The sequence below is a fragment of the Dendrobates tinctorius genome, unplaced genomic scaffold, assembly GCF_039654945.1.
Source record: "Dendrobates tinctorius isolate UK_male_01 unplaced genomic scaffold, ASM3965494v1 ptg000124l, whole genome shotgun sequence".
NCBI lineage: Eukaryota > Metazoa > Chordata > Amphibia > Anura > Dendrobatidae > Dendrobates > Dendrobates tinctorius.
In genome coordinates, this window is record NW_027361792.1 from 1095737 (window position 1) to 1384094 (window position 288358).

Consider the following 288358-nt stretch of genomic DNA (forward strand, 5'->3'; position numbering starts at 1 on the left):
ATCCCCATCACTAACGGTGTTCAGCGGGTTATCTGCACCTGTAAGCGACACACGCTGGCCCTTTCAGTGTAGCGCACATGCAGCCACGGACATGTAAGGGCATGACACACCAGTTATTGGCCAATCTCATGTGCCAGAGCCTCACGTGTCCCTCTAGTAAGCCAGACTCGGACCGCGGGGCATGACGGAGTCTCGTTCGTTAACGGAATTAAGCTTGCAATGTGTGCATCTTTTCGGTTGCTGGATGGTTGAGGTTGCCCGTGTTGAGTCAAATTACGCCGTAGGCTCCACTCCTGGTGGTGCCCTTCTGGACATTCCTTTAAGGTTCAGCTTTGCAACCATACTGCCCACGTAAAACAAACACTTTGCCTTCATGGACGCTGTTTGGAGGGTCGTGACTCGTGGGAATAACGCCGCCCAATCAGTTAACCTGCTAGAGAGATCCTTCGTTGCTCCCAAGCATGACATCACACTCCCTAGGAGGAAGGTAATGCCACTGTGGCGACCGTACTCCTGGGGGCGACACAAGTGCACTGATGCCCAGCCACTGCTCGATGAATCTGCTGGTACATTGACCCAGACCACTACATTCCCCTCGCACGCTACACGGCCTGAATCTGACCCTGATGAAACTCAGATTACCCTTCCCATATACAGTTCCATCTTACACGGTGACAAAGAGGAAGCTGCAGATGAAAGTGCAGGTCGGCCCACCCGCCATCAGACACACCGCCGTACTATCCGGGGCCCTGTGCCAGTGCCGTCGCCAACGAGTGGGCCCCCCCTGCTTGCTCAGGATCACAGCACTTGCAAGGTTGAAATACTGTGCAGTGAGATGGAAGATGGGAACGACGAGGAGTCCAGACTAGTACAGGGATTCCCTAGCGAGGAGACTTATTTCATTGTTTTCAATGTTGGGACAGCAATTTCTGGGGAGCACTATACTCTGGAGAATGATAGATGGGGCCCACCATACACTGGAACATTCCAAAGGTGGACATCAGACACTGGAGCAGCATTTACAGGGCCGATTATACACTAGAGCATTAGAAATGGGGCCCATTATGTATTGAGCATTATTTGGGCCCATAAGACAGTGGAGCTTCATCCATGGGGACCAACATATACTGTAGCATTATGTGGAGCTCATCATATACTGTTTCAAACATTATATGGGACCAATGATTCTGTATGGAGAAATAGATGGGCCTCATTACTCTGTATAGCGCACTATGCGGTGGCCATAATACTGTATGGAGTAAGATACTGTCCGTTTTTGGAGCTATTGGAGAATTTAAAATGGATATCAGTCATGAGATGTAAAAAGTGAAGTATTTTTCTTTGTAGTATACCACTATTTCTCTGCCGTATCGGAGCATCATGAGTTGTGCTATGTGTTAAAGGGGCGCTCTTTGGCCCAGGGCACTTGAAAACCTGGAGCCAGCCCTACCCCCCCCCCACAACTTTAGCCAAATAACCCCCATTTTTCAGTGCGTAACTAGCATTATGAAGTAAATAAAGGGTGACAAGCTTCAGTAATAAGAATTCATGCTTTTGCCATTCAAATGGGCACTGTGTGTTTCCTGTCCTCCTCTCACTGCCGACTTTTCTTCCCCATTGACTTAGATTGGGTTTCGTGTTTCAGTCGGACCCCCGACTTTTCCCTATAGTCGGCCGATTTCGTTCGACTCGACTTTTGCGAAAGTCGGGTTTCGCGAAACCCAGCTCGACCCGAAAAAAGGTAAAGTCGCTCATCTCTACTCTGCACCCCATCTTTACTAAAAAACCAGCAATGTACAAATTTCTGCAAATTTATTAAAAAAGAAAAACTGAAATATCACATGGTCATAAGTAGAGATGAGCGAAAACAGGTCGGCCAGATTCATAAGTCGCCGACTTATGCCAAAGTCGGGTTTCGCCAACCGAAACCCGACCATAGCGTGAAGTCGGCCATGCGGTAGGCAAAACGATCGCCAAAGTTGGATTTGCCGGATGCATGCAGGTGCCTTTTTTTCAGCCAATGAGCAAGGACGTACACTGTGGGCAATGAGATGACATGTTCAGCGTCCGCCACCATCGTAGAGAAGGGCATTGCAGTGATTGGCTTGCTTTGGGGGCGTCATAGTGTCTATAAAAGCCCTGACCGCCGACCGCCATTTTACTTCTGCCGATCTTAACAGTAGGGAGAGGTTGCTGTTTATCAGTAGGGAGAGAGATAGGGCTGTAAAGATATAAGAAGTTCTTATGTGCTTGTGCTGATAGCAATTGTGCTGTACAGTTAGTGTGCAGTGACAGGGGAGGATTTTCTTGTATGCAGCAGTGCTGGTTATTAGGCTGCCTGATAGCTGTATTGCTGTGTGTACACTGCTGTGCAGACTGCTTTTTACACAGCACTAATACTTTTATTCTTTTTTTCTGCACAGTTACCGACCGTTCATTTTTCCCACACCGTATAGAGCTGTACGCTCCTCACACACTACCGTGTATCGGCTGGTATCACGGACAAATACATGTTGACTATCTGTGTGTGACTCCGGAAATAAATACGGAGATTTAAATTTTCCCCTATACCATACACAGCTGTACGCTCCTCATACAGTACCGTATATCTGCTGTTTGTATTACGGTCAAATACATACTGAGCGAGCATCTGTGTGTGACTCTGGAAATATATACGGAGATTTAAATTTTTCACTACACCGTATACAGCTGCACGCTTCTGATACAGTACCGTATATCTGCTGCTTGTGTTACGGTGAAATCCATACTGAGAAAGCGTCTGTGTGTGACTCCGGAAATAAATACGGAGATTTAAATTTTCCCCTACACCATATACAGCTGTACGCTCCTCGTACAGTACCATGTTATGATTGAGTCACCGTAGGAGGCAGACACAAAAATAGAAGCTACGTCCAGAAAACCAGAGAAGTTGGCAACTATCAGATTGCAGACCCCTGAACCTATCAACACAACTAGCAGTAGCCGTGGGGGGTTCCTACGATGCCCTAGACCTCTCGATCACAGCCGGAGCGCTAAATAGCCTAAAGACAGAAAAGGAAATCTAAACTGCCCCAGAGCAGACCCCAAAGTAAAAGGCAGCCCCCAACATATAATGACGGTGAAGCTAGATGAAAAAACACTCACACAGATAGAAAGATAGGCTGAGCAAACGATGGGGCCCAAGCTAGCTAAACAGAACAGGAAAGGAAGGTTGCTGTCTGCAATCTGCCAAAACCCTATCAAAGACATAAGCCAACAAGCTGATATGAAAAAGACCCTGAAGCTGCTAGGCTTCAAAAACTAAATCAGCACTCAGGTATTTTCAGAAGACAGAGCTAAAGGAATTCAGCACACCCCAGCAGGGAATGGCAGAAATCCAGAAAAACAAAGCAAAACAAAGTCTAAGCACAAATGCAAAAGGCCGAGCAAAAAACTTAGCTTTAGAGGAGCAGGAATTCAGACTGGTCTCCAAGGATCCCACAGAGAAATCACCCGCAGGGCAGAAGGGCGTCGGCAGCCTTATATCCAGTCAGTAACTCCACTCAGCCAGTCATCATCATCAGACTCAGGTGTTTGATAATCAGGCTCACTACCTTTCTTTACCAGAAGAGGGAGTTCCTCGGGCCTCAGTAGTGAAGGGGAAAATTAACTCACAACAGTACCGTATATCTGCTGTTTGTATAACGGTCAAATACATACTAAGTGAGCGTCTGTGTGTGACTCCGGAAATAAATACGGAGTGTGGTACAGTAAAGGGTGTTTAACTGGATGGGAGATACATTTCTCCCATCAGATTAATGTTTGGCTGGGTTTTTACCTAAAGAAAGGACCTGCGATGATGTCATGGTCACGTGATCAGCCCATGTGATGTCTACCTCACCGGTGGGAGGGATTATGGGCTGTGTAATGGAGGTTGGTATGTGGCACATGGTGAGTGTGTGTCTGGAAGTTACAGGAACTTGGCTGGACTTAGCCTGAACTTGTATACAGGATCCTCATGCTGCAGGACTATAGCAGCAAGACTCTCAACAACCCTGGGAATGGCACCTGGCAGATGCCGCAGGACCTGGAAGCCGCTTAGTTAAGCCCGTCCCATGCAAGGGGTGAGTCTGGGACCAGTGGTTCTCCAACTGGAGTATATTTATGTTTTTCCTTATTTTCTGTTATCCTGCTGTTTGCAAAGTGACATTAAACCTCTGAAATTAGACTTTAAACCTGTGTGTTGCCTCGTTACTGCAGCCCTGCCATTACCTACCAAAGCAGATTGCTACAATTGGTGGAGAACGCAGTGAGGCCAGGCTGTTTTTGCTTATTTTTGATCTGTACCCCAGCCTATGTCCTGAGTGATACAAGTGGCACAGACCCAGGCGGGGAACTTTCCAGAAATGGAAGCCACGGTCAAACCGCCCATAGAGGCCATGCGACAGCAGGCTATGCAGCAGCAGGCTATGCAGCAGCAGGAAACCAATCAGCTGTCGATACAGCATATCACAACAGCACAGACAAAAGGAACTAACCGGGGAATCCATGATGTCCGGAAAGCGGTTCATACAGCGGTTCCAAAAATGGGGGGGGAGAGGGGGGAGAGAGAGGGGGGAGAGAGAGGGGGGAGAGAGAGGGGGGAGAGAGAGGGGGGAGAGGGAGGGGGGAGAGGGAGAGGGAGGGGGGGAGAGGGAGGGAGGGAGGGGGAGAGGGAGGGAGGGAGGGGGAGAGGGAGGGAGGGAGGGGGAGAGGGAGAATTTTTTCCATCCACCAGAAAGGATTTCAGAGTTAAATTTCCGGCTGACTTCCTTCCTCCGGACATGCGCAATGTAAAATGCGGATCCTGCAGCAAAAAAAAAAACGTTGCATGGTCCGTCCAGGCATGTCGGCGGACACAAAAAATTTGGCGGATCCGCAAAAAAAAGGATCCAAAGGATGGCCATCCGTCAAGAACCGCCGGTAATGCAACTCAATGGGGAAAAAAACGGATCCGCCAAAAAAATGGCGGATTTTGACTAATGGTCAAAAACGGAAGTGTGAAACAGGCTTAACGTGCATGGCATAGCGCTGACCTCTGTGTGCACACTCTGCAATGACTCATTCACCAGACTAGACACTGGCAGTGCAAACAAGCGCTTAACCCCTTATGTGTATTTTTTACTCTATCATACGATGACACCATTATTACTCAAAAATAGTTCTGTGTATATATATGTGTATATTATATATATATATATATATATATATATATATATATATATATATATATATATATATATATATATACACAGTGGGGCAAAAAAGTATTTAGTCAGTCAGCAATAGTGCAAGTTCCACCACTTAAAAAGATGAGAGGCGTCTGTAATTTACATCATAGGTAGACCTCAACTATGGGAGACAAACTGAGAAAAAAAAATCCAGAAAATCACATTGTCTGTTTTTTTTCATTTTATTTGCATATTATGGTGGAAAATAAGTATTTGGTCAGAAACAAGCAATCAAGATTTCTGGCTCTCACAGACCTGTAACTTCTTCTTTAAGAGTCTCCTCTTTCCTCCACTCATTACCTGTAGTAATGGCACCTGTTTAAACTTTTTATCAGTATAAAAAGACACCTGTGCACACCCTCAAACAGTCTGACTCCAAACTCCACTATGGTGAAGACCAAAGAGCTGTCAAAGGACACCAGAAACAAAATTGTAGCCCTGCACCCGGCTGGGAAGACTGAATCTACAATAGCCAACCAGCTTGGAGTGAAGAAATCAACTGTGGGAGCAATAATTAGAAAATGGAAGACATACAAGACCACTGATAATCTCCCTCGATCTGGTGCTCCACGCAAAATCCCACCCCGTGGGGTCAGAATGATCACAAGAACGGTGAGCAAAAATCCCAGAACCACGCGGGGGGACCTAGTGAATGAACTGCAGAGAGCTGGGACCAATGTAACAAGGCCTACCATAAGTAACACACTACGCCACCATGGACTCAGATCCTGCAGTGCCAGACGTGTCCCACTGCTTAAGCCTGTACATGTCCGGGCCCGTCTGAAGTTTGCTAGAGAGCATTTGGATGATCCAGAGGAGTTTTGGGAGAATGTCCTATGGTCTGATGAAACCAAACTGGAACTATTTGGTAGAAACACAACTTGTCATGTTTGGAGGAAAAAGTATACTGAGTTGCATCCATCAAACACCATACCTACTGTAAAGCATGGTGGTGGAAACATCATGCTTTGGGGCTGTTTCTCTGCAAAGGGGCCAGGACGACTGATCCGGGTACATGAAAGAATGAATGGGGCCATGTATCGTGAGATTTTGAGTGCAAACCTCCTTCCATCAGCAAGGGCATTGAAGATGAAACGTGGCTGGGTCTTTCAACATGACAATGATCCAAAGCACACCGCCAGGGCAACGAAGGAGTGGCTTCGTAAGAAGCATTTCAAGGTCCTGGAGTGGCCTAGCCAGTCTCCAGAGCTCAACCCTATAGAAAACCTTTGGAGGGAGTTGAAAGTCCGTGTTGCCAAGCGAAAAGCCAAAAACATCACTGCTCTAGAGGAGATCTGCATGGAGGAATGGGCCAACATACCAACAACAGTGTGTGGCAACCTTGTGAAGACTTACAGAAAACGTTTGACCTCTGTCATTGCCAACAAAGGATATATCACAAAGTATTGAGATGAAATTTTGTTTCTGACCAAATACTTATTTTCCACCATAATATGCAAATAAAATGAAAAAAAAACAGACAATGTGATTTTCTGGATTTTTTTTTTCTCAGTTTGTCTCCCATAGTTGAGGTCTACCTATGATGTAAATTACAGACGCCTCTCATCTTTATAAGTGGTGGAACTTGCACTATTGCTGACTGACTAAATACTTTTTTGCCCCACTGTGTATATATATATATATATTTTTTTTTTTTTTTTTATATAACATTCTTACCCTTTAAAGGAACATCTTTACACTGCCATAATATGTGGCCGTTGCATATGTGAAATGACTGACCGCATATCTGATAATTCCTTTCAGCCATTTATCTTGGTCTTTCTTCTTGAGAGATTCTCCTCTCCTTCTGCACCCTATACAAACCTCCAGTATTGGAATAAGGTAATACCACTCCTTGATATCTTAGTTCTAGTTGTTGCTAGTTTACTAGGCATTTGATTGATGTATCCTTAACTATGGATTATCATACTGTATATATGTATATGTTCTTACCTTGTGTTCCACTGGGATAACCTTTATATTTTATGGATTTTTGTGATTTATCTGTTTTGGTCAATTTCTGATTTCTCTCTTTATATTTCAGCGATGATAAAGGCTCGGGCTGAGCCGAAACGTCTTTTATTTCTATCGCCTCCACTGTGTGCTATATTCCAGTTTGGCTCCCACATGTAATAAGATGAACACTTATTTGCATACAGTCTGTTTGAGTGTGCGGTGAATTAAATTAACTTGAGGTTAGGACCTACTGGTCCGCTGCACCTGCACCTCGTCTAACTCCCCAGTTTAACGTGCGAGCGAGGCCGCGGTCACAATACCGTCTGCCCAGGGACCGGGACACCACAGGACGGGGGGGCGATTCATCAGTCGGTGCCATCAAATTGTCTGAAATGATGCTAAATTTTTGCATAACTCAGTTGCACAAAAGTTTTGACTTTTGGCAGATTTAGTTCCCCGGACTGTCCAATTCACCGTCACTGAGGCTCCAAAATGGTTCATTTCTGGCACATGATTACTGGAAGAGGCGCCAAATTTACTAAGACACCGGCTCCCTGATTAATGTGTCATCTCTTACATTTAACTGGCGGAAAAAAACAGAACTGATGAATTGTCTCCACGTGGTAAATTCAGACTCTGCGCATGTATTGGGTTTATGCACCAGATTAGGGCAGGTAATAAAAGGAAACCCCTGCTCCCGTCACTACGGCCTCGTTCACACCTTCAGTATTTGTAGCCAGGATTGGAACAATCAGAGTAGAATAGAGACTCGTCACCACTTCTGTATTTATCACCCGCTCCCGATTTGGCTTCCAAATACTGATCATGGCTTTGTGTGAACGGACGAGCGCACCGCACAAGGCACACGTGCAATCTGCAAACGGAACTGCTCTGATATTGAAGGGAGATCTGTCTTTACGAAACGACTGTTCAAACCCAGCACCGGAGCTCGGTGCGCCATCGCTTGGCCAAACAGTTCAGTGAGACTTGTTTTCCATCTGTCCCTGCCCTTCTGTGGCTCCTAGAATGCCGGAGCAGTTATCCGAGGGAGAGGACCATGGAGATAGATGAAAAACAAGTCAGTGGGCAAATGCACAGACCCCTCCTCTGTCACCCCCAAGGGTGCGCCGAGTGCCTGGTGGCTTTGAACAGTCGTTCTCCGGGCTCAGTGGCTAAACATTATTGCACTCAGTCACACATTTGCACCAGGGGAAGCTCCGGCCCTTACTGTCCATAAGCCCCCGGGGACAGAGGCTGGAGGGCGCACTTTGTAGGAAGGTGCCGCCTGTACTGGACGACCAGCATCTGAGAGTTAACGTGGCAGCCCCTTATCGTCTGAGAACATGCAGTAGCAGCCTGAGAGCCCCCCAAACACAGGACGAGGGTCTTTATATCATCCCTTTGACACATTGTCATACACTTGATCCTCACAGATCCGTGGTCCTTGCTTTGGTGCTACGTGACGCTCGGTCCCCAGTGACGTGTGATTTCCTCTTTATTCCCCCAATGTGCGCGTTATAGGGGACGTCATGTCTGACCACGCTGACACGGGAAGGACGGGCAGAATCACATGTATGATTGGCCACAGAGGGGACGGAGCGTCACGCGGCAGATCACCGGGGACAGGATTAGTGACGATAAGTCCTGGACAATCCCTTTAAGAAATCGCATCTACGTCCGGTCCCGTATGTAAATTGTAGGGGTTGGGGGAATATTCTTATATTATTCAGCCGCATCGTACATTTGTTAGACCTTTTTTAATTACAGCATTTACAGGCTCAGTATAAACATTTCACTCCTATTACACAGGACGTAATGAAAGTTATAGAGGGAGTGTGTCCGCACCATGACTGTATGAGCCAAGTCCCGGGGCCTCATGGTGCGGCCCGATAACTACAACCTTCCACCTAGGCTTCGGGCCGCGCCATGATGGCCCCGAGCGCCTGGACTTGGCTTAAACATTCGTTTTAAAGCGTAACTAAGCCTTGAATGTGACTTTTCTTTTTAGGCAGGCACTTTAATTTCCTTTAGATCAGTGATGTGGGGAGCCTGAGACCCCCACAGATTGTGCATAGACCCCGCAAATCATTTAAATGTTAATTTCTTGTTAAAGGGTTTGTACCAAGATGAGTCGTCGTCCCGTATCCATGGGACCGTCCTGATCACTGGGGGTGCGACAGAGCCAGAGAAAAGGGGGCACTAGAGCCCTGTGTGCATACAGCGGAGGCGGGGAACCTCTCATTTTAGTACAAACCCTTAAATTAAAAAAAAAAAAAAAAGACTTTTTTGCAGAGGTGAACGCAGGCTATAAAAAAAGTCTTCTTTTGTGTGTGCAGCTCCTATAGACTTGTGTCTCCATGGTAACAGACCCCAACAACCCTGTGAATTCTGCTGCTGCGGGAGAAGTGAGTTCTATTTGCCCAGTACTTTACTACTAGTGATGAGTGAGCTCGGATAGGGGGTTATAAGGTGTTATCTGAGCATGCTCAGGTGCCGACACTGTGTCTTTGGTGTGCTCAAACAATACGCTCGCCCGCGGCTGTTCGACAGTCCAACACCTCCAGGGATTGCCTGTTAGGTATACATTCCTTGCGTGTGTTGCGGCTGTCGGACAGCCACGGAGACATGCAGCCGCAGGGACTCGACCGTTTTATTCGAGCACACCGAAGCCACTCGGTCAGCACCCAAGCATGCTCAGATAACGCCTTATAACAACTTATCCGAGCACGCTTGCTCATCACTGAGGCGAAATAAAATACCTCATTGCTGGACTTTGCCTTTAAGGAAGAATTGGGCAGCAGAAGTATGGAGGTTTTCGCACATATTTTTGGGAGTGTACATTGATCCTGATCCGCTCAGTTGATCCAGGCGTATTGGAACAAGTTGTTCTCCTCCCAGAGCGCGCACTGCGCCGAGCGATAATTCTTCACTGCGCACAGCGACGTGGATAAAACCGCCGTCCCGTCAGGATATTCGGGCCACTCGGGTGGCATGGACCCTGTACAGAAGAACAGAAGGTGTGAGGAGGCGTCGAGGCCCGTCCTCGCCCGGCTGCCCCCATTTCTTACCTTCTTTGGCGAAGTGTATGAAGTATTTCCGTATCAATCTCTGGAACGCGCGGTCGTCTTCAGAAATCGCTCCTAACGTTGTGGCCAGATTCCCAAAAAATCCCATTATGTCCAACATGTGGAAGGCGAACCAGCTGTCATACGAGAGGAAGCCGCCGATCCGAGCTGGACGGGAAGGAGTGTAGTCCACCTGATAGCGGTACACCGGGCTGCGCAGGGTCTCTGGAAGCACAGCACAGGTTAGTGACACAGGTGCGGCAATAGGGAGGGACCCCGTGATCGCTGACGGTCCGATCTGCAGGACCAGGCTCCTGTATGGACCTTAGGAGTAACCAGTGCTGCAGTTACCACACGGCAGGTCATTGTTGACCCCAGCTCTTCACCTGAAGACCCCCCGACTCTTCACCCAACCCTTCCATCCCAGGCGCTTCTCCTGAAGACCCCGAGCCACCCCCAGTTCTTAACCTGAAGACCCCCTGCCACCCCAGGCGCTTCACCTAAACAGCCCCTGCCACCCCAGGCACTTCACTTAAAGACCCCCTACCACCCCAGTGCTTCACCAAAAGACCCCCTGCTCCTCCTAGCGCTTCACCTAAAGACCCCCTGCCATGCCAAGCTCTTTACCTAAAGACCCCCTGCCACCCCAGGCGCTTTACCTAAAGACCCCCAGGCACTTCACCTAAAGACCCCCTGCCACCCCAGGCGCTTCACCTAAAGACCCCCTGCCACCCCAGGCGCTTCACCTAAAGACCCCCTGCCACCCCAGTGCTTCACCAAAAGACCCCCTGCTCCTCCTAGCGCTTCACCTAAAGACCCCCTGCCACGCCAAGCTCTTTACCTAAAGACCCTCTGCCACCCCAGGCGCTTTACCTAAAGACCCCCTGCCACCCCAGGCGCTTTACCTAAAGACCCCCTGCCACCCCAGGCGCTTTACCTAAAGACCCCCTGCCACCCCAGGCGCTTTACCTAAAGACCCCCAGGCACTTCACCTAAAGACCCCCTGCCACCCCAGGCGCTTTACCTAAAGACCCCCTGCCACCCCAGTGCTTCACCAAAAGACCCCCTGCTCCTCCTAGCGCTTCACCTAAAGACCCCCTGCCACGCCAAGCTCTTTACCTAAAGACCCTCTGCCACCCCAGGCGCTTTACCTAAAGACCCCCTGCCACCCCAGGCGCTTCACCTAAAGACCCCCCGCCACCCCAGGCGCTTCACCTAAAGAACCCCCGCCACCCCAGGCGCTTTACCTAAAGACCCCCTGCCACCCCAGGCGCTTCACCTAAAGACCCCCTGCCACCCCAGGCGCTTTACCTAAAGACCCCCCAGGGCACTTCACCTAAAGACCCCCTGCCACCCCAGACGCTTCACCTAAAGACCCCCAGGTGCTTCACCTAAAGACCCCCTGCCACCCCAGGCACTCCACCTAAAGACCTCCTGCCACCCCAGGCGCTTTACCTAAAGACCCCCTGCCACCCCAGGCGCTTTACCTAAAGACCCTCTGCCACCCCAGGCGCTTCACCTAAAGACCCCCTGCCACTCCAGGCGCTTTACCTAAAGACCTCCAGGCACTTCACCTAAAGACCCCCTGCCACCCCAGACGCTTCACCTAAAGACCTCCTGCCACCCCAGGCGCTTCACCTAAAAAACCCCTGCCACCCCAGGCGCTTTACCTAAAGACCCCCTGCCACCCCAGGCGCTTTACCTAAAGACCCCCAGGCACTTCACCTAAAGAACCCCTGCCACCCCAGGCACTTCACCTAAAGACATCCTGCCACCACAGGCGCTTCACCTAAAGACCCCCTGCCACCCCAGACGCTTCACCTAAAGACCTCCTGCCACCCCAGGCGCTTCACCTAAAAACCCCCTGCCACCCCAGGCGCTTTACCTAAAGACCCCCTGCCACCCCAGGCGCTTTACCTAAAGACCCCCTGCCACTCCAGGCACTTCACCTAAAGACCTCCTGCCACCCCAGGCGCTTCACCTAAAAACCCCCTGCCACCCCAGGCGCTTTACCTAAAGACTCCCTGCCACCCCAGGCGCTTTACCTAAAGACCCCCTGCCACCCCAGGCGCTTTACCTAAAGACCCCCAGGCACTTCACCTAAAGAACCCCTGCCACCCCAGGCACTTCACCTAAAGACATCCTGCCACCACAGGCACTTCACCTAAAGACCCCCTGCCACCCCAGACACTTCACCTAAAGACCCCCTGCCACCCCAGTGCTCACCAAAAGACCCCCTGCTCCTCCTAGCGCTTCACCTAAAGACCCCCTGCCACGTCTCAAGCTCTTTACCTAAAGACCCCCTGCCACCCCAGGCGCTTTACCTAAAGACCCCCTGCCACCCCAGGCGCTTTACCTAAAGACCCCCTGCCACCCCAGGCGCTTTACCTAAAGACCCCCTGCCACCCCAGGCGCTTTACCTAAAGACCCCCTGCCACCCCAGGCGCTTTACCTAAAGACCCCCTGCCACCCCAGGCGCTTTACCTAAAGACCCCCTGCCACCCCAGGCGCTTTACCTAAAGACCCCCTGCCACCCCAGGCGCTTCACCTAAAGACCCCCAGGAACTTCACCTAAAGACCCCCCTGCCACCCCAGGCACTTCACCTAAAGACCCCCCTGCCACCCCAGTGCTTCACTAAAAGACCCCCTGCTCCTCCTAGCGCTTCACCTAAAGACCCCGTGCCACGCCAAGCGTTTTACCTAAAGACCCCCTGCCACCCCAGGTGCTTTACCTAAAGACCCCCTGCCACCACAGGCGCTTCACGTAAAGACCCCCTGCCACCACAGGTGCTTTACCTAAAGACCCCCTGCCACCCCAGGCGCTTTACCTAAAGACCCCTGCCACCCCAGGCGCTTCACCTAAAGACCCCCTGCCACCCCAGGCGCTTCACCTAAAGACCCCCTGCCACCCCAGGTGCTTTACCTAAAGACCCCCTGCCACCCCAGGTGCTTCAACTAAAGACCCCCTGCCACCACAGGCGCTTTACCTAAAGACCCCCTGCCACTCCAGGCGCTTCACCTAAAGACCCCCTGCCACCACAGGCGCTTCACCTAAAGACCCCCTGCCACCCCAGGTGCTTTACCTAAAGACCCCCTGCCACCCCCAGCGATTCACCTGAAGACCCCCAGCCAGCTCCATAAGATGTGTGAACACAACATGTCTGTACATAGGAATGAAGATGGAGTCGGTCGTACGATTCACCCATGTGACCCTCACTACCCCGGCCGTGCCCGCGTCTGTAGACCAGGGAGACTGTGCTGCCTGTATCTGCACAGACCTGGGAAGAGCAGATGGGAAACAAGATGGCGGTCGTCATGTGCATTATCGGCACTACGGGGGGAAAGGAGGCAGAGTTTCCTAGCACTAAGCACATCAGTTTATGGCATTTAGTATGGCACCCGGCACAGTGAACCCCTAAAACGACTTTTTATCCACATTAGATTTATGGGGTGCCCGATTCTTGAGGGGGTTGTGGCCTCTTTGTTTACACTGCCCCCTATAGTCAGAGCAAGGTCATTGCAGGATTTTACTGTGGTCAATTGAATTGGACAACGTTCCCGCACTCCGCACCGATGCTATATGGGCACGGGACTATGGGATGGAGGATGTGTGATGGGTATATGGGCACGGGCCTATGGGATCGTGGATATGTATGATGGGTATATGGGCACGGGACTATGGGATGGAGGATGTGTGATGGGTATATGGGCACGGGACTATGAGATGGAGGATATGTATGACGGGTATATGGGCACGGGACTATGGGATGGAGGATGTGTATGATGGGTATATTGTCACGGGACTATGGGATCGTGGATATGTATGATGGGTATATGGGCTCGGGACTATGGGATGGAGGATGTGTGATGGGTATATGGGCATGGGTCTATGGGATCGTGGATATGTATGATGGGTATATGGGCACGGGACTATGGGATGGAGGATGTGTGATGGGTATATGGGCACGGGACTATGAGATGGAGGATATGTATGACGGGTATATGGGCACGGGACTATGGGATGGAGGATGTGTATGATGGGTATATTGTCACGGGACTATGGGATCGTGGATATGTATGATGGGTATATGGGCTCGGGACTATGGGATGGAGGACGTGTGATGGGTATATGGGCATGGGTCTATGGGATGGAGGATATGTATGATGGGTATATGGGCACGGGACTATGGGATGGAGGATGTGTGATGGGTATATGGGCACGGGACTATGGGATGGAGGATATGTGTGATGGGTATATGGGCATGGGACTATGGGATGGAGGATGTGTGATGGGTATATGGGCACGGGACTATGGGATGGAGGATATGTGTGATGGGTATATGGGCATGGGACTATGGGATGGAGGATGTGTGATGGGTATATGGGCACGGGACTATGGGATCGTGGATATGTATGATGGGTATATGGACACGGGACTATGGGATGGAGGATGTGTGATAGGTATATGGGCACGGGACTATGGGATCGTGGATATGTATGATGGGTATATGGGCACGGGACTATGGGATGGAGGATGTGTGATGGGTATATGGGCACGGGACTATGGGATGGAGGATAATTATAATTTGCTATAACTAACCACAGTTAGTTACTATGCCCGGGCAGCGCCGGGCTCCTCAGCTAGTGTGTGTATGTATATATATATATATATATATATATATATATATATATAGTGTATGAGTATGTGTATACAGTTTCTGTATATAGTGTGTACAATGTATAGTATGTATACAGTGTGTGCGCAGTATATATTGTGTATATATAGATGTGTATAGTGTGTATATAGGTTCTGTGTATAGTGTGTACAGTGTGCACGCAGTATATATTATGTGTGTATATAGTGTGTGTACATAGTGTGTACAGTGTATAGTATGTATACAGTGTGCACGCAGTATATATTGTGCATATATATGTGTATATAGTTTCTGTGTATAGTGTGTACAGTGAATAGTATGTATACATGCAGTATATATTACTGTATGTGTGTATATATAGAGTGTGTATATAGTTTCTGTATATAGTGTGTACAGTGTGTGCGCAGTATATATTGTGTATATATATGTGTATAGTGTGTACAGTGAATAGTATGTATACACGCAGTATATATTGTGTATATAGTTTCTGTATATAGAGTATGTGTATATAGTTTCTGTATATAGTGTGTACAGTGTATAGTATGTATACAGTGTGTGCGCAGTATATATTGTGTATATATATGTGTATAGTGTGTACAGTGAATAGTATGTATGCACGCAGTATATATTACTGTATGTGTGTATATATAGAGTGTGTATATAGTTTCTGTATATAGTGTGTACAGTGTATAGTATGTATACAGTGTGCACGCAGTATATATTATGTGTGTGTATATAGTGTGTACAGTGTATAGTATGTATACAGTGTGCACGCAGTATATATTATGTGTGTATATAGTGTGTACAGCGTATAGTATGTATACAGTGTGCACGCAGTATATATTATGTGTGTGTATATAGTGTGTACAGTGTATAGTATGTATACAGTGTGCACGCAGTATATATTATGTGTGTGTATATAGTGTGTACAGTGTATAGTATGTATACAGTGTGCACGCAGTATATATTATGTGTGTGTATATAGTGTGTACAGCGTATAGTATGTATACAGTGTGCACGCAGTATATATTATGTGTGTGTATATAGTGTGTACAGTGTATAGTATGTATACAGTGTGCACGCAGTATATATTATGTGTGTGTGTATATAGTGTGTACAGCGTATAGTATGTATACAGTGTGCACGCAGTATATATTATGTGTGTGTATATAGTGTGTACAGTGTATAGTATGTATACAGTGTGCACGCAGTATATATTATGTGTGTGTATATAGTGTGTACAGCGTATAGTATGTATACAGTGTGCACGCAGTATATATTATGTGTGTGTATATAGTGTGTACAGCGTATAGTATGTATACAGTGTGCACGCAGTATATATTATGTGTGTGTATATAGTGTGTACAGTGTATAGTATGTATACAGTGTGCACGCAGTATATATTATGTGTGTGTATATAGTGTGTACAGTGTATAGTATGTATACAGTGTGCACGCAGTATATATTGTGCATATATATGTGTATATAGTTTGTGTATAGTGTGTACAGTGTATAGTATGTATACAGTGTGCACGCAGTATATATTATGTGTGTGTATATAGTGTGTACAGTGTATAGTATGTGTACAGTGTGCACGCAGTATATATTACTGTATGTGTATATATAGTGTGTATATAGTTTCTGTATATAGTGTGTACAGTGTATAGTATGTATACATGCAGTATATATTGTGTATATAGTTTCTGTATATAGTGTGTGTATATAGTGTGTACAGTGTATAGTATGTATACAGTGTGTGCGCAGTATATATTGTGTATATATATGTGTATAGTGTGTACAGTGAATAGTATGTATACACGCAGTATATATTGTGTATATAGTTTCTGTATATAGTGTGTACAGTGTATAGTATGTATACAGTGTGTGCGCAGTATATATTGTGTATATATATGTGTATAGTGTGTACAGTGAATAGTATGTATACACGCAGTATATATTGTGTATATAGTTTCTGTATATAGAGTATGTGTATATAGTTTCTGTATATAGTGTGTACAGTGTATAGTATGTATACAGTGTGTGCGCAGTATATATTGTGTATATATATGTGTATAGTGTGTACAGTGAATAGTATGTATACACGCAGTATATATTGTGTATATAGTTTCTGTATATAGTGTGTACAGTGTATAGTATGTATACAGTGTGTGCGCAGTATATATTGTGTATATATATGTGTATAGTGTGTACAGTGAATAGTATGTATACACGCAGTATATATTGTGTATATAGTTTCTGTATATAGTGTGTACAGTGTATAGTATGTGTACAGTGTACACGCAGTATATATTATGTGGTTTTCTCCCAAGTTACTAAATCCTCGTGGGCGATGGTTATTATAATGAGGAGCGATGACCCCCCAGGCCGCTCCACGCAGGCTGGCTCCGGCAGGGGGTGGTCACTGTACCTGCAGCTCGGTGGGCCCGCACGTTGCTCGGACAGGCCGCCCTGAGGTCGGACACCATAGTCATGTACGTCTTCTCCATGCAGCGCTCCGGCTGGGAGCAGAACTCCGAGGTGGGATAGAGCGCCAGAGCATCAGAGGACAGGTTCCCTCCAAATGTCCCGAGAAGAGCTAAGGAAGGACAGACATGAAGCAGCTGCTGGGACCTCCATGAAGAAACACGGACCCCCAGAAATGTCACTTACAGGTCACAAACCAGCGGTAATCCTCCTCAGACCACTGGGAAATATTAGAATACAACGGGCTGAAAAGAAAAATCACAAATAAAAATTAAACTTGCAGAAACTGTGTGTATCCAAGAAAGCTTCCTGCCAGACGGCCCAGGACGGTTTATATTACTGCCTGTGTTGTACTCCAGAGCTGTATTCACAATTCTGCTGGCTGGATGTGGAAAGTTTTAATAACGCGTTCAGCTTTTCTTCATCAGACGACACTTCCCAGATTGTAAGTCATGTGCGAGCTCAATAGCCGTTCTGAGGGAGGTGAGAGCGGCAGCCTGCAGAATCGTGAATGCAGCTCCGGAGCACAATACAGTACAAATCGTGGAAGATTGAGCAGTAACATTGTGTTATATGTGCCGCATCTTCATCTGGAGCTTCACAGCGTTATTATAGGGAGTTTACGTAATCGGCTCCTTACCCGAATTCTGCTTCTTGCAGGGTGGTGCCAATCAGGTAGGGCACGTCGCTGTAACCCGGGAGTTTCTGTTCCCACCCTTCCAGCGGAGGAGCGAGCACCACGTGTCCGTCCACCACGGTCATCGGCCCGACGAACTTCCCTTTCTGCGGCAGGTCGCACAAGTCGTCGGCAGCCCAGTTGGGGTATTCAGACCAAGGGATGGACTAGGAGGAACAGAGCGGTTATTCTGCTGCTAAAGGGTCATCCGACCCCCCAACATTCTGAAAAAACGATAGCCCCTTCCTCACCAAGACCCTGGCGCTCAATTACCAGCACTTTCCTGGTTCTCACCAGTCTCTGTATAGCCCGCCCTCCAGTGATAGTGTGATCATGCGTGACCGCTGCAATCAATCACTGAGCTCAGCAATCATGCCAAGATAGGTGGCACAAGCCTTTGAGCCCAGTGATTGGCTGAAGCGGTCACGTGTGTTGTAGTCGTGATTTCACCACTGCAGTCTGTAAACACGGACCGTACCGTAGTGGAGGATGAGAAACTCACATTTTGTTATTTTTCCCTAGCACAAGCTGCCTGGCATAAAAAAATTATTAAAATGGAAAACCCCTTTAAGAAAGAGGGGATCTTTGCTCTGAGTTTTTAAACCTGGCATGTATAGTGGATGTAAGGAAAAAAAAAAGCCCAGTGACATCTCAGGTGGCCAGTTCTAGTTTCACTGCTCTTACTGTAAAGAACCCTTTACTATACAAATGCTGTGAAGCCATCAATACATTGTGTATGTGTGAAGGAAAGGTGCGCACGTCATCAATATTGGAAAGGGTTCTTCACAGTAAGAGTAGTGTAACTAACGAACACTGAAGCAGAATCGGAACTTTCTTCCCCACCAGATCCTGCAGGTTCAGCTTCTTTTCAGCGCAGTGGAAACCCCTTTCCTTCACACATATAGAAGCTTCTATTACATTACAAGTAAACTGTGCACGGTGGTCTCTTCCCCGATGTTGTGGATGCAGAGGAGCAGAAGGATCTTTGGTTGCTGCTTCTTGGAAGTGACTGGTGCACCAGAGGTTCATATAAGTAAACATCATTATTGGTGATTTTTGGCGCTCGGTCACCAGACGTCTCTGAAACGCGTTAAACCAATATTGAATTTTACTTTGCAGACCTCTGAGGCTCCGGTTGTCTCCTTCTGCACAATGCAGCGTCTGTACGGGATCCGAGTGCTTTTCTGCTTCCACTTTTAGTTTTTGGCTTACACATACTGATGCAAATCAAAAAGGAAAATCTGCTGCGATCAGAGCCGGACCTGAAGGACTTTACTGATACTGAGATTCCTCAAGCACCGAGCGTCCTGGCAGCCACTGCGCTTCAGGAATGGGAGGTTATCCTTCTCTGCCTCCTCCATGGTGGCTTTAAACACAGACGATCCGCTTATGTCTATGGCACGGTGAAATAGACCCTTGGCCAGAGGGGACACCATCAAGGTCCATACAGAGGTGCCGCCTGCAAAAAAAAAAAATAATGTGGAGGAATGTCACGAAAGGCAAAAGAAATAAGGGACACCGTGGGAGACAGAAAAGCAACAAGGGACACTAAAGTAGGCAAAGGAAAGAAACAAGGCGCACCTCAGGAGCCAAAGAAAAGCAACATGGGACACCATAGGAGGCAATGGAAAGCAAAAATGGGCACCATGGGAGATTACAAAAAAAAAAAACAAGCAACTCCATGAGACACAAAGTAAAGAAACAAGAGGCATTAAGGGAAGCAAAGGAAAGAAACAAGGGGCATCAAGGGATGCACAGGAGAAAACCACGGGGCACCACAGGAGAAAAAGAAACAAGGGGGGCGCCACAGGAGCCAAAGAAAAACAAGAGGCATTAAGGGAAGCAAAGGAAAGAAACAAAGGGCACCACAGGAGACAAAGAAAAAAACAAGGGGCACGGCCGGAGGCAAAGGAAAGAAACAAGGGGCGCCACAGGAGCCAAAGAAAAAGAAACAAGGGGCACTGCCGGAGGCATTAAGGGAAGAAAGGAAAGATACAAAGGGCACCACAGGAGACAAAGGAAAAAAACAAGAGGCAGCACAGGAGACAAAGAAAAAGAAACAAGAGGCATTAAGGGAAGCAAAGGAAAGAAACAAGGGACGCCACAGAAGAAAAACACAGGGCATCACAAGAGAAAAAGAAACAAAGGGCACCACGGGAAGCAAAGGAGAAAAATAAAGGGCACCATAGGAGACCAGGAAAAAGAAACTGTGGTGCCCCCAGGAGTATGGCCGCCACAGTGGCTTTGCCTTCCTCCAGGGAGGGTAATGCCAGGCTTGGAGGCAGTAAGGGGTCTCTCGCAGTTAAACTATACATGCAACACAGTTCCACTCCAGGCCAGCAGGGGGGACTCTGAACCGGACTTGAAGGGAGGAGTGCTCTCTGAGGGCCAAGAGGAAGGAGTGGTCAGTTAGTGTAAGGAGGGTGAAGTGTGCAGACGTGAGGAGAGAAGCTGGAGGTTGAGCTGAGGAAAGAGAGCTCCCTCACAGCGAGAGCGCATGAACTGGAGCCTGGTCTCCACGGCTGTACGGATACTAACGGTCCTACAACAGACACCAGAGGAGTAGGAGGCTGTAAATGGCCTACCCCCATCTAAGACTCGGAGGCACAAAAGCACGGAGTGAGCCAAGAGAGGAATAGCGGCTACAGCTGTCTGCCATACGAGGAGTGCTAGTAGAAGAGAATTAGGAGGAACTTCAGTGTAACTCAGTACTAGGAGTACTTCACTCAAATAAGCGCTAAGAAGGAGACTGCACAGCCCGTCTGCTGAGAGAGAATCCTGAGTTGCTTCTAGGCTAGCCTGCTCCAGTACCATCTGTAATCAGGACCCTGGACTGCCGTTATCAAGTAAAGGTACAGAAATTGCACCCTGCTGTGTCTTTGTCTGCTTCCTACCCTTCCGGCACCGCTACATCCCCGTGCCAATCCCATCTACACTGCCCTGGGACTGCAGCTTTATCTGTAGGGAGCTTCACCATATCATCAGTCCCAGAGGATCTGAATGCAGCGTCGACTTAACATCTCACTTGCCGAACACCACAGGTGGCGTCACGAACTATTCCATTAACTACATTCCACCATTCAATCTCCCCTAATACTTGGGCGCCCAGGACCACGGACCGGGTCACCGCTGCTGTGACACATCCCACCGACACCGGCCCGGTACCAAGTACCCCACAGCCCTGGGAGAGCGACCCAAAACAACCTGGGGTTGGTCTTTAGAAAAACTAGTCAGATGACCTTAACATGTGAGATTGTGGTGAAGTGTGGGATTACTACAAGGGCGGCATTGCCCTTAAATATCCGCCAACTAGCAAGAATTGTGTAATTAGAATACCCAGCTGTCTGCTGGGTGAGGAGATGCAGATTAGTGATCGGTCTTACCGGAGCTCTGGCCATAGATGGTCACTTTGTTTGGATCTCCACCAAATGATGCAATGTTTTTCTGCACCCACTTTAGCGCAGCAATCTGATCCATGAAACCATAGTTGCCTGTGGGGCAGTAATGTGCGGAGAGAGGTTATTACAGAGCGGTATGGGGTCACTGAAGTATCACTGGTCATGTCCCCCCCTAGCAGGATCGGCTCCTAGTAATGAGCGTCGGAAGTGTAGTTACCGGAGCTGTTGGTGGCGGATCCTTCTCTCAGCGTCTCCAAAGTCATGAATCCAAACGCGTTCAGACGGTAGTTGAAGCTGACGTGGACGATCTGACTCCATTGTGCAAGGTCCTCATTAGGACAATACCCGGGCTCAAACCCGCTACCGATGAGCAGATAACCTCCATGAATCCAGACCATAACAGGCAGGTTGGCGCCGTGATCCAGTGAGGGCGTCCATACATTGACATGCAGGCAATCTTCTGATCCCATCACTTCCCCCTTTTCGCTCAGAGGACGCACCTGGGCACACATGGATCTGAACTCGGTAGCATCCAGGGTGTCGTTCCAGCAAGTGGGCTCCTTGGGTGGTCTCCACCGTAACGATCCACTCGGAGGACTGGCGTATGGAATCCCTTTAAACATGTAAACCTTATCGCAGTGTTGACCTCGTACTCTACCACATGAGATGATCAGATCTACCAAGGTGCAGGCCGAGTTTCCAGACAGATACGCCAAACCGACCACCACTAAACCCAGTAGCAAAATGCCCCCGAACATTGCGGCCAGAGCCTTGTAGGACGGGGAGCTGCAGGAAGCATCTGATGGATCAGGGTCCTGAAAGGCTTTCACACCCTCGTCTTCTTCATCGTTGTCATCGTTGACCAGATGCTTAAATTCAGATTGGGATCCGGCCTCCCCCCGCGTGTTCACACGCCTGCCGAAAGAAGAGAGATGGATTAACGGGGGACCTCCAAGCTGCGGCACAATCAACCCTTCATCTGTGGAGCAGCCTACTGTCATGCCACCTTTTATTGTCCCAAGCACAGAGACGCCCATGGCTTATTTATCCGCACCCCATTAACCCCCCCATCTGGGAGTTCTGCCAAAACACATGAATTACCCCCACTTGAAGCATGGTGACATTGTGAGACCCCTATACGCACTCCTGTGGCTCTGCTGTCTCCCACCAATATCTCAAATTGGTGGACTGGGGCATGTTAGTGATTGCGGGGCGCTGGCATCGGTATCAGTGCCAACTCTACCGGATGCAATTTATACCAAGCAGCATTGTCAGAGGGCACCAGGGTGTGACGACAGCGGAGATGCCAGGATCCCTAGTGGATAAAATACAGGACTCCTGGACATATTAGACTGGTGTGGGCTCCAAGTGTCACTTGATGTTGAGGATGTGGGAACCATGACCGTGGTAGAAGATGACCCCTATTTCTGCAGGTACCGAGGTGCGGGACAGATAACTCTTGGTCGGCTGACCGCTATCTATCATGTATGGCCACCCAAGTCCTCCAAATAAGTTTTCCTACCTTCTGCGCCGTGCTTGGGTCCTTACAGCCATCTGCTCCCCCTTTGCGTAGAGACCCCCAGTCCCACCTTCAGGGTCAAAGGAACTTTTGATCAGTGTGGGCTCCCTTACAACATGAAAAGAAAGAACCATGATGCCTCCTGTTTACCACCCAGTTTTTGGCACTTTATGGCCTCCTCCTGACTTCGGCCCCTGCGCGCTTCCAGGCGCTACCATTGCTTTTCTAGTCGTAAAGGTGCCCTGTGGGGGTGCCACCAATCCACGGCACACGTTATCCATCATCAGGATCATGGTGCAAAAGAAATATACCGTGGCTTGTGAAAGTATTCACCCCCTTGGCTTTTTAGATATTTTGCTGCATCACTAATATTTCTATAATCCGATTTGTGTGTGATGTATCAGCAGTAAACAGTCTAAGTTAGAAAAATCTAGGCATACATTTATGGGATCAAATAACTAAAAATTGCCATGGGCATATGTATTTAACCCTTTTTCTGATGCAATCAATTCCCTACATAAGTCCCATGCTTAGTGATAGATTGCACACAGGGGGACGTCCTAAGTGTCAATATTCAAAAAGGGGTGTAAAAGGGAACCTGGAAACTATCGGCCGGTAAGCTTAACATCTGTTGTGGGTAAAATTTTTGAAGGGTTTCTAAGGGATACCATTATGGAATATCTCAATGTTAATAAATGTTTAACTCCATATCCACATGGATTTATGAAGGATCGCTCCTGTCAGACTAACCTGATCAGCTTCTATGAGGATGTAAGCTCTCAAATGGACCCAGGAGAATCTTTGGATGTCATTTATCTCGACTTCTCTAAAGTATTTGACACTGTCCCACATAAAAGATTGGTAAGTAAGATGAGAAAGCTTGGGCTAGGGGAAAATGTGTGTAGATGGGTAGGTAGCTGGCTTAGTGATAGAAAACAAAGAGTGGTTATTAATGGGGCATCCTCAGATTGGGCCAGGGTTACTAGTGGGGGACCACAGGGGTCTGTATTGGGCCCTCTACTATTTAATATATATATTAATGATCTAGTGGATGGCTTACACAGTAAAATATCAGTATTTGCAGATGATACAAAACTATGTAAGGTAGTTACCACAAAGGAGGACAGTTTGCAACTACAGACAGATTTGAGTAAATTGGAGAATTGGGCTGAAAAATGGCAAATGAGGTTTAACCCAGATAAGTGTAAGGTTATGCACATGGGAAGGAGAAACAGATGCTACAATTACTTACTAAATGGGAAACTGCTGGGAAAATCAGACATGGAAAAAGACTTAGGTATCTTAGTCAATAAGAAGTTAAATTGGAGTGCCCAGTGTCAGGCAGCTGCCACCAAAGCAAATAGGGTCATGGGATGCATTAGAAGAGGTCTGGGGACACGAGATGAAAACAGAATTCTCCCTCTGCACAAATCACTCGTCAGACCACACTTGGAGGATTGTGTGCAATTTTGGACGCCGGTGCTCAAGAAAGACATTACTGAACTTGAAAGGGTTCAAAGGCGGGCTACTAAAATGATAAATGGAGTTGGTTCACTACAATACCCAGAAAGGTTATCAAAATTAGGTCTATTTACTCTAGAAAAGAGAAGACTTAAGGGAGACTTAATATATATGTACAAGTATATCAGAGGGCAATACAGAGATCTCTCCAATGAACTGTTTGTATCAAGGACTGTGACAAGGACAAGGGGGCATTCTCTTCATTTGGAGGAATGACAATTTCTGCACCAGCATAGAAGAGGGTTCTTCACGGTAAGAGCAGTGAGGCTCTGGAATTCTCTTCCTGAGGAAGTGGTGATGGCCAACTCACTGAATGAATGTAAGAAAGGAATGGAGGCTTTTCTTGTGAGTAACAGTATAGAAAGTTACGAATAACAGAATATTATAGGTAGATGGTTGACCCAGCTTAGGGGAAGGAATTTTTTTCCCTATGGAGAAAATTGGCTTCTACTCTGTGGGTTTTTCGCCTTCCCCAGGATCAACAATGCAAAACAGCTGCACTAAAAATAGGCTGAACTAGGTCTTCAGCCTTCAAAACTATGTTACTATGTTACATGTCTGTCAGTATATACACTTTACCTTGTCTGAAAGGCCACAGAGGCTACAACACCATTAATAAGAGGCACCACTAACCAAACACCACCATGAAGATCAAGGAGATCCCCAAACACCACCATGAAGACCAAAGAGTTCTCCAAACACCACCATAAAGACAAAAAGGATCCCCAAACACCACCATGAAGACCAAGGAGATCCCCAAACACCACCATGAAGATTAGGGAGATCCCCAAACACCACCATGAAGACCAAAGAGATCTCCAAACATCACCATGAAGATCAGGGAGATCCCCAAACACCACCATGAAGACCAAAGAGATCTCCAAACACCACCATAAAGACAAAGAGGATCCACAAACACCACCATGAAGACTAAAGAGACCTCCAAACACCACCACGACGATTAAGGAGATCTCCAAACACCACCACGACGATTAAGGAGATCTCCAAACACCACCACGACGATTAAGGAGATCTCCAAACATCACCACGACGATTAAGGAGATCTCCAAACATCACCATGAAGATCAAGGAGATCTTCAAACAACACCATAACAAACCTGCCAAGAGAGGGCACCCACGAAAACTCTCCGCCCAAGAAAGGAGGGCATTAATCAGAGAGCCGTACAGAGACCAAAGGTAACTCTGAAGGAACTGCAGAGTTCACAAGCAGAGACTGGAGTATCTGTCCATACGATCAAAATAAACCGTACACTTCATATTGGTGGCCATTATGGAAGAGTGGGCAGTAAAAAGCCTTTACTTACACACAATATTTGTAAGGCTCATTTTGAGATTGCCAAAAGACATTTGGGAGACTCCCCAAATGTATGGAAGAAGGTGCTGTGGTCAGAGGAGACCAAATTTGAACTTTTTGTCCACCAAGGTAAACGCTATGTGTCTCTCCAAACCAGCACAGCTCATCACCCCAAGAACACCATCCCCATAGTGAAACATGGTGGTGTCACAGCATCATTCAGTGGGAAGGTTTTTTGGCGACAGGGAAAATGATCCAACTCGAGGGGAAGAAGGATGGAGTGAAATTCAGGGATATACAGTACTTGAGCAAAACCTGTTTCAGTCAGTCAGTGATTTGAGACTAGGACGGAGGTTCACCTTCCAACAAGACAATGACCCAAAGCGCATTCTGCTAAAGCAACACTCGAGGAGTTGAAGGGGAAACGTGTGAATGTTCTGGAGTGGCAGAGTCACAGCCCAGATCTTAATCCAGTGCCGGTTTTGATGTGGGGCTGAATACTTTCGCAAACCACTATAGGTTTCTGCCATGTAGGTAATGTATCTCTTCTGCACGTTTCCGTACAACCTCTCTCAGGTGCTGGTATATCATCTATGGTGCAAATACAGCAGATTTAGCCCCTGTAACTTGTCCAGCAGGTGCCAGGCCTCTATCCTGCCTGCGCTAATAATCAGATACAATTCAAGAAAGATCTTGTAGGATGGAAACACAATTCGTATTATTTGGAAAACCCACAGATGAAATCCAGTACATGCACGGCTGGATGAATTAATTTTATTAGCACTATGGCATATGCATACAAGCGCTACCTCCCCCTGTGCCACCATGAAACCATCACCCCCTAACTCCTGTGCCACCAGGTCACCATCCCCCCCTCACTCCTGTGCCACCAGGTCACCATCCCCCCCTCACTCCTGTGCCACCAGGACACCATCCCCCCTCACTCCTGTGCCACCAGGACACCATCACCCCCTCCTGTGCCACAAGGTCACCATCACCCCCTCACTCCTGTGCCACCAGGTCACCATCACCCCCTCACTCCTGTGCCACCAGGACACCATCACCCTCTCACTCCTGTGCCACTAGGACACCATCACCCCCTCACTCCTGTGCCACCAGGTCACCATCACCCCCTCACTCCTGTGCCACCAGGTCACCATCACCCCCTCACTCCTGTGCCACCAGGTCACCATCACCCCCTCACTCCTGTGTCACCAGTTCACCATCAACCCCTCCTGTGCCACCAGGCCACCATCATCCCCTCACTCCTGTGCCACCAGGACACCATCACCCCCTCACTCCTGTGCCACCAGGTCACCATCACCCCGTAACTCCTGTGTCACCAGGACACCATCAACCCCTCCTGTGCCACCAGGCCACCATCACCCCCTCACTCCTGTGTCACCAGGACACCATCAACCCCTCACTCCTGTGCCAACAGGTCACCATGCCCCCTCACTCCTGTGTCACCGGGACACAATCACCCCCTCACTCCTGTGCCACCAGGTCACCATCACCCCCTCACTCCTGTGCCACCAGGTCACCATCACCCCCTCACTCCTGTGCCACCAGGACACCATCCCCCCCTCACTTCTGTGCCACCAGGACACCATCACCCCCTCCTGTGCCACCAGGTCACCATCACCCCCTCACTCCTGTGCCACCAGGTCACCATCACCCCCTCACTCCTGTGCCACCAGGACACCATCATCCCGTAACTCTTGTGTCACCAGGACACCATCACCCCCTCACTCCTGTGCCACCAGGTCACCATCATCCCGTAACTCTTGTGTCACCAGGACACCATCACCCTCTCACACCTGTGCCACCAGGACACCATCACCCCCTCCTGTGCCACCAGGTCACCATCACCCCCTCACTCCTGTGCCACCAGGTCACCATCACCCCCTCACTCCTGTGCCACCAGGACACCATCATCCCGTAACTCTTGTGTCACCAGGACACCATCACCCCCTCACTCCTGTGCCACCAGGTCACCATCATCCCGTAACTCTTGTGTCACCAGGACACCATCACCCTCTCACACCTGTGCCACCAGGTCACCATCACCCCCTCACTCCTGTGCCACCAGGACACCATCACCCCCTCACTCCTGTGCCACCAGGTCACCATCACCCCCTCACTCCTGTGCCACCAGGTCACCATCACCCCTTCACTCCTGTGTCACCAGTTCACCATCAACCCCTCCTGTGCCACCAGGCCACCATCATCCCCTCACTCCTGTGCCACCAGGACACCATCACCCCCTCACTCTTGTGCCACCAGGTCACCATCACCCCGTAACTCCTGTGTCACCAGGACACCATCAACCCCTCCTGTGCCACCAGGCCACCATCATCCCCTCACTCCTGTGCCACCAGGACATCATCACCCCCTCACTCCTGTGCCACCAGGTCACCATCACCCCCTCACTCCTGTGTCACCGGGACACAATCACCCCCTCCTGTGCCACCAGGAAACCATCACCCCCTCACTCCTGTGTCACCAGTTCACCATCACCCCCTCCTGTGCCACCAGGCCACCATCACCCCCTCACTCCTGTACCACCAGGACACCATCAACCCCTCACTCCTGTGCCAACAGATCAGCATGCCCCCTCACTCCTGTGTCACCGGGACACAATCACCCCCTCACTCCTGTGCCACCAGGAAACCATCACCCCCTCACTCCTGTGCCATCCTCTTCCTTCCATGCCACCATAAATAAGTGAAATAAAACCAGCAGAAATAGTCGCCAATGAGAAGGCTCAAACTGGGAAATAAAAGGTTAAGCAAAACAGAAGACACGCAATAGCAAAAACAACCTACTTCCACATCTGCAGCACCATTATACAGTCATGTGTTAAAGTTTGGGCACCCCTATTAATGTTAACCTTTTTTCTTTATAACAATTTTGGTTTTTGCAACAGCTATTTCAGTTTCATATATCTAATAACTGATGGACTCAGTTATATTTCTGGATTCAAATGAGGTTTATTGTACTAACAGAAAATGTGCAATCTGCATTTTAACAAAATTTGACCGGTGCAAAAGTATGGGCACCTCAACATAAAAGTGACATTAATATTTCGTAGATCCTCCTTTTGCAAAAATAACAGCCTCTAGTCGCTTCCTGTATCTATTAATGAGTTCCTGGATCCTGGATGAAGGTATTTGTGACCATTCCTGTTTACAAAACAATTCCAATTCAGTTAAGTTTGATGGTCGCCGAGCATGGACAGCCCGCTTCAAATCATCCCACAGATGTTCAATGATATTCCGGTCTGGGGACTGGGATGGCCATTCCAGAACATTGTAATTGTTCCTCTGCATGAATGCCTGAGTAGATTTGGAGCGGTGTTTTGGATCATTGTCTTGCTGAAATATCCATCCCCTGCGTAACTTCAACTTCGTCACTGATTCCTGCACATTATTGTCAAGAATCTGCTGATACTGAGTTGAATCCATGCGATCCTCAACCCTAACAAGATTCCCGGTGCCGGCATTGGCCACACAGCCCCAAAGCATGATGGAACCTCCACCAAATTTTACTGTGGGTAGCAAGTGTTTTTCTTGGAATGCTGTGTTTTTTAGCCTCCATGCATAACGCCTTTTTGTATGACCAAACAACTCAATCTTTGTTTCATCAGTCCACAGGACCTTCTTCCAAAATGTAACTGGCTTGTCCACATGTGCTTTTGCAGACCTCAGGCGACTCTGTTTGTGGCGTGCTTGCAGAAACGGCTTCTTTCGCATCACTCTCCCATACAGCTTCTCCTTGTGCAAAGTGCGCTGTATTGTTGACCGATGCACAGTGACACCATCTGCAGCAAGATGATGCTGCCGGTCTTTGGAGGTGGTCTGTGGATTGTCCTTGACTGTTCTCACCATTCTTCTTCTCTGCCTTTCTGATATTTTTCTTGGCCTGCCACTTCTGGGCTTAACAAGAACTGTACCTGTGTTCTTCCATTTCCTTACTATGTTCCTCACAGTGGAAACTGACAGGTTAAATCTCTGAGACAACTTTTTGTATCCTTCCCCTGAAAAGCTATGTTGAATAATCTTTGTTTTCAGATCATTTGAGAGTTGTTTTGAGGAGCCCATGATGCCACTCTTCATAGGAGAATCAAATAGGAGAACTACTTGCAAGTGGCCACCTTAAATACCTTTTCTCATGATCTGATACACCTGGCTCTGAAGTTCAAAGCTCAATGAGGTTACAAAACCAATTTAGTGCTTCAGGAAGTCAGTAAAAAGTAGTTAGGAGTGTTCAAATCAAGAAAATGATAAGGGTGCCCATACTTTTGCACCGGTCAAATTTTGTTTAAATGCAGATTGCACATTTTCTGTTAGTACAATAAACCTTATTTGAATCCAGAAATATAACTGAGTCCATCAGTTATTAGATATATGAAACTGAAATACCTGTTGCAAAAACCAAAATTGTTATAAAGAAAAAAGGTTAACATTAATAGGGGTGCCCAAACTTTAACATATGACTGTATAAGTAGGTCATCCCGGTACAGGTGGTGCTGGCATCGCATCGCGGGTGTGGAAGCCCCCGGAGTGTAACCGCGAAACAACAATTCACATTTGTGACTGGATCTACCTATAATGAGATTCAGCTCTGGTTCGGGAATATTTCCACATACCGGCATGAGCTAATGATGCCCCCATTGTGAGGGCCGTGGTGGGAACGGATGGCTTTTCTATTGGGGAAAACTCTTACTGTCCTGTCCCCATCGGAGTCGTATCCAGTGCAGACAATGCTCTGTGAGATGAAGACTCTCTGCTAGTTCGTTACAACACTGGAGGCTCCAAATCACCAAATAGAAAAGACAATTATCAACATAAGAGAACGACGGAACGAAGAAGAGTCAGCACAAAGCAAAGAAAGCCGAGTATCCGCCGCACTACAGAACCGTCTGGGAAGAACGATTTGCTGTCAGCACCGCTGCGCATCACACATGAGGCATCACCTCTCCTAGAACGACGGCCAAAGCTTGACCATATAAAAGGATAGTACTCACCCTTCATCTTCAGGAGAGACCACCTCTGTCTGGCCGACAGCTGGGATCGGTGCGCTCCTGATTGTACACGCTCATTACCACCACAGTCACCGTCTATAGGAGGTGGTCGCACACGCTCACTACCGCTCCAGTCCCCATCTATAGGAGGTGGCCGCACACGCTCACTACCGCTCCATTCACTATGTATAGGAGGTGGTCGCACACGCTCACTACCGCTCCATTCACTATGTATAGGAGGTGGTCGCACACACTCACTACCGCTCCATTCACTATGTATAGGAGGTGGACGCACACGCTCACTACCGCTCCAGTCCCCATCTATAGGAGGTGGTCGCACACGCTCACTACCGCTCCATTCACTATGTATAGGAGGTGGTCGCACACGCTCACTACCGCTCCATTCACTATGTATAGGAGGTGGTCGCACACGCTCACTACCGCTCCAGTCACCGTCTATAGGAGGTGGTCGCACACGCTCACTACCGCTCCAGTCACCGTCTACAGGAGGTGGCCGCACACGCTCACTACCGCTCCATTCACTATGTATAGGAGGTGGTCGCACACGCTCACTACCGCTCCAGTCCCCATCTATAGGAGGTGGCCGCACACGCTCACTACCGCTCCATTCACTATGTATAGGAGGTGGTCGCACACGCTCACTACCGCTCCATTCACTATGTATAGGAGGTGGTCGCACACACTCACTACCGCTCCATTCACTATGTATAGGAGGTGGACGCACACGCTCACTACCGCTCCAGTCCCCATCTATAGGAGGTGGTCGCACACGCTCACTACCGCTCCATTCACTATGTATAGGAGGTGGTCGCACACGATCACTAACGCTCCATTCACTATGTATAGGAGGTGGTCGCACACGCTCACTACCGCTCCAGTCACCGTCTATAGGAGGTGGTCGCACACGCTCACTACCGCTCCAGTCACCGTCTACAGGAGGTGGCCGCACACGCTCACTACCGCTCCATTCACTATGTATAGGAGGTGGTCACACACGCTCACTACCGCTCCAGTCCCCATCTATAGGAGGTGGCCGCACACGCTCACTACCGCTCCATTCACTATGTATAGGAGGTGGTCGCACACGCTCACTACCGCTCCATTCACTATGTATAGGAGGTGGTCGCACACGCTCACTACCGCTCCAGTCACCGTCTATAGGAGGTGGTCGCACACGCTCACTACCGCTCCAGTCACCGTCTACAGGAGGTGGCCGCACACGCTCACTACCGCTCCATTCACTATGTATAGGAGGTGGTCGCACACGCTCACTACCGCTCCATTCACTATGTATAGGAGGTGGTCGCACACGCTCACTACCGCTCCAGTCACTGTCTATAGGAGGTGGTCGCACACGCTCACTACCGCTCCAGTCACCGTCTATAGGAGGTGGTCACACACGCTCACTACCGCTCCATTCACCGTCTATAGGAGGTGGTCGCACACACTCACTACCGCTCCATTCACCGTCTATAGGAGGTGGTCACACACGCTCACTACCGCTCCATTCACCGTCTATAGGAAGTGGTCGCACACGCTCACTACCGCTCCAGTCACTGTGTATAGGAGGTGGTCGCACACACTCACTACTGCTCCAGTCACCGTCTATAGGAGGTGGTCGCACACGCTCACTACCGCTCCAGTCACCATCTATAGGAGGTGGTCGCACACGCACACTACCGCTCCATTCACCGTCTATAGGAGGTGGTCGCACACGCTCACTACCGCTCCAGTCACTGCCTATAGGAGGTGGTCGCACACGCTCACTACTGCTCCAGTCACTGTGTATAGGAGGTGGTCGCACACGCTCACTACCGCTCCATTCACTGTGTATAGGAGGTGGTCACACACACTCACTACCGTTCCATTCACCGTCTATAGGAAGTGGTCGCACACGCTCACTACTGCTCCAGTCACTGTGTATAGGAGGTGGTCGCACACACTCACTACCGCTCCAGTCACCGTCTATAGGAGGTGGTCGCACACGCTCACTACCGCTCCAGTCACCGTCTATAGGAGGTGGTCGCACACGCACACTACCGCTCCATTCACCGTCTATAGGAGGTGGTCGCACACGCTCACTACCGCTCCAGTCACTGTCTATAGGAGGTGGTCGCACACGCTCACTACCGCTCCAGTCACTGTCTATAGGAGGTGGTCGCACACGCACACTACCGCTCCATTCACCGTCTATAGGAGGTGGTCGCACACGCTCACTACCGCTCCAGTCACCGCCTATAGGAGGTGGTCGCACACGCTCACTACCGCTCCAGTCACTGTGTATAGGAGGTGGTCGCACACGCTCACTACCGCTCCATTCACTGTGTATAGGAGGTGGTCACACACACTCACTACCGCTCCATTCACCGTCTATAGGAGGTGGTCGCACACGCTCACTACCGCTCCATTCACTGTGTATAGGAGGTGGTCGCACACGCTCATTACCGCTCCAGTCACCGTCTATAGGAGGTGGTCACACACGCTCACTACCGCTCCATTCACTGTCTATAGGAGGTGGTCGCACACGCTCACTACCGCTCCATTCACTGTGTATAGGAGGTGGTCACACACACTCACTACCGCTCCATTCACCGTCTATAGGAGGTGGTCGCACACGCTCACTACCGCTCCATTCACTGTGTATAGGAGGTGGTCACACACGCTCACTACCGCTCCAGTCACCGTCTATAGGAGGTGGTCACACACGCTCACTACCGCTCCATTCACTGTCTATAGGAGGTGGTCAGACACGCTCACTACCGCTCCATTCACTGTGTATAGGAGGTGGTCACACACGCTCACTACCGCTCCAGTCACCGTCTATAGGAGGTGGTCACACACGCTCACTACCGCTCCAGTCACCGTCTATAGGAGGTGGTCGCACACGCTCACTACCGCTCCAGTCACCGTCTATAGGAGGTGGTCGCACACGCTCACTACCGCTCCAGTCACCGTCTATAGGAGGTGGTCACACACGCTCACTACCGCTCCAGTCACCGTCTATAGGAGGTGGTCGCACACGCTCACTACCGCTCCAGTCACCGTCTATAGGAGGTGGTCACACACGCTCACTACCGCTCCAGTCACTGTCTATAGGAGGTGGTCGCACACGCTCACTACCGCTCCAGTCACCGTCTATAGTAGGTGGTCGCACACGCTCACTAAAGCTCCATTCACCGAATATAGGAGGTGGTCGCACACGCTCACTACCGCTCCAGTCACAGTCCATAGGAGGTGGTCACACACGCTCACTACCGCTCCAGTCACCGTCTATAGGAGGTGGTCGCACACGCTCACTACCGCTCCAGTCACCGTCTATAGGAGGTGGTCACACACGCTCACTACCGCTCCATTCACCGTCTATAGGAGGTGGTCACACACGCTCACTACCGCTCCATTCACCGTCTATAGGAAGTGGTTGCACACGCTCACTACCGCTCCAGTCACTGTATACACTCACTGGCCACTTTATTAGGTACACCATGCTAGTAAGGGGTTGGACCCCCTTTTGCCTTCAGAACTGCCTCAATTCTTCGTGGCAGAGATTCAACAAGGTGCTGGAAGCATTCCTGAGATTTTGGACCATATTGACATGATGGCATCACACAGTTGGCGCAGATTTGTCGGCTGCACATCCCTGATGCGAATCTCCCGTTCCACCACATCCCAAAGATGCTCTATTGGATTGAGATCTGGTGACTGAGGAGGCCATTTGAGTACAGTGAACTCATTGTCATGTTCAAGAAACCAATCTGAGATGATTCGAGCTTTATGACATGGCGCATTATCCTGCTGAAAGTAGCCATCAGATGTTGGGTACATTGTGGTCATAAAGGGATGGACATGGTCAGCAACAATACTCAGGTAGGCTGTGGCGTTGCAACGATGCTCAATTTGTACCAAGGGGCCCAAAGAGTGCCCAGAAAAAATTCCCCACACCATGACACCACCACCACCAGCCTGAACCGTTGATACAAGGCAGGATGGATCCATGCTTTCATGTTGTTTACGCCAAATTCTGACCCTACCATCCGAATGTCGCAGCAGAAATCGAGACTCATCAGACCAGGCAACGTTTTTCCAATCTTCTACTGTCCAATTTCGATGAGCTTGTGCAAATTGTAGCCTCAGTTTCCTGTTCTTAGCTGAGAGGAGTGGTACCCAGTGTGGTCTTCTGCTGCTGTAGCCCATCTGCCTCAAAGTTCGACGCACTGTGAGTTCAGAGATGCTCTTCTGCCTACCTTGGTTGTAACGGGTGGCAATTTGAGTCACTGTTGCCTTTCTATCAGCTCGAACCAGTCTGCCCATTCTCCTCTGACCTCTGGCATCAACATGGCATTTCCGGCCACAGAACTGCCGCTCACTGGATTTTTTTTCTTTTTCGGACCATTCTCTGTAAACCCTAGAGATGGTTGTGCGTGAAAATCCCAGTAGATCAGCAGTTTCTGAAATTCTCAGACCAGCCCTTCTGGCACCAACAATCATGCCACGTTCAAAGGCACTCAAATCACCTTTCTTCCCCATACTGATGCTCGGTTTGAACTGCAGGAGATTGTCTTGACCATGTCTACATGCCTAAATGCACTGAGTTGCCGCCATGTGATTGGCTGATTAGAAATTAAGTCTTAACACACAGTTGGACAGGTGTACCTAATAAAGTGGCCAGTGAGTGTATATGAGGTGGTCGCACACACTCACTACCGCTCCAGTCACCGTCTATAGGAGGTGGTCACACACGCTCACTACCGCTCCATTCACCGTCTATAGGAAGTGGTCGCACACGCTCACTACCGCTCCAGTCACTGTATATAGGAGGTGGTCGCACACGCTCACTACCGCTCCAGTCACCGTCTATAGGAGGTGGTCACACACGCTCACTACCGCTCCATTCACTGTGTATAGGAGGTGGTCGCACACGCTCACTACCGCTCCAGTCACCGTCTATAGGAGGTGGTCACACACACTCACTACCGCTCCATTCACTGTGTATAGGAGGTGGTCGCACACGTCACTATCGCTCCATTCACCGTCTATAGGAGGTGGTCGCACACACCCTCACTACCGCTTTTTGTTTCCCAAATATAATCTGTATTATTTGTGCCAACCACAGTCACTAAGCTGAAAAATAAAGAAGGGAGGATCTTATGTTATAAGTGAGAATTATTTGGCCATTGACACAGCCGGGATCATTAAAATGACAGCAGATCACCTAAAATGACTCCTTCTTGGATCCCCAGATAAGCCGATGACCGAGTGCTCCCCTTGGGGTCTCCTAGGGATCGGCCGCGGCACGGCCTCTGTGTTACAGCTCTGGAAGCAAAATGTGCACAATTTAGTGCAGAATGTTCCATGATGGATTTGTTGCTCATTTTCGGCAGCAGAGACGTCCTGCGTTACCTGGAGTAAGTCAGGTAATCAACTTGACGTTATCAGGAATCTGCTTAAAGGGAGGCTGTCAGCACAAAATGACTGTTCAAACCAAGCACAGACACACAGTGCACCCTTGGTGTGGCTGAGCAGATCCGTGCATCTTGCTTGATTGACAGGTCTGACATTATAGGAGCCAGCGGAGTGGACAATGGAGCCAGGAGCAAGGTAAGGGGTAAGGCGCACTGAACAGTACGGCCACGCCACGGGAGCACAAACACCCGAGCCGGGTGTGAACAGTCAGTCGTTCTGTACCGACATAATCCTCTGCAGATGTGCGGATCGCTGCCATGTCTGCGCTCAATTAGCTGCCAAATAAATTCTCTTGAAACCCAAATCTACTGGAAACAAGACACCGGTGAGTCCAGGCCATGGTAGCACGAGGAAATGAGAGCAGTCCGAGCGGCTGATATCTTAAGACCCTTCCTCCATCCCGCTCCCCACACACAAGGGATCCCTGACTACAAGTAGGGATTGTCTGCAGCACATCTCGGGGTTCCCTCCCCCTGAATTCGATATTCAGACGTCCCCCGAAGGAGACATTCCGCACAGTCAGAGTGGACGCCGTCTGTGCCGTTTTTCGGCTATGGCCGCCCCTGAGACAGCACGAGAATGCACCGGACTCAAGTTAGTCTGCAGTTAGCTATTAGTTATTAGTTAGCTATTCGATTTTAGTTATTAGTTAGCTATTCGATTTTCATGTATGATGAATTATTCATGTACTCAAAATGCAATGTCCTGAATAATATCTGCCAAAAAAATGATCAGCTCTATGTGTAGTTCAGAAGTTATTCACGTAAATCGCTAATGTCGCGAATAAACAAACGCACTCAATCGGACATAAGTTCAATTTGAAAAGAGGTACCCTGGACCACTAGTACTCAAAATGACCAGCTCAACGTCCTGAATAATGTTTGCCAAAAAAATAATCAACTCTATGTATAGTTCAGAAGTTATTCACGTAAATCGCTAATGTCGCGAATAATAAAACGCACTCAATCTAACCAATTTTGCCCAAAAAATTCACAACTCTATGTATAGTTGAAGAATTATACAAAATATGCTAACTCCACATGTGAAACATTTTATAGGTACCTCACTGTTTGCTATCACAACTTACTTGAAGTTTCCATAAGGGCTTAACCCACTAATCTATGTTTAATTCAAGAGTTGTTGAACAGATGCTAAGTTTGTGTGTGAAATTACACTTAATAAAGTTTTATGTCATCAAATTATTTATATGTAATTGTAACGTAATTATTAACCTTTTTTTTAACTTTACATAGTGGTTCTTGTGTAGACACTGGGGTCAGTGGGTGCTCTCGTCCGCTTGCCCAGCCGCCTTTACAAAGACAGCATGGACCATGGCTCATCTCAACTGAACGCCCGACCTCCTTAACAGTGGGTGGCACACTACTCAGACAACACAGGGTGAGTGAATCACAATATTAGGACTTTCTTGGATCCCCAAACAATTAATGGCATATATCACACAACCAGCAAAACACAAAATGTAACAGCAAACAGTTTATCACCCTTCCACTGGCTCACCAGGGATTATAATATCCGTTCCTCAGAGCTTCCAGGGCTACTTACTCTAAGCCAGCAGCACCCCGCTTTTGGTGTGCACCCACCGAGAAAGGAATAATGCCAGATTTAGGAAGCTGACTGACTACCGCAAATTCTCTAGTCAGGTGACTGGATTGTCCCAAGCTGGATACCATCCTTATGTAGTCTTTGATATCTCAGCCGAATCCTTGCATTCGATGCTGAAGTCCATGTAGTCTTATAATCCATGTGGGGTTATGGCCTGCCAATCGGATCCGCAGATCCAAAATTGGTACCATGCAGCAAGAGAGACTTGGTCACTGGACAGTCCTCCTTCTATACCCCTGAGCTCTCAATTCAGACCCTTGGGGCTTCATGATTAGTGGAATAAGAGTGTGCTAGATTCCAAGCCGCATACATAATATCCATAGTAGTAGAGTTGAGCGAAACGGGTCGAAAAATTTCAAAAGTTGCCGACTTTTGGTAAAGTCGGGTTTCATGAAATGAAACCCGACCCTAGGGTGAGGTCGGCCACGAGCTCAGCGACTTTAGCGCCAAAGTCGCGTTTCAAAAGTTTGTTTTCCGCCCTTTTTCAGCCAATCAGGATCCATGGACACTGTGGGCAACGTGATGACATAGGCAGGGGTCACCACCATCTTTGAGAAGGGCATGCAAGTGATTGACTTGCTTTGGGGGGCGTCACAGGAGGTATAAAAGGGCGGGGACGCCGAGCGCCATGTTACTCATGCTGATCTCAGAATAGGGAGAGCTGCTGCTGATGATGATTCTGTAGGGAGAGCATTAGGCAGGGAAGAAGATACCAAAAACTGATTCTGCTGCTAACGATTTTGCCAGTACAACACACCAGTCACTGTGCAGTGCAAGGGGAGGCTATATTTTGCTGGATCAGCTCTGTTGGTTGTTAGGCTGCCTTATAAGGCTTCCTGATAGCTGCATTGTTGTTTTCCCACTGCTCTGCAAACTGCTTTTTTAAAAGCAATCCCAATTTTTTTTCTTGTCCTGGTGAGGTACTGAGCGTGCATTTTTTCACACCATACAGCGGTGTACGCTCCTCACACAGTACCGTGTAACGGCTGTTATCACGGCCACAGTGAAGCTGTGTGTGACTCTGTAAGAATAAGTCGAGGACATGTTCCGTTCTTACTGACCTCCACCTTCTAGTTTTGTCTGGTTTTCAAACAGTTAAGTATATTTGCTGTTTGATCACATTCAAAACTATAGAGAGACAGCGTGTGTCAGTCCGTATACTTAAAAAACACGGAGCTTGACAATTTTACGGACACCGGACAGCGGTGTACGTGCACGCTCCTCTCTCAGTACCATATAACGGCTGTTATCATGGCCACAGTGAAGCTATCTGTGTGTGACTCTGTAAGAATAAGTCGAGGACATGTTCCGTTCTTACAGACCTACACTCTAGTGAGATTCCTATTCTGCCCAATTCTATATACACCTTGTAGTTTGTCATACACTAGCCAATTTCTGCCTGTGACATAGCGGTGTGATATTCACTGGGCCTCACACAATCCAACAGTGTCCACAAGTGTGTTCAGAAATTCTACATCTCCCCTGTCCTATAGTGACATTTTTCACACCTGCGACATTGAGCCTGTGACATAGCGGTGTGATATTCACTGGGCCTCACACAATCCAACAGTGTCCACAAGTGTGTTCAGAAATTCTACATCTCCCCTGTCCTATATACACCTTGTACCTTGTTTTACATTACTATATAGTTTGTGGGATTTTGTGTACATTTTTACCAAAAATGAGGAAGGCTGGTGGAAGAGGTGGTGGAATTGGGCGGGGGTTGCCAGCTGGTAATGATGGTGTTGGTGGTGGATCTGATGGTAGTGGCAAAAGCAAAATAGGACCGAATGCAGGAGGTGTTGAGCCTGCGTCATCGTCTGGCTCCACAAGGCCTCGAAGGCTTAGTTTTCTAGGAGTTGGCAAACCGCTTTTAAAGCCCGAGCTTCAGGAAAAAGTTTTGGCTTACATTGCTGACTCATCCTTCAGCTCTATCGCCTCCTCTTCTGAAGTTGTAAAAAATAAAAGCACTGAGTCGTCATTGGAGGCTCATGTTCATGAACCACACCTTTCCTTGTGTCCTTCACCCCAACCAAGATTGAAGGATGACGCAGGTCATACAACTGATTACTCCATGGAGCTGTTTTCACATACCATGCCTGGGTTATCAAGTGAAATGGTGAATTACCCAGGCCAAGATGAATCTGACATGGAGTGCACTGATGCACAGCCGCTGATGGATGATTCTGCTGGTACATTCACTCAGAGCACTACATTGTCCTCGCAGTGTACAGAGCCAGATTCTGACCCTGATGAGACTCAGGTGCCCCTTCCCGCATACTATACCACCATACAAGGTGACACACAGGAAGGTGCACATAACATTGAAGAGGAGGTGATGGATGACCCAGTTGTTGACCCAGATTGGCATCCATTGGGGGAAGAGGGTGCTGCTTCCAATAGCTCAGATGAGGAGGAGGAGCATCCACAGCAGACATCGACATTGCAACAGCTGTTATCTGTCAGGTCCGGAGCACTCCAAAGACAGGTTCCAAAAATCAAAAGAGTTGCTGGACAGCTTGTCCAGACGGTCAAAATAGCACAGCGTGCTAGGCCGCAAAATGTCTTCCAAAGTAGGAAGAGTGCAGTGTGGCACTTTTTTGAACAAAATCCTCATGATCAGGCCAAGGTTATCAGTAAGAAGTGCGCAAAGACCTTTAGCCGAGGGAAAAATCTGAAAAATTTGAATACCAGTTGCATGCTTAGACATTTAACCAGCATGCACTTGCAAGCGTGGACACAACACCAAACCTCAAGTACCACATGTGCAACTGATCATAAAGAAGGTAGTCAGCAACGCTACATTGTTTCCCCCACTGTAAGCCCACCGGTTAGCACAGCAGCAAATGTTGAGGTGTCGTTGCAAGGCCAAAGCAGTCAGGGAATCCCACTGTTATATCAACGAAAGACTGAATCTAGGCCATCAGAAACAACACCAACTCCATCACCATCATCAACTCTCTCTCAGTCCGCCCTGTCCACCGCTACTTCCACCATATGCAGCTCTCAAGTCCAGCTCACCCTCCCAGAGATTATGAGTAGGTCAAGAAAGTACTCAGTCTCTCATCCGCGTACACTGGGTTTGAACGCCCACATTGCCAAACTAATCTCGTTAGAGATGATGCCCTTTCGGTTGGTGGAAAGCGCAGCTTTCCGCGAACTCATGGCCTATGCAGTACCACGCTATGACCTACCCAGTCGCCACTTCTTCTCTCGCAAAGCCATCCCAGCCCTCCACCATCATGTGAAAGACCGCATTGTCCATGCACTCAAGCAGTCAGTGACTGGAAAGGTGCACCTCACAACTGATGCATGGTCCAGTAGGCATGGCCAGGGCCGTTACGTGTCCATCACTGCGCACTGGGTTAATGTGGTGGATGCATGGTCCACAGGAGACAGCGGTGGTGGGACAGTGCTGCCTAGCCCACGGTATAGGAAACAGTTGGCTGTCGGCGTTCGACCCTCTTCTTCCTCCTCCTCCAGAAGCGAAAGCTCGTCCACAGAGCGCAGTCGTACGAGCACTCCATCTGCAGCTGCCACTGTTGCACACTAGGTGTCCCCCTATCGAGCAGCTAGTGGAAAGCGTCAGCAGGCTGTGTTGCAGATGATGTGTTTGGGCGACCTACACACCGCGGAGGTGCTGGCCGAGTACTTTCAGCGACAAACTGAGTCATGGCTGGGCAGTATACATCTTGAGGCAGGCAAGGTAGTTAGTGATAACGGCCGTAATTTTGTGGCAGCCATAGCCCTTTCAAAACTCAGCCACATACCTTGCTTGGCTCACACCTTGAACCTGGTGGTGCAGTGCTTCCTCAACAATTATCCGGAGTTAATAGCCCTGCTCCAGAAGGTGCGAAGACTGTGCGCGCACATCCGCCGGTCGCCTGTACACTCCATTCGTATGCAGAAGCTGCAGCGATTGCTCCACCTTCCCAAGCACCGCCTCATTATCGACATTGCAACAAGGTGGAACTCCACCCTGCACATGGTTGAGCGGCTGTGCGAACAGAGGCAGGCCATAATGCATTCGTGGGAGCATACACAGCCAGGCACTTTGAGAGTAGACATGGAGTTGACAGGTGTGCAGTGGTCGAAGCTGAAAGACCTCTGTAAAGTCCTTCAGTGTTTTGAGGAATGCACACGGCTGGTAAGCGCAGACGACGCCATCCTAAGCATGAGCATCCCACTTAAGCGTCTGCTCATGCAAACTTTGACGCACCTTAAGGAGAAGGCGTCTGCAGCCAGTGTTGACGAGGAGGAAGAGGAGGAGGGAATCCTTGATGACATTCAGCCATTGGCTGCTCAGGGACCTCTCCTGGACCAGGTGGAGGAAGAAGAGGAGGAGGAGGATGATGATGGGGATGATTACTTAGGGGAGGAGGATGCATCTCGTGGGGCAAATGAAAATGTTGGCGTGGCAAGGTCTGGTACAGGGTTTGTGCGTGACTGGAGGGATGTGGATTTGCCAGAAAGTGCTCCTCCAACCAGCACTCGCAGTGCATCATTGACACCGGGAACATTGGCCCACATGTCAGATTATGCCTTGCAGATCCTAAAAAGGGACCCCCGCATTGCCAAAATGATGAACGATGACGACTACTCGTTGGCCAGCATCCTGGATCCACGCTATAAAGGCAAATTACAAAACATCATGCCACAGGAGAACCTTGACCTAATATTGGCTAATAAACAAGCAACTCTGGTAAATCGGTTGCTTGAGGCATTCCCAGTACACAGCAGCGGTGATGGTTCTCACACGAGCCGTACGGGCCAGGGGCAGCTTGGCAGAGGTGTTCGTGGTGCACACAGCAGAAGTGGCGTTGGAGACAGGGGTTTCATGACAATGTTGTGGACTGATTTTTCAAGTACCGCTCACACAACTGGTAATACTGCATCGATGGAAAGTGACAGGAGACAGCAGTTGTCAACTATGGTTACAAACTACTTTTCCTCCCATATCGATGTTCTCCCGCACAGGTCATTCCCCTTTGACTATTGGGCCGCTAAACTGGACACCTGGCCTGAATTGGCCCAATATGCCTTACAGGAGCTCGCTTGCCCAGCTGCAAGTGTGCTATCGGAAAGAGTCTTCAGTGCAGCTGGATCAATCCTGACAGAAAAAAGGACCCGTCTGTCAACCCAAAATGTGGATGATCTAACCTTCATTAAAATGAACCATGCATGGGTTTCCAAGGATTTTGTCCCACCTTCCCTTGATGACACATAGGTTTCCAGAAAAATGGCTTGCTTTGGTCCTCCTCCTATTCCGCGAACTTGACCTATTTCGCCTTTTGCAGCAGCTGAATGTCCCACATCAACATATGCCACTTTGTAAACCGCCCTAACTGGGCTGCCCCCCCCCATGGCCGGGGTCACCACCTAGCGCACGAAACCGTGCAAGTGCTGTTGCCCTAGACAGGTGAGTAGGCCGACTCTTGGGCGTGGGCACTGGCACACCCACCGTCAGACACACCGCCGTACTATGAGGGGCCCAGTGCCAGTACTGATGCCCACGAGTGTGCCCCCCTTGCTTGGGCAGGGCCCCAGCATTTTCAATGTTTACCTCTCCCTGCTCCTCCGCTGTGTAGTCTGGGCTGTCAAATCCTTCACTGGGAGTGCCACTACAAATTGATTGAACTGAAAGATGATGGTTAAGATGTACCTATGCCCTGTCCTGCTGGCCGGGCTCTAGCTCCAGATGATCAATAGCTTCCATTTCTTATGGACGTCGACTCACAATGACATGCAGTGGTGGTTTATCATCAGCTTTCACAGTTTTCCTACTCACAAACGTGTGACATTCCGGTGCACATTTTAAAATGTGGCCTCTCATGCCAATCAAATAGAATCGCCTATGGCCTGTGGCTTCTGTCTTTTGCACTCCAAAGTTACGTGACAGGTCATGATAGCCAGTGAGCACCATGTTTACATCGCTCCCTGTGATAAAAATTGGATTGAGATGAGTAACAGTGATGGAATCAACGGAAGTGCAATACAGCAAGACTTTATTCACAAAAAAATGTTTTCACTGTCTCAACACACAAATTAATTGAGGGTCAGCATCGCCTATGAGAATTGTGATGGAAGTTTTTCCCGTGAATAGTAATTCCTAGATTTCTGCAATCACTAGCCTTTATGTCAGTAATTGTATGCATCTCATTTCCTATTGCGGAGAGGCTGGACTGTATTACTGAGACAGAAATATATCTGAAGATTTAAAAACAACACCAAAAGTATATAGTTGTGTACGCCTCAAATGCATTTCCTTTTTTCCACTTTTTAGATTGCTGTGTAATCCATACTGAGAACACGGAGCTTTTACATGTTTAAACTATGCTATATATACCTGCTATCCAGTGATAAAGTACCCTTTCTCAACTTTGTACAATCTGGTCAAATCCATACTGGGCCTGAGAACATCTGAGTCTGCCTCCTGATCTATAGACATATATTTTTAATGTGTAAACTAGGCTACATATATACGTGTTATCCGGTGAAAATGTACCCTTTATCAACTTTCTACAATGTTGTTGAATCCATACTGGGCCTGAGAACGGCTGCCGAGCTGTTAAGCAAGCTACAGCACCTGTGGTTTGGACACGTCATTTTTTCAGGAATGACGGTTAGGCCTAACTCCGGAATTGCGGTTGACATGAACTTACTGGGAAATCATCGTTCGCAGGGAATAATCTGAATCCCAGATCCCCATCACTAACGGAGTTCAGCAGGTTATCTGCACCTGTAAGCGACAAAAGCTGGTCCTTTCAGTGTAGCGTGCATTCAGCCCTGGACATGTACGGGAATACTATACCTGTTATTGCTCGATCTCACGTGCCGGAGCTTCGCTTATCCCTCTAGTAAGCTTGACGCGTACTGCGGGGGCATGCCGGAGTCTCGGTTGCTAACGGAATAAAGCTGAGAAATCGCTAGCACAACTACAAACACACATACCACACCACACACAGAATCGACAAAGCTTTCAAAGTGTGCATCTTTTCTTTAGGTGGCATGGTTGTGGTTTCCCGGGTGGAGTCCAATTAAGCCACAGGCTCCACTCCTGGTGGTGCCCTTTTGGACATTCCTTTAAGGTTCAGCTTTGCAATCATACTGCCCCCGGAAACCAAAAACTTTGCCTTCATGGACGCTGTTTGGAGGTTCGTGGGAATACCGCCGCCCGATCAGCAGTCGGCATATGGGTCGCCCTCCCAGGGCTGTGGGATACTCGGTACCGGGCCGGTGTCAGTGGGATGTGTCACAGCAGCGGTGACCCGGACGGTGGCCCTGGGCGCCCATGTAAATGGCATGGTATAATGGTAAGGAGTTTATATAGATAGTTTGACGCCACCTGTGGTGTTCGGCAACATAGATGTTAGGCCGACGCTGCATGCAGATCCTCTGGGACTGATGGTGTTGTGCAGCAAAGATGGTGAAGCTCCCCACAGGTGGAGCTGGAGTCCCAGAGAAGTGTAGATGTAGTGATGGGGGAAAGGCACAGGCGGTGTAGGTGCTGGTGCCCAGATGTAGCGGTGCTGGAATAACTGTAGGACAAAAGAGCGTGCAGTTCCAAAGCTTTACTCACAGTCTGCAGGTTACACAGATGCCTGCCTCCGTGCTGTGTCCTCCGGGTCAGGACCTCAGCCAACCTCCGGGACCAAAATGGAAAGCTCCCTTCCAACACTCCGCCAACATGTACCTTCCTGAACGTCTCCTTTCTAGCGCTTGTGGGGGAAGCACTCACAGGACCGTGGTTCACTGAAGCGCCTCCTGTCTAACAGATGTTCCACAGACTTTACTTGTATGGCAGACAGCTGTAGCCTTTTCCTTTTGGCTCCCACATGTCGATGCTGGGGCCTCCGAGCCTTAGTTGGGTACAGAGCATTTATAGCTGCTACTTCCCCCGGTTTCTGCTGCAGGAACGTCAGTGTCCCTACAAACTCGGAAAACCGGAATTGGGACCATGCGCTCCAGCTAGGAGTGAGCCTTAACTCTGCTCATCCTCCAGCTCCCCTTCTCACGTCCACACACTTCCCCTTCCCTGCACAGAGTGCCCTAACTTACCTCCTCCTGACCACAGAGAGCAGCTCCTCAGCAGTCAGGTTCAGAGGTCTCCCTGCTAGCCTGGAGTGGGAAATGTGTTGTGTGTTGGTTTCACTGCTAGAGAGATCCTTCGTTGCTCCCAAGCTTGACAACACACTCCCTAGGAGGAAGGTAATGCCACAGTGGCGACCGTACTCTTGGGGAAGCCACAAGTGCACTGAGGCCCAGCCACTGCTGGATGATGCTGCTGGTACACTGACCTAGACCACTACATTCCCTGTTATGATTGAGTCACCGTAGGAGGCAGACACAAAAATAGAAGCTACGTCCAGAAAACCAGAGAAGTGGCAACTATCAGATTGCAGACCCCTGAACCTATCAACACAACTAGCAGTAGCCGTGGGGGGTTCCTACGATTCCCTAGACCCCTTGATCACAGCCAGAGCGCTAAATAGCCTAAAGACAGAAAAGGAAATCTAAACTGCCCCAGAGCAGACCCCAAAGTAAAAGGCAGCCCCCAACATATAATGACGGTGAAGCAAGATGAAAAAACACTCACACAGATAGAAAGATAGGCTGAGCAAACGATGGGGCCCAAGCTAGCTAAACAGAACAGGAAAGGAAGGTTGCTGTCTGCAATCTGCCAAAACCCTATCAAAGACATAAGCCAACAAGCTGATATGAAAAAGACCCTGAAGCAGCTAGGCTTCAAAAACTAAATCAGCACTCAGGTATTTTCAGAAGACAGAGCTAAAGGAATTCAGCACACCCCAGCAGGGAATGGCAGAAATCCAGAAAAACAAAGCAAAACAAAGTCTAAGCACAAATGCAAAAAGCCGAGCAGAAAACTTAGCTTTAGAGGAGCAGGAATTCAGACTGGTCTCCAAGGATCCCACAGAGAAATCACCCGCAGGGCAGAAGGGCGTCGGCAGCCTTATATCCAGTCAGTGACTCCACTCAGCCAGTCATCATCATCAGACTCAGGTGTTTGATAATCAGGCTCACTACCTTTCTTTACCAGAAGAGGGAGTTCCTCGGGCCTCAGTAGTGAAGGGGAAAATGAACTCACAACAATTCCCCTCGCATTCTACACTGCCAGAATCTGACCCAGAGGAAACTCAGGTTCCCCTTCCCACATACTATACCACCTTACACGGTGACAAAGAGGAAGGTGCAGATGAAAGTGCAGGTTCCTTGAGCAGGTGGGGGGGGCATACTCATGGGCGATGGCACTGGCACAGGGCACCGCATAGTACGCAAAAGTGTCTCTGCCGGTGGGAGGGCCTAAACAGCCAAGTGCAGTGAGATGGAAGATGGGGACGACAAGGAGTTCAGAGTAGTGTAGGGATTCCCTAGCAAGGAGACTTATGTAATTGTTTTCAATGTTGGGACAGCAATTTTTGGGGAGCACTATTCTCTGGTGAATGATATATGGGGCCCACCATACACTGGAGCATTCCAAAGGTGGACATCAGACACTGGAGCAGCATTTACAGGGCCCGTTATACACTAGAGTAGTAGAAATGGGGGCCATTATATATGGAGCATTATTTGGGCCCATAAAACAGTGGAGCTTCATCCATTGGGACCAACATATACTGTAGCATTATGTGGAGCTCATCATATACGGTTTGAAACATTATATGGGATCAATGATTCCATATGGAGAAATATATGGGCCTCATTACTCTGTATAGCGCACTATGCAGTGGCCATAATACTGTATGGAGTTATATACAGTCCGTTTTTGGAGGTATTGGAGAATTTAAAATGGATATCAGTCATGAGATGTAAGAAGTGAAGTATTTTTCATTGTACTATACCGCTATTTCTCTGCCATATCGGAGCATCATGAGTTGTGGTATGTGTTAAAGGGGCGCTCTTTGACCCTGGGCCCACGAAAACCTGGAGCCAGCCCTACCCCCCCACAACTGTAGCCAAATAACCCCCATTTTTCAGTGCGTAACTAGTATTATGAAGTAAATTAAGGTTGACAAGCTTAAGTAAGAAGAATTGATGCATTTGGCATTCAAATGGGCACTGTAGGTGTGTTTCCTGTCCTCCTCTCACTGCCGACTTTAATTTCCCATTGACTTACATTGGGTTTCGTGTTTCGGGACGACCCCGACTTTCCCCTACAGTCGGCCGATTTTACTCGACCCGACATTTGGAAAAGTCGGGTTTCATGAAACGAAACTCGACCCTAAAAAACCAAAAGTCGCTCAACTCTACATAGTAGTAATGGTGTCACACTAAGCGACTTACCAGCGATCCCGACACCGATATCAAGGTGTCAGGATTGCTAGTAAGTCGCTATGTGATCGCTGGTGAGCTGTCAGACAGCTTCACCAGCGATCAGCACAGCGATGCCGAGCGCCCGGCATCGCTGGCCATCGCTGTAAAAAATAGAATTAAAATAAATAATATAGTTATTCTCACCTTCCGACGTCCCGTTCAGCCATCCCGCCTCTCTCCACGCTCCGGTCCCAGTGATCCTTTGCACGAATGACCGCGAGATGTCACAGTCTCGAGGGATAACAAAGTCTCGCGGTCATTCGTGCAAAGGATCACTGGGACTGGAGCGTGGAGAGAGGCGGGATGGCTGAATGGGACGTCGGAAGGTGAGAATAACTATATTTTTAATTTTTTTTATTATTTTTTACACCTGATCGCTGGTCTCCCGCCTGTCACACGCAGCGTTGCGTGCTGGCCAGCGGGAGACCAGCGACCAAAGAAATGTCCAGAGGTTTCTTCCAGCGATCAGCGATACCGGCAGGGGGGCCGCTCGCTGATCGCTGTCACACACAGCGATCTCGCTGGTGAGATCGCGGTTACGTCACAAAAGTTGTGACTCAGCAGCGATCTCGCTACCGAGAACGCTTGGTGAGACGGGGCCTTAACAGAGATGAGGAAGAGTCAGCTAATTTACATAGAATGGAGCAATACAATGAAAGGTTAGCATAACTGATTTGTCTGAGTCTGTGACCTTCCCTGGCAAAGGTAATTACATGAGTCAACAGTAACTGTAAACCTAGACTCCTTAGAGTCTTGTAGAAACAATGAGGGGCTTATCACATGGTAATAAACAGAATACCTTCATGTGTGACCAAATTTTAAGAAACTCGACCCATGCTAGACATTGAAAGAGTCCATGTCATCACAGTTCTGGTCTGAAGTGATACACTCACTTGGAAGCCATTGAAGTATTCCATCCAGTGGCCCTACTTGGAGGATTGTCTGTTGACGTCATCTGTCCATGGTAAGGATTTGTGTTGAATTGGCATACTTGAGTTAACTTACACTGTAACCTCAAGTCTGAATTTCAGTGTTGTTGTGTTTGTCCTGTTTGAAAGCTATATTTATATTTGGGTATATAAAATATCTAATATGTTTAAGAATAAAAGTTAATGATGAGATCAGTCTCAACATTTTAATTAAAAATTTACTTGCTTAATGTACATTTTTTGAATGTTTTTGTTTTGATATCTCAAAAAGATTAGATGTTGGAGGTCTTGCTATAAATTTTTTGTCTTCATACGAAACTGCTACAGTGTATGTATAAATATTGTTGACAAGTATCATCTCGTCAACTAGTGTGCAAGGAAGTAGTGCATCAAATAGATATTCATACTCTATGTATTATAGGCACAAATTATGTGAAATTAAATTAATTGATAATAATATTAGAAAGTTTACATATTATAAATGCTTATTGTATTCATGTCACTGACAATAATTTCTAAATATGTGGATTATTAAGTTTTATGTACCTGATCAAGGTTGTTGATTTAGTAGTATGGTTTTAGTAAACTATGATAACACTGGTCAACAGCATTTTTGGTGCCAAAGATATTTCATCGAATTTAGGGTATTTTTGGGGTGCTGATTCTGAATATGTCATCAGTTTTGCCAGATTGGCTCAAGTTTTTGAGATTTTTGGTATCTTATTTATAGCACTTGTTGGTAAATGCGACGCATCATCTCATTAATTTCTTTGGATTAGTACTTGAACTGAGCAGTTCTCAATATAGTTTTGTGTTAATTAGTGTTCTAAAAGTTTGTTCATAGCTTGATTTTTGCACTAACTTTATGTTGTTGTCTGTTTTCCAGTGAAAAGCATGAACTCATCAAGAAGAAGTTGTCTTAACGATCCAGACTCATTCTGTTACATTTGTGGTGAATACACACTGCCAAAACATAGAAGAAACATAACAGACTTCGTAAAAAAAGTGTATTTTGCCTATTTTGGGGTTATGCTTGGGGACCAAGACAAGTTTTGGGCACCACACATAGTGTGCAAAGCATGTATCGAATTATTACGAAAATGGAGCAAAGGACAAAGAAAAAGCTTCAAATTTGGTGTTCCAATGGTGTGGAGAGAGCCAAAAAATCATCATGATGACTGTTATTTATGGTAAACACAGGTACAGGCACATCTTCACAATGAGGGACAGGCCTTCTTGCAGATTCCATGTTACTCCCATTTTCATTTCTTATGCTTATTGAATCCTTGCACTTGCACTGCACAGAAATAACAGTCATCATGATGATTTTTTGGCTCTCTCCACACCATTGGAACACCAAATTTGAAGCTTTTTCTTTGTCCTTTGCTCCATTTTCGTAATAATTCGATACATGCTTTGCACACTATGTGTGGTGCCCAAAACTTGTCTTGGTCCCCAAGCATAACCCCAAAATAGGCAAAATACACTTTTTTTACGAAGTGTGTTATGTTTCTTCTATGTTTTGGCAGTGTATATTCACCACAAATGTAACAGAATGAGTCTGGATCGTTAAGACAACTTCTTCATGATGAGTTCATGCTTTTCACTGGAAAACAGACAACAACATAAAGTTAGTGCAAAAATCAAGCTATGAACAAACTTTTAGAACACTAATTAACACAAAACTATATTGAGAACTGCTCAGTTCAAGTACTAATCCAAAGAAATTAATGAGATGATGCGTCGCATTTACCAACAAGTGCTATAAATAAGATACAAAAAATCTCAAAAACTTGAGCCAATCTGGCAAAACTGATGACATATTCAGAATCAGCACCCCAAAAATACCCCAAATTCATTAAAATATTTTGGACACCAGAAAAAAAAATTTTTTTCGTTGACCTGTGTAATTAGACATAAATTTTTGTTGCTACCAGTCCTTGTAATATCTATGAAATGAAATTCGATTGAGTGCGTTTGATTATTCGCGACATTAGCGATTTACGTGAATAACTTCTGAACTACACATAGAGTTGATCATTTTTTGGAAAATATTATTCAGGTCGTTGAGCTGGTCATTTTGAGTACTAGTGGTCCAGGGTACCTCTTTTCAAATTGAACTTATGTACGATTGAGTGCGTTTGTTTATTCGCGACATTAGCGATTTATGGGAATAACTTCTGAACTACACATAGAGCTGATCATTTTTTTTGGCAGATATTATTCAGGACATTGCATTTTGAGTACATGAATAATTCATCGTACATGAAAATCGAATAGCTAACTAATAACTAATAGCTAACTGCAGACTAACTTGAGTCCGGCCGAGAATGCAGTCACCTCCGCTCCTGTGACCCTCACGGGGCAGGCATATAATAACGACAGTGACCCAGGGCAGACGGCGCCATGAGATCGCGCAGCACTCCACCAATGCTTAGTGCTAATAGAAGATGATGACTCAGCCGGTGGGCTTGTAGGGGTCTTGTGTGCAGGCAAGTATAGATTCCATTTTTTTTTTTATCCTGGGGCACGGTTACATTTTTTGGGGGACACTATTGTTACTTGGGTAGTAGTAATACGTGCTATAAGACAATTTCTACTTTGTGGCAGACACTCGGGGTAATATTGTTAAATGGAGCACTTAGGGGGCACAATCTCTTTATAAAGAGGGACTTAGGGGGCATTATGATATAAGGGGGTACAGTGACATCATAAGGGGTCACTATTAATTTATAAGGGGGGATTATCACATTATAAGGGGTCACTCGGGGGTACTATTACTTTGTAAGGAGGCACTCAAGGAATTATAACTTTCAGAGGGGCATACGGTGGGCTTCTTCAATTTCTTTACATACAATGTGGCTCGTGAACAACACTCAAAGCAAGAAGGTAAGAAATATTGGGGGTCCCGTGCCCTAGAGATGACTGAATACGGATTATTAACACTTTAAGGTCCAAGCACTCAACCCCCCAAGTTTTATTTTTCGGTGATGCTGATGTGACGGCTTTTGAGGTTTGTCTTTTACTTGGCGCCAGACATATTTTGTTTTGGAGACCCTTTTTTTTGGGCGCGGACTTAAGGGGGCGCCCACCATAGAAAGTGATTGGCTACAGTAACCACAGGGTCCTGAGTCGGGACCTCATTGCCGCAGGAGATAGAGACTGGTGGGGGGGTCCGAGCAGTCTTAGAATGAGAGTGGAGGGGGGATTGGAAAGAGAAGTTTTGCTTCTTTCACTTTTTACCCTCCGGACCCCCTCTTTGCACAGGTCTACGATGCCGCCCTTAACCCCACATTGTGATCTTTTCTTGGTAATTCTGATCTCACCATTGTGTAATACGTCAGATGGTCGGTTAGGAAAAAAAAAAAAAAAAAGAAAGACTTATTCTGCAAAGTTAAATGTGACGTCAGGGGTTAATAAGGGACGTCCAACGGTCCTAAGTGCGGGTGCAGCACTGATCGGATCCAGGGCTGGGAAGGGTCAGAAGCGTTGTGTGGACGAGACCTCGGATCGCACTTCGGTCCCAGATTAGGATCATATTCTACGCATCCCCTAATACATTCTCCATCCTCAGGACTCCGAGCCCAGAATATAAACCTGCCTGCCTACAAACATGGAGCAGGGGCGAGGACCTATAAAGGCTCATCTGCAGGCCCCCGCTGGCAGTGAAGAGGTTAATCCCTCGGCGCCTGTCTCGTCCACCTGTTCCCATGTTCCCTTTTCCTCCCCTTTCGGAGTAGACCACTTACTTGCTCCCCGCCATGATGCTGTGACAGCGCGGCTTCGCTCCTCCCTATGCTGCTGTAGGCATCAGGGCGAGACTCAACCTTTGGTCTCCATTTCAGTGCGTGGTCCGACCAGCCGAGCGACTGCTGGGTACGAGCCGTGGTCACGTGTTACATGGGACTGCCACCGACACTTGACGCCGCAGTGCGGCACGTATAGCTATATACATACGTATCGCTATGTAAACTGTATACATCAATGACACATTTACTGTTTGCAGAAATCTCGGCGCCCGTGGAGCGCGCAGCTGCATTTTTGCTTTATCTGAGTGGACAAACTTGCCAAACTACATTCACAACAGAAGATGTATATTAAAGGAGATTTCCCAGGTCACATAATGGACGCCCTCTGTGCGGAGAAAAACATGCGCGCTAAAAAGCTCCATGTGAATACGACCTTATTAAGAGGGCGTCCATGGGAACAACACAGGCTACATGTAGAATAAGTGGGAGAAATTCATCCTTTGCCCCGGAACGCAGGTGGATTTTGCTGCAGATAAAATGCAAAAACGCTGCAGAAAAAGCTTTACTAACTATGCAACATGTGAACTTACCCTAAAGGGTTTGGGCAAAGTCTACTTACTGATCACCGAGATCCCAGCGATCCGACCAGGACTCTAACCTGCGCCTGGTAGGACACGATCACCGCGGCACCATTCATTCTCTATGGGACGGACGGAGAGAGTTTAGTGCAATTCCAAATATAATACATTTTAAAAAATACTCAGAAAAAAATAAAACAAGAACCAGGGGGCAATATATGTTGGTGGAGGGTGGGAGAAAGTTTATGCCAAAAACTGATGTGAGCAGATTACAAACTGTCGGCTATGAATGGAGACTGAATGGCAAGTGGATTTACACCGGTCCTACAGTGGAGATTATGGCGGGGCGTCCTCCATATTTGCTGCATTTATACTGGTTTCTGCAGGACAAGCGTATTGCTCAGGCTCTGTTCACACATGTAGTTATTAGCCATAAATAAGCTGGTACAGGACGGCATCCACACATCCGGATGGGGACAGAAATGTACTAAAATTTCTACTGTTTGACTGAAATCCGATTTTTCATCTGGAGGGAAAAAAAACAAAAAACGCTCCGTCCAACTGTTAGTTCAGCAAAAAAGCAAAGAGCAACTGGATCTGTTTTATCTAATGTCAAAGTCTAAGCGCTCGAGCAGACGATCTCAATCCAATGATAGATGCGGGTCTCCTGACAGGAGCGGACTGCTTTATGTATCTCTAGAACGTCATGTTTGGGTTTGGAGACGTGTGGACGGTCAGTGCTTAGATTGCACCCACTGAACACAGAGGAGGACAGCACCGTAATAATCTGCGAGTGGTAGAAGATGATATGACCTGCTCTTATTCATCAGAGCTGTGTGTAAGGGGACAATATGGAGGCACCGTAGTACTAGGGAGCCAAGGCTTCTGCCGCCACATGGTGCTCCTGTACTGCATTGTCAATCTCTAAAAAAAACCCCAATATATTCAGATCCCGATAGAAAACAAGTCATTTAGGGTAAAATGGGGCCCAAAGACTCTACAGGTGCCGTATTACTGCTCCTGTAATCTACATAAGGTGTAACACCACGGTGTGCACGTGCCCTTTAAGTATAAATAATGCTATTATGTATGTAATAGTAGAATACACCTCAACGGTACAAACATAATATTACAATACAGACATTCTCTACAAGTGGATTTCAGAGTTCTGAAGCAAAACTTACCATTTCTGAAGTGCACATCCGCGCTGTGTCCAGCAGGTGGCAGGCTTTGCTCACTTTATGGCGGAGCTGTAATGGGGGTCACTTACTTTTCAGTATCACTACTGATGACTGGATACTGTCATTATACACTGGATACACAAGCTCCATATACACTTTTATCCAGAATAGTACCAGAAGGGGTCCATGAGTGATCTAGTGATGTTTGCAGACTTGACTTTCACGTATAGAATCCACATATGGACTCCCCTATGTGTGCACTACTCCAACTGTGATGCTGTGAGGGCAGCAAAATGATAAGGAGATAAATATTCGCAGTCGTTTCAACAAACTTTACATAAATCAGAAGAACAAGTGACAAACAAACAGGGAGATAGAAAGAGTGAGCTACTGATTTCTAGTATTTTTTCATTCATTTCCCATACTGGATTCAAAGCTATAATGCTCAGTACTGCTGTATAATCCATGCTGCTGCTACTTTCTAGTGTCTTCATTCACTCCCATACAGGACTACAGCTATAATAATAAGTACTGCAGTATAATCCATGCTGCTGCTACTTTCATTTACTCCCATACTGGATTCACAGCTATACTGCTCAGTACTGCAGTATAATCCATGCTGCTACTGCTTCTTTGTAGTGTTTTCATTCACTCCCATACTGGATTTACAGCTATACTGATCAGTACTGCAGTATACTCCACGCGGCTGCTGATGCTTTCAATTCACTCCCATACTGGATTCACAGCTACATTGCTCATAGATACACTGCTTGATACTTCTGTATAATGTCCTTCATGCCTTCGTGCAGGGGGCACTTGTGCAGACTTTATCGGTGTCATATTTTTCAAAGTGCCAGGGCAGGTAAACATGACGTGACTCAACACTCATCTCTCTTCTCTTCATGCAGGTATATATTCAATTCTTGTACTGCATTCATCCCTTTTAAGCCTGAACGCTCATTTCGATCTTTGGAGGCATGTATTAATGGTGTACATTTCATTCATCTTACAGAGTTTGTACCCAGATGCTGTCAGGTCATCTCTCGTGCTCAAAGAGTTTATGGTCCATGTTGGTCTGCAAGCGTGGTTGCTTGCCTGCATTGTATTGTATCCTGCTGTCTTTAGCTAGCTGATTGATTGTTAACGGGTTAAATTTGTATTCGATCTAAAACACAAAATCATTATGTATCTGGGCAAAGCAAAGTGGAAACACTTGTGCAGATATTATCAAAGCGCCAGGGAAGTTAGACAGGGCAGGAGACAGGTATGACAATCAAGACATTCAATTAAACTTCTTCCCAGGTCATCTGACTTGCAGAAAGTATTCATTGTATGTATTTGTGCCATTTATGTCCTGGCTGCTGCAATCATTCACATCTTCCGTCCTTTCACACACTCTGCGCGCTCCATCCATATCAGCCCTTCTCTTCTCTCAGACTCTTTTCACAATCTTAAACTGCACAGATCCATTCACTCCCATCATAGAACACACGAAACGCTCTCACAAATCACTCATCCATCTGCTCACTCTCTTTATTCTCAATCTCCTAGTAGCAGGAGATATCTCTCATAACCCCGGCCCTTTCTGTAATAAGATTAACTCATTCACGGCTACACTCAGAAACCCTTGCGAATCTCATTGATATTCCTTGCATGCATTCTGTCTCTCTTAATTGTGCCCTCTGGAACTCCCGGTCCGTGTGTCCTCTACATCCATGACTTTTTCTTTTCAAAATTTCCTTAACTTTCTGGCTCTTACTGAAACCTTGATCCAACAGACAGACATCACTGCCACTCTCTCATATTCCGAGACCTGACAACAGATCAGGTGGGAATGTTGGTCTGCGCCTTTCAACAAAATTTACTTTTCAGATTATCCCTTCTTTTGAGGTCCACACTGTCAGATCCTACCAGCACTTCTCCCTGCGAGTGGAAGTTGTGTCTCGCCCTCCGGGTTCCTCCCATCAGTTCCTGAATCACTTTGCCACTTGACTATCAAATTTTATATCCTGTAACAATCCCCACTCTCATCATGGGGGACTTTAACATCCCAATTGGTGATCCTTCACCCTCATCTGACACTCATCTTTTATCTCTAACCTCCTTTGGAATTTCACAGCTTACTACTTATCCTATGCATGTTTCTGCTTTCTTGCAAGTGCCTCATGACACACTGAACCTGGATTCACACCTACCCTGCTCAGTATTGCTGTATAATGTCATCCTACATGCTGCTTCTGCTTTCTTATAAGTGCTTTATGCCACCACAGTGCTGGATTCATACCTACACTGCTCAGTATTGCTGTATAATGTCATCCTACATGCTGCTTCTGCTTTCTTATAAGTGCTTTATGCCACCACAGTGCTGGATTCATACCTACACTGCTCAGTATTGCTGTATGATGTCTTCCTACATGCTGCATCTTAACATGTGCTATGTAGAAACAAAGGAACAGAAATCCCTCATGTCTCTGTGTGCTGTGTATGGGAGACATCATAGCAGCCGGTCTCTACTAACTAGCTCAGAGGCAACTGAAAACTAGAGACAGAGACTGCAGAGGGGAAACCTAGTGAAGATTGCAGAACACAAATTATATAATGGCCAGAAATAGTGATATTCCTCATGTGCTCACAGGGCGGCTTATTCCGTTGAGTTTCCTATATAATATATAAACTGCTTTTAATCACCAAGTACTGAGCAGCACAGAGGTAGAGCATATGACAGAAGATACAGCTGGGTATTGGGTCATTTTATGGGTAGCGGTGTAAGATGCAGGCACCGTCTGTCATGTGGAGGCTGCAAACACATCACAGGGTAAAGCACAATCACACTGAAAAGTTTAAAATAACAACAAAGTCTTTTCCGACTTACAGATTTAATCAGTATTAAAAAAAAAAACTTAATCAAAAAGTCAATAAAATAAGTCAATAAATTAGGTTGGCATTATGTAACAATAGCTATGTACTGAGGTTTGTTCACACCATGCAGAATGACCTGTGGGTAATGAGAGCATACAGCTAGGTGCTGGTTTATTAAGGGGGCTTTGGTACGGGGTACGTCTCCTAAAAACTAATCCACGGGCTGAGGTGGCTGCACACTCTATCTCCTCCTTAATAAGGCGGCTGGTAGATGCCCCATTTAAAAAAAAAAAAAAAGAAAAAAAAAAAAGGGGGACCCTGCCTGGCTCTCCCGATACGGTGGGACCCTCATAGGTCTGACATCCACGGCATATAAATCCTACAGATATATAAGTCTTTGGCTGAAAAAACAATTTACCAACAAACCTAAACACGAAGGAGGGAGAAACTGAAAACCATCACAAAGTACAAAAACATATATAAAACAGAAAAAAAAGCCAATCCCAGCCATTGGATATGATCCCCGCCGCTGTGTACAATCAACGCCATTGGGTAAGATCACCCGCCATTGGGTATGATTCCTGCCACTGTGTATGATCCCTCCAATGTGTACGATCCCCGCCATTGGGTAAGATCACCCGCCATTGGGTAAGATAACACACGGCACACAGGACGGGAGGTGCAGTATCTGTTGGTTGCGCTTCTCTTCTAGTTGTCAGAGGAATCCTCTGTCTCTTCGGTAGAACCGTCGCTCTCCAGTTCTGGCCGTCGGCGGGTCGGCAGAGTCTTCTTAGGAGAAGCCACACGGATGACATCCCGGGAAGGAGGAAGAAGACTGGTGGTGGCGGGGTGCGAAATGGAGCTGGCAGATAACTGAGCGACACTGCAGAAGAGAAAGCGTGAGACTCATTTCCAGAATTAGTAATAGGATTTTTTTAGTTTTTGTAGGAAACAGCGCCACTCTTCTCCTTGGACGGTGTCAGGTATTGCAGGTTGATGACTTGTGATACCTGTTATCGCCTAGAGACAAGTGTGGCGCCAGGGTGGGTCTCGTGCACTCACATTTTGTCCAGCTCCTTGTCCAGGACTTCATCAACCAGCAAATCAGCTTTGTCGGGTAAAGCCCCTGAGGAGACAAGCAATACGGTAAAGATGGCGGAAGCATAATTACGTGTCGTGGGCATAAAGAATATCCTGCATGGAGGAGAGCGGCGGCCGGACTGTGGATGTCACTGAAATGTGCGGGATGGATCGGCAGCTGCAGAGAGATGGCGGCACACAGGACATGACGGAGGCGACCCTTCTATACGGACTCCTCTGATCAGTGCAGGGCAGATTTATGCATTCATCTCCTAGCGAAGGGCGAGACCAGACACAGAGTACGCGGCCAAACCGCAGCCATGTGCAAAGCCCAAAGGCGCGAGATATTGTGCATAACTTCCCCAGAGGGGGCAAAAAAATCTGCAAAAACTCAGCTGCATCCTAAAGGTGGGCATAAAAGCTTTCGGCTAAGCACTCCTCTATCAGCCAGCTATTCCCCCCAACAGGGGCGGACACTAATAGCTTGGGGCCCCTGTGCAAGAAATGTGTCTGCCTCCCTGCCTGCCCGGTACGCTGCTTATGATGGTGGCAATCTGGTAATGGGACCCTGGAGCCTCAGGCTCTGAGAAACAAGGCAGATTGCCCTCATTATTACTGCCCTGCTCTATAGATAATGAACAGAGCAGAGGCCGAGCATGCACAACTCTGCTCCATCCAGGACCAGACTGCAGACCCCTGTTCTCAGCATAGCTGGGGGGCCCAGTGGTCAAGTCCCGTGATCACACATACACCGTACATACATATACCGTACATACATACACACATATACCGTACCTACACACAGATACACATACATATACCATACACACACATATACCGTATATAGTTATATACACACAGTATACACATACTGTACACACATATATACATATACTGCACATACATGCACATAATTGATAAACATACTACCCAGGCCCATTTCCCTAGACACAGAAAGGGCAAATTGTACATGCATACACACACGGACATTCAAATATACCACACACACATATACCGTACATACATACACAGATATAGACACATACATACATATACAAGCACATACATACACACACACATACTAATCTGTGATACCAGGTGTTCAAATGAGCCCTGGAGGAGGTCAGCCACATAGTGCAGAGATCAGCTGGAGAGGGCTGCAGACCCCACTGTGGGGGATGGGGACACAGAGCAGACAGGACTGATATCATCCCCCTGCTGCGGCCCTGCTGTCCCCTGCAGTGAGCCTCCTCCCCCGATCTCTTCTCTGTGAGGAGATGCTGCAGGTAATAGAACAGTGGAGGGAGCAGAAGACCCCCTGTAAGTCCTGCTCTCCCTCCACTTCAGTCCCCTGTGTGCTGTGAGGCCCGGACACCTGACTACAGGTGAGCACTCACCATTGGGACATGCCATGCAGGAGGACAGAGACGGCAGCCAGGGAGCGCTCTCCTTAGTCTGGTGGGGAAAGCGGTCATTGGCCAGCGTCTCTCCCCACATGACATGGCCCCCTTTCTGAACTCATGCACGCTGCTCTCTCCCCGGCTCTGGGTAGCCACATGATTACCGGAGGGTAGTAAGAGGGGCCGGATACTGCATGACACCAGTCCCCTTTCACTCCCACCCATAATCTTTACTGAATGGCCCATAGCGGCTGCATATTCTGCCGTTATGGGCAGTACACCCCTGCCTGAAGGGCCCCCTATGCAGTTGCACCGGCGGTATGTCCGCACCTGCCTCCCAATACACATGCACGCTCTGTTCAGCTGAGCATGCATGTGTCCAAAACAGATAGACAGAGATAGTCACTCTTATGCATGGGTTGTGTCTGGTACAGCAGCCCAAAATCATTCTGTCTCATCTGATACGTTTATGGCATACCAACGGGGATGTCTATGTGGAGAACAGGGTCCCGTCCTATCAAGTGTGCTGTGTAATCTGTGGGGCTTCCATAGAAGAGAATGGAGCAGGAGGCACACAAATGCCCACCTCTTTTCTGTACTATAGGTCCCAGCAGTGGGGTCTGCATCTAATGGACATTTATGAAGTATTATCACCTGGCAAAAAATAGCCTGTTAGACATGTAGACATCTCCCCACGGTTTATCTCCCTCTGAGAACAAAGGATTGAACATGTTCAAAATCAACATGTCCGATCATCTTCTGTCCCCATATTAACAATAACTCCTCTGTGAACAGCAGCTTGCTGATTGTTTCCACTTTAAGATGCATTTGATGTTTTTTTTCTTCAAACAGAAAAATGTAAAACTTTTTGTAAAATAAAAAAAAAAAGAAAAGCGCTAAAAAGTAACCTAGACCTAAACGAAAGGAGCTGGGTCTTGTACAGTACAGTTTCGTCCTGCAGGTGAACGGCTGTGCGATGTCTCGCTCGGGTCCTTGGTGGGGGTTTAGTTTTGCCGAACAGGTGCTATAAGGGTAAAAGCAAGAAAGATGTGATAAAACGCGAGAACGCTCCATGTGAAGTCCCCAAAATAGTTCGAGAGACGGCTCAAGGCTAAAAATACCCGAAAGTAACGTGGCGGCTAACGTTACATCCCCACAGCTCCGTGGCTTTGTGCCCGAATCGACCAATGAACCTAACTGCGGAGTTTATGGGGGGCATTCATTAAATTACCGGCTCCAAGAGAAAAACAAAGACGCACCCTTTGTCGCCCGTCCGTTCGCAGCTTTTTCTGTTATTTCTTCACTACTGTCATATTTAGAAAAAGTGGGTGAGAGTTAGAGGGGCCAATGCAGACCCTGGAGTCACCTGTAGACCACTCTTAGTGCTTTCCTGCTGCAGGTAAAGGCAATGGGATCGATGTATGCAGAGACCTACAACCACAATGGTCGCCTTTTACTCCAGCAAAGTGGTCTTACAGGGCGACAACGCTTGTATGCACCGATCATTATGTCTAAAGCTCCGGAGTGACGGCAGTGATGAGGAGTCTGGATGGAGCGGGGGTCACGTCTATGGGACTCAGCGGTCTTCCTAAGTCCCACAGACCAGGGTTCCCCAACTCCAGTCCTCAAGGCCCACCAACAGATCATGTTTTCAGGATTTCCCTTGTATTGTACAGCTGAAGCAATTATCACCTGTGCAATACTAAGGAAATCCTGAAAACCTGACCCGTTGGTGGGCCTTGAGGACTGGAGTTGGGGAACCCTGCCATAGACTTTGATATAGCGCCATGGAGCACAAGTCTGTGCATGGAGGAGAAATTGGGGGCGGTCAGGACCGGCGAGATCACATTTATCACCTCACTAATGTCCACAGAGGTAAAGCCACTTTTGAGGTGCGCTATGCGGAGTGGAGGTGTACCCATAGAAATGAATGGAGAGAGACATGCGGAGCCACCTCTCCGCTCCCGGCAGTGCACAACAGAGCGTTGTTCTACAGGTCCCACCAGTGGGACCCCCCATCTTCACGGCCTAGTCTGACTGCCCCATCAAAGGGGATGCCGCCTATTGTTAAATGGGCAAAGTGCCTGGAAAAATGAGCACGTTTTCCATTTATCTCTTGAGGTTTGTTCACACTGAGCTTTTGGAGGCAGAGTGGAAACTCTCCAAATTCTCCCCAAAACTGCAAAACGTCTCCAAAACGTGAAGTCTGCGCTCAGTTTCTACTCCAAAAACTCAGCAAGAAGATTCCGTGTGCACAGAACCTTATGGTATATTCACACAGGACATCTTTGCTTTGTTTTTTCTGTGCAGAAAAAAAAAAGCTGCAATTTACAGTGTGTATATATATATTTTATTTTCAGTGTTTTTCACCCATTTAAAAAAACAATGTAAAAAGTCAAAAGCAAAAAGAACAGTACGCAGTGTTTTCCTGGCAGGCACTCATTTTTGGTGCAGAAAAATTTCACAGCAAAAATGCTGCATGTGAACATACTCATTAAGAATCCTCTACAGTCTATCAGGGGTGGTCAGGAGTGCAGCGCTTACAAGCTCTTTACAGATCTGAAGTTCCTCTGCGCTCCACCAATGCTGCAGAAGAAATGTTACCTGTGCTAGCAGCGTGGGATCGGACACCCTCTGGGAAGCGGTGTGACAATGATCAGGAGCACGGCGCCCCCTGCAAGCAGGAGGCCAGGAGACAGAGAAAGGTGCGCTCCTGAACAGCAGATCTGAGCTGCGACAACAGGCAATTCCAGTAGAAATTTCCCAGATCTTATAGGTTGCAATTTTTTACTTTTTATTAAAATTTTCCAACATCTTGGACAATTTCCTGGCCTGATATCCAGCAACGTCTCCTATACCAACGAGACGATGAGCCAGCAGGTGACCCTGTCCACTGACCCCTCCTACAAGGGCATGAGAACTTTTTAATTCCACAAGTGTTTTTCTAATCCTGCTTCTTCTCAGGTCCTCTGCGCCCGCTCCTCTCACGTAGGTGGAATCTCCTATTCAGGTCCGATCACGTGCAGAGATCTCGGCACAGATGACAATCGGCTGAGAGGGATCATCGGGGGTTTGTTTTGACGTTCGGCACAGCTGTGCAAAGCGTGAGACGCCCGCTGATTGTCAGGGAGATCTGTGCAGCTCCACATCTGACACGTTAACCGTGAGCAGAAAAGGGATTAAATGTGGAAGAATGTGAGATACCGGGGGGGGGGGGTAAATAAGTATTTGATGCTCTGTTTTCCCCCCCTACAAAGAATGGAGCGGTCTGTAATTGTTATCGTAGGTACACTTCACCTGTGAGAGACGGAATCTAAAGATAAAAAACAGAAAATCACATTGTTGGATTGTTACATAATTAATTTGCATTTTATTGCATGAAATAAGTATTTGATACAATAGAAAAACAGAACTTAATATTTGGTGCAGAAACCTTTGTTAGCAGTTAGAGGTCAGATGTTTCCTGTAGTCCCTGACCAGGTTCGCACACACTGCAGCAGGGATTTTGGCCCCCTCCTCCATACAGATGTTTCAGGGCTGTCTCTGGACAACATGGATTTTCAGCTCCTTCAAAGATTTTCTATTGGGTTCAGCTCTGGAGACTGGCTAGGCCACTCCATGACCTTGAAATTCTTTTTACAGAGACCCTCCTTAGTTGCCCTGGCTGTGTGTTTTGGGTTATTTTCACACTGGAAGACCCAGACACGACCCATCTTCAATGCTCTTACATGACTCCAACCATCCTCCCTTCAATACAGAGCAGTCGTCCTTAACTTTGTAGAAAAGCACCTCCAAAGTATGATGTTTCCCCCACCATACTTCACAGTTGGGATGGTGTTCTTGGGGTTATATTCATCCTTCATCTTCCTCCAAACACGGCAAGTGGAGTTGATACCAAAAAGTTATATTTTGGTCTCATCTGACCCCATGACCTTCTCCCATGCCTCCTCTGGATCATCCAGATGGTCACTGGTGAACTTCAAACGGGCCTGGACATGTGCTCGCGTTAGCAGGGGGACGTTGCGTGTCCTGCAGGATTTCAATCAATGATGGTGTAGTGTGTTGCTAACGTTTATGTTGGAGACTGTGGTCCCAGCTCTCTTCGGGTCATTGACCAGGTCCTCCCGTGTAGTTTTAGGCTGATTCCTGACCTTTCTCAGATCTTGCATGGAGCCCAAGACCGAGGAAGATTGACGGTCATCTTGTGTTTCTTCCATTCTCTAATTATTGTGCCAACAGTTGTTGTCTTCTCACCAAGCTTCTTGCCTATTGTCCTGTAGCCCATCCCAGCCTTGTGCAGGTCTACAATTTTGTCCCTGGTGTCCTTAGACAGCTGTTTGATCTTGTCCATGGTGGAGAGGTCGGGGTGTGATTGTGTGGACAGGTGTCTGTTATACAGGTAACAAGGTTAAACTGGTGCAATTAATACAGATAATGAGTGCAGAGTAGGAGGCTTCTTAAAGAAACACTATCAGGTCTGTGAGAACCAAAATTCTCGCTGGTTGGTTGGTGATCAAATATTTATTTCATGCAATAAAATGCAAATTAATTATGCAAAATTCCTACAATATGATTTTCTGGAATTTTTTTCTAGATTCTGCCTTTCACAGGTGAAGTGTACCTACGAAAAAAAATTACAGACCTCTCCATTCTTTGTAGGAGGAAAATGTGCAAAATCGGCAGCGTATCAAATACGTACTTCCCCACTGTAGAAGGTAAAGAGTTTACAGGGTTCAGTGCACATCGAGGATGAGCGCTCATCTGCCTGCGTGGGACAATCTGCGGCGATTTTTTCGTTTTGTCATTGAGCCTAAAAGTCTAAATTAAAAAAATAATGAAGCGGCTGAACAATTCTTTCATTAATACGTCTGCCCGTGGATGCAGACCACGAGTAAACCCCTTGTGGTTCCGGCAGCCGTATTAGTTCCCACCCCACACCAGGTCGCACGCTGGACAAAGCTGACAGATCAGAGAGTATCAGGAGCGCAGGACCAGAGTATACACAAGGTTTACAGGGGTAAGACAGGGGGCGTCATGCTGTATACTACGTGATGGAGCGCCATGCTGTATCCTACGTGGCACAGTGCCCTCCTGCATACTACGTGTCAGAGTGTTATGCTGTATCCTACATGGCACAGGACCATATTGTATCCTACGTAGCACAGTGCCCTCCTGTATCCTATGTGGCACAGCGCCATACTGTATCCTACGTGTCAGAGCGTTATGCTGTATCCTATGTGGCACAGGCCCATATTGTATCCTACGTAGCACAGTGCCCTCCTGTATCCTACGTGTCAGAGCGCCCTCCTGTATCCTACGTGTCAGAGCGCCCTCCTGTATCCTACGTGTCAGAGCGCCCTCCTGTATCCTACGTGTCAGAGCGCCCTCCTGTATCCTACGTGTCAGAGCGCCCTCCTGTATCCTACGTGTCAGAGCGCCATCCTGTATCCTACCTGTCAGAGCGCCATCCTGTATCCTACCTGTCAGAGCGCCATCCTGTATCCTACCTGTCAGAGCGCCATCCTGTATCCTACCTGTCAGAGCGCCATCCTGTATCCTACCTGTCAGAGCGCCATCCTGTATCCTACGTGTCAGAGCGCCATCCTGTATCCTACGTGTCAGAGCGCCATCCTGTATCCTACGTGTCAGAGCGCCATCCTGTATCCTACGTGTCAGAGCGCCATCCTGTATCCTACCTGTCAGAGCGCCATCCTGTATCCTACCTGTCAGAGCGCCATCCTGTATCCTACCTGTCAGAGCGCCATCCTGTATCCTACCTGTCAGAGCGCCATCCTGTATCCTACCTGTCAGAGCGCCATCCTGTATCCTACCTGTCAGAGCGCCATCCCGTATCCTACGTGTCAGAGCGCCATCCCGTATCCTACGTGTCAGAGCGCCATCCCGTATCCTACGTGTCAGAGCGCCATCCTGTATCCTACCTGTCAGAGCGCCATCCTGTATCCTACCTGTCAGAGCGCCATCCTGTATCCTACCTGTCAGAGCGCCATCCTGTATCCTACCTGTCAGAGCGCCATCCTGTATCCTACGTGGCAGAGCGCCATCCTGTATCCTACGTGGCAGAGCGCCATCCTGTATCCTACGTGGCAGAGCGCCATCCTGTATCCTACGTGGCAGAGCGCCATCCTGTATCCTACGTGGCAGAGCGCCATCCTGTATCCTACGTGGCAGAGCGCCATCCTGTATCCTACGTGGCAGAGCGCCATCCTGTATCCTACATGGCAGAGCGCCATCCTGTATCCTACATGGCAGAGGATACAGGATCTTACATGGCAGAGCGCCATCCTGTATCCTACATGGCAGAGCGCCATCCTGTATCCTACATGGCAGAGCGCCATCCTGTATCCTACATGGCAGAGCGCCATCCTGTATCCTACATGGCAGAGCGCCATCCTGTATCCTGCGTGTCAGAGCGCCATCCTGTATCCTGCGTGTCAGAGCGCCATCCTGTATCCTGCGTGTCAGAGCGCCATCCTGTATCCTACATGGCAGAGCGCCATCCTGTATCCTACATGGCAGAGCGCCATCCTGTATCCTACATGGCAGAGCGCCATCCTGTATCCTACATGGCAGAGCGCCATCCTGTATCCTACATGGCAGAGCGCCATCCTGTATCCTACATGGCAGAGCGCCATCCTGTATCCTACATGGCAGAGCGCCATCCTGTATCCTACATGGCAGAGCGCCATCCTGTATCCTACGTGTCAGAATTTTGTACTGCTCAGTGCATGTTGTGCATCGTCTTCCCACTTTCTCTCACTGCAGGGTCACTGCTCTGAGATCTCAATGTCCTGAGCACCAATCTATCAAGCACCTGATTTCGGACGACGCTGCACTCCCCATTGAACGTGCAGCCACTCACCGATGCTCCGGTTAATTTCAGCTGTTTTTGACAGCGTCATCAGGAATCCATAGAAGGTGATCCGGGGAGCGGCGCTCAGGATCTCTGCAATTATTGGCAGCAGAGGACTGGTACTGCAGAAAAGGAAGGAGATGATTGAGATGCAGCACGTCCTCATATAATACTACAGTACAGTCATAATATTAGACCTGGGGATGATGGGAGCAGCGATTCACACTTCACAGCACAACAACGGCCGTAGACAAGGAACACCTGGTTTGGTGACGCTCTGACCCAGTCATCCACCCATCACAATCTGGCCCTCGTCAGTCGCTCAGATATTTCCCAGAGGCCAGTGCAGTATATCCCTCTCCCCCGCCGAGCGGCATCATCCTGAGGTAATCAGCGGATGTATCGTTATGTCCAATAGATGCAGCTTAGATCGTCTGGTTTCTTTTGCGTTGTTGGGTGGAGAGGGTCGGATTTTGCGTGCCGTCATATCCCGCACTCCGGTATAGCATCACTTCTGCACCGATACACTGAAACGCCCGGGGACCTAACGTAGCCCCGATTATAAGAAAGTCACTGACTAATATTACAGAACGCTGCACTGTTGCGAAACGCGCTGCCAAATACAAGAAGCAAAATGGACTGGAAACCAGACGGAGATTTTCACATAATTTCACATGAGGAATCCACCCCAACATTAAAGACTTAGATGTCAGTCAGTGGAGCAGAATTTGGGAAAATCGGTGGCGTTCAACCGAAATCTGTCACGGAAGAACAACTTCACTTTATATGGAATTCTGCTGTGCTACGTGCAGTCACTACAAGCGCCAGCAGCCCACAAGGATCGTCCCTCACTCTGGAGGACCCGGAGCGAACATGACAGTCAACTGACCTCCATGAGTATCATGTAATGTTTCCTTTCTCCATGTGGTGGCCCTATAGAAAACCTGAACACCTGTGATCAGTGGATCGTGTGCCGATCGATCGTGCTGATCAATGTTTGTGCATTTTATTAATTTGCTTGTTTGTATAAGTAGGGCTGGGGGAAGTTTTGAGTAGTTGGAAAACTTCCTTTAAAGACCATTTTTAGGGACATGGCTGAATTCCTCGTCACCAACCCTCACATGTTTCATTAAATAGACTGGATAGATGTTTCACGGCACAAACAGGAGCATGTGAAGACGTTCCTTGCTGTGCTTGTATGTAGTGTTGAAAGAAGAGACCAGGTCCTGAGAAAAAAAAATTAAAAAAAAAAAAAAAGTAGAAATGCAGAATATGGAGATCAGGGAAATCGATAGGCCTACCTAAATAAATTGTGCTTTCAGGGCATGCTTAAAGCTTGGTAGTTTGGGATGCACTGCCACAGCCCAGAGAACTGGTACAGCACAAGAAAAAAGTCTTGAAGGGTGGTAGACAGAGAAGAGGAGGAGATGTAGGGAAGTGCAGCACTGTGGAGAGGACAGGTAGGGTGGTAGATAGAGATGAGGAGATGCAGGGCAGTGCAGCAGTGTGGAGAGGACAGGTAGGGTGGTAGATAGAGATGAGGAGATGTAGGGCAGTGCAGCAGTGTGGAAAGGACAGGTAGGGTGGTAGATAGAGATGAGGAGATGCAGGGCAGTGCAGCAGTGTGGAGAGGACAGGTAGGGTGGTAGATAGAGATGAGGAGATGTAGGGCAGTGCAGCAGTGTGGAAAGGACAGGTAGGGTGGTAGATAGAGATGAGGAGATGCAGGGCAGTGCAGCACTGTGGAGAGGACAGGTAGGGTGGTAGATAGAGATGAGGAGATGTAGGGCAGTGCAGCAGTGTGGAAAGGACAGGTAGGGTGGTAGATAGAGATGAGGAGATGCAGGGCAGTGCAGCAGTGTGGAGAGGACAGGTAGGGTGGTAGATAGAGATGAGGAGATGTAGGGCAGTGCAGCAGTGTGGAAAGGACAGGTAGGGTGGTAGATAGAGATGAGGAGATGTAGGGCAGTGCAGCAGTGTGGAGAGGACAGGTAGGGTGGTAGATAGAGATGAGGAGATGCAGGGCAGTGCAGCACTGTGGAGAGGACAGGTAGGGTGGTAGATAGAGATGAGGAGGAGATGTAGGGTGGTGTAGCACTGTGGAGAGGACAGGTAGGGTGGTAGACAGGTGAGGAGGAGATGTAGGGCAGTGCAGCACTGTGGAGAGGACAGGTAGGGTGGTAGATAGATGAGGAGATGTAGGGAAGTGCAGCACGGTGGAGAGGACAGGTAGGGTGGTAGATAGAGATGAGGAGGAGATGTAGGGCGATGCAGCACTGTGGAGAGGACAGGTAGGGTGGTAGCTAGAGATGAGGAGGAGATGTAGAGCAGTGCAGCACTGTGGAGAGGACAGGTAGGGTGGTAGATAGAGATGAGGAGGAGATGTAGGGCGGTGCAGCACTGTGGAGAGGACAGGTAGGGTGGTAGATAGAGATGAGGAGGAGATGTAGGGCAGTGCAGCACTGTGGAGAGGACAGGTAGGGTGGTAGATAGAGATGAGGAGGAGATGTAGGGCGGTGCAGCACTGTGGAGAGGACAGGTAGGGTGGTAGCTAGAGATGAGGAGGAGATGTAGGGCAGTGCAGCACTATGGAGAGGACAGGTAGGGTGGTAGATAGAGATGAGGAGGAGATGTAGGGCAGTGCAGCACTGTGGAGAGGACAGGTAGGGAGGTAGATAGAGATGAGGAGGAGATGTAGGGCAGTGCAGCACTGTGGAGAGGACAGGTAGGGTGGTAGCTAGAGATCAGGAGATGTAGGGCAGTGCAGCACTGTGGAGAGGACAAGTAGGGTGGTAGAGATGAGGAGGAGATGTAGGGTAGTGCAAAACTGTGGAGAGAACAGGTAGGGTGGTAGCTAGAGATGAGTAGATGTAGGGCAGTGCAGCACTGTGGAGAGGACAGGCAGGGTGATAGATAGAGATGAGGAGATGTAGGGCAGTGCAGCACTGTGGAGAGGACAGGTAGGGTGGTAGATAGAGATGAGGAGGAGATGTAGGGCGGAGAAGCACAGTGGGTAGGACGGGAAGGGTGGTAGAGGGAGATGAGGGGAAGATGGTTGGGTACAAAGAGGAGCCCGACACAGTCAAAAAGGATTGAAGAAGAGAATATTCTTTCATCGCCAGCAGTTAGGGTAAGTAAATCATAACCTGAAATATAAATTCTATACATTTGTAAAAGGTAAAAATTACTGTAAAATTCTTACTGACAAATATTAGAGAGAAATATAATTCTCGTATAAACAGAAGTTGGATATATAGAGAGCTGCAGGTTTCCGTCTGGCACTTGTATCAGTACGGTGAGCAAGTACGGGCAGGACAGGACACATACGGACCGGCGCTCCACGGAAGAGGCCACGGCACAAACACAACACACAACAGAAGAGTAAAAACAGCTGAAGCAGAGAGAGCGAAGAGCGGCGTAATCACCGATCACACGAGACGGAGAATATAGAAAGTCCGGAAGCGACGCAGAAATGATCTCCGATAAAACAAGCCACAATCCCACCGTGTTACCACGGCAACAAGACGTCAAAACAAATCTGCATTCTCGGTGTAACCAAGCAAAACGTTACACAGGAGAAGAAATGTAGCAAGAGAAAAACCTGACACGTACAAAGGCAACGCGGTGACCGTCATGTCACAGGAAGAAGCCGCAACTATGTATCACGGGTCACGTACAAAAGGAAACAAGTACTAAGTGCCGGGGCCGCAAAGAGCGGTATCATAAAGCACCCGGGGTCACGGCACCACGTCCTCCAGCAGACAGTGCCCCCACACTCCTCCACCCAGATACACGACCGTCCGCAGAGGGCCGGGGGGGCCGCCATCACCAGGACCCCCAGGACGACAGCAAGCAGAGATCTCGTCAACTGATCAGAAAAAGGTCTTACAGGAGGAATAAAAATCATCTACAACCAAAAATAGACTATATGGAGAAAGTCTGTGCCCCCCACATCCACCTCCAGGGGCTTCAATATCCTCATCTACATCCATAGACAGTAATATGGAGAAAGTATGTGCCCCCCACATCCACCTCCAGGGGGCTTCACTGTCCTCATCTACATCTATAGACATTAATATGGAGAAAGTATGTGCCCTCCACATCCACCTCCAGGGGCTTCACTGTCCTCATCTACATCTATAGACATTAATATGGAGAAAGTATGTGCCCCCCACATCCACCTCCGGGGGCTTCTCTGTCCTCATCTACATCTATAGACATTAATATGGAGAAAGTATGTGCCCTCCACATCCACCTCCGGGGGCTTCACTGTCCTCATCTACATCTATAGACATTAATATGGAGAAAGTATGTGCCCCCCACATCCACCTCCAGGGGCTTCACTGTCCTCATCTACATCTATAGACATTAATATGGAGAAAGTATGTGCCCTCCACATCCACCTCCGGGGGCTTCACTGTCCTCATCTACATCTATAGACATTAATATGGAGAAAGTATGTGCCCTCCACATCCACCTCCAGGGGCTTCACTGTCCTCATCTACATCTATAGACATTAATATGGAGAAAGTATGTGCCCCCCACATCCACCTCCGGGGGCTTCACTGTCCTCATCTACATCCATAGACATTAATATGGAGAAAAGTATGTGCCCCCCACATCCTCCTCCGGGGGCTTCTCTGTCCTTATCTACATCCATAGACATTAATATGGAGAAAAGTATGTGCCCCCCACATCCTCCTCCGGGGGCTTCACTGTCATCATCTACATCCATATACAGTAATATGGAGAAAGTATGTGCCCCCCACATACACCTCCAGGGGCTTCACTGTCCTCATCTACATCCATAGACATTAATATGGAGAAAGTATGTGCCCTCCACATCCACCTCCAGGGGCTTCACTGTCCTCATCTACATCTATAGACATTAATATGGAGAAAGTATGTGCCCTCCACATCCACCTCCAGGGGCTTCACTGTCCTCATCTACATCTATAGACATTAATATGGAGAAAGTATGTGCCCTCCACATCCACCTCCGGGGGCTTCACTGTCCTCATCTACATCTATAGACATTAATATGGAGAAAGTATGTGCCCTCCACATCCACCTCCAGGGGCTTCACTGTCCTCATCTACATCTACAGACATTAATATGGAGAAAGTATGTGCCCCCCACATCCACCTCCAGGGGCTTCACTGTCCTCATCTACATCCATAGACATTAATATGGAGAAAGTATGTGCCCTCCACATCCACCTCCGGGGGCTTCACTGTCATCATCTACATCTATAGACATTAATATGGAGAAAGTATGTGCCCTCCACATCCACCTCCGGGGGCTTCACTGTCATCATCTACATCTATAGACATTAATATGGAGAAAGTATGTGCCCCCCACATACACCTCCAGGGGCTTCACTGTCCTCATCTACATCTATAGACATTAATATGGAGAAAGTATGTGCCCCCCACATCCACCTCCGGGGGCTTCACTGTCATCATCTACATCTATAGACATTAATATGGAGAAAGTATGTGCCCCCCACATACACCTCCAGGGGCTTCAATATCCTCATCTACATCCATAGACAGTAATATGGAGAAAGTATGTGCCCTCCACATCCACCTCCAGGGGCTTCACTGTCCTCATCTACATCTATAGACATTAATATGGAGAAAGTATGTGCCCCCCACATCCACCTCCGGGGGCTTCACTGTCCTCATCTACATCCATAGACATTAATATGGAGAAAGTATGTGCCCCCCACATCCACCTCCGAGGGCTTCACTGTCCTCATCTACATCCATAGACATTAATATGGAGAAAGTATGTGCCCTCCACATCCACCTCCAGGGGCTTCACTGTCCTCATCTACATCTATAGACATTAATATGGAGAAAGTATGTGCCCTCCACATCCACCTCCGGGGGCTTCACTGTCCTCATCTACATCTATAGACATTAATATGGAGAAAGTATGTGCCCTCCACATCCACCTCCAGGGGCTTCACTGTCCTCATCTACATCTATAGACATTAATATGGAGAAAGTATGTGCCCCCCACATCCACCTCCGGGGGCTTCACTGTCCTCATCTACATCCATAGACATTAATATGGAGAAAAGTATGTGCCCCCCACATCCTCCTCCGGGGGCTTCTCTGTCCTTATCTACATCCATAGACATTAATATGGAGAAAAGTATGTGCCCCCCACATCCTCCTCCGGGGGCTTCACTGTCATCATCTACATCCATATACAGTAATATGGAGAAAGTATGTGCCCCCCACATACACCTCCAGGGGCTTCACTGTCCTCATCTACATCCATAGACATTAATATGGAGAAAGTATGTGCCCCCCACATCCACCTCCGGGGGCTTCACTATCCTCATCTACATCCATAGACATTAATATGGAGAAAGTATGTGCCCCCCCACATCCTCCTCCGGGGGCTTCTCTGTCCTCATCTACATCCATAGACATTAATATGGAGAAAGTATGTGCCCCCCACATCCACCTCCGGGGGCTTCACTATCCTCATCTACATCCATAGACATTAATATGGAGAAAGTATGTGCCCCCCACATCCAACTCCAGGGGCTTCACTATCCTTATCTACATCCATAGACATTAATATGGAGAAAGTATGTGCCCCCCCACATCCACCTCCAGGGGATTCACTGTCCGCATCTACATCCATATACAGTAATATGGAGAAAGTATGTGCCCCCCACATCCACCTCCGGAGGCTTCACTGTCATCATCTACATCCATATACAGTAATATGGAGAAAGTATGTGCCCCCCACATCCACCTCCAGGGGCTTCACTGTCATCATCTACATCCATATACAGTAATATGGAGAAAGTATGTGACCCCCACATCCACCTCCGGAGGCTTCACTATCCTCATCTACATCCATAGACATTAATATGGAGAAAGTATGTGCCCCCCACACCCACCTCCGGGGGCTTCACTGTGCTCATCTACATCCATAGACATTAATATGGAGAAAAGTATGTGCCCCCCACATCCACCTCCGGGGGCTTCACTGTCCTCATCTACATCCATAAACATTAATATGGAGAAAGTATGTGCCCCCCACATCCACCTCCAGGGGCTTCACTGTCCGCATCTACATCCATATACAGTAATATGGAGAAAGTATGTGCCCCCCACATACACCTCCAGGGGCTTCACTGTCATGATCTACATCCATATACAGTAATATGGAGAAAGTATGTGCCCCCCCACATCCACCTCCGGAGGCTTCACTGTCATGATCTACATCCATATACAGTAATATGGAGAAAGTATGTGCCCCCCACATACACCTCCAGGGGCTTCACTGTCATGATCTACATCCATATACAGTAATATGGAGAAAGTATGTGCCCCCCACATCCACCTCCAGGGGCTTCACTGTCCTCATCTACATCCATAGACATTAATATGGAGAAAATATGTGCCCCCCACATCCACCTCCGGGGGCTTCACTATCCTCATCTACATCCATAGACATTAATATGGAGAAAGTATGTGCCCCCCACATCCACCTCCAGGGGCTTCACTATCCTCATCTACATCCATAGACATTAATATGGAGGAAAGTATGTGCCCCCCACATCCACCTCCAGGGGCTTCACTATCCTCATCTACATCCATAGACATTAATATGGAGAAAGTATGTGCCCCCCCACATCCACCTCTGGGGGCTTCTCTGTCCTAATCTACATCCATAGACAGTAATATGGAGAAAGTATGTGCCCCCCCACATCCACCTCCGGGGGCTTCTCTGTCCTCATCTACATCCATAGATATTAATAGGGAGAAAGTATGTGCCCCCCACATCCTCCTCCGGGGGCTTCACTGTCCTCATCTACATCCATATACATTAATATGGAGAAAGTATGTGCCCCCCACATCCACCTCCGGGGGCTTCTGTTATCATCTACATCCATAGACATTAATATGGAGAAAGTATGTGCCCCCCACATCCACCTCCGGGGGCTTCTCCGTCCTCATGTACATCCATAGACATTAATATGGAGAAAGTATGTGCCCCCTACACCCAGCTCCGGGGGCTTCTCTGTCCTCATCTACATCCATAGACATTTATATGGAGAAAGTATGTGCCCCCCACATCCACCTCTGGGGGCTTCTCTGTCCTAATCTACATCCATAGACATTAATATGGAGGAAAGTATGTGCACCCCACATCCACCTCCGGGGGCTTCACTGTCCTCATCTACAATCATAAACATTAATATGGAGAAAGTATGTGCCTCCAACATCCACCTCCGGGGGCTTCACTGTCCTCATCTACATCCATAGACATTAATATGGAGAAAGTATGTGCCCCCCACATCCACCTCCGGGGGCTTCACTGTCCTCATCTACAATCATAGACATTAATATGGAGAAAGTATGTGCCCCCCACATCCACCTCCGGGGGCTTCACTGTCCTCATCTACAATCATAGACATTAATATGGAGAAAGTATGTGCCCCCAACATCCACCTCCGGGGGCTTCACTGTCCTCATCTACATCCATAGACATTAATATGGAGAAAGTATGTGCCCCCCACATCCACCTCCAGGGGCTTCTCTGTCCTAATCTACATCCATAGACATTAATATGGAGAAAGTATGTGCACCCCACATCCACCTCCGGGGGCTTCACTGTCCTCATCTACATCCATAGACATTAATATGGAGAAAGTATGTGCACCCCACATCCACCTCCAGGGGCTTCTCTGTCCTCATCTACATCCATAGACATTAATATGGAGAAAGTATGTGCCCCCCACATCCACCTCCAGGGGCTTCTCTGTCCTCATCTACATCCATAGACATTAATATGGAGAAAGTATGTGCCCCCCACATATCCACCTCCAGGGGCTTCTCTGTCCTCATCTACATCCATAGACATTAATAAGAAGAAAGTATGTGCCCCCCACATCCACCTCCGGGGGCTTCTCTGTCCTCATCTACATCCATAGACATTAATATGGAGAAAGTATGTGCCCCCCACATATCCACCTCCAGGGGCTTCTCTGACCTCATCTACATCCATAGACATTAATATGGAGAAAGTATGTGCCCCCAACATCCACCTCCGGGGGCTTCTCTGTCCTCATCTACATCCATAGATATTAATATGGAGAAAGTATGTGCCCCCCCAACATCCATCTCCGGGGGCTTCTCTGTCATCATCTACATCCATAGACATTAATATCAAGAAAGTATGTGCCCCCCACATCCACCTCCGGGGGCTTCTCTGTCCTAATCTACATCCATAGACATAAATATGGAGAAAGTATGTGCCCCCCACATCCACCTCCGGGGGCTTCTCTGTCCCAATCTACATTCATAGACATTAATATGGAGAAAGTATGTGCCCCCCACATCCACCTCCGGGGGCTTCACTGTCCTCCTCTATATCCATAGACATTAATATGGAGAAAGTATGTGCACCCCACATCCACCTCCGGGGGCTTCTCTGTCCTCATCTACATCCATAGACATTAATATGGATAAAGTATGTGCCCCCCCCACATCCACCTCCGGGGGCTTCACTGTCCTCATCCATAGACATTAATATGGAGAAAGTATGTGCCCCCCACATCCACCTCCGGGGGCTTCTCTGTCATCATCTACATCCATAGACATTAATATGGAGAAAGTATGTGCCCCCCCACATCCACCTCCGGGGGGCTTCTCTGTCCTCATGTACATCCATAGACATTAATATGGAGAAAGTATGTGCCCCCTACACCCAGCTCCGGGGGCTTCTCTGTCCTCATCTACATCCATAGACATTTATATGGAGAAAGTATGTGCCCCCCACATCCACCTCTGGGGGCTTCTCTGTCCTAATCTACATCCATAGACATTAATATGGAGGAAAGTATGTGCACCCCACATCCACCTCCGGGGGCTTCACTGTCCTCATCTACAATCATAAACATTAATATGGAGAAAGTATGTGCCTCCAACATCCACCTCCGGGGGCTTCACTGTCCTCATCTACATCCATAGACATTAATATGGAGAAAGTATGTGCCCCCCACATCCACCTCCGGGGGCTTCACTGTCCTCATCTACAATCATAGACATTAATATGGAGAAAGTATGTGCCCCCCACATCCACCTCCGGGGGCTTCACTGTCCTCATCTACATCCATAGACATTAATATGGAGAAAGTATGTGCCCCCCACATATCCACCTCCAGGGGCTTCTCTGACCTCATCTACATCCATAGACATTAATAAGAAGAAAGTATGTGCCCCCCACATCCACCTCCGGGGGCTTCTCTGTCCTCATCTACATCCATAGACATTAATATGGAGAAAGTATGTGCCCCCCACATATCCACCTCCAGGGGCTTCTCTGACCTCATCTACATCCATAGACATTAATATGGAGAAAGTATGTGCCCCCAACATCCACCTCCGGGGGCTTCTCTGTCCTCATCTACATCCATAGATATTAATATGGAGAAAGTATGTGCCCCCCCAACATCCATCTCCGGGGGCTTCTCTGTCATCATCTACATCCATAGACATTAATATCAAGAAAGTATGTGCCCCCCACATCCACCTCCGGGGGCTTCTCTGTCCTAATCTACATCCATAGACATAAATATGGAGAAAGTATGTGCCCCCCACATCCACCTCCGGGGGCTTCTCTGTCCCAATCTACATTCATAGACATTAATATGGAGAAAGTATGTGCCCCCCACATCCACCTCCGGGGGCTTCACTGTCCTCCTCTATATCCATAGACATTAATATGGAGAAAGTATGTGCACCCCACATCCACCTCCGGGGGCTTCTCTGTCCTCATCTACATCCATAGACATTAATATGGATAAAGTATGTGCCCCCCCCACATCCACCTCCGGGGGCTTCACTGTCCTCATCCATAGACATTAATATGGAGAAAGTATGTGCCCCCCACATCCACCTCCGGGGGCTTCTCTGTCATCATCTACATCCATAGACATTAATATGGAGAAAGTATGTGCCCCCCCACATCCACCTCCGGGGGGCTTCTCTGTCCTCATGTACATCCATAGACATTAATATGGAGAAAGTATGTGCCCCCTACACCCAGCTCCGGGGGCTTCTCTGTCCTCATCTACATCCATAGACATTTATATGGAGAAAGTATGTGCCCCCCACATCCACCTCTGGGGGCTTCTCTGTCCTAATCTACATCCATAGACATTAATATGGAGGAAAGTATGTGCACCCCACATCCACCTCCGGGGGCTTCACTGTCCTCATCTACAATCATAAACATTAATATGGAGAAAGTATGTGCCTCCAACATCCACCTCCGGGGGCTTCACTGTCCTCATCTACATCCATAGACATTAATATGGAGAAAGTATGTGCCCCCCACATCCACCTCCGGGGGCTTCACTGTCCTCATCTACAATCATAGACATTAATATGGAGAAAGTATGTGCCCCCCACATCCACCTCCGGGGGCTTCACTGTCCTCATCTACAATCATAGACATTAATATGGAGAAAGTATGTGCCCCCAACATCCACCTCCGGGGGCTTCACTGTCCTCATCTACATCCATAGACATTAATATGGAGAAAGTATGTGCCCCCCACATCCACCTCCAGGGGCTTCTCTGTCCTAATCTACATCCATAGACATTAATATGGAGAAAGTATGTGCACCCCACATCCACCTCCGGGGGCTTCACTGTCCTCATCTACATCCATAGACATTAATATGGAGAAAGTATGTGCACCCCACATCCACCTCCAGGGGCTTCTCTGTCCTCATCTACATCCATAGACATTAATATGGAGAAAGTATGTGCCCCCCACATCCACCTCCAGGGGCTTCTCTGTCCTCATCTACATCCATAGACATTAATATGGAGAAAGTATGTGCCCCCCACATATCCACCTCCAGGGGCTTCTCTGACCTCATCTACATCCATAGACATTAATATGGAGAAAGTATGTGCCCCCAACATCCACCTCCGGGGGCTTCTCTGTCCTCATCTACATCCATAGACATTAATAAGAAGAAAGTATGTGCCCCCCACATCCACCTCCGGGGGCTTCTCTGTCCTCATCTACATCCATAGACATTAATATGGAGAAAGTATGTGCCCCCCACATATCCACCTCCAGGGGCTTCTCTGACCTCATCTACATCCATAGACATTAATATGGAGAAAGTATGTGCCCCCAACATCCACCTCCGGGGGCTTCTCTGTCCTCATCTACATCCATAGATATTAATATGGAGAAAGTATGTGCCCCCCCAACATCCATCTCCGGGGGCTTCTCTGTCATCATCTACATCCATAGACATTAATATCAAGAAAGTATGTGCCCCCCACATCCACCTCCGGGGGCTTCTCTGTCCTAATCTACATCCATAGACATAAATATGGAGAAAGTATGTGCCCCCCACATCCACCTCCGGGGGCTTCTCTGTCCCAATCTACATTCATAGACATTAATATGGAGAAAGTATGTGCCCCCACATCCACCTCCGGGGGCTTCACTGTCCTCCTCTATATCCATAGACATTAATATGGAGAAAGTATGTGCACCCCACATCCACCTCCGGGGGCTTCTCTGTCCTCATCTACATCCATAGACATTAATATGGATAAAGTATGTGCCCCCCCCCACATCCACCTCCGGGGGCTTCACTGTCCTCATCTTCATCCATAGACATTAATATGGAGAAAGTATGTGCCCCCCACATCCACCTCCGGGGGCTTCTCTGTCATCATCTACATCCATAGACATTAATATGGAGAAAGTATGTGCCCCCCCACATCCACCTCCGGGGGGCTTCTCTGTCCTCATCTACATCCATAGACATTAATATGGAGAAAGTATGTGCCCCCCCACATCCACCTCCGGGGGCTTCACTGTCCTCATCTTCATCCATAGACATTAATATGGAGAAAGTATGTGCCCCCCACATCCACCTCTGGGGGCTTCTCCGTCCTCATGTACATCCATAGACATTAATATGGAGAAAGTATGTGCCCCCTACATCCACCTCCGGGGGCTTCTCTGTCCTCATCTACATCCATAGACATTAATATAGAGAAAGTATGTGCCCCCCCACATCCACCTCCGGGGGGTTTCACTGTCCTCATCTTCATCCATAGACATTAATATGGAGAAAGTATGTGCCCCCCACATCCACCTCCGGGGGCTTCTCTGTCCTCATCTACATCCATAGACATTAATATGGAGAAAGTATGTGCCCCCCACATCCACCTCCGGGGGCTTCTCTGTCCTCATCTACATCCATAGACATTAATATGGAGGAAGTTTGTGCCCCCCACATCCACCTCCGGGGCTTCTCTGTCCTCATCTACATCCATAGACAGTAATATGGAGAAAGTATGTGCCCCCCACATCCACCTCCGGGGGCTTCACTATCCCCATCTACATCCATAGACATTAATAGGGAGAAAGTATGTGCCCCCCACATCCTCCTCCGGGGGCTTCACTGTCCTCATCTACATCCATATACACTCACTGGCCACTTTATTAGGTACACCATGCTAGTAAGGGGTTGGACCCCCTTTTGCCTTCAGAACTGCCTCAATTCTTCGTGGCAGAGATTCAACAAGGTGCTGGAAGCATTCCTCAGAGATTTTGGACCATATTGACATGATGGCATCACACAGTTGGCGCAGATTTGTCGGCTGCACATCCCTGATGCGAATCTCCCGTTCCACCACATCCCAAAGATGCTCTATTGGATTGAGATCTGGTGACTGAGGAGGCCATTTGAGTACAGTGAACTCATTGTCATGTTCAAGAAACCAATCTGAGATGATTCGAGCTTTATGACATGGCGCATTATCCTGCTGAAAGTAGCCATCAGATGTTGGGTACATTGTGGTCATAAAGGGATGGACATGGTCAGCAACAATACTCAGGTAGGCTGTGGCGTTGCAACGATGCTCAATTGGTACCAAGGGGCCCAAAGAGTGCCCAGAAAAAATTCCCCACACCATGACACCACCACCACCAGCCTGAACCGTTGATACAAGGCAGGATGGATCCATGCTTTCATGTTGTTTACGCCAAATTCTGACCCTACCATCCGAATGTCGCAGCAGAAATCGAGACTCATCAGACCAGGCAACGTTTTTCCAATCTTCTACTGTCCAATTTCGATGAGCTTTTGCAAATTGTAGCCTCAGTTTCCTGTTCTTAGCTGAGAGGAGTGGTACCCAGTGTGGTCTTCTGCTGCTGTAGCCCATCTGCCTCAAAGTTCGACGCACTGTGCGTTCAGAGATGCTCTTCTGCCTACCTTGGTTGTAACGGGTGGCAATTTGAGTCACTGTTGCCTTTCTATCAGCTCGAACCAGTCTGCCCATTCTCCTCTGACCTCTGGCATCAACATGGCATTTCCGGCCACAGAACTGCCGCTCACTGGATTTTTTTTCTTTTTCGGACCATTCTCTGTAAACCCTAGAGATGGTTGTGCGTGAAAATCCCAGTAGATCAGCAGTTTCTGAAATTCTCAGACCAGCCCTTCTGGCACCAACAATCATGCCACGTTCAAAGGCACTCAAATCACCTTTCTTCCCCATACTGATGCTCGGTTTGAACTGCAGGAGATTGTCTTGACCATGTCTACATGCCTAAATGCACTGAGTTGCCGCCATGTGATTGGCTGATTAGAAATTAAGTCTTAACACACAGTTGGACAGGTGTACCTAATAAAGTGGCCAGTGAGTGTACATTAATATGGAGAAAGTATGTGCCCCCCACATCCACCTCTGGGGGCTTCTCCGTCCTCATGTACATCCATAGACATTAATATGGAGAAAGTATGTGCCCCCTACATCCACCTCCGGGGGCTTCACTGTCCTCATCTACATCCATAGACATTAATATGGAGAAAGTATGTGCCCCCCACATCCATTTCCGGGGGCTTCTCTGTCCTCATCTACATCCATAGACATTAATATGGAGAAAGTATGTGCCCCCCACATCCACCTCTGGGGGCTTCTCTGTCCTAATCTACATCCATAGACATTAATATGGAGGAAAGTATGTGCACCCCACATCCACCTCCGGGGGCTTCACTGTCCTCATCTACAATCATAGACATTAATATGGAGAAAGTATGTGCCCCCCACATCCTCCTCCGGGGGCTTCACTGTCCTCATCTACAATCATAGACATTAATATGGAGAAAGTATGTGCCCCCCACACCCTCCTCAGGGGGCTTCACTGTCTTCATCTACATCCATAGACATTAATATGGAGAAAGTATGTGCCCCCCCCACATCCACCTCCGGGGGCTTCACTGTCCTCATCTACATCCATAGACATTAATATGGAGAAAGTATGTGCCCCCCACATCCACCTCCGGGGGCTTCTCTGTCATCATCTATATCCATAGACATAAATATGGAGAAAGTATGTGCCCCCCACATCCACCTCCGGGGGCTTCTCGGTCCTCATCTACATCCATAGACATTAATATAGAGAAAGTATGTGCCCCCCACAACCACCTCCGGGGGCTTCACTGTCCTCATCTACATCCATAGACATTAATATGGAGAAAGTATGTGCCCCCCACATATCCACCTCCAGGGGCTTCTCTGTCCTCATCTACATCCATAGACATTAATATGGAGAAAGTATGTGCCCCCCCCCACATCCACCTCCGGGGGCTTCTCTGTCCTCATCTACATCCATAGACATTAATATGGAGAAAGTATGTGCCCCCCCCACATCCACCTCCGGGGGCTTCTCTGTCCTCATCTACATCCATAGACATTAATATGGAGAAAGTATGTGCCCCCCACATCCACCTCCGGGGGCTTCTCTGTCCTCATCTACATCCATAGATATTAATATGGAGAAAGTATGTGCCCCCCAACATCCACCTCCGGGGGCTTCTCTGTCCTCATCTACATCCATAGATATTAATATGGAGAAAGTATGTGCCCCCCACATCCACCTCCAGGGGCTTCTCTGTCCTCATCTACATCCATAGACATTAATATGGAGAAAGTATGTGCCCCCAACATCCACCTCCGGGGGCTTCTCTGTCCTCATCTACATCCATAGATATTAATATGGAGAAAGTATGTTCCCCCCCACATCCACCTCCAGGGGCTTCTCTGTCCTCATCTACATACATAGACATTAATATGGAGAAAGTATGTGCCCCCCCCCCACATCCACCTCCGGGGGGCTTCTCTGTCCTCATCTACATCCATAGACATTAATATGGAGAAAGTATGTGCCCCCCCACATCCACCTCCGGGGGGCTTCTCTGTCCTCATCTACATCCATAGACATTAATATGGAGAAAGTATGTGCCCCCCACATCCACCTCCGGGGGCTTCTCTGTCATCATCTACATCCATAGACATTAATATGGAGAAAGTATGTGCCCCCCCACATCCACCTCCGGGGGGCTTCTCTGTCCTCATCTACATCCATAGACATTAATATGGAGAAAGTATGTGCCCCCCACATCCACCTCCGGGGGCTTCTCTGTCATCATCTACATCCATAGACATTAATATGGAGAAAGTATGTGCCCCCCACATCCACCTCCGGGGGGCTTCTCTGTCCTCATCTACATCAATAGACATTAATATGGAGAAAGTATGTGCCCCCCAACATCCACCTCCGGGGGCTTCACTGTCCTCATCTTCATCCATAGACATTAATATGGAGAAAGTATGTGCCCCCCACATCCACCTCCGGGGGCTTCTCTGTCCTCATCTACATCCATAGACATTAATATGGAGAAAGTATGTGCCCCCCACATCCACCTCTGGGGGCTTCTCTGTCCTCATCTACATCCATAGACATTAATATGGAGAAAGTATGTGCACCCCACATCCACCTCCGGGGGCTTCTCTGTCCTCATCTACATCCATAGACATTAATATGGAGAAAGTATGTGCCCCCCACATCCACCTCTGGGGGCTTCTCTGTCCTCATCTACATCCATAGACATTAATATGGAGAAAGTATGTGCCCCCCACATATCCACCTCCAGGGGCTTCTCTGTCCTCATCTACATCCATAGACATTAATATGGAGAAAGTATGTGCCCCCCACATCCACCTCCAGGGGCTTCTCTGTCCTCATCTACATCCATAGACATTAATATGGAGAAAGTATGTGCCCCCCACATCCACCTCTGGGGGCTTCTCTGTCCTCATCTACATCCGTAGACATTAATATGGAGAAAGTATGTGCCCCCAACATCCACCTCCGGGGGCTTCTCTGTCCTCATCTACATCCATAGACATTAATATGGAGAAAGTATGTGCCCCCCCACATCCACCTCTGGGGGCTTCTCTGTCCTCATCTACATCCATAGACATTAATATGGAGAAAGTATGTGCCCCCCACATCCTCCTCCAGGGGCTTCTCTGTCATCATCTACATCCATAGACATTAATATCGAGAAAGTATGTGCCCCCCACATCCACCTCCAGGGGCTTCTCTGTCCTAATCTACATCCATAGACAGTAATATGGAGAAAGTATGTGCCCCCCCACATCCACCTCCGGGGGCTTCTCTGTCCTCATCTACATCCATAGATATTAATAGGGAGAAAGTATGTGCCCCCCACATCCTCCTCCGGGGGCTTCACTGTCCTCATCTACATCCATATACATTAATATGGAGAAAGTATGTGCCCCCCACATCCACCTCCGGGGGCTTCTGTTATCATCTACATCCATAGACATTAATATGGAGAAAGTATGTGCCCCCCACATCCACCTCTGGGGGCTTCTCCGTCCTCATGTACATCCATAGACATTAATATGGAGAAAGTATGTGCCCCCTACACCCACCTCCGGGGGCTTCACTGTCCTCATCTACATCCATAGACATTAATATGGAGAAAGTATGTGCCCCCCACATCCACCTCCGGGGGCTTCTCTGTCCTCATCTACATCCATAGACATTTATATGGAGAAAGTATGTGCCCCCCACATCCACCTCTGGGGGCTTCTCTGTCCTAATCTACATCCATAGACATTAATATGGAGGAAAGTATGTGCACCCCACATCCACCTCCGGGGGCTTCACTGTCCTCATCTACATCCATAGACATTAATATGGAGAAAGTATGTGCCCCCCACATCCACCTCCGGGGGCTTCACTGTCCTCATCTACAATCATAGACATTAATATGGAGAAAGTATGTGCCCCCAACATCCACCTCCGGGGGCTTCACTGTCCTCATCTACATCCATAGACATTAATATGGAGAAAGTATGTACCCCCCACATCCACCTCCAGGGGCTTCTCTGTCCTATTCTACATCCATAGACATTAATATGGAGAAAGTATGTGCCCCCCACATCCACCTCCGGGGGCTTCACTGTCCTCATCTACATCCATAGACATTAATATGGAGAAAGTATGTGCACCCCACATCCACCTCCAGGGGCTTCTCTGTCCTCATCTACATCCATAGACATTAATATGGAGAAAGTATGTGCCCCCCACATCCACCTCCAGGGGCTTCTCTGTCCTCATCTACATCCATAGACATTAATATGGAGAAGTATGTGCCCCCCACATATCCACCTCCAGGGGCTTCTCTGTCCTCATCTACATCCATAGACATTAATAAGAAGAAAGTATGTGCCCCCAACATCCACCTCCGGGGGCTTCTCTGTCCTCATCTACATCCATAGACATTAATATGGAGAAAGTATGTGCCCCCCCACATCCACCTCTGGGGGCTTCTCTGTCCTCATCTACATCCATAGACATTAATATGGAGAAAGTATGTGCCCCCCACATCCTCCTCCAGGGGCTTCTCTGTCATCATCTACATCCATAGACATTAATATCGAGAAAGTATGTGCCCCCCACATCCACCTCCAGGGGCTTCTGTTATCATCTACATCCATAGACATTAATATGGAGAAAGTATGTGCCCCCCCAACATCCACCTCCAGGGGCTTCTCTGTCCTAATCTACATCCATAGACAGTAATATGGAGAAAGTATGTGCCCCCAACATCCACCTCCGGGGGCTTCACTATCCCCATCTACATCCATAGACATTAATAGGGAGAAAGTATGTGCCCCCCACATCCTCCTCCAGGGGCTTCACTGTCCTCATCTACATCCATATACATTAATATGGAGAAAGTATGTGCCCCCCACATCCACCTCCGGGGGCTTCTGTTATCATCTACATCCATAGACATTAATATGGAGAAAGTATGTGCCCCCCACATCCTCCTCCGGGGGCTTCACTGTCCTCATCTACATCCATATACATTAATATGGAGAAAGTATGTGCCCCCCCACATCCACCTCCAGGGGCTTCTCTGTCCTAATCTACATCCATAGACAGTAATATGGAGAAAGTATGTGCCCCCAACATCCACCTCCGGGGGCTTCACTATCCCCATCTACATCCATAGACATTAATAGGGAGAAAGTATGTGCCCCCCACATCCTCCTCCAGGGGCTTCACTGTCCTCATCTACATCCATATACATTAATATGGAGAAAGTATGTGCCCCCCACATCCACCTCCGGGGGCTTCTGTTATCATCTACATCCATAGACATTAATATGGAGAAAGTATGTGCCCCCCACATCCACCTCTGGGGGCTTCTCCGTCCTCATGTACATCCATAGACATTAATATGGAGAAAGTATGTGCCCCCCACATCCACCTCCGGGGGCTTCTCTGTCCTAATCTACATCCATAGACATTAATATGGAGAAAGTATGTGCCCCCCCAACATCCACCTCCAGGGGCTTCTCTGTCCTAATCTACATCCATAGACAGTAATATGGAGAAAGTATGTGCCCCCAACATCCACCTCCGGGGGCTTCACTATCCCCATCTACATCCATAGACATTAATAGGGAGAAAGTATGTGCCCCCCACATCCTCCTCCAGGGGCTTCACTGTCCTCATCTACATCCATATACATTAATATGGAGAAAGTATGTGCCCCCCACATCCACCTCCGGGGGCTTCTGTTATCATCTACATCCATAGACATTAATATGGAGAAAGTATGTGCCCCCCACATCCACCTCTGGGGGCTTCTCCGTCCTCATGTACATCCATAGACATTAATATGGAGAAAGTATGTGCCCCCCACATCCACCTCCGGGGGCTTCACTGTCCTCATCTACATCCATAGACATTAATATGGAGAAAGTATGTGCCCCCCACATCCACCTCCGGGGGCTTATCTGTCCTCATCTACATCCATAGACATAAATATGGAGAAAGTATGTGCCCCCCACATCCACCTCCGGGGGCTTCTCTGTCCTCATCTACATCCATAGACATTACTATAGAGAAAGTATGTGCCCCCCACATCCACCTCCGCGGGCTTCACTGTCCTCATCTACATCCATAGATATTAATATGGAGAAAGTATGTGCCCCCCACATCCACCTCCGGGGGCTTCACTGTCCTCATCTACATCCATAGACATTACTATAGAGAAAGTATGTGCCCCCCACATCCACCTCCGGGGGCTTCTCTGTCATCATCTATATCCATAGACATAAATATGGAGAAAGTATGTGCCCCCCACATCCACCTCCGGGGGCTTCTCGGTCCTCATCTACATCCATAGACATTAAAATAGAGAAAGTATGTGCCCCCCACATCCACCTCCGGGGGCTTCACTGTCCTCATCTACAATCATAGACATTAATATGGAGAAAGTATGTGCCCCCCACACCCTCCTCAGGGGGCTTCACTGTCCTCATCTACATCCATAGACATTAATATGGAGAAAGTATGTGCCCCCCCACATCCACCTCCGGGGGCTTCACTGTCCTCATCTACATCCATAGACATTAATATGGAGAAAGTATGTGCCCCCCACATCCACCTCCGGGGGCTTCTCTGTCATCATCTATATCCATAGACATAAATATGGAGAAAGTATGTGCCCCCCACATCCACCCCCGGGGGCTTCTCTGTCATCATCTACATCCATAGACATTAATATGGAGAAAGTATGTGCCCCCTCACATCCACCTCCGGGGGCTTCTCTGTCCTCATCTACATCCATAGACATTAATATGGAGAAAGTATGTGCCCCCAACATCCACCTCCGGGGGCTTCTCTGTCCTCATCTACATCCATAGATATTAATATGGAGAAAGTATGTGCCCCCCCCCACATCCACCTCCGGGGGCTTCTCTGTCCTCATCTACATACATAGACATTAATATGGAGAAAGTATGTGCACCCAACATCCACCTCCGGGATGCTTCTCTGTCCTCATCTACATCCATAGACATTAATATGGAGAAAGTATGTGCCCCCCCACATCCACCTCCGGGGGCTTCTCTGTCCTCATCTACATCCAAAGACATTAAAATGGAGAAAGTATGTGCCCCCAACATCCACCTCCGGGGGCTTCTCTGTCCTCATCTACATCCATAGATATTAATATGGAGAAAGTATGTGCCCCCCACATCCACCTCCAGGGGCTTCTCTGTCCTCATCTACATCCATAGACATTAATATGGAGAAAGTATGTGCCCCCAACATCCACCTCCGGGGGCTTCTCTGTCCTCATCTACATCCATAGATATTAATATGGAGAAAGTATGTTCCCCCCACATCCACCTCCAGGGGCTTCTCTGTCCTCATCTACATACATAGACATTAATATGGAGAAAGTATGTCCCCCCCCCCCCCCACATCCACCTCCGGGGGGCTTCTCTGTCCTCATCTACATCCATAGACATTAATATGGAGAAAGTATGTGCCCCCCCACATCCACCTCCGGGGGGCTTCTCTGTCCTCATCTACATCCATAGACATTAATATGGAGAAAGTATGTGCCCCCCACATCCACCTCCGGGGGCTTCTCTGTCATCATCTACATCCATAGACATTAATATGGAGAAAGTATGTGCCCCCCCACATCCACCTCCGGGGGGCTTCTCTGTCCTCATCTACATCAATAGACATTAATATGGAGAAAGTATGTGCCCCCCAACATCCACCTCCGGGGGCTTCACTGTCCTCATCTTCATCCATAGACATTAATATGGAGAAAGTATGTGCCCCCCACATCCACCTCCGGGGGCTTCTCTGTCCTCATCTACATCCATAGACATTAATATGGAGAAAGTATGTGCACCCCACATCCACCTCCGGGGCCTTCTCTGTCCTCATCTACATCCATAGACATTAATATGGAGAAAGTATGTGCCCCCCACATCCACCTCCGGGGGCTTCTCTGTCCTCATCTACATCCATAGACATTAATATGGAGAAAGTATGTGCCCCCCACATATCCACCTCCAGGGGCTTCTCTGTCCTCATCTACATCCATAGATATTAATATGGAGAAAGTATGTGCCCCCCAACATCCACCTCCGGGGGCTTCTCTGTCCTCATCTACATCCATAGATATTAATATGGAGAAAGTATGTGCCCCCCACATCCACCTCCAGGGGCTTCTCTGTCCTCATCTACATCCATAGACATTAATATGGAGAAAGTATGTGCCCCCCACATCCACCTCCGGGGGCTTCTCTGTCCTCATCTACATCCATAGATATTAATATGGAGAAAGTATGTGCCCCCCAACATCCACCTCCGGGGGCTTCTCTGTCCTCATCTACATCCATAGATATTAATATGGAGAAAGTATGTGCCCCCCACATCCACCTCCAGGGGCTTCTCTGTCCTCATCTACATCCATAGACATTAATATGGAGAAAGTATGTGCCCCCCAACATCCACCTCCGGGGGCTTCACTGTCCTCATCTTCATCCATAGACATTAATATGGAGAAAGTATGTGCCCCCCACATCCACCTCCGGGGGCTTCTCTGTCCTCATCTACATCCATAGACATTAATATGGAGAAAGTATGTGCCCCCCACATCCACCTCTGGGGGCTTCTCTGTCCTCATCTACATCCATAGACATTAATATGGAGAAAGTATGTGCACCCCACATCCACCTCCGGGGGCTTCTCTGTCCTCATCTACATCCATAGACATTAATATGGAGAAAGTATGTGCCCCCCACATCCACCTCTGGGGGCTTCTCTGTCCTCATCTACATCCATAGACATTAATATGGAGAAAGTATGTGCCCCCCACATATCCACCTCCAGGGGCTTCTCTGTCCTCATCTACATCCATAGACATTAATATGGAGAAAGTATGTGCCCCCCACATCCACCTCCAGGGGCTTCTCTGTCCTCATCTACATCCATAGACATTAATATGGAGAAAGTATGTGCCCCCCACATCCACCTCTGGGGGCTTCTCTGTCCTCATCTACATCCGTAGACATTAATATGGAGAAAGTATGTGCCCCCAACATCCACCTCCGGGGGCTTCTCTGTCCTCATCTACATCCATAGACATTAATATGGAGAAAGTATGTGCCCCCCCACATCCACCTCTGGGGGCTTCTCTGTCCTCATCTACATCCATAGACATTAATATGGAGAAAGTATGTGCCCCCCACATCCTCCTCCAGGGGCTTCTCTGTCATCATCTACATCCATAGACATTAATATCGAGAAAGTATGTGCCCCCCACATCCACCTCCAGGGGCTTCTCTGTCCTAATCTACATCCATAGACAGTAATATGGAGAAAGTATGTGCCCCCCCACATCCACCTCCGGGGGCTTCTCTGTCCTCATCTACATCCATAGATATTAATAGGGAGAAAGTATGTGCCCCCCACATCCTCCTCCGGGGGCTTCACTGTCCTCATCTACATCCATATACATTAATATGGAGAAAGTATGTGCCCCCCACATCCACCTCCGGGGGCTTCTGTTATCATCTACATCCATAGACATTAATATGGAGAAAGTATGTGCCCCCCACATCCACCTCTGGGGGCTTCTCCGTCCTCATGTACATCCATAGACATTAATATGGAGAAAGTATGTGCCCCCTACACCCACCTCCGGGGGCTTCACTGTCCTCATCTACATCCATAGACATTAATATGGAGAAAGTATGTGCCCCCCACATCCACCTCCGGGGGCTTCTCTGTCCTCATCTACATCCATAGACATTTATATGGAGAAAGTATGTGCCCCCCACATCCACCTCTGGGGGCTTCTCTGTCCTAATCTACATCCATAGACATTAATATGGAGGAAAGTATGTGCACCCCACATCCACCTCCGGGGGCTTCACTGTCCTCATCTACATCCATAGACATTAATATGGAGAAAGTATGTGCCCCCCACATCCACCTCCGGGGGCTTCACTGTCCTCATCTACAATCATAGACATTAATATGGAGAAAGTATGTGCCCCCAACATCCACCTCCGGGGGCTTCACTGTCCTCATCTACATCCATAGACATTAATATGGAGAAAGTATGTACCCCCCACATCCACCTCCAGGGGCTTCTCTGTCCTATTCTACATCCATAGACATTAATATGGAGAAAGTATGTGCCCCCCACATCCACCTCCGGGGGCTTCACTGTCCTCATCTACATCCATAGACATTAATATGGAGAAAGTATGTGCACCCCACATCCACCTCCAGGGGCTTCTCTGTCCTCATCTACATCCATAGACATTAATATGGAGAAAGTATGTGCCCCCCACATCCACCTCCAGGGGCTTCTCTGTCCTCATCTACATCCATAGACATTAATATGGAGAAAGTATGTGCCCCCCACATATCCACCTCCAGGGGCTTCTCTGTCCTCATCTACATCCATAGACATTAATAAGAAGAAAGTATGTGCCCCCAACATCCACCTCCGGGGGCTTCTCTGTCCTCATCTACATCCATAGACATTAATATGGAGAAAGTATGTGCCCCCCCACATCCACCTCTGGGGGCTTCTCTGTCCTCATCTACATCCATAGACATTAATATGGAGAAAGTATGTGCCCCCCACATCCTCCTCCAGGGGCTTCTCTGTCATCATCTACATCCATAGACATTAATATCGAGAAAGTATGTGCCCCCCACATCCACCTCCAGGGGCTTCTGTTATCATCTACATCCATAGACATTAATATGGAGAAAGTATGTGCCCCCCCAACATCCACCTCCAGGGGCTTCTCTGTCCTAATCTACATCCATAGACAGTAATATGGAGAAAGTATGTGCCCCCAACATCCACCTCCGGGGGCTTCACTATCCCCATCTACATCCATAGACATTAATAGGGAGAAAGTATGTGCCCCCCACATCCTCCTCCAGGGGCTTCACTGTCCTCATCTACATCCATATACATTAATATGGAGAAAGTATGTGCCCCCCACATCCACCTCCGGGGGCTTCTGTTATCATCTACATCCATAGACATTAATATGGAGAAAGTATGTGCCCCCCACATCCTCCTCCGGGGGCTTCACTGTCCTCATCTACATCCATATACATTAATATGGAGAAAGTATGTGCCCCCCACATCCACCTCCGGGGGCTTCTGTTATCATCTACATCCATAGACATTAATATGGAGAAAGTATGTGCCCCCCACATCCACCTCTGGGGGCTTCTCCGTCCTCATGTACATCCATAGACATTAATATGGAGAAAGTATGTGCCCCCCACATCCACCTCCGGGGGCTTCACTGTCCTCATCTACATCCATAGACATTAATATGGAGAAAGTATGTGCCCCCCACATCCACCTCCGGGGGCTTATCTGTCCTCATCTACATCCATAGACATAAATATGGAGAAAGTATGTGCCCCCCACATCCACCTCCGGGGGCTTCTCTGTCCTCATCTACATCCATAGACATTACTATAGAGAAAGTATGTGCCCCCCACATCCACCTCCGCGGGCTTCACTGTCCTCATCTACATCCATAGATATTAATATGGAGAAAGTATGTGCCCCCCACATCCACCTCCGGGGGCTTCACTGTCCTCATCTACATCCATAGACATTACTATAGAGAAAGTATGTGCCCCCCACATCCACCTCCGGGGGCTTCTCTGTCATCATCTATATCCATAGACATAAATATGGAGAAAGTATGTGCCCCCCACATCCACCTCCGGGGGCTTCTCGGTCCTCATCTACATCCATAGACATTAAAATAGAGAAAGTATGTGCCCCCCACATCCACCTCCGGGGGCTTCACTGTCCTCATCTACAATCATAGACATTAATATGGAGAAAGTATGTGCCCCCCACACCCTCCTCAGGGGGCTTCACTGTCCTCATCTACATCCATAGACATTAATATGGAGAAAGTATGTGCCCCCCCACATCCACCTCCGGGGGCTTCACTGTCCTCATCTACATCCATAGACATTAATATGGAGAAAGTATGTGCCCCCCACATCCACCTCCGGGGGCTTCTCTGTCATCATCTATATCCATAGACATAAATATGGAGAAAGTATGTGCCCCCCACATCCACCCCCGGGGGCTTCTCTGTCATCATCTACATCCATAGACATTAATATGGAGAAAGTATGTGCCCCCTCACATCCACCTCCGGGGGCTTCTCTGTCCTCATCTACATCCATAGACATTAATATGGAGAAAGTATGTGCCCCCAACATCCACCTCCGGGGGCTTCTCTGTCCTCATCTACATCCATAGATATTAATATGGAGAAAGTATGTGCCCCCCCCCACATCCACCTCCGGGGGCTTCTCTGTCCTCATCTACATACATAGACATTAATATGGAGAAAGTATGTGCCCCCAACATCCACCTCCGGGATGCTTCTCTGTCCTCATCTACATCCATAGACATTAATATGGAGAAAGTATGTGCCCCCCCACATCCACCTCCGGGGGCTTCTCTGTCCTCATCTACATCCAAAGACATTAATATGGAGAAAGTATGTGCCCCCAACATCCACCTCCGGGGGCTTCTCTGTCCTCATCTACATCCATAGATATTAATATGGAGAAAGTATGTGCCCCCCACATCCACCTCCAGGGGCTTCTCTGTCCTCATCTACATCCATAGACATTAATATGGAGAAAGTATGTGCCCCCAACATCCACCTCCGGGGGCTTCTCTGTCCTCATCTACATCCATAGATATTAATATGGAGAAAGTATGTTCCCCCCACATCCACCTCCAGGGGCTTCTCTGTCCTCATCTACATACATAGACATTAATATGGAGAAAGTATGTCCCCCCCCCCCCCACATCCACCTCCGGGGGGCTTCTCTGTCCTCATCTACATCCATAGACATTAATATGGAGAAAGTATGTGCCCCCCCACATCCACCTCCGGGGGGCTTCTCTGTCCTCATCTACATCCATAGACATTAATATGGAGAAAGTATGTGCCCCCCACATCCACCTCCGGGGGCTTCTCTGTCATCATCTACATCCATAGACATTAATATGGAGAAAGTATGTGCCCCCCCACATCCACCTCCGGGGGGCTTCTCTGTCCTCATCTACATCAATAGACATTAATATGGAGAAAGTATGTGCCCCCCAACATCCACCTCCGGGGGCTTCACTGTCCTCATCTTCATCCATAGACATTAATATGGAGAAAGTATGTGCCCCCCACATCCACCTCCGGGGGCTTCTCTGTCCTCATCTACATCCATAGACATTAATATGGAGAAAGTATGTGCACCCCACATCCACCTCCGGGGCCTTCTCTGTCCTCATCTACATCCATAGACATTAATATGGAGAAAGTATGTGCCCCCCACATCCACCTCCGGGGGCTTCTCTGTCCTCATCTACATCCATAGACATTAATATGGAGAAAGTATGTGCCCCCCACATATCCACCTCCAGGGGCTTCTCTGTCCTCATCTACATCCATAGACATTAATATGGAGAAAGTATGTGCCCCCCACATCCACCTCCAGGGGCTTCTCTGTCCTCATCTACATCCATAGACATTAATATGGAGAAAGTATGTGCCCCCCACATCCACCTCCAGGGGCTTCTCTGTCCTCATCTACATCCATAGACATTAATATGGAGAAAGTATGTGCCCCCCACATCCACCTCTGGGGGCTTCTCTGTCCTCATCTACATCCGTAGACATTAATATGGAGAAAGTATGTGCCCCCAACATCCACCTCCGGGGGCTTCTCTGTCCTCATCTACATCCATAGACATTAATATGGAGAAAGTATGTGCCCCCCCACATCCACCTCTGGGGGCTTCTCTGTCCTCATCTACATCCATAGACATTAATATGGAGAAAGTATGTGCCCCCCACATCCACCTCCAGGGGCTTCTCTGTCCTCATCTACATCCATAGACATTAATATGGAGAAATTATGTGCCCCCCACATCCACCTCTGGGGGCTTCTCTGTCCTCATCTACATCCGTAGACATTAATATGAAGAAAGTATGTGCCCCCAACATCCACCTCCGGGGGCTTCTCTGTCCTCATCTACATCCATAGACATTAATATGGAGAAAGTGTGTGCCCCCCCACATCCACCTCTGGGGGCTTCTCTGTCCTAATCTACATCCATAGACAGTAATATGGAGAAAGTATGTGCCCCCCCACATCCACCTCCGGGGGCTTCTCTGTCCTCATCTACATCCATAGATATTAATAGGGAGAAAGTATGTGCCCCCCACATCCTCCTCCGGGGGCTTCACTGTCCTCATCTACATCCATATACATTAATATGGAGAAAGTATGTGCCCCCCACATCCACCTCCGGGGGCTTCTGTTATCATCTACATCCATAGACATTAATATGGAGAAAGTATGTGCCCCCCACATCCACCTCTGGGGGCTTCTCCGTCCTCATGTACATCCATAGACATTAATATGGAGAAAGTATGTGCCCCCTACACCCAGCTCCGGGGGCTTCTCTGTCCTCATCTACATCCATAGATATTAATATGGAGAAAGTATGTGCCTCCAACATCCACCTCCGGGGGCTTCACTGTCCTCATCTACATCCATAGACATTAATATGGAGAAAGTATGTGCCCCCCACATCCACCTCCGGGGGCTTCACTGTCCTCATCTACAATCATAGACATTAATATGGAGAAAGTATGTGCCCCCCACATCCACCTCCGGGGGCTTCACTGTCCTCATCTACAATCATAGACATTAATATGGAGAAAGTATGTGCCCCCAACATCCACCTCCGGGGGCTTCACTGTCCTCATCTACATCCATAGACATTAATATGGAGAAAGTATGTGCCCCCCACATCCACCTCCAGGGGCTTCTCTGTCCTAATCTACATCCATAGACATTAATATGGAGAAAGTATGTGCACCCCACATCCACCTCCGGGGGCTTCACTGTCCTCATCTACATCCATAGACATTAATATGGAGAAAGTATGTGCACCCCACATCCACCTCCAGGGGCTTCTCTGTCCTCATCTACATCCATAGACATTAATATGGAGAAAGTATGTGCCCCCCACATCCACCTCCAGGGGCTTCTCTGTCCTCATCTACATCCATAGACATTAATATGGAGAAAGTATGTGCCCCCCACATATCCACCTCCAGGGGCTTCTCTGTCCTCATCTACATCCATAGACATTAATAAGAAGAAAGTATGTGCCCCCCACATCCACCTCCGGGGGCTTCTCTGTCCTCATCTACATCCATAGACATTAATATGGAGAAAGTATGTGCCCCCCACATATCCACCTCCAGGGGCTTCTCTGACCTCATCTACATCCATAGACATTAATATGGAGAAAGTATGTGCCCCCAACATCCACCTCCGGGGGCTTCTCTGTCCTCATCTACATCCATAGATATTAATATGGAGAAAGTATGTGCCCCCCCAACATCCATCTCCGGGGGCTTCTCTGTCATCATCTACATCCATAGACATTAATATCAAGAAAGTATGTGCCCCCCACATCCACCTCCGGGGGCTTCTCTGTCCCAATCTACATTCATAGACATTAATATGGAGAAAGTATGTGCCCCCCACATCCACCTCCGGGGGCTTCACTGTCCTCCTCTATATCCATAGACATTAATATGGAGAAAGTATGTGCACCCCACATCCACCTCCGGGGGCTTCTCTGTCCTCATCTACATCCATAGACATTAATATGGATAAAGTATGTGCCCCCCCCACATCCACCTCCGGGGGCTTCACTGTCCTCATCTTCATCCATAGACATTAATATGGAGAAAGTATGTGCCCCCCACATCCACCTCCGGGGGCTTCTCTGTCATCATCTACATCCATAGACATTAATATGGAGAAAGTATGTGCCCCCCCACATCCACCTCCGGGGGGCTTCTCTGTCCTCATCTACATCCATAGACATTAATATGGAGAAAGTATGTGCCCCCCCACATCCACCTCCGGGGGCTTCACTGTCCTCATCTTCATCCATAGACATTAATATGGAGAAAGTATGTGCCCCCCACATCCACCTCTGGGGGCTTCTCCGTCCTCATGTACATCCATAGACATTAATATGGAGAAAGTATGTGCCCCCTACATCCACCTCCGGGGGCTTCTCTGTCCTCATCTACATCCATAGACATTAATATGGAGAAAGTATGTGCCCCCCACATCCACCTCCGGGGGCTTCACTGTCCTCATCTACATCTATAGACATTAATATGGAGAAAGTATGTGCCCCCCACATCCACCTCCGGGGGCTTCTCTGTCCTCATCTACATCCATAGACATTAATATGGAGAAAGTATGTGCCCCCCACATCCACCTCCGGGGGCTTCTCTGTCCTCATCTACATCCATAGACATTAATATGGAGGAAGTTTGTGCCCCCCACATCCACCTCCGGGGGCTTCTCTGTCCTCATCTACATCCATAGACATTAATATGGAGAAAGTATGTGCCCCCCACATCCACCTCCGGGGGCTTCTCTGTCCTCATCTACATCCATAGACATTAATATGGAGGAAGTTTGTGCCCCCCACATCCACCTCCGGGGCTTCTCTGTCCTCATCTACCTCCATAGACAGTAATATGGAGAAAGTATGTGCCCCCCACATCCACCTCCGGGGGCTTCACTATCCCCATCTACATCCATAGACATTAATAGGGAGAAAGTATGTGCCCCCCACATCCTCCTCCGGGGGCTTCACTGTCCTCATCTACATCCATATACACTCACTGGCCACTTTATTAGGTACACCATGCTAGTAAGGGGTTGGACCCCCTTTTGCCTTCAGAACTGCCTCAATTCTTCGTGGCAGAGATTCAACAAGGTGCTGGAAGCATTCCTCAGAGATTTTGGACCATATTGACATGATGGCATCACACAGTTGGCGCAGATTTGTCGGCTGCACATCCCTGATGCGAATCTCCCGTTCCACCACATCCCAAAGATGCTCTATTGGATTGAGATCTGGTGACTGAGGAGGCCATTTGAGTACAGTAAACTCATTGTCATGTTCAAGAAACCAATCTGAGATGATTCGAGCTTTATGACATGGCGCATTATCCTGCTGAAAGTAGCCATCAGATGTTGGGTACATTGTGGTCATAAAGGGATGGACATGGTCAGCAACAATACTCAGGTAGGCTGTGGCGTTGCAACGATGCTCAATTGGTACCAAGGGGCCCAAAGAGTGCCCAGAAAAAATTCCCCACACCATGACACCACCACCACCAGCCTGAACCGTTGATACAAGGCAGGATGGATCCATGCTTTCATGTTGTTTACGCCAAATTCTGACCCTACCATCCGAATGTCGCAGCAGAAATCGAGACTCATCAGACCAGGCAACGTTTTTCCAATCTTCTACTGTCCAATTTCGATGAGCTTGTGCAAATTGTAGCCTCAGTTTCCTGTTCTTAGCTGAGAGGAGTGGTACCCAGTGTGGTCTTCTGCTGCTGTAGCCCATCTGCCTCAAAGTTCGACGCACTGTGCGTTCAGAGATGCTCTTCTGCCTACCTTGGTTGTAACGGGTGGCAATTTGAGTCACTGTTGCCTTTCTATCAGCTTGAACCAGTCTGCCCATTCTCCTCTGACCTCTGGCATCAACATGGCATTTCCGGCCACAGAACTGCCGCTCACTGGATTTTTTTTCGTTTTCGGACCATTCTCTGTAAACCCTAGAGATGGTTGTGCGTGAAAATCCCAGTAGATCAGCAGTTTCTGAAATTCTCAGACCAGCCCTTCTGGCACCAACAATCATGCCACGTTCAAAGGCACTCAAATCACCTTTCTTCCCCATACTGATGCTCGGTTTGAACTGCAGGAGATTGTCTTGACCATGTCTACATGCCTAAATGCACTGAGTTGCCGCCATGTGATTGGCTGATTAGAAATTAAGTCTTAACACACAGTTGGACAGGTGTACCTAATAAAGTGGCCAGTGAGTGTACATTAATATGGAGAAAGTATGTGCCCCCCACATCCACCTCTGGGGGCTTCTCCGTCCTCATGTACATCCATAGACATTAATATGGAGAAAGTATGTGCCCCCTACATCCACCTCCGGGGGCTTCACTGTCCTCATCTACATCCATACACATTAATATGGAGAAAGTATGTGCCCCCCACATCCACCTCTGGGGGCTTCACTGTCCTAATCTACATCCATAGACATTAATATGGAGGAAAGTATGTGCACCCCACATCCACCTCCGGGGGCTTCACTGTCCTCATCTACAATCATAGACATTAATATGGAGAAAGTATGTGCCCCCCACACCCTCCTCAGGGGGCTTCACTGTCTTCATCTACATCCATAGACATTAATATGGAGAAAGTATGTGCCCCCCACATCCATTTCCGGGGGCTTCTCTGTCCTCATCTACATCCATAGACATTAATATGGAGAAAGTATGTGCCCCCCACATCCACCTCTGGGGGCTTCTCTGTCCTAATCTACATCCATAGACATTAATATGGAGGAAAGTATGTGCACCCCAAATCCACCTCCGGGGGCTTCACTGTCCTCATCTACAATCATAGACATTAATATGGAGAAAGTATGTGCCCCCCACATCCTCCTCCGGGGGCTTCACTGTCCTCATCTACAATCATAGACATTAATATGGAGAAAGTATGTGCCCCCCACACCCTCCTCAGGGGGCTTCACTGTCCTCATCTACATCCATAGACATTAATATGGAGAAAGTATGTGCCCCCCACATCCACCTCTGGGGCTTTTCTGTCCTAATCTACATCCATAGACATTAATATGGAGGAAAGTATGTTCCCCCCAAATCCACCTCCGGGGGCTTCACTGTCCTCATCTACAATCATAGACATTAATATGGAGAAAGTATGTGCCCCCCACATCCTCCTCCGGGGGCTTCACTGTCCTCATCTACAATCATAGACATTAATATGGAGAAAGTATGTGCCCCCCACACCCTCCTCAGGGGGCTTCACTGTCTTCATCTACATCCATAGACATTAATATGGAGAAAGTATGTGCCCCCCCACATCCACCTCCGGGGGCTTCACTGTCTTCATCTACATCCATAGACATTAATATGGAGAAAGTATGTGCCCCCCACATCCACCTCCGGGGGCTTCTCTGTCATCATCTATATCCATAGACATAAATATGGAGAAAGTATGTGCCCCCCACATCCACCTCCGGGGGCTTCTCGGTCCTCATCTACATCTATAGACATTAATATAGAGAAAGTATGTGCCCCCCACATCCACCTCCGGGGGCTTCACTGTCCTCATCTACATCCATAGACATTAATATGGAGAAAGTATGTGCCCCCCACATCCACCTCCGAGGGCTTCTCTGTCCTCATCTACATCCATAGACATTAATATGGAGAAAGTATGTGCCCCCCACATCCACCTCCGGGGGCTTCTCTGTCCTCATCTACATCCATAGACATTAATATGGAGAAAGTATGTGCCCCCAACATCCACCTCCGGGGGCTTCTCTGTCCTCATCTACATCCATAGATATTAATATGGAGAAAGTATGTGCCCCCCCCCACATCCACCTCCGGGGGCTTCTCTGTCCTCATCTACATCCATAGACATTAATATGGAGAAAGTATGTGCCCCCCCACATCCACCTCCGGGGGCTTCTCTGTCCTCATCTACATCCATAGACATTAATATGGAGAAAGTATGTGCCCCCCACATCCACCTCCGGGGGCTTCTCTGTCCTCATCTACATCCATAGATATTAATATGGAGAAAGTATGTGCCCCCCAACATCCACCTCCGGGGGCTTCTCTGTCCTCATCTACATCCATAGATATTAATATGGAGAAAGTATGTGCCCCCCACATCCACCTCCAGGGGCTTCTCTGTCCTCATCTACATCCATAGACATTAATATGGAGAAAGTATGTGCCCCCCCACATCCACCTCTGGGGGCTTCTCTGTCCTCATCTACATCCATAGACATTAATATGGAGAAAGTATGTGCCCCCCACATCCTCCTCCAGGGGCTTCTCTGTCATCATCTACATCCATAGACATTAATATCGAGAAAGTATGTGCCCCCCACATCCACCTCCAGGGGCTTCTGTTATCATCTACATCCATAGACATTAATATGGAGAAAGTATGTGCCCCCCCAACATCCACCTCCAGGGGATTCTCTGTCCTAATCTACATCCATAGACAGTAATATGGAGAAAGTATGTGCCCCCCACATCCTCCTCCAGGGGCTTCACTGTCCTCATCTACATCCATATACATTAATATGGAGAAAGTATGTGCCCCCCACATCCACCTCCGGGGGCTTCTGTTATCATCTACATCCATAGACATTAATATGGAGAAAGTATGTGCCCCCCACATCCTCCTCCGGGGGCTTCACTGTCCTCATCTACATCCATATACATTAATATGGAGAAAGTATGTGCCCCCCACATCCACCTCCGGGGGCTTCTGTTATCATCTACATCCATAGACATTAATATGGAGAAAGTATGTGCCCCCCACATCCACCTCTGGGGGCTTCTCCGTCCTCATGTACATCCATAGACATTAATATGGAGAAAGTATGTGCCCCCCACATCCACCTCCGGGGGCTTCACTGTCCTCATCTACATCCATAGACATTAATATGGAGAAAGTATGTGCCCCCCACATCCACCTGCGGGGGCTTATCTGTCCTCATCTACATCCATAGACATAAATATGGAGAAAGTATGTGCCCCCCACATCCACCTCCGGGGGCTTCTCTGTCCTCATCTACATCCATAGACATTACTATAGAGAAAGTATGTGCCCCCCACATCCACCTCCGCGGGCTTCACTGTCCTCATCTACATCCATAGATATTAATATGGAGAAAGTATGTGCCCCCCACATCCACCTCCGGGGGCTTCACTGTCCTCATCTACATCCATAGACATTACTATAGAGAAAGTATGTGCCCCCCACATCCACCTCCGGGGGCTTCTCTGTCATCATCTATATCCATAGACATAAATATGGAGAAAGTATGTGCCCCCCACATCCACCTCCGGGGGCTTCTCGGTCCTCATCTACATCCATAGACATTAATATAGAGAAAGTATGTGCCCCCCACATCCACCTCCGGGGGCTTCACTGTCCTCATCTACAATCATAGACATTAATATGGAGAAAGTATGTGCCCCCCACACCCTCCTCAGGGGGCTTCACTGTCCTCATCTACATCCATAGACATTAATATGGAGAAAGTATGTGCCCCCCCACATCCACCTCCGGGGGCTTCACTGTCCTCATCTACATCCATAGACATTAATATGGAGAAAGTATGTGCCCCCCACATCCACCTCCGGGGGCTTCTCTGTCATCATCTATATCCATAGACATAAATATGGAGAAAGTATGTGCCCCCCACATCCACCCCCGGGGGCTTCTCTGTCATCATCTACATCCATAGACATTAATATGGAGAAAGTATGTGCCCCCCCACATCCACCTCCGGGGGCTTCTCTGTCCTCATCTACATCCATAGACATTAATATGGAGAAAGTATGTGCCCCCAACATCCACCTCCGGGGGCTTCTCTGTCCTCATCTACATCCATAGATATTAATATGGAGAAAGTATGTGCCCCCCCCCCCCACATCCACCTCCGGGGGCTTCTCTGTCCTCATCTACATACATAGACATTAATATGGAGAAAGTATGTGCCCCCAACATCCACCTCCGGGATGCTTCTCTGTCCTCATCTACATCCATAGACATTAATATGGAGAAAGTATGTGCCCCCCCACATCCACCTCCGGGGGCTTCTCTGTCCTCATCTACATCCATAGACATTAATATGGAGGAAGTATGTGCCCCCAACATCCACCTCCGGGGGCTTCTCTGTCCTCATCTACATCCATAGATATTAATATGGAGAAAGTATGTGCCCCCCACATCCACCTCCAGGGGCTTCTCTGTCCTCATCTACATCCATAGACATTAATATGGAGAAAGTATGTGCCCCCAACATCCACCTCCGGGGGCTTCTCTGTCCTCATCTACATCCATAGATATTAATATGGAGAAAGTATGTTCCCCCCACATCCACCTCCAGGGGATTCTCTGTCCTCATCTACATCCATAGACATTAATATGGAGAAAGTATGTGCCCCCCCACATCCACCTCCGGGGGGCTTCTCTGTCCTCATCTACATCCATAGACATTAATATGGAGAAAGTATGTGCCCCCAACATCCACCTCCGGGGGCTTCTCTGTCATCATCTACATCCATAGACATTAATATGGAGAAAGTATGTGCCCCCCCACATCCACCTCCGGGGGGCTTCTCTGTCCTCATCTACATCAATAGACATTAATATGGAGAAAGTATGTGCCCCCCAACATCCACCTCCGGGGGCTTCTCTGTCCTCATCTACATCCATAGATATTAATATGGAGAAAGTATGTGCCCCCCACATCCACCTCCAGGGGCTTCTCTGTCCTCATCTACATCCATAGACATTAATATGGAGAAAGTATGTGCCCCCAACATCCACCTCCGGGGGCTTCTCTGTCCTCATCTACATCCATAGATATTAATATGGAGAAAGTATGTGCCCCCCACATCCACCTCCAGGGGCTTCTCTGTCCTCATCTACATCCATAGACATTAATATGGAGAAAGTATGTGCCCCCAACATCCACCTCCGGGGGCTTCTCTGTCCTCATCTACATCCATAGATATTAATATGGAGAAAGTATGTTCCCCCCACATCCACCTCCAGGGGATTCTCTGTCCTCATCTACATCCATAGACATTAATATGGAGAAAGTATGTGCCCCCCCACATCCACCTCCGGGGGGCTTCTCTGTCCTCATCTACATCCATAGACATTAATATGGAGAAAGTATGTGCCCCCAACATCCACCTCCGGGGGCTTCTCTGTCATCATCTACATCCATAGACATTAATATGGAGAAAGTATGTGCCCCCCCACATCCACCTCCGGGGGGCTTCTCTGTCCTCATCTACATCAATAGACATTAATATGGAGAAAGTATGTGCCCCCCAACATCCACCTCCGGGGGCTTCACTGTCCTCATCTTCATCCATAGACATTAATATGGAGAAAGTATGTGCCCCCCACATCCACCTCCGGGGGCTTCTCTGTCCTCATCTACATCCATAGACATTAATATGGAGAAAGTATGTGCACCCCACATCCACCTCCGGGGCCTTCTCTGTCCTCATCTACATCCATAGACATTAATATGGAGAAAGTATGTGCCCCCCACATCCACCTCCGGGGGCTTCTCTGTCCTCATCTACATCCATAGACATTAATATGGAGAAAGTATGTGCCCCCCACATATCCACCTCCAGGGGCTTCTCTGTCCTCATCTACATCCATAGACATTAATATGGAGAAAGTATGTGCCCCCCACATCCACCTCCAGGGGCTTCTCTGTCCTCATCTACATCCATAGACATTAATATAGAGAAAGTATGTGCCCCCCACATCCACCTCCAGGGGCTTCTCTGTCCTCATCTACATCCATAGACATTAATATGGAGAAAGTATGTGCCCCCCACATCCACCTCTGGGGGCTTCTCTGTCCTCATCTACATCCGTAGACATTAATATGGAGAAAGTATGTGCCCCCAACATCCACCTCCGGGGGCTTCTCTGTCCTCATCTACATCCATAGACATTAATATGGAGAAAGTATGTGCCCCCTCACATCCACCTCTGGGGGCTTCTCTGTCCTCATCTACATCCATAGACATTAATATGGAGAAAGTATGTGCCCCCCACATCCACCTCCAGGGGCTTCTCTGTCCTCATCTACATCCATAGACATTAATATGGAGAAATTATGTGCCCCCCACATCCACCTCTGGGGGCTTCTCTGTCCTCATCTACATCCGTAGACATTAATATGGAGAAAGTATGTGCCCCCAACATCCACCTCCAGGGGCTTCTCTGTCCTCATCTACATCCATAGACATTAATATGGAGAAAGTATGTGCCCCCCCACATCCACCTCTGGGGGCTTCTCTGTCCTAATCTACATCCATAGACAGTAATATGGAGAAAGTATGTGCCCCCCCACATCCACCTCCGGGGGCTTCTCTGTCCTCATCTACATCCATAGATATTAATAGGGAGAAAGTATGTGCCCCCCACATCCTCCTCCGGGGGCTTCACTGTCCTCATCTACATCCATATACATTAATATGGAGAAAGTATGTGCCCCCCACATCCACCTCCGGGGGCTTCTGTTATCATCTACATCCATAGACATTAATATGGAGAAAGTATGTGCCCCCCACATCCACCTCTGGGGGCTTCTCCGTCCTCATGTACATCCATAGACATTAATATGGAGAAAGTATGTGCCCCCTACACCCAGCTCCGGGGGCTTCTCTGTCCTCATCTACATCCATAGACATTTATATGGAGAAAGTATGTGCCCCCCACATCCACCTCTGGGGGCTTCTCTGTCCTAATCTACATCCATAGACATTAATATGGAGGAAAGTATGTGCACCCCACATCCACCTCCGGGGGCTTCACTGTCCTCATCTACAATCATAAACATTAATATGGAGAAAGTATGTGCCTCCAACATCCACCTCCGGGGGCTTCACTGTCCTCATCTACATCCATAGACATTAATATGGAGAAAGTATGTGCCCCCCACATCCACCTCCGGGGGCTTTACTGTCCTCATCTACAATCATAGACATTAATATGGAGAAAGTATGTGCCCCCCACATCCACCTCCGGGGGCTTCACTGTCCTCATCTACAATCATAGACATTAATATGGAGAAAGTATGTGCCCCCAACATCCACCTCCGGGGGCTTCACTGTCCTCATCTACATCCATAGACATTAATATGGAGAAAGTATGTGCCCCCCACATCCACCTCCAGGGGCTTCTCTGTCCTAATCTACATCCATAGACATTAATATGGAGAAAGTATGTGCCCCCCACATCCACCTCCGGGGGCTTCACTGTCCTCATCTACATCCATAGACATTAATATGGAGAAAGTATGTGCACCCCACATCCACCTCCAGGGGCTTCTCTGTCCTCATCTACATCCATAGACATTAATATGGAGAAAGTATGTGCCCCCCACATCCACCTCCAGGGGCTTCTCTGTCCTCATCTACATCCATAGACATTAATATGGAGAAAGTATGTGCCCCCCACATATCCACCTCCAGGGGCTTCTCTGTCCTCATCTACATCCATAGACATTAATAAGAAGAAAGTATGTGCCCCCCACATCCACCTCCGGGGGCTTCTCTGTCCTCATCTACATCCATAGACATTAATATGGAGAAAGTATGTGCCCCCCACATATCCACCTCCAGGGGCTTCTCTGACCTCATCTACATCCATAGACATTAATATGGAGAAAGTATGTGCCCCCAACATCCACCTCCGGGGGCTTCTCTGTCCTCATCTACATCCATAGATATTAATATGGAGAAAGTATGTGCCCCCCCAACATCCACCTCCGGGGGCTTCTCTGTCCTCATCTACATCCATAGATATTAATATGGAGAAAGTATGTGCCCCCCCAACATCCATCTCCGGGGGCTTCTCTGTCATCATCTACATCCATAGACATTAATATCAAGAAAGTATGTGCCCCCCACATCCACCTCCGGGGGCTTCTCTGTCCCAATCTACATTCATAGACATTAATATGGAGAAAGTATGTGCCCCCCACATCCACCTCCGGGGGCTTCACTGTCCTCCTCTATATCCATAGACATTAATATGGAGAAAGTATGTGCACCCCACATCCACCTCCGGGGGCTTCTCTGTCCTCATCTACATCCATAGACATTAATATGGATAAAGTATGTGCCCCCCCCACATCCACCTCCGGGGGCTTCACTGTCCTCATCTTCATCCATAGACATTAATATGGAGAAAGTATGTGCCCCCCACATCCACCTCCGGGGGCTTCTCTGTCATCATCTACATCCATAGACATTAATATGGAGAAAGTATGTGCCCCCCCACATCCACCTCCGGGGGGCTTCTCTGTCCTCATCTACATCCATAGACATTAATATGGAGAAAGTATGTGCCCCCCCACATCCACCTCCGGGGGCTTCACTGTCCTCATCTTCATCCATAGACATTAATATGGAGAAAGTATGTGCCCCCCACATCCACCTCTGGGGGCTTCTCCGTCCTCATGTACATCCATAGACATTAATATGGAGAAAGTATGTGCCCCCTACATCCACCTCCGGGGGCTTCTCTGTCCTCATCTACATCCATAGACATTAATTTGGAGAAAGTATGTGCCCCCCCACATCCACCTCCGGGGGGTTTCACTGTCCTCATCTTCATCCATAGACATTAATATGGAGAAAGTATGTGCCCCCCACATCCACCTCCGGGGGCTTCTCTGTCCTCATCTACATCCATAGACATTAATATGGAGAAAGTATGTGCCCCCCACATCCACCTCCGGGGGCTTCTCTGTCCTCATCTACATCCATAGACATTAATATGGAGGAAGTTTGTGCCCCCCACATCCACCTCCGGGGGCTTCACTATCCCCATCTACATCCATAGACATTAATAGGGAGAAAGTATGTGCCCCCCACATCCTCCTCCGGGGGCTTCACTGTCCTCATCTACATCCATATACACTCACTGGCCACTTTATTAGGTACACCATGCTAGTAAGGGGTTGGACCCCCTTTTGCCTTCAGAACTGCCTCAATTCTTCGTGGCAGAGATTCAACAAGGTGCTGGAAGCATTCCTCAGAGATTTTGGACCATATTGACATGATGGCATCACACAGTTGGCGCAGATTTGTCGGCTGCACATCCCTGATGCGAATCTCCCGTTCCACCACATCCCAAAGATGCTCTATTGGATTGAGATCTGGTGACTGAGGAGGCCATTTGAGTACAGTAAACTCATTGTCATGTTCAAGAAACCAATCTGAGATGATTCGAGCTTTATGACATGGCGCATTATCCTGCTGAAAGTAGCCATCAGATGTTGGGTACATTGTGGTCATAAAGGGATGGACATGGTCAGCAACAATACTCAGGTAGGCTGTGGCGTTGCAACGATGCTCAATTGGTACCAAGGGGCCCAAAGAGTGCCCAGAAAAAATTCCCCACACCATGACACCACCACCACCAGCCTGAACCGTTGATACAAGGCAGGATGGATCCATGCTTTCATGTTGTTTACGCCAAATTCTGACCCTACCATCCGAATGTCGCAGCAGAAATCGAGACTCATCAGACCAGGCAACGTTTTTCCAATCTTCTACTGTCCAATTTCGATGAGCTTGTGCAAATTGTAGCCTCAGTTTCCTGTTCTTAGCTGAGAGGAGTGGTACCCAGTGTGGTCTTCTGCTGCTGTAGCCCATCTGCCTCAAAGTTCGACGCACTGTGCGTTCAGAGATGCTCTTCTGCCTACCTTGGTTGTAACGGGTGGCAATTTGAGTCACTGTTGCCTTTCTATCAGCTTGAACCAGTCTGCCCATTCTCCTCTGACCTCTGGCATCAACATGGCATTTCCGGCCACAGAACTGCCGCTCACTGGATTTTTTTTCGTTTTCGGACCATTCTCTGTAAACCCTAGAGATGGTTGTGCGTGAAAATCCCAGTAGATCAGCAGTTTCTGAAATTCTCAGACCAGCCCTTCTGGCACCAACAATCATGCCACGTTCAAAGGCACTCAAATCACCTTTCTTCCCCATACTGATGCTCGGTTTGAACTGCAGGAGATTGTCTTGACCATGTCTACATGCCTAAATGCACTGAGTTGCCGCCATGTGATTGGCTGATTAGAAATTAAGTCTTAACACACAGTTGGACAGGTGTACCTAATAAAGTGGCCAGTGAGTGTACATTAATATGGAGAAAGTATGTGCCCCCCACATCCACCTCTGGGGGCTTCTCCGTCCTCATGTACATCCATAGACATTAATATGGAGAAAGTATGTGCCCCCTACATCCACCTCCGGGGGCTTCACTGTCCTCATCTACATCCATAGACATTAATATGGAGAAAGTATGTGCCCCCCACATCCACCTCTGGGGGCTTCACTGTCCTAATCTACATCCATAGACATTAATATGGAGGAAAGTATGTGCACCCCACATCCACCTCCGGGGGCTTCACTGTCCTCATCTACAATCATAGACATTAATATGGAGAAAGTATGTGCCCCCCACACCCTCCTCAGGGGGCTTCACTGTCTTCATCTACATCCATAGACATTAATATGGAGAAAGTATGTGCCCCCCACATCCATTTCCGGGGGCTTCTCTGTCCTCATCTACATCCATAGACATTAATATGGAGAAAGTATGTGCCCCCCACATCCACCTCTGGGGGCTTCTCTGTCCTAATCTACATCCATAGACATTAATATGGAGGAAAGTATGTGCACCCCAAATCCACCTCCGGGGGCTTCACTGTCCTCATCTACAATCATAGACATTAATATGGAGAAAGTATGTGCCCCCCACATCCTCCTCCGGGGGCTTCACTGTCCTCATCTACAATCATAGACATTAATATGGAGAAAGTATGTGCCCCCCACACCCTCCTCAGGGGGCTTAACTGTCCTCATCTACATCCATAGACATTAATATGGAGAAAGTATGTGCCCCCCACATCCACCTCTGGGGCTTTTCTGTCCTAATCTACATCCATAGACATTAATATGGAGGAAAGTATGTTCCCCCCAAATCCACCTCCGGGGGCTTCACTGTCCTCATCTACAATCATAGACATTAATATGGAGAAAGTATGTGCCCCCCACATCCACCTCCGGGGGCTTCACTGTCTTCATCTACATCCATAGACATTAATATGGAGAAAGTATGTGCCCCCCCACATCCACCTCCGGGGGCTTCACTGTCCTCATCTACATCCATAGACATTAATATGGAGAAAGTATGTGCCCCCCCCACATCCTCCTCCGGGGGCTTCACTGTCTTCATCTACATCCATAGACATTAATATGGAGAAAGTATGTGCCCCCCCACATCCACCTCCGGGGGCTTCACTGTCCTCATCTACATCCATAGACATTAATATGGAGAAAGTATGTGCCCCCCACATCCACCTCTGGGGCTTTTCTGTCCTAATCTACATCCATAGACATTAATATGGAGGAAAGTATGTACCCCCCAAATCCACCTCCGGGGGCTTCACTGTCCTCATCTACATCCATAGACATTAATATGGAGAAAGTATGTGCCCCCCACACCCTCCTCAGGGGGCTTCACTGTCTTCATCTACATCCATAGACATTAATATGGAGAAAGTATGTGCCCCCCCACATCCACCTCCGGGGGCTTCACTGTCCTCATCTACATCCATAGACATTAATATGGAGAAAGTATGTGCCCCCCACATCCACCTCCGGGGGCTTCTCTGTCATCATCTATATCCATAGACATAAATATGGAGAAAGTATGTGCCCCCCACATCCACCTCCGGGGGCTTCTCGGTCCTCATCTACATCCATAGACATTAATATAGAGAAAGTATGTGCCCCCCACATCCACCTCCGGGGGCTTCACTGTCCTCATCTACATCCATAGACATTAATATGGAGAAAGTATGTGCCCCCCACATATCCACCTCCAGGGGCTTCTCTGTCCTCATCTACATCCATAGACATTAATATGGAGAAAGTATGTGCCCCCAACATCCACCTCCGGGGGCTTCTCTGTCCTCATCTACATCCATAGATATTAATATGGAGAAAGTATGTGCCCCCCCCCACATCCACCTCCGGGGGCTTCTCTGTCCTCATCTACATCCATAGACATTAATATGGAGAAAGTATGTGCCCCCCCACATCCACCTCCACCTCCGGGGGCTTCTCTGTCCTCATCTACATCCATAGACATTAATATGGAGAAAGTATGTGCCCCCCACATCCACCTCCGGGGGCTTCTCTGTCCTCATCTACATCCATAGATATTAATATGGAGAAAGTATGTGCCCCCCAACATCCACCTCCGGGGGCTTCTCTGTCCTCATCTACATCCATAGATATTAATATGGAGAAAGTATGTGCCCCCCACATCCACCTCCAGGGGCTTCTCTGTCCTCATCTACATCCATAGACATTAATATGGAGAAAGTATGTGCCCCCAACATCCACCTCCGGGGGCTTCTCTGTCCTCATCTACATCCATAGATATTAATATGGAGAAAGTATGTGCCCCCCACATCCACCTCCAGGGGCTTCTCTGTCCTCATCTACATACATAGACATTAATATGGAGAAAGTATGTGCCCCCCCCCACATCCACCTCCGGGGGGCTTCTCTGTCCTCATCTACATCCATAGACATTAATATGGAGAAAGTATGTGCCCCCCCACATCCACCTCCGGGGGGCTTCTCTGTCCTCATCTACATCCATAGACATTAATATGGAGAAAGTATGTGCCCCCCACATCCACCTCCGGGGGCTTCTCTGTCATCATCTACATCCATAGACATTAATATGGAGAAAGTATGTGCCCCCCCACATCCACCTCCGGGGGGCTTCTCTGTCCTCATCTACATCCATAGACATTAATATGGAGAAAGTATGTGCCCCCCACATCCACCTCCGGGGGCTTCTCTGTCATCATCTACATCCATAGACATTAATATGGAGAAAGTATGTGCCCCCCACATCCACCTCCGGGGGGCTTCTCTGTCCTCATCTACATCAATAGACATTAATATGGAGAAAGTATGTGCCCCCCCAACATCCACCTCCGGGGGCTTCACTGTCCTCATCTTCATCCATAGACATTAATATGGAGAAAGTATGTGCCCCCCACATCCACCTCTGGGGGCTTCTCTGTCCTCATCTACATCCATAGACATTAATATGGAGAAAGTATGTGCACCCCACATCCACCTCCGGGGGCTTCTCTGTCCTCATCTACATCCATAGACATTAATATGGAGAAAGTATGTGCCCCCCACATCCACCTCTGGGGGCTTCTCTGTCCTCATCTACATCCATAGACATTAATATGGAGAAAGTATGTGCCCCCCACATATCCACCTCCAGGGGCTTCTCTGTCCTCATCTACATCCATAGACATTAATATGGAGAAAGTATGTGCCCCCCACATCCACCTCCAGGGGCTTCTCTGTCCTCATCTACATCCATAGACATTAATATGGAGAAAGTATGTGCCCCCCACATCCACCTCCAGGGGCTTCTCTGTCCTCATCTACATCCATAGACATTAATATGGAGAAAGTATGTGCCCCCCACATCCACCTCTGGGGGCTTCTCTGTCCTCATCTACATCCGTAGACATTAATATGGAGAAAGTATGTGCCCCCAACATCCACCTCCGGGGGCTTCTCTGTCCTTCTCTGTCCTCATCTACATCCATAGACATTAATATGGAGAAAGTATGTGCCCCCCCACATCCACCTCTGGGGGCTGATCTGTCCTCATCTACATCCATAGAAATTAATATGGAGAAAGTATGTGCCCCCCACATCCTCCTCCAGGGGCTTCTCTGTCATCATCTACATCCATAGACATTAATATCGAGAAAGTATGTGCCCCCCACATCCACCTCCAGGGGCTTCTCTGTCCTAATCTACATCCATAGACAGTAATATGGAGAAAGTATGTGCCCCCCCACATCCACCTCCGGGGGCTTCTCTGTCCTCATCTACATCCATAGATATTAATAGGGAGAAAGTATGTGCCCCCCACATCCTCCTCCGGGGGCTTCACTGTCCTCATCTACATCCATATACATTAATATGGAGAAAGTATGTGCCCCCCACATCCACCTCCGGGGGCTTCTGTTATCATCTACATCCATAGACATTAATATGGAGAAAGTATGTGCCCCCCACATCCACCTCTGGGGGCTTCTCCGTCCTCATGTACATCCATAGACATTAATATGGAGAAAGTATGTGCCCCCTACACCCACCTCCGGGGGCTTCACTGTCCTCATCTACATCCATAGACATTAATATGGAGAAAGTATGTGCCCCCCACATCCACCTCCGGGGGCTTCTCTGTCCTCATCTACATCCATAGACATTTATATGGAGAAAGTATGTGCCCCCCACATCCACCTCTGGGGGCTTCTCTGTCCTAATCTACATCCATAGACATTAATATGGAGGAAAGTATGTGCACCCCACATCCACCTCCTGGGGATTCACTGTCCTCATCTACAATCATAGACATTAATATGGAGAAAGTATGTGCCTCCAACATCCACCTCCGGGGGCTTCACTGTCCTCATCTACATCCATAGACATTAATATGGAGAAAGTATGTGCCCCCCACATCCACCTCCGGGGGCTTCACTGTCCTCATCTGCAATCATAGACATTAATATGGAGAAAGTATGTGCCCCCCACATCCACCTCCGGGGGCTTCACTGTCCTCATCTACAATCATAGACATTAATATGGAGAAAGTATGTGCCCCCAACATCCACCTCCGGGGGCTTCACTGTCCTCATCTACATCCATAGACATTAATATGGAGAAAGTATGTACCCCCCACATCCACCTCCAGGGGCTTCTCTGTCCTATTCTACATCCATAGACATTAATATGGAGAAAGTATGTGCCCCCCACATCCACCTCCGGGGGCTTCACTGTCCTCATCTACATCCATAGACATTAATATGGAGAAAGTATGTGCACCCCACATCCACCTCCAGGGGCTTCTCTGTCCTCATCTACATCCATAGACATTAATATGGAGAAAGTATGTGCCCCCCACATATCCACCTCCAGGGGCTTCTCTGTCCTCATCTACATCCATAGACATTAATAAGAAGAAAGTATGTGCCCCCCACATCCACCTCCGGGGGCTTCTCTGTCCTCATCTACATCCATAGACATTAATATGGAGAAAGTATGTGCCCCCAACATCCACCTCCGGGGGCTTCTCTGTCCTCATCTACATCCATAGACATTAATATGGAGAAAGTATGTGCCCCCCCACATCCACCTCTGGGGGCTTCTCTGTCCTCATCTACATCCATAGACATTAATATGGAGAAAGTATGTGCCCCCCACATCCTCCTCCAGGGGCTTCTCTGTCATCATCTACATCCATAGACATTAATATCGAGAAAGTATGTGCCCCCCACATCCACCTCCAGGGGCTTCTGTTATCATCTACATCCATAGACATTAATATGGAGAAAGTATGTGCCCCCCCAACATCCACCTCCAGGGGCTTCTCTGTCCTAATCTACATCCATAGACAGTAATATGGAGAAAGTATGTGCCCCCAACATCCACCTCCGGGGGCTTCACTATCCCCATCTACATCCATAGACATTAATAGGGAGAAAGTATGTGCCCCCCACATCCTCCTCCAGGGGCTTCACTGTCCTCATCTACATCCATATACATTAATATGGAGAAAGTATGTGCCCCCCACATCCACCTCCGGGGGCTTCTGTTATCATCTACATCCATAGACATTAATATGGAGAAAGTATGTGCCCCCCACATCCTCCTCCGGGGGCTTCACTGTCCTCATCTACATCCATATACATTAATATGGAGAAAGTATGTGCCCCCCACATCCACCTCCGGGGGCTTCTGTTATCATCTACATCCATAGACATTAATATGGAGAAAGTATGTGCCCCCCACATCCACCTCTGGGGGCTTCTCCGTCCTCATGTACATCCATAGACATTAATATGGAGAAAGTATGTGCCCCCCACATCCACCTCCTGGGGCTTCACTGTCCTCATCTACATCCATAGACATTAATATGGAGAAAGTATGTGCCCCCCACATCCACCTTCGGGGGCTTATCTGTCCTCATCTACATCCATAGACATAAATATGGAGAAAGTATGTGCCCCCCACATCCACCTCCGGGGGCTTCTCTGTCCTCATCTACATCCATAGACATTACTATAGAGAAAGTATGTGCCCCCCACATCCACCTCCGCGGGCTTCACTGTCCTCATCTACATCCATAGATATTAATATGGAGAAAGTATGTGCCCCCCACATCCACCTCCGGGGGCTTCACTGTCCTCATCTACATCCATAGACATTACTATAGAGAAAGTATGTGCCCCCCACATCCACCTCCGGGGGCTTCTCTGTCATCATCTACATCCATAGACATTAATATGGAGAAAGTATGTGCCCCCCACATCCACCTCCAGGGGCTTCTCTGTCCTAATCTACATCCATAGACAGTAATATGGAGAAAGTATGTGCCCCCCCACATCCACCTCCGGGGGCTTCTCTGTCCTCATCTACATCCATAGATATTAATAGGGAGAAAGTATGTGCCCCCCACATCCTCCTCCGGGGGCTTCACTGTCCTCATCTACATCCATATACATTAATATGGAGAAAGTATGTGCCCCCCACATCCACCTCCGGGGGCTTCTGTTATCATCTACATCCATAGACATTAATATGGAGAAAGTATGTGCCCCCCACATCCACCTCTGGGGGCTTCTCTGTCCTAATCTACATCCATAGACATTAATATGGAGGAAAGTATGTGCAACCCACATCCACCTCCGGGGGATTCACTGTCCTCATCTACAATCATAGACATTAATATGGAGAAAGTATGTGCCTCCAACATCCACCTCCGGGGGCTTCACTGTCCTCATCTACATCCATAGACATTAATATGGAGAAAGTATGTGCCCCCCACATCCACCTCCGGGGGCTTCACTGTCCTCATCTACATCCATAGACATTAATATGGAGAAAGTATGTGCCCCCCACATCCACCTCCAGGGGCTTCTCTGTCCTATTCTACATCCATAGACATTAATATGGAGAAAGTATGTGCCCTCCACATCCACCTCCGGGGGCTTCACTGTCCTCATCTACATCCATAGACATTAATATGGAGAAAGTATGTGCACCCCACATCCACCTCCAGGGGCTTCTCTGTCCTCATCTACATCCATAGACATTAATATGGAGAAAGTATGTGCCCCCCACATCCACCTCCAGGGGCTTCTCTGTCCTCATCTACATCCATAGACATTAATATGGAGAAAGTATGTGCCCCCCACATATCCACCTCCAGGGGCTTCTCTGTCCTCATCTACATCCATAGACATTAATAAGAAGAAAGTATGTGCCCCCCACATCCACCTCCGGGGGCTTCTCTGTCCTCATCTACATCCATAGACATTAATATGGAGAAAGTATGTGCCCCCAACATCCACCTCCGGGGGCTTCTCTGTCCTCATCTACATCCATAGACATTAATATGGAGAAAGTATGTGCCCCCCCACATCCACCTCTGGGGGCTTCTCTGTCCTCATCTACATCCATAGACATTAATATGGAGAAAGTATGTGCCCCCCACATCCTCCTCCAGGGGCTTCTCTGTCATCATCTACATCCATAGATATTAATATCGAGAAAGTATGTGCCCCCCACATCCACCTCCAGGGGCTTCTGTTATCATCTACATCCATAGACATTAATATGGAGAAAGTATGTGCCCCCCCAACATCCACCTCCAGGGGCTTCTCTGTCCTAATCTACATCCATAGACAGTAATATGGAGAAAGTATGTGCCCCCAACATCCACCTCCGGGGGCTTCACTATCCCCATCTACATCCATAGACATTAATAGGGAGAAAGTATGTGCCCCCCACATCCTCCTCCAGGGGCTTCACTGTCCTCATCTACATCCATAGACATTAATATGGAGAAAGTATGTGCCCCCCACATCCTCCTCCGGGGGCTTCACTGTCCTCATCTACATCCATATACATTAATATGGAGAAAGTATGTGCCCCCCACATCCACCTCCGGGGGCTTCTGTTATCATCTACATCCATAGACATTAATATGGAGAAAGTATGTGACCCCCACATCCACCTCTGGGGGCTTCTCCGTCCTCATGTACATCCATAGACATTAATATGGAGAAAGTATGTGCCCCCCACATCCACCTCCGGTGGCTTCACTGTCCTCATCTACATCCATAGACATTAATATGGAGAAAGTATGTGCCCCCCACATCCACCTCCGGGGGCTTATCTGTCCTCATCTACATCCATAGACATAAATATGGAGAAAGTATGTGCCCCCCACATCCACCTCCGGGGGCTTCTCTGTCCTCATCTACATCCATAGACATTACTATAGAGAAAGTATGTGCCCCCCACATCCACCTCCGGGGGCTTCACTGTCCTCATTTACATCCATAGACATTAATATAGAGAAAGTATGTGCCCCCCACATCCACCTCCGGGGGCTTCTCTGTCCTCATCTACATCCATAGACATTACTATAGAGAAAGTATGTGCCCCCCACATCCACCTCCGGGGGCTTCACTGTCCTCATCTACATCCATAGACATTACTATAGAGAAAGTATGTGCCCCCCACATCCACCTCCGGGGGCTTCACTGTCCTCATCTACATCCATAGACATTACTATAGAGAAAGTATGTGCCCCCCACATCCACCTCCGGGGGCTTCTCTGTCATCATCTACATCCATAGACATTAATATGGAGAAAGTATGTGCCCCCCACATTCACCTCCGGGGGCTTCTCTGTCCTCATCTACATCCATAGACATTAATATGGAGAAAGTATGTGCCCCCCACATCCACCTCCGGGGGCTTCTCTGTCCTCATCTACAATCATAGACATTAATATGGAGAAAGTATGTGCCCCCCACATCCACCTCCGGGGGCTTCTCTGTCCTCATCTACATCCATAGACATTAATATGGAGGAAAGTATGTGCACCCCACATCCACCTCCGGGGGCTTCACTGTCCTCATCTACAATCATAGACATTAATATGGAGAAAGTATGTGCCCCCAACATCCACCTCCGGGGGCTTCACTGTCCTCATCTACATCCATAGACATTAATATGGAGAAAGTATGTGCCCCCAACATCCACCTCCGGGGGCTTCTCTGTCCTCATCTACATCTATAGATATTAATATGGAGAAAGTATGTGCCCCCCCCAACATCCATCTCCGGGGGCTTCTCTGTCATCATCTACATCCATAGACATTAATATCAAGAAAGTATGTGCCCCCCACATCCACCTCCGGGGGCTTCTCTGTCCTAATCTACATCCATAGACATAAATATGGAGAAAGTATGTGTCCCCCACATCCACCTCTGGGGGCTTCTCTGTCCCAATCTACATTCATAGACATTAATATGGAGAAAGTATGTGCCCCCCACATCCACCTCCGGGGGCTTCTCTGTCCTCATCTACATCCATAGACATTAATATGGATAAAGTATGTGCCCCCCCACATCCACCTCTGGGGGGCTTCTCTGTCCTCATCTACATCCATAGACATTAATATGGAGAAAGTATGTGCCCCCCCACATCCACCTCCGGGGGCTTCACTGTCCTCATCTTCATCCATAGACATTAATATGGAGAAAGTATGTTCCCCCCACATCCACCTCCGGGGGCTTCTCTGTCATCATCTTCATCCATAGACATTAATATGGAGAAAGTATGTTCCCCCCACATCCACCTCCGGGGGCTTCTCTGTCATCATCTACATCCATAGACATTAATATGGAGAAAGTATGTGCCCCCCCACATCCACCTCCGGGGGGCTTCTCTGTCCTCATCTACATCCATAGACATTAATATGGAGAAAGTATGTGCCCCCCCCACATCCACCTCCGGGGGCTTCACTGTCCTCATCTTCATCCATAGACATTACTATAGAGAAAGTATGTGCCCCCCACATCCACCTCCGGGGGCTTCACTGTCCTCATCTTCATCCATAGACATTAATATGGAGAAAGTATGTGCCCCCCACATCCACCTCCGGGGGCTTCTCTGTCCTCATCTACATCCATAGACATAAATATGGAGAAAGTATGTGCCCCCCACATCCACCTCCGGGGGCTTCTCTGTCCTCATCTACATCCATAGACATTACTATAGAGAAAGTATGTGCCCCCCACATCCACCTCCGGGGGCTTCACTGTCCTCATCTACATCCATAGACATTACTATAGAGAAAGTATGTGCCCCCCACATCCACCTCCGGGGGCTTCACTGTCCTCATCTACATCCATAGACATTACTATAGAGAAAGTATGTGCCCCCCACATCCACCTCCGGGGGCTTCTCTGTCATCATCTACATCCATAGACATTAATATGGAGAAAGTATGTGCCCCCCACATTCACCTCCGGGGGCTTCTCTGTCCTCATCTACATCCATAGACATTAATATGGAGAAAGTATGTGCCCCCCACATCCACCTCCGGGGGCTTCTCTGTCCTCATCTACAATCATAGACATTAATATGGAGAAAGTATGTGCCCCCCACATCCACCTCCGGGGGCTTCTCTGTCCTCATCTACATCCATAGACATTAATATGGAGGAAAGTATGTGCACCCCACATCCACCTCCGGGGGCTTCACTGTCCTCATCTACAATCATAGACATTAATATGGAGAAAGTATGTGCCCCCAACATCCACCTCCGGGGGCTTCACTGTCCTCATCTACATCCATAGACATTAATATGGAGAAAGTATGTGCCCCCAACATCCACCTCCGGGGGCTTCTCTGTCCTCATCTACATCCATAGATATTAATATGGAGAAAGTATGTGCCCCCCCCAACATCCATCTCCGGGGGCTTCTCTGTCATCATCTACATCCATAGACATTAATATCAAGAAAGTATGTGCCCCCCACATCCACCTCCGGGGGCTTCTCTGTCCTAATCTACATCCATAGACATAAATATGGAGAAAGTATGTGTCCCCCACATCCACCTCTGGGGGCTTCTCTGTCCCAATCTACATTCATAGACATTAATATGGAGAAAGTATGTGCCCCCCACATCCACCTCCGGGGGCTTCTCTGTCCTCATCTACATCCATAGACATTAATATGGATAAAGTATGTGCCCCCCCACATCCACCTCTGGGGGGCTTCTCTGTCCTCATCTACATCCATAGACATTAATATGGAGAAAGTATGTGCCCCCCCACATCCACCTCCGGGGGCTTCACTGTCCTCATCTTCATCCATAGACATTAATATGGAGAAAGTATGTGCCCCCCACATCCACCTCCGGGGGCTTCTCTGTCATCATCTACATCCATAGACATTAATATGGAGAAAGTATGTGCCCCCCCACATCCACCTCCGGGGGGCTTCTCTGTCCTCATCTACATCCATAGACATTAATATGGAGAAAGTATGTGCCCCCCCCACATCCACCTCCGGGGGCTTCACTGTCCTCATCTTCATCCATAGACATTAATATGGAGAAAGTATGTGCCCACCACATCCACCTCTGGGGGCTTCTCCGTCCTCATGTACATCCATAGACATTAATATGGAGAAAGTATGTGCCCCCTACATCCACCTCCGGGGGCGTCTCTGTCCTCATCTACATCCATAGACATTAATATGGAGAAAGTATGTGCCCCCCCCACATCCACCTCCGGGGGCTTCACTGTCCTCATCTTCATCCATAGACATTAATATGGAGAAAGTATGTGCCCCCCACATCCACCTCCGGGGGCTTCTCTGTCCTCATCTACATCCATAGACATTAATATGGAGAAAGTATGTGCCCCCCACATCCACCTCCGGGGGCTTCACTGTCCTCATCTACATCCATAGACATTAATATAGAGAAAGTATGTGCCCCCCACATCCACCTCCGGGGGCTTCTCTGTCCTCATCTACATCCATAGACATTAATATAGAGAAAGTATGTGCCCCCCCACATCCACCTCCGGGGGCTTCACTGTCCTCATCTTCATCCATAGACATTAATATGGAGAAAGTATGTGCCCCCCACATCCACCTCCGGGGGCTTCTCTGTCCTCATCTACATCCATAGACATTAATATAGAGAAAGTATGTGCCCCCCACATCCACCTCCGGGGGCTTCTCTGTCCTCATCTACATCCATAGACATTAATATGGAGGAAGTTTGTGCCCCCCACATCCACCTCCGGGGCTTCTCTGTCCTCATCTACATCCACAGACAGTAATATGGAGAAAGTATGTGCCCCCCACATCCACCTCCGGGGGCTTCACTATCCCCATCTACATCCATAGACATTAATAGGGAGAAAGTATGTGCCCCCCACATCCTCCTCCGGGGGCTTCACTGTCCTCATCTACATCCATATACATTAATATGGAGAAAGTATGTGCCCCCCACATCCACCTCTGGGGGCTTCTCCGTCCTCATGTACATCCATAGACATTAATATGGAGAAAGTATGTGCCCCCTACATCCACCTCCGGGGGCTTCACTATCCCCATCTACATCCATAGACATTAATAGGGAGAAAGTATGTGCCCCCCACATCCTCCTCCGGGGGCTTCACTGTCCTCATCTACATCCATAGACATTAATAGGGAGAAAGTATGTGCCCCCCACATCCTCCTCCGGGGGCTTCACTGTCCTCATCTACATCCATAGACAGTAATATGGAGAAAGTATGTGCCCCCCACATCCACCTCCGGGGGCTTCACTATCCCCATCTACATCCATAGACATTAATAGGGAGAAAGTATGTGCCCCCTACATCCACCTCCGGGGGCTTCACTATCCCCATCTACATCCATAGACAGTAATATGGAGAAAGTATGTGCCCCCCACATCCACCTCCGGGGGCTTCACTATCCCCATCTACATCCATAGACATTAATAGGGAGAAAGTATGTGCCCCCCACATCCTCCTCCGGGGGCTTCACTGTCCTCATCTACATCCATATACATTAATATGGAGAAAGTATGTGCCCCCCACATCCACCTCTGGGGGCTTCTCTGTCCTCATCTACATCCATAGACATTAATATGGAGAAAGTATGTGCCCCCCACATCCATTTCCGGGGGCTTCTCTGTCCTCATCTACATCCATAGACATTAATATGGAGAAAGTATGTGCCCCCCACATCCACCTCCGGGGGCTTCTCTGTCCTAATCTACATCCATAGACATTAATATGGAGGAAAGTATGTGCACCCCACATCCACCTCCGGTGTCTTCACTGTCCTCATCTACAATCATAGACATTAATATGGAGAAAGTATGTGCCCCCCACATCCACCTCTGGGGGCTTTTCTGTCCTAATCTACATCCATAGACATTAATATGGAGGAAAGTATGTGCCCCCCACATCCACCTCCGGGGGCTTCTCGGTCCTCATCTACATCCATAGACATTAATATAGAGAAAGTATGTGCCCCCCACATCCACCTCCGGGGGCTTCACTGTCATCATCTACAATCATAGACATTAATATGGAGAAAGTATGTGCCCCCCACACCCTCCTCAGGGGGCTTCACTGTCCTCATCTACATCCATAGACATTAATATGGAGAAAGTATGTGCCCCCCACATCCACCTCCGGGGGCTTCTCTGTCATCATCTATATCCATAGACATAAATATGGAGAAAGTATGTGCCCCCCACATCCACCCCCGGGGGCTTCTCTGTCATCATCTACATCCATAGACATTAATATGGAGAAAGTATGTGCCCCCCCACATCCACCTCCGGGGGCTTCTCTGTCCTCATCTACATCCATAGACATTAATATGGAGAAAGTATGTGCCCCCAACATCCACCTCCGGGGGCTTCTCTGTCCTCATCTACATCCATAGATATTAATATGGAGAAAGTATGTTCCCCCCCCCCCCACATCCACCTCCGGGGGCTTCTCTGTCCTCATCTACATACATAGACATTAATATGGAGAAAGTATGTGCCCCCAACATCCACCTCCGGGGGCTTCTCTGTCCTCATCTACATCCAAAGACATTAATATGGAGAAAGTATGTGCCCCCAACATCCACCTCCGGGGGCTTCTCTGTCCTCATCTACATCCATAGATATTAATATGGAGAAAGTATGTGCCCCCCACATCCACCTCCAGGGGCTTCTCTGTCCTCATCTACATCCATAGACATTAATATGGAGAAAGTATGTGCCCCCAACATCCACCTCCGGGGGCTTCTCTGTCCTCATCTACATCCATAGATATTAATATGGAGAAAGTATGTGCCCCCCACATCCACCTCCGTGGGCTTCTCTGTCCTCATCTACATCCATAGACATTAATATGGAGAAAGTATGTGCCCCCCCCCCCCACCGGGGGGCTTCTCTGTCCTCATCTACATCCATAGACATTAATATGGAGAAAGTATGTGCCCCCAACATCCACCTCCAGGGGCTTCTCTGTCCTCATCTACATACATAGACATTAATATGGAGAAAGTATGTGCCCCCCCCCCCCCCACCGGGGGGCTTCTCTGTCCTCATCTACATCCATAGACATTAATATGGAGAAAGTATGTGCCCCCAACATCCACCTCCGGGGGCTTCTCTGTCCTCATCTACATCCATAGATATTAATATGGATAAAGTATGTTCCCCCCACATCCACCTCCAGGGGCTTCTCTGTCCTCATCTACATACATAGACATTAATATGGAGAAAGTATGTGCCCCCCCCCCCCACCGGGGGGCTTCTCTGTCCTCATCTACATCCATAGACATTAATATGGAGAAAGTATGTGCCCCCCACATCCACCTCCGGGGGCTTCTCTGTCCTTATCTACATCCATAGACATTAATATGGAGAAAGTATGTGCCCCACCACATCCACCTCCGGGGGGCTTCTCTGTCCTCATCTACATCAATAGACATTAATATGGAGAAAGTATGTGCCCCCCAACATCCACCTCCGGGGGCTTCACTGTCCTCATCTTCATCCATAGACATTAATATGGAGAAAGTATGTGTCCCCCACATCCACCTCCGGGGGCTTCTCTGTCCTCATCTACATCCATAGACATTAATATGGAGAAAGTATGTGCACCCCACATCCACCTCCGGGGGCTTCTCTGTCCTCATCTACATCCATAGACATTAATATGGAGAAAGTATGTGCCCCCCACATCCACCTCCGGGGGCTTCTCTGTCCTCATCTACATCCATAGACATTAATATGGAGAAAGTATGTGCCCCCCACATATCCACCTCCAGGGGCTTCTCTGTCCTCATCTACATCCATAGACATTAATATGGAGAAAGTATGTGCCCCCCACATCCACCTCCAGGGGCTTCTCTGTCCTCATCTACATCCATAGACATTAATATGGAGAAAGTATGTGCCCCCCACATCCACCTCTGGGGGCTTCTCTGTCCTCATCTACATCCGTAGACATTAATATGGAGAAAGTATGTGCCCCCAACATCCACCTCCGGGGGCTTCTCTGTCCTCATCTACATCCATAGACATTAATATCGAGAAAGTATGTGCCCCCCCACATCCACCTCTGGGGGCTTCTCTGTCCTAATCTACATCCATAGACAGTAATATGGAGAAAGTATGTGCCCCCCCACATCCACCTCCGGGGGCTTCTCTGTCCTCATCTACATCCATAGATATTAATAGGGAGAAAGTATGTGCCCCCCACATCCTCCTCCGGGGGCTTCACTGTCCTCATCTACATCCATATACATTAATATGGAGAAAGTATGTGCCCCCCACATCCACCTCCGGGGGCTTCTGTTATCATCTACATCCATAGACATTAATATGGAGAAAGTATGTGCCCCCCACATCCACCTCTGGGGGCTTCTCCGTCCTCATGTACATCCATAGACATTAATATGGAGAAAGTATGTGCCCCCCACATCCACCTCCGGGGGCTTCACTGTCCTCATCTACAATCATAGACATTAATATGGAGAAAGTATGTGCCCCCCACATCCACCTCCGGGGGCTTCACTGTCCTCATCTACAATCATAGACATTAATATGGAGAAAGTATGTGCCCCCAACATCCACCTCCGGGGGCTTCACTGTCCTCATCTACATCTATAGACATTAATATGGAGAAAGTATGTGCCCCCCACATCCACCTCCAGGGGCTTCTCTGTCCTAATCTACATCCATAGACATTAATATGGAGAAAGTATGTGCCCCCCACATCCACCTCCGGGGGCTTCACTGTCCTCATCTACATCCATAGACATTAATATGGAGAAAGTACAGTGCCTACAAGTAGTATTCAACCCCCTGCAGATTTAGCAGGTTTACACATTCGGAATTAACTTGGCATTGTGACATTTGGACTGTAGATCAGCCTGGAAGTGTGAAATGCACTGCAGCAAAAAAGAATGTTATTTCTTTGTTTAATTTTTTTTTAAATTGTGAAAAGTTTATTCAGAGGGCCATTTATTATTCAACCCCTCAAACCACCAGAATTCTGTTTGGTTCCCCTAATGTATTAAGAAGTATTTCAGGCACAAAGAACAATGAGCTTCACATGTTTGGATTAATTATCTCTTTTTCCAGCCTTTTCTGACTATTTAAGACCCTCCCCAAACTTGTGAACAGCACTCATACATGGTCAACATGGGAAAGACAAAGGAGCATTCCAAGGCCATCAGAGACAAGATCGTGGAGGGTCACAAGGCTGGCAAGGGGTACAAAACCCTTTCCAAGGAGTTGGGCCTACCTGTCTCCACTGTTGGGAGCATCATCCGGAAGTGGAAGGCTTATGGAACTACTGTTAGCCTTCCACGGCCTGGACAGCCTTTGAAAGTTTCCTCCCGTGCCGAGGCCAGGCTTGTCCGAAGAGTCAAGGCTAACCCAAGGACAACAAGGAAGGAGCTCCGGGAAGATCTCATGGCAGTGGGGACATTGGTTTCAGTCAATACCATAAGTAACGTACTCCACCGCAATGGTCTCCGTTCCAGACGAGCCCGTAAGGTACCTTTACTTTCAAAGCGTCATGTCAAGGCTCGTCTACAGTTTGCTCATGATCACTTGGAGGACTCTGAGACAGACTGGTTCAAGGTTCTCTGGTCTGATGAGACCAAGATCGAGATCTTTGGTGCCAACCACACACGTGACGTTTGGAGACTGGATGGCACTGCATATGACCCAAAGAATACCATCCCTACAGTCAAGCATGGTGGTGGCAGTATCATGCTGTGGGGCTGTTTCTCAGCCAAGGGGCCTGGCCATCTGGTCCACATCCATGGGAAGATGGATAGCACGGCCTACCTGGAGATTTTGGCCAAGAACCTCCGCTCCTCCTTCAAGGATCTTAAGATGGGTCGTCATTTCATCTTTCAACAAGACAACGACCCAAAGCACACAGCCAAGAAAACCAAGGCCTGGTTCAAGAGGCAAAAAATCAAGGTGTTGGAGTGGCCTAGTCAGTCTCCTGACCTTAACCCAATTGAAAACTTGTGGAAGGAGCTCAAGATTAAAGTCCACATGAGACACCCAAAGAACCTAGATAACTTGGAGAAGATCTGCATGGAGGAGTGGGCCAAGATAACTCCAGAGACCTGTGCCGGCCTGATCAGGTCTTATAAAAGACGATTATTAGCTGTAATTGCAAACAAGGGTTATTCCACAAAATATTAAACCTAGGGGTTGAATAATAATTGACCCACACTTGTATGTTTAAAATTTATTAAAATTTAACTGAGCAACATAACTTTTTGGTTTGTAAGATTTATGCATCTGTTAATAAATCCTGCTCTTGTGTGAAGTTTGAAGGCTCTTATTTGCATCTTATCAAACCTGCTAAATCTGCAGGGGATTGAATACTACTTGTAGGCACTGTATGTGCACCCCACATCCACCTCCAGGGGCTTCTCTGTCCTCATCTACATCCATAGACATTAATATGGAGAAAGTATGTGCCCCCCACATCCACCTCCAGGGGCTTCTCTGTCCTCATCTACATCCATAGACATTAATATGGAGAAAGTATGTGCCCCCCACATATCCACCTCCAGGGGCTTCTCTGTCCTCATCTACATCCATAGACATTAATAAGAAGAAAGTATGTGCCCCCCACATCCACCTCCGGGGGATTCTCTGTCCTCATCTACATCCATAGACATTAATATGGAGAAAGTATGTGCCCCCCACATATCCACCTCCAGGGGCTTCTCTGACCTCATCTACATCCATAGACATTAATATGGAGAAAGTATGTGCCCCCAACATCCACCTCCGGGGGCTTCTCTGTCCTCATCTACATCCATAGATATTAATATGGAGAAAGTATGTGCCCCCCCAACATCCATCTCCGGGGGCTTCTCTGTCATCATCTACATCCATAGACATTAATATCAAGAAAGTATGTGCCCCCCACATCCACCTCCGGGGGCTTCTCTGTCCTAATCTACATCCATAGACATAAATATGGAGAAAGTATGTGCCCCCCACATCCACCTCCGGGGGCTTCTCTGTCCCAATCTACATTCATAGACATTAATATGGAGAAAGTATGTGCCCCCCACATCCACCTCCGGGGGCTTCACTGTCCTCCTCTATATCCATAGACATTAATATGGAGAAAGTATGTGCACCCCACATCCACCTCCGGGGGCTTCTCTGTCCTCATCTACATCCATAGACATTAATATGGATAAAGTATGTGCCCCCCCCCCACATCCACCTCCGGGGGCTTCACTGTCCTCATCTTCATCCATAGACATTAATATGGAGAAAGTATGTGCCCCCCACATCCACCTCCGGGGGCTTCTCTGTCATCATCTACATCCATAGACATTAATATGGAGAAAGTATGTGCCCCCAACATCCACCTCCGGGGGCTTCTCTGTCCTCATCTACATCCATAGACATTAATATGGAGAAAGTATGTGCCCCCCACATCCACCTCTGGGGGCTTCTCCGTCCTCATGTACATCCATAGACATTAATATGGAGAAAGTATGTGCCCCCTACATCCACCTCCGGGGGCTTCTCTGTCCTCATCTACATCCATAGACATTAATATGGAGAAAGTATGTGCCCCCCCACATCCACCTCCGGGGGGTTTCACTGTCCTCATCTTCATCCATAGACATTAATATGGAGAAAGTATGTGCCCCCCACATCCACCTCCGGGGGCTTCTCTGTCCTCATCTACATCCATAGACATTAATATGGAGAAAGTATGTGCCCCCCACATCCACCTCCGGGGGCTTCTCTGTCCTCATCTACATCCATAGACATTAATATGGAGGAAGTTTGTGCCCCCCACATCCACCTCCGGGGCTTCTCTGTCCTCATCTACATCCATAGACAGTAATATGGAGAAAGTATGTGCCCCCCACATCCACCTCCGGGGGCTTCACTATCCCCATCTACATCCATAGACATTAATAGGGAGAAAGTATGTGCCCCCCACATCCTCCTCCGGGGGCTTCACTGTCCTCATCTACATCCATATACATTAATATGGAGAAAGTATGTGCCCCCCACATCCACCTCTGGGGGCTTCTCCGTCCTCATGTACATCCATAGACATTAATATGGAGAAAGTATGTGCCCCCTACATCCACCTCCGGGGGCTTCACTGTCCTCATCTACATCCATAGACATTAATATGGAGAAAGTATGTGCCCCCCACATCCATTTCCGGGGGCTTCTCTGTCCTCATCTACATCCATAGACATTAATATGGAGAAAGTATGTGCCCCCCACATCCACCTCTGGGGGCTTCTCTGTCCTAATCTACATCCATAGACATTAATATGGAGAAAGTATGTGCCCCCCACATCCACCTCTGGGGGCTTTTCTGTCCTAATCTACATCCATAGACATTAATATGGAGGAAAGTATGTTCCCCCCACATCCACCTCCGGGGGCTTCACTGTCCTCATCTACAATCATAGACATTAATATGGAGAAAGTATGTGCCCCCCACATCCTCCTCCGGGGGCTTCACTGTCCTCATCTACAATCATAGACATTAATATGGAGAAAGTATGTGCCCCCCACACCCTCCTCAGGGGGCTTCACTGTCTTCATCTACATCCATAGACATTAATATGGAGAAAGTATGTGCCCCCCCACATCCACCTCCGGGGGCTTCACTGTCCTCATCTACATCCATAGACATTAATATGGAGAAAGTATGTGCCCCCCACATATCCACCTCCGGGGGCTTCTCTGTCCTCATCTACATCCATAGATATTAATATGGAGAAAGTATGTGCCCCCCACATCCACCTCCGGGGGCTTCTCTGTCCTCATCTACATCCATAGACATTAATATGGAGAAAGTATGTGCCCCCCCACATCCACCTCCGGGGGCTTCTCTGTCCTCATCTACATCCATAGACATTAATATGGAGAAAGTATGTGCCCCCCACATCCACCTCCGGGGGCTTCTCTGTCCTCATCTACATCCATAGATATTAATATGGAGAAAGTATGTGCCCCCCAACATCCACCTCCGGGGGCTTCTCTGTCCTCATCTACATCCATAGATATTAATATGGAGAAAGTATGTGCCCCCCACATCCACCTCCAGGGGCTTCTCTGTCCTCATCTACATCCATAGACATTAATATGGAGAAAGTATGTGCCCCCAACATCCACCTCCGGGGGCTTCTCTGTCCTCATCTACATCCATAGATATTAATATGGAGAAAGTATGTTCCCCCCACATCCACCTCCAGGGGCTTCTCTGTCCTCATCTACATACATAGACATTAATATGGAGAAAGTATGTGCCCCCCCCCCCACATCCACCTCCGGGGGGCTTCTCTGTCCTCATCTACATCCATAGACATTAATATGGAGAAAGTATGTGCCCCCCCACATCCACCTCCGGGGGGCTTCTCTGTCCTCATCTACATCCATAGACATTAATATGGAGAAAGTATGTGCCCCCCACATCCACCTCCGGGGGCTTCTCTGTCATCATCTACATCCATAGACATTAATATGGAGAAAGTATGTGCCCCCCCACATCCACCTCCGGGGGGCTTCTCTGTCCTCATCTACATCAATAGACATTAATATGGAGAAAGTATGTGCCCCCCAACATCCACCTCCGGGGGCTTCACTGTCCTCATCTTCATCCATAGACATTAATATGGAGAAAGTATGTGCCCCCCACATCCACCTCCGGGGGCTTCTCTGTCCTCATCTACATCCATAGACATTAATATGGAGAAAGTATGTGCACCCCACATCCACCTCCGGGGGCTTCTCTGTCCTCATCTACATCCATAGACATTAATATGGAGAAAGTATGTGCCCCCCACATCCACCTCTGGGGGCTTCTCTGTCCTCATCTACATCCATAGACATTAATATGGAGAAAGTATGTGCCCCCCACATATCCACCTCCAGGGGCTTCTCTGTCCTCATCTACATCCATAGACATTAATATGGAGAAAGTATGTGCCCCCCACATCCACCTCCAGGGGCTTCTCTGTCCTCATCTACATCCATAGACATTAATATGGAGAAAGTATGTGCCCCCCACATCCACCTCCAGGGGCTTCTCTGTCCTCATCTACATCCATAGACATTAATATGGAGAAAGTATGTGCCCCCCACATCCACCTCCGGGGGCTTCTCTGTCCTCATCTACATCCGTAGACATTAATATGGAGAAAGTATGTGCCCCCAACATCCACCTCCGGGGGCTTCTCTGTCCTCATCTACATCCATAGACATTAATATGGAGAAAGTATGTGCCCCCCCACATCCACCTCTGGGGGCTTCTCTGTCCTCATCTACATCCATAGACATTAATATGGAGGAAGTATGTGCCCCCCACATCCACCTCCGAGGGCTTCTCTGTCCTCATCTACATCCATAGACATTAATATGGAGAAAGTATGTGCCCCCCACATCCTCCTCCAGGGGCTTCTCTGTCATCATCTACATCCATAGACATTAATATGGAGAAAGTATGTGCCCCCCCACATCCACCTCCGGGGGCTTCTCTGTCCTCATCTACATCCATAGATATTAATAGGGAGAAAGTATGTGCCCCCCACATCCTCCTCCGGGGGCTTCACTGTCCTCATCTACATCCATATACATTAATATGGAGAAAGTATGTGCCCCCACATCCACCTCCGGGGGCTTCTGTTATCATCTACATCCATAGACATTAATATGGAGAAAGTATGTGCCCCCCACATCCACCTCTGGGGGCTTCTCCGTCCTCATGTACATCCATAGACATTAATATGGAGAAAGTATGTGCCCCCTACACCCACCTCCGGGGGCTTCACTGTCCTCATCTACATCCATAGACATTAATATGGAGAAAGTATGTGCCCCCCACATCCACCTCCGGGGGCTTCTCTGTCCTCATCTACATCCATAGACATTTATATGGAGGAAAGTATGTGCACCCCACATCCACCTCCGGGGGATTCACTGTCCTCATCTACAATCATAGACATTAATATGGAGAAAGTATGTGCCTCCAACATCCACCTCCGGGGGCTTCACTGTCCTCATCTACATCCATAGACATTAATATGGAGAAAGTATGTGCCCCCCACATCCACCTCCGGGGGCTTCACTGTCCTCATCTGCAATCATAGACATTAATATGGAGAAAGTATGTGCCCCCCACATCCACCTCCGGGGGCTTCACTGTCCTCATCTACAATCATAGACATTAATATGGAGAAAGTATGTGCCCCCAACATCCACCTCCGGGGGCTTCACTGTCCTCATCTACATCCATAGACATTAATATGGAGAAAGTATGTACCCCCCACATCCACCTCCAGGGGCTTCTCTGTCCTATTCTACATCCATAGACATTAATATGGAGAAAGTATGTGCCCCCCACATCCACCTCCGGGGGCTTCACTGTCCTCATCTACATCCATAGACATTAATATGGAGAAAGTATGTGCACCCCACATCCACCTCCAGGGGCTTCTCTGTCCTCATCTATATCCATAGACATTAATATGGAGAAAGTATGTGCCCCCCACATCCACCTCCAGGGGCTTCTCTGTCCTCATCTACATCCATAGACATTAATATGGAGAAAGTATGTGCCCCCCACATATCCACCTCCAGGGGCTTCTCTGTCCTCATCTACATCCATAGACATTAATAAGAGGAAAGTATGTGCCCCCCACATCCACCTCCGGGGGCTTCTCTGTCCTCATCTACATCCATAGACATTAATATGGAGAAAGTATGTGCCCCCCACATATCCACCTCCAGGGGCTTCTCTGTCCTCATCTACATCCATAGACATTAATATGGAGAAAGTATGTGCCCCCAACATCCACCTCCGGGGGCTTCTCTGTCCTCATCTACATCCATAGACATTGATATGGAGAAAGTATGTGCCCCCCCACATCCACCTCTGGGGGCTTCTCTGTCCTCATCTACATCCATAGACATTAATATGGAGAAAGTATGTGCCCCCCACATCCTCCTCCAGGGGCTTCTCTGTCATCATCTACATCCATAGACATTAATATCGAGAAAGTATGTGCCCCCCACATCCACCTCCAGGGGCTTCTGTTATCATCTACATCCATAGACATTAATATGGAGAAAGTATGTGCCCCCCCAACATCCACCTCCAGGGGCTTCTCTGTCCTAATCTACATCCATAGACAGTAATATGGAGAAAGTATGTGCCTCCCACATCCACCTCCGGGGGCTTCACTATCCCCATCTACATCCATAGACATTAATAGGGAGAAAGTATGTGCCCCCCACATCCTCCTCCGGGGGCTTCACTGTCCTCATCTACATCCATATACATTAATATGGAGAAAGTATGTGCCCCCCACATCCACCTCCGGGGGCTTCTGTTATCATCTACATCCATAGACATTAATATGGAGAAAGTATGTGCCCCCCACATCCTCCTCCGGGGGCTTCACTGTCCTCATCTACATCCATATACATTAATATGGAGAAAGTATGTGCCCCCCACATCCACCTCCGGGGGCTTATCTGTCCTCATCTACATCCATAGACATAAATATGGAGAAAGTATGTGCCCCCCACATCCACCTCCGGGGGCTTCTCTGTCCTCATCTACATCCATAGACATTACTATAGAGAAAGTATGTGCCCCCCACATCCACCTCCGGGGGCTTCACTGTCCTCATCTACATCCATAGATATTAATATGGAGAAAGTATGTGCCCCCCACATCCACCTCCGGGGGCTTCACTGTCCTCATCTACATCCATAGACATTACTATAGAGAAAGTATGTGCCCCCCACATCCACCTCCGGGGGCTTCTCTGTCCTCATCTACATCCATAGACATTAATATGGAGAAAGTATCTTCCCCCCACATCCACCTCCGGGGGCTTCTCTGTCCTCATCTACATCCATAGATATTAATATGGAGAAAGTATGTGCCCCCCACATCCACCTCCGGGGGCTTCTCTGTCCTCATCTACATCCATAGACATTAATATGGAGGAAGTATGTGCCCCCCACATCCACCTCCGGGGGCTTCTCTGTCCTCATCTACATCCATAGACATTAATATGGAGAAAGTATCTGCCCCCCACATCCACCTCCGGGGGCTTCTCTGTCCTCATCTACATCCATAGATATTAATATGGAGAAAGTATGTGCCCCCCAACATCCACCTCCGGGGGCTTCTCTGTCCTCATCTACATCCATAGATATTAATATGGAGAAAGTATGTGCCCCCCCAACATCCACCTCCGGGGGCTTCTCTGTCCTAATCTACATCCATAGACATTAATATGGAGAAAGTATGTGCCCCCCACATCCACCTCCGGGGGCTTCACTGTCCTCATCTACAGCCATAGACATTAATATGGAGAAAGTATGTGCCCCCCACATCCACCTCCAGGATTTTTGTGGGAATTTTTGCCCCGTCTTTCAGAAGAGAGTTAATGGGGGGGGGGTGTCAGACCCTGATGCTGGGGGAGGCCAGGCTCACTATCTCGGCCCTCCGCTCTGTAACGTTATGGGGTCTCCCCTTCGTTGCTGTGATTCCTTCCACTTTTCAGTAATATCACTCACAGGTGATGGGGAAGATCCAGGAGGAAGAAATGTCATGGACGGACTTGTTAGGTGTTTCTGTCTTAGGGCCGCGCTGGTATCAGTGAGCTCTGCACCGTCGGCCGCTCTGTCACATGGTAGTAACGGCAGGCGGCATGGCGGGGGCCGGAGGTTATATACTGGGGAGAGGAGTGTGGCCCAGGACTTTTTTCCATACAGTGTAGTTATACGCGCTCCTAGCGGTCGGGTGCTTGGGAATAATGACAACGTGATCATTGCTGGGGAGGTGAATAGTGATACTCTGTACTGCGCTGCAGCATGTGTTGGTGCTATATCAGCAATGAGTGGGCGTATTGACAGACTCTTCTTTTTCACATGTATACGAGCGGCGTCTCATTGCTGGTTATGTCACTATCTTATATAATGGAGCCTTGGAGCCCTGACCCCCGGCTCCTCCTCGCCGCCCTTCATGCCTCCTCATCCTCTCTCATGTATGTGATAAGTGACTAGAAGTGGTTGGAGATTTCCACAAAGTGCTCAGACCTCTTGTGAAAGAAGCAGGCCCTTTCTTCTTGGTCTCACCCCACCCTCCAGGTGCAGGGCTCACAATGAGCACCGCAGGGCGGCCACAGCTATGTGCCCCAGGTATTTACCGAGCTGAGCTGGGCACACCCATAGGAAGAATGTGCCAGGCTCTCAGCACAGAGCACTACACGAGACAGGTAGAACGTGGAGCGCGGCCTCGGGAACAACACATGGAACCACAGTAATTCCTGCATCACATCTAATGCAAATCCTGCATTCATTCAAGTGGTTTTTGCAAAGTGGATTTTAAAGCGTGGATCCCCAAAATTACCGTAATTGGTTGTGCATTTGCACCTCAACTTGATTCCCATATTTTGAGACCCCCCATGTAGGTCAGACCACCCCCTCTGATCAGCTGCTTGCAGTCTGTGTAGTGGTCGTTCTCAGTACTGCGACTCTGATGTTATCCATTTTTACAGGAGCTGAGTGACCACTACACGATGTAGGAGGGGGTCCTGTCCCACCTCTGTACGATGCATATTTCTAACTACCGTGGGGGTCTCAAGTGTCTAACTCCAACAGGCGTCGCGCCCCCCTGGACAGGCGTCGCGCCCCCCTTGTCAGGCGTCGCGCCCCCCTGGACAGGCGTCGCGCCTCTATAAATTATCACCTGGACTTTCTACATGGCTGCAGTTACCTGTGCCTCTCCCGCTCACATAGGTTCTCCAGGCTCTGATAGAACTGTGGGGCGTCCACACCATCAGGGGATAAGCTGTCACTGTACGGCTGCCGCTGGCAGGGCGTTGCGGAGCGGGACGTTGGCACAATAACAGTGTTTATGCTCTTGCCGGTGAGCAGGTCCTGATAGATGGCGGCAGCGTTCTCCAGAAACTCTACATATGTAAAACAGAACAGACAGTAACTTGTACGTCACACACAACGCCAAACTGTGCAACATGCATCACATCACCGGACATAAACCCGCGGGCCCATCACCGAAAACCAGGAGACAAGACTTCCTATAATGGGCCGGAGACAGGAGGCAGACATCGCTATACAGACGGCACATAATCAGCTTGTGACGGCCCCCGAGAGACTTGTGTGAGACTCACCAGAGAAATAAAACTGGATCTGGAAGGCATACAGGAAATCGGAGAATGACATGAGGCAGTCCATAGCATCGTCCATAAGTACAATCCTGGGGAGAGAGCAACGAGAAAGCAGACACTGATGAGAGGGTACAACCACTGCGGGCTGAGGAAGATCACAGATGCAATGATCGGCGTGTCTTGACACTTTATATTATAGCTGCAATGCTCTGCATGTCCTGACACCATTCTATCATAGCTGTGATGCTCTGCATGTCCTGACACCATTCTATCATAGCTGTGATGCTCTGCGTGTCCTGACACCATTCTATCATAGCTGTGATGCTCTGCGTGTCCTGACACCATTCTATCATAGCTGTGATGCTCTGCGTGTCCTGACACCATTCTATCATAGCTGCGATGCTCTGCGTGTCCTGACACCATTCTATCATAGCTGCGATGCTCTGCGTCTCCTGACACCATCCTATTATAGCTGCGATGCTCTGCGTGTCCTGACACCATTCTATAATAGCTGCGATGCTCTGTGAGTCCTGACACCTTTCTATCATAGCTGTGATGCTCTGCATGTCCTGACACCATTCTATCATAGCTGTGATGCTCTGCGTGTCCTGACACCATTCTATCATAGCTGTGATGCTCTGCGTGTCCTGACACCATTCTATCATAGCTGTGATGCTCTGCGTGTCCTGACACCATTCTATCATAGCTGCGATGCTCTGCGTCTCCTGACACCATCCTATTATAGCTGCGATGCTCTGCGTGTCCTGACACCATTCTATAATAGCTGCGATGCTCTGTGTGTCCTGACACCATTCTATCATAGCTGTGATGCTCTGCGGGTCCTGACACCTTTCTATCATAGCTGTGATGCTCTGCGTGTCCTGACACCTTTCTATCATAGCTGTGATGCTCTGCGTGTCCTGACACCTTTCTATCACAGCTGCGATGCTCTGCGTGTCCTGACACCATTCTATCATAGCTGTGATGCTCTGCGGGTCCCGACACCTTTCTATAATAGCTGTGATGCTCTGCGTGTCCTGACACCTTTCTATCATAGATGTGATGCTCTGCGTGTCCTGACCCCATTCTATCATAGCTGTGATGCTCTGCGGGTCCTGACACCTTTCTATCATAGCTGTAATGCTCTGCGGGTCCCGACACCTTTCTATCATAGCTGTGATGCTCTGCGTGTCCTGACACCTTTCTATCACAGCTGCGATGCTCTGCAGGTCCTGACACCTTTCTATCATAGCTGCGATGCTCTGTGTGTCCTGACACCTTTCTATCATAGCTGTGATGCTCTGCGGGTCCCGACACCTTTCTATCATAGCTGTGATGCTCTGCGTGTCCTGACACCATTCTATCATAGCTGTAATGCTCTGCGGGTCCCGACACCTTTCTATCATAGCTGCGATGCTCTGTGTGTCCTGACACCATTCTATCATAGCTGTGATGCTCTGCGGGTCCTGACACCTTTCTATCATAGCTGTGATGCTCTGCAGGTCCTGACACCTTTCTATCATAGCTGCGATGCTCTGTGTGTCCTGACACCATTCTATCATAGCTGTGATGCTCTGCGGGTCCTGACACCTTTCTATCATAGCTGTGATGCTCTGCGTGTCCTGACACCAAGGCAAAGCTGCATCTGCTAGAAGCACTGGAGACTGCAGACTGGGTCAGCGGTCTGAACTGTCAATCACCAAGAGAAGACCAACCCTGGCAAGCAGGAACTTGGGAAGTAGGGATGCGGTGCGCTCCTGAAGACGGACCTTGAGAAAAGCCTTTTAATTCGTATGGGTGGGGAGCAATACTGTGCACGAAGGCTGATAATCGTGGTTCTTGTGAAATTGAATGCCATGCGCTGCAGAGCAGGGAGATCGGTCAGATCACTTATTACTGCTGGAGTTCCCCTTTATTGAGGTGTCCATTTGGAAATAGAGGGCGACACAAATAACACGGTGTAAAGTTTCTGGTGACGATACGATCCATTATAATACGGTAGGGCCGTGGGACGATCGGGACACCGCTTTCTGTTCCTATCATGCTCACAACTACCAAATCCTTACAGTCCCTCGCGCATCGCGTCTCCTGGCGTCTCTTTCATGTGTTTTTCCACAGCTTTTTGTAGATCTGTTTGAAGTTTTATAGGAAGCGTAAAAAAAAAAATCAGTTATCCCCCTCGGACCCCTAAATATAAAACTGTGGAGAAGTCACCGACAGTGAGAAGTGACTCTGCGGCACTGGGGAACGGCATGAAGCCTCCGCTGCTCTGTGTGGGTGTCCCTGGGGCGTGTGATCTCCTGCTGGGCGCTGACCTGACGGCCTATAACACTCCCTCCATATACCGCCTGTCTGGCCTCGTGCTCCCTGCGCGTCTTGTGACTGCTGTGCCAAGAAAATGCACGTGTATAAAGATGCTGGATGTGGTCGATGGGCCAGAATTGACGAGCCTCCTGGGGAAACGGCTTCTCCCATCCCCGGTGGTCGTTCATCTATTAATTTGCTATAGGCCTCGGCTACGTACACTCCTGCACCGTGTGGCTCATAATCACCACATTCTGTTTGATATTTGTGACACCTCTATGCTTAGCACACTGTTAGATGACACAAAACTCTTTCACGTAGTTTAAGTCCGGGACATTGCTACATCTTCATGACCGGGTAAATTTTGAATTTTTGGGGGCATTTAAAAATTAAGCATATATTTATGTGAGTCTCTGATTTCTCCTGTAACCGTGGATAGTTTATAGCCCCAGTTACAGGGGACACATTCATTCTCCAGATTGTACTGCTGAGCTGATCTCGGTCTTCTAATAGCCAGCAGCTGCACATCCCTCCCCCCACCCAGTAATAACCACTGTTACTGATCAGGAAGGCAGGGATGGTAATTAACCACTTCTGTCTTCTCTATCGGAGCTGTCTCTCTGCCTTTGCAGGATCCGTGACAGTGAGCACTCACCTGGCTGCTTTCTGTGTCACATCCATAGGGAAGTCTGGGCAAAGCATCTGGAGGAGGCATTGATATTCCTTCATTGCCAGGAGATCTAAGGGGTAGAAATATGCATTATAAATGCTTGCCTATTGTGTGCAACCTACCTTTGTACGGCAACGGCGCCTTTCAAACAAAATTTGCAGCATGCACCATCAAGTCTGATCTCCAGAGGACACTCGCTCATTGAACTCATTTAAAATGAATCTAGCAACAGGTTTTTGTAATGCGAGAGCAGCATGATGTAGGGGCAAGGGGCTCGATTCCAGAGATGTGTCACTTACTAGGCTGCTTGCTGTAGTTTTGATAGAATCTCGTTTTTTTCTGCTGTAGATTAAGCAGTGCTCAAATGCTGAGCTGTGTACAACTCCGCCCACACCACTGATAGGCAGCTCCCTCTGTGCAGGTTCAGCAAGCTGCCAATCACTAGTGGAGGTGGGGTTACACAGATTAGCTGGACTGGTCTGCATGTGAGACCTAGTCCTGCAGTGATAATCTCCTGCTGATAAAACACTGATTATATAGAAACTACACCACACAGCCTAAAAAGTGACACATGACTGAAATCAGGATCTCTTGCTTACACATTACCTTTATCACTTGTTTCCAAAATGCATCAGGCTTGTTTATATGTTATTTTGCATACTTCTGACACTGAATTTTATGTTGAGGTAGCAGGAGAGGTTTTCTTCTGATGACTGTTCCATGAAGGCCATATTCGTGCAGGTGTCTGACACAGTAGAACAATGTACCACAGCTCCAGAGTCTGCCAAATCTTCCTGAAGGTCTTCTGCAGTCAACCGAGGATTGTGATTTGCCACTCTAGCAATCCTACAAGCAGCTCTCACTGAAATTTTGCTTGATCTTCCAGACCTTATCTTGATCTCCAGTGATCCTGGTAACTGCCATTTCTTAATAACATTTTGAACAATGAAAGGGGCAACTTGAAAACGCACTTTCCTATAGCCTTCTCCTGCTTTGTGTGCCTCCGTCATCTAACAGGCTAATTAAGGTCTGAAGGCTTGGTCAAATTTATCTGTGCACGAAAATCTCCACGAGTGCCCAAACTTTCGCATCGGCCCATTTTCCTTTTAATAATTTTTAAAATTTAAAAGGTGAAATTATTTTTTTTTGCCTAAAATGCAAAGTAAATGTGTCATCTTTAGCTTTAGGCTTTGTAGCGATAATTTCATCTTCAACTCATGAGGAAAGGGGCGCATATATGACGTGTCCTGCAATGGCAGAGTGCTGGACGTTCCCTTGACATGCTGCAGTCTTTGTTTTTGGCTTCTTTGTCAGCTTTTATGGCAGTTACGGCATTGAAATCTCACCCGAGGGGGTCAGTGCATATGACAGGGGCACAACACAGGGAATATACAGAAGCAACTTTTAAGCTTTACAACCCAGAACGTCCCATGCAGGAAAATGCGGGAAAGAAACTGTGCTGCATATAGTCAAGTATCTACAACTTTGCTCTAATCGGGGTAGACCTTTTTTAAGTAGAGCTACTGTCCCTTTAAGTGAGTCTTCCATTGCAGTCCTGTGTAACTAATGACGGTGCAGGGACCCGGGTGGTCAGGACGTCTCCTATGAAGATAAAGAGGGGCTGACACGACCTCGCTGCTGTTTACTCAGTGTATAAATATCTGCAGCACGGTATAATTTGCACAGTGGTTTCCTTCCCTAAAAATCTTCTCCTTCTGCCACAAAGCTCTTGGGAGCGGCTCATGGAAGTCTCGGCACCGGATAAAGTAATTACATCCAACATGAGGCAGAGAACAACCACCGGGGCCGCACTGCCCTCTACAATGGCAATACAATGCATACCATACACTATAGAGTCCCGGCTCCGGCATGTGCTCAGGAGCCGAAAGCAGAACCAGACCAAAACCAAAGAAGGGGAAATGGAAAACCAAGGACTTACTAGAAACTGTGGGTAATCGGAGGATGGCGATCAGGACGAGCCAAGCTGGGGACTGGTGTATTGTATCTGAGTTACATCCTGTATTATACCCCAGAGCTGCACTCACTATTCTGCTGGTGCAGTCACTGTGTACATACATTACATTACTGATCCTGAGTTACATCCTGTATTATACCCCAGAGCTGCACTCACTATTCTGCTGGTGCAGTCACTGTGTACATACATTACATTACTGATCCTGAGTTACCTCCTGTATTATACTCCAGAGCTGCACTCACTATTCTGCTGGTGCAGTCACTGTGAAAATACATTACTGATCCTGAGTTACATCCTGTATTATACTCCAGAGCTGCACTCACTATTCTGCTGGTGCAGTCACTGTGTACATACATTACATTACTGATCCTGAGTTACCTCCTGTATTATACCCCAGAGCTGCACTCACTATTCTGCTGGTGCAGTCACTGTGTACATACATTACATTACTGACCCTGAGTTAAATCCTGTATTATACCCCAGAGCTGCACTCACTATTCTGCTGGTGCAGTCACTGTGTACATACATTACTGATCCTGAGTTACATCCTGTATTATACTCCAGAGCTGCACTCACTATTCTGCTGGTGCAGTCACTGTGTACATACATTACTGATCCTGAGTGACATCCTGTATTATACTCCAGAGCTGCACTCACTATTCTGCTGGTGCAGTCACTGTGTACATACATTACTGATCCTGAGTTACATCCTGTATTATACTCCAGAGCTGCACTCACTATTCTGCTGGTGCAGTCACTGTGTACATACATTACATTACTGACCCTGAGTTAAATCCTGTATTATACCCCAGAGCTGCACTCACTATTCTGCTGGTGCAGTCACTGTGTACATACATTACTGATCCTGAGTTACATCCTGTATTATACTCCAGAGCTGCACTCACTATTCTGCTGGTGCAGTCACTGTGTACATACATTACTGATCCTGAGTGACATCCTGTATTATACTCCAGAGCTGCACTCACTATTCTGCTGGTGCAGTCACTGTGTACATACATTACTGATCCTGAGTTACATCCTGTATTATACCCCAGAGCTGCACTCACTATTCTGCTGGTGCAGTCACTGTGTACATACATTACATTACTGACCCTGAGTTAAATCCTGTATTATACCCCAGAGCTGCACTCACTATTCTGCTGGTGCAGTCACTGTGTACATACATTACATTACTGATCCTGAGTGACATCCTGTATTATACTCCAGAGCTGCACTCACAGTTACACCAGACTCCCCGCTGGCCGCTTTGCGGAGCTCCTATAATGAAGTCGATCATTAGATTTCCTGATGTAATGACGACATTTTGAAAATACACAATCACCAGAAGAAGCTTGATGCAGATGCGGCAATGAATGTTGGGAGTCTTCAGCTCTGAAGCCTGCAGAAATGTTAATGCAGCTCTAGACTATAAGCAATCTAGAGAGTAAAGGAGGAAAAAGTTAAGTTGAGAACATGTAAAAATAGAACCTGAATCCCTGGTAAGTAACCCGAAAACGTCACGTCCTTTACAACAGGGCGGTGTGAACAGGACAAACACAAAGCTCACAATTTGGTGAAACCTGAGTAATTTGCATAATTTAGGCCCATAGTGCAATGTATAGGGAATAGTGATTCTGCAGCACACCAGCAGGGGGCGCGTAAGCTGAAAATACTGCAGCATCCTGCAACCTGCGGTGTAAATGGGGAGCAGCAGCAGTGCTGGAGAATGAAGGTGCGTTTTGCTCCATGTTACTATGATCCCTACAGCTGGGTTGCTCCTATGGAGAGACTCGCCACCGTTCACACGCCCCTCCTGGCTCGTTTATGCCCACCCTAGCTGTTCGCTAAGAGCCCGGGGTTCAGTCTGATACAGAAGGGTCCTGACTCCAGGTACAGAAAGCGAGCGCTGCTTTCTGGGGGCCTTCAGCACCACCCGGGACTTTACTGTCCAAGAAGGTTTCCCTTTGTTCCGAGAATGATCAACTCTGACAGCAAGTCCAGACGTTGGGGTTCATCTGGAGAACTACACATCCAGACGCAATGTAAAAGCGGGGAGAGCGATTTTACTGGGGGGCTTCTGCACCACGTTGGAGATCCACCAACCCTTTCTGAGAGTAAGGAAGATCTCCCCTTGTTATGGGAGCAAGTCTCGACACCGGGATCGGGTCAGATATTGGGGTCATGCTCAGCAGGGAGAGCAGCTTTCCGGGGGGCTTGCTTGGCCCCACTGAACGGAGTCTTGAAGGTCTTGCATTGGTTTGGACAGTAGGCGAGGAGGATTATTTTGCTGGCGATATACAAATACCTACGAAGCTCTCCAGATCTCAGAAAGCCACCCAACAAGCCTGACACGCGAGACATCACATTCTTCCCTGCCTCATAGTCGGCCGATCCCGCTGGTGGGTTGCAAGAACTCTATTGTATAGGGGGAGGCTTCAGTCTCGTCAGAAACAACAGAAGGGTTTTAATATGCCCAATCCTTTGTTTCCACAGAAGCCAAGCAGCTGCCAGGGGCTTTTGGCAGCAGCTTATTCCCCTCTCCCTTTTGTAAGCACATTTACAAGCGGGTGACAGGCGTATGGGCACTCCAGGGGGCATTATATGGACTCGCTTTCCTTCTAACTTGCCAAGAGGGTTCATTGCTAAAAGAAAAGGTCCAGTGACCTATAAGACAAGCGTAAAGGGGTAGAGCAGCTACTTCCTAATATATCTGAAGGTGCCCCCATCTTCAGCTCCGTCCAGGGTCCTGCCGGCTCCTCTTCCATCTGGTGTCGGACACGAGACGATTTTATGGTCTTGCCCCGTGACCCGAAGTGAAGTCTAAGTCTATAAGACTGTACCAGAGGAAGGGTCCAGATCGGCTCCGAAACGCGTGGTCTGAACATAAGGCTTTGATAGTTCCCAGTGGATCCTCCTCCTCCTGGCAGAGCTTACCAAGTCCACGCTTTTTCCTGTCCACTGCCAAGTCTATAGGACTGATGGAGACAGCACGTCCAGCGCTCGCTGACTTTACACAGATCGCCGGTGATCATGGTTGATCACTCCTGATCCTTTCAAATGCTTTCTTTCTGTAATCGTGCAATAGGGAGGAATGAAGCGCAATGGACCCTATGGCAGTGATCTGCAGGGGATCCCAGCGATCAGACTCTCTAGGTTCCACCTGTGTGAATGGAGCTGAATTGAATGGATCAGGCTCAACCAATGCCGCTCCACTCATACCCATCCTCACCAATCCAGAGATGTGAAAGAGAGGCAGTGGAGCATGGTCACTACAGCTCTACGCACACAGGAGCCCTGTTCTCTGGACCCGTGCTGGTGCCGGCCATCAGACCCCCACACAGGAGCCCCGTTCTCTGGACCCGTGCTGGTGCCGGCCATCAGACCCCCACACAGGAGCCCCATTCTCTGGACCCGTGCTGGTGCCGGCCATCAGACCCCCACACAGGAGCCCCGTTCTCTGGACCCGTGCTGGTGCCGGCCATCAGACCCCCACACAGGAGCCCCGTTCTCTGGACCCGTGCTGGTGCCGGCCATCAGACCCCCACACAGGAGCCCCGTTCTCTGGACCCGTGCTGGTGCCGGCCATCAGACCCCCACACAGGAGCCCCGTTCTCTGGACCCGTGCTGGTGCCGGCCATCAGACCCCCACACAGGAGCCCCGTTCTCTGGACCCGTGCTGGTGCCGGCCATCAGACCCCCACACAGGAGCCCCGTTCTCTGGACCCGTGCTGGTGCCGGCCATCAGACCCCCACACAGGAGCCCCGTTCTCTGGACCCGTGCTGGTGCCGGCCATCAGACCCCCACACAGGAGCCCCGTTCTCTGGACCCGTGCTGGTGCCGGCCATCAGACCCCCACACAGGAGCCCCGTTCTCTGGACCCGTGCTGGTGCCGGCCATCAGACCCCCACACAGGAGCCCCGTTCTCTGGACCCGTGCTGGTGCCGGCCATCAGACCCCCAGTGGACGCTTTCTGACCTAAGTGCCGCCATTATTACATTACACAGATCATGTTATTTTCGTCTCTTGGTGATCATTGCGGTACAAGTAATTAATGAAAGCATCCAGTGTCCATCCTCAGCCGAGGACGAGCCATCGCATCCTATTTCCGAGCCCTGCTGGGGTTTGCTACGGTTCTTCCTAGCAGACCTCCTGTTAGAGGATGAGATCCGTGACCTGTAGGGAAGGTGTACCGCATCCCAAAGACTGGCACGACGCAGAGCACCCGGCCAGGACGCTCAGGGCTACATCCTCCCACACAACCTCCCCTTTGATGTGCGCAGACCGCTGGTCAGCGAGGCCCCCATGTGGCTTTGGAGATATTTAGACTGTTTGCAGATCAGAGGCGGCCTCGGTCACTCCATGACTAGGCTTTGGCTCGCGAAAATAAACTCCGCACTCACTCGTTTGCTAATTTGCTGTTCCAGCGTGCAGGAATAGAAGGAAAATAAACAAGTCGGAGGCCAAAGGGGACAGTCATCGGTAGAGATCGCGAAGCCCAAGCCTTTAATTCCCCCGCAGTGGAGCCGGCGCACAGACTGCCCACGGAGCTCTGATCTTCCCAGAAGGAAGCAGAAAATGACAGAGCTAAACTGGAGCCAGCTGTTCTTACCACCACAGGCCTGCTGTGCCCATCTGTTCCCGACCTCCTCCATACCTCCCAGCGACAGAGCGCCACAGAACACGGCACCGCGCCTTCATGTGCCATGTGGAAGCGAGACCAGCGGGGGGCACCGCGGCATCTGGAGGAGTCTACGCTGCGGTCCCAGTAGATGGAGGATGGCGTCACTCCGAAAAAAACCAAATGTTTCATAAATAAGTATTGTCGTGTAAACTCTACAGTACGTGACCATCAGCGGCCAGGATGATCACCCGGCCATGCCATTCCCACCTGGTGCACCTAAACACTGCGGACCACCCTGGCAGGCTCAGACGAAACGAGTCCACGCCACAAACATATGTTATAATGCAACACGATGGGTTATCCTAAACAGTAAGCGCACTTTGGGGTTTATAACGTGTAGAAAGACCTTGGCAGATGGCTCAGCTCCCACGTGATGGTGCCCACAGTGGTGTACGGGCTCAACAGAAAGTCTGTGTGTCCATACGCCACTTCGATAGTGTTTTCAGCGATCGTGGGGGTCTCAGGACCTACAGCTCCACTGATATACAGGGCGTGTAAGGGTCCACAATAAATAATAAAGAACTTACACCTAACACTTTAACAATATGTCCTCATCAGATCTTTCGGCTGCCAGCCCTTCCACAGTGGGAAATCCACGGCAAAATGTGCTGCAAGATATCCAGAAAGCTGCAAATCAGCGGGAATCACTGGGCCATAATACAGGGTCCGCCATCCACCTGTGTATTCCCTGCACGCCACTGCCGCTGCGGCCACCCTCAGCAGCCCTGCAGTGCTGACATCTTGCCCATTATCATGTGACCATAGCGGCCAATCGCTGGCCTCCGTAGTCCGGTGGCATATGTGTACGGTCATTTTTGGGACTCCTGAAGAACAGAATGGATAGCTACGCCCGTGCAAAGGATGGGGGGTGAATTGCAGATTGTTTGGGGTTTGATAGGCGATGCAATGCAGATTGGTTGGGGTGTGATCTCTGGGACCTCCACCAGTGCCGAGAATGGAGGTCTGAAATGCCCCTTCATCCTCTACGGACTGCCTGAAATACCCGAGCTCGGTGCTTTTCCCAGCAGTTCCACAGGGAGTGAATGTCCCAGTGGCTGCGGACGATGCCAACGGGCATTTTAGGGTGTAAATTTCAAAATTTTTGAGGGTCCCAGAACACACACCCTCACCAATCTGCAAGTTATCACATAACATTTTTTAAATATCCGATATGGTTTAATATTGAGATTAACCCTTTAAGTGCCTGTCTCATCCTGAAGCGAGATGGGAACCACCATAATCCCCATAGTAATTATGCTGTCACCTATGATGGGCAGACGGACGTTAGTTGGGGGGTCTCCTACTCACGACTTCCTCTATGGGACAACAAAGGGATTTACAGACACTCGGCAGCATTTGCGGCATCTGCTGGGAAATCGCGCGGCCGTCTGCATCTTCAGTTGGCCAAAACTGCATGGAGCGGCGATGAGACGGAGGATTCTAGTACGAGGCCGAGATCTCAGGAGCGGTCCCTACAGTATGTAATGGCCACAAGACGCCCCGGACAAGCAGGAAACCGGAGGATACACACATGGGGTAACACGGTGACATCCTGGGGGCACAGAAGTCCAGGATGGATCGCACCTACAGGCAGGGTAATATTCTGCAGGGCTCAGTAACGCAATGTAGCCGACTGTCAGGAGCAGATGTCGGCACCGCAGAGGAGATTTCTCGATAACATTCCATGTCCAGGAAGGTTTCATCAGATCATCTGCATTTCTAGAGTCTCCTGTATGTGACGGACTCGGATTACTCTGCTCATCAAGGCACGGCCCTATATGAAGGGGTATGCAAGTCTACAAATATGATCACCTATGCACTGGAAAAGCTGCGCTCTGGTGGTCAGATCAGTGTGGATCTTACTGCTGGGACCTGTCCAGGACGGAGACCTTCGGGCCCGCTTTTTAGAGTGGAGTGCAGGGGTGGATCACACATGAGTTCTGCCACTAGGATTAATCTTTAGTGAAGTGACCATGATGACCAAGCACTCGGGGCAGTGTCCCTGCACCCACGGACGGAGCGGTGTCCCTGCACCCACGGACGGAGCGGTGTCCCTGCACCCACGGACGGAGCGGTGTCCCTGCACCCACGGACGGAGCGGTGTCCCTGCACCCACGGACGGAGCGGTGTCCCTGCACCCACGGACGGAGCGGTGTCCCTGCACCCACGGACGGAGCGGTGTCCCTGCACCCACGGACGGAGCGGTGTCCCTGCACCCACGGACGGAGCGGTGTCCCTGCACCCACGGACGGAGCGGTGTCCCTGCACCCACGGACGGAGCGGTGTCCCTGCACCCACGGACGGAGCGGTGTCCCTGCACCCACGGACGGAGCGGTGTCCCTGCACCCACGGACGGAGCGGTGTCCCTGCACCCACGGACGGAGCGGTGTCCCTGCACCCAAGGACGGAGCGGTGTCCCTGCACCCACGGACGGAGCGGCATCGCTGCACGCACGGACGGAGCGGTGTCCCTGCACGCACGGACGGAGCGGTGTCCCTGCACGCACGGACGGAGCGGTGTCCCTGCACCCACGGACGGAGCGGTGTCCCTGCACGCATGGACGGGGCGGTGTCCCTGCACGCACGGACGGAGCGGTGTCCCTGCACCCACGGACGGAGCAGTGTCCCTGCACCCACGGACGGAGCGGTGTCCCTGCACCCACGGACGGGGCGGTGTCATTGTCCCACTGGATGGATTTTATGTCGTGCACGTGCGTGCAGAAATTCGGCTGCATACTACGTGGATCCACAAACTTGGACAGACGCTGCAGCCTCAGCGGCGCTGTGAATATTACAGTGGACATCTCCATACTGACGAGAATCTGCAGCATTTCTGTAACGACCATTTATGACGAACGTCGCGCTGAGCTCTGCGCTTCCCAGAAGTGAACATTTAATAACAGGTCTGGATTGCCCGGGGTCACAGGGTCCGCGCCGCTCTCTTTCTGCTGTTTGCTTTGAATTGAACCACAAACCCTGCGAGTAATGAAAGCTCCGGCACAGACCCCTCTAATTAAGACGGACCAAGATATGCAGCCGCAAGAAATGCCGGCTCTCACGGTGACGGAAATCTCCCTGAACTTCTGCTCTTGCTGAACACTTCTGTTGCATTTTAGTGATCCAGGCATGCTGGGAGTTGCAGTTTTACAACGGCTGGCGAGTTACAGGTCGCGGCCAGAGCTTCAAATAGATTTTCTAGGACTATAATGCTGATTAATCCGGCGATCTACCCATCAGCTGAATGACGGCACCGCTTCTGCTCTCTGGCACCACATTTGGTTGTGGCAGTGCCAGGTACTGCAGTATCAGATTAAAATAGATCATTAATAATATTACAGTTGCAGAAGACTGAGAATGGACGACTTTGACACATTTGTTTTTCTTAAAGGGGATCTGCAACCCTTGAAGCCTTGCTTGCAGCAGTGCAATATATGATATGCAACAGTTTAAAAGGGGGTCTCAATATAACTGCAATGGAAGGGATTGTCCGCTATTTAACCATTGATGACCCTTCCTCAGTCACCCCACAGTCAGTCATTACAGGTCCCACAGTGGACGAGACACCACAGCTCCACCATACACTGTCGTGGCCATTCTCGGTACTGCAGCTCTGCTTCTACAGAAGTATATGGAAGTTGAGTGTTGCATCTGACACTGGGGGTACCGCATGCAATGTCAAAAAGTGCTCTATTTTCCTCCAGCGCCCCCCCTGGAAAAATGAAGTATTACACAGTCCCCATTAAAGTCAACAGGATGTTTGGGAGATGGAGGACAGGACTGGGGGGCAAAATCGTGGTGTCTACAGGTCCTACCTGGCAGTCATCAGAAGACTATTACCCTGCGAAGACTGATGGGCACGCTGGAGATCTGCCGCTTCAGACAGCAGTATATACTATATACCTTGGTACAATGAAGAGTAGGTACACAATGGGGTCTCCTTGTTTCGTGCTCGCCTGCCCTCCTGCATACCGTCCACGCCATGCTCTCAGCTACAAGTCCCAGCTCGGCGGCTCAGCATCCTAATTACAGGGGAATTTTTGCAATATAAACTGAAAAATGGTTTTATTTGTACAACCGAAGATGTTCAGGTGAAGGAGGAGAGGAGACCGTTACGCATGCCGAGAAGGACGCCACCGGGAAACAGGGGAGGGAGAAAAAAAAAAAAAAAAGAGACGGCATGTTGGGACGGCGGTACTGGATACGACTCTGCTGTGACAGCCATGAAGAACGGCATTTCCACGGTAAAGGACTTTCCATATCCCATAACGTGTATAAGGAAACTGTCAGCAGGGAAACCACAGCATCAGGTGACCATTATAGGGTCTTCACTCTCTCATGCAGCCAACCACCTGCCCCTACAGACTGCAGCAGTCACTCGGATATTTGGGGTCGTGACCTCTGACACTTTATTTTCAGCCTGTTTTACGGCTGGTTCTACAATTCCAATATATCGGGAATGATGGGGTCCCAGTGGTAAAACGCCTAGTTATATGTTAGGGCTTAAACAACACGAAATCGGGGTCAGCATGAATCAGAGCCGGCGCCTGGTAGATTATGCCCCGGAATGCTCCGGCATTACAGAGAACACATAGTTAGAATATCGGGAGACAGTCAGCAGAGTCCGCGGTGTCAAGGAATGAATGCCCTATCCTATAACTTACTGATCGCTGGGCGTCTGACCACTGGGACCCAGTCAGTCCCCGGATGTCGGCGTCATGTACTACTCTAGTTAATTGACAGGTGTGTACATTTAGAGAGAGACCTGTCAATCACTGAGTGCTGGGGGGAGAAGCAGTCTGGGGGCCGGCAATGGTGCAGCCCGGGTTTCGGCACATGAATGGAGGGGCAGGTTCCCTTTAATAATTCATCCCTCATTAGACTTTTTACCGGGCACTCACCGACCAGAAGAAAACAAGTCCTCCCTTATAATCTATGTCCATATTGTCTCATTACATGATGAAAAATTCATAAAATCCTCCTTAAGCTGACAAAGCCGCAGATTACTGGGCCCCCCGCTGCGGAAGGATTCTCAATGCAGATGGTGCTCGCATCAAAGAAATGCAAGAAAGAAAGACAACAGCCCCCTCCGTCCGCTCGCCCTTTACCTCCATTCTTTGCAATGGTCCTGAAACACCTCCAGAAGAGACGGAGAAAAGACGCTCGGTTGTGTGGGGTGCACTGGACGAAGGCGAAGTCTCTGAACAGGACGTGGGTCCCCCGAGAAACGCTGGAGAAGCTACGGAGAGAGAGAAGACAGCGACATTAGAATACTAATAATGACCCCAAATAACACCGGCGCCCCCTACGGGGTAAGACCCTGCCCATGTTGTATGGGGGAAGGGACATGACAACAATTCTGAGCTGAATACTGGCCAAAATCAAAAACAGTAATGGTCGCTACGCTTCCTAATGAACCCCTTTCCGCCCCCGTATTACAGGACACTAAATTTAGGAAGTTTTAGGTTTTACGGAATTTTTGAAAAATGACAAAAATAAATTAGGATTGTTTGTGTCTCCAGATTCGGAGACCCGAAAACCATTTTCCCATTTCTTCGAGGATGCCGCTGTGGGACGGTTTGCTCATTCAGCGGGTGGAGCTGTGCTATTTATTAGCATTATTTCGGGGTACAGTAGGCGGTTGTTTCCTATTGATGGGGTAGTCAAAGTGATCAAAGAATTACAATTCTGACATTTTTTATGCCGTTCATCATGTGAGATAAAAAAGGACTCATTATGTTTTTTTTGTTTTTTTAATTAAGATATTCTGAATATGGAAAAACACGAAAACTCCCTGGTTCATGACCCCCGTATTCTGCAGCGCCACTACAAATACTGCCCTATTGTTAATGGTGGATCCTGTGCTATAAATACAGTATGTATATATACATGGCTGACACCTATCATTGTGATGGGAGGATATGGTGGGCATGCTCTACGATCTGTGCAGGGGGTATCGTGCAGAGAGGGGGGGAGGTGAGCAATGACCATCACCTACTGAGAGTAATGGCTGCTGTATTATTTATACACAGGTGAATCCTATTATTCAGATGGGAAAGCAATTTGGGCATGCTCTGGGACCTGTGCAGGGGGTATCGTGCAGAGAGGGAGAGGAGGTGAGCAATGACCATCACCTACTGAGTAGCGGATCACGTATTATTTATACACAGGTGATACCTACTATTGAGATGGAAAAGCAATTTGGGCATGCTTTGGGACCTGTGCAGGGGGTATCGTGCAGAGAGGGGGAGGAGGTGAGCAATGACCATCACCTACTGAGTAGCGGATCACGTATTATTTATACACAGGTGATACCCATTATTGAGATGAAATAAAGAATGGAATCTCCAGCGCTGGACTTCAGTTAAAAATACATCATTTATTGTAAATTCTTAAAATAGAACAACGGGGAGGAAACATAAAAAGAAACTACCACTTCAGAAACAGGAGGAGATATCAACATGCCCTGTAATAAATCTTTCAAGCTATATCCTATCAGAAGCTCATATGACTCTCTTGAGCAAAGGCTTGGGATTTAGTCCAGTCAACAAATTTGATATTTATCAGACTCTTCTAGATGTGAATAAGTTTGCCAGAAATTTAACTTTGAAATGTCATTTTGACTACCAGTCCACCTCTTCAGAGACCTTGTCACTGTCTGGATCTACAAATATTCCTGAGTTAATTTTTCCCTATGGAAATTTTTCTTTTAAAGATCTTATAGGCTATTCCACTCTTAGAGACTTACAATCACATTCCTTACCAAAAAATAGGACTTTAAATGATCTCTTTAAAATGCCCAATCCAGGGTTTTATCCAGTTCAGTCCAGACCTGCTATTCTAGATATATTCCAAGAACTAATAGAGAAAGATTTAGTGGAGCTTGATAAAATAACAGAAATGACATATGACAATTTAACAGCACAAGAGAGAGCAGCTATGAAAGAGTTAAAAGATAATGCTGACATTCTGGTGAGACAGGCAGATAAAGGGGGTGGAGTAGTCGTGCTTAATGCTGGTCTGTATTATTCAGAAAATCTGCGCATTTTGAATGATTCTGCTACCTATTCCAAGATTTCTAGTGATCCCACGTCTAAATTTCAGTGTGATTTGTCAAAATTATTAAACGATGGTTTAGTCACAGGGGCCATAACACAGAAAATTTATGATTATGTTAATATCAAGAACCCTGTGATTCCCATTTATCATGCGTTTCCTAAAATCCACAAGGATTTGTTCCCCCCCCCCTTTAGAACTATAATTTCGGGGATAGGGTCTTTTTCAGAGAAATTGGCAGAGTGGGTTGATCATTACCTACAACCTTTGGTCATTGATCTTCCAGGATATATCAGAGACACCAAAATGTTAATCTCTGCCTTGGATGATTATCATTGGTCACCAGAATATTCATGGATTACCTGTGATGTGGTGGGTTTATACCCGTCCATACCACATAATGTGATTATTTCTAGTCTCACATTCTTTTTGGACAAATATAGCACATATGTGATAGAAATTCAATCCTTCATTGTGGATGCAGTTTCCTTTCTTCTCTCACATAATTATTTTTCATTTGATGGAATTTTTTTTTCTTACAAAAACAAGGAGTAAGTATGGGGGGTAAATGTTCCCCAGCTTTAGCTAATATTACAGTAGCTGTTTGGGAAGAGAAATATATCTTATGTAACAATAATCCCTTTTCACAAAATATACAACTATATGGTCGCTTTATAGATGACCTGATTTTGATTTGGAAGGGAGACATCTCAGGGATTAGTGATTTCATTAGCTATATCAATATGAATGATTTTAATCTTTCATTTACATTTACAGTGTCGGATTTTTCTATCAGTTATTTGGATGTGACTTTGTCTGTGAATCCTGACAACCAAAAGGTCTGCGTTTTTCCTTTCAGAAAACCCACAGATACAAATTCAATTTTACAAGCTTATTCTTGTCACCCCAAGCACGTGGTTAAAAACATTCCAGTGGGAGAATTAATTAGGTTAAAAAGAAATTGCAGTTCACCTATAATATTTGCTAAAGAATCAAACAAAACCCTTTCTAGACTTAAGGACAGAGGATATGCCAATCGGATGCTAAGGAAAGCTGATAATATTGTCAGCAGGATCGATAGACACACCCTGCGGAATGAATCTCCTTTGAGCCTTGTACACACTGGAGTTACTGCTAACAAGAAAAAGAATCGCACACGGGCCCCCTGTAATAATTATGGCCGTCCTATAGTTAGTTTTTCTACCATGTACAGTCCACAATTCAATAAGATAACGGACATTGTCAAAAAATATTTACCTATTTTACACAATGATAATAAACTTGGTCAAATTCTGGACAATACCCAGATACGATACATAGCCAGGAAAGCTCCTGCTTTGAGCGATATCTTATCCCCCAGTCTTTTTATCAGCAATAGGAGAACTAAAAATAATACTTGGTTGTCATATAAAGGCTTCTCCAAATGTGGACATCATCCCTGTAAAGTCTGCAACTATGTGGTTAAAACCAGCAGATTCACTTCTAGTGTTACTGGCATATCATACCCTATTCAGTCTCACATAAATTGTAATTCAGAAGGAGTAATATATGTTATTGAATGCGTTTTTTGTAACCTACAATATGTAGGCTGCACAATAGGACCTCTTAAAAAGAGAATTAGGAAACACTTGTCAGAAGCTACTAGTAGTAATTATAATATTTCAGCAGTTTCTTATCATTGTAAAACTGTTCATGGAGGTAAAACTGATAGTCTCAAAATTATAGCAATAGAGAAAGTCTATAGATCTACTAGGGGAGGTGATTTCAGGAGAAAATTATTAAATCGTGAATCCTTTTGGATTTTTAAATTAAATACAAGAGTACCATTAGGTCTGAACAAACGACTTGATTTAATATTGCAATTAGATTGATATTTTCTTCTGTATATTTACATTCTACTTAGTCCTATTCAATTCTGGTTATTCTGATAATTTTTGTGATTGTTATTATATTCTTATGATATCTTTTTATTAGATTTTTTTTTTTTTGTTTTTCCGACAAGTTTTTGTTTCAGCTCCACATTAGGCTGAGTGTTTGCAAGAGTTAACTGGTAGGGATACTCCCTATTTTCATTAATTCTTTTGTCCAACACCTGTGATTTACTAGTTTTTGTACTATTTGTAGTCGTCAGTATTGGTCTAGTGTGAACCATGAGTAAGACCCTCTAGGTCGAAACGCGTTGGTTGGAGACCACCAGAGACCCCATCTGCCTGTATGTCCTTATCCATACTTTTTTTTGTTCTATTTTAAGAATTTACAATAAATGATGTATTTTTAACTGAAGTCCAGCGCTGGAGATTCCATTCTTTATTTTGCTTCAGTCAACACCCCTGATCAAGGTGACTCCGTGCGCAGGAGGATTATGGATTGCAACCGAGACTGGTGAGCTGACCTCCCTTCATTTTCCCTATCCTTCTATAATCATTATTGAGATGGGAAAACAATTTGGGCATGCTCTGGGACCTGTGCAGGGGGTATCATGCAGGGAAGGGGAGGAGGTGTCCTAAGGAGAACGCCGTGAATGCTGTTACCTATTATGTGTATTACAACAGTGATGCCTTTGCCAACAGAAAAGCGATGACTGCGCGTGCGCTGGGACAACGTGGTGCATGACATTTCACTACTGAACCGACCCAAGTTTCCTGCATAACCTCAGGAGATCCGTCACGTATGGAGAAGCATTTCGTCCGGCGATAACCGGCCATTGCCGACGGTGCTCGGAGAGACACTACCGGAGAACCAGATTAGTGAAGGGAGAGTTTGGATGCGAGACGTGTTTACAGAAATCTCGGAGCATCTGGAAGCGTTCACCAACTAAACAGGTTGTTATGACATTCAAGAAAAACATATAGAAGTAAACCGTGCCCAGAAATGGAAGGAAAATTACACATACATATAATTTGAGCCGAGGAGCAGTTGCCTGGACTCGCTAGAAAACATCCACAAATAAGTATGATTCACCCGACAATTCGGAAAAAACATGGGAACAAAATGCACAGCACCACAACCACCAGAGACGTCATTCTGTAGGACACCATTCACACACATTGGTGGCAAACGGCTGCAAATACGACACATGGCTGCCCATTACTGGGATCCGGAAAGAAGAAAAAAGGGACAGGAGCTTTGGCTTTATACGTTTTAACCTTCAGCATTGGATTTTGAAGAACCAGTGATCGTATAGTGTCATCCTGAGAAAGGATCATGCCAGCTCTTACAGCAAATCCACTGCGGACACTTGTATTCTGGAGCGCCAGACTGCTTACAGGATGCAATCTTCATTCCTTCATTTATTGTCAGATCTCAGATATGCGGTGAGAAACCTGTGATGCCGTTACTCTCAGCAATACAGGCAGGGTGTGATGTATGTGGCCCCTTACACACACACTCCAAGTAATACATGGATGTGAGATCTGTGTGTCCTCCCAGTAATACAGGCTGGATGAGAGGTCTGTGTGTCCTCCCAGTAATACAGGCTGAATGTGAGCTCTGTGTGTCTCCCAGTAATACAGGCTGGATGTGAGCTCTGTGTGTCTCCCAGTAATATAGGCTGGATGTGAGCTCTGTGTGTGCCTCCCAGTAATATAGGCTGGATGTGAGCTCTGTGTGTCTCCCAGTAATATAGGCTGGATGTGAGCTGTGTGTGCCTCCCAGTAATATAGGCTGGATGTGAGCTCTGTGTGCCTCCCAGTAATATAGGCTGGATGTGAGCTCTGTGTGTGCCTCCCAGTAATACAGGCTGGATGTGAGCTCTGCGTGTCCTCGAAGTAATATAGGCTGGATGTGAGAGCTGTGTGTCCTCCCAGTAATATAGGCTGGATGTGAGAGCTGTGTGTCCTCCCAGTAATATAGGCTGGATGTGAGAGCTGTGTGTCCTCCCAGTAATATAGGCTGGATGTGAGAGCTGTGTGTCCTCCCAGTAATACAGGCTGGATGTGAGGTCTGTGTGTCTCCCAGTAATACAGGCTGGATGTGAGCTCTGCCTCTGCGTGTCCTGCCAGTAATACAGGCTGGATGTGAGCTCTGCGTGTCCTCCCAGTAATACAGGCTGGATGTGAGCTCTGCGTGTCATCCCAGTAATACAGGCTGGATGTGAGCTCTGCGTGTCCTCCCAGTAATATAGGCTGGATGTGAGAGCTGTGTGTCCTCCCAGTAATACAGGCTGGATGTGAGCTTTGCGTGTCCTGCCAGTAATACAGACTGGATGTGAGCTCTGCGTGTCCTCCCAGTAATACAGGCTGGATGTGAGCTCTGCGTGTCCTCCCAGTAATACAGGCTGGATGTGAGCTCTGCGTGTCCTCCCAGTAATATAGGCTGGATGTGAGAGCTGTGTGTCCTCCCAGTAAAACAGGTTGGATGTGAGGCCTGTGTGTCCTCCCAGTGATACTTGCTGGATGTGAGGTCTGTATAGCCTCTCAATAATACTTACTGGATGAGAGGTTGGTGTGTCCAGGATACTATTGTCTGTCTTCTCTTGCACTCATGTATCAGCACAGCTTCATTCCTGGAGAGATTGCCTTTTGATATGCTGGTGACTAAGAACTGTCATAGTCAAGATAAGAACTCCAAAGGATGTGTGTCAGATTTTAAAGTCCAGCTAGCTAGGTGAAGGACGTACACACACACTCTGGAAAAATAATATGGTAGGAAACTTGTTTGTCAAGACGATTTTGCTGTTAGGAAGCAAATTAAACAGTGTAAAGGTGTCCATAGCCTTTAGAAAAAAAAAAAAAAATATGGAACGTTCGAAAACCCCTTTTTTCCATTTGTCACACACAGCTTTTGAGACTAAGTCTCCAGGCCAGAAATACACTCCATGGGAGTACTGATTATTCACATTCACAAAAGGAACTTTTGGTTGTGAATAGTACCAGTAAGCAGCGCTAAAGGATAGTTATTAGGTAGTGGTTAATCTGTCTCTGCCCAGTACTCAGGTAAGCAATGTCAGATCTCGCTTTCATTTTAGAGGGGCTCACCCATTAGTGTGCCGATCGTCAGTGACTAGACACCAGCACTGCTGAGTACACGGGATATATGGAACATTGGGATCCAGGGACAAGAAACACAAGGACAGTGTGTACAGCGTGGCCTGTGAAGCTCCAAACAGAGAGACACATTTCAATGAGCATCATTGTCTCCGGCTGTTTCAAAATTAGTTACGGGCACAGCGCCAGGGCAGGAGAAACGTTTAAGCAATCACGAAAACCTGTAGACAAGTAACATAAAAGGTCATGAGATGCCAGGTACCACCCCGACTCAATCCCCTTTCTTAGTTCTGTGCCAAGTCAACAAGTCTTGACTGACTCTCTTAGAAGAAAGGCAGCGTCCTACTCAAGAGATTTCCCTCAAGGACCAACGAAAAAGATGTAAAAATAAAACCATTGAAAATTCTAACAAGATGAAAAGAAAAATAAGAAAACCCAACAAGAATGAGACACGCGGAGGTGAAACGCAGATGAAGGAATCACCGGCTACATCCAAGCTCCGCTATAGAAGAGAGAAGTCAGGAACGAGGTCCTGGAGGAGTTTCCAAAGTCCGGAAAGGGAACTTTTGGTATATAGGTCACTTGGAGTACCGGCATTTAGACAACCAAATCCAACGAGAGCAAAATAAGGGATGACACTTAAGTTGAGAGGATGAGAGGAGGTCCTACTGCAAGGTCACAGCCCAAATATTCTCCCCATAAAGGTCACAAACACTTCAATGATGGCTTCTTGCCCGGTTGGGTTGGCTAACCTAAAGAAAAATCCACTATGTACATGTCAACTTTTTTCGTTAAAAGAATCCACGGTAGATAACCCGAGGCTTTATCATTGGGATCAACAGTGATCGGCTGAAATCCACGGAGACCTGACAGAAGCAGTGAAGAATAAGAACAGAGGGGAGGGAACCATAGCAAAGATAAAGAAGCACATTTTCAGGACCTGGGTCATTACTACTTTGTTTCCAGGTGACCCATGGACCCCACATCTGCATGAGGGTCTCCCAGCAGCCATTAAAATCAGGACACAACCAGTATGTATTGGGCTCTCCCTTACCAAGGGCTCCGTAGACACCGCATGCGCTGCCTCCATGGTACGTGCGCCTGGATCACATTCTCTGCCTTGTTTTATGCTCTTGAAAAATATCTGAAAAAAAAGACAACTTGCAAAATAAACTTTTAAAGCATAGGAGGCAATGAGTTCCGTGAACTTATTTTCTTGTTGAATTAAAGGGATCATCCAAGGACTAAAAATATTCTTAAAAAGGGGTCAGACTGGTTAAAAAAAATAAAGCAGTAGTGCTCACCTTCACCGTTCCCCTCAGCTCTGGTCCAGTTCTCAAAGGTTTCCACTTCTTGGTCTTGTCGTGACACATCCATTCAATCATTGTCTGTAGTGGTGACTATCCTGAGCCAGTGATTGGCTGCAGCGGTGACTCTCCTGACCCAGTGACTGGCTGCAGCGGTGACTCTCCTGACCCAGCGACTGGCTGCAGCGGTGACTCTCCCGAGTCAGTGATTGGCATTTCCATACCTTCTCGCTTTGTCGCGTCAGGACTAGAGAGAAATACTCGCACTCGCTGATGCCCCCCACTGATCTGGTTCCAACCGAATCCAGATTCCGTCTCAGTACATTGGAAATGCCTTATGATATTAGCAGCAGCAGAGCCACTCGGCCAGTGATAAGGGAGAGGCCATTGTCAGAGTATCAATGTGGGACCAAGAAGGTACAACCCCAATTACAAAAAAGTTTGGCCAATCTTTAAAATGTAAAGAAGAATGCGATGATTTGGAATCTCTTACCTCCATACTTTATCACACAGAACAGATCAGACATTTTTACATTTTATTTGAAAAAATTGACTAATCTACGAGTTTATGACAGCGACATCTCAGATCTCAGTGCTGTTCCCGGGCCGTGTCCACCATTGTGCCCAGGTCATGTCCATCATTGTGCCTGGGACGTGTCGATGATTGCTGCAGAGTCGTATCCACCACTGTGCCGGATCCGTGTCCATCATTGTGCCTGGGTCGCATCCAAAATTGTGCCTGGACAATGTCCACAATTAACCTCACGCATCTCTTGTCTGAGTCTCTTTCCTGCGCTCCTAAGACCGTTTTCCATTTTCTCATCACAATTAACTTCAGGCTGTGTCCATCATTGCGCCGGTGCCTTGTCCCCAGGCCACTTGCCTTATTGTGCCCGGGCCATGTCCACCATTGCACTGGGCAGTGTCCACCATCGCGCCAGGGTCTTATCCCGAAGCCATTTCCCCTTTTGTGCTGAGGCAGTGTACACCAATGCCTCGGGGCCTTGTACGCGGGCCGTCTCCCTATTGTGCCTGGGCTGTGTCCACCAATGCACCAGGGCCTTGTCCGCAGACTGTTTCCCCTATTGTGCCTGGGCTGTGTCCACCAATGCACCGTTTCCCCTATTGTGCCTGGGCTGTGTCCACCAATGCACTGGGACCTTGTCCGCTGGCCGTCTCCCCTATTGTGCTTGGGCTGTGTCCACCAATGCACCGGGGCCTTGTCCGCAGGCTCTTTCCCCTATTGTGCCTGGGCTGTGTCCACCAATACACCGGGGCCTTGTCCGCAGGCTCTTTCCCCTATTGTGCCTGGGCTGTGTCCACCAATACACCGGGGCCTTGTCCGCAGGCTCTTTCCCCTATTGTGCCTGGGCTGTGTCCACCAATGCACCGGGGCCTTGTCCCCAGGCTGTTTCCCCTATTGTGCCTGGGCTGTGTTCATCAATGCACCGGGGCCTTGTCCGCAGGCTGTTTCCCCCTATTGTGCCTGGTCTGTGTCCACCAATGCACCGAGGCCTTATCCACTGGCCGCTTACCCTATTGTGCTGGGGCTGTGTCCACCAATGCACCGGGGTCTTGTCCGCAGGTCGTCTCCCCTATTGTGCTGCGGCTGTGTCCACCAAAGCACCGGGGTCTTGTCCGCAGGCCGTTTACCCTGTTGTGCTGGGGCTGTGTCCACCAATGCACCGGGGTCTTGTCCGCAGGTCGTCTCCCCTATTGTGCTGCGGCTGTGTCCACAAATGCACCGGGGCCTTGTCCGCAGGCCGTTTACCCTGTTGTGCTGGGGCTGTGTCCACCAATGCACCGGGGTCTTGTCCGCAGGCCGTTTACCCTGTTGTGCTGGGGCTGTGTCCACCAATGCACCGGGGTCTTGTCCGCAGGTCGTCTCCCCTATTGTGCTGCGGCTGTGTCCACCAATGCCCCGGGGCCTTGTCCGCAGGCCATTTCCCCTATTGTGCCCAGGCTGTGTCCACCAATGCACCGGGGCCTTGTCCGCAGGTCGTCTCCCCTATTGTGCTGCGGCTGTGTCCACAAATGCACCGGGGCCTTGTCTGCAGGTCGTCTCCCCTACTGTGCTGCGGCTGTGTTCACCAATGCACTGGGGCCTTATCCACAGGCCGTTTACCCTATTGCGCTGGGGCAGTGTCCACCAATGCACCGGGGTCTTGTCCGCAGGTTGTCTCCCCTATTGTGCTGTGGCTGTGTCCACCAATGCCCCGGGGCCTTGTCCGCAGGCCGTTTCCCCTATTGTGCCCGGGCTGTGTCCACCATTGCACTGTGGCCTTGTCCGCAGGTCGTCTCCCCTACTGTGCTGCGACTGTGTCCACCAATGCACCGAGGCCTTGTCCGCAGGTCGTCTCCCCTATTGTGCCCGGGCTGTGTCCATCGATGCACCGGGGCCTTGTCCGCAGGTCGTCTCCCCTATTGTGCCCGGGCTGTGTCCACCGATGCACCGGGGCCTTGTCCGCGGGCTGTCTCCCCTATTGTGCCCGGGCTGTGTCCACCAATGCACCGAGGCCTTGTCCGCAGGTCGTCTCCCCTATTGTGCCCGGGCTGTGTCCACCGATGCACCGGGGTCTTGTCCGCAGGTCGTCTCCCCTACTGTGCTGCGACTGTGTCCACCAATGCACCGGGGCCTTGTCCGCGGGCCGTCTCCCCTATTGTGCCTGGGCTGTGTCCACCAATGCACCGGGGCCTTGTCCGCGGGCCGTCTCCCCTATTGTGCCCGGGCTGTGTCCACCAATGCACCGGGGCCTTGTCCGCGGGCCGTCTCCCCTATTGTGCCCGGGCTGTGTCCACCAATGCACCGGGGCCTTGTCCGCGGGTTGTCTCCCCTATTGCCCAAGAGCCAAGTCTACCTTTGTGTAACATATTCTCTTGTTTTTACCACAGTCTGTCTCCTCACCTCCCTGACATTTACAATTGCTGGTGTTTTTGAAGAGGAACGTTGTCCCCTTCTTGTTTAATGTTGGAAACTCGCTGCTCCACAGTTCGGGGTCTTGGACTCATAATGCATCAAATGTTTTCTATTGCTGAGAAGTCCGGACTGCAGGCGGCCGGTTCATCGCTGAGCTCTTTCTGTGGCGCTGCGCTGTGTGATGGATGCAGTGTGAGGTCTAGTGTTGACCTGCTGAAATATGCACGGCTTTCATCTTTCCTTTACATTTTACACAGTGACCCAACTTTTTTTTGGAATTGGGGTTGTAAGTTTCCAGAAGCCAAGGATTCTGAGGATTGGGGAGTGCCAGTCAGTATTACTGGCTCAGTGACCTGCTCAGCTGTACATTGGCAGAGTGGCCATTTCTGGTGCAATGAGATGGACCAAGAAGTAGAGGCCTATAGGAATCGTGTAAATCTTGGAACCGATTCTGTGCGGGATCGGTAATGGCGAGGTTTATTTCTTTCACCCAATCTGAGCCCTTTTAATAGTTTTGGATCCCCCTGGACAATCCCCAAATATTTAGCCAATTAAAATGACCATACAAACGAACCTTACATTGCTCCGATCCTGCAGAAGAAGCCGTGACAGTGGATGTGCGCAGTATGTGCTGGCACGCACAAATACGACGAGCCAGACAATTGCTTAACCCCTCTGTGGCTGACAATGTACAATTCCCCCATGCCGCCATGACCCTTTCGGTGACAAAGGGGCCATTTAAAGCTCTTTATCCTTCCTTTCTCTGGTTTTCATTGGCCTCAAGAGGTCAGTAAGTTAAAAGCATCTTTTGCTCGTCTGCCTACAGGGTCTGAAGCCAGATAGCTGAACTTAATGAGCAAATAAAGAGGGAACATCCCTTTGATCAAGGCGACCAAGCGACTCCTATTGTAGTGTGCGAGACATCGGCGCTGTCCCCTCCTCCGGGTCACACTCCATAAAGGAAGAAGGACTTAGTAGGAAACAGCCGAAAGGGATAGAAAGAGAATAGATGTCAGGTTGGATGTTGGCGGAGGTTATTGAGGGTGTTGGGACTCCTCCGGTTACTGGTTTGGCAGGAACATCCTGTCCGCGAGGATCCATGCCGAGTCTTGCTGGAAAAGTCCAAACAAACACGAAGCTACATACCTGCAAGCAGGTAATAAGGGACAGTAGCCTGGCGCGGACCCCTACAATCCACGTTACTCATCATACATTGAGTTACATAAGCTCGGCTGCGGAGAGAAACGTTCATCCTGCGATCACGGGTATTTGTACAACGCCGCCTGTCATCGGGGAGACATTGTTCCTCCTGACACAGCTATGCATTGATCTTCTAATGAAATGGTTAAACATTCCTGAGCCTTCTCCATCACATGAGCTACCCAAAAACAGTCACATATTGCTTATCCCCATCAATAGGTGATAATTTGGGGGGGGTGGTCGGCTCTGACTACTGGGAACAGAAATGCAAGAGGGAAATTAAGTGCACCTATTCGTGCCCTATGAAAGTGAACGTGTGTTGCGATCTACGAGCTATCGGGACACACGAGTCATCACAAGTCCAGACCTGCCGGAGCTCCGCACCTTACATGTTGCCATTCAGGTAACTTTGGGGTCACAATTACTTTCACTATGGGGCACTGCTGTAGGAATGAGATAATGCGATCATCGGCCGCACGGCATGCATCGAGGTCTACGTTATCGCGAAGCTCCAAGTTAAATAGCTCGTACCAAGCGTATAAGTTATCTCCTGTACACAGAACAGTGGATATACTGGAGCCATCAAAACTAAAAAAATGGGGCTCTGCAGACCAGACGTTGAGCATGTGGACCTCGGAATGACAGTGTCTTCAGGACTGGCAGAGAAAGCCGAGTCCAGCACTCGCCCATCAGTAGTAGCACCATAGACTATAAGTGGAGGTCTATGCCATCCGGACGGGGCTTCTCAGGATTTGAGGTGATCTCCGTAATCAATAAGTTATTTCCAATCTTAAAGGACAGGAGAAGGCTTATAAACGTGGTACACACCCTTTAAAAGACAAACAAATCCTCTCCTTCCTCCATGACTGTCAACTTTGTGTATTTTAAAAAGTTTTTTTTTTTTTTTTTTTAAAAAGTAAAACTTTGGGAATAAGAGTGGAAGAAGAGCAAGTCCACACACGTCGCCTTCGCTGCAGGTCATCTCAGTTACAGATCCCCCAAGAAATCTGCAGAACACCGCGACAAAGAATAATGAAGATTAAAAATAAAAGGAATTTCCATTGACTCGAAAATCTGCAGGTAATTAGCAGGAATAATCGTTATAATAGAGACGTTCTTCCCTCTTGAGGTCAAGGAGGAAAATCTGCAACAATTCTGTCAAAAAAAAACAAAAACGTGCAATTTAACAGCTCGTCCAACTTGCAGAACTGGCAGTAAATTTCGGGAGCGGGTTATTGAGATTCGCAGAATCAAATTCTCTACAGTAAGTCGATCTGGCGTAAATTCCGCTTTTAATGTGGCGAAGGCCGTGCACCATTCATCTGACTGTTCCTGCGTGGCCGGTGATCGGTGGGGTCCGCTGACTGATGCGGTCACGGGCCGGTGAAGTCGAACAGACGCCATTAATACGCCACTAGAAGAAAAGATACACGTTTCTCAGGAACGCGGCGGCGGAGTTAAAAGGAAACAATGTCATTACTTTATAGCCCCGGTTGTAACAAATACTGTTTAAATAGCCCTGGGGCTAGAATTCTACATGGATTCTCATCTGTACAGAGGCACCTGCTGAAACGGCCGCCCTCCCTCGCCTGCAGTGCCCTCTGCGATAAGCTCTGTGCACAAAGCCAAGAGGATGTGTCTGTGCAGATACTGCAGCTGAGAGAGCGAGGTTGCATGCAGGTCACCGGAGGGCAGGTGTATGGGGAAAACCACCAGATCGCATGATCAGACAAGGCAGGGAGGAGAGGAGCGAGAAGCCGCGCACCTGCTGGATGCAGGACTCGCTCAAGTGCATGCACACAATTATTGGGAACCTGCGGCATCCAAGCACCAGAGAGGTCATAAAAAGACACTAAAATTGGTCACGGGAGATTATAATCTCCATTTTTACAGTGGTTAGTCACTCATGGACTTTTCGCCATCCCAAGGAATGAGCAAAGGGTGTCCGTCCTTCCGAAGGACTCAGCAAGGCACGGAGGGCCTATTACTTGCGTTGCTCTCATCTTCCTGAGCAGGAGCGCACTATTCCTCCAGCTTCCCTGCGCTCCTGATTGAGGACAGTTTGGATTAGCGGCAGGGTGACGCCGTCTGTCCGACCTGTGCGGTCCTGTTCTGATGACTGCTGAGCTCCTCGCTGGACTGAGCAGTCAGGGATTGGCCGCAGAGGTTATAAGTCCATCCGGATGAAGAAGAAAGTAAGGAAACCATCAGAGGGCATGTGACCGCTGCCGCCAATCATTGACCTCAGTGATGTCCAACATATCCTTGCAGCAGCTAGTGATTGGCTGCAGTGTTCACATCTATGTCCGGCCGAAGTAAAGACTGGCAGAGAACCTAGTAAATGTCTGAAGAGGAGCAGCGAGGGGAGAATAGGTTTCATTTTTTTTTTTCATTTGTGAATAAGTGGCTAGACAACCCCTTTAAGGACACAATATTTTCTAATCCCTGTTTTAAGAAGGGCAATGTTGATCCCACTAGTATGAAGGCATTTTACATATGTCATGCATGTCCAGGGGGGAGATCTGAAGGGAATGCGGCACGCGCCCCTCCTCCGACATATTAGAGATGGGAAAAACCCTCCGAAATGTCTGGTAAGAAAAGAGGGGGCTCGTATAGGAAGCGACACATGAACTGACCCCCAAAATCCATCAGGGGCTCCATATCGAAGCTTCGGATATTACAAGACTTCCAGTTCTCGCTGATATCAACCAGACGAGCCGCACAGAATCTCCTAAAAGGATTTTAAGGAGCAGAATGCCTGGAATTAGACCCCAGCTGTCACTTCGACCCTGTGGCATCTACACAATCTGCTTCATCAGATCCAGATCCGAGACATTCAAGCCGCAAGACGAAGACGCGAGGAAATGAGGAGAAGCAGGAGAGCGGGCGCGTGGACGGGAAGAGTCCTCAGTTACAGAGGAGTATTGCTGGTTGGATTTTCTTACATTTCCTGCTCTTATTTATTGACTTCACAGACACGACAGCGCCACGGTCAGCGACCGGCAGCTGATCGACACCGCAGGCGCTGCTGACCCACGAGAAGAAAGCCCTGGAAAGGATGAATTTCAAGAAAGGTTTTCTTTTTGGTTCCAATAATAGAGCGACATGATCAGATGGTTCCTTCGATGACAACTTGACAAAAGGATTCTTTTAAATCATTGCTTCATCAAGATGATTACTTTTCAGGTTGCATGGGATGTAGAACGGCAATAAAAATGACACCCATCTTGTGGTGATCCGACGAGCGAGCGCTGAGAAATAGAGCTTTAAATCCCCATGCAAAACAGCATCGAAGTGCATTGGGGGCGTGTCAGTGTTTTGGAACACCCCCAGTGCACCTCCAGGCTAATCTGCATGCGATAGCTCAGGGCTGGCTCATCGGATCAGCAGAAGATAGATATTATTTTTATCGTTATGCTTGGCCCTATGTAGCCCTGAAAGCTTCCCTTTAAATGACTTTACAAGAACAAAATTATGGAGCGAGGAAATGAATCCGGGGGCTGAACGACCAGTGATTGCCATCACTTATAGAGCCGCACAGCATCTTCCTTTGTAAAAGTGGAGTCCAGGAGCCGATCCTAAATGACGGAAGAAAAAAAACCAAACAAACTGATCTTTAGTAGCCAGAATGTCATACGGCAATATACACAACGCAGGTTTACATGGGACTGCCTGATCAGTTCTACTCAGCAATGGTTACGTGACTTCATCAAAGTCAGAAAACACCTGGTTTGCACAACGCAGATATATTTCCTGCCACAATGTGAATGTAACCGGATCCGGTCAGAATGTAACATCAGATCTCCTGATCGGCACAAAGTAACAGGAACCAGTCTCCACCCAAAATAACTCTGCTAAAGAGGTAAAAAGTCGATCAGCGCTCGACTAAAGGCCGATACAAATTGTGTACAGGGAAAAAAAAAAAAAAAATCAATCGTTAAAGGGGTTGTTCACTTTTAGCAAAGTGGATTCCAATTATTTCCTAATAACATAATCAGAAAGCTCTCACCCTCCCCAGGTCCAGCTGGTCTGACCTCAGTGCTTGGGCTGTGACATCACCGCTGCAGCCAATCAGTGAGCTCAGCAACCGCAGCCAAAAACACGTCTAAAGCGTTTTTTTTTTCCTTCTTATGGGAATAAGAAATGGGACATTTATGGAAGTTTTTGAAAAAAGTCGCAATTCATGAAATAATCGACAAAGATTTTTTAAAAAAATGGCGCGGGTGGTGAAAAGTAGCAGCAAGTTACAAATTGTAGTGCAGAAATGACGAGAGACAAAATTTGCAACACTGACGCCTTCGTCTCTGCTAATCTTAACTGAATACGTCTTCTTTGCTCCCAAGAGTGCAAAAAAAAAAAAAAAAGTGAATTAGTCTTGAATACTTGATGCAGTCTTCACCCTGCGGCTCACTGGGAGCTTAGGAGAGGAAGACATGAGATGTCTGCTCCCAACGTGGCTGACGCCGGCTCTGGGGGCTTCCCAGGGGGTCGCCTGTTGAAAGGTTTACCGGATATTGCTTGTAACATGGAGAGGGAAGGGTCAATTTTATTAACCTCTTAATTATCAGGAGCCTATGAGATAATGTCGCTGCTGCTAAATAGAGGTCCTAGAATTTTTTCATCTCTACTCCAAGAGAGTTAAGCAGTTATTCCCGTCTTATGTCAGGGGTGCTGCGCTCCTGAGTAATGGACAGTTCAGACCAGCAGTGTCATTGCACCGCTGCCCAGATCTGTGTTGTCACGACTCTTGTCGGGTGTCCCACGACTAGGGGCTCATTCCATGTCCCTAACGCAAGGGGCGCCCTAGCTCACCTGTTCCCCCGGATTACTTCTGATGGTGAAGATGCCGGGACCGTGTACCTTGTCTTCGCTCCTGAATTCGCCCTCAGTCTGTACCCTTCCCCCACCCAGGGAAGAGGGGAGCAGTAGTGTACAGTAATACACCAACCAAACTAACAAGATACTACGAACAGAGATAAAGGAAAATACCAATCATACAAATATACTCACACATATAACACAGGTAAGCACCAGGGAGTGGAGGGTGGGATTAAACCAAAGTAGGAGAAAAAAAGAATTATCACACACCCAAAACCTGTCTACAGCCACAGATAAATCCACCAAATGCCTTCTCCAATAATAACCACCAACAACCTCCAGCCATGCAGCATAAGCCAACTCTGACAATGAGTGCCAGCCTGGGACCAGATTAAATAGGAGATGGGAGTGGCTAACAGTGCAGCCTTAATGCAGGAAAGCTTCAAGGAGCTCTCAACTGAGCAGATTAAACCCTGCACTGCTAAAAGAAACCTGCACCGTTTAATATGCAAGTGAGGTTCTTCTAATCAGTGCAGGAGTAGAAGAAATCAGACACTGTGGTTTTCTGGTTCCTCTCTGTCGCGGTGAACCTGTGACAATGTGCATTCTCGATATTATAAAAGGTGGCTATGCTTCTGCAGCATCAGGAGCGCAGTGGCAATGAGGCGGGCCACATCAGGAGCGCAGTGGCAATGAAGCGGGCCACATCAGGAGGGCAGTGGCAATGAAGCGGGCCACATCAGGAGGGCAGTGGCAATGAGGCGGGCCACATCAGGAGCGCAGTGGCAATGAAGCGGGCCACACAAGGAGCGCAGTGGCACAGAGGCAGGCCACATCAGGAGCGCAGTGGCAATGAGGCTGGCCACATCGGGAGGGCAGTGGCAATGAGGCTGGCCACATCAGGAGGGCAGTGACAATGAGGCTGGCCACATCAGGAGGGCAGTGACACAGAGGCGGCCACATCAGGAGGGCAGTGAGACAGAGGCGGCCACATCAGGAGGGCAGTGACACAGAGGCTGGCCACATCAGGAGGGCAGTGACACAGAGGCTGGCCACATCAGGAGGGCAGTGACACAGAGGCTGGCCACATCAGGAGGGCAGTGACACAGAGGCTGGCCACATCAGGAGGGCAGTGACACAGAGGCTGGCCACATCAGGAGGGCAGTGACACAGAGGCTGGCCACATCAGGAGGGCAGTGACACAGAGGCTGGCCACATCAGGAGGGCAGTGACACAGAGGCTGGCCACATCAGGAGGGCAGTGACACAGAGGCTGGCCACATCAGGAGGGCAGTGACACAGAGGCTGGCCACATCAGGAGGGCAGTGACACAGAGGCTGGCCACATCAGGAGGGCAGTGACACAGAGGCTGGCCACATCAGGAGGGCAGTGACACAGAGGCTGGCCACATCAGGAGGGCAGTGACACAGAGGCTGGCCACATCAGGAGGGCAGTGACACAGAGGCTGGCCACATCAGGAGGGCAGTGACACAGAGGCTGGCCACATCAGGAGGGCAATGACACAGAGGCTGGCCACATCAGGAGGGCAGTGACACAGAGGCTGGTCACATCAGGAGCGCAGCGACACAGAGGCTGGTCACATCAGGAGGGCAGCGGCACAGAGGCAGGCCACATCAGGAGCGCAGCGATACAGAGGCAGGCCACATCAGATGGGCAGCGGCACAGAGGCAGGCCACATCAGATGGGCAGTGGCACAGAGGCAGGCCACATCAGGAGGGCAGTGGCACAGAGGCAGGCCACATCAGGAGGGCAGTGGCACAGAGGCAGGCCACATCAGGAGGGCAGTGGCACAGAGGCAGGCCACATCAGGAGGGCAGTGGCACAGAGGCAGGCCACATCAGGAGGGCAGTGGCACAGAGGCAGGCCACATCAGGAGGGCAGTGGCACAGAGGCAGGCCACATCAGGAGGGCAGTGGCACAGAGGCAGGCCACATCAGGAGGGCAGTGGCACAGAGGCAGGCCACATCAGGAGGGCAGTGGCACAGAGGCAGGCCACATCAGGAGGGCAGTGGCACAGAGGCAGGCCACATCAGGAGGGCAGTGGCACAGAGGCAGGCCACATCAGGAGGGCAGTGGCACAGAGGCAGGCCACATCAGGAGGGCAGTGGCACAGAGGCAGGCCACATCAGGAGGGCAGTGGCACAGAGGCAGGCCACATCAGGAGGGCAGTGGCACAGAGGCAGGCCACATCAGGAGGGCAGTGGCACAGAGGCAGGCCACATCAGGAGGGCAGTGGCACAGAGGCAGGCCACATCAGGTGGGCAGTGGCACAGAGGCAGGCCACATCAGTAGCGCAGTGACACAGAGGCAGGCCATATCAGTAGTGCAGTGACACAGAGGCTGGTCACATCAGGAGGGCAGTGGCACAGAGGCAGGCCACATCAGGTGGGCAGTGGCACAGAGGCAGGCCACATCAGGTGGGCAGTGGCACAGAGGCAGGCCACATCAGTAGCGCAGTGACACAGAGGCAGGCCATATCAGTAGTGCAGTGACACAGAGGCTGGTCACATCAGGAGGGCAGTGACACAGAGGCAGGCCACATCAGGTGGGCAGTGACACAGAGGCAGGCCATATCAGTAGCGCAGTGACACAGAGGCAGGCCATATCAGTAGTGCAGCGGCACAGAGGCAGGCCACAACAGGAGGGCAGTGGCACAGAGGCTGGCCACAACAGGAGGGCAGTGGCACAGAGGCTGGTCACATCAGGAGGGCAGTGGCACAGAGGCTGGTCACATCAGGAGGGCAGTGGCACAGAGGCAGGCCACATCAGGAGGGCAGTGGCATAGAGACTGGCCACAATGGGATTGCTCCAGCAATCCTGACCAATTTCATTCCAAGAGCACTGCGTATGTTCAGCTATCACTGCTAAATAACAGAGCTGGCCATTCCGTCAGGCAACAAGCTGTAAAGTCGGCAGAGAACTCTAGAACGTCTGGCAGTCTGTTACGGTTGAACGTCTGCTGGGTGATGTTCTTCTCTAGTTTGAGCACGTTTCCTCTGGATTTTCCGTTTCTTCCCACACTGCAGAACATATTGATAGGGTAGTATGTGACACTGTGACAAATAATGCTGCGAATAGCGACAATGTGAGCAACGCTGAAGAAAATGTTGGCGTTATATAAGCAACCTAAATAAAAAAAAAAGTTGGGAACTTGCCCAAAGTTCTGAAAAGACTAGCTACTTCAATGCCTTCCCAAGTTCAAGAACTGACTAGATGAAAAGGCGCTTTTTCTCTTGGTGTAACGTGTAAAACGACAGATCAGTAAATGCTTCCAATGCCCTCAAGGTGAACGCACAGAGCGCGAACATCAAACAATTGACCTGGAATCCAGCCGTCATAGCAGAAGAGGGGACGAGCCCCAGGGGGGATACGGAAGCTGGGATCATGCCGCTCAGCGCAGAGATGAGAGGAGGGATACAGAAGCGTATCATGAACGAGCCAACGATGGCGCCAAACATGAAGAACACATCCAGCCAGAGGCGGAAATATCTACAGGACATGGCAGTAGCGTTCAGATATGTACCTGCATTCTACGCCCTGTTCAGACCACGCTAATGGCTATTACTTAGCGGAAAAGGACCAGAAATTCTTATGAGGGCGCCTATCAACCAGACGGAAGACTTTTGGCCTTAAATTGGACCCAACAGGTCAGAAACTCACCACTACCATGTGGATAGGTGATTACTTTCAATCTTGAGAGCAATGTATCCCACCCAATGCCAATACAAGGGGGTAAGTGGCAGACAAACGCATCTAAGCTTTTCCTGGCATACACATAAAAAAGTGGCTACAGATGAAATCTGAACTAGGACATACTCCGGGAGTGGGGAAGCTTCCGGGAGTTATGGGTATAAGCATAATTTAACTATTTACAGGTCAACCTGACCTCTGCAAGTATCGGGGGGTCCGAGCCACTGGGATGCAGAGGATAGAAAGGACGATGCCCTGGATAGAAAGGACTCTGCGCTGCTGCTCTACTCGCGGTCTATGGGACTTCTGAGGACCGCTGAGCGCTGAGATAGATGGGACTCACCCTTTAAGACCTTCAGTTTTCTTCCCAGTTGGGTGATGATATGGCCGGTGTATAAAGCCCGCCACTGTCAGTCAATTCTCCTAGCCCACTTAACGAGATGGGCTGCACCTCGCTTCCAGGAGCACCCTCCATTGGAGACCATAGGTCCTATGACCATGACCTGCCTGGTCGCCACATGCTCCTTGAGTCTAGCAGAGTTCTGGAAGGAGCCATGAGCCGACTTCCCTTGTTTTGCAGCTTATCTGGACTCTCATGGTCTTGATGAAGATCTGTGGCTTCAGCCATATTCTTTGCTCGGCCGTAGTTTACATATTCTAAACATTTTTTGGTTAAGGCTTTAGAGTCACTGCTCAGTCGTATGGTGACGCATCGGAGGCATCCAGAGGACACAGACACAAGATGTTACCTTATATATGGAGTAAAGAAGGAATACTCACTACTCGGAGAAGAACTTGGCGATGCTGCTGGGATCAACCTCATCTTTATGCTCGAGAAGCAGGGTGAGAGCATCCTCCATGTAGGTCAGGACGTGTCTCTGAGCTGCAGAAAATACAGAGCGGAGAGGACGGGTTTAATTATGTGCCATTATTTCCACAGCCCAGAACACAAAATCCCACATGTCCAGAGTCAATTACTTTCCATGATGGCATCTGACCTGAGCTCAGGGTCTGAGTGCTGCGACTACCAGGAGCGACCATGGAGGACCCAGCGCGGCCGCACGTTACACCTGATAATCTGCCTCTATAAGGGAACTTAAAGGAGAGTCCCAGTCCATAGAAATCATCACCTACTGAATAGGGAATATACTGTCAGATCAGCAATGGGATCGCCACCGATCGCCAGAATGGGGGACTTGTATCTCCACTGACAGGTGGAATTTAAAAAAAAAAAAAAAAAAAAAAAAAAAAAAAAAAAGGCGGCACAAGTGGCCCTCCAGTCCACATCTATGGTACGGATGAACACAGTCACATGCTTGACAATCGTATCTTTAATGCCATCATCTCAGCTCTGCTACACCAAAGTCTCTACTACTCCAGTACCACTACTCAGCTCTGCTACACCCAAGTCTCTACTACTCCAGTACCACTGCTCAGCTCTGCTACACCCAAGTCTCTACTACGCCAGTACCACAGCTCAGCTCTGTTACATCCAAGTCTCTACTACTCCAGTACCACAGCTCAGCTCTGCTACATCCAAGTCTCTACTACTCCAGTACCACAGCTCAGCTCTGCTACATCCAAGTCTCTACTACTCCAGTACCACAGCTCAGCTCTGCTACATCCAAGTCTCTACTACTCCAGTACTATAGCTCAACTACACCCAAGTCTCTACTACTCCAGTACCACTGCTCAGCTCTGCTACACCTAAGTCTCTACTACTCCAATACCACAGCTCAGCTCTGCTACACCTAAGTCTCTACTACTCCAATACCACAGCTCAGCTCTGCTACACCCAAGTCTCCAGCACTCCAGTACCACTGCTCAGCTCTGCTACACCCAAGTCTCCACTACTCCAGTACCACAGCTCAGTTCTGCTACACCCAAGTCTCCAGCACTCCAGTACCACAGCTCAGTTCTGCTACACCCAAGTCTCCAGCACTCCAGTACCACAGCTCAGCTCTGCTACATCCAAGTCTCTACTACTCCAGTACTACAGCTCAACTACACCCAAGTCTCCACTACCACAGCTCAGCTCTGCTACACCCAAGTCTCCAGCACTCCAGTACCACTGCTCAGCTCTGCTACACCCAAGTATCCAGCACTACAGTACCACTGCTCAGCTCTGCTACACCCAAGTATCCAGCACTCCAGTACAACTGCTCAGCTGTGCTACACCCAAGTCTCCACTACTCCGGTACCACTGCTCAGCTCTGCTCCACCCAAGTCTCTACTACTCCAGTACTACTGCTCACATCTGCTACATCCAAGTCTCTACCACTCCAGTACCACTACTCAGCTCTACTACATCCAAGTCTCTACTACTCCAGTACCACAGCTCAGCTCTGCTACACCTATGTCTCTACTACTCCAATACCACAGCTCAGCTCTGCTATACCCAAGTCTCCAGCACTCCAGTACCACTGCTCAGTTCTGCTACACCCAAGTCTCTACTACTCCAGTACCACAGCTCAGCTCTGCTACACCCAAGTCTCCAGCACTCCAGTACCACTGCTCAGCTCTACTACACCCAAGTCTCCACTACTCCAGTACCACTGCTCAACTACACCCAAGTCTCCACTACTCCAGTCCCACAGCTTAGCTCTGCTACACCCAAGACTCCAGCACTCCAGTACCACTGCTCTGCTCTGATACACCCAAGTCTCTACTACTCCAGTACCACTGCTCAGCTGTGCTACACCCAAGTCTCTACTACTCCAGTACCACTGCTCAGCTGTGCTACACCCAAGTCTCTACTACTCCAGTACCACTGCTCAGCTGTGCTACACCCAAGTCTCTACTACTCCAGTACCACTGCTCAGCTCTGCTACACCCAAGTCTCTACTACTCCAGTACCACTGCTCAGCTGTGCTACACCCAAGTCTCTACTACTCCAGTACCACTGCTCAGCTGTGCTACACCCAAGTCTCTGCTACTCCAGTACCACTGCTCAGCTGTGCTACACCCAAGTCTCTACTACCCCAGTACCACTGCTCAGCTGTGCTACACCCAAGTCTCTACTACTCCAGTACCACTGCTCAGCTGTGCTACACCCAAGTCTCTACTACTCCAGTACCACTGCTCAGCTCTGCTACACCCATGTCTCTGCTACGCCAGTACCACTGCTCAGCTCTGCTACACCCAAGTCTCTGCTACACCCAAGTCTCCACTACTCCAGTACCACAGCTCAGTTCTGCTACACCCAAGTCTCCAGCACTCCAGTACCACTGCTCAGCTCTGCTACACCCAAGTCTCTACTACTCCAGTACCACTGCTCAGTTCTGCTACACCCAAGTCTCCACTACTCCAGTACCACTGCTCAGTTCTGCTACACCCAAGTCTCCACTACTCCAGTACCACAGCTCAGTTCTGCTACACCCAAGTCTCCAGCACTCCAGTACCACTGCTCAGCTCTGCTACACCCAAGTCTCCAGCACTCCAGTACCACTGCTCAGCTCTGCTACACCCAAGTCTCCAGCACTCCAGTACCACTGCTCAGATCTGCTACACCCAAGTCACTGCTACTCCAGTACCACTGCTCAGCTCTGCTACACCCAAGTCTCTACTACTCCAGTACCACTGCTCAGCTCTACTACACCCAAGTCTCTGCTACGCCAGTACCACTGCTCAACTCTACTACACCCAAGTCTCTGCTACACCCAAGTCTCCACTACTCCAGTACCACAGCTCAGCTCTGCCACACCCAAGTCTCCAGTGTTGAAGTTTTGCTGATCAACTCTGCTACATCTTACTCTCCACAACCTAATTTCAGCTCCTCAGCTCTGCTACATCTGTCTATCTTGACTTCAGCACCTCAACTCCATCCTCGATACAACTGTATCGACAGCTCCTCGGCTCTGGTGTCATCTGGTCTCACTGCTCATCCGGACCAGAGACTTTGGGGATCCATCTCACAAGGCAGAGGCGACAAAAAGGTTTATGGTAATGGTTAATGGTGGGGGTGTGATCTAACGATTATCATGTATCCACATGGAGACGAGAATGCCCCTTTAACACTTGCCTGTGTCCCCATACCACTGCTGCTCAGGATGCATGGATAGACCAGAACCTTCGTATTCATCGATGTGACCTCCATCGCTGCTCTATGGATGGAGACACTCCACTACAAGCATTGCCCCTAAAGTCCAACCACCAGGTCAATGACCCGAGGGCACAGAGCGCTACCCCACGAAAACGCAGCATGGGGCGGCGTGCGACTAATGTCAGGTGTATGTTAGACAAAGCAATGATGTCCTAGAGAGTGGCAGATGTCGTACATTGTTTTCTTCTGTGACCTCAGCACGCAACGTGGGACCATCTATAAAACTTCATGAAAAAGTTAAAAAAAATAAATCTAAATGAATATTCTGCTTCTTGGCCAATATTCTTCACATTTGTTATTGCATGTCGGTCTCTTGTTCTCCAGTCGTTGCCCCCAGGAGATTCATTCCACGTGGGCCACAAGGTACTGTCAAGTATCACTTACTGAGCTACATGACCTACATATTTGTATGACCTGCAAACCCTCCTGCCATGTAATAAATCACAGACGCACACAATTTCCCCATAGCCAACCTGGGCCATTAAATCGCAAGCAGCCACTTAGAGGAAAAAATAATATTGACACTTTCCTTTCAGAGCGTCTGGCCCTTTAAAGCTGTAAATACATGGTGCTAACCCTGTAACGTCTCATAAATTGCTGATGTGGAGCCCATCATCTGCTCGCAATCAGGGCCGTCACAATCCTGTGTGATGGACACATTTCCCGTGACTTTACGTAAAGAGGTTTACACAATCTAGGGTTAATATGACAAAGAGAAGAGAAAGACGTGGTGTAAAGATGACCTGTCAATTTCCATAAATACATTATTGCTTTACCTGGTGTAAATGCCGCCGTTCTCCTGAATCCGGCGATGGTTTTCTTTTCTTCCTGCGCCTCTCCGTTCCTGAGATATGGCCCTCTCTTCCCAGTACACAAATCTAATCCTCTAAGCAAAGTGGGAGTGGTCCTAAACGGTTTTATGTGGGCGTGTTCATAGGGACCACACCCACTTAGTAACTAGACTAAATTTTGTATACTGGGAAAATAGAGGCCGTATCTCAGGAACGGAGAGACACAGGAACAAAAGAAAAACATCGCCGGGTTCAGAAGAACAGCGACATTTATGTAAGGTACAAAAATTACTTATTTATGGTGAGTGACAGGTCCCCTTTAAATGGGTTTTATCACAATATAATATGACAACATATTGCTAGGAGATGGCAAAGTTTTATCATTGGTGGGAGCCCAGCTATCCTTGAATTAAAGAAGTTGCAGAAACAGTTAAAAGGAGCGTCTAGTTGGAAAAAAAATAAATATGATTCAAACAGTAAATTTATACAGTTCACCTATCAAAGGTGAACCGGGGTCCGGGCACCACCACGTTCAGTTTGTGCTGAACACGGGAAACGTCATCAGCATTGTGTGTGTGTGAAGGGGGCTGGCTAAGTCAGCCCCATTTCTCCCTCAGACCCGATACATAGACATAAGGGGGCTGTTTGAGCTTTGGAGTGAGCAGCCATCCAGCCCCCTATATGAAGCGCTGATGACGTGAATGTCTGCACAAGAAAAACTCCCCGGTGTAGAGCACAAACCCGCAGAGGAGAAGCCGGGACCCGGAACTGTGCGGATATCTTCCGATCAGGACACCTTTAATGACTGAACTCTATTAGTTAGTTGTATACTTTGCTATGTAAATGGACAATCCCTTTAAGTGATGAGAGCCCCCTGTAGAGCTCCTTCCACAGCTGGTCCCAAAGCTCAGACCTTCAAACATTTATGGCCCATCCTTGCAATAAGCCATAATCATGTACTGTACATCTAGCGGACGGCTCTCCATCAATGGGATTCTGGATGTTAAGGAGATCACAAAAGTGACTGATCCCTTAAGAAGCTTTACCGTGAGCCGAAAGGTGACTGGACAGAAGAGAGAATGAGAGGTCACCTACGATGATTGGGGAGACAGAGATTGTGTCTGATATGATAATCTGCCATTAGAACGCTCGGCGTAACCCCTACTAACTCCATTGCTTGTGGATCATACGTTTAGAGGCGCAGATCAGTCACTAAAGGACTTTGCACCTCTCCTCATGCAATAAACTATTGTAACCCACAATCTATCAGCGCATCACAAGAAACATCAGTCCTAGGCCCCCTCCTCTTCTCCTTGTACACTGCCCCTATTGGTCAATCAGTAGATTTGAGTTCCAGTACCATCTCTATGCTGATGACACCCAATTATACGCTTCTTCTCCTGACATCACGCCAGCCTTTCTAGAAAACACCGGCGATTGTCTAAACGCTGTGTCTAACATCATGTCCTCACAATATCTGAAACTGAACCTGTCAAAGACTGAACTCCTTGTGTTTCCTCCCTCTACTAATGTATCTATACCCGACATTGCCATTTCCGTGTGTGGTTCCACTATTACTTCCCAGCAGCAGGCCCGCTGTCTTGGGGTCATACTTGACTCCGAGCTTTCCTTTGTCCCCACATTCGATCACTGGCTCGCTCTTGTCATCTGCACCTCAAAAACATTTCTAGATTTCGACCTTTTCTTACTTTTGATTCCGCAAAAACTCTTACTGTTTCTCTTATTCATTCTCGTCTCGACTATTGTAACTCTCTTCTAATCGGTCTCCCTCTTACCAAACTCTCCCCTCTCCAATCTGTCTTGAATGCTGTAGCCAGGATCATATTCCTCGCCAATCGTTACACTGATGCCTCTACCTTGTGCCAGTCATTACACTGGCTACCCATCCACTCCAGAATCCAGTACAAACTTATTACCCTCACCCACAAACCCCTCCATGGCTCAGCACCACCCTACATCTCCTCCCTTGTTTCAGTATACCACCCTACCCGCGCCCTCCGTTCTGCTGATGACCTGAGGTTAGCATCCTCAATTATCAGAACCTCCCACTCCTGTCTCCAAGACTTTACACGTGCTGCGCCAATTCTTTGGAATGCACTTCCCAGGTCAATACGATTAGTCCCCAATCCCCTACAATTTTAAGAAAGCCCTGAAAACGCATTTATTCAGACTGGCCTATCGCCTCAACACATTAACCTAATCTATCCCTGTGTGGCACAGCCAAAAGTTTTACCATAACCAGGTTCCCAGCATCATGTTCCCACATGCTTTATGCATCCATTAGCCCTCTGTGTCTGTACTGTTACACACTTAACATTATGGCTGGTCCATACAATCAGGGCAATTATTACCACCCACCTTTCGTGTCTACCTCTTTCCTCATAGACTTTAAGCTTGCGAGCAGGGCCCTCACTCCTCTTGGTATCTGTTATGATCTACAGTCATGGCCAAAAGTATTGACATCCCTGCAATTCTGTCAGATAATATTCAGTTTCTTCCTGAAAATGATTGCAAACACAAATTGTTTGGTATTATTATCTTCATTTAATTTGTCTTAAATGAAAAAACACAAAAGAGAATGAAGCAAAAAGCAAAACATTGATCATTTCACACAAAACTCCAAAAATGGGCCGGACAAAAGTATTGGCACCCTCAGCCTAATACTTGGTTGCACAACCTTTAGCCAAAATAACTGCGACCAACCGCTTCTGGTAACCATCAATGAGTTTCTTACAATGCTCTGCTGGAATTTTAGACCATTCTTCTTTGGCAAACTGCTCCAGGTCCCTGATATTTGAAGGGAGCCTTCTCCAAACTGCCATTTTTAGATCTCTCCACAGGTGTTCTATGGGATTCAGGTCTGGACTCATTGCTGGCCACCTTAGAAGTCTCCACTGCTTTCTCTCAAACCATTTTCTAGTGCTTTCTGAAGTGTGTTTTGGGTTATTGTCCTGCTGGAAGACCCATGACCTCTGAGGTAGACCCAGCTTTCTCACACTGGGCCCTAAATTATGCTGCAAAATTATTGGTAGTCTTCTGACTTCATAATGCCATGCACACGGCCAAGCAGTCCAGTGCCAGAGGCAGCAAAGCAAACCCAAAACATCAGGGAACCTCCGCCATGTTTGACTGTAGGGACCGTGTACTTTTCTTTGAATGCCTCTTTTTTCTCCTGTAAACTCTATGTTGATGCTTTTGCCCTAAAAGCTCTACTTTTGTCTCATCTGACCAAAGAACATTCTTCCAAAATGTTTTAGGCTTTTTCAGGTAAGTTTTGGCAAACTCCAGCCTGGCTTTTTTATGTCTCGGGGTAAGAAGTGGAGTCTTCCTGGGTCTCCTACCATACAGTCCCTTTTCATTCAGATGCCGACGGATAGTACGGGTTGACACTGTTGTACCCTCGGACTGCAGGGCAGCTTGAACTTGTTTGGATGTTAGTGGAGGTTCTTTATCCAACATCCGCACAATCTTGCATTGAAATCTCTTGTCAATTTTTCTTTTCCGGCCACATCTAGGGAGGTTAGCCACAGTGCCATGGGCTTTAAACTTCTTGATGACACTGCGCACGGTAGACACAGGAACATTCAGGTCTTTGGAGATGGACTTGTAGCCTTGAGATTGCTCATGCTTCCTCACAATTTGGTTTCTCAAGTCCTCAGACAGTTCTTTGGTCTTCTTTCTTTTCTCCATGCTCAATGTGGTACACACAAGGACACAGGACAGAGGTTGAGTCAACTTTAATCCATGTCAACTGGCTGCAAGTGTGATTTAGTTATTGCCAACACCTGTTAGGTGCCACAGGTAAGTTACAGGTGCTGTTAATTACACAAATTAGAGAAGCATCACATGATTTTTCGCACAGTGCCAATACTTTTGTCCACCCTCTTTTTTATGTTTGGTGTGGAATTATATCCAATTTGGCTTTAGGACAATTCTTTTTGTGTTTTTTCATTTAAGACAAATTAAATGAAGATAATAATACCAAAGAATTTGTGTTTGCAATCATTTTCAGGAAGAAACTGAGTATTATCTGACAGAATTGCAGGGGTGTCAATACTTTTGGCCATGACTGTATGTGATTATTGTTATGCTGTAATGTCTATTGTCTGTACAAGTCTCCTCTGAAATGTAAAGTGCTGCGGAATATGTCGGCGCTATAGAAATAAAATGTATTATAAACATGAAAGTGCACGTTAATAAAAAATATATATATTACAAAAATAATATCAATAATATAAGAGGTCTAGGAGGTCAATGACCACTAATCATGACAACCTCTTAATACTGTACTGAAGGATGGCCTTCCAAACGGGTGGGGGTGGCCTTTCAGATGGGTGGGTGGTCTTCTAGATGGGCGGGAGGCCTTATAGAAGTGCGGGAGGCCTTATAGATGGGCGAGAGGCCTTATAGACGGGCGGGAGGCCTTATAGACGGGCGGGAGGCCTTATAGACGGGCGGGATGCCTTATAGACGGGTGAGAAGCCTTCCAGACGGGTGAGAAGTCTTCTCAATTAAGGTGGCTGATGTACAATGGCGATGATGGAACTGAAGAGTGTAGTCATAGAGGCATTTTTTGGAGAAGTTTCATGGTATACAAGGTGCATTTAGACCGATTTCTGCCCATAAGGGAATGCTGGTCCACTATATACGAGTTTATGGTCACTCATTTAATGCCCCTTTTGCATAGGGTGACTGTATATGGACAGTCCACTGGTGTGCTTAAGACTTCATACTTGTAAACTACCAACACAGAGTACTCACCATCCCTGAGTCCAGCGCCGGCTCTCTGTCGCTGCTACGGTCCCTATGTTTTGGCTACAGTGGTGACATCATGAGTCCATCACCACTGCAGTCAATCACTGAAGTCTGCAGCCCTGCTGATGCAACTGACACTAGCCGCCAAGCTCAGAGATTGGCTGCAGTGGTGATGTGCGGGATAGTCATGATATCACTGCTGCAGCCAAAACAGATACTGGATCAGTGAAGTCCAGGAACCAGGCCCCCGTACATCCTCTTTGGGTAACTATCGATACAGAAAAATCACAATGTTTTGGCTGCTCAGGGCCTTTAACAAGCCATAAAAAAAAAAAAAAGAGAGATGCATTTCTATGGCTTGGTAAAGGGCCCGCGCAGCTGAAACGTTGTCATTTTTCTATAGCAATGAAGTTACCAAAGAAGGATGTCTGGTGTCCTGGATTTCTCTGCATTGTTACAATCTGGTGGAGGATTGCACCATGTGTGAACAGGCAGAGTGCTGCACGGGACTAGTCTACTGCAAGATACTGGACCAGCGGCATAGCGCGGGCCGTAGATCAGAAGAGGGCCCATCAATAAATGGACCAATCATCATGTATTGTCTTTTTACTTCCCACTGTTCGGCTCATCACAGCCATAACCAGGGCAAAATGGCATTCCTCGCCCGACAGGGAGGAAACTTCTCCTCAAAGGCTGTGATCATTATTACATCGGACATGTCCTCAGGAACAACTTTTCTAACCAAACCCCATGAATAATCCACTAGCGTCCAAACAACCAAAAAAAAATCCCATCTACTGCCCATTGTGCCCAATCAGACCGTAGGGGAAGTGTCTGGAAAACCTAATAACTGTGGAAATGTAATGAGACGACGGAACGTAAAGCTACTCCTGCTGCGGACCCTAAGCCTGCCGCCCGTTCATGATGGAAGACTTGGTACTTGTACCGGGAGGCTGGGAGCGGTAAAGCCCCAAGTAGACCTCTGACTTAAAGGAGCTCCAGAGGTCACTGCTCTGGTCTCCGCTTACTTCAAGCAGTGATCAGCAATCTTGATCAAACAAGAGACCGCTGCTGCCAATCACTGGTCTCGACTGGGATGCTGGCACGTATGCAGGTCCTGAAGTGTCAGGAAGCTATGTGCTGGTCCAATAAAGTAAAAAACTGAACATATGAAGATCCTAAAGAATCAAGTGACCTGCACATGGGCAGGTCAGAGAAAGTAAGGATGACAACACAAATGCTATGGATTTATCGGGGGTCAAGGAACGGACATCTCGTCATAGCCGCCATATTGTGGCGGGAGAACGACGCAACTTCTAAAAGGATTTATGAGCAAGTTGCCTTTTCTAATGTTCAACCAAATTTGTAAGTGTGGCCCACATTTATCAGGCAGCTCAAGCCAATTCTTGACAAACTAAATCCCCCAAAATTGCAATCTGCCTAAAAACCTGCAAATATTTCACCCCCCCCCCCCCCCCCCAAAAAAAATAAAAAATAAAAAAAAAATCATATAAAAGACAAATTGTCCTAAATTTTTGAGGTGTGCCCATCAAAAGTTAAAAAAGAGGGAGCGATAAATTTTTCAATGACTTTTAAAACCGATTTATTAAGTTTTATTCTAGAAAAAAATTGCAAATTTTGGCAGAAACCTGCACCTGCTCTTGGTTTCGTTTTAAGACCTGCACCAAGTTCATTAAGTAGTGTGTGCCTTTCAGGTACGGACTGGGGCTGAAATTCAGTCCTGGCATTTGAAATAACACAGGCCCACGCTGTCCCCGACCTCAAGCACCAGAGGGGATATTACTAATAGTACCCTGGATGGAGGAAAGGAGGATTTACTACGAGACCAATATGTCTAATGATACCCGTGACCTCCTGGGGTAAGTGATGGAGTCAGAGACTCTGTGCTCCATCACAACTCTCAACAGTATGGGGGTCTTGAGAACACCGATTCTGTTAACAATGTAGCAGACAAGGCAGCCCACGACCAGACCGGCCCTTCTGGCATTTGCCAGAATTGCCAGACGGCCAGTCCGGACCTGGTGCCTTTTAATAAAGTTGATGTGTTTTTTCTCAATTACCTTTTTTTTAGGCTGGCGCATACAATGCCAGTGTGGATAATGTCCTTTAACCACAAAGGCCAACCCCTCTAGATTCTGTGGCTGAAATAACGGACGGTACTGGACGCCTCAGAGGACGGTCATTTGTACGAAAGAGCTAGAAAAGGCTCTAATGTTGATCATGAGGCATTTTTGGTATAAAAAGCATTTTCCCATGGAAACCAGTCCATACAAGGCCGGAATATCTGTGCCAGTTGGGCTGCTGATCTGACCATGTTCTGGTGCCTCCGGCTACTGTCAGCAGACGACAGCACGGCTGATGGACTCCAGGACCAACACTTTGCTGCTGGACTCTGATCCGTGTGATCGCAGGGTATGAGCCATCACTCCCCCCAGCATGGCGGAGATTTATAGGACTGGGTCTGATCCAGGCCTGAGCTTCAGCTGTGACCTTCCTGTGAAATGCAATCCTCCGCCTGCACATAGCTCCATGCTTCCTGCACATGAGCCGGGGGAAGCGATGCCTTTGAGCCATGATTTACCTTCTCACATTTCCCTTCTGTATTTTCTCTGCGTCATCTTCCTTTAGGGAAAGTTCCCACCTCTTGACAGCCGAGGACCTGAAATATTATTTGAGGAAGTAATGCTTAGCGGAGCCTGTTCAGTGTTAGACCGAGCTCAGATCCCTTTCCAAAGTCCACTTTGAAAACAGCGTCCCGCTGCCACCGCCGTCACATAGGCCATTGCCTAATCCCGCTGCCGCCACCGTCACATAGGCCATTGCCTAATCCCGCTGCCGTCACATAGGCCATTGCCTAATCCCGCTGCCGTCACATAGGCCATTGCCTAATCCCGCTGCCGTCACATAGGCCATTGCCTAATCCCGCTGCCGCCGCCGTCACATAGGCCATTGCCTAATCCCGCTGCCGTCACATGGGCCATTGCCTAATCCCGCTGCCGCCGCCGCCGTCACATAGGCCATTGCCTAATCCCGCTGCCGTCACATAGGCCATTGCCTAATCCCGCCGCCGTCACATAGGCCATTGCCTAATCCCGCTGCCGCCGCCGTCACATAGGCCATTGCCTAATCCCGCTGCCGCCGCCGTCACATAGGCCATTGCCTAATCCCGCTGCCGCCGCCGTCACATAGGCCATTGCCTAATCCCGCTGCCGTCACATGGGCCATTGCCTAATCCCGCTGCCGTCACATGGGCCATTGCCTAATCCCGCTGCCGTCACATGGGCCATTGCCTAATCCCGCTGCCGCCGCCGCCGTCACATAGGCCATTGCCTAATCCCGCTGCCGTCACATAGGCCATTGCCTAATCCCGCTGCCGCCGTCACATAGGCCATTGCCTAATCCCGCTGCCGCCGGCGTCACATAGGCCATTGCCTAATCCCGCCACTGCCGGTGTCACATAGGCCATTGCCTAATCCCGCTGCCGCCGCTGTCACATAGGCTATTGCCCAATCCCGCTGCCGCCGCTGTCACATAGGCCATTGCCTAATCCCGCTGCCGCCGCTGTCACATAGGCCATTGCCCAATCCCGCTGCCGTCACATATGCCACTGCCTAATCCCGCTGCCGCCGGCGTCACATAGGCCATTGCCTATTCCCGCCGCCGCCGGCGTCACATAGGCCATTGCCTAATCCCGCTGCCGCCGCTGTCACATAGGCCATTGCCCAATCCCACTGCCGTCACATATGCCACTGCCTAATCCCGCTGCCGCCGCCGTCACATAGGCCATTGTCTAAAAGCGAGCAGATTTTACTGCATATCGATACTAAGTGGCTGCAGTCTACAGGAAGATAAACATGAGATCGATTGATGGAGTCCGATTTTCATCAGTGTTTACTCAATATGTTGGTTTTTACCATCAGTTTATTTTTATTTTTGCAATTGGCAGCTCACGGATGCGGCGAGGACGTCATCTTGTGCTGCCGAGTCTTCACCGACTCATAGATTTGACCGGAGAGTGATCTCAGACTGGGCGTCTATGGTTTGGTTCGGGGACTCGGATCACAAACATACACGGACATATAAACCGTTCTGTGAATCACATGGACAGAACTCATATGTGAAAAACTGAGGTCTGAACGAGGCCTAATACTTATCTGTCTTTGCTTTTCCCCGTACTTTTGTTACCCCCCGTAAAAGATCAGGACTCTCCGGAAACAATAATTCGCTGATCCAGTCTGTGAATATCAAACCTCGTGTGATCTTCTAGCCTGGGATCGTCAGAGGATGGTTGAAACCTGACCCTAAAGTCCCCCAGAATGACTGTGTGTGGTCACCTCCCCATCGGAGATGTCCGACACATTCTCAGAACATTTGTTATTTTCCGGCAGTCGTTGACGGTGGAGAAAAGATGTGGGAGTCTTCACAGACAGTAGAGAGGCATAGTCTCCCCTTCTGAATCGTGATAATGTCCCATGTAATTACAGAAAGAGACCGGGCCAGCTGGAGGGTCCCCATAATGTGGCATGACCAGAAGAAACATTCTGATGAGCACAAAGCCCCCCATACACACTAGACAGGTGATTTATCGGCCGGCAGCTCTCACCTGACTTTCCCATACACCACATCCTGTGTTCTCTACGAAAGTCGCTGTCAATCGCTGTGGGTCCCCACACGGGGGGTCCGCACGGCCAGCAAGGGGGGTCCACACCGTCAGCAAGGGAGGGGGGGTCAACACCATCAGCAAGAGAGGGGGGGTCAACACCATCAGCAAGGGAGGGGGGGTCAACACCATCAGCAAGGGGGGGGGGGTCCGCACCGCCAGCAAGGGGGGGGGGGGGGGGGAAGTGTCAGCACCGTCAGCAAGTGGTTGGGTCCACACCGTCAGCAAGTGGTTGGGTCCGCACCTTCAGCAAGTGGGGGGGATCTGCACCGTCAGTTAGGGTGGGTCCGCACCGCCAGCAAGGGGGGGGTCAGCACCGCCAGCAAGGGGGGGGGTCAGCACCGCCAGCAAGGGGGGGGGGTCAGCACCGCCAGCAAGGGGGGGGGGTCAGCACCGCCAGCAAGGGGGGGGGGTCAGCACCGCCAGCAAGGGGGGGGGGTCAGCACCGCCAGCAAGGGGGGGGGGTCAGCACCGCCAGCAAGGGGGGGGGTCAGCACCGCCAGCAAGGAGGGGGGGGGTCAACACAGTCAGCAAGTGGTTGGGTCCGCACCATCAGCAAGTGGGGGGGTCAGCACTGCCAGAAGGGGGGGGGGGGGGGTCAGCACTGCCAGAAGGGGGGGGGGGGGGTCAGCACCGCCAGCAAGGGGGGAAACAGCATTTGGGACTTCTGGAGGGCCAGAGATTACTTGGCGTAGCCATATGGCTGCATAGTGGGGATCTGCACGGCCTCCATTCTCTACAGGACTATTCATTGTCAGGTGACTGATAGGATATAGCTGCAAGCTGTCAGGGCACACTGGGAGTTGTAGTGTCACCACAGCTGGAGTCCACTATACGCACTGCTTCTCTGTACATACGGCATCGGATGTAGCAAGTATGGAGCTAGTAAAAGGCTGTGTGCACGAGGCTTTATCTCCTGGGCAGCGGCTTCTTAGTTTCAGCCATTGAGTGTGGGTTCCGGTGTCCGACCCCATGTAGCTCAGTACCGACTAGCGATTCACAAAGTGCGCTGATTTTACTAAGCACGCGGTTTAGGATCATCCCATATTTTAGGGGTGAATGTCCATAAATATGTGCACCCTTTCTCTTACATAAGAGCAGAATAAAACAAAAAGCCAAGGACTAAGAGCTTGGACCAGCAGATCCTCCAGCGGATCCTCCCACGCGCCTGCTGGGCCTCGGCTGGCTCTGTGGAGCGCTGGTCCATGGGAGGCCCAGGCTGTGGTTGCTGACCTGTGATGTGAGGAATGCACGGCTGTCACCCACATGCTGCCGGGACCCTCCGCTGACACAGGCCTATTTCAGATCACACACGACCTGGAAATAAACAGTCTAAAAGCAGAATACAAACACTGCTGATCGGGCAAGACATGCACCGGGGGCTGCTGACCCCCTCCATGCTGGATATCTGGGCATTAACAAGCTATCAGACCTGACCCTCGGGCCGCACATCACAGGGGATCGGATTGCCCTGGATGAGATGAGATATACAGGCATTAATTTCACTGAACCAAACATAAAACACAGCTCACACCGCACATTCACACCTACTTACCCCTACGGATAGGACCCATTAGCTCTCACGACAAGTCGGTTTTCGGAAATGATCAACAATTAGGCATTTGTCGGTTCCTCAGTTATTCTTACTGGAAATGTCTGCATAAATTAGGATTGCCGTTTCCCATATAACTGGGGCACATACGTACGAACCGACCCTGGACCACGAGCGCTCGTGCCGACCCTGGACCACGAGCGCTCGCACCAACCCTGGACCACGAGCGCTCGCGCCGACCCTGGACCACGAGCGCTCGCGCCGACCCTGGACCACGAGCGCTCGCGCCGACCCTGGACCACGAGCGCTCGCGCCGACCCTGGACCACGAGCGCTCGCGCCGACCCTGGACCACGAGCGCTCGCGCCGACCCTGGACCACGAGCGCTCGCGCCGCCCTGGACCACGAGCGCTCGCGCCGACCCTGGACCACGAGCGCGCGCCCTGACATTGTCACACTATATAGTAACAGGCAATGACCAGTTATCAATTTACCGATGCATGGACAAAAGTTCTCCATTGTCTGGTGATCGGTTAGTCTCAGCAGTCGTACCACCACCAGTCTAGACGTTATAACCAAGCTGTGACGACACAGCATTTCTTAATTATGCCAGATGTAAATTCCGTGGGCCCAGAATCATAGACTATTGTCTGAATTATTGACTCTTCTTGTAGATTGAATTGATATTTGTAAATTGATGACTGGTTGTTATTTACCTCTTATATCAGCTCCTACAGTTTATTTTACTGTTATCTTTGCAAAACGGAGATGCAAGGTCACTGAACAATGATATTTGCTGATATGTTGATTACACATTATACCAGGCCTCGCAGTTTGTTGACGTGAAACATTGAAGGATAAACTATAAATAATCAAACAATGTGGGTTACCTCATTACCCCTTCCCCCTGTGAATGATAGCTTGAAGGATAGTTGTGAACTATATAAGGAGATTCTGTTCCAAGTGACTCTACAGAATGTCAGCTTAGGGGACCACGGCCCCAGCTGGAATAACATAGATCTGTTCCATTGACCATCGCTGAACCCTCAGAGACTTCTTGAAGAATCCAGGTTTGGACAATCAGATCATGTGGCCACATACCTCACTGCTCCCGGTTAGTTTCCTAAGCTTGCCGTTACCTCCTCTCTGTGGGTGCCCGCCAAAAACGGCGTGCCACTGGTGGGGGTAGTTGGACCTGGAAGCTTTGAAGTCACAGCTGCTCTTATCCCGGTAAGTCAGCAGAAGCACGAGACTGCAATTTTGCACCAACTTGGGTATTTTGCTGGGACTTTCTATATATTCGTATTATTTGCCTGTTTTGTGGTTCAGTAAATTATTGCCACAATGTTTTACCCTCACCCTGTGCTGTCAGAGTAGTGTTATGACCACGTTAAAAGGTGAGTGGGCTTTCAGTGGGATGATCCCTGATCCATGCGGTGTCGAGCCAGCGATCTAAAGCACCTGCTGACCCATGTGCCTCCACACAAGCCTACGAGCAGACCTTAACTTGTGTGTGGGACTACCACTTTAATATTTAGGAAGGTGTCCGCACAGTAAGGCTATATTCACATTTAGATTAAACTGCTACTGAAAATACATAAGAATTTGCAAGGAAAATCCTCACCAAAAAGTGATTACTTTCAGTACAGGATTGCGCAGGTTTCACCACTTTGCTGCAGGTCTCCGGTGGCATCCTTGCCTTGATCGTCTCTGCACAATGCAGCCTCCTGTCATGACGTGTCATACTGTCATCGGGGCAGCTACTTTTTTGCGTGGATTTAACGACTTTTCCTCATTTCAGAAATAGCGGTTTGTTTGTTTTTTTTGTTTGTTTTTTTTATAAATTTGGACTTACTTTCCAATAGAGTTCTATGGGAAAAAACCATGCACCAAAATAGTTGAATTTGTCATCAATATCAGATTAGTGAGGATCAGACACCTGGCACCTCCGCCGATCAGCTGTACGGAGGTCCCATGTCAGCCGGCTGTACACAGTGAGCACAGCTCCGTACACTGTATGGTGGCTAACCAAGGTACTGCAGCTCAGCTCCTACTGAAGTCAATGTGATCTGAGCTGCAGTACCGAGAATGGCCACTACACGGTGTATGAAGCTGTGGTGTTCTGCCTCTGTCTGCTTGGACAGCCAAGGGACCTGTAAACAGCTGACCTATCCGTAGGCCATCCTAAAAGGGACACTACACAAAGCTGATGTGATTGATCACTTGTCATAGAAATCAACATTTGAAGCCACTGCCGTGAACAGTAACGCCATGATTGGCGCAGAACGTAGTACAACATTTATCATGTCCTAGAATGCTCTGTGCATGGGTTGGAATTTTGACGCCATTTTTGCGCACTTCTCTCCATCCCCCACCACCATTCCTCCCTTTAATGTCAATGATGTGACGTATTCCGGAGGATATGTGCCTTTCCTGGTGACAGCGCTCATCACACAGACATGAGACGCGCCTGTAGCCTCGCTGCGACAATGATCCTCTGTCTCCGGATAGCTTTCAATTCTATCGCTTGTTATCTGAACCAGAAGCCGCAGACAGAGCGGAGACAGCAATGGGGGCTAGTAAAGAGACCAGCGCGGGGTCTCAGAAGCCATCTCCGGGGAGGGCTCGCTGCACAGACTTGCCTCCGACACAAACGCACACCTGTTCTTTATCTGAAATAGGAAACGCCTGGAGATGAAAGCCGCAGAGCGGCGCGAATGCGCCTCCATCACGCCGAGGGCACGGCCTCACGTTCTTCTGATCCTAGACGATAACCGCCATCATTACAGCCACTTACATGGATGTTATCAGCGGCTTTTATGGAGGCCACACTGGCTGATCATCCCATGCGCCAGATAGGCCGTCATAAGTCTGACCGGTCCGTGGACGCTGTGATTGACATATCCAACCTGGAGATAGATCGTGCCACAAACAGGGCTGCCCGGTGCCAGCTCATCCAGGAAAACGCAAGTCCAAGCCAGCGGATCGCTGCTCCTATAAGAAGCTGACATGTCACCTTTCCAGGAAAGGCTGGATAGATGGCACCAAAGTCACACGGGCAGGATCATAAAAAAGAACACACAATTCTGCCGCAACCCAAGGCAAAAATACAAGATACCTTTTAGTTTTCTAACCCATTAAAAAAAAAAAAAGCCCAAATCAGAGCACTGGTTTCAATGGCCGAATACCCAGCGTCACGGTTAGACTCTCGGCTAACTGGAAGGCTCAGGACGGCTTTCCCTTGCGGACGCCCATCGCAGATATCGCTGGAGTTTGCCTTCGGCCATTTTTTGGATGCAGTTTTTTGGGGCCCATTCCTTCAGAACCTAACTTTGCCTTTTGTAAAAACAAACTGTATCTATGAGAAAAAAAGGGTTGTTCTTGTTGGGGGTAATAGATCAGAAAGTATTAAATGTAGCAATACTTACTTTAGTGGTGATGCGGCATCATTCATCAAGGACATCAATTTAAATGGTCGCAGTCATTTCATAAATCAATAGTACAAGTCAAGATCAGAAACTCTGTGATATATTGTATCAGACAAGTCTGCTCATTTCTCCACCTATAGGCCACGCATTCCCTTCATCCTGCCTCCCAAACTCATCATTCACTTTGAAAAACTTATGAGATCCGTCATGCTCAAGAGAAGGCAGGAACACTAGCTCACTAAGGGATCAGTTTACAGCCGCAAGCAGAAGTCCTTGAAGGGGGAAGGTAGGAGGATCAGAGCAGATACAGATGCAGATACAGCTACACTGCTCAGTACTGCGGCATGATGTTCTCCCTAATGTTGCTTTCTAGTAAGCATTTTATCCTCCACCAGTACTGGATTCACAGGTACACTGCTCAACATCGCTGAATAAAGTCCTCAATGCTTCTGCTTTCAATCAAGCATTTATATATCACCTTAGTGCTGGATTCACAGCTATACTGCTCAGTACTACATAGAGAAAGGACAGCAGAAACCTTGCGTGTGTTTGTGTGCTGTGTATGGGAGACGACATAGTAGTTAGTTTCCACCCACTAGCACAGAAAATGATAAATAAAACTTGCAAAGGGGAAACTTGTAAAATAGTGTTATTCCTCAAGTGCACACAGGACAGCTTATTCTTAAGAGTCACCTGAAATGATGCTGTCTGTCTTGAAACTGTACTTGAAAACTGGGACTAAGTGACATGAATTGGTGCAAGAAATATTACACCGTTAGCATGTTTGAAAAAATTCATATGATCATGAAGCTCAACCAGGGGCGAAGACGTAAATTAATTAAAAAGGTAAAAGGGGAGAAAGTGGATTAAATGTGTGTGTGATGCATGTGCTACCATGTGTAAATCAGTAGAATAAGCAGGTAATAGACATATTGTATGTGAAGGGCAAGGATATTAGAAAAATCACATGGCCAAATAGATCAAAATTGATCAGAAAATTGTCACACATATAGAGCAGGACTAAGCAGGATAACTGCATATTTACTGAAAAACACCCAGAGGACAAGCAGTCATAGAATCCATAAAATACAATATTTTATTCATGATATGTATAAATGTGGACATAACAGTACATGGAATGGGGGGAAAAAAACACATGCACAATGGTAATAGGGACCAAGCAAAAAAAAATAGATATCACGCCCCCTGATGGAGGAGCTATAGGCTCCGAAACGCGCGTCGGGGGACAGGACCGATCTCACTGCCCTCACCTCGCTCAGGTAATCATGCCATAATTATTATGATCCATCTAGCATGATATCTATTTATTGAACATTAGTTCTGCAATGGCCCTTTCCTTTAGCACTTGCTACGTGATATTACTGTACAGTACTCATGGATGTACCCATATCATGTTTCCCTGACCTCCTATTAAGTTATTATCTTGAATATTGTACAATTGCCTGGCGTTGTGTTTACAGTGTGCTTGGTCCCTATTACCATTGTGCACGTGTTTTTCCCCCCATTCCATGTACTGTTATGTCCACATTTATACGTATCATGAATAAAATATTGTATTTTATGGATTCTATGACTGCTTGTCCTCTGGGTGTTTTCCATGTGTAAAGCAGGCCATAAACATAGAATTCTTCCTTTGGCTTAACGCTGGTTTGTTTTGATAGGGAGGACAGTGGATAGAAAAATATCTTCCAGAAAACGGAGGTACGCGAGAGGTCTTCCAGTCTGGCCACTTATCTAATCTACCTTCCCATCACCTTCTCCTAAATGTGGGGAATAATTGCACCCGGACAGAAGACAGGTCAGGTAAGTAGAACGACAAGCGACTCTCGTCGTGAGAAAACAAGGAAAGGACAAACACAGAAGAGGTATTCCGGAAAATCATTGAATTTTCATGGCTTTATCACAAGTGCCATATGACGTTTGAGCAATAAAACACTTGCTAACACAGAAGAAAAAGGAGAGAGAGCGAGGGAGAAACATCTTTGGACACCGTGTTCCCAAAGAACTGCAGTGTGATACAAGCCGATGTGAATGGAGCCTGGGCTGTGCCACTGGAGGACGGGAAAGACTAATTACTACCCTTTACTTCCACCACAAAAAAGTGTCAGGAGAACCCTTCACAGAGGCCGTTTCGCTCATGTTTGATTAGGAAGAAGGACCTCGGCCAGAGGACCGTTTTCCTCCGGGGCAGTCTAGCGAGCCCCCCTTTTGCTGGTACAGCTACTCTGTAGGAGTTCATTTCAGCCTCGGAAGAATGAGGGTCTTTTTTGCCTGCCAAGTACCGAGACGCTCTGTCGCCTCACAATCCTAACTCGGGGACCCTTTTCAGTTCTCCGTTGAAAAGCTTTAATAGCGCTGGCACTGTATATCCCTGGACTTTACAAGTGTACGAGTCTCGCTCGCGAGTGCTTGGATTCTAATGTTGCGTGCTCCCATGGGCAGAGCTGGCAGGACAGAGGCCTGGCCCTCGCCAAGGGCAAGAGTAAAAGCGGTGGACAAAACAATGCGAAAATACGTTGTTCACCTCCATTGTGAAGGGACGAGTCCCGATAATTGGAATAACTCCGCTTCAATAAAGAACGCACAAATGTATTCATGACGATTTTTGCTCTATTTATGTTTAATTAAAGGGAAGAACCTTATTGACACATAGAAGTAATGGTGCAGGTTGTGTAGGCGCTCGTCCCCCAATAAAAACTACTGTATTGAGATCCGATGTGCAAGTCATGAGAAATCTAAAGGCCAGATGTAAATCAGGCGGGAAGAGCACAGGGGGCGGTCAAGGTTAGCTTTAGTCTGAACAAAACTCTTCTGACTCATTATCCCTCCTCCAGATCCCTCCGTCCTCTAGTCTCCATGCTCCTCTTCTAGTTTCCTCTATTCCCTTTCAGATTCCCTTGTCCCCCTCCCAAGGACACCTCTGCCCTCCCCGGGACCCTGCCTCCCGCGCTCCCCCCCGGGACCCTGCCTCCCGCGCTCCCCCCCGGTACCCTGCCTCCCGCGCTCCCCCCCGGGACCCTGCCTCCCGCGCTCCCCCCCGGGACCCTGCCTCCCGCGCTCCCCCCCGGGACCCTGCCTCCCGCGCTCCAGATATTTCCAGGGAAGAATCAGGATCCCAGTAAACAGATTAGATGGGTGGTCAGACCTGCCAAAACCCCCTGCTTTCATTCTAACTTTAATCCAATGTTTAAAGGGGCCTTCTGGCTCAAAACCTGATATCAATAGCTGGCTCTGTGATGTAAGGCCTGCACTCCGGGAAAAAAAACGATAAATTTTCAATGACTTTCATCGTCAAAGAGTTGCCTGTACTTGAGACTCTCCAAACACAGATAATCGGTTTGTTTTATGTCCGTACGCCTATGGGACAGAAAAGTATCATGTGAATAACAAGATTAGTACCGTTCATGACTCAGATCTTCTCAAATGTCCAAGACCAGAGCTTTTTATGTGCCGTATCTTATTCTTCAGTTGTAAGTGAGACGGGATGGTGGGGGCAAAAACAAACCACAGGGTGTAAAAGGCCCCAAATATTTGGTCATTGTATATCTGTGACATAGGAACACAGAAACCCATCACAGTCATGTCGATGGTGGCCCCCCATCCTTACATACCTGCCTTGTTTTACCTCTAAACCCAAAGCCCCAGGTGTAGCTCTTAAGATCAGAGAGAAGACTGAGAGCAAACTCAGGCTCTGAAACGGCTGGTACATCTGATAGGATCGCCCGGGGCGGCCTGGAGCCTTCTGAATGTGATTGCAGGAACAGAGTATTGTAGCTTTATTACAATTACCTGTAATCTCCCTGCCAGATAATGGTGTTAACAAGAGCTCGCTCCCTACAATAGGACAGCTGGGGACAGGCTCCTAGCACTTGGGGAAAGAAGCACGCTTTGAAGAAAAATAAAAGCTTAAAAGACTACAAGAATGAAAATAAAAAAAAATAAATCTCTTGGCAAACAGGATTTTTTTTTTTTCTATAGTGTTCTTGCAAAGTAAACTTTTACTGGGAGATTTGCAAGCGTTGATGACAGGGATTGGGCTAAACTGTATGTTATGATAATAAAGTCCTTTAATGATGACAAATGGGGCTGAGCTCAAAGAGGCTGAAATGATAGAGGCATACCCTGGGAAAACTTCAGAGAAGAGGGCCTGCCTGCGACATGTTCACCGGGAGAACAAAGGCGAAGAATGGCGCAGATAAGAGAGTGTTTACAGGAGTGGAACTATGGCATAATCATGAATGGTCTACAGAAGGATCTGCTACACCATGGAGGAGACAGCCGAGGAGCCACCAGTCTTCCATGTATTGTCATTTATCTGAATTGCCACCATATAATTTTACATGTCATGTGGTTTTGCCCAGGCAAAATTAGTTAAATATTGATCCAAACCCAATACTGGATCAGTATTAGAGAGGAGCATATGGATTTGGGCAACCATGATCCAGCCCGGTACTCTTTGGCCAGGGACAGGAACTACACAAACATCTTGAGTTTCTGGGTTCTCCAGCACGGTATTTGATTTGCCGGTTTGGCGAGACGTCATCTTTGAGGCGCACTTGTGATGTCTCGGCACCCTGGCAAATCTTAAGCCAAGCCTGGGATCCTGGAAGGTAAATAAGTTCACGCAGTTCCTGTCCAAGGCCGAAGAGCACCGACCTGGACCGTAGACCAAAGCGATCCCACTCATCCTCTAATCAGCATCATAATTTTGGGACTTCAGGCAAACCCTGAGGTTTCGTCAGCTCTCCATGATTAAAGGTTAATATTTTGAGAAATGTGATCTCCTACAGCAACTGGAAACATCTGCCTTTCATCTGCTCAGGTTTCTCTCTAATAATATAAAAGAGTTAGACAATGGGAAAAATATTTTAATTGCTCAGGATCTTCATGCAAAAAAAAAAACAAAAAAAAAACCAAACCTTGTGATGTCCTCTCTGTAGAGTCCATGATTTTGTTACTGATCACCTCTCTGGAGTCTGGTTTCGTTTCTCTTCACCTATTGGCAAAGAAATACCAACATTGTCCACGGAGTCCTGTCCCAAGTTGTCTCAATCACTTGGGCTTGAGGGGCCACATGAGTAGAGATGAGCGAATTTGTTCAGATTTGGTTCCGAATACGATCGGAATCGAATATTGTTTTTGCAATATTTGTCGAACATCATTAGAGTCAATGGGAGAAGAAATTAACAAATATGTTCAGAACCGATCATAAGACAAACATTCGGCACAAAAAAAATGTTCGAATATGGCCCGAATGTGTCAAAATCAGATTCAGGGACAAATTCGCTCATCTCTAGTAACGAGCAGGACGTGGTTTCGATGAGGGACAGGTCATGCCAAACTCTTAGCTCATCTGGTTTGTGACATTGTGCAACTTTCAAAGGAATCCATTATGAGATTTCATCCACCTGACCACCATCCATGAGCTGAACGAGAACCTGGAAGGCCCTTACTCTACTCCGTAGGCCTTTACGCCAGTGGAAAGCACCAACCTTGACCACGTGTCATAGTGATGTGTTTTCTTCTTGATTTTACAGTGGGATCTACCTTTGTACTGGGAATTAGCGAGCCCATAAATGATAAATGTTGCCCGAACCCCTTATTTCTACAAGATCTGCCAATTGTTCAGTGTGTTGTGGTCACTGGCATCTCCCTCAATGACAGATGTTGGGGTAAACAAGAATCAGGCATTTTCAGTCCAAGTTAAGTGTACTTGTGTGAAGCTAGGTCATTGGGTAGCCATCTTAATAGTGTAACCACCAAAGAGACATGTCATAAGCTTAGTTTGGTGGAAGTCTGGGCAATGAGACCCTTACCAACTGCTAAATCGAATGGGAACCTTGGCTTACTGAAAAGGTCTTTGGAGTCCATCTTTAGAATCAGGAGAGCAGCACTCTTTTCCTTCTTTAATTTAGTGATTAGAGGGGGTCTTAGCATCTGGACCACAACTGATCAAAACTTCTGACAAATCACTATGAAAAGATTCAATTACAAAGGGACGAAAAGTCCAGATACACCCACTGTGACCACAAGTGACGTTCCCTTCATCTAAATCAGTATGGCTGAGTTGCAGAACTGGGCCCAGGAGGGTCGTGGTATCCTGTGGATCATACATTATTACCCTATCCAGGTGCAGCTGTGCTGGAATATGCCGCACTGACCACTAAGACCACTTCTCCTCCTATATGGCACAAGCTCCGGACAGTGTACGAGAAGGTAAAGGAGGACGAGATTAGAGGATATATCTTACAGCGGTGATCGTTTATGGGTCCTGGTGTGAAGCCTACAAAGCTTTTCCCATAAATGTCTGAACACTTAAATGGTAAAAAGAAAATAAAAAACTTCTCAAACCACAATTTCTGGATTTGGCCTAACGACCCTGACTTAACGATGGCTTCGGTTGTGGCTCTAGCTCATGTTTTCATCTCCTAAAAGGATAGCGAAGTCTCAGCCACCGAATATTTCCAATAGAAAGACAGATGCGGGAAGATACCAAGAATGCACAGAGCGTCCAAACCGCACGCACAAAACTCATTTAGCAAAAAAAAAAAAAAAAAGAGAAACCACTTTACCTTGGCCTCTTCACAAGAACGATAACAATCTGGAACGCGTTACCCACGTCTCCAGAATTTTACTATAGTACCTCTAAAATAATAAATCCCACAGTAAGCAACCGCCATGTACTACAGCAACAATGCCCTGCGCCTGGTGCATTCATACAGCGCTGACATCTAAGAGATCTGACAAGCGAACATTTCCAAAAGAAAGTGAACCCTGGAAAGTAAGCAAACATTTACTGTATCAAATGCCTTGTGACTTCACATTGTCCTAGGGAAAAGTCAATCAATGAGAGGAGAAGAGCAAAGGGTGAAAAGAGAAGCTGCAGTCAGTCTCTGTACAGCGAACGAACGGGAGAGGAGGGAAAGTCGTCACTGGAAGCCATGCGCCAGATAATGATCACCATGTGCCAGTTATTTGAGGAGGGGCACAAACTTTTTTTTTTCCTATTTCAGCAACTAAATTTGCTTTCCTGATCACATGAATGTAATGGAGGCAGCATTAACTGTATCTATATCATTTCCAGGGAGAGAAAAGGAGGCAGTACTATCTGTACCTGTATCATTTCCAGGGAGAGACAGGGAGGCAGTACTATCTGTACCTGTATCATTTCCAGGGAGACAGGGAGGCAGTACTATCTGTACCTGTATCATTTCCAGGGAGAGACAGGGAGGCAGTGCTATCTGTACCTGTATCATTTCCAGGGAGAGACAGGGAGGCAGTGCTATCTGTACCTGTATCATTTCCAGGGAGAGACAGGGAGGCAGTGCTATCTGTACCTGTATCATTTCCAGGGAGAGACAGGGAGGCAGTGCTATCTGTACCTGTATCATTTCCAGGGAGAGACAGGGAGGCAGTGCTATCTATACCTGTATCATTTCCAGGGAGAGACAGGGAGGCAGTACTATCTGTACCTGTATCATTTCCAGGGAGAGACAGGGAGGCAGTACTATCTGTACCTGTATCATTTCCAGGGAGAGACAGGGAGGCAGTACTATCTGTACCTGTATCATTTCCAGGGAGACAGGGAGGCAGTACTATCTGTACCTGTATCATTTCCAGGGAGAGACAGGGAGGCAGTGCTATCTGTACCTGTATCATTTCCAGGGAGAGACAGGGAGGCAGTGCTATCTATACCTGTATCATTTCCAGGGAGAGACAGGGAGGCAGTACTATCTGTACCTGTATCATTTCCAGAGAGAGACAGGGAGGCAGTACTACCTGTACCTATATCATTTCCAGAGAGAGACAGGGAAGCAATGCTATCTGTACCTATATCATTTCCAGAGAGAGACAGGGAGGCAGTACTATCTGTACCTGTATCATTTCGAGGGAGAGACAGGGAGGCAGTACTATCTGTACCTGTATCATTTCGAGGGAGAGACAGGGAGGCAGTACTATCTGTACCTGTATCATTTCCAGGGAGAGACAGGGAGGCAGTGCTATCTATACCTGTATCATTTCCAGGGAGAGACAGGGAGGCAGTACTATCTGTACCTGTATCATTGACAGGGAGGCAGTACTATCTGTACCTATATAATTTGCAGAGAGAGACAGGGAGGCAGTGCTATCTATACCTGTATCATTTCCAGGGAGAGACAGGGAGGCAGTACTATCTGTACCTGTATCATTTCCAGGGAGAGACAGGGAGGCAGTGCTATCTATACCTGTATCATTTCCAGGGAGAGACAGGGAGGCAGTACTATCTGTACCTGTATCATTTCCAGGGAGAGACAGGGAGGCAGTACTATCTGTACCATAGAATCATAGAATCGTAGAGTTGGAAGGGACCTCCTGGGCCATCTGGTCCAACCCCCTGCTCAAAGCAGGATTCGCTAAATCATCCCAGTCAGATGTCTGTCCAGCCTCTGTTTGAAGACTTCCATTGAAGGAGAACTCACCACTTCTCGTGGCAGCCTGTTCCACTCATTGATCACTCTAACTGTCAAAAAGTTTTTTCTAATATCTAATCTGTGTCTCCTCCCATTCAGCTTCATCCCATTGCTTCTAGTCTTTCCTTGCGCAAATGAGAATAAAGTTGATCCTTCTACAATGTGACAGCCCTTTAGATATTTGTAGACAGCTATTAAGTCTCCTCTCAGTCTTCTCTTTTGCAAATTAAACATTCCCAAATCCTGCAACCTTTCCTCATAAGACAGGGTTTGCAGACCGGTCACCATTCTGGTCGCTCTTTTCTGAACTTGCTCCAGTTTGTTGATGTCTTTTTTAAAATGTGGTGCCCAAAACTGGACACAATATTCCAGATGAGGTCTGACCAAAGAGGAGTAGAGGGAAATAATGACTTCACGTGATCTAGACTGTATGCTTCTGTTAATACATCCTAGAATTGCATTTGCCTTTTTTGCTGCTGCATCACACTGTTGACTCATATTCAGTCTGTGATCTATTAGTATACCCAAGTCTTTTTCACATGTGCTGTCACTTAGCCCTATTCCTCCCATTCTATATATGCTTTTTCCATTTTTATTGCCCAGATGTAGTACTTTGCATTTCTCCCTGTTAAAAACCATTCTGTTAGTTGCTGCCCACTTCTCCAGTTTATTTAAATCTTTTTGAATCCTCTCTCTCTCTTCTCTAGTATTAGCTATCCCTCCTAGCTTTGTGTCATCAGCAAATTTAATCAGTTTACCCTCAATTCCTTCATCTAAATCGTTGATAAAGATGTTGAACAATACAGGGCCCAGGACAGGGCCCTGTGGTACCCCACTTGAGACATTCTTCCAACTGGATGTGCAGCCATTTACGACCACTCTTTGGGTCCGATCACTAAGCCAGTTATGAATCCACCTAACAGTTGCCTTGTCCATTCCATACTTAGTCATTTTTTCAATAAGGATTGTATGAGATACTTTGTCAAATGCTTTGCTGAAGTCAAGATATACTATATCTACAGCATTTCCTTGATCCACCCAATCAGTGATACCGTCATAGAAGGAAATTAAGTTAGTCTGACATGACTTATTAGTTACAAACCCATGCTGACTCCGGTTAATCACTTCATTCTTATCCAGGTATTGACATACATGTTGTTTAATAATTTGTTCAAAGATCTTTCCTGGTATAGAAGTCAGACTCACCGGCCTATAGTTGCCTGGGTCCACCTTCTTCCCCTTTTTGAAGATAGGAACAACATTTGCTCTTCTCCAGTCTTCTGGCACTTCTCCTGTTCTCCAAGAATTTTCAAAGATTATAGAGAGGGGTTCAAAAATTTCTTCTACCTGTATCATTTCCAGGGAGAGACAGGGAGGCAGTACTATCTGTACCTATATAATTTGCAGGGAGAGACAGGGAGGCAGTACTATCTGTACCTGTATCATTTCCAGGGAGAGACAGGGAGGCAGTGCTATCTATACCTGTATCATTTCCAGGGAGAGACAGGGAGGCAGTACTATCTGTACCTGTATCATTTCCAGGGAGAGACAGGGAGGCAGTGCTATCTATAAGTGTATCATTTCCAGGGAGAGACAGGGAGGCAGTGCTATCTATAAGTGTATCATTTCCAGGGAGAGACAGGGAGGCAGTGCTATCTGTACCTATATCATTTCCAGGGAGAGACAGGGAGGCAGTACTATCTGTACCTATATCATTTCCAGGGAGAGACAGGGAGGCAGTACTATCTGTACCTATATAATTTGCAGGGAGAGACAGGGAGGCAGTGCTATCTATACCTGTATCATTTCCAGGGAGAGACAGGGAGGCAGTACTATCTGTACCTGTATCATTTCCAGGGAGAGACAGGGAGGCAGTACTATCTGTACCTACAGTTGTGGCCAAAAGTATTGACACCCCTGCAATTTTGTCAGATAATACTCAGTTTCTTCCTGAAAATTATTGCAAACACAAATTCTTTGTTATTATTATCTTCATTTAATTTGTCTTAAATGAAAAAACACAAAAAGAATTGTCCTAAAGCCAAATTGGATATAATTCCAGACCAAACATAAAAAAGAGGGTGGACAAAAGTATTGGCACTGTTCAAAAAATCATGTGATGCTTCTCTAATTTGTGTAGTTAACAGCACCTGTAACTTACCTGTGGCACCTAACAGGTGTTAGCAATAACTAAATCACACTTGCAGCCAGTTGACATGGATTAAAGTTGTTTTGCATTTTGCTTCATTCTCTTTTGTGTTTTTTCATTTAAGACAAATTAAATGAAGATAATAATACCAAAGAATTTGTGATTGCAATCATTTTCAGGAAGAAACTGAGTATTGTCTGACAAAATTGCAGGGGTGTCAATACTTTTGGCCACAACTGTATATCATTTCCAGGGAGAGACAGGGAGGCAGTACTATCTGTGCCTATATAATTTCCAGGGAGAGACAGGGAGGCAGTACTATCTGTGCCTATATCATTTCCAGGGAGAGACAGGGAGGCAGTACTATCTGTGCCTGTATCATTTCCAGGGAGAGACAGGGAGGCAGTACTATCTGTGCCTATATCATTTCCAGGGAGAGACAAGGAGGCAGTACTATCTGTAGCTGTATCACATGGAGCCCATCTTCAGTCTCTCCCATGAGTGCTTCTGCTCCTTCATGTTAATGTTTAGCGCTAGTCTTGGCACTTGGCAAAACTTAGTCTCTATGAGATGTGAAAAGGTTTTTTAGGTCACGCACTTGTACACTTTAAGTGTCGGCAGCCATCCCCCGACACGCTGGTCTTTGTAGTCCAAGGAATTTTTCAGCCCCATCTCTAGTAAATGAGGGGGAACTATTTTTATCGGATCCCGATCTCCCTCCCCCTTGGAATCAAGTTAAACACAAAAACACAGTGTATCTTCAGAGCTAGCGAAAGGTCACCTTAAAGGCACAGTACGCACAGTTGTGGGCTGTGTGACCTTTTACAGTGACATCATGTATATGGCATTCACAGGGCCTCGCGCTGATTATGTATATTCTCTCCAGGCCTGATGATTAGAACAAGAGCTACTAACAATTTGTCAGTCTGGCATCATATACATGAGCTTCGCTACAGGTCCATCCCTTCTGGAGCCGATCTGCTTTATGCTCTATTTACTAATAGAAGCTCTTTGTAGCCGTCGTTACATTGAAAGTAGGAAACATCTCTACAGTCATACGACGCTGCAGTCCTGAAAGAAGCGCCGACCACGCTGCGGAACGTCGGGGGGAATACGCCAAGGTCTGATCGCTGCGGGTCCCACGAACCAAGAGCAGCACACCCGGCCCTTGCCATTCATTTGTATGGCACTTCTGAAAAATTGCTGACCCAAAACATTACTATACAAATGAAAGGAGTGACCTCATCTCCATCCCTGGCTGAGCTCAGCGGCGTCCTGTTCTGGAGATACACAACATTTACAGAAAATCCATCCCCAGCTATGCGGCCAACTTCAGAGCGGCGCAAACAAGCTCTATAGCAAAGAGCTTGTCAGCACGGCGCTCCTTGCCTAGGTGACCGGCCATCGCTGAAATACTGAGGAGGTGGCGGTAACCTGGTCAACGAGCAGTAAACTAAGAAAACACCCTCCCTACATTCTTGAGAACAGAAACTGTTTTTAAGAACAAAGTTGGTCATTTTGACAAGAACTTTGACATTTTAACCATTTGTGAGATTGCTATAAACACCTTTAATGTTAAGGGACCCTTACGATAGTTCATGGTCATAGACTTAATGGTAAAATCTAAAAAGCAGTCTCCAGAGATGGGAAGTGTGACCCTCATATTGAACATTAAAGCATGGCTTGTAACCTGGGAATGGAGAAAAAAAAAAAAAGAGTGAGCGCTTAACCTGACCCCTGTTGCTTTAGGACCTCCTGCTGTAAACAGGTAATTCAAGTAGGTTATCAGCTGGAGAACAGCCATGAAGACTGGGCTCAGTGTATACAGCAGCAAATATATCACCTGTGGAATTACTGCAGACTTTGTTGCCGGATTCCAGTTATGAATATTGTTCTTGTGAATTGCGTATTTCCTACAATTATGGGACGTCGTGACGAGGTAGTGAACACATCACATTCCCTTACATCACGGGGCGGCCTGCACATCAGTTACAAATTAATATTGGACAGATGACGGTACATATGCCATGTTTCCCCATCTATGGAGAGCTAAAATAATGATAGCAAATATGGCAATATCTCCCGCCTGGGACATCCAAATGGGCAGATATCCCCAAAATTGGGGATCTCATGATTTTTTGGGACATGTAGGGATTCACTCTCAGGTAGGCATAAGGTGGTATTCACACAGGGAATGCAGTTTTTTTTTAAGTTTTCCACAGGTTGCACAGCACCAAAATAAACTCATCAACATAAAACCTGGCCTTGTCCAAGCGATAAGTAAACAGAACAGATCCTGGCTACTCATACACGGCTGAGCTAGCCCCGGCTCGGTCACACAAAACAGCTATTGTCCTTAGCAACCACTGATCCATGAGGTGCTCCGCACACGGTCAGTGCAGACTCTTCTCGGAGAAGGATTCTTGCCTCTGCTACATCCAGCAGACTGACTGACTCTCCACTCACTCCAATCAGAGAGACCCCGGCTGGCTGGTCCCACCAACAGCACTGCCACACAATGAAGCTACTTCCTGCTTCTTAGAGAAACCAGGCAGGCACTTCTAATCAAACACTGCAGAGCTGGGATTTAACCCTGTCCTTCCCAGCTACGCTGCAGACCATAGCCACATTACACTGACCAGCCCCAACTGAGGTCAACATGTGAGCATGAATTTCCTCTGATAAATACAGACTTTAATTATAATCATCGTCAGTCCTGGAAGACACAGTAGGCTGTAGTTATGTACCGTTTCCAAAGTAGTTCTTCCCTCCACCATTTCCGTGATACAGGTTTAGTACGTGTAAAATGTAATACCTCTGTTCCGCTTGCTCTGTAAACTGCACCCATGAAGCCATATGCTACCTGTAATGGGTGTACAATCGGCCTGTATAAACAATTGATGGTGGCAGCTAGTTTTTCGTGGGTTATAGCGTACTGTACGTTTACTGTGGGATGCCTAATATTCGGCTTAGTAGCAAAAACAGTGGCAGCCTAGTCCATCACTAATCAGTCAGTTGCATAATTGTCCTGACGATTGAAGGCAGCATAGTGTGGTTTTTGACAACTTGGTAACAGTGGGGGGATACCTGTGTAATCCCCCAGTTGGTCCCTGACACACTGGTGGCAGCGATGTGATACCTGTGTGATCCTCCGGCAGTTCACCTGACAGTCATCAATATCAGATTTGTGGGATTCTGACTTCTGGCACCTTCACCGATCAGCTGATGCAAAGGGATGCAGTGAATGTACAGCGCGGTGCTGGTAAACCAAGAAGGGGGCGCTGCACTCGCCTCGAAGCCACCGACATCACAGGTGTCATCTTCACCACAATCCCTGTGTAACCAGCCCACAGATACATCAGGCCTGTGCCATCCTCCCTCATGACGGTGTCGGTAAAATTTGTATTATATTTGTTTTTGAAATCTCTCTTGCTAAATGGATTTCACACCAACTCCCTTAATAATATTATTAACTGCTAAGTGTGATAATAGCATCAGAACTGGAGGCGTCTCATCGTGTGGTTGTGATTATTCACAGCGATGGAGCGGCCCGACATGTCATGTCTCGCCTGCAGCTACAATTATCACAGAAAAACACAAGTTTCCAAGCCAGAAGATTCACATGTCCTAGAATATGGCGCTGGAAAGATCAGCACCACTGCAGGGGGGGATGGAGATGGGAGATAGCATAATAACATTTAATTGTATAAGAAGTTATAGAAGGGGGATAGGACCTACACTATTTACAAGGAGACCGGGAGGCAGTACTATCTGTCTCTACACTATTTACAAGGAGAGAGACCGGGAGGCAGTACTATCTGTCTCTACACTATTTACAAGGAGAGAGACCGGGAGGCAGTACTATCTGTCTCTACACTATTTACAAGGAGAGAGACCGGGAGGCAGTACTATCTGTCTCTACACTATTTACAAGGAGAGAGACCGGGAGGCAGTACTATCTGTCTCTACACTATTTACAAGGAGAGAGACCGGGAGGCAGTACTATCTGTCTCTACACTATTTACAAGGAGAGAGACCGGGAGGCAGTACTATCTGTCTCTACACTATTTACAAGGAGAGAGACCGGGAGGCAGTACTATCTGTCTCTACACTATTTACAAGGAGAGAGACCGGGAGGCAGTACTATCTGTCTCTACACTATTTACAAGGAGAGAGACCGGGAGGCAGTACTATCTGTCTCTACACTATTTACAAGGAGAGAGACCGGGAGGCAGTACTATCTGTCTCTACACTATTTACAAGGAGAGAGACCGGGAGGCAGTACTATCTGTCTCTACACTATTTACAAGGAGAGAGACCGGGAGGCAGTACTATCTGTCTCTACACTATTTACAAGGAGAGAGACCGGGAGGCAGTACTATCTGTCTCTACACTATTTACAAGGAGAGAGACCGGGAGGCAGTACTCTCTGTATCTACACTATTTACAAGGAGAGAGACCGGGAGGCAGTACTCTCTGTATCTACACTATTTACAAGGAGAGACCGGGAGGCAGTACTCTCTGTATCTACACTATTTACAAGGAGAGACCGGGAGGCAGTACTCTCTGTATCTACACTATTTACAAGGAGAGACCGGGAGGCAGTACTCTCTGTATCTACACTATTTACAAGGAGAGACCGGGAGGCAGTACTATCTGTGCCAACACTATTTACAAGGAGAGACCGGGAGGCAGTACTATCTGTGCCAACACTATTTACAAGGAGAGACCGGGAGGCAGTACTATCTGTGCCAACACAATTTACAAGGAGAGACCGGGAGGCAGTACTATCTGTGCCAACACAATTTACAAGGAGAGACCGGGAGGCAGTACTATCTGTGCCAACACAATTTACAAGGAGAGACCGAGAGGCAGTACTATCTGTGTCTACACTATTTACAAGGAGAGACCGGGAGGCAGTACTCTCTGTATCTACACTATTTACAAGGAGAGACCGGGAGGCAGTACTCTCTGTATCTACACTATTTACAAGGAGAGACCGGGAGGCAGTACTATCTGTGTCTACACTATTTACAAGGAGAGACCGGGAGGCAGTACTATCTGTCTCTACACTATTTACAAGGAGAGACCGGGAGGCAGTACTATCTGTGCCAACACTATTTACAAGGAGAGACCGGGAGGCAGTACTATCTGTGCCAACACTATTTACAAGGAGAGACCGGGAGGCAGTACTATCTGTGCCAACACTATTTACAAGGAGAGACCGGGAGGCAGAACTATCTGTGCCAACACTATTTACAAGGAGAGACCGGGAGGCAGTACTATCTGTGCCAACACTATTTACAAGGAGAGACCGGGAGGCAGTACTATCTGTGCCAACACTATTTACAAGGAGAGACCGGGAGGCAGTACTATCTGTGTCTACACTATTTACAAGGAGAGACCGGGAGGCAGTACTCTCTGTATCTACACTATTTACAAGGAGAGACCGGGAGGCAGTACTCTCTGTATCTACACTATTTACAAGGAGAGACCGGGAGGCAGTACTCTCTGTATCTACACTATTTACAAGGAGAGACCGGGAGGCAGTACTCTCTGTATCTACACTATTTACAAGGAGAGACCGGGAGGCAGTACTATCTGTGCCAACACTATTTACAAGGAGAGACCGGGAGGCAGTACTATCTGTGCCAACACTATTTACAAGGAGAGACCGGGAGGCAGTACTATCTGTGCCAACACTATTTACAAGGAGAGACCGGGAGGCAGTACTATCTGTGCCAACACAATTTACAAGGAGAGACCGGGAGGCAGTACTATCTGTGCCAACACAATTTACAAGGAGAGACCGGGAGGCAGTACTATCTGTGCCAACACAATTTACAAGGAGAGACCGAGAGGCAGTACTATCTGTGTCTACACTATTTACAAGGAGAGACCGGGAGGCAGTACTATCTGTGTCTACACTATTTACAAGGAGAGACCGGGAGGCAGTACTATCTGTGTCTACACTATTTACAAGGAGAGACCGGGAGGCAGTACTATCTGTGTCTACACTATTTACAAGGAGAGACCGGGAGGCAGTACTATCTGTGTCTACACTATTTACAAGGAGAGACCGGGAGGCAGTACTCTCTGTATCTACACTATTTACAAGGAGAGACCGGGAGGCAGTACTCTCTGTATCTACACTATTTACAAGGAGAGACCGGGAGGCAGTACTCTCTGTATCTACACTATTTACAAGGAGAGACCGGGAGGCAGTACTCTCTGTATCTACACTATTTACAAGGAGAGACCGGGAGGCAGTACTCTCTGTATCTACACTATTTACAAGGAGAGACCGGGAGGCAGTACTCTCTGTATCTACACTATTTACAAGGAGAGACCGGGAGGCAGTACTCTCTGTATCTACACTATTTACAAGGAGAGACCGGGAGGCAGTACTCTCTGTATCTACATTATTTACAAGGAGAGACCGGGAGGCAGTACCATCTGTATCTACACTATTTACAAGGAGAGACCGGGAGGCAGTACCATCTGTATCTACACTATTTACAAGGAGAGACAGGGAGGCAGTACTATGTGTATCTACACTATTTACAAGGAGAGACAGGGAGGCAGTACCATCTGTATCTACACTATTTACAAGGAGAGACCGGGAGGCAGTACCATCTGTATCTACACTATTTACAAGGAGAGACAGGGAGGCAGTACCATCTGTATCTACACTATTTACAAGGAGAGACAGGGAGGCAGTACCATCTGTATCTACACTATTTACAAGGAGAGACAGGGAGGCAGTACTCTCTGTATCTACACTATTTACAAGGAGAGACCGGGAGGCAGTACACTCTGTATCTACACTATTTACAAGGAGAGACCGGGAGGCAGTACCATCTGTATCTACACTATTTACAAGGAGAGACCGGGAGGCAGTACCATCTGTATCTACACTATTTACAAGGAGAGACAGGGAGGCAGTACTATGTGTATCTACACTATTTACAAGGAGAGACAGGGAGGCAGTACCATCTGTATCTACACTATTTACAAGGAGAGACCGGGAGGCAGTACCATCTGTATCTACACTATTTACAAGGAGAGACCGGGAGGCAGTACCATCTGTATCTACACTATTTACAAGGAGAGACCGGGAGGCAGTACTCTCTGTATCTACACTATTTACAAGGAGAGACCGGGAGGCAGTACCATCTGTATCTACACTATTTACAAGGAGAGACCGGGAGGCAGTACCATCTGTATCTACACTATTTACAAGGAGAGACCGGGAGGCAGTACCATCTGTATCTACACTATTTACAAGGAGAGACCGGGAGGCAGTACTCTCTGTATCTACACTATTTACAAGGAGAGACCGGGAGGCAGTACTATGTGTATCTACACTATTTACAAGGAGAGACAGGGAGGCAGTACTATCTGTATCTACACTATTTACAAGGAGAGACCGGGAGGCAGTACCATCTGTATCTACACTATTTACAAGGAGAGACCGGGAGGCAGTACTATGTGTATCTACACTATTTACAAGGAGAGACAGGGAGGCAGTACTATCTGTATCTACACTATTTACAAGGAGAGACCGGGAGGCAGTACCATCTGTATCTACACTATTTACAAGGAGAGACCGGGAGGCAGTACTATGTGTATCTACACTATTTACAAGGAGAGACAGGGAGGCAGTACTATCTGTATCTACACTATTAACAAGTAGAGACCGGGAGGCAGTACTATCTGTGCCAACATCATTTACAGAGAGACATGGGGAGACTGAACTGTTTGTACGTAATTTGCACACAGAGACCTGGAAGCCGTACAATCTGCTCCTATATAATTATAGAAACAGGGCAGCAGCGCTACGTGTGTATCATATTTACAGAGAGTGAGGCAGTATTATCTATACCTACATCCTCTACAGGAAGATACAGGGAGGCAGTACTATCTGTGCCCACAAAATGTACAAGGAAAAAGCAGGTAGCCAACTCTATATCTACGCGCATGATTTGACATGGCGAGGCACGGAAGCAGTGCTGGCTGGGTTCATATAATTTTTAGAGAAAGACAAATGAGGCAGCACGTGCCTACGGAGGGCAGGCAGGGGGCACTGTCCGCGCCTACGGAAGGCAGGCAGGGGGCACCGTCCGCGCCTACGGAAGGCAGGCAGGGGGCACCGTCCGCGCCTACGGAAGGCAGGCAGGGGGCACCGTCCGCGCCTACGGAAGGCAGGCAGGGGGCACCGTCCGCGCCTACGGAAGGCAGGCAGGGGGCACCGTCCGCGCCTACGGAGGGCAGGCAGGGGGCACCGTCCGCGCCTATGGAAGGCAGGCAGGGGGCACCGTCCGCGCCTACGGAGGGCAGGCAGGGGGCACCGTCCGCGCCTACGGAAGGCAGGCAGGGGGCACCGTCCGCGCCTACGGAAGGCAGGCAGAGGGCACCGTCCGCGCCTACGGAAGGCAGGCAGGGGGCACCGTCCGCGCCTACGGAGGGCAGGCAGGGGGCACCGTCCGCGCCTACGGAGGGCAGGCAGGGGGCACCGTCCGCGCCTACGGAGGGCAGGCAGGGGGCACCGTCCGCGCCTACGGAGGGCAGGCAGGGGGCACCGTCCGCGCCTACGGAGGGCAGGCAGGGGGCACCGTCCGCGCCTACGGAGGGCAGGCAGGGGGCACCGTCCGCGCCTACGGAAGGCAGGCAGGCGGCACCGTCCGCGCCTACGGAGGGCAGGCAGGCGGCACTGTCCGCGCCTACGGAAGGCAGGCAGGCGGCACCGTCCGCGCCTACGGAAGGCAGGCGGCACCGTCCGCGCCTACGGAAGGCAGGCGGCACCGTCCGCGCCTACGGAGGGCAGGCAGGGGGCACTGTCCGCGCCTACGGAAGGCAGGCGGCACCGTCCGCGCCTACGGAGGGCAGGCAGGCGGCACTGTCTGTGCATTGGACCATACACAGTTGCAGCCTGGGTTCCATCTGTAATTGTCCGCCAATAATCACCGCCGTATACAGACACATATTACACGGCACACTCAGGTGTAACGCCGCCCCGGAGCTATTAGCAGGTTGCACATGCCCGCCGCGCCGGGTGCCGCACAGAGAACCGCTCACCCAGATACTCCGGCCCAGGCTGGGACAGACGCTCCGGGCTCATTCTGATCCTTTCGGCTCCTGAATGGACTAATGGAAGGACCCGTCAGTGACGTCACTGATGTACGGCGCAGGCTCCGGGCCGGCGAATGGGCCGCGTCGCCTGTAACCATAGTAACTGTCGGATCCAGTGCTGCGCCTGCGTTTTCCGGGCGGAAACTGTCTTCCTGCAGTTACGTTCCTACGCACTGACGTTCCGGCAGTATGGCGCCAGCACTGGACGTGTCAGTGTATAAAACTGCAATACTGAGGAGAAATGCGGAGAGTAAGACGGGAGGGGCTGCACGAAACATCAGGAAGGGGAAATAGCAGCAGAATTATCATTTATCAACGACATGTGCAGTAGATTCTGATGACATAAAGTGGCGATGGTGTGGATAGTGGCGGTGTACATGGCGGTGGTGTACATGGCAGGGGTGTGGATGGTGGCGGTGTACATGGCAGGGGTGTGGACGGTGGCAGTGTACATGGCAGGGGTGTGGATGGTGGCGGTGTACATGGCAGTGGTGTACATGGCAGGGGTGTGGACGGTGGCAGTGTACCTGGTGGCGGTGTACATGGCAGGGGTGTGGATGGTGGTGGTGTACATGGCAGGGGTGTGGATGGTGGCAGTGTACATGGCGGTGGTGTGGATGGTGGCAGTGTACATGGCGGTGGTGTACATGGCGGTGGTGTGGACGGTGGCAGTGTACATGGCGGTGGTGTGGACGGTGGTGTACATGGCAGTGGTGTGGATGGTGGCAGTGTACCTGGCGGTGGTGTACATGGCAGTGGTGTGGATGGTGGCAGTGTACATGGCGGTGGTGTACATGGCGGTGGTGTGGACGGTGGCAGTGTACATGGCGGTGGTGTGGATGGCGGTGGTGTGGACGGTGGTGTACATGGCGGTGGTGTGGACAGTGGCAGTGTACCTGGCGGTGGTGTACATGGCAGTGGTGTGGATGGTGGCAGTGTACATGGCGGTGGTGTGGACGGTGGCAGTGTACCTGGCGGTGGTGTACATGGCAGTGGTGTGGATGGTGGCGGTGTACATGGCGGTGGTGTACATGGCAGTGGTGTGGATGGTGGCGGTGTACATGGCAGTGGTGTGGATAGTGGCAGTGGTGTGGATGGTGGCAGTGTACCTGGCGGTGGTGTACATGGCAGTGGTGTGGATGGTGGTGGTGTACATGGCAGTGGTGTGGATGATGGTGGCGGTGTACATGGTGGTGTGGATGATGGTGGCGTTGTACATGGCGGTGGTGTGGATGGTGGCAGTGCACCTGGCGGTGGTGTGGATGGTGGCAGTGCACCTGGAGGTGGTGTGGATGGTGGTGGTGTACATGGCAGTGGTGTGGATGGTGGCAGTGCACCTGGCGGTGGTGTACATGGCGGTGGTGTGGATGGTGGCGGTGTGGATAGTGTCAGTGTACATGGCGGTGGTGTGGATGGTGGCGGTGTACATGGCGGTGGTGTGGATGGTGGCAGTGTACCTGGCGGTGGTGTGGATAGCGGTGGTGTGGATAGTGGCAGTGTACATGGCAGTGGTGTGGATGGTGGCAGTGCACCTGGCGGTGGTGTACATGGCAGTGGTGTGAATGGTGGTGGTGTACATGGCAGGGGTGTGGATGGTGGCGGTGTACATGACGGTGGTGTGGATGGTGGCGGTGTACATGGCGGTGGTGTGTATAGTGGCAGTGTACATGGCGGTGGTGTGGATAGTGGCAGTGTACATGGTGGTGTGGATGGTGGCAGTGTACATGGCGGTGGTGTACATGGCGGTGGTGTGGACGGTGGCAGTGTACCTGGTGGAGGTGTACATGGCAGTGGTGTGGATGGTGGCAGTGCACCTGGCGGTGGTGTGGATGGTGGCAGTGGTGTGAATGGTGGTGGTGTACATGGCAGGGGTGTGGATGGTGGCGGTGTACATGACGGTGGTGTGGATGGTGGCGGTGTACATGGCGGTGGTGTGGATAGTGGCAGTGTACATGGCGGTGGTGTGGATGGTGGCAGTGTACATGGCGGTGGTGTACATGGCGGTGGTGTGGACGGTGGCAGTGTACCTGGTGGCGGTGTACATGGCAGTGGTGTGGATGGTGGCAGTGCACCTGGCGGTGGTGTGGATGGTGGCAGTGGTGTGAATGGTGGTGGTGTACATGGCAGGGGTGTGGATGGTGGCGGTGTACATGACGGTGGTGTGGATGGTGGCGGTGTACATGGCGGTGGTGTGGATAGTGGCAGTGTACATGGTGGTGTGGATAGTGGCAGTGTACATGGTGGTGGTGTACATGGCGGTGGTGTGGACGGTGGCAGTGTACCTGGTGGCGGTGTACATGGCAGTGGTGTGGAGGGTGGCAGTGTACATGGCGGTGGTGTGGACGGTGGTGTACATGGCAGTGGTGTGGATGGTGGCAGTGTACATGGAGGTGGTGTGGACAGTGGCAGTGTACCTGGCGGTGGTGTACATGGCAGTGGTGTGGATGGTTGCAGTGTACATGGTGGTGTGGATGGTGGCAGTGTACCTGGCGGTGGTGTACATGGCAGTGGTGTGGATGGTGGCGGTGTACATGGCAGTGGTGTGGATAGTGGCAGTGGTGTGGATGGTGGCAGTGTACCTGGCGGTGGTGTACATGGCAGTGGTGTGGATGGTGGTGGTGTACATGGCAGTGGTGTGGATGATGGTGGCGGTGTACATGGTGGTGTGGATGATGGTGGCGGTGTACATGGCGGTGGTGTGGATGGTGGCAGTGCACCTGGCGGTGGTGTGGATGGTGGTGGTGTACATGGCAGTGGTGTGGATGGTGGCAGTGCACCTGGCGGTGGTGTACATGGCGGTGGTGTGGATGGTGGCGGTGTGGATAGTGGCAGTGTACATGGCGGTGGTGTGGATGGTGGCGGTGTACATGGCGGTGGTGTGGATGGTGGCAGTGTACCTGGCGGTGGTGTGGATAGCGGTGGTGTGGATGGTGGCGGTGTACATGGCGGTGGTGTGGATGGTGGCAGTGTACATGGCGGTGGTGTGGATGGTGGCGGTGTACATGGCGGCAGTGTACATGGCGGTAGTGTGGATGGTGGAAATGGTGTGGATGGTAGCAGTGTACATGGCGGTGTGGATTGTGTTGGTGTATGTGCCGGTACCAGTGTACATGGCAGTGGTGTGGATGGTGGCGGTGTACATGGCGGTGGTGTGGATGATGGTGGTGGTTTACATGCCAGTGGTGTGGATGGCGGTGGTGTGGATGGTGGCGGTGTACATGGCGGTGGTGTGGATGATGATGGTGGTGGTGTACATGCCAGTGGTGTGGATGGCGGCGGTGTACATGGCGGTGGTGTGGATGGTGGCGGTGTACATGGCGGTGATGTGGATGGTGGCAGTGATGTACATGGCAGTGGTGTGAATGGTGGTGGTGTACATGGCGGTGATGTGGATGGTGGCAGGGGTGTGGATGGTGGCAGTGTACATGGCAGTGGTGTGGATGGTGGCGGTGTACATGGCGGTGGTGTGGATAATGGTGGTGGTGTACATGGTGGCGGTGTACATGGCGGTGGTGTGGATAATGGTGGTGGTGTACATGGTGGCGGTGTACATGGCGGTGGTGTGTATAATGGTGGTGGTGTACATGGTGGCAGTGGTGTGGATGGTGGCGGTGGTGTGGATGGTGGATGTGTACTTTTTTTTAATTCATTTAAATTTATTTATTTGTAAACTGGGAAAATGGAGAAATTTAATATTTTTTTTGGTAATGTTAATATATATATATAATACTGTGTGTGTATATATATAATGTGTGTGTATATATAGATTTAACTTTAGTTCAGAAAAAGACAGGTAACAGTTCTAAACTCACTTGTTAGAATGAGCTTACTGACAGATTCTCATTTAACTAATTCTGCAGCCAGCCATGAAAATGGAAACAGACATTTTTTATGTCAAACTTCAGAAATTATTTTAGCCAAAAATACATGTTTTTAAATAGATGCTAGGAGGTAGCTGTATCCTTTAACATGTCAGTTATGTCACTGTGAATGTTGTAAAAACAAAACCACTAATATATATATATATATATATATATATATATATATATATATATATAATTTACAATTTATGTGTCTCAAAATAACTGCAGTAAAATATGAGACATTCTGCAAAAATATATTGCTATGCCGACAGTGAGATAAATAATGATGACTCTTGGAGCGAAATGATGCAACAATGAAAAAAAAAAAAATCACGTCCATAAGTTTGGTGGGGATGCATATTTTTTTTTTTTTACTTAATCTATTACAAATATTTTTTGCAATTCGGCGTGATTAGAAATCTTGCACCATTTGCTTTCTATCGCTTTTGTGTGTTGCACTGTCTATTGCTGGCAGCAAAATGAGTTACCTGAGAATCCATCAGTGAGCGTGTTCTGACAGTCCAGAGGAAAGTCACTGACTGTACTGGGAAACAAAGCAAAACGTGGAAACATTTGTAATGAAGCCCACTTGGAAATAACAGACTGTCCCCAAAGCTGCCGACCCTGTACACTTCAGCGGGAAATAGGAGGAAGAAGCAAATAGAAACTTCAGTCCGTGCTGGGAATCCTTCCTCTGCTTCTGTTAAAAAGAAAACATTAAGGAAATGCCGCATGGAAGTGTTAAAAATGAAGCAAACACCTCCACACACAAATGCTGTGATGAGGATTGATCTCTGAGGAGTGGAATGTGTCCGGCAGCTGTTTTGACAGGTTTTGTCTGGCAGTCTCCATGTCACCTATGAGGCGGCAGAGGGGTCTCCTACAATTGATGGCGGCTGCCTGCTGTCAGCTTGTTTTCCTGACCCCCATGGGCTGGATCTCATTGCACTTCAGCAATCTGTCTCAGTGTCGGTTCTGTACCTGACAAAGAGCCGCACTTTTCAGGGCGCAAAGGTAAAACAAAACGGCTGGAAATAGGAATAAAAGTAATATATAAAAATATTAATAAAAATACAGAAATCTGGAGCACCTGCTAATCTGGTATCTAACAGGAATCGTCCCGACACTAAACTCTGCTCACAATTCTGTTTGAGATGAATTATGTCACAGATATATATGGTATATGGACAGTAGAGGACACAGAGAGGAGGGTCCTGTGCAAGAACAGAGGCAGACACAGAGAGAAGGGTCCTGTGCAAGAACAGTGGCAGACACAGAGAGGAGGGTCCTGTGCAAGAACAGTGGCAGACACAGAGAGGAGGGGGCCTGTGCAAGAACAGAGGCGGACACAGAGAGAAGGGGCCTGTGCAAGAACAGAGGCAGACACAGAGAGGAGGGTCCTGTGCAAGAACAGTGGCAGACACAGAGAGAAGGGGCCTGTGCAAGAACAGAGACGGACACAGAGAGAAGGGACCTGTGCAAGAACAGAGGCGGACACAGAGAGAAGGGGCCTGTGCAAGAACAGTGGCAGACACAGAGAGGAGGGTCCTGTGCAAGAACAGAGGCGGACACAGAGAGAAGGGGCCTGTGCAAGAACAGAGGCGGACACAGAGAGAAGGGACCTGTGCAAGAACAGAGGCGGACACAGAGAGAAGGGGCCTGTGCAAGAACAGTGGCAGACACAGAGAGGAGGGTCCTGTGCAAGAACAGAGGCGGACACAGAGAGAAGGGGCCTGTGCAAGAACAGAGACGGACACAGAGAGAAGGGACCTGTGCAAGAACAGAGGCGGACACAGAGAGAAGGGGCCTGTGCAAGAACAGAGGCAGACACAGAGAGAAGGGGCCTGTGCAAGAACTGAGACGGACACAGAGAGAAGGGACCTGTGCAAGAACAGAGGCGGACACAGAGAGGAGGGTCCTGTGCAAGAACAGTGGCAGACACAGAGAGGAGGGGCCTGTGCAAGAACAGAGGCAGACACAGAGAGAAGGGGCCTGTGCAAGAACAGAGGCGGACACAGAGAGAAGGGACCTGTGCAAGAACAGAGGCGGACACAGAGAGGAGAGGCCTGTGCAAGAACAGAGGCGGACACAGAGAGGAGGGGCCTGTGCAAGAACAGAGGCGGACACAGAGAGAAGGGGCCTGTGCAAGAACAGAGGCGGACACAGAAGGGACCTGTGCAAGAACAGAGGCGGACACAGAGAGGAGGGTCCTGTGCAAGAACAGTGGCAGACACAGAGAGGAGGGTCCTGTGCAAGAACAGTGGCAGACACAGAGAGGAGGGGGCCTGTGCAAGAACAGAGGCGGACACAGAGAGAAGGGGCCTGTGCAAGAACAGAGGCGGACACAGAGAGAAGGGGCCTGTGCAAGAACAGAGACGGACACAGAGAGAAGGGGCCTGTGCAAGAACAGAGACGGACACAGAGAGAAGGGACCTGTGCAAGAACAGAGGCGGACACAGAGAGAAGGGGCCTGTGCAAGAACAGTGGCAGACACAGAGAGGAGGGTCCTGTGCAAGAACAGAGGCGGACACAGAGAGAAGGGGCCTGTGCAAGAACAGAGACGGACACAGAGAGAAGGGACCTGTGCAAGAACAGAGGCGGACACAGAGAGAAGGGGCCTGTGCAAGAACAGAGGCAGACACAGAGAGAAGGGGCCTGTGCAAGAACAGAGGCGGACACAGAGAGAAGGGGCCTGTGCAAGAACTGAGACGGACACAGAGAGAAGGGACCTGTGCAAGAACAGAGGCGGACACAGAGAGGAGGGTCCTGTGCAAGAACAGTGGCAGACACAGAGAGGAGGGTCCTGTGCAAGAACAGAGGCAGACACAGAGAGAAGGGGCCTGTGCAAGAACAGAGGCGGACACAGAGAGAAGGGACCTGTGCAAGAACAGAGGCGGACACAGAGAGGAGAGGCCTGTGCAAGAACAGAGGCGGACACAGAGAGGAGGGGCCTGTGCAAGAACAGAGGCGGACACAGAGAGAAGGGGCCTGTGCAAGAACAGAGGCGGACACAGAAGGGACCTGTGCAAGAACAGAGGCGGACACAGAGAGGAGGGTCCTGTGCAAGAACAGTGGCAGACACAGAGAGAAGGGGCCTGTGCAAGAACAGAGGCGGACACAGAGAGGAGGGTCCTGTGCAAGAACAGAGGCGGACACAGAGAGGAGGGTCCTGTGCAAGAACAGTGGCAGACACAGAGAGGAGGGTCCTGTGCAAGAACAGAGGCGGACACAGAGAGGAGGGGTCCTGTGCAAGAACAGAGGCGGACACAGAGAGAAGGGGCCTGTGCAAGAACAGAGACGGACACAGAGAGAAGGGACCTGTGCAAGAACAGAGGCGGACACAGAGAGAAGGGGCCTGTGCAAGAACAGAGACGGACACAGAGAGAAGGGACCTGTGCAAGAACAGAGGCGGACACAGAGAGAAGGGGCCTGTGCAAGAACAGTGGCAGACACAGAGAGGAGGGTCCTGTGCAAGAACAGAGGCGGACACAGAGAGGAGGGGGCCTGTGCAAGAACAGAGGCGGACACAGAGAGAAGGGGCCTGTGCAAGAACAGAGACGGACACAGAGAGAAGGGACCTGTGCAAGAACAGAGGCGGACACAGAGAGAAGGGGCCTGTGCAAGAACAGAGGCAGACACAGAGAGAAGGGGCCTGTGCAAGAACAGAGGCGGACACAGAGAGAAGGGGCCTGTGCAAGAACTGAGACGGACACAGAGAGAAGGGACCTGTGCAAGAACAGAGGCGGACACAGAGAGGAGGGTCCTGTGCAAGAACAGTGGCAGACACAGAGAGGAGGGGCCTGTGCAAGAACAGAGGCAGACACAGAGAGAAGGGGCCTGTGCAAGAACAGAGGCGGACACAGAGAGAAGGGACCTGTGCAAGAACAGAGGCGGACACAGAGAGGAGAGGCCTGTGCAAGAACAGAGGCGGACACAGAGAGGAGGGGCCTGTGCAAGAACAGAGGCGGACACAGAGAGAAGGGGCCTGTGCAAGAACAGAGGCGGACACAGAAGGGACCTGTGCAAGAACAGAGGCGGACACAGAGAGGAGGGTCCTGTGCAAGAACAGTGGCAGACACAGAGAGAAGGGGCCTGTGCAAGAACAGAGGCGGACACAGAGAGGAGGGTCCTGTGCAAGAACAGAGGCGGACACAGAGAGGAGGGTCCTGTGCAAGAACAGAGGCGGACACAGAGAGGAGGGTCCTGTGCAAGAACAGAGGCGGACACAGAGAGGAGGGTCCTGTGCAAGAACAGAGGCGGACACAGAGAGGAGGGTCCTGTGCAAGAACAGTGGCGGACACAGAGAGGAGGGTCCTGTGCAAGAACAGTGGCGGACACAGAGAGGAGGGTCCTGTGCAAGAACAGAGGCGGACACAGAGAGGAGGGGGCCTGTGCAAGAACAGAGGCGGACACAGAGAGAAGGGGCCTGTGCAAGAACAGAGACGGACACAGAGAGAAGGGACCTGTGCAAGAACAGGCGGACACAGAGAGAAGGGGCCTGTGCAAGAACAGAGACGGACACAGAGAGAAGGGACCTGTGCAAGAACAGAGGCGGACACAGAGAGAAGGGGCCTGTGCAAGAACAGTGGCAGACACAGAGAGGAGGGTCCTGTGCAAGAACAGAGGCGGACACAGAGAGGAGGGTCCTGTGCAAGAACAGTGGCAGACACAGAGAGGAGGGTCCTGTGCAAGAACAGAGGCGGACACAGAGAGGAGGGGGCCTGTGCAAGAACAGAGGCGGACACAGAGAGAAGGGGCCTGTGCAAGAACAGAGACGGACACAGAGAGAAGGGACCTGTGCAAGAACAGAGGCGGACACAGAGAGAAGGGGCCTGTGCAAGAACAGAGGCAGACACAGAGAGAAGGGGCCCGTGCAAGAACAGAGGCGGACACAGAGAGAAGGGGCCTGTGCAAGAACTGAGACGGACACAGAGAGAAGGGACCTGTGCAAGAACAGAGGCGGACACAGAGAGGAGGGTCCTGTGCAAGAACAGTGGCAGACACAGAGAGGAGGGGCCTGTGCAAGAACAGAGGCAGACACAGAGAGAAGGGGCCTGTGCAAGAACAGAGGCGGACACAGAGAGAAGGGACCTGTGCAAGAACAGAGGCGGACACAGAGAGGAGAGGCCTGTGCAAGAACAGAGGCGGACACAGAGAGGAGGGGCCTGTGCAAGAACAGAGGCGGACACAGAGAGAAGGGGCCTGTGCAAGAACAGAGGCGGACACAGAAGGGACCTGTGCAAGAACAGAGGCGGACACAGAGAGGAGGGTCCTGTGCAAGAACAGTGGCAGACACAGAGAGAAGGGGCCTGTGCAAGAACAGAGGCGGACACAGAGAGGAGGGTCCTGTGCAAGAACAGAGGCGGACACAGAGAGGAGGGTCCTGTGCAAGAACAGTGGCAGACACAGAGAGGAGGGTCCTGTGCAAGAACAGAGGCGGACACAGAGAGGAGGGGGCCTGTGCAAGAACAGAGGCGGACACAGAGAGAAGGGGCCTGTGCAAGAACAGAGACGGACACAGAGAGAAGGGACCTGTGCAAGAACAGAGGCGGACACAGAGAGAAGGGGCCTGTGCAAGAACAGAGGCAGACACAGAGAGAAGGGGCCTGTGCAAGAACAGAGGCGGACACAGAGAGAAGGGGCCTGTGCAAGAACAGAGGCGGACACAGAGAGAAGGGGCCTGTGCAAGAACTGAGACGGACACAGAGAGAAGGGACCTGTGCAAGAACAGAGGCGGACACAGAGAGGAGGGTCCTGTGCAAGAACAGTGGCAGACACAGAGAGGAGGGGCCTGTGCAAGAACAGAGGCAGACACAGAGAGAAGGGGCCTGTGCAAGAACAGAGGCGGACACAGAGAGAAGGGACCTGTGCAAGAACAGAGGCGGACACAGAGAGGAGAGACCTGTGCAAGAACAGAGGCGGACACAGAGAGGAGGGGCCTGTGCAAGAACAGAGGCGGACACAGAGAGAAGGGGCCTGTGCAAGAACAGAGGCGGACACAGAAGGGACCTGTGCAAGAACAGAGGCGGACACAGAGAGGAGGGTCCTGTGCAAGAACAGTGGCAGACACAGAGAGAAGGGGCCTGTGCAAGAACAGAGGCGGACACAGAGAGAAGGGACCTGTGCAAGAACAGAGGCGGACACAGAGAGGAGGGGCCTGTGCAAGAACAGAGGCGGACACAGAGAGAAGGGACCTGTGCAAGAACAGAGGCGGACACAGAGAGGAGGGGCCTGTGCAAGAACAGAGGCGGACACAGAGAGAAGGGGCCTGTGCAAGAACAGAGGCGGACACAGAGAGAAGGGACCTGTGCAAGAACAGAGGCGGACACAGAGAGGAGGGGGCCTGTGCAAGAACAGAGGCGGACACAGAGAGGAGGGGGCCTGTGCAAGAACAGAGGCGGACACAGAGAGGAGGGGGCCTGTGCAAGAACAGAGGCGGACACAGAGAGAAGGGGCCTGTGCAAGAACAGAGACTGACACAGAGAGGAGGGGGCCTGTGCAAGAACAGAGACTGACACAGAGAGGAGGGGGCCTGTGCAAGAACAGAGGCGGACACAGAAAGAAGGGGCCTGTGCAAGAACAGAGGCGGACACAGAGAGGAGGGGGCCTGTGCAAGAACAGAGGCGGACACAGAGAGAAGGGACCTGTGCAAGAAAAGAGGCGGACACAGAGAGGAGGGGGCCTGTGCAAGAACAGAGACGGACACAGAGAGGAGGGGGCCTGTGCAAGAACAGAGACGGACACAGAGAGGAGGGGGCCTGTGCAAGAACAGAGGCGGACACAGAGAGAAGGGACCTGTTCAAGAAAAGAGGCGGACACAGAGAGGAGGGGGCCTGTGCAAGAAAAGAGGCGGACACAGAGAGGAGGGGGCCTGTGCAAGAACAGAGACGGACACAGAGAGGAGGGGGCCTGTGCAAGAACAGAGGCGGACACAGAGAGAAGGGGCCTGTGCAAGAACAGAGGCAGACACAGAGAGAAGGGGCCTGTGCAAGAACAGAGGCGGACACAGAGAGAAGGGGCCTGTGCAAGAACTGAGACGGACACAGAGAGAAGGGACCTGTGCAAGAACAGAGGCGGACACAGAGAGGAGGGTCCTGTGCAAGAACAGTGGCAGACACAGAGAGGAGGGGCCTGTGCAAGAACAGAGGCAGACACAGAGAGAAGGGGCCTGTGCAAGAACAGAGGCGGACACAGAGAGAAGGGACCTGTGCAAGAACAGAGGCGGACACAGAGAGGAGAGACCTGTGCAAGAACAGAGGCGGACACAGAGAGGAGGGGCCTGTGCAAGAACAGAGGCGGACACAGAGAGAAGGGGCCTGTGCAAGAACAGAGGCGGACACAGAAGGGACCTGTGCAAGAACAGAGGCGGACACAGAGAGGAGGGTCCTGTGCAAGAACAGTGGCAGACACAGAGAGAAGGGGCCTGTGCAAGAACAGAGGCGGACACAGAGAGAAGGGACCTGTGCAAGAACAGAGGCGGACACAGAGAGGAGGGGCCTGTGCAAGAACAGAGGCGGACACAGAGAGAAGGGACCTGTGCAAGAACAGAGGCGGACACAGAGAGGAGGGGCCTGTGCAAGAACAGAGGCGGACACAGAGAGAAGGGGCCTGTGCAAGAACAGAGGCGGACACAGAGAGAAGGGACCTGTGCAAGAACAGAGGCGGACACAGAGAGGAGGGGGCCTGTGCAAGAACAGAGGCGGACACAGAGAGGAGGGGGCCTGTGCAAGAACAGAGGCGGACACAGAGAGGAGGGGGCCTGTGCAAGAACAGAGGCGGACACAGAGAGGAGGGGGCCTGTGCAAGAACAGAGGCGGACACAGAGAGAAGGGGCCTGTGCAAGAACAGAGACTGACACAGAGAGGAGGGGGCCTGTGCAAGAACAGAGGCGGACACAGAAAGAAGGGGCCTGTGCAAGAACAGAGGCGGACACAGAGAGGAGGGGGCCTGTGCAAGAACAGAGGCGGACACAGAGAGAAGGGACCTGTGCAAGAAAAGAGGCGGACACAGAGAGGAGGGGGCCTGTGCAAGAACAGAGACGGACACAGAGAGGAGGGGGCCTGTGCAAGAACAGAGACGGACACAGAGAGGAGGGGGCCAGTGCAAGAACAGAGGCGGACACAGAGAGAAGGGACCTGTGCAAGAAAAGAGGCGGACACAGAGAGGAGGGGGCCTGTGCAAGAACAGAGGCGGACACAGAGAGAAGGGACCTGTGCAAGAACAGAGGCGGACACAGAGAGGAGGGGGCCTGTGCAAGAACAGAGGCGGACACAGAGAGGAGGGTCCTGTGCAAGAACAGAGGCGGACACAGAGAGGAGGGACATGTGCAAGAACAGAGGCGGACACAGAGAGAAGGGGCCTGTGCAAGAACAGAGCCGGACACAGAGAGAAGGGGCCTGTGCAAGAACAGAGCCGGACACAGAGAGAAGGGGCCTGTGCAAGAACAGAGCCGGACACAGAGAGAAGGGGCCTGTGCAAGAACAGAGGTGGACACAGAGAGGAGGGGGCCTGTGCAAGAACAGAGGCGGACACAGAGAGGAGGGGGCCTGTGCAAGAACAGAGGCGGACACAGAGAGGAGGGGGCCTGTGCAAGAACAGAGACGGACACAGAGAGGAGGGGGCCTGTGCAAGAATAGAGGCGGACACAGAGAGAAGGGGCCTGTGCAAGAACAGAGGCGAACACAGAGAGAAAGGGCCTGTGCAAGAACAGAGGCGGACACAGAGAGAAGGGGCCTGTGCAAGAACAGAGGCGGACACAGAGAGAAGGGGCCTGTGCAAGAACAGAGACGGACACAGAGAGGAGGGTCCTGTGCAAGAACAGAGGCGGACACAGAGAGAAGGGGCCTGTGCAAGAACAGAGGCGGACACAGAGAGGAGGGGGCCTGTGCAAGAACAGAGACGGACACAGAGAGGAGGGTCCTGTGCAAGAACAGAGGCGGACACAGAGAGAAGGGGCCTGTGCAAGAACAGAGGCGGACACAGAGAGAAGGGGCCTGTGCAAGAACAGAGGCGGACACAGAGAGAAGGGGCCTGTGCAAGAACAGAGGCGGACACAGAGAGAAGGGGCCTGTGCAAGAACAGAGGCGGACACAGAGAGAAGGGGCCTGTGCAAGAACAGAGGCGGACACAGAGAGAAGGGGCCTGTGCAAGAACAGAGGCGGACACAGAGAGAAGGGGCCTGTGCAAGAACAGAGGCGGACACAGAGAGAAGGGGCCTGTGCAAGAACAGAGGCGGACACAGAGAGGAGGGGGCCTGTGCAAGAACAGAGGCGGACACAGAGAGAAGGGGCCTGTGCAAGAACAGAGGCGGACACTGAGAGGAGGGACCTGTGCAAGAACAGAGGCGGACACAGAGAGAAGGGGCCTGTGCAAGAACAGAGGCGGACACAGAGAGGAGGGGGCCTGTGCAAGAACAGAGACGGACACAGAGAGGAGGGTCCTGTGCAAGAACAGAGGCGGACACAGAGAGAAGGGTCCTGTGCAAGAACAGAGGCGGACACAGAGAGGAGGGGCCTGTGCAAGAACAGAGGTGGACACAGAGAGGAGGGGCCTGTGCAAGAACAGAGGTGGACACAGAGAGGTGGGGCCTGTGCAAGAACAGAGGCGGACACAGAGAGAAGGGGCCTGTGCAAGAACAGAGGCGAACACAGAGAGAAGGGGCCTGTGCAAGAACAGAGGCGGACACAGAGAGAAGGGGCCTGTGCAAGAACAGAGGCGGACACAGAGAGAAGGGGCCTGTGCAAGAACAGAGGCGGACACTGAGAGGAGAGACCTGTGCAAGAATAGAGGCGGACACAGAGAGGAGAGACCTGTGCAAGAATAGAGGCGGACACAGAGAGGAGGGGCCTGTGCAAGAACAGAGGCGGACACAGAGAGAAGGGGCCTGTGCAAGAACAGAGGCGGACACAGAGAGAAGGGGCCTGTGCAAGAACAGAGGCGGACACAGAGAGGAGGGGGCCTGTGCAAGAACAGAGGCGGACACAGAGAGAAGGGGCCTGTGCAAGAACAGAGGTGGACACAGAGAGAAGGGGCCTGTGCAAGAACAGAGGCGGACACAGAGAGAAGGGGCCTGTGCAAGAACAGAGGCGGACACAGAGAGGAGGGGGCCTGTGCAAGAACAGAGACGGACACAGAGAGGAGGGTCCTGTGCAAGAACAGAGGCGGACACAGAGAGAAGGGTCCTGTGCAAGAACAGAGGCGGACACAGAGGAGGGGCCTGTGCAAGAACAGAGGTGGACACAGAGAGGTGGGGCCTGTGCAAGAACAGAGGCGGACACAGAGAGAAGGGGCCTGTGCAAGAACAGAGGCGGACACTGAGAGAAGGGGCCTGTGCAAGAATAGAGGCGGACACAGAGAGAAGGGGCCTGTGCAAGAACAGAGGCGGACACAGAGAGAAGGGTCCTGTGCAAGAATAGAGGCGGACACAGAGAGGTGGGGCCTGTGCAAGAACAGAGGCGGACACAGAGAGAAGGGGCCTGTGCAAGAACAGAGGCGGACACAGAGAGAAGGGGCCTGTGCAAGAACAGAGGCGGACACAGAGAGGAGGGTCCTGTGCAAGAACAGAGGCGGACACAGAGAGAAGGGGCCTGTGCAAGAACAGAGGCGGACACAGAGAGAAGGGGCCTGTGCAAGAACAGAGGCGGACACAGAGAGAAGGGGCCTGTGCAAGAACAGAGGCGGACACAGAGAGAAGGGTCCTGTGCAAGAATAGAGGCGGACACAGAGAGGTGGGGCCTGTGCAAGAACAGAGGCGGACACAGAGAGAAGGGGCCTGTGCAAGAATAGAGGCGGACACAGAGAGAAGGGGCCTGTGCAAGAACAGAGGCGGACACAGAGAGAAGGGGCCTGTGCAAGAACAGAGGCGGACACAGAGAGAAGGGGCCTGTGCAAGAACAGAGGCGGACACAGAGAGAAGGGTCCTGTGCAAGAACAGAGGCGGACACAGAGAGAAGGGGCCTGTGCAAGAACAGAGGCGGACACAGAGAGGTGGGGCCTGTGCAAGAACAGAGGCGGACACAGAGAGAAGGGGCCTGTGCAAGAACAGAGGCGGACACAGAGAGGAGGGTCCTGTGCAAGAACAGAGGCGGACACAGAGAGAAGGGGCCTGTGCAAGAACAGAGGCGGACACAGAGAGAAGGGGCCTGTGCAAGAACAGAGGCGGACACAGAGAGGTGGGGCCTGTGCAAGAACAGAGGCGGACACAGAGAGGAGGGTCCTGTGCAAGAACAGAGGCGGACACAGAGAGAAGGGGCCTGTGCAAGAACAGAGGCGGACACAGAGAGAAGGGGCCTGTGCAAGAACAGAGGCGGACACAGAGAGGGGGGACCTGTGCTATAACAGTATCTGGACCATTTGCAGTCCAATAGTTCAGCTATGACACAAGCTGCTGGCTGCTCTGGGGGTGGTAGTGGCCCCCTTATCCTTTGGGCCCCCACAGGCCGTATCAATGATATATCCACAACTGTTTATGGATAAGAAAACAGAAAAGAACAAAAAAGTGATCAAACAAAGAGCAAAGTTTTCATTTTTGAATGGACAAATCTAAATGGGAACCTTTGGTGTCTGTATCCGTTTTGTCTTGCAGGGAACCATTTTATTAGAGCTTCTCTGTCACCCACTTCTAATATTTTGGGAATGTGCAATTCTTAGAAAGGGATCTGAAAAAAATAAAAGATTATTATTATTACTAAAAATGAGCAGCAGAATGGAGGAACATTTGTTCTGACCCATTTAATCTTTAAAATAAAAAGACAGAAAGTTCTTTGGTTATAGGAGGATTTTTTTTACATAAAATAAACTATGCAAACCACAATTTCTTTAGGTCCAAAATTTCTCACACCCAACATTCACGCTCCGAGTACGGATCGCGATAGCCGGACACATATATATTCCAATGAAACATCTGAAACTATGTCCTCTTTTCTACAGCCTGTTTGGGATGGAATTAGAGGAGACAGCATTTCTTAAAGGTGGTATCCGCGATCACTTGCTTGTTTTTTGGTTTTATGGGTAAAATGGTCATGTCAGTGGACAAGTCTGGTTCTAGGTATTAAAAAAACGTATCCAGTTCCATCGATCAGTTCCCTCTCGAAGATCAGTCACGTGGGATGGTTGAAGTTTTTCTCTCCAACAGCGCCGCTCTTGTGTATGGAGCTGAGCCGCAATACCAGACTCAACCCACGTATGAGAGTGGCGCTGTTCTTTGAAAAAAGAAAAACTATTTTATTTTCTATTCCCGTCCATCTTTTTATAAGTAATACTTTCCCCGTGAAGTCTTGATGTCTGAGCTGCTCTTCAAACACCCCTGCTATGCAAAACACACTCGACTATTATTAAATTAGTAAAAATTGTTAAAACAGCCTCGTTCCCAACGGCGATGTCAGAGCGAGGATTTAATCCATCGCTCCTCTCTCCTGCTGTGTTACCTTCTGCCCCCTCTCCGGAAAATCCTATCAGCCTCCGTCCGGCTTCTGCTCATTTCGGCCTGATAAATGTCTGGGGTTTCCTCGGCCCCTGGAATGGAAATCATATTTTCTTAACAATTGAGGATAAAACCTGCTGTTTTTGGACTTTCTTCCTGCAGTTCCAATAATTAGATTTTTTTTTTTTGTCTCGTTGGCGCCAGACACAGTAGCTGAAAAAGAATGATGGGATATTCCCCCCAGGAGCGCGGCCCGCTGCGAGTATCAGTGCCCACATATAGTCATGTATAGGCCGTGTATGACATATATATGTTATTCCCCCAGGAGCGCGGCCCACTGCGAGTATCAGTGCCCACATGTAGTCATGTATAGGCCGTGTATGACATATATATGTTATTCCCCCCCAGGAGCGCGGCCCGCTGCGAGTATCAGTGCCCACATATAGTCATGTATAGGCCGTGTATGACATATATATGTTATTCCCCCAGGAGCGCGGCCCGCTGCGAGTATCAGTGCCCACATATAGTCATGTATAGGCCGTGTATGACATATATATGTTATTCCCCCAGGAGCGCGGCCCACTGCGAGTATCAGTGCCCACATGTAGTCATGTATAGGCCGTGTATGACATATATATGTTATTCCCCCCCAGGAGCGCGGCCCACTGCGAGTATCAGTGCCCACATATAGTCATGTATAGGCCGTGTATGACATATATATGTTATTCCCCCCAGGAGCGCGGCCCGCTGCGAGTATCAGTGCCCACATATAGTCATGTATAGGCCGTGTATGACATATATATGTTATTCCCCCAGGAGCGCGGCCCGCTGCGAGTATCAGTGCCCACATATAGTCATGTATAGGCCGCGTATGACATATATATGTTATTCCCCCCAGGAGCGCGGCCCACTGCGAGTATCAGTGCCCACATATAGTCATGTATAGGCCGTGTATGACATATATATGTTATTCCCCCAGGAGCGCGGCCCGCTGCGAGTATCAGTGCCCACATATAGTCATGTATAGGCCGCGTATGACATATATATGTTATTCCCCCCAGGAGCGCGGCCCACTGCGAGTATCAGTGCCCACATATAGTCATGTATAGGCCGTGTATGACATATATATGTTATTCCCCCAGGAGCGCGGCCCGCTGCGAGTATCAGTGCCCACATATAGTCATGTATAGGCCGTGTATGACATATATATGTTATTCCCCCCAGGAGCGCGGCCCGCTGCGAGTATCAGTGCCCACATATAGTCATGTATAGGCCGTGTATGACATATATATGTTATTCCCCCAGGAGCGCGGCCCGCTGCGAGTATCAGTGCCCACATATAGTCATGTATAGGCCGTGTATGACATATATATGTTATTCCCCCCAGGAGCGCGGCCCACTGCGAGTATCAGTGCCCACATATAGTCATGTATAGGCCGTGTATGACATATATATGTTATTCCCCCAGGAGCGCGGCCCACTGCGAGTATCAGTGCCCACATATAGTCATGTATAGGCCGTGTATGACATATATATGTTATTCCCCCCAGGAGCGCGGCCCGCTGCGAGTATCAGTGCCCACATATAGTCATGTATAGGCCGTGTATGACATATATATGTTATTCCCCCCAGGAGCGCGGCCCACTGCGAGTATCAGTGCCCACATATAGTCATGTATAGGCCGTGTATGGCATATATCTGTTATTCCCCCCAGGAGCGCGGCCCACTGCGAGTATCAGTGCCCACATATAGTCATGTATAGGCCGTGTATGACATATATATGTTATTCCCCCAGGAGCGCGGCCCACTGCGAGTATCAGTGCCCACATATAGTCATGTATAGGCCGTGTATGGCATATATCTGTTATTCCCCCCAGGAGCGCGGCCCGCTGCGAGTATCAGTGCCCACATATAGTCATGTATAGGCCGTGTATGGCATATATCTGTTATTCCCCCCAGGAGCGCGGCCCACTGCGAGTATCAGTGCCCACATATAGTCATGTATAGGCCGTGTATGACATATATCTGTTATTCCCCCCAGGAGCGCGGCCCGCTGCGAGTATCAGTGCCCACATATAGTCATGTATAGGCCGTGTATGACATATATATGTTATTCCCCTCAGGAGCGCGGCCCGCTGCGAGTATCAGTGCCCACATATAGTCATGTATAGGCCGTGTATGACATATATATGTTATTCCCCCAGGAGCGCGGCCCACTGCGAGTATCAGTGCCCACATATAGTCATGTATAGGCCGTGTATGGCATATATATGTTATTCCCCCCAGGAGCGCGGCCCACTGCGAGTATCAGTGCCCACATATAGTCATGTATAGGCCGTGTATGACATATATATGTTATTCCCCCCAGGAGCGCGGCCCGCTGCGAGTATCAGTGCCCACATATAGTCATGTATAGGCCGTGTATGACATATATATGTTATTCCCCCAGGAGCGCGGCCCGCTGCGAGTATCAGTGCCCACATATAGTCATGTATAGGCCGTGTATGACATATATATGTTATTCCCCCCAGGAGCGCGGCCCACTGCGAGTATCAGTGCCCACATATAGTCATGTATAGGCCGTGTATGACATATATATGTTATTCCCCCAGGAGCGCGGCCCGCTGCGAGTATCAGTGCCCACATATAGTCATGTATAGGCCGTGTATGACATATATATGTTATTCCCCCAGGAGCGCGGCCCGCTGCGAGTATCAGTGCCCACATATAGTCATGTATAGGCCGTGTATGGCATATATCTGTTATTCCCCCCAGGAGCGCGGCCCGCTGCGAGTATCAGTGCCCACATATAGTCATGTATAGGCCGTGTATGACATATATCTGTTATTCCCCCCAGGAGCGCGGCCCACTGCGAGTATCAGTGCCCACATATAGTCATGTATAGGCCGTGTATGGCATATATCTGTTATTCCCCCCAGGAGCGCGGCCCGCTGCGAGTATCAGTGCCCACATATAGTCATGTATAGGCCGTGTATGACATATATCTGTTATTCCCCCCAGGAGCGCGGCCCACTGCGAGTATCAGTGCCCACATATAGTCATGTATAGGCCGTGTATGGCATATATATGTTATTCCCCCCAGGAGCGCGGCCCACTGCGAGTATCAGTGCCCACATATAGTCATGTATAGGCCGTGTATGGCATATATCTGTTATTCCCCCCAGGAGCGCGGCCCACTGCGAGTATCAGTGCCCACATATAGTCATGTATAGGCCGTGTATGACATATATCTGTTATTCCCCCCAGGAGCGCGGCCCGCTGCGAGTATCAGTGCCCACATATAGTCATGTATAGGCCGTGTATGACATATATATGTTATTCCCCTCAGGAGCGCGGCCCGCTGCGAGTATCAGTGCCCACATATAGTCATGTATAGGCCGTGTATGACATATATATGTTATTCCCCCAGGAGCGCGGCCCACTGCGAGTATCAGTGCCCACATATAGTCATGTATAGGCCGTGTATGGCATATATATGTTATTCCCCCCAGGAGCGCGGCCCACTGCGAGTATCAGTGCCCACATATAGTCATGTATAGGCCGTGTATGACATATATATGTTATTCCCCCCAGGAGCGCGGCCCGCTGCGAGTATCAGTGCCCACATATAGTCATGTATAGGCCGTGTATGACATATATATGTTATTCCCCCCAGGAGCGCAGCCCGCTGCGAGTATCAGTGCCCACATATAGTCATGTATAGGCCGTGTATGACATATATATGTTATTCCCCCCAGGAGCGCGGCCCACTGCGAGTATCAGTGCCCACATATAGTCATGTATAGGCCGTGTATGACATATATATGTTATTCCCCCCAGGAGCGCAGCCCGCTGCGAGTATCAGTGCCCACATATAGTCATGTATAGGCCGTGTATGACATATATATGTTATTCCCCCCAGGAGCGCGGCCCACTGCGAGTATCAGTGCCCACATATAGTCATGTATAGGCCGTGTATGACATATATATGTTATTCCCCCCAGGAGCGCGGCCCGCTGCGAGTATCAGTGCCCACATATAGTCATGTATAGGCCGTGTATGACATATATATGTTATTCCCCCCAGGAGCGCGGCCCACTGCGAGTATCAGTGCCCACATATAGTCATGTATAGGCCGTGTATGACATATATATGTTATTCCCCCCAGGAGCGCGGCCCACTGCGAGTATCAGTGCCCACATATAGTCATGTATAGGCCGTGTATGACATATATATGTTATTCCCCCCAGGAGCGCAGCCCGCTGCGAGTATCAGTGCCCACATATAGTCATGTATAGGCCGTGTATGGCATATATATGTTATTCCCCCCAGGAGCGCAGCCCGCTGCGAGTATCAGTGCCCACATATAGTCATGTATAGGCCGTGTATGACATATATATGTTATTCCCCCCAGGAGCGCAGCCCGCTGCGAGTATCAGTGCCCACATATAGTCATGTATAGGCCGTGTATGACATATATATGTTATTCCCCCCAGGAGCGCGGCCCACTGCGAGTATCAGTGCCCACATATAGTCATGTATAGGCCGTGTATGACATATATATGTTATTCCCCCCAGGAGCGCAGCCCGCTGCGAGTATCAGTGCCCACATATAGTCATGTATAGGCCGTGTATGACATATATATGTTATTCCCCCCAGGAGCGCAGCCCGCTGCGAGTATCAGTGCCCACATATAGTCATGTATAGGCCGTGTATGACATATATATGTTATTCCCCCCAGGAGCGCGGCCCACTGCGAGTATCAGTGCCCACATATAGTCGTGTATAGGCCGTGTATGACATATATATGTTATTCCCCCCAGGAGCGCGGCCCGCTGCGAGTATCAGTGCCCACATATAGTCATGTATAGGCCGTGTATGACATATATCTGTTATTCCCCCAGGAGCGCAGCCCGCTGCGAGTATCAGTGCCCACATATAGTCATGTATAGGCCGTGTATGACATATATATGTTATTCCCCCCAGGAGCGCGGCCCACTGCGAGTATCAGTGCCCACATATAGTCATGTATAGGCCGTGTATGACATATATATGTTATTCCCCCAGGAGCGCGGCCCGCTGCGAGTATCAGTGACCACATATAGTCGTGTATAGGCCGTGTATGACATATATCTGTTATTCCCCCAGGAGCGCGGCCCACTGCGAGTATCAGTGCCCACATATAGTCATGTATAGGCCGTGTATGACATATATATGTTATTCCCCCAGGAGCGCGGCCCACTGCGAGTATCAGTGCCCACATATAGTCATGTATAGGCCGTGTATGACATATATATGTTATTCCCCCAGGAGCGCGGCCCGCTGCGAGTATCAGTGCCCACATATAGTCATGTATAGGCCGTGTATGACATATATATGTTATTCCCCCCAGGAGCGCGGCCCGCTGCGAGTATCAGTGCCCACATATAGTCATGTATAGGCCGTGTATGACATATATATGTTATTCCCCCCAGGAGCGCGGCCCACTGCGAGTATCAGTGCCCACATATAGTCATGTATAGGCCGTGTATGACATATATATGTTATTCCCCCCAGGAGCGCGGCCCGCTGCGAGTATCAGTGCCCACATATAGTCATGTATAGGCCGTGTATGACATATATATGTTATTCCCCCCAGGAGCGCGGCCCACTGCGAGTATCAGTGCCCACATATAGTCATGTATAGGCCGTGTATGACATATATATGTTATTCCCCCCAGGAGCGCGGCCCACTGCGAGTATCAGTGCCCACATATAGTCATGTATAGGCCGTGTATGACATATATATGTTATTCCCCCCAGGAGCGCGGCCCACTGCGAGTATCAGTGCCCACATATAGTCATGTATAGGCCGTGTATGACATATATATGTTATTCCCCCCAGGAGCGCGGCCCACTGCGAGTATCAGTGCCCACATATAGTCATGTATAGGCCGTGTATGACATATATATGTTATTCCCCCAGGAGCGCGGCCCGCTGCGAGTATCAGTGCCCACATATAGTCGTGTATAGGCCGTGTATGACATATATATGTTATTCCCCCCAGGAGCGCGGCCCGCTGCGAGTATCAGTGCCCACATATAGTCATGTATAGGCCGCGTATGACATATATATGTTATTCCCCTCAGGAGCGCGGCCCACTGCGAGTATCAGTGCCCACATATAGTCATGTATAGGCCGTGTATGACATATATATGTTATTCCCCCCAGGAGCGCGGCCCGCTGCGAGTATCAGTTCCCACATATAGTCATGTATAGGCCGCGTATGACGTATATATGTTATTCCCCTCAGGAGCGCGGCCCGCTGCGAGTATCAGTGCCCACATATAGTCATGTATAGGCCGCGTATGACATATATATGTTATTCCCCCCAGGAGCGCGGCCCACTGCGAGTATCAGTGCCCACATATAGTCATGTATAGGCCGCGTATGACATATATATGTTATTCCCCCCAGGAGCGCGGCCCGCTGCGAGTATCAGTGCCCACATATAGTCATGTATAGGCCGCGTATGACATATATATGTTATTCCCCCCAGGAGCGCGGCCCGCTGCGAGTATCAGTGACCACATATAGTCATGTATAGGCCGTGTATGACATATATATGTTATTCCCCCCAGGAGCGCGGCCCACTGCGAGTATCAGTGCCCACATATAGTCGTGTATAGGCCGTGTATGACATATATATGTTATTCCCCCAGGAGCGCGGCCCACTGCGAGTATCAGTGCCCACATATAGTCATGTATAGGCCGTGTATGACATATATATGTTATTCCCCCCAGGAGCGCGGCCCGCTGCGAGTATCAGTGCCCACATATAGTCATGTATAGGCCGTGTATGACATATATATGTTATTCCCCCCAGGAGCGCGGCCCACTGCGAGTATCAGTGCCCACATATAGTCGTGTATAGGCCGTGTATGACATATATATGTTATTCCCCCCAGGAGCGCGGCCCGCTGCGAGTATCAGTGCCCACATATAGTCATGTATAGGCCGTGTATGACATATATATGTTATTCCCCCCAGGAGCGCGGCCCACTGCGAGTATCAGTGCCCACATATAGTCATGTATAGGCCGTGTATGACATATATATGTTATTCCCCCCAGGAGCGCGGCCCGCTGCGAGTATCAGTGACCACATATAGTCGTGTATAGGCCGTGTATGACATATATATGTTATTCCCCCCAGGAGCGCGGCCCGCTGCGAGTATCAGTGCCCACATATAGTCGTGTATAGGCCGTGTATGACATATATATGTTATTCCCCCCAGGAGCGCGGCCCGCTGCGAGTATCAGTGCCCACATATAGTCATGTATAGGCCGCGTATGACATATATATGTTATTCCCCTCAGGAGCGCGGCCCACTGCGAGTATCAGTGCCCACATATAGTCATGTATAGGCCGCGTATGACATATATATGTTATTCCCCCCAGGAGCGCGGCCCACTGCGAGTATCAGTGCCCACATATAGTCATGTATAGGCCGTGTATGACATATATATGTTATTCCCCCCAGGAGCGCGGCCCACTGCGAGTATCAGTGCCCACATATAGTCATGTATAGGCCGCGTATGACATATATATGTTATTCCCCTCAGGAGCGCGGCCCACTGCGAGTATCAGTGCCCACATATAGTCATGTATAGGCCGCGTATGACATATATATGTTATTCCCCCCAGGAGCGCGGCCCACTGCGAGTATCAGTGCCCACATATAGTCATGTATAGGCCGTGTATGACATATATATGTTATTCCCCCCAGGAGCGCGGCCCACTGCGAGTATCAGTGCCCACATATAGTCATGTATAGGCCGTGTATGACATATATATGTTATTCCCCCCAGGAGCGCGGCCCGCTGCGAGTATCAGTGCCCACATATAGTCATGTATAGGCCGTGTATGACATATATATGTTATTCCCCCCAGGAGCGCGGCCCGCTGCGAGTATCAGTGCCCACATATAGTCGTGTATAGGCCGTGTATGACATATATATGTTATTCCCCCCAGGAGCGCGGCCCGCTGCGAGTATCAGTGCCCACATATAGTCATGTATAGGCCGCGTATGACATATATATGTTATTCCCCTCAGGAGCGCGGCCCACTGCGAGTATCAGTGCCCACATATAGTCATGTATAGGCCGCGTATGACATATATATGTTATTCCCCCCAGGAGCGCGGCCCACTGCGAGTATCAGTGCCCACATATAGTCATGTATAGGCCGTGTATGACATATATATGTTATTCCCCCCAGGAGCGCGGCCCACTGCGAGTATCAGTGCCCACATATAGTCATGTATAGGCCGCGTATGACATATATATGTTATTCCCCTCAGGAGCGCGGCCCACTGCGAGTATCAGTGCCCACATATAGTCATGTATAGGCCGTGTATGACATATATATGTTATTCCCCCCAGGAGCGCGGCCCGCTGCGAGTATCAGTGCCCACATATAGTCATGTATAGGCCGTGTATGACATATATATGTTATTCCCCCCAGGAGCGCGGCCCGCTGCGAGTATCAGTGCCCACATATAGTCATGTATAGGCCGCGTATGACATATATATGTTATTCCCCTCAGGAGCGCGGCCCACTGCGAGTATCAGTGCCCACATATAGTCATGTATAGGCCGCGTATGACATATATATGTTATTCCCCTCATGAGCGCGGCCCACTGCGAGTATCAGTGCCCACATATAGTCGTGTATAGGCCGTGTATGACATATATATGTTATTCCCCCCAGGAGCGCGGCCCACTGCGAGTATCAGTGCCCACATATAGTCATGTATAGGCCGTGTATGACATATATATGTTATTCCCCCCAGGAGCGCGGCCCACTGCGAGTATCAGTGCCCACATATAGTCGTGTATAGGCCGTGTATGACATATATATGTTATTCCCCTCAGGAGCGCGGCCCGCTGCGAGTATCAGTGCCCACATATAGTCATGTATAGGCCGTGTATGACATATATATGTTATTCCCCCCAGGAGCGCGGCCCGCTGCGAGTATCAGTGCCCACATATAGTCATGTATAGGCCGTGTATGACATATATCTGTTATTCCCCCCAGGAGCGCGGCCCACTGCGAGTATCAGTGCCCACATATAGTCATGTATAGGCCGTGTATGACATATATATGTTATTCCCCCAGGAGCGCGGCCCACTGCGAGTATCAGTGCCCACATATAGTCATGTATAGGCCGTGTATGACATATATATGTTATTCCCCCAGGAGCGCGGCCCACTGCGAGTATCAGTGCCCACATATAGTCATGTATAGGCCGTGTATGGCATATATATGTTATTCCCCCCAGGAGCGCGGCCCGCTGCGAGTATCAGTGCCCACATATAGTCATGTATAGGCCGTGTATGACATATATATGTTATTCCCCCAGGAGCGCGGCCCACTGCGAGTATCAGTGCCCACATGTAGTCATGTATAGGCCGTGTATGACATATATATGTTATTCCCCCCAGGAGCGCGGCCCGCTGCGAGTATCAGTGCCCACATATAGTCATGTATAGGCCGTGTATGACATATATATGTTATTCCCCTCAGGAGCGCGGCCCACTGCGAGTATCAGTGCCCACATATAGTCATGTATAGGCCGTGTATGACATATATATGTTATTCCCCCCAGGAGCGCGGCCCACTGCGAGTATCAGTGCCCACATATAGTCATGTATAGGCCTGTATGACATATATATGTTATTCCCCCCAGGAGCGCGGCCCGCTGCGAGTATCAGTGCCCACATATAGTCATGTATAGGCCGTGTATGACATATATATGTTATTCCCCCCAGGAGCGCGGCCCGCTGCGAGTATCAGTGCCCACATATAGTCATGTATAGGCCGTGTATGACATAAATATGTTATTCCCCCAGGAGCGCGGCCCACTGCGAGTATCAATGCCCACATATAGTCATGTATAGGCCGTGTATGACATATATATGTTATTCCCCCCAGGAGCGCGGCCCACTGCGAGTATCAGTGCCCACATATAGTCATGTATAGGCCTGTATGACATATATATGTTATTCCCCCCAGGAGCGCGGCCCGCTGCGAGTATCAGTGACCACATATAGTCATGTATAGGCCGTGTATGACATATATATGTTATTCCCCCAGGAGCGCGGCCCGCTGCGAGTATCAGTGCCCACATATAGTCATGTATAGGCCTGTATGACATATATATGTTATTCCCCCCAGGAGCGCGGCCCGCTGCGAGTATCAGTGCCCACATATAGTCATGCATAGGCCGTGTATGACATATATATGTTATTCCCCCAGGAGCGCGGCCCGCTGCGAGTATCAGTGCCCACATATAGTCATGTATAGGCCGTGTATGACATATATATGTTATTCCCCCCAGGAGTGCGGCCCGCTGCGAGTATCAGTGCCCACATATAGTCATGTATAGGCCGTGTATGACATATATATGTTATTCCCCCCAGGAGTGCGGCCCGCTGCGAGTATCAGTGCCCACATATAGTCATGTATAGGCCGTGTATGACATATATATGTTATTCCCCCCAGGAGCGCGGCCCACTGCGAGTATCAGTGCCCACATATAGTCATGTATAGGCCGTGTATGACATATATATGTTATTCCCCCCAGGAGCGCGGCCCACTGCGAGTATCAGTGCCCACATATAGTCATGTATAGGCCGTGTATGACATATATATGTTATTCCCCCCAGGAGCGCGGCCCACTGCGAGTATCAGTGCCCACATATAGTCATGTATAGGCCGTGTATGACATATATCTGTTATTCCCCCCAGGAGCGCGGCCCACTGCGAGTATCAGTGCCCACATATAGTCATGTATAGGCCGTGTATGACATATATATGTTATTCCCCCAGGAGCGCGGCCCGCTGCGAGTATCAGTGCCCACATATAGTCGTGTATAGGCCGTGTATGACATATATATGTTATTCCCCCCAGGAGCGCGGCCCGCTGCGAGTATCAGTGCCCACATATAGTCATGTATATTCCGCGTATGACATATATATGTTATTCCCCTCAGGAGCGCGGCCCACTGCGAGTATCAGTGCCCACATATAGTCATGTATAGGCCGTGTATGACATATATATGTTATTCCCCCCAGGAGCGCGGCCCGCTGCGAGTATCAGTTCCCACATATAGTCATGTATAGGCCGCGTATGACGTATATATGTTATTCCCCTCAGGAGCGCGGCCCGCTGCGAGTATCAGTGCCCACATATAGTCATGTATAGGCCGTGTATGACATATATATGTTATTCCCCCCAGGAGCGCGGCCCGCTGCGAGTATCAGTGCCCACATATAGTCATGTATAGGCCGCGTATGACATATATATGTTATTCCCCTCAGGAGCGCGGCCCACTGCGAGTATCAGTGCCCACATATAGTCATGTATAGGCCGTGTATGACATATATATGTTATTCCCCCCAGGAGCGCGGCCCGCTGCGAGTATCAGTTCCCACATATAGTCATGTATAGGCCGCGTATGACGTATATATGTTATTCCCCTCAGGAGCGCGGCCCGCTGCGAGTATCAGTGCCCACATATAGTCATGTATAGGCCGCGTATGACATATATATGTTATTCCCCCCAGGAGCGCGGCCCACTGCGAGTATCAGTGACCACATATAGTCATGTATAGGCCGTGTATGACATATATATGTTATTCCCCCCAGGAGCGCGGCCCACTGCGAGTATCAGTGCCCACATATAGTCGTGTATAGGCCGTGTATGACATATATATGTTATTCCCCCAGGAGCGCGGCCCACTGCGAGTATCAGTGCCCACATATAGTCATGTATAGGCCGTGTATGACATATATATGTTATTCCCCCCAGGAGCGCGGCCCGCTGCGAGTATCAGTGCCCACATATAGTCATGTATAGGCCGTGTATGACATATATATGTTATTCCCCCCAGGAGCGCGGCCCACTGCGAGTATCAGTGCCCACATATAGTCATGTATAGGCCGTGTATGACATATATATGTTATTCCCCCCAGGAGCGCGGCCCGCTGCGAGTATCAGTGCCCACATATAGTCGTGTATAGGCCGTGTATGACATATATATGTTATTCCCCCCAGGAGCGCGGCCCGCTGCGAGTATCAGTGCCCACATATAGTCATGTATAGGCCGCGTATGACATATATATGTTATTCCCCTCAGGAGCGCGGCCCACTGCGAGTATCAGTGCCCACATATAGTCATGTATAGGCCGCGTATGACATATATATGTTATTCCCCTCAGGAGCGCGGCCCACTGCGAGTATCAGTGCCCACATATAGTCATGTATAGGCCGTGTATGACATATATATGTTATTCCCCCCAGGAGCGCGGCCCACTGCGAGTATCAGTGCCCACATATAGTCATGTATAGGCCGTGTATGACATATATATGTTATTCCCCCCAGGAGCGCGGCCCGCTGCGAGTATCAGTGCCCACATATAGTCGTGTATAGGCCGTGTATGACATATATATGTTATTCCCCCCAGGAGCGCGGCCCGCTGCGAGTATCAGTGCCCACATATAGTCATGTATAGGCCGCGTATGACATATATATGTTATTCCCCTCAGGAGCGCGGCCCACTGCGAGTATCAGTGCCCACATATAGTCATGTATAGGCCGCGTATGACATATATATGTTATTCCCCTCAGGAGCGCGGCCCACTGCGAGTATCAGTGCCCACATATAGTCATGTATAGGCCGTGTATGACATATATATGTTATTCCCCCCAGGAGCGCGGCCCACTGCGAGTATCAGTGCCCACATATAGTCATGTATAGGCCGCGTATGACATATATATGTTATTCCCCTCAGGAGCGCGGCCCACTGCGAGTATCAGTGCCCACATATAGTCATGTATAGGCCGTGTATGACATATATATGTTATTCCCCCCAGGAGCGCGGCCCGCTGCGAGTATCAGTGCCCACATATAGTCATGTATAGGCCGTGTATGACATATATATGTTATTCCCCCCAGGAGCGCGGCCCGCTGCGAGTATCAGTGCCCACATATAGTCATGTATAGGCCGCGTATGACATATATATGTTATTCCCCTCAGGAGCGCGGCCCACTGCGAGTATCAGTGCCCACATATAGTCATGTATAGGCCGCGTATGACATATATATGTTATTCCCCTCATGAGCGCGGCCCACTGCGAGTATCAGTGCCCACATATAGTCGTGTATAGGCCGTGTATGACATATATATGTTATTCCCCCCAGGAGCGCGGCCCACTGCGAGTATCAGTGCCCACATATAGTCATGTATAGGCCGTGTATGACATATATATGTTATTCCCCCCAGGAGCGCGGCCCACTGCGAGTATCAGTGCCCACATATAGTCGTGTATAGGCCGTGTATGACATATATATGTTATTCCCCTCAGGAGCGCGGCCCGCTGCGAGTATCAGTGCCCACATATAGTCATGTATAGGCCGTGTATGACATATATATGTTATTCCCCCCAGGAGCGCGGCCCGCTGCGAGTATCAGTGCCCACATATAGTCATGTATAGGCCGTGTATGACATATATCTGTTATTCCCCCCAGGAGCGCGGCCCACTGCGAGTATCAGTGCCCACATATAGTCATGTATAGGCCGTGTATGACATATATATGTTATTCCCCCAGGAGCGCGGCCCACTGCGAGTATCAGTGCCCACATATAGTCATGTATAGGCCGTGTATGACATATATATGTTATTCCCCCAGGAGCGCGGCCCACTGCGAGTATCAGTGCCCACATATAGTCATGTATAGGCCGTGTATGGCATATATATGTTATTCCCCCCAGGAGCGCGGCCCGCTGCGAGTATCAGTGCCCACATATAGTCATGTATAGGCCGTGTATGACATATATATGTTATTCCCCCAGGAGCGCGGCCCACTGCGAGTATCAGTGCCCACATGTAGTCATGTATAGGCCGTGTATGACATATATATGTTATTCCCCCCAGGAGCGCGGCCCACTGCGAGTATCAGTGCCCACATATAGTCATGTATAGGCCGTGTATGACATATATATGTTATTCCCCTCAGGAGCGCGGCCCACTGCGAGTATCAGTGCCCACATATAGTCATGTATAGGCCGTGTATGACATATATATGTTATTCCCCCCAGGAGCGCGGCCCACTGCGAGTATCAGTGCCCACATATAGTCATGTATAGGCCTGTATGACATATATATGTTATTCCCCCCAGGAGCGCGGCCCGCTGCGAGTATCAGTGCCCACATATAGTCATGTATAGGCCGTGTATGACATATATATGTTATTCCCCCCAGGAGCGCGGCCCGCTGCGAGTATCAGTGCCCACATATAGTCATGTATAGGCCGTGTATGACATAAATATGTTATTCCCCCAGGAGCGCGGCCCACTGCGAGTATCAATGCCCACATATAGTCATGTATAGGCCGTGTATGACATATATATGTTATTCCCCCCAGGAGCGCGGCCCACTGCGAGTATCAGTGCCCACATATAGTCATGTATAGGCCTGTATGACATATATATGTTATTCCCCCCAGGAGCGCGGCCCACTGCGAGTATCAGTGACCACATATAGTCATGTATAGGCCGTGTATGACATATATATGTTATTCCCCCAGGAGCGCGGCCCGCTGCGAGTATCAGTGCCCACATATAGTCATGTATAGGCCTGTATGACATATATATGTTATTCCCCCCAGGAGCGCGGCCCGCTGCGAGTATCAGTGCCCACATATAGTCATGCATAGGCCGTGTATGACATATATATGTTATTCCCCCAGGAGCGCGGCCCGCTGCGAGTATCAGTGCCCACATATAGTCATGTATAGGCCGTGTATGACATATATATGTTATTCCCCCCAGGAGTGCGGCCCGCTGCGAGTATCAGTGCCCACATATAGTCATGTATAGGCCGTGTATGACATATATATGTTATTCCCCCCAGGAGTGCGGCCCGCTGCGAGTATCAGTGCCCACATATAGTCATGTATAGGCCGTGTATGACATATATATGTTATTCCCCCCAGGAGCGCGGCCCACTGCGAGTATCAGTGCCCACATATAGTCATGTATAGGCCGTGTATGACATATATATGTTATTCCCCCCAGGAGCGCGGCCCACTGCGAGTATCAGTGCCCACATATAGTCATGTATAGGCCGTGTATGACATATATATGTTATTCCCCCCAGGAGCGCGGCCCACTGCGAGTATCAGTGCCCACATATAGTCATGTATAGGCCGTGTATGACATATATATGTTATTCCCCCCAGGAGCGCGGCCCACTGCGAGTATCAGTGCCCACATATAGTCATGTATAGGCCGTGTATGACATATATATGTTATTCCCCCAGGAGCGCGGCCCGCTGCGAGTATCAGTGCCCACATATAGTCGTGTATAGGCCGTGTATGACATATATATGTTATTCCCCCCAGGAGCGCGGCCCGCTGCGAGTATCAGTGCCCACATATAGTCATGTATAGGCCGCGTATGACATATATATGTTATTCCCCTCAGGAGCGCGGCCCACTGCGAGTATCAGTGCCCACATATAGTCATGTATAGGCCGTGTATGACATATATATGTTATTCCCCCCAGGAGCGCGGCCCGCTGCGAGTATCAGTTCCCACATATAGTCATGTATAGGCCGCGTATGACGTATATATGTTATTCCCCTCAGGAGCGCGGCCCGCTGCGAGTATCAGTGCCCACATATAGTCATGTATAGGCCGCGTATGACATATATATGTTATTCCCCCCAGGAGCGCGGCCCACTGCGAGTATCAGTGCCCACATATAGTCATGTATAGGCCGCGTATGACATATATATGTTATTCCCCCCAGGAGCGCGGCCCGCTGCGAGTATCAGTGCCCACATATAGTCATGTATAGGCCGCGTATGACATATATATGTTATTCCCCCCAGGAGCGCGGCCCACTGCGAGTATCAGTGACCACATATAGTCATGTATAGGCCGTGTATGACATATATATGTTATTCCCCCCAGGAGCGCGGCCCACTGCGAGTATCAGTGCCCACATATAGTCGTGTATAGGCCGTGTATGACATATATATGTTATTCCCCCAGGAGCGCGGCCCACTGCGAGTATCAGTGCCCACATATAGTCATGTATAGGCCGTGTATGACATATATATGTTATTCCCCCCAGGAGCGCGGCCCGCTGCGAGTATCAGTGCCCACATATAGTCATGTATAGGCCGTGTATGACATATATATGTTATTCCCCCCAGGAGCGCGGCCCACTGCGAGTATCAGTGCCCACATATAGTCATGTATAGGCCGTGTATGACATATATATGTTATTCCCCCCAGGAGCGCGGCCCGCTGCGAGTATCAGTGCCCACATATAGTCGTGTATAGGCCGTGTATGACATATATATGTTATTCCCCCCAGGAGCGCGGCCCGCTGCGAGTATCAGTGCCCACATATAGTCATGTATAGGCCGCGTATGACATATATATGTTATTCCCCTCAGGAGCGCGGCCCACTGCGAGTATCAGTGCCCACATATAGTCATGTATAGGCCGCGTATGACATATATATGTTATTCCCCTCAGGAGCGCGGCCCACTGCGAGTATCAGTGCCCACATATAGTCATGTATAGGCCGCGTATGACATATATATGTTATTCCCCTCAGGAGCGCGGCCCACTGCGAGTATCAGTGCCCACATATAGTCATGTATAGGCCGCGTATGACATATATATGTTATTCCCCCCAGGAGCGCGGCCCACTGCGAGTATCAGTGCCCACATATAGTCATGTATAGGCCGTGTATGACATATATATGTTATTCCCCCCAGGAGCGCGGCCCACTGCGAGTATCAGTGCCCACATATAGTCATGTATAGGCCGCGTATGACATATATATGTTATTCCCCTCAGGAGCGCGGCCCACTGCGAGTATCAGTGCCCACATATAGTCATGTATAGGCCGTGTATGACATATATATGTTATTCCCCCCAGGAGCGCGGCCCGCTGCGAGTATCAGTGCCCACATATAGTCATGTATAGGCCGTGTATGACATATATATGTTATTCCCCCCAGGAGCGCGGCCCGCTGCGAGTATCAGTGCCCACATATAGTCATGTATAGGCCGCGTATGACATATATATGTTATTCCCCTCAGGAGCGCGGCCCACTGCGAGTATCAGTGCCCACATATAGTCATGTATAGGCCGCGTATGACATATATATGTTATTCCCCTCATGAGCGCGGCCCACTGCGAGTATCAGTGCCCACATATAGTCGTGTATAGGCCGTGTATGACATATATATGTTATTCCCCCCAGGAGCGCGGCCCACTGCGAGTATCAGTGCCCACATATAGTCATGTATAGGCCGTGTATGACATATATATGTTATTCCCCCCAGGAGCGCGGCCCACTGCGAGTATCAGTGCCCACATATAGTCGTGTATAGGCCGTGTATGACATATATATGTTATTCCCCTCAGGAGCGCGGCCCGCTGCGAGTATCAGTGCCCACATATAGTCATGTATAGGCCGTGTATGACATATATATGTTATTCCCCCCAGGAGCGCGGCCCACTGCGAGTATCAGTGCCCACATATAGTCATGTATAGGCCGTGTATGACATATATCTGTTATTCCCCCCAGGAGCGCGGCCCACTGCGAGTATCAGTGCCCACATATAGTCATGTATAGGCCGTGTATGACATATATATGTTATTCCCCCAGGAGCGCGGCCCACTGCGAGTATCAGTGCCCACATATAGTCATGTATAGGCCGTGTATGACATATATATGTTATTCCCCCAGGAGCGCGGCCCACTGCGAGTATCAGTGCCCACATATAGTCATGTATAGGCCGTGTATGGCATATATATGTTATTCCCCCCAGGAGCGCGGCCCGCTGCGAGTATCAGTGCCCACATATAGTCATGTATAGGCCGTGTATGACATATATATGTTATTCCCCCAGGAGCGCGGCCCACTGCGAGTATCAGTGCCCACATGTAGTCATGTATAGGCCGTGTATGACATATATATGTTATTCCCCCCAGGAGCGCGGCCCACTGCGAGTATCAGTGCCCACATATAGTCATGTATAGGCCGTGTATGACATATATATGTTATTCCCCTCAGGAGCGCGGCCCACTGCGAGTATCAGTGCCCACATATAGTCATGTATAGGCCGTGTATGACATATATATGTTATTCCCCCCAGGAGCGCGGCCCACTGCGAGTATCAGTGCCCACATATAGTCATGTATAGGCCTGTATGACATATATATGTTATTCCCCCCAGGAGCGCGGCCCGCTGCGAGTATCAGTGCCCACATATAGTCATGTATAGGCCGTGTATGACATATATATGTTATTCCCCCCAGGAGCGCGGCCCGCTGCGAGTATCAGTGCCCACATATAGTCATGTATAGGCCGTGTATGACATAAATATGTTATTCCCCCAGGAGCGCGGCCCACTGCGAGTATCAATGCCCACATATAGTCATGTATAGGCCGTGTATGACATATATATGTTATTCCCCCCAGGAGCGCGGCCCACTGCGAGTATCAGTGCCCACATATAGTCATGTATAGGCCTGTATGACATATATATGTTATTCCCCCCAGGAGCGCGGCCCGCTGCGAGTATCAGTGACCACATATAGTCATGTATAGGCCGTGTATGACATATATATGTTATTCCCCCAGGAGCGCGGCCCGCTGCGAGTATCAGTGCCCACATATAGTCATGTATAGGCCGTGTATGACATATATATGTTATTCCCCCCAGGAGCGCGGCCCACTGCGAGTATCAGTGCCCACATATAGTCATGTATAGGCCTGTATGACATATATATGTTATTCCCCCCAGGAGCGCGGCCCGCTGCGAGTATCAGTGCCCACATATAGTCATGTATAGGCCGTGTATGACATATATATGTTATTCCCCCCAGGAGCGCGGCCCACTGCGAGTATCAGTGCCCACATATAGTCATGTATAGGCCGTGTATGACATATATATGTTATTCCCCCCAGGAGCGCGGCCCGCTGCGAGTATCAGTGCCCACATATAGTCATGTATAGGCCGTGTATGACATAAATATGTTATTCCCCCAGGAGCGCGGCCCACTGCGAGTATCAATGCCCACATATAGTCATGTATAGGCCGTGTATGACATATATATGTTATTCCCCCCAGGAGCGCGGCCCACTGCGAGTATCAGTGCCCACATATAGTCATGTATAGGCCTGTATGACATATATATGTTATTCCCCCCAGGAGCGCGGCCCGCTGCGAGTATCAGTGACCACATATAGTCATGTATAGGCCGTGTATGACATATATATGTTATTCCCCCAGGAGCGCGGCCCGCTGCGAGTATCAGTGCCCACATATAGTCATGTATAGGCCTGTATGACATATATATGTTATTCCCCCCAGGAGCGCGGCCCGCTGCGAGTATCAGTGCCCACATATAGTCATGCATAGGCCGTGTATGACATATATATGTTATTCCCCCAGGAGCGCGGCCCGCTGCGAGTATCAGTGCCCACATATAGTCATGTATAGGCCGTGTATGACATATATATGTTATTCCCCCCAGGAGTGCGGCCCGCTGCGAGTATCAGTGCCCACATATAGTCATGTATAGGCCGTGTATGACATATATATGTTATTCCCCCCAGGAGCGCGGCCCACTGCGAGTATCAGTGACCACATATAGTCGTGTATAGGCCGTGTATGACATATATATGTTATTCCCCCAGGAGCGCGGCCCACTGCGAGTATCAGTGCCCACATATAGTCATGTATAGGCCGCGTATGACATATATATGTTATTCCCCCCCAGGAGCGCGGCCCACTGCGAGTATCAGTGCCCACATATAGTCATGTATAGGCCGTGTATGACATATATATGTTATTCCCCCAGGAGCGCGGCCCACTGCGAGTATCAGTGCCCACATATAGTCATGTATAGGCCGCGTATGACATATATATGTTATTCCCCCCCAGGAGCGCGGCCCGCTGCGAGTATCAGTGCCCACATATAGTCATGTATAGGCCGTGTATGACATATATATGTTATTCCCCCCAGGAGCGCGGCCCACTGCGAGTATCAGTGCCCACATATAGTCATGTATAGGCCGCGTATGACATATATATGTTATTCCCCCCCAGGAGCGCGGCCCACTGCGAGTATCAGTGCCCACATATAGTCATGTATAGGCCATGTATGACATATATATGTTATTCCTCCCAGGAGCGCGGCCCACTGCGAGTATCAGTGCCCACATATAGTCATGTATAGGCCGTGTATGACATATATATGTTATTCCCCCCAGGAGCGCGGCCCACTGCGAGTATCAGTGCCCACATATAGTCATGTATAGGCCGTGTATGACATATATATGTTATTCCCCCCAGGAGCGCGGCCCACTGCGAGTATCAGTGCCCACATATAGTCATGTATAGGCCGTGTATGACATATATATGTTATTCCCCCCAGGAGCGCGGCCCACTGCGAGTATCAGTGCCCACATATAGTCATGTATAGGCCATGTATGACATATATATGTTATTCCTCCCAGGAGCGCGGCCCACTGCGAGTATCAGTGCCCACATATAGTCATGTATAGGCCGTGTATGACATATATATGTTATTCCCCCCAGGAGCGCGGCCCACTGCGAGTATCAGTGCCCACATATAGTCATGTATAGGCCGTGTATGACATATATATGTTATTCCCCCCAGGAGCGCGGCCCACTGCGAGTATCAGTGCCCACATATAGTCATGTATAGGCCGTGTATGACATATATATGTTATTCCCCCCAGGAGCGCGGCCCACTGCGAGTATCAGTGCCCACATATAGTCATGTATAGGCCGTGTATGACATATATATGTTATTCCTCCCAGGAGCGCGGCCCACTGCGAGTATCAGAGCCCACATATAGTCATGTATAGGCCGTGTATGACATATATATGTTATTCCCCCCAGGAGCGCGGCCCGCTGCGAGTATCAGTGCCCACATATAGTCGTGTATAGGCCGTGTATGACATATATATGTTATTCCCCCCAGGAGCGCGGCCCACTGCGAGTATCAGTGCCCACATATAGTCATGTATAGGCCGCGTATGACATATATATGTTATTCCCCCAGGAGCGCGGCCCACTGCGAGTATCAGTGACCACATATAGTCATGTATAGGCCGTGTATGACATATATATGTTATTCCCCCCAGGAGCGCGGCCCACTGCGAGTATCAGTGCCCACATATAATCATGTATAGGCCGTGTATGACATATATATGTTATTCCCCCCCAGGAGCGCGGCCCACTGCGAGTATCAGTGCCCACATATAGTCATGTATAGGCCGCGTATGACATATATATGTTATTCCCCCCAGGAGCGCGGCCCACTGCGAGTATCAGTGCCCACATATAGTCATGTATAGGCCGTGTATGACATATATATGTTATTCCCCCCCAGGAGCGCGGCCCACTGCGAGTATCAGTGCCCACATATAGTCATGTATAGGCCGTGTATGACATATATATGTTATTCCCCCCAGGAGCGCGGCCCACTGCGAGTATCAGTGCCCACATATAGTCATGTATAGGCCGTGTATGACATATATATGTTATTCCCCCCAGGAGCGCGGCCCGCTGCGAGTATCAGTGCCCACATATAGTCGTGTATAGGCCGTGTATGACATATATTTGTTATTCCCCCCAGGAGCGCGGCCCACTGCGAGTATCAGTGCCCACATATAGTCGTGTATAGGCCGTGTATGACATATATATGTTATTCCCCCCAGGAGCGCGGCCCGCTGCGAGTATCAGTGCCCACATATAGTCGTGTATAGGCCGTGTATGACATATATATGTTATTCCCCCCAGGAGCGCGGCCCGCTGCGAGTATCAGTGCCCACATATAGTCATGTATAGGCCGCGTATGGCATATATATGTTATTCCCCCCAGGAGCGCGGCCCACTGCGAGTATCAGTGCCCACATATAGTCGTGTATAGGCCGTGTATGACATATATATGTTATTCCCCCCAGGAGCGCGGCCCGCTGCGAGTATCAGTGCCCACATATAGTCGTGTATAGGCCGTGTATGACATATATATGTTATTCCCCCCCAGGAGCGCGGCCCACTGCGAGTATCAGTGCCCACATATAGTCATGTATAGGCCGTGTATGACATATATATGTTATTCCCCCAGGAGCGCGGCCCACTGCGAGTATCAGTGCCCACATATAGTCGTGTATAGGCCGTGTATGACATATATATGTTATTCCCCCCAGGAGCGCGGCCCACTGCGAGTATCAGTGCCCACATATAGTCATGTATAGGCCGCGTATGACATATATATGTTATTCCCCCAGGAGCGCGGCCCACTGCGAGTATCAGAGCCCACATATAGTCATGTATAGGCCGCGTATGGCATATATATGTTATTCCCCCCAGGAGCGCGGCCCACTGCGAGTATCAGTGCCCACATATAGTCGTGTATAGGCCGTGTATGACATATATATGTTATTCCCCCCAGGAGCGCGGCCCGCTGCGAGTATCAGTGCCCACATATAGTCGTGTATAGGCCGTGTATGACATATATATGTTATTCCCCCCAGGAGCGCGGCCCACTGCGAGTATCAGTGCCCACATATAGTCGTGTATAGGCCGTGTATGACATATATATGTTATTCCCCCCCAGGAGCGCGGCCCGCTGCGAGTATCAGTGCCCACATATAGTCGTGTATAGGCCGTGTATGACATATATATGTTATTCCCCCCAGGAGCGCGGCCCGCTGCGAGTATCAGTGACCACATATAGTCGTGTATAGGCCGTGTATGACATATATATGTTATTCCCCCCAGGAGCGCGGCCCGCTGCGAGTATCAGTGCCCACATATAGTCATGTATAGGCCGTGTATGACATATATATGTTATTCCCCCAGGAGCGCGGCCCACTGCGAGTATCAATGCCCACATATAGTCATGTATAGGCCGTGTATGACATATATATGTTATTCCCCCCGGAGCGCGGCCCACTGCGAGTATCAGTGCCCACATATAGTCATGTATAGGCCGTGTATGACATATATATGTTATTCCCCCCAGGAGCGCGGCCCACTGCGAGTATCAGTGCCCACATATAGTCGTGTATAGGCCGTGTATGACATATATATGTTATTCCCCCAGGAGCGCGGCCCACTGCGAGTATCAGTGCCCACATATAGTCATGTATAGGCCGTGTATGACATATATATGTTATTCCCCCCAGGAGCGCGGCCCACTGCGAGTATCAGTGCCCACATATAGTCGTGTATAGGCCGTGTATGACATATATATGTTATTCCCCCAGGAGCGCGGCCCACTGCGAGTATCAGTGCCCACATATAGTCATGTATAGGCCGTGTATGACATATATATGTTATTCCCCCCAGGAGCGCGGCCCACTGCGAGTATCAGTGCCCACATATAGTCATGTATAGGCCGTGTATGACATATATATGTTATTCCCCCCAGGAGCGCGGCCCACTGCGAGTATCAGTGCCCACATATAGTCGTGTATAGGCCGTGTATGACATATATATGTTATTCCCCCAGGAGCGCGGCCCAATGCGAGTATCAGAGCCCACATATAGTCATGTATAGGCCGTGTATGACATATATATGTTTTTCCCCCCAGGAGCGCGGCCCACTGCGAGTATCAGTGCCCACATATAGTCATGTATAGGCTGTGTATGACATATATATTTTATTCCCCCCAGGAGCGCGGCCCACTGCGAGTATCAGTGCCCACATATAGTCATGTATAGGCCGTGTATGACATATATATGTTATTCCCCCCAGGAGCGCGGCCCACTGCGAGTATCAGTGCCCACATATAGTCATGTATAGGCCGTGTATGACATATATATGTTATTCCCCCCAGGAGCGCGGCCCACTGCGAGTATCAATGCCCACATATAGTCATGTATAGGCCGTGTATGACATATATATGTTATTCCCCCAGGAGCGCGGCCCACTGCGAGTATCAGTGCCCACATATAGTCATGTATAGGCCGTGTATGACATATATATGTTATTCCCCCCAGGAGCGCGGCCCACTGCGAGTATCAGTGCCCACATATAGTCATGTATAGGCCGTGTATGACATATATATGTTATTCCCCCCAGGAGCGCGGCCCACTGCGAGTATCAGTGCCCACATATAGTCATGTATAGGCCGTGTATGACATATATATGTTATTCCCCCCAGGAGCGCGGCCCACTGCGAGTATCAGTGCCCACATATAGTCGTGTATAGGCCGTGTATGACATATATATGTTATTCCCCCCAGGAGCGCGGCCCGCTGCGAGTATCAGTGACCACATATAGTCGTGTATAGGCCGTGTATGACATATATTTGTTATTCCCCCCCAGGAGCGCGGCCCGCTGCGAGTATCAGTGCCCACATATAGTCATGTATAGGCCGTGTATGACATATATATGTTATTCCCCCCAGGAGCGCGGCCCGCTGCGAGTATCAGTGACCACATATAGTCGTGTATAGGCCGTGTATGACATATATATGTTATTCCCCCCAGGAGCGCGGCCCGCTGCGAGTATCAGTGACCACATATAGTCGTGTATAGGCCGTGTATGACATATATTTGTTATTCCCCCCCAGGAGCGCGGCCCGCTGCGAGTATCAGTGCCCACAAATAGTCATGTATAGGCCGTGTATGACATATATATGTTATTCCCCCCAGGAGCGCGGCACGCTGCGAGTATCAGTGCCCACATATAGTCATGTATAGGCCGTGTATGACATATATATGTTATTCCCCCCAGGAGCGCGGCCCGCTGCGAGTATCAGTGCCCACATATAGTCATGTATAGGCCGTGTATGACATATATATGTTATTCCCCCAGGAGCGCGGCCCGCTGCGAGTATCAGTGCCCACATATAGTCATGTATAGGCCGTGTATGACATATATCTGTTATTCCCCCAGGAGCGCGGCCCGCTGCGAGTATCAGTGCCCACATATAGTCATGTATAGGCCGTATATGACATATATATGTTATTCCCCCCAGGAGCGCGGCCCGCTGCGAGTATCAGTGCCCACATATAGTCATGTATAGGCCGTGTATGACATATATCTGTTATTCCCCCAGGAGCGCGGCCCACTGCGAGTATCAGTGCCCACATATAGTCATGTATAGGCCGTGTATGACATATATATGTTATTCCCCTCAGGAGCGCGGCCCGCTGCGAGTATCAGTGCCCACATATAGTCATGTATAGGCCGTGTATGACATATGTATGTTATTCCCCCAGGAGCGCGGCCCGCTGCGAGTATCAGTGCCCACATATAGTCATGTATAGGCCGTGTATGACATATATATGTTATTCCCCCCAGGAGCGCGGCCCACTGCGAGTATCAGTGCCCACATATAGTCATGTATAGGCCGTGTATGACATATATATGTTATTCCCCCAGGAGCGCGGCCCGCTGCGAGTATCAGTGCCCACATATAGTCATGTATAGGCCGTGTATGACATATATATGTTATTCCCCCCAGGAGCGCGGCCCACTGCGAGTATCAGTGCCCACATATAGTCATGTATAGGCCGTGTATGACATATATATGTTATTCCCCCCAGGAGCGCGGCCCACTGCGAGTATCAGTGCCCACATATAGTCATGTATAGGCAGCGTATGACATATATATGTTATTCCCCCCAGGAGCGCGGCCCGCTGCGAGTATCAGTGCCCACATATAGTCATGTATAGGCCGTGTATGACATATATATGTTATTCCCCCCAGGAGCGCGGCCCGCTGCGAGTATCAGTGCCCACATATAGTCATGTATAGGCCGTGTATGACATATATATGTTATTCCCCCAGGAGCGCGGCCCGCTGCGAGTATCAGAGCCCACATATAGTCATGTATAGGCCGCGTATGGCATATATATGTTATTCCCCTCAGGAGCGCGGCCCACTGCGAGTATCAGAGCCCACATATAGTCATGTATAGGCCGTGTATGACATATATATGTTATTCCCCCCAGGAGCGCGGCCCACTGCGAGTATCAGTGCCCACATATAGTCATGTATAGGCCGTGTATGACATATATATGTTATTCCCCCCAGGAGCGCGGCCCACTGCGAGTATCAGAGCCCACATATAGTCATGTATAGGCCGCGTATGGCATATATATGTTATTCCACCAGGAGCGCGGCCCACTGCGAGTATCAGAGCCCACATATAGTCATGTATAGGCCGCGTATGGCATATATATGTTATTCCCCTCAGGAGCGCGGCCCACTGCGAGTATCAGAGCCCACATATAGTCATGTATAGGCCGTGTATGGCATATATATGTTATTCCCCCAGGAGCGCGGCCCACTGCGAGTATCAGTGCCCACATATAGTCATGTATAGGCCGTGTATGACATATATATGTTATTCCCCCAGGAGCGCGGCCCACTGCGAGTATCAGTGCCCACATATAGTCATGTATAGGCCGCGTTTGACATATATATGTTATTCCCCCAGGAGCGCGGCCCGCTGCGAGTATCAGTGCCCACATATAGTCATGTATAGGCCGCGTTTGACATATATATGTTATTCCCCCAGGAGCGCGGCCCACTGCGAGTATCAGTGCCCACATATAGTCATGTATAGGCCGCGTTTGACATATATATGTTATTCCCCCAGGAGCGCGGCCCACTGCGAGTATCAGTGCCCACATATAGTCATGTATAGGCCGCGTTTGACATATATATGTTATTCCCCCAGGAGCGCGGCCCACTGCGAGTATCAGTGCCCACATATAGTCATGTATAGGCCGTGTATGACATATATATGTTATTCCCCCAGGAGCGCGGCCCACTGCGAGTATCAGTGCCCACATATAGTCATGTATAGGCCGCGTTTGACATATATATGTTATTCCCCCAGGAGCGCGGCCCACTGCGAGTATCAGTGCCCACATATAGTCATGTATAGGCCGTGTATGGCATATATATGTTATTCCCCCCAGGAGCGCGGCCCACTGCGAGTATCAGTGCCCACATATAGTCATGTATAGGCCGCGTTTGACATATATATGTTATTCCCCCAGGAGCGCGGCCCACTGCGAGTATCAGTGCCCACATATAGTCATGTATAGGCCGTGTATGGCATATATATGTTATTCCCCCCAGGAGCGCGGCCCACTGCGAGTATCAGTGCCCACATATAGTCATGTATAGGCCGTGTATGACATATATATGTTATTCCCCCAGGAGCGCGGCCCACTGCGAGTATCAGTGCCCACATATAGTCATGTATAGGCCGCGTTTGACATATATATGTTATTCCCCCCAGGAGCGCGGCCCGCTGCGAGTATCAGTGCCCACATATAGTCATGTATAGGCCGTGTATGACATATATATGTTATTCCCCCAGGAGCGCGGCCCGCTGCGAGTATCAGAGCCCACATATAGTCATGTATAGGCCGTGTATGACATATATATGTTATTCCCCCCAGGAGCGCGGCCCACTGCGAGTATCAGTGCCCACATATAGTCATGTATAGGCCGCGTTTGACATATATATGTTATTCCCCCCAGGAGCGCGGCCCGCTGCGAATATCAGTGCCCACATATAGTCATGTATAGGCCGTGTATGACATATATATGTTATTCCCCCCAGGAGCGCGGCCCACTGCGAGTATCAGTGCCCACATATAGTCATGTATAGGCCGCGTTTGACATATATATGTTATTCCCCCCAGGAGCGCGGCCCGCTGCGAGTATCAGTGCCCACATATAGTCGTGTATAGGCCGTGTATGACATATATATGTTATTCCCCCCAGGAGCGCGGCCCGCTGCGAGTATCAGTGCCCACATATAGTCATGTATAGGCCGTGTATGACATATATATGTTATTCCCCTCAGGAGCGCGGCCCACTGCGAGTATCAGTGCCCACATATAGTCATGTATAGGCCGTGTATGACATATATATGTTATTCCCCCAGGAGCGCGGCCCACTGCGAGTATCAGTGCCCACATATAGTCATGTATAGGCCGTGTATGGCATATATATGTTATTCCCCCAGGAGCGCGGCCCGCTGCGAGTATCAGTGCCCACATATAGTCATGTATAGGCCGTGTATGACATATATATGTTATTCCCCTCAGGAGCGCGGCCCGCTGCGAGTATCAGTGCCCACATATAGTCATGTATAGGCCGTGTATGACATATATATGTTATTCCCCCAGGAGCGCGGCCCGCTGCGAGTATCAGTGCCCACATATAGTCATGTATAGGCCGTGTATGACATATATATGTTATTCCCCCCAGGAGCGCGGCCCACTGCGAGTATCAGTGCCCACATATAGTCATGTATAGGCCGTGTATGGCATATATATGTTATTCCCCCAGGAGCGCGGCCCACTGCGAGTATCAATGCCCACATATAGTCATGTATAGGCCGTGTATGACATATATATGTTATTCCCCCCAGGAGCGCGGCCCACTGCGAGTATCAGTGCCCACATATAGTCGTGTATAGGCCGTGTATGACATATATATGTTATTCCCCTCAGGAGCGCGGCCCACTGCGAGTATCAGTGACCACATATAGTCATGTATAGGCCGTGTATGACATATATATGTTATTCCCCCCAGGAGCGCGGCCCGCTGCGAGTATCAGTGCCCACATATAGTCATGTATAGGCCGTGTATGACATATATATGTTATTCCCCCCAGGAGCGCGGCCCGCTGCGAGTATCAGTGCCCACATATAGTCATGTATAGGCCGTGTATGACATATATATGTTATTCCCCCAGGAGCGCGGCCCGCTGCGAGTATCAGTGCCCACATATAGTCATGTATAGGCCATGTATGACATATATATGTTATTCCCCCCAGGAGCGCGGCCCACTGCGAGTATCAGTGCCCACATATAGTCATGTATAGGCCGTGTATGACATATATATGTTATTCCCCCAGGAGCGCGGCCCGCTGCGAGTATCAGTGCCCACATATAGTCATGTATAGGCCGTGTATGACATATATATGTTATTCCCCCCAGGAGCGCGGCCCACTGCGAGTATCAGTGCCCACATATAGTCATGTATAGGCCGTGTATGACATATATATGTTATTCCCCCCAGGAGCGCGGCCCGCTGCGAGTATCAGTGCCCACATATAGTCATGTATAGGCCGTGTATGACATATATATGTTATTCCCCCCAGGAGCGCGGCCCACTGCGAGTATCAGTGACCACATATAGTCATGTATAGGCCGTGTATGACATATATATGTTATTCCCCCAGGAGCGCGGCCCACTGCGAGTATCAGTGACCACATATAGTCGTGTATAGGCCGTGTATGACATATATATGTTATTCCCCCAGGAGCGCGGCCCACTGCGAGTATCAGTGCCCACATATAGTCGTGTATAGGCCGTGTATGACATATATATGTTATTCCCCCCAGGAGCGCGGCCCGCTGCGAGTATCAGTGCCCACATATAGTCGTGTATAGGCCGTGTATGACATATATATGTTATTCCCCCCCAGGAGCGCGGCCCACTGCGAGTATCAGTGCCCACATATAGTCGTGTATAGGCCGTGTATGACATATATATGTTATTCCCCCCAGGAGCGCGGCCCACTGCGAGTATCAGTGCCCACATATAGTCATGTATAGGCCGCGTATGACATATATATGTTATTCCCCCAGGAGCGCGGCCCACTGCGAGTATCAGAGCCCACATATAGTCATGTATAGGCCGCGTATGGCATATATATGTTATTCCCCCCAGGAGCGCGGCCCACTGCGAGTATCAGTGCCCACATATAGTCGTGTATAGGCCGTGTATGACATATATATGTTATTCCCCCCAGGAGCGCGGCCCGCTGCGAGTATCAGTGCCCACATATAGTCGTGTATAGGCCGTGTATGACATATATATGTTATTCCCCCCAGGAGCGCGGCCCACTGCGAGTATCAGTGCCCACATATAGTCGTGTATAGGCCGTGTATGACATATATATGTTATTCCCCCAGGAGCGCGGCCCGCTGCGAGTCTCAGTGCCCACATATAGTCGTGTATAGGCCGTGTATGACATATATATGTTATTCCCCCCAGGAGCGCGGCCCGCTGCGAGTCTCAGTGCCCACATATAGTCGTGTATAGGCCGTGTATGACATATATATGTTATTCCCCCCAGGAGCGCGGCCCGCTGCGAGTATCAGTGACCACATATAGTCGTGTATAGGCCGTGTATGACATATATATGTTATTCCCCCCAGGAGCGCGGCCCACTGCGAGTATCAGTGACCACATATAGTCGTGTATAGGCCGTGTATGACATATATATGTTATTCCCCCCAGGAGCGCGGCCCGCTGCGAGTATCAGTGCCCACATATAGTCGTGTATAGGCCGTGTATGACATATATATGTTATTCCCCCAGGAGCGCGGCCCGCTGCGAGTATCAGTGACCACATATAGTCGTGTATAGGCCGTGTATGACATATATATGTTATTCCCCCCAGGAGCGCGGCCCGCTGCGAGTATCAGTGCCCACATATAGTCATGTATAGGCCGTGTATGACATATATATGTTATTCCCCCAGGAGCGCGGCCCACTGCGAGTATCAATGCCCACATATAGTCATGTATAGGCCGTGTATGACATATATATGTTATTCCCCCCAGGAGCGCGGCCCGCTGCGAGTATCAGTGCCCACATATAGTCATGTATAGGCCGTGTATGACATATATATGTTATTCCCCCCAGGAGCGCGGCCCACTGCGAGTATCAGTGACCACATATAGTCGTGTATAGGCCGTGTATGACATATATATGTTATTCCCCCCAGGAGCGCGGCCCGCTGCGAGTATCAGTGCCCACATATAGTCATGTATAGGCCGTGTATGACATATATATGTTATTCCCCCAGGAGCGCGGCCCACTGCGAGTATCAGTGCCCACATATAGTCATGTATAGGCCGTGTATGACATATATATGTTATTCCCCCCAGGAGCGCGGCCCGCTGCGAGTATCAGTGCCCACATATAGTCATGTATAGGCCGTGTATGACATATATATGTTATTCCCCCCAGGAGCGCGGCCCACTGCGAGTATCAGTGCCCACATATAGTCATGTATAGGCCGTGTATGACATATATATGTTATTCCCCCCAGGAGCGCGGCCCACTGCGAGTATCAGTGCCCACATATAGTCGTGTATAGGCCGTGTATGACATATATATGTTATTCCCCCAGGAGCGCGGCCCACTGCGAGTATCAGTGCCCACATATAGTCATGTATAGGCCGTGTATGACATATATATGTTATTCCCCCCAGGAGCGCGGCCCACTGCGAGTATCAGTGCCCACATATAGTCATGTATAGGCCGTGTATGACATATATATGTTATTCCCCCCAGGAGCGCGGCCCACTGCGAGTATCAGTGCCCACATATAGTCATGTATAGGCCGTGTATGGCATATATATGTTATTCCCCCCAGGAGCGCGGCCCACTGCGAGTATCAGTGCCCACATATAGTCGTGTATAGGCCGTGTATGACATATATATGTTATTCCCCCCAGGAGCGCGGCCCACTGCGAGTATCAGTGCCCACATATAGTCGTGTATAGGCCGTGTATGACATATATATGTTATTCCCTCAGGAGCGCGGCCCAATGCGAGTATCAGAGCCCACATATAGTCATGTATAGGCCGTGTATGACATATATATGTTTTTCCCCCCAGGAGCGCGGCCCGCTGCGAGTATCAGTGCCCACATATAGTCATGTATAGGCCGTGTATGACATATATATTTTATTCCCCCCAGGAGCGCGGCCCACTGCGAGTATCAGTGCCCACATATAGTCATGTATAGGCCGTGTATGACATATATATGTTATTCCCCCCAGGAGCGCGGCCCACTGCGAGTATCAGTGCCCACATATAGTCATGTATAGGCCGTGTATGACATATATATGTTATTCCCCCCAGGAGCGCGGCCCACTGCGAGTATCAATGCCCACATATAGTCATGTATAGGCCGTGTATGACATATATATGTTATTCCCCCAGGAGCGCGGCCCACTGCGAGTATCAGTGCCCACATATAGTCATGTATAGGCCGTGTATGACATATATATGTTATTCCCCCCAGGAGCGCGGCCCGCTGCGAGTATCAGTGACCACATATAGTCGTGTATAGGCCGTGTATGACATATATATGTTATTCCCCCAGGAACGCGGCCCGCTGCGAGTATCAATGCCCACATATTGTCGTGTATAGGCCGTGTATGACATATATATGTTATTCCCCCAGGAACGCGGCCCGCTGCGAGTATCAATGCCCACATATTGTCGTGTATAGGCCGTGTATGACATATATATGTTATTCCCCCCAGGAGCGCGGCCCACTGCGAGTATCAATGCCCACATATTGTCGTGTATAGGCCGTGTATGACATATATATGTTATTCCCCCAGGAGCGCGGCCCACTGCGAGTATCAGTGCCCACATATAGTCATGTATAGGCCGTGTATGACATATATATGTTATTCCCCCCAGGAGCGCGGCCCACTGCGAGTATCAGTGCCCACATATAGTCATGTATAGGCCGTGTATGACATATATATGTTATTCCCCCCAGGAGCGCGGCCCACTGCGAGTATCAGTGCCCACATATAGTCATGTATAGGCCGTGTATGACATATATATGTTATTCCCCCCAGGAGCGCGGCCCACTGCGAGTATCAATGCCCACATATAGTCATGTATAGGCCGTGTATGACATATATATGTTATTCCCCCAGGAGCGCGGCCCGCTGCGAGTATCAGTGACCACATATAGTCGTGTATAGGCCGTGTATGACATATATATGTTATTCCCCCCCAGGAGCGCGGCACGCTGCGAGTATCAGTGACCACATATAGTCATGTATAGGCCGTGTATGACATATATATGTTATTCCCCCCAGGAGCGCGGCCCGCTGCGAGTATCAGTGCCCACATATAGTCATGTATAGGCCGTGTATGACATATATATGTTATTCCCCCAGGAGCGCGGCCCGCTGCGAGTATCAGTGCCCACATATAGTCATGTATAGGCCGTGTATGACATATATATGTTATTCCCCCCAGGAGCGCGGCCCGCTGCGAGTATCAGTGCCCACATATAGTCATGTATAGGCCGTGTATGACATATATATGTTATTCCCCCAGGAGCGCGGCCCACTGCGAGTATCAGTGCCCACATATAGTCATGTATAGGCCGTGTATGACATATATATGTTATTCCCCCAGGAGCGCGGCCCACTGCGAGTATCAGTGCCCACATATAGTCATGTATAGGCCGTGTATGACATATATATGTTATTCCCCCAGGAGCGCGGCCCGCTGCGAGTATCAGTGCCCACATATAGTCATGTATAGGCCGTGTATGACATATATCTGTTATTCCCCCAGGAGCGCGGCCCGCTGCGAGTATCAGTGCCCACATATAGTCATGTATAGGCCGTGTATGACATATATATGTTATTCCCCCCAGGAGCGCGGCCCGCTGCGAGTATCAGTGCCCACATATAGTCATGTATAGGCCGTGTATGACATATATATGTTATTCCCCCCAGGAGCGCGGCCCGCTGCGAGTATCAGTGCCCACATATAGTCATGTATAGGCCGTGTATGACATATATATGTTATTCCCCCAGGAGCGCGGCCCACTGCGAGTATCAGTGCCCACATATAGTCATGTATAGGCCGTGTATGACATATATATGTTATTCCCCCAGGAGCGCGGCCCACTGCGAGTATCAGTGCCCACATATAGTCATGTATAGGCCGTGTATGACATATATATGTTATTCCCCCAGGAGCGCGGCCCGCTGCGAGTATCAGTGCCCACATATAGTCATGTATAGGCCGTGTATGACATATATCTGTTATTCCCCCAGGAGCGCGGCCCACTGCGAGTATCAGTGCCCACATATAGTCATGTATAGGCCGTGTATGACATATATATGTTATTCCCCTCAGGAGCGCGGCCCGCTGCGAGTATCAGTGCCCACATATAGTCATGTATAGGCCGTGTATGACATATGTATGTTATTCCCCCAGGAGCGCGGCCCGCTGCGAGTATCAGTGCCCACATATAGTCATGTATAGGCCGTGTATGACATATATATGTTATTCCCCCCAGGAGCGCGGCCCACTGCGAGTAAGTGCCCACATATAGTCATGTATAGGCCGTGTATGACATATATATGTTATTCCCCCCAGGAGCGCGGCCCGCTGCGAGTATCAGTGCCCACATATAGTCATGTATAGGCCGTGTATGACATATATATGTTATTCCCCCAGGAGCGCGGCCCACTGCGAGTATCAGTGCCCACATATAGTCATGTATAGGCAGCGTATGACATATATATGTTATTCCCCCCAGGAGCGCGGCCCGCTGCGAGTATCAGTGCCCACATATAGTCATGTATAGGCCGTGTATGACATATATATGTTATTCCCCCCAGGAGCGCGGCCCGCTGCGAGTATCAGTGCCCACATATAGTCATGTATAGGCCGTGTATGACATATATATGTTATTCCCCCAGGAGCGCGGCCCACTGCGAGTATCAGTGCCCACATATAGTCATGTATAGGCCGTGTATGACATATATATGTTATTCCCCCCAGGAGCGCGGCCCACTGCGAGTATCAGTGCCCACATATAGTCATGTATAGGCCGTGTATGACATATATATGTTATTCCACCAGGAGCGCGGCCCACTGCGAGTATCAGAGCCCACATATAGTCATGTATAGGCCGCATATGGCATATATATGTTATTCCCCTCAGGAGCGCGGCCCACTGCGAGTATCAGAGCCCACATATAGTCATGTATAGGCCGTGTATGGCATATATATGTTATTCCCCCAGGAGCGCGGCCCACTGCGAGTATCAGTGCCCACATATAGTCATGTACAGGCCGTGTATGACATATATATGTTATTCCCCCCAGGAGCGCGGCCCACTGCGAGTATCAGTGCCCACATATAGTCATGTATAGGCCGTGTATGGCATATATATGTTATTCCCCCCAGGAGCGCGGCCCGCTGCGAGTATCAGTGCCCACATATAGTCATGTATAGGCCGCATATGGCATATATATGTTATTCCCCTCAGGAGCGCGGCCCACTGCGAGTATCAGAGCCCACATATAGTCATGTATAGGCCGTGTATGGCATATATATGTTATTCCCCTCAGGAGCGCGGCCCACTGCGAGTATCAGAGCCCACATATAGTCATGTATAGGCCGCATATGGCATATATATGTTATTCCCCTCAGGAGCGCGGCCCACTGCGAGTATCAGTGCCCACATATAGTCATGTATAGGCCGTGTATGGCATATATATGTTATTCCCCCAGGAGCGCGGCCCACTGCGAGTATCAGAGCCCACATATAGTCATGTATAGGCCGTGTATGGCATATATATGTTATTCCCCCAGGAGCGCGGCCCACTGCGAGTATCAGTGCCCACATATAGTCATGTATAGGCCGTGTATGACATATATATGTTATTCCCCCCAGGAGCGCGGCCCACTGCGAGTATCAGTGCCCACATATAGTCATGTATAGGCCGTGTATGACATATATATGTTATTCCCCCCAGGAGCGCGGCCCACTGCGAGTATCAGAGCCCACATATAGTCATGTATAGGCCGTGTATGGCATATATATGTTATTCCCCTCAGGAGCGCGGCCCACTGCGAGTATCAGTGCCCACATATAGTCATGTATAGGCCGTGTATGACATATATATGTTATTCCCCCAGGAGCGCGGCCCACTGCGAGTATCAGTGCCCACATATAGTCATGTATAGGCCGTGTATGGCATATATATGTTATTCCCCCAGGAGCGCGGCCCACTGCGAGTATCAGTGCCCACATATAGTCATGTATAGGCCGTGTATGACATATATATGTTATTCCCCCCAGGAGCGCGGCCCACTGCGAGTATCAGTGCCCACATATAGTCATGTATAGGCCGTGTATGACATATATATGTTATTCCCCCCAGGAGCGCGGCCCACTGCGAGTATCAGAGCCCACATATAGTCATGTATAGGCCGCATATGGCATATATATGTTATTCCCCTCAGGAGCGCGGCCCACTGCGAGTATCAGTGCCCACATATAGTCATGTATAGGCCGTGTATGACATATATATGTTATTCCCCCCAGGAGCGCGGCCCACTGCGAGTATCAGAGCCCACATATAGTCATGTATAGGCCGTGTATGGCATATATATGTTATTCCCCCAGGAGCGCGGCCCACTGCGAGTATCAGTGCCCACATATAGTCATGTATAGGCCGTGTATGACATATATATGTTATTCCCCCCAGGAGCGCGGCCCACTGCGAGTATCAGTGCCCACATATAGTCATGTATAGGCCGCGTTTGACATATATATGTTATTCCCCCCAGGAGCGCGGCCCGCTGCGAGTATCAGTGCCCACATATAGTCATGTATAGGCCGTGTATGACATATATATGTTATTCCCCCCAGGAGCGCGGCCCGCTGCGAGTATCAGTGCCCACATATAGTCATGTATAGGCCGCGTTTGACATATATATGTTATTCCCCCCAGGAGCGCGGCCCGCTGCGAGTATCAGTGCCCACATATAGTCGTGTATAGGCCGTGTATGACATATATATGTTATTCCCCCCAGGAGCGCGGCCCGCTGCGAGTATCAGTGCCCACATATAGTCATGTATAGGCCGTGTATGACATATATATGTTATTCCCCTCAGGAGCGCGGCCCGCTGCGAGTATCAGTGCCCACATATAGTCATGTATAGGCCGTGTATGACATATATATGTTATTCCCCTCAGGAGCGCGGCCCGCTGCGAGTATCAGTGCCCACATATAGTCATGTATAGGCCGTGTATGACATATATATGTTATTCCCCCAGGAGCGCGGCCCGCTGCGAGTATCAGTGCCCACATATAGTCATGTATAGGCCGTGTATGGCATATATATGTTATTCCCCCAGGAGCGCGGCCCGCTGCGAGTATCAGTGCCCACATATAGTCATGTATAGGCCGTGTATGACATATATATGTTATTCCCCCCAGGAGCGCGGCCCACTGCGAGTATCAGTGACCACATATAGTCATGTATAGGCCGTGTATGACATATATATGTTATTCCCCCAGGAGCGCGGCCCGCTGCGAGTATCAGTGCCCACATATAGTCATGTATAGGCCGTGTATGACATATATATGTTATTCCCCTCAGGAGCGCGGCCCGCTGCGAGTATCAGTGCCCACATATAGTCATGTATAGGCCGTGTATGACATATATATGTTATTCCCCCAGGAGCGCGGCCCGCTGCGAGTATCAGTGCCCACATATAGTCATGTATAGGCCGTGTATGACATATATATGTTATTCCCCCCAGGAGCGCGGCCCACTGCGAGTATCAGTGACCACATATAGTCATGTATAGGCCGTGTATGACATATATATGTTATTCCCCCAGGAGCACGGCCCACTGCGAGTATCAGTGCCCACATATAGTCATGTATAGGCCGTGTATGACATATATATGTTATTCCCCTCAGGAGCGCGGCCCGCTGCGAGTATCAGTGCCCACATATAGTCATGTATAGGCCGTGTATGACATATATATGTTATTCCCCCAGGAGCGCGGCCCGCTGCGAGTATCAGTGCCCACATATAGTCATGTATAGGCCGTGTATGACATATATATGTTATTCCCCCCAGGAGCGCGGCCCACTGCGAGTATCAGTGACCACATATAGTCATGTATAGGCCGTGTATGACATATATATGTTATTCCCCCAGGAGCACGGCCCACTGCGAGTATCAGTGCCCACATATAGTCATGTATAGGCCGTGTATGACATATATATGTTATTCCCCCAGGAGCGCGGCCCGCTGCGAGTATCAGTGCCCACATATAGTCATGTATAGGCCGTGTATGACATATATATGTTATTCCCCCAGGAGCGCGGCCCGCTGCGAGTATCAGTGCCCACATATAGTCATGTATAGGCCGTGTATGACATATATATGTTATTCCCCCCAGGAGCGCGGCCCGCTGCGAGTATCAGTGCCCACATATAGTCATGTATAGGCCGTGTATGGCATATATATGTTATTCCCCCAGGAGCGCGTCCCACTGCGAGTATCAATGCCCACATATAGTCATGTATAGGCCGTGTATGACATATATATGTTATTCCCCCCAGGAGCGCGGCCCACTGCGAGTATCAGTGCCCACATATAGTCATGTATAGGCCGTGTATGGCATATATATGTTATTCCCCCAGGAGCGCGTCCCACTGCGAGTATCAATGCCCACATATAGTCATGTATAGGCCGTGTATGGCATATATATGTTATTCCCCCCAGGAGCGCGGCCCACTGCGAGTATCAATGCCCACATATAGTCATGTATAGGCCGTGTATGACATATATATATTATTCCCCCCAGGAGCGCGGCCCACTGCGAGTATCAGTGCCCACATATAGTCGTGTATAGGCCGTGTATGACATATATATGTTATTCCCCTCAGGAGCGCGGCCCGCTGCGAGTATCAGTGCCCACATATAGTCATGTATAGGCCGTGTATGACATATATATGTTATTCCCCCAGGAGCGCGGCCCACTGCGAGTATCAGTGCCCACATATAGTCATGTATAGGCCGTGTATGACATATATATGTTATTCCCCCCAGGAGCGCGGCCCACTGCGAGTATCAGTGCCCACATATAGTCGTGTATAGGCCGTGTATGACATATATATGTTATTCCCCCCAGGAGCGCGGCCCACTGCGAGTATCAGTGCCCACATATAGTCATGTATAGGCCGTGTATGACATATATATGTTATTCCCCCCAGGAGCGCGGCCCACTGCGAGTATCAGTGCCCACATATAGTCGTGTATAGGCCGTGTATGACATATATATGTTATTCCCCCAGGAGCGCGGCCCACTGCGAGTATCAGTGCCCACATATAGTCATGTATAGGCCGTGTATGACATATATATGTTATTCCCCCCAGGAGCGCGGCCCACTGCGAGTATCAGTGCCCACATATAGTCATGTATAGGCCGTGTATGACATATATATGTTATTCCCCCCAGGAGCGCGGCCCACTGCGAGTATCAGTGCCCACATATAGTCATGTATAGGCCGTGTATGACATATATATGTTATTCCCCCCAGGAGCGCGGCCCGCTGCGAGTATCAGTGCCCACATATAGTCATGTATAGGCCGTGTATGACATATATATGTTATTCCCCTCAGGAGCGCGGCCCGCTGCGAGTATCAGTGCCCACATATAGTCATGTATAGGCCGTGTATGACATATATATGTTATTCCCCCAGGAGCGCGGCCCACTGCGAGTATCAGAGCCCACATATAGTCATGTATAGGCCGTGTATGACATATATATGTTATTCCCCCCAGGAGCGCGGCCCACTGCGAGTATCAGTGACCACATATAGTCATGTATAGGCCGTGTATGACATATATATGTTATTCCCCCCAGGAGCGCGGCCCGCTGCGAGTATCAGTGCCCACATATAGTCATGTATAGGCCGTGTATGACATATATATGTTATTCCCCCCAGGAGCGCGGCCCGCTGCGAGTATCAGTGCCCACATATAGTCATGTATAGGCCGTGTATGACATATATATGTTATTCCCCCAGGAGCGCGGCCCGCTGCGAGTATCAGTGCCCACATATAGTCATGTATAGGCCATGTATGACATATATATGTTATTCCCCCCAGGAGCGCGGCCCACTGCGAGTATCAGTGCCCACATATAGTCATGTATAGGCCTGTATGACATATATATGTTATTCCCCCCAGGAGCGCGGCCCGCTGCGAGTATCAGTGCCCACATATAGTCATGTATAGGCCGTGTATGACATATATATGTTATTCCCCCCAGGAGCGCGGCCCGCTGCGAGTATCAGTGCCCACATATAGTCATGTATAGGCCGTGTATGACATATATATGTTATTCCCCCAGGAGCGCGGCCCACTGCGAGTATCAATGCCCACATATAGTCATGTATAGGCCGTGTATGACATATATATGTTATTCCCCCCAGGAGCGCGGCCCACTGCGAGTATCAGTGCCCACATATAGTCATGTATAGGCCTGTATGACATATATATGTTATTCCCCCCAGGAGCGCGGCCCGCTGCGAGTATCAGTGCCCACATATAGTCATGCATAGGCCGTGTATGACATATATATGTTATTCCCCCCAGGAGTGCGGCCCGCTGCGAGTATCAGTGCCCACATATAGTCATGTATAGGCCGTGTATGACATATATATGTTATTCCCCCAGGAGCGCGGCCCGCTGCGAGTATCAGTGCCCACATATAGTCATGTATAGGCCGTGTATGGCATATATATGTTATTCCCCCCAGGAGCGCGGCCCGCTGCGAGTATCAGTGCCCACATATAGTCATGTATAGGCCGTGTATGACATATATATGTTATTCCCCCCAGGAGTGCGGCCCGCTGCGAGTATCAGTGCCCACATATAGTCATGTATAGGCCGTGTATGACATATATATGTTATTCCCCCCAGGAGCGCGGCCCACTGCGAGTATCAGTGACCACATATAGTCGTGTATAGGCCGTGTATGACATATATATGTTATTCCCCCAGGAGCGCGGCCCACTGCGAGTATCAGTGCCCACATATAGTCATGTATAGGCCGTGTATGACATATATATGTTATTCCCCCAGGAGCGCGGCCCGCTGCGAGTATCAGTGCCCACATATAGTCATGTATAGGCCGTGTATGACATATATATGTTATTCCCCCCAGGAGCGCGGCCCACTGCGAGTATCAGTGCCCACATATAGTCATGTATAGGCCGCGTATGACATATATATGTTATTCCCCCCCAGGAGCGCGGCCCACTGCGAGTATCAGTGCCCACATATAGTCATGTATAGGCCATGTATGACATATATATGTTATTCCTCCCAGGAGCGCGGCCCACTGCGAGTATCAGTGCCCACATATAGTCATGTATAGGCCGTGTATGACATATATATGTTATTCCCCCCAGGAGCGCGGCCCGCTGCGAGTATCAGTGCCCACATATAGTCATGTATAGGCCGTGTATGACATATATATGTTATTCCTCCCAGGAGCGCGGCCCACTGCGAGTATCAGAGCCCACATATAGTCATGTATAGGCCGTGTATGACATATATATGTTATTCCCCCCAGGAGCGCGGCCCGCTGCGAGTATCAGTGCCCACATATAGTCGTGTATAGGCCGTGTATGACATATATATGTTATTCCCCCCAGGAGCGCGGCCCACTGCGAGTATCAGTGCCCACATATAGTCATGTATAGGCCGCGTATGACATATATATGTTATTCCCCCAGGAGCGCGGCCCACTGCGAGTATCAGTGACCACATATAGTCATGTATAGGCCGTGTATGACATATATATGTTATTCCCCCCAGGAGCGCGGCCCACTGCGAGTATCAGTGCCCACATATAATCATGTATAGGCCGTGTATGACATATATATGTTATTCCCCCCCAGGAGCGCGGCCCACTGCGAGTATCAGTGCCCACATATAGTCATGTATAGGCCGCGTATGGCATATATATGTTATTCCCCCCAGGAGCGCGGCCCACTGCGAGTATCAGTGCCCACATATAGTCGTGTATAGGCCGTGTATGACATATATATGTTATTCCCCCCAGGAGCGCGGCCCGCTGCGAGTATCAGTGCCCACATATAGTCGTGTATAGGCCGTGTATGACATATATATGTTATTCCCCCCAGGAGCGCGGCCCGCTGCGAGTATCAGAGCCCACATATAGTCATGTATAGGCCGCGTATGGCATATATATGTTATTCCCCCCAGGAGCGCGGCCCACTGCGAGTATCAGTGCCCACATATAGTCGTGTATAGGCCGTGTATGACATATATATGTTATTCCCCCCAGGAGCGCGGCCCGCTGCGAGTATCAGTGCCCACATATAGTCGTGTATAGGCCGTGTATGACATATATATGTTATTCCCCCCCAGGAGCGCGGCCCACTGCGAGTATCAGTGCCCACATATAGTCGTGTATAGGCCGTGTATGACATATATATGTTATTCCCCCCAGGAGCGCGGCCCACTGCGAGTATCAGAGCCCACATATAGTCATGTATAGGCCGTGTATGACATATATATGTTATTCCCCCCAGGAGCGCGGCCCACTGCGAGTATCAGTGACCACATATAGTCATGTATAGGCCGTGTATGACATATATATGTTATTCCCCCCAGGAGCGCGGCCCGCTGCGAGTATCAGTGCCCACATATAGTCATGTATAGGCCGTGTATGACATATATATGTTATTCCCCCCAGGAGCGCGGCCCGCTGCGAGTATCAGTGCCCACATATAGTCATGTATAGGCCGTGTATGACATATATATGTTATTCCCCCAGGAGCGCGGCCCGCTGCGAGTATCAGTGCCCACATATAGTCATGTATAGGCCATGTATGACATATATATGTTATTCCCCCCAGGAGCGCGGCCCACTGCGAGTATCAGTGCCCACATATAGTCATGTATAGGCCTGTATGACATATATATGTTATTCCCCCCAGGAGCGCGGCCCGCTGCGAGTATCAGTGCCCACATATAGTCATGTATAGGCCGTGTATGACATATATATGTTATTCCCCCCAGGAGCGCGGCCCGCTGCGAGTATCAGTGCCCACATATAGTCATGTATAGGCCGTGTATGACATATATATGTTATTCCCCCAGGAGCGCGGCCCACTGCGAGTATCAATGCCCACATATAGTCATGTATAGGCCGTGTATGACATATATATGTTATTCCCCCCAGGAGCGCGGCCCACTGCGAGTATCAGTGCCCACATATAGTCATGTATAGGCCTGTATGACATATATATGTTATTCCCCCCAGGAGCGCGGCCCGCTGCGAGTATCAGTGCCCACATATAGTCATGCATAGGCCGTGTATGACATATATATGTTATTCCCCCCAGGAGTGCGGCCCGCTGCGAGTATCAGTGCCCACATATAGTCATGTATAGGCCGTGTATGACATATATATGTTATTCCCCCAGGAGCGCGGCCCGCTGCGAGTATCAGTGCCCACATATAGTCATGTATAGGCCGTGTATGACATATATATGTTATTCCCCCCAGGAGTGCGGCCCGCTGCGAGTATCAGTGCCCACATATAGTCATGTATAGGCCGTGTATGACATATATATGTTATTCCCCCCAGGAGCGCGGCCCACTGCGAGTATCAGTGACCACATATAGTCGTGTATAGGCCGTGTATGACATATATATGTTATTCCCCCAGGAGCGCGGCCCGCTGCGAGTATCAGTGCCCACATATAGTCATGTATAGGCCGTGTATGACATATATATGTTATTCCCCCCAGGAGCGCGGCCCACTGCGAGTATCAGTGCCCACATATAGTCATGTATAGGCCGCGTATGACATATATATGTTATTCCCCCCCAGGAGCGCGGCCCACTGCGAGTATCAGTGCCCACATATAGTCATGTATAGGCCATGTATGACATATATATGTTATTCCTCCCAGGAGCGCGGCCCACTGCGAGTATCAGTGCCCACATATAGTCATGTATAGGCCGTGTATGACATATATATGTTATTCCCCCCAGGAGCGCGGCCCACTGCGAGTATCAGTGCCCACATATAGTCATGTATAGGCCGTGTATGACATATATATGTTATTCCTCCCAGGAGCGCGGCCCACTGCGAGTATCAGAGCCCACATATAGTCATGTATAGGCCGTGTATGACATATATATGTTATTCCCCCCAGGAGCGCGGCCCGCTGCGAGTATCAGTGCCCACATATAGTCGTGTATAGGCCGTGTATGACATATATATGTTATTCCCCCCAGGAGCGCGGCCCACTGCGAGTATCAGTGCCCACATATAGTCATGTATAGGCCGCGTATGACATATATATGTTATTCCCCCAGGAGCGCGGCCCACTGCGAGTATCAGTGACCACATATAGTCATGTATAGGCCGTGTATGACATATATATGTTATTCCCCCCAGGAGCGCGGCCCACTGCGAGTATCAGTGCCCACATATAATCATGTATAGGCCGTGTATGACATATATATGTTATTCCCCCCCAGGAGCGCGGCCCACTGCGAGTATCAGTGCCCACATATAGTCATGTATAGGCCGCGTATGGCATATATATGTTATTCCCCCCAGGAGCGCGGCCCACTGCGAGTATCAGTGCCCACATATAGTCGTGTATAGGCCGTGTATGACATATATATGTTATTCCCCCCAGGAGCGCGGCCCGCTGCGAGTATCAGTGCCCACATATAGTCGTGTATAGGCCGTGTATGACATGTATATGTTATTCCCCCCAGGAGCGCGGCCCACTGCGAGTATCAGAGCCCACATATAGTCATGTATAGGCCGCGTATGGCATATATATGTTATTCCCCCCAGGAGCGCGGCCCACTGCGAGTATCAGTGCCCACATATAGTCGTGTATAGGCCGTGTATGACATATATATGTTATTCCCCCCAGGAGCGCGGCCCGCTGCGAGTATCAGTGCCCACATATAGTCGTGTATAGGCCGTGTATGACATATATATGTTATTCCCCCCCAGGAGCGCGGCCCACTGCGAGTATCAGTGCCCACATATAGTCGTGTATAGGCCGTGTATGACATATATATGTTATTCCCCCCAGGAGCGCGGCCCACTGCGAGTATCAGTGCCCACATATAGTCATGTATAGGCCGCGTATGACATATATATGTTATTCCCCCAGGAGCGCGGCCCGCTGCGAGTATCAGAGCCCACATATAGTCATGTATAGGCCGTGTATGACATATATATGTTATTCCCCCCAGGAGCGCGGCCCACTGCGAGTATCAGAGCCCACATATAGTCATGTATAGGCCGCGTATGGCATATATATGTTATTCCCCCCAGGAGCGCGGCCCACTGCGAGTATCAGTGCCCACATATAGTCGTGTATAGGCCGTGTATGACATATATATGTTATTCCCCCCAGGAGCGCGGCCCGCTGCGAGTATCAGTGCCCACATATAGTCGTGTATAGGCCGTGTATGACATATATATGTTATTCCCCCCCAGGAGCGCGGCCCACTGCGAGTATCAGTGCCCACATATAGTCGTGTATAGGCCGTGTATGACATATATATGTTATTCCCCCCAGGAGCGCGGCCCACTGCGAGTATCAGAGCCCACATATAGTCATGTATAGGCCGTGTATGACATATATATGTTATTCCCCCCAGGAGCGCGGCCCACTGCGAGTATCAGTGACCACATATAGTCATGTATAGGCCGTGTATGACATATATATGTTATTCCCCCCAGGAGCGCGGCCCGCTGCGAGTATCAGTGCCCACATATAGTCATGTATAGGCCGTGTATGACATATATATGTTATTCCCCCCAGGAGCGCGGCCCGCTGCGAGTATCAGTGCCCACATATAGTCATGTATAGGCCGTGTATGACATATATATGTTATTCCCCCAGGAGCGCGGCCCGCTGCGAGTATCAGTGCCCACATATAGTCATGTATAGGCCATGTATGACATATATATGTTATTCCCCCCAGGAGCGCGGCCCACTGCGAGTATCAGTGCCCACATATAGTCATGTATAGGCCTGTATGACATATATATGTTATTCCCCCCAGGAGCGCGGCCCGCTGCGAGTATCAGTGCCCACATATAGTCATGTATAGGCCGTGTATGACATATATATGTTATTCCCCCCAGGAGCGCGGCCCGCTGCGAGTATCAGTGCCCACATATAGTCATGTATAGGCCGTGTATGACATATATATGTTATTCCCCCAGGAGCGCGGCCCACTGCGAGTATCAATGCCCACATATAGTCATGTATAGGCCGTGTATGACATATATATGTTATTCCCCCCAGGAGCGCGGCCCACTGCGAGTATCAGTGCCCACATATAGTCATGTATAGGCCTGTATGACATATATATGTTATTCCCCCCAGGAGCGCGGCCCGCTGCGAGTATCAGTGCCCACATATAGTCATGCATAGGCCGTGTATGACATATATATGTTATTCCCCCCAGGAGTGCGGCCCGCTGCGAGTATCAGTGCCCACATATAGTCATGTATAGGCCGTGTATGACATATATATGTTATTCCCCCAGGAGCGCGGCCCGCTGCGAGTATCAGTGCCCACATATAGTCATGTATAGGCCGTGTATGACATATATATGTTATTCCCCCCAGGAGTGCGGCCCGCTGCGAGTATCAGTGCCCACATATAGTCATGTATAGGCCGTGTATGACATATATATGTTATTCCCCCCAGGAGCGCGGCCCACTGCGAGTATCAGTGACCACATATAGTCGTGTATAGGCCGTGTATGACATATATATGTTATTCCCCCAGGAGCGCGGCCCGCTGCGAGTATCAGTGCCCACATATAGTCATGTATAGGCCGTGTATGACATATATATGTTATTCCCCCCAGGAGCGCGGCCCACTGCGAGTATCAGTGCCCACATATAGTCATGTATAGGCCGCGTATGACATATATATGTTATTCCCCCCCAGGAGCGCGGCCCACTGCGAGTATCAGTGCCCACATATAGTCATGTATAGGCCATGTATGACATATATATGTTATTCCTCCCAGGAGCGCGGCCCACTGCGAGTATCAGTGCCCACATATAGTCATGTATAGGCCGTGTATGACATATATATGTTATTCCCCCCAGGAGCGCGGCCCACTGCGAGTATCAGTGCCCACATATAGTCATGTATAGGCCGTGTATGACATATATATGTTATTCCTCCCAGGAGCGCGGCCCACTGCGAGTATCAGAGCCCACATATAGTCATGTATAGGCCGTGTATGACATATATATGTTATTCCCCCCAGGAGCGCGGCCCGCTGCGAGTATCAGTGCCCACATATAGTCGTGTATAGGCCGTGTATGACATATATATGTTATTCCCCCCAGGAGCGCGGCCCACTGCGAGTATCAGTGCCCACATATAGTCATGTATAGGCCGCGTATGACATATATATGTTATTCCCCCAGGAGCGCGGCCCACTGCGAGTATCAGTGACCACATATAGTCATGTATAGGCCGTGTATGACATATATATGTTATTCCCCCCAGGAGCGCGGCCCACTGCGAGTATCAGTGCCCACATATAATCATGTATAGGCCGTGTATGACATATATATGTTATTCCCCCCCAGGAGCGCGGCCCACTGCGAGTATCAGTGCCCACATATAGTCATGTATAGGCCGCGTATGGCATATATATGTTATTCCCCCCAGGAGCGCGGCCCACTGCGAGTATCAGTGCCCACATATAGTCGTGTATAGGCCGTGTATGACATATATATGTTATTCCCCCCAGGAGCGCGGCCCGCTGCGAGTATCAGTGCCCACATATAGTCGTGTATAGGCCGTGTATGACATGTATATGTTATTCCCCCCAGGAGCGCGGCCCACTGCGAGTATCAGAGCCCACATATAGTCATGTATAGGCCGCGTATGGCATATATATGTTATTCCCCCCAGGAGCGCGGCCCACTGCGAGTATCAGTGCCCACATATAGTCGTGTATAGGCCGTGTATGACATATATATGTTATTCCCCCCAGGAGCGCGGCCCGCTGCGAGTATCAGTGCCCACATATAGTCGTGTATAGGCCGTGTATGACATATATATGTTATTCCCCCCCAGGAGCGCGGCCCACTGCGAGTATCAGTGCCCACATATAGTCGTGTATAGGCCGTGTATGACATATATATGTTATTCCCCCCAGGAGCGCGGCCCACTGCGAGTATCAGTGCCCACATATAGTCATGTATAGGCCGCGTATGACATATATATGTTATTCCCCCAGGAGCGCGGCCCGCTGCGAGTATCAGAGCCCACATATAGTCATGTATAGGCCGTGTATGACATATATATGTTATTCCCCCCAGGAGCGCGGCCCACTGCGAGTATCAGAGCCCACATATAGTCATGTATAGGCCGCGTATGGCATATATATGTTATTCCCCCCAGGAGCGCGGCCCACTGCGAGTATCAGTGCCCACATATAGTCGTGTATAGGCCGTGTATGACATATATATGTTATTCCCCCCAGGAGCGCGGCCCGCTGCGAGTATCAGTGCCCACATATAGTCGTGTATAGGCCGTGTATGACATATATATGTTATTCCCCCCAGGAGCGCGGCCCACTGCGAGTATCAGTGCCCACATATAGTCGTGTATAGGCCGTGTATGACATATATATGTTATTCCCCCCCAGGAGCGCGGCCCGCTGCGAGTATCAGTGCCCACATATAGTCATGTATAGGCCGTGTATGACATATATATGTTATTCCCCCCAGGAGCGCGGCCCACTGCGAGTATCAGTGCCCACATATAGTCGTGTATAGGCCGTGTATGACATATATATGTTATTCCCCCCAGGAGCGCGGCCCGCTGCGAGTATCAGTGCCCACATATAGTCATGTATAGGCCGTGTATGACATATATATGTTATTCCCCCCAGGAGCGCGGCCCGCTGCGAGTATCAGTGCCCACATATAGTCATGTATAGGCCGTGTATGACATATATATGTTATTCCCCCCAGGAGCGCGGCCCGCTGCGAGTATCAGTGCCCACATATAGTCATGTATAGGCCGTGTATGACATATATATGTTATTCCCCCAGGAGCGCGGCCCGCTGCGAGTATCAGTGCCCACATATAGTCATGTATAGGCCGTGTATGACATATATATGTTATTCCCCCAGGAGCGCGGCCCACTGCGAGTATCAGTGCCCACATATAGTCATGTATAGGCCGTGTATGACATATATATGTTATTCCCCCAGGAGCGCGGCCCGCTGCGAGTATCAGTGCCCACATATAGTCATGTATAGGCCGTGTATGACATATATCTGTTATTCCCCCAGGAGCGCGGCCCGCTGCGAGTATCAGTGCCCACATATAGTCATGTATAGGCCGTGTATGACATATATATGTTATTCCCCCCAGGAGCGCGGCACGCTGCGAGTATCAGTGACCACATATAGTCATGTATAGGCCGTGTATGACATATATATGTTATTCCCCCCAGGAGCGCGGCCCGCTGCGAGTATCAGTGCCCACATATAGTCATGTATAGGCCGTGTATGACATATATATGTTATTCCCCCCAGGAGCGCGGCCCGCTGCGAGTATCAGTGCCCACATATAGTCATGTATAGGCCGTGTATGACATATATATGTTATTCCCCCCAGGAGCGCGGCCCGCTGCGAGTATCAGTGCCCACATATAGTCATGTATAGGCCGTGTATGACATATATATGTTATTCCCCCAGGAGCGCGGCCCACTGCGAGTATCAGTGCCCACATATAGTCATGTATAGGCCGTGTATGACATATATATGTTATTCCCCCAGGAGCGCGGCCCACTGCGAGTATCAGTGCCCACATATAGTCATGTATAGGCCGTGTATGACATATATATGTTATTCCCCCAGGAGCGCGGCCCGCTGCGAGTATCAGTGCCCACATATAGTCATGTATAGGCCGTGTATGACATATATCTGTTATTCCCCCAGGAGCGCGGCCCACTGCGAGTATCAGTGCCCACATATAGTCATGTATAGGCCGTGTATGACATATATATGTTATTCCCCTCAGGAGCGCGGCCCGCTGCGAGTATCAGTGCCCACATATAGTCATGTATAGGCCGTGTATGACATATGTATGTTATTCCCCCAGGAGCGCGGCCCGCTGCGAGTATCAGTGCCCACATATAGTCATGTATAGGCCGTGTATGACATATATATGTTATTCCCCCCAGGAGCGCGGCCCACTGCGAGTAAGTGCCCACATATAGTCATGTATAGGCCGTGTATGACATATATATGTTATTCCCCCCAGGAGCGCGGCCCGCTGCGAGTATCAGTGCCCACATATAGTCATGTATAGGCCGTGTATGACATATATATGTTATTCCCCCAGGAGCGCGGCCCACTGCGAGTATCAGTGCCCACATATAGTCATGTATAGGCAGCGTATGACATATATATGTTATTCCCCCCAGGAGCGCGGCCCGCTGCGAGTATCAGTGCCCACATATAGTCATGTATAGGCCGTGTATGACATATATATGTTATTCCCCCCAGGAGCGCGGCCCGCTGCGAGTATCAGTGCCCACATATAGTCATGTATAGGCCGTGTATGACATATATATGTTATTCCCCCAGGAGCGCGGCCCACTGCGAGTATCAGTGCCCACATATAGTCATGTATAGGCCGTGTATGACATATATATGTTATTCCCCCCAGGAGCGCGGCCCACTGCGAGTATCAGTGCCCACATATAGTCATGTATAGGCCGTGTATGACATATATATGTTATTCCACCAGGAGCGCGGCCCACTGCGAGTATCAGAGCCCACATATAGTCATGTATAGGCCGCGTATGGCATATATATGTTATTCCCCTCAGGAGCGCGGCCCACTGCGAGTATCAGAGCCCACATATAGTCATGTATAGGCCGTGTATGGCATATATATGTTATTCCCCCAGGAGCGCGGCCCACTGCGAGTATCAGTGCCCACATATAGTCATGTATAGGCCGCGTTTGACATATATATGTTATTCCCCCCAGGAGCGCGGCCCGCTGCGAGTATCAGTGCCCACATATAGTCATGTATAGGCCGTGTATGACATATATATGTTATTCCCCCCAGGAGCGCGGCCCGCTGCGAGTATCAGTGCCCACATATAGTCATGTATAGGCCGCGTTTGACATATATATGTTATTCCCCCCAGGAGCGCGGCCCGCTGCGAGTATCAGTGCCCACATATAGTCGTGTATAGGCCGTGTATGACATATATATGTTATTCCCCCCAGGAGCGCGGCCCGCTGCGAGTATCAGTGCCCACATATAGTCATGTATAGGCCGTGTATGACATATATATGTTATTCCCCTCAGGAGCGCGGCCCGCTGCGAGTATCAGTGCCCACATATAGTCATGTATAGGCCGTGTATGACATATATATGTTATTCCCCCAGGAGCGCGGCCCGCTGCGAGTATCAGTGCCCACATATAGTCATGTATAGGCCGTGTATGGCATATATATGTTATTCCCCCAGGAGCGCGGCCCGCTGCGAGTATCAGTGCCCACATATAGTCATGTATAGGCCGTGTATGACATATATATGTTATTCCCCTCAGGAGCGCGGCCCGCTGCGAGTATCAGTGCCCACATATAGTCATGTATAGGCCGTGTATGACATATATATGTTATTCCCCCAGGAGCGCGGCCCGCTGCGAGTATCAGTGCCCACATATAGTCATGTATAGGCCGTGTATGACATATATATGTTATTCCCCCCAGGAGCGCGGCCCGCTGCGAGTATCAGTGCCCACATATAGTCATGTATAGGCCGTGTATGGCATATATATGTTATTCCCCCAGGAGCGCGTCCCACTGCGAGTATCAATGCCCACATATAGTCATGTATAGGCCGTGTATGACATATATATGTTATTCCCCCCAGGAGCGCGGCCCACTGCGAGTATCAATGCCCACATATAGTCATGTATAGGCCGTGTATGACATATATATATTATTCCCCCCAGGAGCGCGGCCCACTGCGAGTATCAGTGCCCACATATAGTCGTGTATAGGCCGTGTATGACATATATATGTTATTCCCCTCAGGAGCGCGGCCCGCTGCGAGTATCAGTGCCCACATATAGTCATGTATAGGCCGTGTATGACATATATATGTTATTCCCCCAGGAGCGCGGCCCACTGCGAGTATCAGTGCCCACATATAGTCATGTATAGGCCGTGTATGACATATATATGTTATTCCCCCCAGGAGCGCGGCCCACTGCGAGTATCAGTGCCCACATATAGTCGTGTATAGGCCGTGTATGACATATATATGTTATTCCCCTCAGGAGCGCGGCCCGCTGCGAGTATCAGTGCCCACATATAGTCATGTATAGGCCGTGTATGACATATATATGTTATTCCCCCAGGAGCGCGGCCCACTGCGAGTATCAGAGCCCACATATAGTCATGTATAGGCCGTGTATGACATATATATGTTATTCCCCCCAGGAGCGCGGCCCACTGCGAGTATCAGTGACCACATATAGTCATGTATAGGCCGTGTATGACATATATATGTTATTCCCCCCAGGAGCGCGGCCCGCTGCGAGTATCAGTGCCCACATATAGTCATGTATAGGCCGTGTATGACATATATATGTTATTCCCCCCAGGAGCGCGGCCCGCTGCGAGTATCAGTGCCCACATATAGTCATGTATAGGCCGTGTATGACATATATATGTTATTCCCCCAGGAGCGCGGCCCGCTGCGAGTATCAGTGCCCACATATAGTCATGTATAGGCCATGTATGACATATATATGTTATTCCCCCCAGGAGCGCGGCCCACTGCGAGTATCAGTGCCCACATATAGTCATGTATAGGCCGTGTATGACATATATATGTTATTCCCCCAGGAGCGCGGCCCGCTGCGAGTATCAGTGCCCACATATAGTCATGTATAGGCCGTGTATGACATATATATGTTATTCCCCCCAGGAGCGCGGCCCACTGCGAGTATCAGTGCCCACATATAGTCATGTATAGGCCGTGTATGACATATATATGTTATTCCCCCCAGGAGCGCGGCCCACTGCGAGTATCAGTGACCACATATAGTCATGTATAGGCCGTGTATGACATATATATGTTATTCCCCCCAGGAGCGCGGCCCACTGCGAGTATCAGTGCCCACATATAGTCATGTATAGGCCGTGTATGACATATATATGTTATTCCCCTCAGGAGCGCGGCCCACTGCGAGTATCAGTGCCCACATATAGTCATGTATAGGCCGTGTATGACATATATATGTTATTCCCCCCAGGAGCGCGGCCCGCTGCGAGTATCAGTGCCTACATATAGTCATGTATAGGCCATGTATGACATATATATATTATTCCCCCCCAGGAGCGCGGCCCGCTGCGAGTATCAGTGCCTACATATAGTCATGTATAGGCCGTGTATGGCATATATATGTTATTCCCCCAGGAGCGCGGCCCACTGCGAGTATCAATGCCCAATTATAGTCATGTATAGGCCGTGTATGACATATATATGTTATTCCCCCCAGGAGCGCGGCCCACTGCGAGTATCAGTGCCCACATATAGTCATGTATAGGCCGTGTATGACATATATATGTTATTCCCCCCAGGAGCGCGGCCCACTGCGAGTATCAGTGCCCACATATAGTCGTGTATAGGCCGTGTATGACATATATATGTTATTCCCCCCAGGAGCGCGGCCCGCTGCGAGTATCAGTGCCCACATATAGTCATGTATAGGCCGTGTATGACATATATATGTTATTCCCCCCAGGAGCGCGGCCCACTGCGAGTATCAGTGCCCACATATAGTCATGTATAGGCCGTGTATGACATATATATGTTATTCCCCCCAGGAGCGCGGCCCACTGCGAGTATCAGTGCCCACATATAGTCGTGTATAGGCCGTGTATGACATATATATGTTATTCCCCTCAGGAGCGCGGCCCGCTGCGAGTATCAGTGCCCACATATAGTCATGTATAGGCCGTGTATGACATATATATGTTATTCCCCCCAGGAGCGCGGCCCGCTGCGAGTATCAGTGCCCACATATAGTCATGTATAGGCCGTGTATGACATATATCTGTTATTCCCCCCAGGAGCGCGGCCCGCTGCGAGTATCAGTGCCCACATATAGTCATGTATAGGCCGTGTATGACATATATATGTTATTCCCCCCAGGAGCGCGGCCCACTGCGAGTATCAGTGCCCACATATAGTCATGTATAGGCCTGTATGACATATATATGTTATTCCCCCCAGGAGCGCGGCCCGCTGCGAGTATCAGTGCCCACATATAGTCATGTATAGGCCGTGTATGACATATATATGTTATTCCCCCCAGGAGCGCGGCCCGCTGCGAGTATCAGTGCCCACATATAGTCATGTATAGGCCGTGTATGACATATATATGTTATTCCCCCAGGAGCGCGGCCCACTGCGAGTATCAATGCCCACATATAGTCATGTATAGGCCGTGTATGACATATATATGTTATTCCCCCCAGGAGCGCGGCCCACTGCGAGTATCAGTGCCCACATATAGTCATGTATAGGCCTGTATGACATATATATGTTATTCCCCCCAGGAGCGCGGCCCGCTGCGAGTATCAGTGCCCACATATAGTCATGCATAGGCCGTGTATGACATATATATGTTATTCCCCCAGGAGCGCGGCCCGCTGCGAGTATCAGTGCCCACATATAGTCATGTATAGGCCGTGTATGACATATATATGTTATTCCCCCCAGGAGTGCGGCCCGCTGCGAGTATCAGTGCCCACATATAGTCATGTATAGGCCGTGTATGACATATATATGTTATTCCCCCCAGGAGCGCGGCCCACTGCGAGTATCAGTGACCACATATAGTCGTGTATAGGCCGTGTATGACATATATATGTTATTCCCCCAGGAGCGCGGCCCGCTGCGAGTATCAGTGCCCACATATAGTCATGTATAGGCCGTGTATGACATATATATGTTATTCCCCCCAGGAGCGAGGCCCACTGCGAGTATCAGTGCCCACATATAGTCATGTATAGGCCATGTATGACATATATATGTTATTCCTCCCAGGAGCGCGGCCCACTGCGAGTATCAGTGCCCACATATAGTCATGTATAGGCCGTGTATGACATATATATGTTATTCCCCCCAGGAGCGCGGCCCACTGCGAGTATCAGTGCCCACATATAGTCATGTATAGGCCGTGTATGACATATATATGTTATTCCCCCCAGGAGCGCGGCCCGCTGCGAGTATCAGAGCCCACATATAGTCATGTATAGGCCGTGTATGACATATATATGTTATTCCCCCCAGGAGCGCGGCCCGCTGCGAGTATCAGAGCCCACATATAGTCATGTATAGGCCGCGTATGACATATATATGTTATTCCCCCCCAGGAGCGCGGCCCACTGCGAGTATCAGTGCCCACATATAGTCATGTATAGGCCATGTATGACATATATATGTTATTCCTCCCAGGAGCGCGGCCCACTGCGAGTATCAGTGCCCACATATAGTCATGTATAGGCCGTGTATGACATATATATGTTATTCCCCCCAGGAGCGCGGCCCACTGCGAGTATCAGTGCCCACATATAGTCATGTATAGGCCGTGTATGACATATATATGTTATTCCTCCCAGGAGCGCGGCCCACTGCGAGTATCAGAGCCCACATATAGTCATGTATAGGCCGTGTATGACATATATATGTTATTCCCCCCAGGAGCGCGGCCCGCTGCGAGTATCAGTGCCCACATATAGTCGTGTATAGGCCGTGTATGACATATATATGTTATTCCCCCCAGGAGCGCGGCCCACTGCGAGTATCAGTGCCCACATATAGTCATGTATAGGCCGCGTATGACATATATATGTTATTCCCCCAGGAGCGCGGCCCACTGCGAGTATCAGTGACCACATATAGTCATGTATAGGCCGTGTATGACATATATATGTTATTCCCCCCAGGAGCGCGGCCCACTGCGAGTATCAGTGCCCACATATAATCATGTATAGGCCGTGTATGACATATATATGTTATTCCCCCCCAGGAGCGCGGCCCACTGCGAGTATCAGTGCCCACATATAGTCATGTATAGGCCGCGTATGGCATATATATGTTATTCCCCCCAGGAGCGCGGCCCACTGCGAGTATCAGTGCCCACATATAGTCGTGTATAGGCCGTGTATGACATATATATGTTATTCCCCCCAGGAGCGCGGCCCGCTGCGAGTATCAGTGCCCACATATAGTCGTGTATAGGCCGTGTATGACATATATATGTTATTCCCCCCAGGAGCGCGGCCCACTGCGAGTATCAGAGCCCACATATAGTCATGTATAGGCCGCGTATGGCATATATATGTTATTCCCCCCAGGAGCGCGGCCCACTGCGAGTATCAGTGCCCACATATAGTCGTGTATAGGCCGTGTATGACATATATATGTTATTCCCCCCAGGAGCGCGGCCCGCTGCGAGTATCAGTGCCCACATATAGTCGTGTATAGGCCGTGTATGACATATATATGTTATTCCCCCCCAGGAGCGCGGCCCACTGCGAGTATCAGTGCCCACATATAGTCGTGTATAGGCCGTGTATGACATATATATGTTATTCCCCCCAGGAGCGCGGCCCACTGCGAGTATCAGTGCCCACATATAGTCATGTATAGGCCGCGTATGACATATATATGTTATTCCCCCAGGAGCGCGGCCCGCTGCGAGTATCAGAGCCCACATATAGTCATGTATAGGCCGTGTATGACATATATATGTTATTCCCCCCAGGAGCGCGGCCCACTGCGAGTATCAGAGCCCACATATAGTCATGTATAGGCCGCGTATGGCATATATATGTTATTCCCCCCAGGAGCGCGGCCCACTGCGAGTATCAGTGCCCACATATAGTCGTGTATAGGCCGTGTATGACATATATATGTTATTCCCCCCAGGAGCGCGGCCCGCTGCGAGTATCAGTGCCCACATATAGTCGTGTATAGGCCGTGTATGACATATATATGTTATTCCCCCCAGGAGCGCGGCCCACTGCGAGTATCAGTGCCCACATATAGTCGTGTATAGGCCGTGTATGACATATATATGTTATTCCCCCCCAGGAGCGCGGCCCGCTGCGAGTATCAGTGCCCACATATAGTCGTGTATAGGCCGTGTATGACATATATATGTTATTCCCCCAGGAGCGCGGCCCGCTGCGAGTATCAGTGACCACATATAGTCATGTATAGGCCGTGTATGACATATATATGTTATTCCCCCAGGAGCGCGGCCCGCTGCGAGTATCAGTGACCACATATAGTCGTGTATAGGCCGTGTATGACATATATATGTTATTCCCCCCCAGGAGCGCGGCCCGCTGCGAGTATCAGTGCCCACATATAGTCATGTATAGGCCGTGTATGACATATATATGTTATTCCCCCAGGAGCGCGGCCCGCTGCGAGTATCAGTGACCACATATAGTCGTGTATAGGCCGTGTATGACATATATATGTTATTCCCCCCAGGAGCGCGGCCCGCTGCGAGTATCAGTGCCCACATATAGTCATGTATAGGCCGTGTATGACATATATATGTTATTCCCCCAGGAGCGCGGCCCACTGCGAGTATCAATGCCCACATATAGTCATGTATAGGCCGTGTATGACATATATATGTTATTCCCCCCAGGAGCGCGGCCCGCTGCGAGTATCAGTGACCACATATAGTCATGTATAGGCCGTGTATGACATATATATGTTATTCCCCCAGGAGCGCGGCCCACTGCGAGTATCAATGCCCACATATAGTCATGTATAGGCCGTGTATGACATATATATGTTATTCCCCCAGGAGCGCGGCCCACTGCGAGTATCAGTGACCACATATAGTCATGTATAGGCCGTGTATGACATATATATGTTATTCCCCCCAGGAGCGCGGCCCACTGCGAGTATCAGTGACCACATATAGTCATGTATAGGCCGTGTATGACATATATATGTTATTCCCCCCAGGAGCGCGGCCCACTGCGAGTATCAGTGCCCACATATAGTCATGTATAGGCCGTGTATGACATATATATGTTATTCCCCCCAGGAGCGCGGCCCGCTGCGAGTATCAGTGCCCACATATAGTCATGTATAGGCCGTGTATGACATATATATGTTATTCCCCCCAGGAGCGCGGCCCACTGCGAGTATCAGTGCCCACATATAGTCATGTATAGGCCGTGTATGACATATATATGTTATTCCCCCCAGGAGCGCGGCCCACTGCGAGTATCAGTGCCCACATATAGTCATGTATAGGCCGTGTATGACATATATATGTTATTCCCCCCAGGAGCGCGGCCCACTGCGAGTATCAGTGCCCACATATAGTCGTGTATAGGCCGTGTATGACATATATATGTTATTCCCCCAGGAGCGCGGCCCACTGCGAGTATCAGTGCCCACATATAGTCATGTATAGGCCGTGTATGACATATATATGTTATTCCCCCCAGGAGCGCGGCCCACTGCGAGTATCAGTGCCCACATATAGTCATGTATAGGCCGTGTATGACATATATATGTTATTCCCCCCAGGAGCGCGGCCCACTGCGAGTATCAGTGCCCACATATAGTCATGTATAGGCCGTGTATGACATATATATGTTATTCCCCCCAGGAGCGCGGCCCACTGCGAGTATCAGTGCCCACATATAGTCGTGTATAGGCCGTGTATGACATATATATGTTATTCCCCCCAGGAGCGCGGCCCACTGCGAGTATCAGAGCCCACATATAGTCATGTATAGGCCGTGTATGACATATATATGTTATTCCCCCAGGAGCGCGGCCCAATGCGAGTATCAGAGCCCACATATAGTCATGTATAGGCCGTGTATGACATATATATGTTTTTCCCCCCAGGAGCGCGGCCCGCTGCGAGTATCAGTGCCCACATATAGTCATGTATAGGCCGTGTATGACATATATATTTTATTCCCCCCAGGAGCGCGGCCCACTGCGAGTATCAGAGCCCACATATAGTCATGTATAGGCCGTGTATGACATATATATGTTATTCCCCCCAGGAGCGCGGCCCACTGCGAGTATCAGTGCCCACATATAGTCATGTATAGGCCGTGTATGACATATATATGTTATTCCCCCCAGGAGCGCGGCCCACTGCGAGTATCAATGCCCACATATAGTCATGTATAGGCCGTGTATGACATATATATGTTATTCCCCCAGGAGCGCGGCCCACTGCGAGTATCAGTGCCCACATATAGTCATGTATAGGCCGTGTATGACATATATATGTTATTCCCCCCAGGAGCGCGGCCCACTGCGAGTATCAGTGCCCACATATAGTCATGTATAGGCCGTGTATGACATATATATGTTATTCCCCCCCAGGAGCGCGGCCCGCTGCGAGTATCAGAGCCCACATATAGTCATGTATAGGCCGTGTATGACATATATATGTTATTCCCCCCAGGAGCGCGGCCCACTGCGAGTATCAGTGCCCACATATAGTCATGTATAGGCCGTGTATGACATATATATGTTATTCCCCCCAGGAGCGCGGCCCGCTGCGAGTATCAGTGACCACATATAGTCGTGTATAGGCCGTGTATGACATATATATGTTATTCCCCCCAGGAGCGCGGCCCGCTGCGAGTATCAGTGACCACATATAGTCGTGTATAGGCCGTGTATGACATATATATGTTATTCCCCCCCAGGAGCGCGGCCCGCTGCGAGTATCAGTGCCCACATATAGTCATGTATAGGCCGTGTATGACATATATATTTTATTCCCCCAGGAGCGCGGCCCACTGCGAGTATCAGTGCCCACATATAGTCATGTATAGGCCGTGTATGACATATATATGTTATTCCCCCCAGGAGCGCGGCCCACTGCGAGTATCAGTGCCCACATATAGTCATGTATAGGCCGTGTATGACATATATATGTTATTCCCCCCAGGAGCGCGGCCCACTGCGAGTATCAGTGCCCACATATAGTCATGTATAGGCCGTGTATGACATATATATGTTATTCCCCCCAGGAGCGCGGCCCACTGCGAGTATCAATGCCCACATATAGTCATGTATAGGCCGTGTATGACATATATATGTTATTCCCCCAGGAGCGCGGCCCACTGCGAGTATCAGTGCCCACATATAGTCATGTATAGGCCGTGTATGACATATATATGTTATTCCCCCCAGGAGCGCGGCCCACTGCGAGTATCAGTGCCCACATATAGTCATGTATAGGCCGTGTATGACATATATATGTTATTCCCCCCCAGGAGCGCGGCCCGCTGCGAGTATCAGAGCCCACATATAGTCATGTATAGGCCGTGTATGACATATATATGTTATTCCCCCCAGGAGCGCGGCCCACTGCGAGTATCAGTGCCCACATATAGTCATGTATAGGCCGTGTATGACATATATATGTTATTCCCCCCAGGAGCGCGGCCCGCTGCGAGTATCAGTGACCACATATAGTCGTGTATAGGCCGTGTATGACATATATATGTTATTCCCCCCAGGAGCGCGGCCCGCTGCGAGTATCAGTGACCACATATAGTCGTGTATAGGCCGTGTATGACATATATATGTTATTCCCCCCCAGGAGCGCGGCCCGCTGCGAGTATCAGTGCCCACATATAGTCATGTATAGGCCGTGTATGACATATATATGTTATTCCCCCCAGGAGCGCGGCACGCTGCGAGTATCAGTGCCCACATATAGTCATGTATAGGCCGTGTATGACATATATATGTTATTCCCCCCAGGAGCGCGGCCCGCTGCGAGTATCAGTGCCCACATATAGTCATGTATAGGCCGTGTATGACATATATATGTTATTCCCCCCAGGAGCGCGGCCCGCTGCGAGTATCAGTGCCCACATATAGTCATGTATAGGCCGTGTATGACATATATATGTTATTCCCCCAGGAGCGCGGCCCACTGCGAGTATCAGTGCCCACATATAGTCATGTATAGGCCGTGTATGACATATATCTGTTATTCCCCCAGGAGCGCGGCCCACTGCGAGTATCAGAGCCCACATATAGTCATGTATAGGCCTTGTATGACATATATATGTTATTCCCCCCAGGAGCGCGGCCCACTGCGAGTATCAGTGCCCACATATAGTCATGTATAGGCCGTGTATGACATATATATGTTATTCCCCCCAGGAGCGCGGCCCGCTGCGAGTATCAGTGCCCACATATAGTCATGTATAGGCCGTGTATGACATATATATGTTATTCCCCCCAGGAGCGCGGCCCACTGCGAGTATCAGTGCCCACATATAGTCATGTATAGGCCGTGTATGACATATATATGTTATTCCCCCAGGAGCGCGGCCCACTGCGAGTATCAGTGCCCACATATAGTCATGTATAGGCCGTGTATGACATATATATGTTATTCCCCCCAGGAGCGCGGCCCGCTGCGAGTATCAGTGCCCACATATAGTCATGTATAGGCCGTGTATGACATATATATGTTATTCCCCCCAGGAGCGCGGCCCGCTGCGAGTATCAGTGCCCACATATAGTCATGTATAGGCCGTGTATGACATATATATGTTATTCCCCCCAGGAGCGCGGCCCGCTGCGAGTATCAGTGCCCACATATAGTCATGTATAGGCCGTGTATGACATATATATGTTATTCCCCCCAGGAGCGCGGCCCGCTGCGAGTATCAGTGCCCACATATAGTCATGTATAGGCCGTGTATGACATATATATGTTATTCCCCCAGGAGCGCGGCCCGCTGCGAGTATCAGAGCCCACATATAGTCATGTATAGGCCATGTATGACATATAT

General features: G+C 49.2%; 2 protein-coding genes and 1 long non-coding RNA gene across 7 annotated transcripts; all 3 read right to left on the bottom strand.

Annotated features, from left to right (window-relative positions):
* Positions 1 to 8943: 8943 nt before the first annotated feature.
* LOC141046886 (para-nitrobenzyl esterase-like) lies at positions 8944 to 53103 on the bottom strand. 2 transcript variants are annotated; one of them, XM_073541630.1, is made up of 10 exons: positions 52979 to 53025; positions 23006 to 23110; positions 21701 to 22398; positions 21469 to 21576; positions 19348 to 19544; positions 18050 to 18252; positions 17596 to 17654; positions 17354 to 17521; positions 10274 to 10495; positions 8944 to 10203 (listed from the first exon to the last, which is right to left on the bottom strand). In XM_073541630.1, exons 1-10 carry the CDS (start codon positions 52990 to 52992, stop codon positions 10061 to 10063), a joined length of 1917 nt encoding a protein of 638 aa, XP_073397731.1. In that variant the 5' UTR covers positions 52993 to 53025; the 3' UTR covers positions 8944 to 10060. The 2 variants fall into 2 exon arrangements, with proteins under 2 accessions (XP_073397731.1, XP_073397732.1); XM_073541631.1 differs by lacking the exon at positions 23006 to 23110 and having other exon boundaries at positions 52979 to 53103.
* Positions 53104 to 57596: 4493 nt separating this feature from the next.
* Positions 57597 to 210454, bottom strand: CSTPP1 (centriolar satellite-associated tubulin polyglutamylase complex regulator 1). 4 transcript variants are annotated; one of them, XM_073541633.1, is made up of 10 exons: positions 210305 to 210339; positions 178550 to 178689; positions 172058 to 172160; positions 150393 to 150523; positions 138617 to 138701; positions 135661 to 135746; positions 135246 to 135441; positions 66957 to 67069; positions 58659 to 58722; positions 57597 to 58479 (listed from the first exon to the last, which is right to left on the bottom strand). In XM_073541633.1, the coding sequence occupies exons 2-10, from the start codon at positions 178572 to 178574 to the stop codon at positions 58305 to 58307; spliced, it is 978 nt and encodes a 325-aa protein (XP_073397734.1). In that variant the 5' UTR covers positions 178575 to 178689; positions 210305 to 210339; the 3' UTR covers positions 57597 to 58304. The 4 variants fall into 4 exon arrangements, with proteins under 4 accessions (XP_073397734.1, XP_073397733.1, XP_073397735.1 ...); XM_073541632.1 differs by lacking the exon at positions 178550 to 178689 and having other exon boundaries at positions 210305 to 210454; XM_073541634.1 differs by lacking the exons at positions 178550 to 178689; positions 210305 to 210339 and adding an exon at positions 172256 to 172390.
* LOC141046888 (uncharacterized) lies at positions 82285 to 94036 on the bottom strand. Its single transcript, XR_012219688.1, has 2 exons — positions 91976 to 94036; positions 82285 to 91901 (listed from the first exon to the last, which is right to left on the bottom strand). It is a non-coding gene; the product is annotated as an uncharacterized lncRNA (long non-coding RNA).
* Positions 210455 to 288358: the final 77904 nt, after the last annotated feature.

Bases quoted from the DNA above. Each gene is read 5' to 3' on its own strand.
- LOC141046886 (XM_073541630.1), bottom strand. The intron at 17,522-17,595 runs GTAAGTGACATT...GTCCTTCCTTAG, and splicing joins TTACCGCTGGTTTGTGACCT to CTCTTCTCGGGACATTTGGA. The intron at 10,204-10,273 runs GTAAGAAATGGG...TCTTCTGTACAG, and splicing joins CATACACTTCGCCAAAGAAG to GGTCCATGCCACCCGAGTGG.
- CSTPP1 (XM_073541632.1), bottom strand. From the start codon at position 210,347: ATGAGCCCGGAGCGTCTGTCCCAGCCTGGGCCGGAGTATCTGG. The intron at 135,442-135,660 runs GTGAGTCTCACA...TTACATATGTAG, and splicing joins GATCCAGTTTTATTTCTCTG to AGTTTCTGGAGAACGCTGCC. The intron at 67,070-135,245 runs GTAACTGCAGCC...CCTTTTCTGCAG, and splicing joins TGTGAGCGGGAGAGGCACAG to TACCAGTCCTCTGCTGCCAA.